This window comes from Primulina eburnea, chromosome 8, assembly GCF_022965805.1.
Source record: "Primulina eburnea isolate SZY01 chromosome 8, ASM2296580v1, whole genome shotgun sequence".
In the NCBI taxonomy this organism is placed as follows: Eukaryota; Viridiplantae; Streptophyta; class Magnoliopsida; order Lamiales; family Gesneriaceae; genus Primulina; species Primulina eburnea.
This window is the reverse complement of record NC_133108.1, coordinates 42,350,467-42,623,092: the sequence shown is the minus strand read 5'-3', so window position 1 is coordinate 42,623,092 and position 272,626 is coordinate 42,350,467. Positions and strand designations below refer to the sequence as shown.

The window sequence follows — 272,626 nt, the reverse complement described above, 5'->3', positions numbered from 1 at the left end:
GACAATTTTTGGTATACGACAGAATTTCGTGTCGTCTTCCGGATGAATTTTTTTCTCCGAAAATATCGAATGTGCGTTACGATTCGTATAGCGGTATGATTTTCCATCCGATATTCGTACTATACGTAGTAGTTGTACGGATACGTACCGCTACCCCTATATGATACTTGATACTTTCAACATATACACTTATGTTCCAAAATTATAGGTTCTACTATATTTATAATTATGACTTATTAATCGGATATTAAAATTTGTATTTATTCTATATATCAATGATTGTTTTTGTTTTTCGTCTTACATATGACATAAATAATATACTAAATTAAAATTTATTAATACTTAAAAAACTCAAATTTATTCCACGTTTCAACTATTTGTTATTAGTTGGACTAAAAAAATAACATGATACGTAGTGTCGGTGAGCTCAAACTAAGTTTTCTGATATGAGGACTAAATTATAACTTATATTTGATGTCACAGATTGAATCTCAAGACCCCCTTAAAAGAATATATATTAACCAGATAGTACAACTCATTTTCGATAAACTGGTGTAGAGAAGGCATCACAAAATAACTGTCTATCACTATTTTATAGAAGATTTTTTCGAGAACATCTTAATTCAAAACGAAAAATACTTATAAACCACTCATGCAGAGACGGATCTACGCTAGGGCTATACTGGGCTGTAGCCCAGCCCATTTTTTTTATTTAGCGACGGTTTAGCGACGGTTTTTGATAACCGTCGCTACTTTTGCGACGGTTTTAGTAAACCTGTCGCCGATGTGGATCGGCGACAGTTTTATCAAAACCCGTCGCAATTATTAGCGACGGTTATTGCTAAAACCGTCGCTACATTATTAAAAAATAAAAAAAGGTGGATCGGCGGTTTTAATTAGCGACGGTTTATTCAATAGAACATCATTACCACTTTGATGTTTATAATGCAGCAATAGATTTCATTTTGATGTAGTTAAATACTCGGTTCAATGAGTCATTGGTGAAACTTCTTTCTCTTAGTATAGCTTTAGATCCTAAAAATTCATTTGACTCATTTAACAGTGATGATATTTGCAAGCTTGCGAAGAAGTTTTATCCTGGAGATTTCACAGATCAAGAAATTGTTGTTTTGAAGTATGAATTGATACATTTATAAACTCGATGTGATGCAGAATTTAAAGGTTTCTACACTTGTTGAGTTGTGTCAGCAATTGACCGAGAGTGGACGGTCAAGTGTTTATGTTATGTTGACTAGATTGATTCATCTTGTTTTGACATTATCTGTGTCTACTGCCACTATTGAACGGGCTTTTTCAGCAATGAAGCATGTGAAGACGGCACTTCGCAATAAAATAGAGGATGACTTTCTTGCCGATTGTTTGACACTCTATATTGAACGAGATTTAGCTAAACATATTGATGTAAATTCTATTATTGATGAATTTTATGTTTTAAAATCCCGTAAGGCACAACTTCGTTGAACGATATAATGTACTTTTTTTTTAATAATATATAACTTATCATATTGAGTTCAAGCCCACCCCAACTCTTATTCCTGGATCCGTCCCTGCACTCATGTTTTCTTCGAATTTAGATGTTCACACAAATTTTTATATAAAAAAGCATTTATATCAAGTTTCGATAAAAAGGTGCATGGATTATTTAGGGGTGATTTGGGGATGGTTTATTTCTCTTTATTACATAATTCTATGTTACGAAACGTTTACCCAATATAATTAAAGTATATCAATATTTCCAAAACTCTACAGAGGGGAACCTGGTCCCACAAAATGTGTTGGGATTATTAATTACATTCTGTTTACTAGCTTTTTCAAGTTTTTTTTGTCCATTTAAATTAATCTATTTTTATAATTGTTAGAAAGTCATGTGGAAATACATGCATACGATGCTGATATCAGTCTTCTAAAAAAATAAATCTCTTGTTAGACGGTCTCACGAATCTTTATCTGTGAGACGAATCAACCATACCGATATTCACAATAAAAAATAATACTTTTAGCTAAAAGTAATATTTTTTCATAGATTATCCAAATAAGATATCTGTCTCACAAAATACGACTCGTGAGATGTCTGACACAAATTTTTGACCTTCTTAAAATTAACACTAATGTTGGAAAGAGGTCAAAACAAAATAAATATTCATCCACAATAATAGAGTGTGAACGATTTTCTTGCCAGTATTAAGACACAAGGGATTACTATAATCATAAATGTGAGAAGAAATTTCGGATCATTTTGTTTCAACGCTTGAAAATATTATCTGAAATTCGGACAGTCAATTCTTTCTTGTTTTAATCAGAAATTAATTAAACCCCATTATTATTAATTATTAGCATCTTCCAATTTTTTTTATAGTTGACCTCTTTCAATTTTTCAAAAAGAAATATAATTAAATATTAATAAAATCTAACTAATTTATGCGATATTAACTAATGGGAGCTCCACAGTGTACATGAACTACATTACTCTGGCCTCAATCTACTGGAAAATAACAATAATGCCACTAGGCCCCCACTATTTACGGGAAGTGTATGTATGCCTTTAATTAAATATTTTTTTTTTTTAATCTCCATTTTTCCTTTAGCGGGCGGAGCAGTGCACGAGTCTCTTAAAAGCCTGTAATTTCCCATGTGATGTCATGGCGAATTTATATAAAAAAAAATTCGGATGTGACCATTCTTAGGGAGGAATCTTATATATCTAAATTGTATTTAAATACTATCTTAATTCTATTATTATTAAATGATTTTCAATATCGCAAAAAAGAAAGATGGAGATCATAAATATTTTCGAGCCGAAGAGGAAAATTATTATATTTATGTCTTAAACTCAAGAACTCGTTTTAAATTTGAGATTTTCATCTGATAAGTTATAAGATAACGACATATAACAATGGTTGATAACAAGTGGTAACCATTGTTTGATTTTTACATGGCCAACGACCAAGTAACAAAATGATTTTTCCAATTTTTCCAATAGAGAGCTAGAGAAAGATGATAGCCAAATTGCTAAAATCTGAAATATGAAAACAAGTACAGTTTCCTTTTAACATCGTGTGTGTAAAACAACAAGAAACTAGTAAACCGAATCGATATTTGTAAATAGTACAGTTTCTTTGAAACATATTTGTCACATCCAGTATGTGCTTCGAAGATGAAGACAGACGGCTGTTTCCCATGATATATCGGGCAAATCTGTAATGACCTAGCACAAATCACTATAATGGCGAACTGAGGCAGTATGTGAACTTTATCAGCAATTTGCATAGAATGACAAGAGAAGCAATGAATGAAAATGGAAGAGAGGGATTAGTTGATTTTCTGTTTATTAGGACAACCTCTATTATATATGCACCTGCTATCCATACGGATAACCATGGGTTGAGGTAACGAAAGGTCAAGAGTTGGGCAGCCAAAGCACTAAAGGTCGGAAAACTTAAACACCAACAGTCAGGTGAAAGGTCTCATCCAAAAGGATCCACACCCATCTTGAGTGAATTTTCAAAAAATAAAATAGCAAAAGACCAGTGAAACTTGGTGGACAGTCTTAACCTTAATCAGTTCGAAATTTGACGTACCCAGATTGCGTTCGTACACTTGCATTCAAGTCAAGTCTTCTCTGATACCAAATCAGACCATGCGCAGGCGCGCACGAGGAAGAGCTTCTTGACCAATTAGTATTACACTTTCATATATAAGTGTGACTCAATACAAGCTTACCCATGCCAACTTCATTTTCCTATATGGTACAAAATCACATCCACTTATCCAATTTCATTCACTCAAAATAGAAAGCTCATTAACACACAACCCAATAAATACAATCCAATAAATACATGATATATATTATCCAAAAAACAAGGAAGCTGAAGTTAGAAATCGAGCTTAGGAGTCTTCTGTTGTTTAATTGTTCTCATAGTGATTAAAACAACTTAAGCTTGCATTTTGGATTGATAAATTTCAAATACACATATTTCAAATGCATTCAGATATATTTTTGTTGTTTAGAGAAGTAATACCATAAACTTTTCAAATATTCCATTACATATTATTTATATAGTATTTTTAAGATGAATTTCAAAATCACCTAATAACGATGTCATTTGATAAGTAAGATACAAATTTAAGATTCGATGTAGTGTTTTATTGTTGACAATAAACTATAATCAAAATCCATGGATTTCAAATTCATCATTCCCAAATGAAATCTTATCGTTCTCTCGAAATGTTATAGAACTTAAAAATTAGCAATTATTTTGTTTATTTTTATATATAATATCTCAGTCTACATAACTTTTGAGGAAAATATCACCATGTTTAATATAATCCTTTAATCGAATCAATCTGCTCACTTCTTCCCAGTTAATTCTTAATTTTTATTTGTTGTAATAGATTCCACTAAAGCTATGAAATCGTCTTTATTGTTTTCCCTGAAATGATAATTGCCTCCGCTCAAGTATTCCAGTCAGTTAGTGTTAGTTGTAAGTTGAATAAGTAAGAAATTTAACTAATTTTGAGAAAAAATCCAATTAAACCCCATTGCAGATCCAATGTTTTTCTTAAAACAAACTGAAATACCAACACTGCAGGAAACCGCAAATCGTCATGTACGTTCACCTGATATATAAAACATACATAAAAATGATAATCTAATCTAGCAATTAACTAATTACCATATCTCGTAATTACTTAATTATATGTATGTATGATCTCTACTGTATATATCTCTTCGATTTATATCTGACACACACACACACACCTGAAACGTCACACTCAATGGACTCCATGTCGAAAATAATGCAATGGCAGTGCATACAGTGAGACTTTATTAAAGTCACAATGTCCACAGAAACTTACTGATTAAAGGAAAAATAGAGAAAGATCGTTGTTAGAAAAAAGCACTAAAGATACATTGCAAAGCAATGGAGTTACGTTCAGTGGTTGGAAAGGGAGAGATGCATGATAGATACACACACACACACATATATTTATATATATATACACAGACATAACTGAATCTGACTGAGCCAGTCAAAAAGACACAAATAAATTTCAAACAGGAGATATGTAAAAGACCCTCGAGATTCTAGCTGGTCAGAAAGATAAAGACTAGTTATCTTTCTTTCACCAATTCACTGTTGTGAAATTAACACAACACACACACAAAATACATACAATATATATATATATATATATTGTATATATATATATATATATATATATATATATATATATATATATATATATATATATATATATATATATATATATATTGATGGGGGGTTTTGGGTGTCTGTGTTTTATGTGCTTTAATCGAACCATGTCTGTTGGGGGTTGTAGGGTTTCCATGTTTCTTGACTGATGTACTAATATATATCCCCCGCTTTTATCGTATCCTAATCCTGTTATCTGTCTTTATGGTGGCATTTGAGATCAATCCAGTGGTTGGATATCATGATTCATTTTATGTTATAGTACAAATGATATATATATTTTTGCTTCTATCATTTAGGTAGATATGTATAATTATTTCAGCACATGTATATTCAATGTACAATATAATAATAACAATATCTCATATAAATTTACATAGATCCTATATAATTTTTATATCGGTTAATTTGTGTAAGGATTATGTTTAATATGTGTATATCAGATATCAATGCTGTATCATATAGTCATATGTCGTAACACATAGTGACAAAAGGTTGCAGAATAATAAAATACATAAATAAATAACTTAAATAAAAATAACTCAAACATAATTATGCACTAGTGTAAATATTTACGCGATGTCTCATGACAAAATAATCACTAGAATAACAAACTGAGTTTGCAAAACTAATAATAGTTATTCTATGAAAAACTATCTTCCCTGACAAGTTAAGGAATCAAACTGCATTCTAAAAAAAACAATTAGGATAATTAAAAAAATGTAAAAACTATGTGACAAAAAATGGAGTAACAAAACGAAATTTTCAATCAACACTTTCACAAGTGTTGTTTTCAGATGTCTCCAACAACCATAACAACATAGATATAAATAACCATATTCTTCAAACGTCGGCGATGTACGACTTAATTTTATCTCTGTAAATATTTCTCTCTCTCTACTCTTGTACACAACATATGATCCTTATATTTATAGACATGATTCTTACTAGAATTTTAGAAAGAAAAAACTCTTAATAAAATATTTAACAAAATCTTATTAATAAAGAAATATAATTTAAAAAGTAACTATATTTCAGAACCCAATAATTATTTTCCCTTTCGATAACATATAACAAGATGAATTCCCACAAGCACAGCCCGATTCTGTGTAACTTTGGACCTCAGTGGTCGTTGAAGAAGGATTTTCATTTATCGAGCTTGAGTCGAGTTTTGGTATGTTTCTGTTTCGCATAGGATAGTAGTTAGTACTTATGTAGCGCTTGTTCTATATACTGGAAGCTTGACCCATCACCCATGGCATGCAGCAGTGGTGTACCTGCCTGTCATGATTAGCAGCTTCTACGGCCACCACCGGACTGCTTAGCTTTGTAAGCTTATGAAGGTGGGAACAATTGTAAAAATTGGGATTTCACGTGCACAAATTTGAAGAGAGAGCTCCACATGATCAAATCTATTCAAAACGGTAATGAAGCAAACTAAGGGAGCAAAATGGGATGATGCTTAAAAGTATAAGGTCTAAGGGGTAATCTCTACTTAAACATGTTCTCAATGATTCAAAATGTTAAAAACATATCACCTGAATTACGTTGACGTTACATTATACATGTTCGAAGTTCAACATATCGAGGAAAAAGACTAAAAATGCGAAAACGATAAGTATTGTATTAAGATATGTTTTAAACTTATAATTCGAGGACCAAAATCCAATTTAGGACGAGAATTCCTATTTTTCACAACAAAGATATATCCCTGAAATGTATAGCCATAGCCTTATTAGATTAAGTTCCAATTTCTGATGTTATGCATGACCAAAAATCAGATTTTTCATGTGCATGTAAATAGATCGATAACTAGTCGAAGGAAGTTATTGCCTTTTAAAATAGAACTATTCGTCTATTGTATGCAAATAACATTCTCCACAATAATACAAGTTAGAATATTTTACTGAAATATTATTATTTTTATTTGAATGATATGACTTCTCCTAATTGCTCCACATTAGATCTCTCTGTATTCTAGTGGCATAAACGGATCGGGTGGGCCATAATCCATGCCAATTTTGCCTTTCTAATTCCCCAATTTAGTGTATTTTGTTTTTTTTTTAATTTTAAATAACTATTTATTTAAGAAAATAACCTCAATCAAATGTTGACCTAGGTTATTTTGCAAATTTTCTCAATTTTTTTTGGGGATCATGTTAGATCAATAAAAAAAGCTCGGTCTTGAGCCAATGATCAATTCACCTAGTGGTAAGAGTGAGATCCCGAGATCCATGAGGTATTAGATTTAAATCTTATTTGTGAGACGGATCTCTTATTTGAGTCACCCATGAAAAATATTACTTTTTATGCTAAGAGTATTACTTTTTATTATGAATATGGGTAGGGTTGATCCGTCTCACAGATTATGATCCGTGAGACAGTCTCACATGAGATTCACTATATATATATATATATATATATATATATATATATATATATATATATATATATATATATATACATGCATCGTCCTATTAAAAGTTGATTCACGTCGGGATGGATCGGAATCAACTTGATAGTTTTTACATTTATATTGCATTGTTTTTTAAATGTAAAATGAAGTAAAATAATATAAAAAAATATGATAAGAACTATATGAAATATTTACGAATACATCGTCTTACAAATTTATCAAAAAATTTAGGGAAAACATTTTGCACCCGGTATAACTAGGTTTCATCGGTCTAGATTTCACTGATTTAGTACAAATTTTAGGGTTTCCGATGCTATTCGATAAACTTACTAATAAAATGAAAGGAAGAAAAAAAAACATGGTGGTTCAACTTCTTTTCCATTTCCCTTTCATTCTATTGGATATATAGACGCCACAAAAATGTCTTGTTCAAATGAAGTTTAGTGGTCTGCTGTCACAAACAATGGGCCGACATGTCGAGAAGTGGGCCTTTTACTTTTAAATGATGTCTACCTCTGATAGAAGGCAATTGAGTTGGCCTGTCAATTTATTGGGCTGAAAAATAATTTATTGCTTGTGGGCCTCCCACTTTGAATGACAAATTTGATAATATGAGTCAAGTCCTTGTCCCATGCTTAGTCCTCATTCTAACAAAGCATGTTTCCTTGTCAAGATCATAATCATGAATCCCCTTTTGTCTTTGGATTATTGGGAGTTTAATAGATTAATAATATGGAAACCAGTAACAAGAATTGACATGTTTGTTTAGTAAATCATTAAGGCCATCTCTAACCCATAAATTTATTTTGATGCAGTTTCTGCACCAAAATAGTGCAATTTATGCATCAAATATAACATTTATCTCCAACTCATTTACTTCAAATCTTACACTAAAAAATATTCCTAGAATATTCTTTTTGTTTACTATTTATTTATAAATTTAACCATATAATTATAATGTTAATATTAGTATTATAATTATAATTTTATTTTTATTAATAGTTAAGTTTATTATTTGATTCATATATATATTAACTCTAATATTTATAATACGAATTAATACAAATGCTTCATTTTTAGGTTTTTATTCGCATTGTTATCTTTGTAATTTTCAATTATGTATTATCTTCGAATTTGTATTCCAATTATGTATTATCTTTGTATTTGTATTTCAATTGGGTATTGTAATTTTAATTTCAAAATTTTGTTGTTGTTTTTCTGATATTTTATTAATTATATATTTACGAGAGTTAAAAATGTCAAAAATAAAATAGAAAACTAGAAATATTTTTATAATCAACAATTATATTTTTAAATCAAATTAGTTTTTAAATATTAATAATTAACATAAATAAATATTTAAAAAATCAACAATTATATTTTTTAAATTTTTTAGGATTAATATTAAAATAAATATTATACTATTATTTTATAATATTTACAATTTTTAATACAAATAGTTATAATATATACATATTAAAAATAAAAATAACCCCTACGCCAAATTGGCCCCTGCGCCAAACAAATTTGGCGCAGGAGAGGGGCATTGGAGCATTGAAAGCTGCGCCAAAATGGCGCAGCGTTGGAGTTGCTCTTAAGGCGTGATTGGTATAAATGAATGAAATAAGATATAAATGAACTAATTTTGAAATGAAATGTAGATGGAAATAGAATGATTATTATGTTCCTTTTCAATGATTGGTACCAAAATGAACGAAATGGAATTATTTTTAATAATGAAATATTTTTAATTAAAATTTCAAATAATAGTTTGCTAAAAAAATATGAGTGGGTCTCACGTGAGACCGTCTCACGGATCTTAATATGTGAGACGAGTCAACCCTACCCATATTCATAATAAAAAGTAATACTCTTAGCATAAAAAATAATATTTTTTCATGGATAACCAAAATAAGAGATCCGTCTCACGAATACGACCTGTGAAACCGTCTCACACAAGTTTTTGCCAAAAATATTGTTGTTATTATCATTGTTAAAATAATAATTAAAAAATAATGATTGATGCTCATTATTTAAATTAATGTTATCACATAACTGTATTATTATGTGATAAGGAAAGGAAAGGAAAGGAAAGGAAGAGTTTCGAGACCTGTCGGCCCAACACGAGACACTATGTTTGAAATATAATAAGATTGATAATTTAAATCTTGGCAACTGTTAACATAATGGTACCAATTCAATTTGACTAAAAAAATGTGAATTGTTAACAAATTGGGAATTTCAAACAAAATATAAATAATATGATAGGGTTTTCTTTTTTCCATTAAATTTTCTAAGACCACATTTGTGATGTCCATGAGCAGACAACCACGCTAACGATCAAGTGATATTCGGCACGAACCAGCCATCGCCTAAAAGACTAGTCTATCACATTCACCCGAAGACCGACCCAATTGTTTGATTTCCTTTTATAATAGAGATATCGACCCACGTCAAATCGAAAGATATTTTTAGGGTTACGCGTGAACGTCGATAATAATAAAAAGAAAAAGAAAGAATACTCCCGAGCCGCGAGATTTTGTGAAATAACATGATGCATAATCTATGTATAAAATGAGGTTGTAAGTTGTAACAATGTAATTGTACTGAGCTTTCAAACCCGGTGGGCGGGGCCAAAAGGGTTCGTAGAGTACTTGTTCGATCTTAGGTTTTTATATTTTTGTAAATTATATGTATAAAATATATCTCTCCACCAATAGATTAATCGTCGAGCTTTAATCACGCTCACTTTACCAAGACTTCTGTCCCCGTCACTGCCCTAAACTAAGTCCCTGTACATACACGTATATACATATATATATATATATATGGATCGGAAGAAGAATTCAAATACTTTGATAAACAATATGAAGTTCATTTTTGCTAATCGGCTGACTTTGAATACCTTGCGGCGTGTGTTGGTGATCATCAACAACTTCAGTTATCTCATCGCCATGAACATCATTGGGAGGAACGGTGGGGACATGTCTGTGGGATGACCCCTCATCGAGTGAAACCGTCTCTCCGTGGCCATGCACGGTCGGTTCCGGTGAGTGTGGTTCTTTTTTCCTCTTGTGCTTTACATCTTCATGCCATTGCTTGATTTTGTGTATAGTGTGTTCTTCCAGTATTGCACTCTTGAATTGAGACCCCATCTGTTTATATGAGGATAACATACATAATTTTTTTAAGAGATATATCAAGAATCGCTAAACCTCTGGAAGGAAACAAGAATGAAGATTTTGTGAATTAGAACCTGAGTGACGAGGGCGTAAAGGGGTAGAGTTATGTAGCTGCAAAGGATTTGAACCATTATCCTGCATGAAATATATAAACCCTAAACTTAGTTCATCTTCCTTAATTTTTTGATAATTCATATTTACATAAAAAATGACACTTTGTAAAACTGAATATGTTTAATTAATAATCTTATCCAAAACTTACGCCAACACCACCCTGATAACGATCACTTCTACATTCTCATGGTAGCAAGATTTGATCCCAAACTGCCACTGCATGTAAACATCAAAACGTCATAATTAAAGAGATCTCAAATGCCATTTCCGTTCTACTAATGTATCGTCTCGCAGAGGCGAAACCAGCTATGCGAATCGAAAATTTATGGGTATTAGATCATGTTTTTTGTGAGTATATAATGTGTAAGTATAATAAAATATATAGGAAATGGCATTTCAACGAAGTACATACGACACCGGACATGTTAGTACATTATTAAACCAAGTTATTCCATCGAGACCAAAATTTAACTGATTTGAGGAACAAAATTCTATCTAGACTAACTCATAAGATTTTGGAGATTTCCTATTACAGAAATAGATTAATAAATAAATCGAACGCATATTAGAAACAGTCAGTTGTATGTTAGAGAAAGCACGTACCGTAACCCATATGAAGAACGAAAACTCGAACGCATTCTGTAAAAAATAAAAAATAAAAAATCCACCAATCGAAAATCAGTTATTTGAAATTTTGTGTTAAATTTTATCAGATCTTCGTCAAGTAATATATATATATATATATATATATATATATATATATATATATATATATATATATATATATATATATATTACCATAAATAGGATGAAATGAAGCAGAGTTAAGACAAGCTGCGGGCGATTGAACCAGAAGAGATTGTTGTTGGGTTGCACCAATGGAGACCCTTTGATCACTCTGTTTTGATTTGTCAGTTGCATTGCCATTCTTGCCACTATCACTTCCAGTTTAGTTCCAATTACTAGAACTATCTGGAAAAATAAATAAATAATGTTCCATATTAGTAGATTTTTGTCAGAACATGTACACTTTTCTAAAATGGGAAAAATATATTATAAAAAAAAAAGCCGTCTTATATATATAAGTTAGAACAAAAATTTGGTGTTTAATTTGTTTTGGCACATTTAATCCGATTTTCATTAAGAGTGTGGATATGTTTCAGACACAGCTACAATTTCTGACATACTAAATATGCAAATGAAAAGGAACAAAATGTAATTAGGTCAAACTGTACTACTTACGATCAGAGGGAGAAATGAGACCCACAGATAGGCATTCCAACCTGTCAGAAGATAACTATTAACAAAAATAGCACAGAGAAACTAATTTGATAAAGTAATTAAATAAGAAAAATTTAATCGGAGGTTTGCATAAATCATACCATGGACATCAACGAGCAAGAAGATAACGACTACGAACCACATGACGGGGCTGTACAATTAGTTCACAACCGATGGAATCGTTATAACCACCCATGAAGAAAATGAAAACGATTACACGACGTGACGAACCGCGTCGTGCATGCACATATAAATTAATTAGTTTCTATATGTGCAATATACAAAAATATTATCTGATTTGTCCAGCAGGATATACCTAATGCCAACGACAGCTTTGAAATCGTCTTCCAAAGATCTTTGTATGTACTTCTGGAAATTAAATGAATTATTTGTAGATAAATGAGCCTACAAACAAAAACACAAATAAATCCCTTCTTTCTGAATAAGTTCGAGATTAATAAATTTCTATTTAAAGAATTATGATCATACGTACTAACCGAAATAAATCCATGACGCAGAGTTAAGTAGTCGATTTTCGCCACGGAACGAAAGAATTGCCGAAGAAAACATTTCTGCACCAAATTAATCCAAGTAGTTTTATTTTATTTTTTAATTTCTGGATACTTATTATTGCATTATGTAAGGTCATGTATCGATCGAAATAACTCTAGAATTAAGTCATTTTGAAACTATCCCCGTAGCAGATCGATTCGATTACTTATTGTCAACATTAAAAGATAAAATAAATACATTTATTACATAATAATAAGTATAAAAAAAATGTTAAACTTACAATCCACAATAGAGCAGAATTTGATCCATAAGAGGTCACATGTCGTCGCCCAAATGTTGTTTGTCTTGCGTATCTGAATCTTTCAGGATCTATACGTATACATACATACATACATACATATATGTCATTTTCAATTTCAATCCAGAAATTTCGTAATATTTTTGGAAAAGACTTTTATCAAAATATATTTCTTATACTATAAAAAAACATGTGTTTTGTCAAAATATAAAACTGTTTTTTTTAAAATAAAATAAAATTACAAATAATTAAGCCTAATACAGTGAGGTAAGTACCGTTGGCTGCCATGTATTCTACGGTTTGGGTTTCTTTCTCCCAGGCTTTCCATCGCTTCATCTGTGAATGGAGTAACATGAAACTTGAAAGAATCATCCCATAAAATCAATATACAATACAATATATAATATCAGTGCTACACCAATATAAATTGGATTATTTGTTGACTATTTCAAACCATTGGAACAGTGACATCAATTGGTCAGCCATCAAATGTGACAGCGACAGTGACATATTTTTCAGATTTCAATTTTATAAAATAATTTGATACTTTTAAAAAATTCAAACGTAGCTATCCCACTTACGAAATTTTTTTATATTTAACTTTTATAAATTCATGGTTTTGAATGCTTATTATTTATTTACATGAGATTTTTTTTCGTTTTTAGATTTATACAGAAGATATTGATGCAATTTTCATAATTTTACGACTAGTCAACAAAAACTCTGAAATATATACATATAGTTTTTTTTTTAAAGGAGTTTAATATATAATATAATATAAAATAATACCTTGGCCCTTCCCAGTGCCATTGTGGTTATGCTGTAGACTATCTGCATCGCAGCTATGACGAAGATGAAAATATTCAACTGATTAATTCCCCCTTCTGATATCAGTGCAGTCATTCCCTGTCAATTGATGTATCATATTTATTCATTTTTATTTTGTCGCGTATTCAACAAATATATCATTTTCAATTGAATAATAATACAATATTGCTTTTATAAATCACATAAGATTTGAAATATTGTATGTATTTTTGCAATTTGAATCTTATGTCGTCGAATTTTTATTAAATCCGTTGTCTTTAATATTTTTTGAAAATTATGATATTTTTTTACATGTGACGATAACATGGTGCAGACGTAAATCTTAAAAAAAATACCTATATTCATCAAATACCATCTATATGAAATAAAAAAAAATGTTTTCCGCCTTCAAAGTGGGCATAATTTCCGCCATCAAAGTGGGCGTAATAATTTCCTGTCACTTTATCGAAATTACGAACAAACCCTCGTTCACCCCTGTTTTACAGTTTTAGGCACACATATATTTTATATTTGTAACATTTTTCTATAATTAAAGGAAAGTTAAAAAAAAAAAAGAAATTGTAATTACTGCAGGTGAAATGCGTGTAATAATTATTACCTGGGAGCTACAATGATCTAGAGAATTGTAAGAATTCTCCTCCTTCAATCCTCTTGCGTCACGAAACGTGAATCTGTCCCCGTATGTTTCTGGTCTTGCATCACGGTTATTATTCAGTGTTGCCCAAAAATGCTCGAGACTTTTAGTGGTTTTGGTCCCGGAGCGTCTCCGGCATGGCAGCATGAAATCTGCTTCCTTGTTGGATATGCAAATCTTTGAAATAAATCTCTGAGTCACTGTTAGTAGCAGTGACATGAATCCCAAAAGCATCAAAACTACACAAAACCCAGAAAAAAATGAAGTCAGTCAAACAATAATTGCGCAAAAGTAAAGCAAGAGATTTGGAACAAAATGATGGGATTTTGAATGTCTTGAACCTGATTTCAGCTTCTCTGTTGCTTCATACAGGGAAGCCTTCTTGTGTTTCTTCAGCCACTGTATAAACAAAATCACGAGTTAAAATTTCCAATTTAAGAAAATGAGCGTTTGTTTTCGAGGATTGGTGATGGATTTGACTTTTGAGTGCTTACATGGCTCGCAAGATGGATCAAGTATTCGACACATAATCCGAGGAAGATGAACACAAAGCAGACAGTGGCAAGAGCCCAGCTGGGGGTTTCTTCCAGTGAGCGGTTGATGCCGATGCCGCCGCCTTCTTCTCCCCCCGCCATGATCAACTGAATGTTCTTTCTCCGGCGGGTGAGGTCACAGTATCATGGAGGGAAAGATGAATAAATTTACTGAAATTAAGTTGGGAAGAATACGAGGAAAGATTCAACTCATGTCTTGTTCATCAGTCCACATGGATGGGAGAAAATGCAATTGTTGAATACTAACAAGTCTCAAATATGTTGGTTGCTCTAGTGACGGTCGTATCCACACTTTGACTGGGTTAATTTTCTTTTTAATATTATATATAAAAAATAGTTTTTAATAAAAACAACTTTTAATTTAATTTACTTACACTAGAGTAAATATTATTTAAACTCCAGTATTCGTTGTATTTCTCTTATCTTTGCATTTTACAAAATATGATGTTCATATTCCAAACTAAGCATATTATGATAGAAACTTATTCAATTCGGGTACATATATACCCAAACTATTGAAATTAGCATATGTTTTAATTTTTTTAATAAAATTTATGTTAAAAATTAAATCAAAGATATTTCAATTTATATCATATTGATTTATATATGTTGTTAACTTGTTGGTATTAACCCTACTTCAAAATCGAATATGTGATATTAATCACATGACAATTCATAAGATCAAACATTTGTTGTTTAATGAAAAACTATAGTTTGTGATGAATATGCGACTCAGATCTTTGAAACTGTACATCAACCCAAATATCAATATTTGATTGCACACTCAACTAAGATAATTATTGCAATTCTCAGTATAAAAGTATTGAGTAAATGTGTTATGATACATATATTATTTAAGTTTTTTTCGAAAGCAAATTTCCCTCCAAATCTAAGTTTAATCTTTGTACTTTCAACAAAAATCAAGAGACCTAATAAGATCACCGAGGATTTTAATTCAGATTAAAAATTCTAAAAATAAAGAGGATAACAAAACAGAAAATTGTCAAGATCATCATTGATATTTGAAGTTCAACAAAGATATTTTCAGCATTAACACAGCTAAGATGGCGAAACACAATTAGCTATGGAATTTCAGTAGAAATTAATACTGAATAATAAAACTGTTTAGATGATAATTTTTTTTAACCAAAGTTAAGTATTTTGGCTAAAAGTAAAAGAGAGCAGATGAGAGATCAAATTAGCAAAGAAAACATTTTTCTGGCTACGTACGGACTTTATACAATTTCTTCAGACAACTAAATCTTAAAATATCTTAAAAAGTGAGGGGGAAAATACAATTTAATTATTATTTTAAGAATAGATATTAGAGAACGTATCTTATCAATATTATGATTCTAGCAAGTGTGTGTGTGTGTGTGTTTTTTTTTTTTTAAATATGATTCTAGTGATTAACACACATCTTCTTTTATAGCAATCGAAAATTTTAAAACTAAAAAGTTGGAGATTGATTTTTTGTATTATATAGATTTCAATTTTTTTTTTCACAAAATAGATTTCAATCATAGTGAAGTATATCATTAATATTTTTTTGTAGCTTAAAGAACATTTATCGTCATAATAATAACGTTCGTAATAATTATTAATTAATTGTAAAGAATGTTGTTGTTTAAGGTATTTTTTTTAGAAAGCTTGTTTTTAGGGTCATAAAAAATGCACAATTGGAGCGGGATTAAAATTTAATATTTTTTTTGTGAAGATTAAACTCACCATCATTATTTTTCGATGTGCAAATTACGAGGCTAATGTGATATCCTGCAAGTCACGTCAGCCAAATAAATTATATTGGAAAAAAAGATGTGCAATTACAAGCTCATCCGAAAAATATTGACAAGGAAAATCAAAATTAGGGATGCCAATTGGTTGAGACTAAACCTAATCCCGTCTTAAACCGGTTTCATCAGGCTATCGAGTCTACAAGCGGGTCCCAAGTTTGATCAAACCCGCTCGGACCCGAACCTAGATTGGACCCATCGAGTTCACGGGGCGAAGTGGTCTAAAGGAAGGCGGCGTGGATCCTTGTTTGTCCAAACTTGCTCCAACTTAAATCCGTTGTCATCCCTAATCAAAATCCTAATTATCGGTCACTTGATTTAAATTTAATATTACTTTAAAGCGTGAGTTATATATAAAGTGTGATTCTAGTGATTGACACGTGATTTTTTTTTTTTAAAAAAAAATCACGTCGAAGACTAATCTTGTGTATTTAATGAATATAAATTAAAGTTACTATCATTAATAATAATTTTAGCTTAAGTAACACTCCTTCTCATAATTATAATAGAAATTAATTATTCTAGCCCACTTCAAATGACTACTTTTAAAAATAGTCTTATTTTTTAAATATTTCACATTATAGCCTTATATAATTCAATAATCCTAAAATTCCATTTTTATTACAATTTTCATTTATTTCAATTCACTATTAAAATAGTTAAATAATTTAAATTATGAAAAAAAAAACCTGTACTACATTACTTAATTATGTTAACGATATTTTATTAAAATTATAATTTTTTACATGAATTAATGTATAATTATTTATTAACTATAATCGTTTTGGATTCGAAAAATGGTATTTAAGGTTTTAAAAGTAGCTTTAATTGCAATCTTAAGTCAATTAATATTGGTGGAGGAAAATGATTGATTAACATTTGAAGGAATGAATTAATGCGTAGTTAATAATAGTGGATATTTTTGTACAAATGATGTATAAGTTCATCAATCTAGGGGATCGGACCTAGAAGCGAGACCAACGTTTAAGGAAACTTTGAAAGATATATACAAGAAAAATAATATATAGATTTTATTTATTTGTGAAAGTTCAGTAAATTTTAATTAACGATCATTTTGATTGAATTCTATGGTTTTAATGAACTTATTTGATGAATTGGATATTAATTTTGAAAGACGACATTGGTCGTGTTTGATACTCTAGTTTTCTTTTCTTTTTTTTTTAAGGAACAAATTGAGCAAACTAAATTTTGGATAATTTTTTGGGTTGTTTGGTGTGGTTCTTTTGTTTGATAGATATTTTCTACTCATCGTCTTGTAAATTTCAACTGACTAATTTTTTTTTTTTTTTTTATGATTACCTAAAAGGGATATATTTATTGGGGGGGAAAAAAAGAGAAACTAGAATTTTGGTCTTACATGTTTGTTTGTTTGTTTGTTTTTTTTTTTTTTTTTGCGATTGGGCTATTTATGTTATTTAATCTAATTTCAGTTTTAATAGTGCATCTTTTAATTTTTTGGGAATTTGTTCTTTTTTATGGGAGTGTAAGGACTAAAATGTAAAAATAGCAAAGATAACAGGTAAAAAATTTGACAAATAGATGATCAAAATCACAAAGAGACAAATATACATAACTAAAATAACAGTTTTCCCAAATAAAAAATTGTAATTTTGGTACATATGCTTCTCTATGCGATGTGATCATTTAAATAGATAAATTTTAAGTTTATTCCATTATATATATTCTATTTTATTCATTTGTTTGATACTTTCGGTCATTTTTCTATTGGAGTGTTAGCACGAAAAAAATTAGAAACACGAAATTGTAAAAAAATTGAAAATACAGTACTTAGATCCAATTTTGATGATATAAAAACCAAAATCATAAAGCCTTAAATATAGAAGACAAGTCTTGAAGAAAAAAAAAATTGTACTAATTTTCTGAACTCTATGTATTTTTTCAGCGAGGAAAAACGGCACTTGTGTCTGTTGTATCCACGGAGGTGTATGGACACGCAATTAGTTTCACAAATTTCGGATATTATATATATATATATGGACACACACCATAGGCGATATTTCAGTGTTAAATTCAGTATACAATATAATTGTCAATATTTGAAAATACATCAATCTTTCTGGTTTTCCCTTTTTAAAGTGATCACATATAGTTCAAAGTCAAATGTCACATTTTTTTGAAGTCAAATCTAGCCAAAAGAGGGGGGAAGCAGTGGCGTAGCCAAATATTTTTTCAAGTGGGCAGAATATTTTTTAAAAAATTAATTTACTTCGTATAATAGAAATAAAAAAGAAGTTAAGCTTACATATTGTAGTTTTTTATCATAAAAGTTTAAATGTTAAATTTTCAGCATAATCAACTTAAATTATGTGGATTTTTTAATATAAAGATAAAAACTTCACAAATGTTTTCTTCTTTAACAAATAAAAAAAGGATACTAATTTCACTATTTATAACATTTTCATCCTAAATATTACAAATCTTAAATCCCCTCAATGTGTACTTTCAACCTAGAAAAGTAAACTCCTCAATGGACTTTAAAATTCAATGCATTTTTTTAAGTTATTTTATGAAGTGGGCTTTAAACATGTACACCTAGACTTAAAATATAAAAAAATCTGCTAGGGGGAAAGGCAAGAATTGTGCAGTTCAAGAGTGGGGGACAAAACAAGTTTTGATATACATAAAATGAAGTCAGATGTGATAGCAGTGTTTGGTGTCATGTCAAAAATTATTAACTTCATATCAACAATATCTGGTGTCATATCAATATACTACAAGGTTAAATGTGAAATAAGACAAACTCACTCGACTACGAACAAATTTTGATGATTTACAAGTTACTTGAGCAAAAACAAAAATAGCCAACATGTATCTAGCTTGTTATTTTTTCTATTTTAAAATGTAAGTTTTTTTCTAAAATTTTAAGTTTTAATGTATTAGATATATTTATCAGGGTTATTTTAATCTTGTAATAATTTTTTTTAATTATTCTTCTCACCAGAAACATTTGAATTTTGCTCATTCACTGAATCAAGAATCCTGATTAATTATGTCACACTTGTTGAATAACAATGGAGTTCTTTTGTATATTTGAAACATCAGCGTGTCAATTCTTCCCCAAGCAATCAAGCATGGACAAGGACTAATAAATTAGGATGTTCCCGGCAAAGCTTTTTGAACAAAAAAATTAGAGATGCAAAAAGATAGTAGTATTTGGGGTAGGCTAATATGTTGTCTGACGCCGTTAGCATATAGAGTTGAAACGTTTCATATATTGCCTTTGTAACACGATGAGCTTTCCGTCACGAATATTGATTTTAAGTACTGCATCCCTCTTGATTCCCCCTATCAGTTTGATATACAAAAATTTGTGGTGATTAATCGTCGCGCGCGCGGTTGGTACTTGGTAGCATCGATGCTTTTCATAATTTCATTCGTAGGGATCTTGTTTTCTGATTTTACCTACACCAGATATATAACTGTATTTCCCCATGAATTTTAGATTGATCGCCCAAATTCTGCATGATATTGCATTTCACAGCACAACCATAACCCCACATTATTTGATCTTTATTGTAATTAGTTTCTTTCATACAATGCAAGTTAGAATGGAAGTGATGACATGCAGATCCCAAGGTGCAGGGTAAAATTGCATTACACACACCACACACACACACACAGAGATGTTACAGTCCTATGTAGGGAAAATCTCTTTGCACCTGGAAACTAATTGCTTTGATTAATGCTATAAATTTCACGTTGTTATTTGATGGCCCAGATATCGATGTATGTATCCATACATCTGTAATATAAATCATGTTAGTGATGGAGATATTTGGAGACCAACCTGGAATTATTTATTAACCCAAATATATTAAGAACACACACTTTTCTTGATAAATTTCATCAGCAATGCCTTCTGGAACTGTAAAACCAAGAATCAGTCAAATAAAATTAAATATTCTTTTTTTGAGAGCATACATACATATATATATATATATATATATATATATATATATATATATATATATATATATATATATATATATATATATATATATATATATATCAACTAATAGTGTGACATTCTCCATCTTATAAGTTAATTTGTTTATACCATATGGAATTTAATATCTTAATAAAACCAACAAAAAAGGACAAACTTTTTATTATTTTCCAAATTTTCTTTAGATATAAAGGGATTCATATAGGTACAAAATAGAACATTTAAAAGGAATTTTGATATAAAGTAATTCTTATAGGTTTAAAGTGGAACATTTCAAAGGAATAGTAGTCAGGATTATTTGTCACCAGATACGTTGTCTTATAAGTTGAACGACCCTTATATGAATAACTATATATATAAGTATAAAGAGCAAGAAAATGACTTTAATTTTAAAAAATTAAAGCTAATAGAATAAACATCGAGAAGAATGATTTGTGGAATCCCAATCCATTTAAAAAAATCTTCCAGTGTGTCATTTTTCTATGATTGACACATGATTTATTTGGCTGTGCTTTTCATGATATCTCATTCACAAGACATCTCTTTCGAAAGGTCAAAAGTGTCCATGAAAATAAAATTATTTCGTATGTGATACTCACTGAAAATTTAGGGTCTGATTTCAGTCTGAAATCACGAAGAAGACCATTAGAAGGGGGTCGAGAGGGTGTTCCTGCGTAGCTCTTCCGAATCTCAAGTCAGAGACTGAAGATATAAAAGAGGGAGCAGCTAAAGATGCTGCTGAAAAACAATATAATGAACGTTGAATTAGACACTTGAACCTGATATTTATATAAAAATACATGAGCCTATCATAAGCCTCCACCTGGGCTAAGGATGGATCAGGGGATTTGGACATGATCTTGATGGGCATATTCATAAGGTATCAGTATGGTTAAGAGTAAGACTGATCAGGTGAAGTTTAATTAATCTCTAATTTTCGAAGCATTTGGGGTCTTAAAAAAGCTTGTAGCATACCTTTGAATTTCCCCAGCTATCAAGTGAAATGAGAGATAAGCGGCCAAGCCCCATGAATTAATATCTTGTTTTGCACAAAACAAAGCATCCAATTAAGTGACATCCCTGAGTCATGCCAAAATCCTAGTCAAACAGTCCTCCATTCTGACGAGCTCTACATTGTTGATAGATGTAATAATTGTTCATGTAAATTAGTGTAATCAAAATGTGATGGTTGAGTTGTTGCACAATTTAAAATATTCGAGTTGCCCCGTTACTACATCTATAATTTTTGCTAAAAAGACATGAATACAACGCTACTTAGATATATGGGCTCATGCATATCGTCTATAACTTTTGGTTAGACGGCGCCACGTGTGCAATTTTATATTCTCAATGAGTGTGAAATATTTATGACTCCACATCACAAACATTTTCCCGAGACCATGATCTCGAGTTCTTCAACCTAGTGATCAGCTAACCTTCTGGGGTGAGATTGCTCACTGCATATCACGTAACTACAAAACGAAGACACGGGAAAACATTTTGAAATTAAAGTTGTCTGCAGCTCAATCGGATAATTCATTATACGTTGAATTTATTTTAATATTACAGAAAAATTAAATCCAATTTGTAGTCAGAGTCATGTAGATTTTGACCTCAAACTTCGTTTCATCCGAACAATTGACACTGAAATTTCATGCGTATATTTTTGAATAATCGAAAAAGTCCAAGAAAATTCCCCACTTGTTTTCACGCGTCTAGAAAGTCAAAGTTCTTACTCGAATTCCCATTATACCCTTCTCTCCTTTTCCTTCTGAAGCTCCTCTCTTTATATATATGACATACAATCAATCATCCGTAGGCATACTATTTATATCCGTCTTCTTTGAGTCGCTTAAAAAGTTAAAAGAGACGTTAATTTATTCTTTTAACTTTGAAGATTTTAATTTTTAATTCGCCGGAGCTTCAAATTCTTTTGAGTTACTTTGTGGCGGTGGATCACACCGAATGGCGGGCGGCGGCGGTGGAAGGACGCTGGAGGAAACACCGACGTGGGCAGTGGCGGTTGTGTGTTTTGTTCTACTGGCGATCTCTATTGTCATCGAGCATATCATCCATTTAATAGGAAAGGTGAGAATTCTTGATTTTTGTTTTCTGATTAAACTCTACGTTTCCAAATTATATTCCTTATTTTATGAAATATATATTCAATACTTGCAGTGGTTGAAGTCGAAAAATAAAAAGGCTCTGTATGAATCCGTTGAAAAAATTAAATCAGGTAAAACGACGAAGATAATCAAATTATTTCATATAATTTCTTTGTAATAAGTGACAGATTTATTAATTTATTCAATATTTTTTGTATTATTGCAGAGTTGATGCTGCTGGGATTTATATCCCTGCTTTTGACGGTAGGACAAAGTCTAATTTCTGGTATATGTATATCCAAAGAAATGGGAGCCACGTGGCACCCATGCAACAAAAATCAAGAGAGAGCGAAGTACCCGTCCGAAGTCATCGAGACGGAAGATCGCCGGCGGAAGCTTCTCGTGGCCACCGGCTTCCGACGGATCTTGGCCGCCGGCGGAACTGATAAATGCGCAGCCAAGGTATTATTGTTATCTAATTTTTTCATTTTATGCACATATATTTTTTTTTTATCAAGATTAATACGACCCACCATTGTTGCATGATTATGATTTTACTATATATATAAACATAAATAAAATGATTTTGTATATTTAAATTTTTGAAATTTTGTGTTGTAATTTTTGAATTCAGTACTATTCATGCATTTGGTATTTTTTTTTACCCCTAAGTTTTTGGTTAAAATTTTATATCCTAAGTCACACGATACAATTAGTGAAGTATTAATAGTTTTAATAAATATGCCCCGGATATTATTTAAATATTAGCTTAATTTGTGAATAATTAATTACTATTTTTGCAGGGGAAAGTCCCATTTGTGTCATCGGACGGCATTCATCAGCTACATATTTTCATATTTGTATTAGCCGTATTTCATGTGCTTTATTGTATTCTCACATTGGCTTTGGGAAGAGCTAAGGTACGTATTTATCATAAATATATATGCTCATTAAAATGCATATTTATATATAATAAAATTACAATTAAAATTAAACTTCAAGTTTACTAAATTTCATTTGAATAATAGGTTTTTTTATATAATATTTCTTAAAATCACAAAATATTTTTTAAAGACAAGAATTTTTCCCAAATTATTTTTTTGTTGGTTTTAGATGAGGAGTTGGAAAGCATGGGAAAAAGAAACTAGAACGGCGGAGTATCAATTTTCACACGGTAAGGAGACAAAATCTTTTAGGATGTGTTTAATTTTATGGAAATAATTTAAATCCTTCGTATTAATTACCTCGATGAGTTTGATATATCTAGATTGATTTCATATTCTATTTGAAATTCATTTCTCGAATACTTTGTCAAATCTAAATAACTCATCGAAAACCGACATTACTTAAATTTTCTATTTTTATTACATGGAAGATCCGGAAAGATTCAGGTTCGCAAGAGAAACATCGTTCGGAAGGAGGCATTTGAACTTTTGGAGCAAAACTCCATTCCTACTTTGGATTGTAAGTAATTCCGAACTCCGAAATTCCTTTGATCAATTTATATATAAATGAGATATATATATATATATATATATATATATATATATATATATAACATTGCATATAATTTACCTTAAAAACAACACATATCACATATGTATGTCTTATGTACTATTTACCAAGTTTTGGTCGTAATTTAATTTGATCATGTCAAGTACATTATTAGTACCAGCTCATGCAAAGTAGATACGGTATGTCGACTTTTTTAGGGTCAAATTTTTCTCTAAATTTATCAGTTCGCGAGTCGGGTTCGCGTGTTGGCTCATGAGCTCGATTAGGCTCACGAGTTTTGGATGTTAGATCATGTTGCCAAGCTTTGGCTCATAAAAGTTACTATGATAAGCTATTTGGACCACCCATGATTGTGTGTTAGTCTATACATATATATATATATATATATATATATATATATATATATATATATATATATATATATATATATATATATATATATATATATATATATATATATTTATTTATATTTATATTGTTATCTTTATGTTGAGTAATTTACAGTATTAAATTAGGAATTATTTACCTTATGTACGTGTAGGAGTTAATGGAGAAAAAATGTCAAGTGTAAGTGTGTTGACAAATTTCGAATTTTTTTTGGTGATTTTTATTTTTATTTTTTCAAAATTATTACAGCACTAATTGCCACGGATATTTAAAAAATATAGGTTGTGTCACGTAAGCCTAAAATTGTTTTGTTTTGTTTTTTTGCGTAAATTAGAAGAACTCTGCAAGTCAATAGTTAGTTAAATATATTATTGAATTTTGCATTGATTAATTAATATCTTGAAAAAAATTAGAAAAAAAGGATGACGATGATGAAAGGGGAATTAATTAAATTATAAGGTGGCGGTCATTTTTTTCTCAAATTGATGACTTTTTCTTATGTTAATTAATTTTTGTGATCAAAAGACAACGTATTTATATTCGCATGCAAATGTTATATATGAATCAAATTTTATAATTATACAATATATATATATATATGTTATTTAATTATTAATAATATGGCACCTATATACAATATATATATATATATATATATATATATATATATATACATATATATATATATATATATTGTATATAGGTGCCATATTATTAATAATTAAATAACCGTTGTTAAAACTTTTGTTATCTTATTCATTTATTATTATTTCTATCATTTTTCATGTACTCGACTTGCAAGAAATTGTTCTTTTTTTATTTTAATTGTTTAATTTTATTTCGTTTTGCAGGTTTGCTTCTTTAGGCAATTTGTAAGATCTGTTCCTAAGGTTGATTATCTGACTCTAAGGCATGGATTTATCATGGTAAATATTATTACTATTACATCAAAACTATTACTCCTAAATTTTAATATATTTATTTTATTCACTCTTGAAAATAAAAATTCTTTCATTCTAAAAAATTAAAATAAATAATTGTGTGTAATTTGATTTCAGGCACATCTTGCTCCACAAAGCCAGAACAACTTTAATTTCCAGAAATACATTAATAGATCACTCGAAGAAGACTTCAAAGTGGTGGTCGGAATAAGGTTAGTACATTATGTTTAAAGTGAAGTTATGATATTTATGGTTTTTCAACAAGAATTAGTACTGTAGTTAGTAAAAGCACATGACACATGATCTTGACTCGACAGTCTCGACCCGTTGTAGACATGGTCTCTATGCTAGAACCATGTCGAGGCTCGGCCCTATGACCAAGCATGGCGTCGTCTTCATAATGCTAGAGACATGCCGAGGCCGTGCGACCCTTTCTAGAATGCAACTTGCCTTAAAAGGCAAGTTGCATTTTATACACACCTCAAACAAAAGAAAATTATATATATATATATATATATATATATATATATATATATATATATATATATATATATATATATATATATATATATATATATATTCAAAATTTTGAAACGATTAAATATGTAAATGAAATAAATTATATCCTCTTAATTATATAATTGGCAACTGATCTTAGGCTTGATTTGATTATTATTTCAGCCCACCAATCTGGGGCTTCGCTGTGTTGTTCCTTCTCTTCAATACTCATGGTGAGTACTAGATTTTACGCATTTGTATATACATCCATCATTTTTCCCGAATTAATTTAATTCAGGACGGGATCGAGTTGAATAAGAGCACTTCTAAACTAAAAGATATCACAAATTATTAATTTGTCATTCTATTATTTTAAATGACAAACTAGCAAATTAATTCGTTCCGTGAGTCGTCAATGTTTGCTTTCAGTGCCGTAAGTTGGTAGTTGTTTTTTGTTTTCGGTTGGTGTTTGATATGAAATCAAATATTATTGACGTGACATCGATATGACGTCCAAAATTACATTAGAAGTACTCTGACGTAAAAAAAGTTTAAAGTATTGTAAAAGACCAACTTGATCGATACAGAATCAGAAAACAATAGAAGGCTAAATTAAAGGACTTCTTATACCATTTATTCTTGTTTTAAATACGACAATGCCAATTAATTTAGAAAATTGGTGTACTTTTCGAGACATTATCTCTGACTAACACTTTAGTATATACGTATTAATTTATTCAATGTGTGGACAGGCTGGTATTCGTATCTTTGGCTACCGTTCATCCCATTGATTGTAAGTATTCAATTGTCTACGTACGCATCAATTAAAGTTGACTTTTTCCATAATTAGTTTCAATGAAGAATTTAATATTTTACATAAAAATCTTCGACTTTTTCAACGTAACAGATAATATTGCTTGTCGGGACCAAATTACATGTTATAATTACGAAAATGGGTCTGAGGATTCAAGAGAGGGGAGAGGTGGTCAAGGGTGTGCCAGTGGTACAACCGGGAGATCACCTTTTCTGGTTCAATCGTCCACGACTTATTCTTTTCCTTATTAATTTTGTGCTTTTCCAGGTAATCAATTTAATGTTTTCCATTTAAAATATAAATATAATATTAATTTAATTTTATTTTTATGGTAAAAATTCGAAAAATAATAGTAATGAATATCTGCTTTGGCCTTTGCAGAATGCATTTCAATTGGCCTTCTTTGTCTGGAGTTGGGTAAGTTTTCTTTATTAAATTAATTTTCTCAGCAAAAAATAAAAATAAAAATCGATCATCATAAATAAGTTTACATAAATAATTTTTATAAGTTTTTTTATAAGTAGCAATAGTATCATATATTAATAATTCTATGCACACGTTGCACGTCTATACAGTAGTTTATTTATGTACAATATATTATAGTGTTAAGTAATTTTGTTTTAAGAAAATTCATGGATTATTACATTGTAATTGGGATCAATTTTGGAAAATGTAAAAACTTGTGTGAGACGGTCTCACGGGTATTTTGTGAGACAGATATCTTATTTGGGTCAACCATGAAAAAATATTACTTTTTATGTTAAAGAGTATTAGTTTTTATTGTGAATACCGGTAGGGTTGACCCGTTTCACAGATAAAGAATTGTGCGACCGTCTCACAAAAGACTTATTCTTTTGAAAATTGCTACTCAGTATTTTTTGTAATTAATTAATTTTTTTTTTGTTGCTTTTTAAAAATTAGGGTAATTTACATTATGTTTTTTTTTTCAAAATTTTCTTTCCCTTGTATTTGACAGTATGAATTCGGAATAAGATCCTGTTTCCATGAACACGTGGAGGATATAGTGATCAGAATAGCAATGGGGTGAGCATAATTTAAACTAAATTTATTATTTATTATCTATCTTTGACTTGATTTAATTACTGTTTTAAAATATAAAAATGTAATTAACCATGATTAATTGATATTTAAACAGGGTTCTCATTCAGATCTTATGCAGCTATGTCACTCTACCACTGTATGCCCTGGTGACTCAGGTATATATCTAAATATTATTATTTTCTTATTTATCATCAATTTTTAAATAAATATAGACATATATATTCATGAATATTTTTCACATATATTAACATAATACATGCTTGAATTGGACAGATGGGATCGACAATGAAACCTACTATATTCAACGAACGAGTGGCCACGGCCCTAAAAAATTGGCACCATACGGCCAAGAAACACATCAAAGAAAACAAGCATTCGACTTCGGTCACACCGATGTCGAGCCGACCCGCTACGCCGTCACGCAGCATGTCACCCATCCATTTACTACGAAATTATCAGAGCGAGATGGAAAATAGTCCCTGGATATCTCCAAGAAAGTCGAAATACAATGCGGACTATTGGGACATTGATCAGGGGTCGGCTTCGGCCGCGACCATTCATCTACACGATGGGTCATCGTCTGCTCTTCACCAGAACGTCGAGTTGGGCCGTACGGAACAAGAGATGGAAAACAGCCAACGCGAGGCGAGCTCGTCGCAAGTTGTGCCTCTACCAAGTGAACAACATGTGATCAATGTTAGAGGGCCAAGGGAATTCTCATTTGACAAGAGAGGTAGCATATAATTAAATGTTGAAGCCGTGGAGTGAGGTGAATATGTAATTTAATTGTTTATGTGTAGGGGTGAAGGGGTGTCAATAGCAATTTCATTCTCACAAAGGGAAGTTGTATGGTAGGGAAAGGTTTCTATCAGAAAATTGAAATATAGGGAATTTTTTTTTTTATATTTGTTTTTGTAATATGGAATATATTAGCATTCATAAAATTTTATAGATATAGATAATCTTTTGGTTTATTTTGACAAAGAAGCTAATTAATAAGTTTTGTGGATATTCAAGATTTTCATTGGCATAGTAATTTAACTAACCTTCATATTTTCCAATATCAACCACTTACTTGCTGATCTGGATCCTCTATTGTGTTGAAAATACAACACTTGACGATGCGCATTTTTTACACGAGATAATCCTATGATCATCACACCATATGATATAAATTTAAAAAGTTGTCAGAATAAATACCGAGTGTTGTGTTTTCAACACAGTAAATGATTTAAATCACTTACATGAACGTCCAAAATATTTCCATCTTGGCTTAGTGCCGTTAAAGATGCCGGTCCGGCCACTTCAGACTCCCAAACATTGGATAATATGATGGGAGCCTCGACCCCAAGGATCATCTACCTTGCAGAAGACACAACTCTTTTACATAGATACTTGGATGTGGCCAAGTGTACTAACCTTCCTTACCACTCAAGTCAAGTTGGTTTAGCATTGCTTAAAATTTCTGTTGCAAGCTCTTCATGGACCACAGGATGCTTCGCCGTCGCAACTAATGCCAGAACCACGCATAAACAGAACACTGCATAACACTGTCTGCTGAACTTCCCCAGTACCCCTCTAAGTTTCCCCTTCCATTATATATATATAACTCCGATATGTTCCTCTTGTGAGAGCCAACATATATTTCGTACAGTGGAGATTATTGCATGTGAATCATGAGAGCCAACGTATATTTCATACAGTGGAGATTATATATATATGTATATATAATCTAATAATATATATACTATTTTATGAAGCCTCGTTTCCTTTGTAAACTGGTTCTGATATGACTTGAAACACCAAAAACACCGATTACTTCCCAAGTGACTGGACAAAAAGGTAAACTAGAAACTCCACTCCGTCACTTCTCAACCGTACATCAGACACTGTAGCAGTTTTCTCCTTACTTCCACTGCTTCTTAACCGTCATCAGAAACCGTTTGTGAAAATGTCAGTTTCACTTTTTTTTTTTAACGGGAACCCCCAGTAGTTATTCGCAGGTATGCACTAGATAAATTTTCGAGCTCAACGTGGTAGTTTGTAAATTACGTTAACTAGATAAATGATATTCTGCAAATCTGGTGTGACAAGCTTATTCGAGGAAGTGTTGGTAGAGAATAGATCAATTAGTCACAAGTATACATACTTCACCAACTTGGACATTCTCATGAGTCGATACTCATTTTTTTTTTCTAGTTTAAACATTGTGATACTTTGCAAAAAAATTCATTCATTATTAACTTTTGTGCCTAATGATTGTTGGATTTGGTTCATTTTTAACCATCGTACTAATACTGTCAATGACTCAGTAAGTCTTCACTTATTGAAAATATTTTTGATAGGATACTATTCAAGTTTGAGCCATAAATTTGAGTCTTAATCCATATTGAAAATTATTAAATTTTAGTCACTCTTAGAATTTTCCTCTTTATTATTGGTGGTTTGTACAATAAATTTTAGTATGTGACTCGTAATCCCAACTGAGAAGAAATACATTTGATCAGTTCTTTGTTTTTTCTATTATCATAAATTACATGCTTTATAAGTTGAAAAAAGTATTTTTCAAGTATGTTCATTATTCCTTTTAATCTTACTGCAATTTTGATAGTGTTTCTTTCGTTCATGCAAATTTTCAATCTTGTGTTTACCCTGATATATACTCAAAAACGAAAGCCATACATATTTAATTTTCCACTCAATACATGTATTTATACTAGCCAATAACAAGTCTTACTTAGCATAATATTTATATAATAATTATATATATAAATATTATGCTAAGTAAGACTTGTTAGTGGCCAGTATTTATAATAATTAGTTTACTATAATCTACAGTATATGTAATATAATATGATGCGTAAGGCCTTACATTAAATAACTTTGATCTCGATTTTATAACATATCTTATTTATTTTCAAAAAAAATTAAAATTATAAATGTGTTTATTTATCTACTCACTGGGGTTTTAAAACCCATTAATCTTGAGGAGACATGTGCTAACATGTCACATATCGATTGGATAAAATTCTTGGGATTACATATATATATTGGAATTTCATATATGAACTTAGATAATCCTCACTTGAGTTAGATTTTGAAGTTGAGTTATGTTCAAGTTAATTTCAATATTAATATGACATCAAAATAACCTGTGTTTGAGTTTTATTATTCGTATTTTAATTCTTTCCCGCGTTGCTGGATCTCTCTCGCCTGTCCATACGTTACATGACCGCCATTAACGGGCCACCCCTAGAGAAAGAATGAACAGATCAAACAAACTTTCTTCTTTCAATTCTCCTCTAACAATTTCAATCCGATTCCTTTCCAGAAGAAGGAAGCATGAGTGTGATCGACATTTTGTTCAGGGTCGACTCCATCTGCAAGAAATACGACAAATATGACGTCGACAAGATGCGATCCTCCAATTCCTCTGCCGGCGACGCTTTCGCCCGCCTCTACGCCTCTTTCGAATCCCAGATCGAGGCCGCTATCCATGTCTGCGATATTTTTCATAACATTTTGTTTTCTTTTCGCTTGGAATTTTTTATTCCGTCTTTTTTCTTGAACAAAAAAATATGGATATGTGCAGAAATCGGAGGTGGCTTCAATGGAGACGAACAGAGCGGTGGTGGTCGCGAAGAATGCGGAGGTGCGGCGGTTGAAGGTTAGGCTTCTGGAGGAGGTGCCTAAATTGCAGAAACTTGCTCAGAAAAAGGTCTCTTCCTTCCTCTTCATTTTCTTAAAAGCCTTCTTGTTTATGTTGGCATTTTTTTGTTGGATTCTATTTATGAAAAATTTCTATAAATACGAATGGTAATTGAACTGGTTTCTAAAATCAGTCTGCTTCAGGAATCATCCTAAGGGACAAAATGGCATGATAATTTGATAGAATATGCAAGCAATTTAGAGTTACACTTGCTGATTGTTTGCACGAATGGCGCGGATTGAAGCTATCTCATGGCCTTGAACTAACAACTACTTAACTAGAATCACAAGATTGATGCTTTAGGTGAGCATTATCACACCAGAATTTAAATTTCGACGATGGTTGGTTGCTTTTTCAACAGGTTAAAGGGTTATCTAGAGAAGAACTCGATGCTCGTAGCGACCTGGTTCTTGCTCTGCCGGAGAGGATTCAAGCAATACCGGATGGAGCAACAAATGCGGGTACTAAAAGTGGAGGCTGGGGAGCTTCATCATCCCATAAAGCCATAAAGTTCGAATCCGGTGATCATCTTTGAATAACTTTTTCTTTCATTAGTATATGTCAGTATGTTGCTTACTCGCTTACACAGCCTTCTCACAAACTTTATGAATATGTGTTCACCAGAGGGGCACTTCGAAGATGATTTCTTCCAACACAGCGAAGAAACAAGCCAATTTAGGCAAGAATACGAGATGCGGAAATTGAAGCAGGCTTGTAGCTCATAAAAAGTTCTTTTTCATCAGCACAAGATTATTTCATCCATTGCAGTATCCAATCTTCCCATGTAATAAACTTTCATATAATGCAGGATCAAGGATTGGATTTTATATCAGAAGGTCTAGATACATTAAAGAATTTGGCACTCGATATGAATGAGGTTCGTCTATGGCATACTGTTTGTTCCTCATTTAATCCCTGTTATAGAGAATGCTGACTAATTTATTACACTTGCTTCTACTCCTTGGTATAGGAATTGGACAGGCAGGTCCCTTTGATTGATGAAATCGACACCAAGGTTCGAATGGCTCTCGTTTTCTATCCAAAAACCGTGCTCTTACAACTTAACTAGCAAAAGCAGAGAATTTCCTTGATAACACTTCTTGATTTCTTGCAGGTGGACAAGGCAACATCTGACATAAGAAACACTAACGTTAGACTGAAGGATACTCTCCTCAAGGTGAAATCATCTATTATGGTTCCTTAAAACGAATGCTTTTTTTGTTATCATTACACATAATTATATGTCTATGTTGGAAAAAATTGATGCAGGTGAGATCCACCAAAAACTTCTGCATTGATATAATTCTTTTGTGTGTTATTCTGGGAATTGCTGCCTATCTATACAAGTCAGTCATCCATCTCTTTACTCGATGTCCTAACATGTACGCACTCATTTTTGTATACTAACTGAATGTCACTTCACTCTATGCAGTATACTGCGCTGAATACTCCGGAAGATTCGGGCACAACCACATCGCCATGCCTTGGCCTCCTACCTTGGCATCGAGTTTGTTATGTCGCATGTATGTTTGGTGTGTCAATCCTTCGATCTGTGCTAAAATAATGAACAATATAACAGAAAACTCTCTCATTTGAACTTCGTTATTAGATGATTCTTGAGGTTGAAAAGTGTTGTGGAAAGTCAATACATTCATCTCCTTTTGTCCATATACAATCAAATCACCCATCCCCATATTCTTTTTTTCTGCGGATATAGTTTTTGGCTCCCATTTGTCGAATCGCTATAGAAATTGTTTATCCTCTGTTCATATATACTTTTTATATAGGCAATAATAATAATATTATCGTATAATATAGACAATTATAGAGAATATAATAAACTCGTATTAATTATTGAGTAAGTCTCATGTGAGACCGTCTCACGGATCTTAATCCGTGAGACGGGTCAACCTTACCCATATTCACAATAAAAAGTAATACTTTTAGCATAAAAAGTAATACTTTTTCATGGATGACCCAAATAAGAGACCCGTCTCACAAATATGACCCGTGAGACCGTCTCACACAAGTCTTTGCCTTAATTATTTATTAATATTCACACACACAAATCTTGCAAAATATAATTACTTTTTCTTCTAAAAACCCAATTTATAAGATTTTAGGACAATTGTTCCAAATTGACACCGATTAAACTGATTTTACGAACAAAAATCAATATTAATAATAATAATAATAATAATAATAATAATAATAATAATAATAATAATAAAGTGGTTGTTTTTTAGTTTAAATTACTAATCACATCAAACCATAAATTTTTGTATAAAAAAATTAGTTTTTGTATAAAATAAGATGTTTCTTATATTTATAAAATATAAATTCATTTGAATCTAAAAACATATCTTTATTAAAGTTTAAATAAATTAAAAATTATATGCAAAAAACAATCAATTGTCATAGAATTTAATTTTCTTAATTTTCTTATTTTAAAAAATATAATTTCAAAAATTATTTTGCTGATTGTGTTTTGCAAGATTACTGCAAAATGCCATGCACTGACAAAAGTAGACGTTGCAAACTTATTTTGCTTCGTCTACTTAGTCTGCCACTGATTAAATTGTATCAATTAAATTATATATTAAACTAAAATTTATATTATAATTTGTATTATTAGACTAATTAAATTATATAATCCACTAAAACTTCATGCTTAAGATTTATATATCTTAGAATTATATAAAATATTAGTTTTATTTTTAAAAAGTAAATGTAATATTTTGCATAAAAATTGGTAGTTTTTTAATTTATTGATTTGCAAACAATTTTACAGAAAATCAAGTTTGTCACACATTTCCAGATTAAAAGTTTCTACTGATTTTCTCTAGATTTTACCCGAAGCTCAAATGATTTTATTAATTTATAATGAATTTAATGACTGCTTCATTTTTTTGTAGACGAGCCGGGGATGAGTTCTGATCAGATTTAAAACAAAAAAAAAAATTGAAATTTTATGTACATTTTCCTAAAATTAGAAGTTGTTGTAACCAAAATTCTTTACGATATTGCAACAACCTAATCCGGTCTCCTCCCTCCCTTTCCTAGATTTGTCTCTGATTGATCAGCCCTCTCTTTATATTGTCTTGAATGACTGCAGATCAACACTTGCAACGGGTTTTATTGCGATCAATTCACTCCGAATCTGAATAAAAAGCCACACAAAGACCTGGAGTGGATGGTGGGTCGTTTCATTTCCTTTTCATGGTTGTTAGTGCCTATCATTTCTTAGCTCAAACAGCCTGTGATTTACCTAAACAACCTGGGTTTTCTTCGTTTGACGGTTTCTTGTAACGTCGCTAAAGTCATCGTGCCATACAGACCGGCAGAAGACCTTGCATTCGCCGTAGCACGTTTTTACCAGCTCGGTGGAACAATATTCCAAAACTATTACATGGTGCTTACGTCTATCATTTCCAATTTTTAGTGTTCGTGTTTAGAATCCAATATTTAAGACTACAAAGCTAGTTTGGGAAATGAATAGACGTGAATTTCCAATCTTCTATTATTTGACATTAATGGAAGTATCCTCTTTATTAGGATTTTATCCGTTTTATAACAAAATTTACGTAAAAAACAAACACATTCTCAAATTTTTAATACTTCTTTATATATATATATATATATATATATATATATATATATATATATATATATATATATATATATATATTGCTCGAAACGGTGCTGTATAATTTTATTATTTAAAGTTAGAGGACATTATTACATATGAGAAATTAGAAAATTTAGTTGGAGAAGGTACTGATTTCAATTGCCAGTAAATTTTTGTTATTATTGGTAGCATAATCATTTAATTGGAAATCTAAATATATATATAAAAATATAAATTAGGGAAAGTCGTCGTGACATGGTGGTTATATATGAAATATAAATTTACTAAAATATGTTTTCTTTAATATTTTTAAATTTCATAAAAATTAAATATATCTGCAATGGGAGAACATGAGTATTATCGATTTGTAAAAAAAATACATTTTAATGGTAGATATCTTATGAGACGGTCTAACGAATTTTTATCGGTGAGACGTGTTAATCCTACTGATATTCACAATAAAAAGTAATAATATTAACATAAAAAGTAAGAGTATGTCTTTTGTAAGACGATCTCATAAATATTTATCTGTGAGATGGATTAACCCTACTGATATTCACAATAAAAAATAATACTTTTAACATAAAAAGAATATTTTTTCATGATTATTTAAATAAGATATTTATATCACAAAATACCAACTACATTTTTGTCGAAAAATAATATTTTTTTTATAAACCATCCATTTCAGTTTAATTTTTGTCGTCTCTCCCAAATGAACTTGATAGCTCAGCCTCAGTGGATTCTGCGCACGAAAAAGAAAAAGAAAATATCATTGCATATCATTGCATACCTCGACGAAATACAGACAAAAATATGCCCCATTGCGGTAATTCAATGCCGTCACGAATGTGGCACCCCTCGCGTTCGTTAGCATATAGCACCGCATGTTGTGTTCGGCTTGAGCTGCAGAGAACAGCACCTCTGAAGAAGATTATTGTTGTTTAAGGGAAAAAAATAAGCATTTGCTGAACAGTTGTTTGATTTTTTTAATTCAATACGAAATTGTACTGGGAAAACAATATTGTGAGTGGATCCATAAAGCACGATGCCGTAAAAATCTCTGTTTGTTGCTAAATTGGAAGCAAACCGTACTGAGAAGATAGGAATATGGGAAGTACCGGTGCTGGAATGTCTGCGGTGGAGGTGGGGTTGCTTCTGCTTTTTGCATTAACGGCGGGGTGCTGCTTTGGAGCCAACGTGACGTACGATCATCGAGCGCTCGTGATCGACGGCCGGAGGAGGGTCTTGATCTCCGGTTCCATTCATTACGCGCGCAGCACTCCTGATGTTCGTATATACGTATACAATATGTTAACTTTTTCACACGCACAGTTACACGCGGGGAATCCCAATAAATTTACATAATTCGTTTTACATGTATGTAGATGTGGCCGGATTTGATTCAAAAATCGAAGGATGGAGGATTGGATGTCATTGAAACTTACATTTTCTGGAATTTGCATGAAGCAGTTCGCGGGCAGGTGATTCCCTGATTATTAAATTTTGTTGCTTAATATAATAAAAATGATGCGAAAAGGGTGTAAAGTGGAGAAAAAGCACGCTGACTTGTGGAGGAAATTTGGTAGTATAATTTTGAAGGAAGAAAGGATGTGGTGAAATTTGTGAAATTGGTTGCGGAGGCTGGATTGTTTGTTCACCTTCGTATTGGACCTTATGCTTGCGCTGAGTGGAACTACGGGTAAGAATTTATTTTTTCTACTTGTATACTGACTTGGACTATATACTTGTTCTTTATGGTTTTATTTATTGGGTTTTCTGAAAATTGCTGAAATGAGAAATGATTGAGAATTTTATGGCTAATTTCAGTGGATTTCCTCTTTGGTTGCATTTCATACCTGGGATCGAGTTTCGAACTGATAATGAACCCTTCAAGGTCATCTTGCTAATTCTTGAACTTTTTCCTTTATTGTTGAAACTTGTGTAATTCAATTATTTACATGAGGAATGAATTTTCTTATTAGGCTGAGATGAAGCGGTTTACAGCCAAGATTGTGGACTTGATGAAGGGAAAAAATCTTTATGCATCCCAAGGAGGGCCTATAATTCTATCTCAGGTGTACTTTGCATAAAACAGGAAGTTTTTAATTAGCTTATTGAAGAACAATTGTAATGAAAATTTTGATTCTTACTCGCAGATTGAAAATGAGTATGGAAATGTCCAGTCTGGTTATGGTAGTGGTGCTGAGCCTTACGTCAAATGGGCTGCAGCGATGGCTGTGTCGTTGGATACAGGGGTGCCCTGGGTTATGTGCCAGCAGGATGATGCTCCTGATCCTATTGTGAGTTCTCTTCTGACTTTCTTTAGTTTTTACCCAAGCTCAATTGATTTTATCAATTTAAAATGGATAGAGTGACTGCTCGATTTCTTGTAGACTTGTTTAGCAATGAGTTTTCAGATCAGAGAAAAAAAGAAATTTTATGTGTAATTTTTCTAGGCCATAAAACTCGCCTCTAAAATCTTTTCACTCTGGCCACCTCGACCACCTGGTCCTGTCCACCACTCCACCCCCTCACCCCTGTTCATGACTTCCTTGATTGGTCTCTGAATGAACCTTCTAATTATCGTCTTGAATGACTGCAGATTAACACTTGCAACGGGTTTTACTGCGACCAGTTCACTCCAAATTCGAATAAAAAGCCAAAAATGTGGACAGAGAACTGGAGTGGATCGTAAGGCGTTTGTTTCATTTTCGTGGTCATTAATACCAAGAATTCTTGTCTCAAAAAGCTTGCGATTGTCAAAAAACCTAGGTTCTCTTCTTTTGGCAATGCTGAATGCTGTTCCATACAGACCAGTGGAAGATCTTGCTCTTGCAAGTGGCTCGTTTTTACCAGCTTGGCGGAACCTTTCAGAATTATTACATGGTACTTACATTGATCTATTCCAATATTTGATATTAACCAAGTACAAATTTCCAAGGTTAACTTTTTTTTAATGTTTTTTTACAGTATCATGGTGGGACGAACTTTGGCCGAAGTGCTGGCGGACCTTTCATTACAACAAGCTATGATTATGATGCGCCGATTGATGAATATGGTATGGGTTTTGCACATGTCTCCCTCTTATGCTCCCAGTGTTACTGCAACCAAGAAAATCATACTAGTTCGCTTCCAAGATTTAAGACTAGATATTACTGAGTTCGGAAATTTTTTAAACCTGAATTACCCAACCCATGCCAGAAAACACTTATATCTTCAAATGATCGTTCTTGATATAGATACTTTGAGTTTGGATTTTATTGTGTTCTAGGCCTTTTAAGGCAGCCAAAATGGGGTCACTTGAAAGATTTGCACGAGGTTATAAAGCTCTGTGAAGAGGCAATGGTGGCAACTGATCCCCAAACTACTTCTCTTGGTTCAAATTTGGAGGTCTAACAGCTTTCCACTTTTTCTTTCTTTTTGTGACGTGACATTCCTAGGATTGGCTTTTCTTCAAAGAACAAAAACACCTGATATTTTCAAAATCTATTTGAATCCTTAGCCTGAAGTTCAAAGAGAAGTTTGGAGAATTTAAACTTCTGTTGTCTTTTGTCACCTCTTTAATTTATATTTTATCTATACCAGGCCACTGTTTATAAAACTGAATCAGGGCTATGTGCTGCTTTTCTTGTAAATTTGGACATGCAATCTGATGCGACTGTTAAATTCAATGGCAATTCCTTCAACTTGCCTGCTTGGTCTGTCAGCATCTTACCAAACTGCAAGAATGTGGCCCTCAATACCGCGACAGTATGCCTCGTAAACCCTGCATTTTATATTTTTCCATATCCAAAATAAATCAAATTCCCAATTCTTGTAGTCTCAAGCATTTGTATCGTCCAAAAACATTGAAAGCGGTGATATAATCATCAATAAACCTATAATACGAGTATTTTTTTGTCCCATTGATAGATCAACTCTGTGGTCACTATCTCAAAATTTGTTCGGCAACCCTCACAAGAAGGTACTATAGCTTCTGATGCATTTATATCAGGTTGGAGTTGGATTAATGAACCAGTGGGTATATCTAGTGATAATGCGTTCACAAAACTTGGGTTACTGGAACAAATAAATACTACTGCTGATAGAAGTGATTATCTATGGTATTCTGTAAGGTACAAAATCATTCAAAAACACTATTCTTTTGCCACATACATCGGGTTTTGACGTTTCTTGATTGTTGCAGTGTTGAAATAAATGGAAATGAGTCAAAGACTGTTCTTCACATTGATTCTCTTGGCCACATGCTCCATGTATTTATCAATGGAGAACTTGCAGGTAAATTTGGAATAAGTGCTGCTAACTGAGCCTTTATGTGGATATTTTTGTCTGGTTTTTAACTTTGCCTTTAAATTAAAAACTGAGTTATCACGTGATGTTTTATAAACTTAGTTCTGTTAACATGTGCTTTTCACCGGCACATTAAAAAATATTGCGTGTAACAAGAAAAAAAGGCATCCACGTTAAGGCAGTCAAATATTAAAAAAATGAACTTTTAGCACTTGAAGATGCGGGATTTACCACTTGTTGAACAGGGCGCGGAATAAGAAGCAATAGTGGCCATGAAGTTTCAAGAGATGTTCCTATCAGCCTTATACCAGGGGAAAATAAGATTGATCTGTTGAGTTTGACCAGTGGGGTTACAGGTGCTTGTTTTCGGGGATAAATTCTTATTGTAATCCTAACTATTATCATTCTCTTAACATATATTTATGTCGATTTAGAATTATGGAGCATACTTCGATACTGTGGGAGCCGGTGTTACTGGTCCTGTGCAGTTAAAAGGTTTACAAAATGGGTCCACGTTTGATCTATCATCTCAGCAGTGGACATACCAGGTACTAAAGAAAAAAAAAATTTACTAGGCATACCAGCATTAAATCTTTTATATAGTAGATCCGGTTATACGTATATACAGACATGATCTTTTATGATTATGAGTGACTTAATGTGTGGTTTAATCTGCTCTTGTTTTATTTTGGAATCCGTGGGACAGATTGGTTTGAAAGGAGAAGAATTAGGCCTATCTAGTGGAAGTTCCTCTCTTTGGGTATCACAGTCTGATCTGCCTAAGAATCAACCGTTGATATGGTACAAGGTAAAATTTTGCAGCAAATTATGCGTTCGCATAATTATCACATTCCATAATTAACCCATTAAATTATCATGCACTTGTACGTCTAATTGTTAATTGCAGATCCCTACAATTTTTAACATATTTTTTTCTCTATGCCTGCATGCCGCTTACTCATAAAAATATTTGTATCCTATCCCTTTTTCATTGAATCCCATATCATGTTGTACCGGTATTCGTCCATATAGCCATAAAATGTTGAAGCTGATGTGTTAAATTATGACAGCAAAACTCCAAACCTATTTTTCTATGTTCTTTGTGTTCATAGACGGCCTTTGATGCCCCAACTGGAAGCAATCCAGTTGCACTGAACTTCACAGGACTGGGGAAGGGTGAGGCATGGATAAATGGACAAAGCATAGGGCGTTATTGGCCGACTATTATGGCTCCAACTAGCGGTTGCAGTGATTCTTGCAACTATAGACGTATTTATCAACCAAGTAATTGTGTGAAAAATTGTGGAGCACCCACTCAACAGCTGTATGTTTTCTGAGTTAAACTTTTGTTCTTAAATTGTTCTAATTCTTGTCTTGAGATGGTGGAAAATCATACAGCTATCATGTTCCCCGTGGTTGGCTGCAGCAAAGTGGAAATGTCATCGTACTATTCGAGGAAGTAGGAGGCGATCCAACACAGTTATTTTTTGTTACAAAAGAGGCGCAAAGTATGTGCTCGAGCATTTCGGAAACTCACCCAATCCCGGTGAGTATGTGGAATTCTGACGAAGAAACAAAGAAGAAGGCCGGACCAACTTTGTCACTCCATTGCCCTTTCCCGAATCAGATCATATCTGAAATAAAATTTGCCAGCTTCGGAACTCCTCGTGGGAAATGTGGGAGTTTTAGCCATGGTCCATGCAGCAGCAGAAGGGCCCTCTCCATCGTTCGAAAGGTTCAGATTCTGCTGATTCATTCTATAAAATTTTATGTAGGTTGCAAGATGTGGCCTTTGAACTTGCAATTCACACTGTCTGCAGGCTTGCATAGGATTAAGAAACTGCAGCATTGGAGTCTCGGTGAATACATTCGGTGATCCCTGCTCGGGAATAGCCAAAAGTTTAGCCGTCGAGGCTTCCTGTAAATGAATAATCATTAAATAACACCATAAATTAATAAAATTTGATTAAAGGTATTTCTTTTTGTGCATATTTTCTTGAACTAGAAAAATGAACGTGCGTTACACGTAAAAAACTAAACTACCGAAAATATATGTACTAAATTTTAATAATATTTAAATGAATTAAAACATAGTTAATAACATTTATCAACTGAAACAAACTAAGTCATAAAAAATAAAAAATCATGACCATAGACGGTATATAAATCAGAGTAAGTATCTTATCCACTTGACAAACTTTCTAATATGCTTCTTGGTTGATTTTGACAACTCAACAGCTCTTTGTCGTAGTTTGTTATAATATACATATAACTATTTTGATATGCTCAACAAGTATCTGATCGTCTTTAACATCTATTATGTTATTTACAATCTTTATCCGGGATCTGACATGCTCGTATTTTGCTTCTTTATCACGACATTTTTTCGATTTTCTATATTGTTTTTATTTGATAATCTTATTTTTCCGACTATTTTTTTGTTGTTAAATGATTTTTCAGCTTTTGACAATCATCAACTATAACTCCTAAGAAAAAATGCTTTTGCTCGTGATAAATTTTCAATTGTGACTAAAAGTATCTATAACCTATATATTCTTCAACAACATAACCAATGAATGGTGTTGCACCTTCTTCAAATATTGTGATATTTGTGATATCATTTTTATATATTTAGTATCAATATTATCAACATATAGCTGTAAGGTTAATAAATTTTTAACAACTATTTCTCAATCAGTGTAAGAAAAATACTTGAAATATCTTCAAATGGCTATATCTTAGAATTGTGTCCTCATTTAATTTGACACAATTCAAGAAAGTCATCTTGATCGTCATTTTTTGGAAGCTTTGAAATAATGATTGCGAGCATCATGTCATGAGGATGATATAGTTTCAATCTCATTTGTTGCGTTTAGAACATAATATTATATTATTCATTGAAACAAAATAAATTTTCTTCTATCGAGTTTATATTTTGTTTTATAATATTTTATATCTTGTGGAACGACATACAAAATTAATTATTGTATTTTAAAAAGCTTGAGAAGAGGTACGAATAATGTAATTAAGATATGCATATGAGATATCATTCAAATATATGTCAAAGTATTTGTCTTATTCAATATCTCATCTAATAATATAACCATTTAGATTTGATAAGCATTTTATGATAGTCAAAATTAATTTGATGAAATATTGTAGAATTTTATTTGAATTTCAATATTTTGCTAAGTGAATTTATATGACGAGGAGTTTTCTATGCTACCATCATATATGTTATGAATTAGCTAGTTAGACACTTTGACTAAAAAAAGAGACAAAAACAATCTCGTATCACCTCGAAATATATCGAGATAATATTGGAGAAAATAAAGTGAAACTGACTCAATGTCTCAATAAAATGCACAGAATTGATCTGTTATATTGTGTCAACAAAGTTTTAGAATTGTTCTCATACCATTATAAATAGAATGAGAAGTATGCACAATTTGTTTTTCATGTATTTCTTTTTCTAAATGAAGAATTTTTTCTTTTTGAAAAAACTATTTTATTGAGAAATATTGACATTTTATATGACATTCATATGTCGCACAACCATGAAGTAGCAACATAATCATTATATAACACTTAACGTACACATACAATTCTTCAATTCCTTCTTCATTATGTTTCGTTGAAATTTAAATCTGAATCATTCTTGATCTTAACATTTTGCTTTAAATATGATTTAATATATATGTATATGTTTCATGTTACTTAATTATACCTAATTTCAAATATCTATAAAAAATGTGCTTGAATTATATCATACAGAAATTAGGACATAGTATGTAGGACCGAACACTTGCCGCTTTACCAAAAGCTATAGCTAGTAGTAATGGTGCAACTCAAATCTTTTAAATCGCGCAGCAGCTCAAGCACTACAGTTTGGCCGCTCAAGCAAGCAGGGACAATTATTGCATCCAACAATCTTCCTCCCAATAATTGCACTCCTTGCAATCAATGGGAATCGAACCCGTGACCTTGGCTCTGATACCAATTGTAAGACCGAGAGCTTGCCGTTTTACCAAAAGCTATAGCTAGTAGTAATTGTGCAACTCAAATCTTTTAAACCGCGTAGCAGCTCAAGCACCACGGTTCGACCGCTCTACCAAACAGGGACAATTATCGCACCCAACATAGTAATACACAACATTATTTTTTTTATTTAACATGTATTTTTTTTCATCAACTATGTTTGTCAAAACTTTTTTGTTCAAAATTTGACGCATTTCGTAGACTATATGTATGAAAAACCAAGAAATTATATAATTCACAGAAACCATTTACTATTCTCTTCGAAGAACAGAAGACACAAAATACGTGGCTTTGATTGATGTACTCTCATACTTATTTTTATATAAACAACAAGACACGTCATATAATATCAGAAAAATCAATTATCGCCAACAATACTAACCAAAACGAATAAAAAATCATAACACAAACAACCTCGATAAGAAAAAAATGATAACTCAAAGTTTAAAAATAATTTATTTAGTACAATAACAAAAAAATTGAAGTATATACGAGCAATAAAAAGCATAAATCACTCTCAAATTAAATATTAACTCATATTATTCACAATCTGTAGAAATTTTCCAATTTTTTTTTCAAATAAAGAGAAGAAGCCTTATTAATGTCATCGTTTTATAGATATTCATTCTACTTCTTTAAAAAACACATGAAAAATGGTGCCTTGAAATCATAATAAAACTATTTAGAAAAGCAGCCGTAAAAATATAATACAAAGTCACACAATTTTTCTTAAACCATAGAAAAATATTAGACTATTGACTAACTATATCTAGCAACAACAAAGCATGCGTTAACTTGTGATATAATTAAAATTTAGAATCATGCATAATCATTGAATTAGAGCAAAATCGCATGCCAAAAATCTACTGGATATTATATATTTTAATAAATCGTTCACCAGAGGACTCTTAGACCTATCAAATTTTGTAGTTCACCTATTATTTTCATGATAATATTACAAATAATATAAGCAAGAACATAAAAACTCAAATTAAAATGTCTTCTATCAATTTAAGTAAAAAAAATCGATTAGAGAATATAATAATGTCGTAAAAAATTTAAATATTGATTTATAGACAGAAGTTTGAAAATACATTTGCCCCAATAAATAAATAATGTTATCTCTTGATATTCTGAGACATAAGGTAAAAACGAAGAAATATTTCAATCTTTTTAATATTTTCTAAGTCACTTCAAACTAAGTAATCTAAGCAAACAGAAAACATGCATTATGTGTTTAAAAATTAACAAAATATCTCAACAATAAAAAATTGAAAAATAACCGTTTTTGTTGGATATTTGATTTTGTTTTCTCTTTTCTTTGTGCAAACAAACAAATCATTTAAACAATGCAAACACAATTACATGATCAATACAAAAGACATATAACAATCAAACATGTTAACGCTAGGGTAAAAAAAAAACTCCTCTCATTGCAAGAACACAAAATGATCAAATGGAGCATATTATTTAGTAATATTTATTTAGAAGCATTTATAAAAAAAATTGACTAAATAACTTAAAAACAGTGTTTGAAATCACTTAAAGACAAATATTTCTCTCAATCACATATCTCTATTGACACTTAAAAGTCTGAAAATATTTTTATTCTAAATGGTAGAAAGAAATTTTGTATGACATTAATATTTATAAATAATTTATTTTTATTCAATCCGACTCATTTCCCTTTGTCTTCCTGTTATTATTTGACGACAATGTATAAATTTAAGTAACTAAAATTAAATTTAAAGTAAATTAAAATAATAATTAGTTTGATTGAGTTAAATACATTATTAATGATCTTATTAAACTAAGATAAAAAAATGAATTAAATAACACCATTAACATGACAAATTGTAAAACAAAAAATAATATAATAGTAAGCTCACAAATGAAAGTCATATACTTAATAGATTAATAATAGATAATATATTATTTAGTAATATGTATTTAGCATCATATATTGAAAATTGATTAAAAAAATATGTATTAATGATTATTATTAAATGAAGGTAAGGATATTTATGTAAATTCACAATTCACATTCATATATTTATATTAGTAGTATTAGTATAGATAGATATAGATAGATATAGATTATTTGTAAGGTTTTTTCACAAAACAACTTTTAATCTCGGCTATTGAATTTAAAAGTTTAGTAATTAGTAAATAAATAATAAGGATAAGATTAAAAGTTTAGTAATTAGTAAATAAATAATAAGGATAAGGACAAAAGAGTAAATGCATAATTGTAATTAATAATTAATAATAAGGATTGAATTTAAAAGTTTAGTAATTAGTAAATAAATAATAAGGATAAGAACAAAAGAGCAAATGCATAATTGTAATTAATAGATAATAATAAGGATAAGGACAATGTGGTAAATTCACAATTCAATCTGTATAAGTAAATAAATAATAAGGATAAGGACAAAAGAGTAAATGCATAATTGTAATTAATAATTAATAATAAGGATTGAATTTAAAAGTTTAGTAATTAGTAAATAAATAATAAGGATAAGGACAAAAGAGTAAATGTATAATTGTAATTAATAGATAATAATAAGGATAAGGACAATGTGGTAAATTCACAATTCAATCTGTATAAGTAAATAAATAATAAGGATAAGGACAAAAGAGTAAATGCATAATTGTAATTAATAATTAATAATAAGGATTGAATTTAAAAGTTTAGTAATTAGTAATTAGTAATTATTAAATAAATAATAAGGATAAGGACAAAAAAGTAAATGCATAATTGTAATTAATAGATAATAATAAGGATAAGGACAATGTGATAAATTCACAATTCAATCTGTATATTTATATAGATATAGATGAATAGTTTGTGTGGATGGATAACATATCGATAGTTGCCGGATAAAAAAAAAAAAAAAAAATTAAATTCCACTACGTTTTGGTTCTTATCTATTGAGGAACCTCAACCGTCTGTGCATGTAAAAAATATTAATCTCTATTTTAAAAACAAAACAGAAAAATATATTATAATAAAATATATATATCATATACACCTCTAATCTAATTTTTTTTAAAAAAAAAATTACATACTATGAAAAATATCTTTCAACCTTAATCTCCAAATTATTTACAAAAAAGTACTTATCATAAAAAAAAAATATCATATACACACCACACCAAAAAACACTATTTTATCCCATCGGATTACTAACATATATGATATACTAGTACAACGACGCACGCGTTGCGTGCTTGTACGATATGTTTTTATAATTTATTTGATTTATATTTAAATGAGGATCAAAATATATTTATAAGAAATAATTAGTGGCTACATTATAATTTTGATATATGAACTAAAAAATAAATTAAAAAAGAATAAAAAAGACCCAAACAAAAATTGAACCTACAACCTCATGATTAATAAACATAGGCTTTATCCACTAAACTACATGTGACTTGCTTTTATTTTTTAACACTTTATTAATATATATAATTAGTAATGTAGAGAGTGGGGGTGAAGAATATTTTAGATATTTTAAAAAACAGACCAAGGAAGTTACTCTAACCTACTCAGCCTTAATAAATAGTAAGAGATTAGTCAAGATTTTACATTAGAGTGAGTCTCATGTGAGACCGTCTCACGGATTATAATATGTGAGACGGGTCAACCCTACCCATATTCACAATAAAAAGTAATACTCTTTGCATAAAAAGTGATACATTTTCATGGGTGACCCAAATAAGAGATCCGTCTCACAAATAATACCCGTGAGACCGTCTCACACAAGTTTTTGCCTTTACATTATACAGACTCCTAAGATTGAGACGCGGCAAATGAACGAAGTAAACCACAAATATAGATTAATTTTTGGATGAACATAAAATAAATAAATATATGTATATCACCGAGAACCGATCATCAGACGTGAGTTGGATAAAATAAAGAGGTGCAAGAAAAAATACAGACCAAAGATTGAGAGAAATTCACTCCCGAAATTCCTATATAAAAACCAAAGCTTCCCTCTCGTCTGATCACAAACAAGTAAGCCGTTTTGTCGGCCTGTTGAGTTTTGTATATATCTCAAGAGGCATATAAGTACAAAACGACTTTATATCTCTTTTTCTTGTAATTATTTTGTGAATAAAATCATAAATTGTAATATATAATCTCGTATTCGAAATGGGAAGCAATAATGTATCGCGGGGGCTGATCATCGCGTCTCTTGTTCTGGCCGCGACGGTATCACTTTGTATAGCCGTGGACGTGACATACGACCGGCGGGGGCTGGTGATTGATGGCAAGCGTCGGGTGTTGGTTTCTGGTTCCATTCATTATCCACGCAGTACCCCAGAGGTAAGAATTGTATATATAGATAATAGATTGAACTGCATGCGGAATGAATATCATAAAATACATACGAAAAAATATTAAGTTTAAGCTTCTTTATTGTTAAAAAATTCTTAAATATATATATATATATATATATATATATATATATATATATATATATATATATATACGTGTGTAATTAAGTTGCATGCATGAATTGTAGATGTGGCCAGATTTGATCCAGAAATCAAAGGAGGGTGGTTTGGACATTATCGAGACATACGTCTTCTGGGACATGCACGAACCTGCGCGAGGCCAAGTGAGATGATCAATTCTCAAATATTATTTTCATATATATATATATATACACACATATGAACTATAGTCTTTACGAAACTTTTGCAGTATGATTTTACTGGGAGGAAAGATTTGGTGAAGTTCCTAAAATTAGTAGGTGAAGCTGGTTTGTATGTTCATCTCCGAATCGGACCTTACGTTTGCGCTGAATGGAATTATGGGTGAGCACTTCAATCTTTGTTCTTCGTTTATGATTCTGTCGATCGATTTCGGTTGGGAGATCGTTTGCTTATTATATTATGGTTTAATTCGCAGAGGGTTCCCTCTTTGGTTGCATTTTATCCCTGGGATTCAGCTTCGAACGGACAACGAGCCGTACAAGGTTTCTTTTTTCTTACCAGCCTTTTTTTTTCGACGTTGTTGTTTATAAATGTTCGTTGCATGAATATTTTGTTGTTTTAGGTGGAAATGAAGCGATTCGTAACCAAGATTGTGGATTTGATGAAGCAAGAAAATCTGTATGCATCCCAAGGAGGGCCCATTATTTTGTCTCAGGTATTGTTGAGAGAAGTTGATGCGAAAGAAAAATTTTGTTATTGAAAGGAATGGTGTTGTTTGCTCTCTGATTATGGTTTTGTTCTGAGGAATTTAATGAATCTCTCATAATAGATTGAAAACGAATATGGCAACATTGATTGGGAGTATGGTCCAAAAGCCAAAACTTACATTGAATGGGCAGCAGAATTGGCTACATCCATGAACGCTGGGGTTCCATGGGTGATGTGTCAGCAAAATAATGCCCCTCAATCTATGGTAAGTTCTTGAGATCTTGGTCTTTCGCTTTTCATGCAATCTTGGTTATATTCACTCTATGCCTCTGCCTCTCCTTCCATGCGCGATGTTGTCCTAAGTTTCTGCATAATAGATGGATCTTGTGCAAGCCGATAAATACTTGACAACTCAGTATAGCCGCCTTTAGCAGACTTGCTGAAGAAATGTTTGAGAACCGAGATGAAAGATTGTTTATAAGAATCTTCTTTGACATTTTTAAAAATATTTCCTGTTTTGGCTTAAGAATATATTATTTCAACTCCTTGAAAATTATGAAGAAAATTGATTAAATATTTTAAGAGGTTGTTAATCAAATTGATACTTATTCTTGTCATTTCTTTCGTGCAGATAAACACTTGCAATGGCTTTTATTGTGACCAGTTTTCTCCAAATTCTAATGAGAAACCAAAATTTTGGACAGAGCTCTGGAGTGGATGGTAACTTGTCAATCCCTTGAGATGAATATTCTATTTTAATTTCCCCGTACATTTTCCCCCAGATTTTGATATTGGATTGCTGATGATTATTCATTGGTCTGCTTTCTCAATATATTAGGTTCACTTCATGGGGTGATCCTGTTCCATACAGACCTGCGGAAGATGTTGCTTTTGCCTCTGCACGTTTTTATCAGCTCAATGGAACCTTAGTCAATTATTACATGGTACTTCTGATTTTCATTGTTGTTCAGTTGTGATCATGAGAACTTTCTCACCAATTTCAGTTCCATTTCTGCAGTACCATGGTGGAACTAACTTTGGCCGGACTTCTGGTGGACCATTCATCAGTACAACGTACGATTATGATGCTCCTATTGATGAGTATGGTATGACTCGCACACTAATTACTATTTGATACATTACAAATTTCAAATGTAGCTTGTTTTGAACAAAGCAGCATAAAACTATTTAAATTTTCAAACAAAAGCTTCATATTCTCCTTGCTGAACTATCAAATTTTATAACCTTTTAAACTCTTTATTGTTGGACAAGAGTTTCATGGCTTAATGTCAAATCAAACTTTGATCCTAATCTCCTTAAATTCCTCTTAGTTTAAATGCTGAGAGATTTGAAAATTTCTCCATGTCTATCTCAGGACTACTGAGGCAGCCTAAGTGGGGTCACTTGAGAGATCTACACAAGGCCATTAAACTTTGTGAAAATGCAATGGTGGAGGCTGACGGAAACACTACTTCTCTGGGATCAAATTCGGAGGTAGAACTTCCACCTTTATAGTCTATTGATTTTGTGGCATGAAGTTATGCCCTGTCAATCTTCATAATCCAGCTCAAGGGAGTTCCATGTTCTAAACATTATCTTGGGCTCTAATTCTATAGATCTTTACTTGAACTATTTATTGCACAATTAGGTTTCTCCAACTGATGTAGTTTAAATTTTTGGTTCAAATTTGCACTTTGATTTAATGTCTTCTATTGCACAGGAATTTTCTTAACTTAGAGCAAAGTATAAATTTGAATAAAAAATAAATTCTATGGGTCTTGATAAGATCTGCTTTTCAACTTTAAATCTTAAAATTGATGCACGTGGAATAATGGTGGTAGATTATTTTCTTGGCTGTGTAATTCAATCTCCTGTGTATTAACTTATTGTTTTAAATGACTCTAATGTTGTTTTCAACCTGGACTTTGTATTGTTTCAGGCCACTGTCTATAAAACTGAATCAGGGGAATGTGCTGCTTTTCTAGCCAATATGGACAACCAGAAAGATCAAACCGTGTATTTCAACGGCAATTACTATGACTTGCCTGCTTGGTCTGTTAGCATCTTACCAGACTGCAAGAATGTAGTATATAATACCGCAAAGGTTCGCCTCATAAACCTTTATGTTGTGTCTCTCATTGTGAAACTGTGGATCCTACTGGTTACGCATGGATTTCATATTCTTTAATGCTCACAGTTTTTCAGGTTTTATGGTAACATCTTGAACAATGTCTTACTTAAATCAGTGGGTGATTTAACATGTTCATATCGTCAGTCAAGATGAACCGGTTTAAAACATATAGATGTAAATAATGAAGGCTTTGGAATTAAATGCAAAAATTCAAAGTTCTGGTGGATGGGAACAACACTAAGTTGAGCGGGGAATAACTGTACCTAATCCAACACATTCTGTGTGATTATGATCATTTTTCTGATCTTTTGAATTTGTCGAGGCATCTTTGAAATATAGTCGCTCACTGCAAGATTACCTGGCATATCATATATGTCAACACAAATTACTTCACTGATTTTATTTTTAAAAATTACAGATTAATTCTGTAACAGCAACAACAAAGTTTGTTCGCCAACTACCACAAAATGGTACCACGTCCGGTGCATCCCTCTCAGGTTGGAGTTGGTTCCGGGAACCTGTTGGCATTTCAAGTAACAACGCATTTGAGTTACTTGGGTTGATGGAGCAGATTAATACCACTGCTGATAAAAGTGACTACCTGTGGTATTCTTTAAGGTATAAAGATTGATCACAAACACTTGTATTTTTTCACCCTTGTTGCTTTTTTGACGTTCACTGTTGTGTTTTCCAGCACCCAAACAAATCCGAATGACCCCTTGCTTCGAGATGGCTCTCAGATTCTATTACATATTGATACACTTGGTCATGTATTTCATGCCTTTGTCAATGGAAGGCGCGTAGGTATGGGAAAACAATTCCTACCAACAGAATTTGTCTTAGATCCTCTTGTTTTTCATTTAAGTTTCATTCTATGTACCTAGCTTGCTTCTGGATTGGGTGTTTGCAGGTAGTGGAAACAGTCACATCAATAAGGCTTCCATAGAGGTTCCTGTGACCCTGGAACCTGGAACTAACAGGATTGACCTCTTGAGTGTGACCGTGGGATTAAAGGTTTTAAACACGAATATTTTCTTTTTCAAGTCAAGTTTCAGATCGATATGACACCTCCAATTTATCGTTTTCGGATGACTGTCGTCGAGAATTATGTTTTTATATGATTCCCTTCCTGATTCAGAACTATGGAGCTTTCTTTGATTTAGCGGGAGCAGGAATTACCGGTCCAGTTCAGTTGAAAGGTTTAAGCAACGGTTCAACCATCGACCTCTCCTCAGAACATTGGAAGTACCAGGTTATTGGTCTTAGCTTTGTAACCCACCATATAACTGTGATGAAAGTTGTTCCGACTGGAGATTAACATTGAACTGTTTAAGTACTGAGAAAAATCTTGTAGAGCATTTAAAAGATTTATAGCTTTTCACCATTATAAACATTCTCACCATGAAATATCCTCACCAGATTGGTTTGAAAGGGGAAGAATCTGGCCTATCTACAGGAAGTTCCCCACTTTGGTTGTCGAAGCCTGTTTTGTCTAAATATACTCCTCTGACTTGGTACAAGGTAATAGCACGCATTTTCACTAGTTGGTGTTCAACTTTTTCAAGTTAAGAGATTGAAAATCTCCTTGTGGTCTCTTACCAAACTATTTTTATCACTTTTGTAGATTTTGGTACAAGTTAGTTATTTCAGTTTCTTCAAGAGTAAACATTTGGGAAAAGATTTGCCTGTGCTAGTGACTAGTGAAAAACTGAGCTTATAGAAGCAGCATCGATAGAAACATAAGCAGAAGCCTACTCCTTTTTCACAAGTCAAATAGTAATTCAAATGCTTTAGGGTCATGGCTGCCACAGTATGTTTAGTACTCCCTCACAATCACCAAGCCAAATGCATCCAATCTGGCATGAGGGTCAAAGAAAAATTAGGAAAGTGATGAGAAATATTGATCTTTTTCATTTTCATTCAGGTCATGCTTTTCTGTGTTGCATGGCTCTGAATGTTGAATAGCGACGTGCAATAACTCCTAGAAATCGTACTCAATAGGGCTTCACACGAGTAACTGGTTCTAATACAACACTAAACGATATGCTTTAATTACCTCACGTGAAGGAAACAAATCACAAAACTGGAAATCTCTCTTTCTCTGGTGTGTGACTGTGTGTTCGCTCAGTTTTACAGCTTCTGGTTCAAATTGTTGCACCAGCCATTTTATGCAAGACAATATGTTCTGATATCTTCTGCTTTTTTATCTAGACGACTTTTCTGCTCCCCCTGGAAATAGTCCTGTTGCGATGGAGTTCACGGGAATGCAAAAGGGTCAGGCCTGGATAAATGGACAGAGCATTGGACGTTACTGGCCAGCCAGCATTGCTAATGTAGACGCCAAGTGTACAAGCACTTGCAACTATAGAGGAAGTTACGACCAAAACAAATGCCTGGCAGGTTGTGGAAAACCAACTCAGCAGTAGTGAGTATATCAAGTTTCTGCCCTACTACTAAGTTCTTTCGCATGCTACATACATTCATATCGCCTGAGTATAATCTTGCAGTTATCATGTCCCTCGCTCATGGCTTAAACCAAGTGGAAATGTCTTGGTGATTGATGGAAGAAATTGGCGGTGATCCAACACGTGTAACTTTGGCTACAAGAGAGATAGGACCTATATGTGCACGAGTTTCCGAAAGTTTTCCGGCCCCCATTGATTCATGGAGCTCTAACCATTTGCAATCCAATAACAGTGTGCCAACACTATCTCTAGAGTGCCCCTCACCTAACCAAGTCATATCAGAACTCCAATTCGTGGGCTTTGGAAATCCTCATGGAACCTGTGGAAGCTTTACCCAAGGTCGTTGCAGGAGCAAACGAGCTAGGCGTGTTGTCCATAAGGTTTTTTTCCCCTGAAGTTTGAGTGTTAGGAATAATATTTTTTCAAAATTAAGATGTTATTACTCACTCGTCGTGGCAAATGAATACAGGCTTGCGCTGGAAAAACAAGATGCAGCATTGAAGTCTCTCTGGAGAATCTTGGTGACCCTTGTCCAAATGTTACAAAGAGTTTGGCTGTACAAGCTACCTGTGCTTGAGAACCGGAATCATTGCATCGGCTATTCTGATACAATTAGATCACATAACTTACATCTGTTATGATTCAAGAAATTTTCATTTTCTCAAGTCTGTTACATCTGTACATAATTTGTCCAACCCTTGACCCTCCATCTTGTACATATCATGATATTTTTTCATAATAATATGTAGTTTTATATAATTGAAATGTTCGTATTTTTGTCTGTATTCGTTTCAAAAATGTTATTTTGTGATCTGGTTGAGTTGATCAGGGAGCAATCCTTCCTATATTTTTGGAAGAAATTCAAATAATATTTTCAAAGAGGCCAAATAATGACATATTTCAGCAGCAACATTCGAGGGCGCGCCTTTGGAAACCAGCAAACCTTGCAAGCTGATGAAAGCAAGGATGGTGTTTGATACTTATCTTCCCTTCCGATCATAGGCATGTGGATCCCTCTTTTAACTGGACTAACACACCCTGGCCTATAAGTCTTGCCAAGAACCACCAAAGTTGCGAAATTCGGAAAAACTAGAACTACCCAAACGAGCAAATGCATATCATCAGAAGATAACTGATGGTTATGAACTCTGTTTTCTTCTTTACCAATGGGTGTCAACTCTTATATCCAATTCAAATAGGCAAGACACCGTCACTCTTATCGTATTAAAATTATCTGTTCTTTCTACCTCCACTTCCCTTTCGCCATATATGATTCTCCATCCGGCCTCCTCTCCAATTTATGACAAGGGCGTCTATATCATTGTTCCAATGCGATATTAATTGGATTCTAGGAGTACGTGAATCTCTTACCCAAACAAATAAATTGATAAACAGAATATTGGTTTTTCTATTTATTAGTGCCAGAAACTGATCTTATTTCAACTATTCATGTGTTCCTTGCTTATTCTTCATCTTCTACTTTTAGTCATCCGGGTTGTATTTTGATGGAGAATTATGACTTAAATAATGGAATCAAAATAAAACTCCTGAATCTTGAGTTTATTTGGATGGAGAAAATTTGTTTGAGAATTGATTTTAATTTTGTGATAGGACTTGAATATGGTGTAAAGACTTCATATACACACCGAAATATTATTGAAAACTAATATTATTAAAAAATTACTGAATTAAATCTGATTTTCCCTTTTGAGTTTCCATTCAAATCTTCTTCTAATATAATGACAATTAAAATGGATAGCTTAAACATAAAGTGAAATGACACTCATACCGCTGATGATAATAGTTTTATACAAGAGATCAAATATTTAGATTAATTCTTTGACAAACTTCAAATACGGAATACCACATAACAAACAATTTCTTAAGTATGTACACGAAGACTCAAGAAGAAAATATAGGCTGCAAACCACTTTTTAAAGCATTGAATCTCTGCTTAAGAATAAATAATGTAATAAAAAATCAGAAGCTCGTACAAGACAGAATGCAATAAAAGTTTCATCCACCTTCTAAAAATCCATTTCCACGCTTGAAATGTCATTTTCTTCGTCACTGTTGATATACTGGAAGATCATATTTTGGAGGCTCCAGGATTTCGGTGGACAAAGCAATACTACTTGAAGCATCATTGCTGGTTTCTTTCACCATCTTCAAAAAATAACTATGCCTGCACCAGAGGAAGGTCCTTAGAAATTAATTAGAGTATTTTTGGTTGTATATGCTCAATATGCATACCATCGAGTGTCAGCAGTCAATTCCGGGTGAAAAGCGGTGGCTAGCAAGTTTCCCTGTTTTACAGCAACAATCACCCTCTTTTCAGATCCAGAATTTTCCTGATGGACGAAATCGTAATGGATATCACAAATCAAATACATCATTTGTTATGATATATTATAATACGAATACTAGTATCTTGTAAGTTAAGACTTAAACAAGGGATACAATCATATATTTTCGGCATACAAATCCATAGATTATAAACGTCCTTCATCAAAACATTATCATGCCACAAGAAATCGGCAAGAAGAAGAAACCTAATTTACCTTTAATCTTTGCTAAGATTGCTTGAGGGTGGCAGTACTATCTTTACCCTTTGTCATAAAATTCTCATAAACATCATTAGCCCCCCATATCCATGCAAAGTGTTGTGTCGATTTTAATTATCAAAAACAGTCAATGCCCTAAATTTAAGCAATCAAGGACTGTTTGTTTATAAAAGACAAAAGAAACTATTAAAGTGAACGCAGAAATCCATATGAATTCAACAATCTCTAGAAACAAACAGTGACATATGATGAATTTGTCTGATCAGATTGAGGGGAGGTTTGCCAGGGAAAAATAAGTCCGAAGGGTTAAAGCGTGAAAAGGTCCATAACAATATGGGATGAGCAATTGACAATGATGGCCTTCCCTCTGGTTTATTTAAGACTGGCTAGCATTGGAGGCCTTATTCTTTTCGATGGGGAAAACCAACCTTTATCCAGATTTGATCACAGTATGACTTAGATTTTACATGTAAATCAGAACAACCAAAGTTTTAAACATCTTCAAATTATTTCTTCAAAAGTACTGGCTCAATTAGTGGGAGTAGCGTCACTAGATTGAAGTACTTTTGGAAAGATACTCGTCTTTTAAGGAGTAGAGCATGGTGAGTGGAAATAATAAAAAGGAATAAAAACATTAGCAGAAAGTGAGTGTGAAGAAGTGAAGGCGAAAAAATGAAAATGATTAAATTTGACCTCCGAACTTTCAACAACTGAATCAAAATCAGCAGTTCCGTCAGATTGAACTGTAACATCAGCCAACACTTGTACTTCTGGGCCTACTTCAAGAATTCCAGGGGCACGAATAAAGACACCGCGGAAGCTCGGTGGGCCTCCTTCTGTGGCTGCAATCTCAGGAACTAAAACGTCCGACTCAAAGCTTTGCAGCTGAAAAAGTGACATTGATTGGAAAACAGATATCTTGATTTTCTTAAGAAATTGAGAGGGAAAGAGGAAACAAATTTTGAAATCAGCCAAAAAACTCATTTTGGGGGGAAAAACCCATCCCTCTACATCATATCTATGTACTTATATCATTCCCTACTGTTCACATAAAATGTCCTGCTTTACAGTGTTAATCCATTCTCTTAAAAGTAGCATGCACTCAAGCCATTCAACTGGTCTCAGTTAATCATAAGATCAATAGATGACTGGGAACTGCTCTTAGAATTCACATTCTTGAAACATAGGAATTTTATATCCTGCATTGATAAAATGAGAAGCTATACCGAGAATCACGGTCAAAATGAACAAAAAAAACTAAATCATTAAACAACCAAGTCCATGTCTTAGGTCCTATACGAATTTTTAAGGAAAAAACCACAAAGAGAGAGGATAAACATCAATTTATGAGAACCTTACAGTTAACCGACACCAATGATGATATCAGCGTGAAGTGGAGAACTGCAAAAATGTATATGTGCATGCAGTAGACAGCTAATATCTTTTGTTTTTCCTTTCGATGTTTAAGAAATGTAGTAAATTTGAGGGAAAAAATTGCTATGACACCTGACTGCCAAAGAAGTTTCTATGCACAGTACAATTAAGGCCACCGATCAATTCCTGCCCTCCGCTTTTCTGCCCTGAAGGAAAGACATATAACAGAAATCTCAAAACTGAAATTTAAACTCTAAAATATCTCATTTCCTGCTTTAGTGATAAGAATGTTGTGTATGGTAATACATAAGCAAAAGAAGAACATGTATTGAGGTTCACAAAAGTGTGAAATTTCAAGCCAGTGTCATGGTAACGGTAAAATAAATATACTTACCAATTGCTTTGTCAGCCAGGAAAATAAGACCTGCACAAGTTCCCCAAACCGGTTTCCCAATTTTAACGAACTCTCTCAAAGCAGGGAACTGCAGTCGAAAAAATGTTTATAATGTTATCATTCTTATAAACACATTGTTGACAAATAGACACAGATAGACTGCCACCATAGTTACTACAACTAACTTTTATTCCAAGAAAAAATAGTTGAAATTAGCGCAAGGAATTAAGAGTATCAGGCTTTAGTAAGGACTAAGGATACTGTTGAGTTCATTACGGTTGAAAAAACATGATAGATGAAAATTAGAATACGACCATGTACAGCAAGTTTTAAGGAGTGGGAGTCTGAAAACATAAATTTTATCCTAAAAGCAACATTCTGAATTTCTATCATTTTCAATTTTTTCACCACCAAGTGGTGGACAGAATAACTACCATGAATTTTAAATGTCCTATAGAATTTAAAATAATAGAGATGATGATTACAATAGATACAGCAAGCTAATCCCTTTTCCTCACATTATTGATCATGTTCCACCATCTCTATAAAAATAAAATGACATTATTTATACAGACAAATATGTAGATTGGTGATATACATCATCCTATACCTACTCCTTATCCTGAATATATACCAATTGCAATGGCCTAGGAAGTGTAAGCCGTTGCCTACTTCCCACGAACCAGAAACCAAAGCTAGAGTTTGAACCAGTAAGCTTTCTTTCACGAGCAGCTTGGGCACAATTGCAACCCAAGAATCGTTATGCAAATGATATACCAATAACCACATTGTAAATTTTTAATCACACTGTCAAATAAAAAAGCGATAAGGTTCTGCACTTAGTGACACCAAACAATTCAGCAAACCAACATTATCCTCAGTTCAGCAAAAGAATAGCAGTATCGTCATGGTAATTAAGACAGAGCATGCACAGCTGGAGTTTCTCAAATTATTGGGAACAGAATTCACGTGTATATATTAAGTTCTACAGTTTTTTCGTAGTAAACGGCTGAAAACACAAACAAATATTACAGCATTTCCACCATAAAGCTCATTCGAACGAATCCCTCAAAGGCAACACCTTTCTTTTCCTCCTTCTGATTAATTGACAGCAAGGGATATTAAAAGGAAACACCTTTCTTCCACACACCTACTGTGGAACACTTTCTTTTCATCCATTGGTATGTTTTGAATATCCAAAGAAGTTTTATAGAACTTTCATTAAACCTCAGCCCATAAATTCTTCCTTTTAACAATATTGAATATTCATTGAGCCAACAAATCTTCTGGCACTAATTTTTTTTTTTTTTTTGCCTATTGAATGGCCTTCACACCACGCAAGCAAAAGCATGACATAAAACAGAATAATATAGGTCATCAATAGGAAATCCACTAGCACCGTTGCAGATTAATATGGACAACAACATGCGAGCAGAAATTAGTTTTTTGACATCATTTGACTGCGAATTCTAGTTTAACCACCTCGAAACATATAATCCCACCAACCAAATTCCTAATAATTGTCATGCAAGTCCCAGCGATTTACTTTGCTAACTCTGCTTCTCCCCCTTTTTGCAAAAGCAAAAAAAAAAAATATCATTAAGAAACCTATTTTCAGGAACCATAGAAGTTTAAAAGAACTGAATTCCCAACCTTCAAGTATCTTGTGCATCATTAAACAAACAAAAAAAGGGACCTACGAGGTTGTGATACCCGGCAAGCTTAGCCATGGTGGTGCTCTCTCCGCCTGGAATAATAAGCGCGCTCACATTTTGCAGCTGCTCCGCCTTCCTTACCTCCACTCCAATCACACCCAACCTTTTCAAAGCTGCATCATCGAATCCACGCGAAACAATCACCGCTCCATATGCAGGGATATGCATGGTGAATATTGTGCATACCCTCAAAATTATCCAAAAGCATACAAATACAATATCCTAGAGCAAAAATAAAGAGGACCCGAGTAAGAAAACATGCCTGCGATATGTTCGTTGAAAGATCCCTGTAGAGCAAGCACGCCAACTGTCATGGCGGCAACCACACAAGGCGCTTGTTCAGTGAAAGAGTTCGAGATTACTGCAATGAATCCTGTCTGGCTTTGCTTCACCGAAATTAGTTATAAACTTAACCTTGTTTTTTGCTTTACAAATTTTAGATTTAGGATAGGAAATTGGACGTTGGGTTGGGCTGTTCTTTGCTCTTGGGCCTCCAATAAACAGGCCCAAGTAATTTGACTTGACTGTCGTCTATTAAGATTTTGAAATACACGAACGTAGTCCCATCCTGATTAATATTTATTATGACGTAATTATATTCATAATATTTTTTACATATGTTTTTAACTAATATATTTATAAAATATAAATATAAAAAAAAAATCAAATGAACATTTTTCTTAACCAAACCAACACATAAATCCTCAACATTTAAATAATTGCCTAGAAAATATAGATTGTCATAAAAATATAAATATAAATTAAATATTGAGTCCGAAAACGTTATACATCTCCATTATGGAATCTTATTTGTACTTAAATATTAATTTTTTGTTATAATATAATTAAATAATATAAATGTAAATTGTGTTCGAGACTTTGAAAAAGGTTATTAATTATACATTTATAAATAAATTATAACTTTTTAATTAGATGTAATATATTTTTTATGAGATCTATTGAAATGTATTTGCAAATTCAAAATATAATTGAATAAATAATTAGAAAATATTGGGTGATGAATTTAAGAAAGCAATTTGTCTGGTTTAAATATATTTGGGGTTAACGGAATCTTGATCAGAAGGACCATTGTTTGACAAAATGAGGAAAGAGACAGTGGCTGTCGGAATATGACACCACGTTTGCCCATTTTGCTTTCCCTCTTAATCCTTTTCAATCTCATGCATTAAAAGTCATTTATGGGTTTCTTTATTTCTGTAGCGGAGATTCTGTTGAAGATTGATTGATTGATTACAATGTGATAAAGCTGAGGGAGGGCTTTGGAATTTGAATCAGAATTGGGATTGGGATTCGAATTTTCGGCTCTTCTTCCTTGTTCTGATTTTTTTTCGCGTACCAGTTCGCTTTTTTTGTGGGACGTTGAAAATCAGATCTTCTGTGGATATCTGAGCTGGGTTTTTCTGTTCTTGTTGTTGAGCACCATCACAAGACAGGTAATGTATGCAATTTTTTTAAAAAAGTTCAGCTGTTTTGTTGATGGGCTCTTTGTATCTATTTGTCATTTATATTTTGTCATTCTATTAATTTTATATTATAATTTCGTGGTGTGATCTTATTTTGAATCCGATTCTTTTGACCTTTTCTTGAATTAGCCCACAATTCAAACGTATCTGCTTGTGTATATTATAATCATGTTTCGTTTGTTGAACATTAAGACCGCCGTCTTGAATAAAAAAAATTACTCATAATATTGTTGGTTTTTGGTGTTATCTTACTCGTCGGGCGAGAAGGTTAAGGCATTTCGGAGATGTCAGCTCCGCATAGTTATGGTATCGAGTTGATTAATTGTTTCTTTCGCTTTGCTGAATGGCATCCTCTGGAATATTATAGCTGATCAGTCTGCTAAATCCCGCTTCAAGTATTGACGGTCGTCATTAACTTTATTTATCAATAGAAATGTGTACTTAATAGCTTCCGATGTCTACTGGCATGGTGTTAGTCTTTTATTGGTTTTTGAGGGAACATGCTGGTTTTAATTTGATTTGCTGTTTTCTTTGTTCAGGACTATGGGTAGTTTGTTAGCGTGTTGTGTATTGAAATGATTGGTTAGAACTTTAGTCTTGTGATGTTTGTTAAGAGGGATACGATGGAGAAAATGACAGCGGTGGGTTGCTGTGGCTGGTTTGGTTTTAGCTTTGCAAAAAAATCCAATAAAGTTAGGGGATTAGGTGATAGCACATCACACGAGTTCTTATTGGATGAAGAGACGGAAAATGAGGATGATAGCTTTTCTAACAGAGATGTGCCTGATAATGAGAATGGGGAAGAGTGTGATTTCAAAAGCCCTACCAAACGAGCGGAGGAAAATCTCAGGTATCGGATGCAGCATGGATTCATTTGCAGGGAGTTCCCTGTTAAGGAAACCCACAGTCTCCTTCGCTCAGAGGTAAGCTGTGTGACAGATGTTTTTTATTTTTAATTTATCGTAAGCAGTGGCAAAATAAGATTCTAGAATTTTCCAGCACTCTAAATTACCGTTGAAGGCTGGGATATGGATGAGTTTTGTTGCACATGACACCTGTCCCAGAACTCAGAAAAGCAAAAATTCTTTCATGATTTCAGATGTTTGTTGGAACTTGGAAATGAGAAAGTTGGTGTCCCCTTCAATATTTGGATTTACTTAATGTGCTTCTTGGGAAGTGTACCTTGTTTTGGTATTTATATAAATATAAGAAGTTATATAATGAAATCTAGATTTTTTTTACTGAATCTCTCCTCCATCCATGAATTTTACTTGGCACCTTTTTATTTTCTTGAGGAATCGTGAAGTTGTTCCTCCAAAACAAACATCGAAATCAGTCCCTAACTTCTTTAAATATTAAATTCACTTTGTGTGGATATGTTACTTTGCTTAATTGTTCAATACATGTGATTGTTACTCGAAGACAAGCAAATGAACGTGGTTACCTGAATATTTAAAGATTTATGATTTTATGTACCTGTGTGTGTTACATTGTAGCATTCAAAGTTTGTACTGGGAACTTTTTCATCGAAATATGTAAACTTTAACCCAATTACTGATCGATGTTCCAGTTTACCAAACTAGATGGTTTTGTCCCATTAAGTTGATTTGAGCCAATATACATCCACCCTGCTCAGCAAGGAAAAGAAACTTTAAAAAGTCTATTATCAATATTAAGAAATAATAAAGCTCTAAAACTTTCTGCCAGTTAATAATCGATCTTTGAAGCTTGGTAGATTGAATTTTCTATGTTTATATAAATGTGTTTTGTGTTACTAAAATTATGGTGATCATGGTTATTTCAACTCAATTTTTCTGTTTTGAATATCGTGAAAATTTACCTTGTCACTACATTAGAGCGTGTTAATGTAAATTTTCAATTTTCCAATGTAGACCTAAAGTAGTAGCTCAAGCTTTATGCTCAGAAGAATGAGATTGGCCGTAACCGAAATTGATTATTATTTCTTTTTTTCATCCTCAAATGAAAGTTGCTTAAATCAGATAAAATAGATATCATGATGAGAGTAGTAATTGATCCATTGTTACTTATCATTATTCTGCTCGTCTAAATTCAGGATGAAAATGGAATCAAGACTGTTAATGAGTATGTCTATGAACGCAAGATTGGTGGTGGCAGCTACGGAAAAGTGGTGAGCTTAATGGTATAAGCATCTCACTTTCTAGTTTTCTGTATTGAGTATTACATGTAATCTTTTGCCCTGTATTGTATAATATGCAGGTTCTCTACCGAAGTTATATAGATGGTAAAAATTATGCTATAAAGGTGATGTCTTGTTTCATGTTTGCTTAATCATTTAGATATTTACACATGCATTTTCTAAATTCTCATTCACTCTTTTCAAACTCTTTTAGGTTAATTTTTTATTAATCTTTTTCCTGCTGGGATCTGCTTTACATCCTATACACACCCAAAAAAATAATAGAGACAGCCTTTTCATGTGGATATCACACTCTACTTTGTTGAGCAGCTGACAGTTTCAGTTGCACATCTAATATTATAATCTCTAAATAACTCAATAACAGAAAGCTAGATTATTCTCTGTTTTTAAAATGTTTATTGGTTCTCCAGAATATATTAACAAGAACCCAAATGAGAATGAAGTGATTAGAAATTATAGCTTTACATGATATCAGCTGTTCTCTTCTTTTTTGGCAGTCCTTTCATAAGTCTTATCTGCTGAAGATACGAGTCACACCTTCAGAAACTGCCATGTCTGATGTTCTTCGTGAGGTAATGGTAATCTCTTCTTATATGTCATCTTTTCAGGTGGTAGATAGCATGTTGCTTCATTTGTACTGTGGTTATTTCCAAATTCCAATATACCTTTAATCTAGAGTTTTTTGGCTTTCTAGCCTGTCATGTAGTGTGCCATGACCATTGGCTTGCAGAATATCCTCCCGCCATGCCTATGTAAAATTTTCTCTTAAAACTAATTGCGAGTGGCCTGCATTACTTGATAATCTTCACTTTATGTTTTTTTTCTCTTAAATTCAGACGTCGTGTACATCCATCTTTTCTAGCATTCTTTATCAATTGCATTGATTGTTGGGTATATATGACCATTCTTATAAGCGGTCCTTTGACAACCTTAGATGTTCTCTTCTGTTTAAACCTATATCAGTTCTCCTTTCATATATCAGTTTTACAAAATGGATGAATGATATGCTTGCAGGTTTTAATAATGAAGGGATTGAGCCATCCCAATATCGTCAATCTAATTGAAGTTATAGATGACCCTACAACTGATCACTTCTTTATGGGTATTTTATAATGTCCCTCATTTTGTTTCTGCCCCAGCCAATGGTGGCTTTCTTTATGTGACTTCAAGGCTGCTTTTGTTCAGTTCTTGAATATGTGGAAGGCAAATGGGTCTTTGATGGTACCGGTCCTGCATGTTGCCTGGAAGAAAATACTGCACGGAAGTACTTATGTGGTGTAGTTTCTGGTTTGATGTATCTTCATGCTCATGTATGATGTTTAGACTTCTGTTTTTATTCTGTTAATTGAATAAAGCTTTAGTCTATTTTGATCTTACACGATGATGTATGATGCTTGAGAATGTACAGGAGTATATTGCTCCATTTTCCCAGATTTTACTATCACCTTAAGAAGACTTCAAACTTCTAAAATGTCAATTTGTAAATATCCTCATGTTAAATGTTTCACAGTCTCTAGTGCTTAAACTCTTCATGTGCTTTTTTACTTCGTCTGTATTATAATATGTAACCTAATATTGCAATTTTAGAACTCTACATTGGTCTACAGCCTATGGGGGACTTCTGACATATTTTAGTATCTTTTTAGTCATCTAAAAAGACCGAGTTCAGGCCGATGGCTTATAGCCATATGGAACCAAGGTCCCGAGTTTGGGAAGATGTTTCAAGTTCGAGATCCAATTTTAACAAACCTTGACCCTAACTCAAAAAAAAGACCAAATTCAGTGTTTTACTTTTTGTTTTAATAAAGTGGCCAAGTTTTATGCTGTAGCTGTGGTAATAAGTAGTAATATGCACCAATTTTATGTTATGCTTCACTTTTTAGGCAGAAAAAGGGCTTCCCAATTCTGCTTCTTTGGTTGGTACTTTGGTTTCGTATGGACCTCATTCTTGATATTTTTGTTCGAATATTTATCTTATATTGAAAGATTGAAATGTGCTGCAGGCTCATGAATTGTTTAAAATCGAAATGCATTTATGATTCTGTGATAGAGCATCTTGGCATAATTTCCCATAAAAGACAATTTCATAATCCCGAGTTTGTCATGCTTGGTCTTTCAGTTGTAGAGAACTAAACTTAGTATTTATTTGCTGCAATTAACAGAATATAGTGCATGGGGATATCAAACCTGATAATTTATTAATTACTGGTTCTGGTTCCATCAAGATCGGTGATTTTAGCGTCAGTCAGGTTTTTGAGGTAAGTAATTCTATTTATTTGATCATGTGAAAGGGAGGGCTTGATATTAATTCCCAGACGTCTGCTATCTAGTACTGAAATGTGGACCTCTCAATCGTAAATCACTTACGGGAATAACAATCTGAAAAATGCATGGACATATATACATTCAGTCTATATTGTTTCAGAGAGCAATTTTTTACCACTCCACTCTTTTGGATTATTGGGTATGGAAAATTTTAACTTGACAATACATTAGGGAATTTCATATTTCGTTATTTGTTTTTACTTGGATATCACCTTTATTTGTCAAGTGTTGTATCATTTGTTGAGACTCGAGCATCCTGCCTGTGCACTTAATGATCTGATCAAATTCTAGATTTCCTGCGAAGAATATGTCCATGTTCGAAAATTATGGTATTCTAGAGGATGTATTTTGCTTTATAAAGAACTTGAGTGGAATAACCATATAAAGTGTTTTATGCAAAATAAATTTTCTATTTATTAGATTTTTCCTTTTTCATAGTCCGGCATTTCACTTTCAGTGTCATGAACTCAATTCACAACAATTTTATGTGTAGGATGATAATGATGAGCTTCGTCGTTCTCCTGGAACTCCTGTATTTACAGCTCCCGAGTGCTGTATAGGTGAAACTTATCATGGAAAAGCTGCCGATACATGGGCAGTTGGAGTTACTTTATACTGTATGGTTCTCGGGAAATATCCATTTCTTGGAGAGACCCTGCAAGATACATATGACAAGGTGTGTATAGTCGACTCTTGCTGTGTCCTGTTTAAATTTCTTCACATGCATTATCTGTACAAGTATATTGCCCCGTTTCCCCGTTCTACCTTATTTCGGCAAAATATTGTTCTCTAGTAATAGATATTGATGTTGATACCCGCAGATAGTGAACGACCCATTGTTGCTTCCTGATGAAATGAACCCTCTGTTGAAGAGTCTGCTCGAGGGCCTTCTGTGCAAAGGTCAGTCTTCGATGCTGTTGCATTATTTGTCATTATTTTCTGAAGAATTTCAAATGTTCATCAGCTCGACTTTTGCATCACTGATAAGTGAATCTGTTGTGCAGATCCTGTGCAAAGAATGACTCTAGAGGATGTTGCGCAGAACGCATGGGTTGTAGGAGAAAACGGGCCAATTCGGCCATACTTGTGCTGGTGCAAGCGTCATGATCTCCAGAAAAAAATTGCCTGAACGTAGTGAAACAGATGCTCTCATTTGACAGCAGTTGGGTCATACAGTTATTGTCGCCCGGATAACCGAGAAGACAAAGTGTAATGCTGAACAGAAACGGGCATACAACGTGAAGGTTCGACTACGAGTTTCGGGGTTTTGCTGGACTGGGGAGAGTTTTTACTGGGTAGAAACTAGAAATTGTGGATGATGGCTTTAGTTTCCAGCTTTCGGCTGCAAATATGGGAAGGTTTCTCCTTGACTTCTGGAGTTAATAGAGTAAGTACGGTGAGAGATGTTTTAGTTAAAGCCTTTTCTAAAAGACAATGTGAAATTTTAGAGATTTGTGTTTTAATTTTCTTGTTAAATTTAAATATACTTCATTTTAAAGCCTCGGGAATATGAACTAATATCTTATGAGAAAAGTCAAAAAGCTGAAGTCGCCCTCATTTTTTGGGAAAAAAAATATATAAAGAAAAGTTTGTTTTTATTTTGTGTGTGTGTTCATAATAATAAATTAATTAGCACTAAATCAGAATACTAAGAGTAGATATTATCATTTTTAATTTAATTAAAAAAAACCTTTTGTTTCTTCATTAAACATGTGCCACCAAAAACCTTTGGGAACAAATAGCTATAAATTACAAACATAATATATAATATGATTTTAGCTCGTTATTATTATTATTTTATAGAAATTAAAGAATCTACTACAAAAAAAAATAAAAATTGCAATAAACATTTACCCGAGAAATAATTGACATCTCCCCTTCATAGTATGAAGCCGTACCAGTCCCCACGATTTGTGTAAAGTATATACAACAGACAAATTTTAATGCATGTAGAAAGTACGTACGTACATTATGATAATATCACTTTCATCAAAACTTTCGTAAAACACCAATTGTAAATATCCAAAATGCATGTGCGACGATAATCTAATGATAATTCACAAAATAATTATGCACTAAATCCTAACCATAATATCAAAATTTTAAAACACGAAATACAACAATTATTCTACGGCGTTTAAAGATCTAATTAATTTGTGATGCCGGGTTGGAATCCGAATCGATTGATCTTGTATATATAAAGGTTGGTTGGATGATACAGATTGAATGCTTTTTTAAAATAAACGGAAAAGGATTTCACAAGTTTATGGTCGTTGGGTTGGATTGACGGATTGCGTATACTGTTGCTAGAGATGGGATATTTGTATTTGATATTGGCAAAATGATTGGGAAAACCGGAGCTTAATTTCATGAGTTGTTGGTTTTCGGACGTGAGCTGTTCGAGTTCGCCATTTGGAAGTATAGCCTGACTCGCCGTGATTGGGCCAAGTGTGAAGAAATGAATCGCCCTCGTTGTCTTTTTGCATCAGGTAGTCTTGGGTCAAGAGCCATCATAGCTGGAGGAAGCGACAAGGATGGAAACGTGTTGAAATCTGCCGAGCTTTACAATTCTTTAACTGGTAAATGGGAAATGTTACCGAGCATGCACTCTCTCTATATAGGATACAAAAATATTGCACCAAATAATTACATTTATAACAATAAATGAGAATAGAACATGTATACAAGTCGTAGGATGTAATGCTTGTGACCAAAATCTAATTAAAAAAATCTATTATATGAGCATATGCGCAATAAAGAAAAGCATTTAAAGAAAAAATGTTGATTTTCAGACGACCATGCTTTTTTAACTCCCTTGTAAACATCAAATTACTTAATTGACCTCATTTTTAATTAAAACTCATTTTTACCCTTATTTATTTTGTTGAATTCATCTGTATTTGGGGTTTTAATACTGTTACCCCAATCTCCCCCATCGGCTTCGCCAGAAGAAATCCCATAGTGGGTCTGTATGAAACCTCATTTACTTGAAGCTCAAAATCTTGAAGACGTCATGCAGAAAAAACTCAGCGAAGGGGAAATAAAGTGAAGGTGAGTTTCTTTCCTCAAATTTTCTCATTTTTTTCGTGAAATTCCAGCTTTTAGGGAGTTCGTGAAATTCCAGCTTTTAGTGAGTTTTTGTTTATTTGTTTCAATTTAATGATTCTCTTATATTTTTTTTATTGTTATTGTGTGCTTTTTATTGTTTTTAATTCATTATTTATTTGAATTCCACCGATTGAATTTCAAAATTTAGGGTTTTGTATTATAATTGGTTTTTAGAATAACATAAAAGCAATACAAGTAGCTTGTGGCCTTAATCAAACGGCTGTCTTATTTTAATACAAAACAGTGTAAAGATAAATACATAAATTATTTTTAGATTTCTCGATTAATGTAATTTTATCCTCAATTTTTATGTTTTAGTTCTTGAATGATAAAGTTGTTAATTTTGTTTAAAAATTTTCTGAAAATTCTTTAAAATCTTGAAATGTGATATCAATTACTTTTGTATGTTTTTTGTATTAGGTGCAAAATGGAATATGAAAGTGAGTCTTGCAACCTGCCGTTTTTGGGTAGCTGTAAATACAAGAAACAGTTGTTTGTGATTTCAACTTTCAGCGGTTGTAGTTTACTAGACATTTTTTAGAGGCTTGGAAAAAAATGTGATGAGATTACTCCTGAAGCTATGATTTTGCAATACGTAGCCCCCCAACACAGGATGCATGTGACTTTGAACGACGACGATGATGTACTAAATATGATTCATCTTCATATGTGTATGAAGCTCAACATGATTGTATTGAGGGCAGAGAGTAAAAACGAACATTTCTTATTCACCACTAATTAACATTTAAGCAATATTTCTACCATGTTTATCTAGCAATATTTCATATCCATTTATCTTAGAAAAATCGGCCACATTGGAAGATTTGTTATGGAATTTACAACTCACTATTATTTGAATACTTTCTTTATCTCTTTCATTGTAAATAATCCCTTCAACTTTAAATCTTCGATAATTAATAATTAAGCAATATTCCACCCCATTTTTAATAGTGAAATTTCGACCCCCTCTTTTTCTAGATTCAAAATATTTGACAACACATTCCTTGATTCTTTTCCATAATCTTTCTTAGTAGATAATTTCCCCACTTTTAAATCACCAACAAATAATTAATTAAGCAATTTTATCCCTTGTTCTAGACAAAAAATCGACTAACTGCATTCCTAATTATCCCTCAAATTTTTTGATATCAAATCATTCCTATTATAGTCTCAACTCTAGGATATAAAAGATTTTATCTTACCTTTCTAATCGTCCATCTATTAGTAAACTTTCAATTCATAACCTAACCAATTTCCCTCCCCATAATCTCGAAAACTTCAGAACAATATTCAACAAAAAGTCGAGAGGAAGCAAGGTAAAACAAGAGAGAAAGTGAGTAAAGAAAGAACTCCGTCTTCTCCTCAAATATAGCGACGGTCTTATTTCATAATATAGCGACGGGGTTTTATTAGAACCGTCGTCAATAATAGCGACGGTCTTACTTCATAAACCAAACCGCCGCAGATCAAGATTGGCGACGGTTTTGCGCAAACCGTCGCCGATTGTAATCGTCGACGGTTTAAGGTACAACCGTCGCTATTTTAGCGACGGTTTTACCTTAACCGTCGCGAATAGCGGCGGTTTTAAAATACCGTCGCTATTTGTTTATATATACCAAGGTTCACAAACATATTCTTAAATGATTTGTCACCCATATCTGGTAGTAGCGAAACTCTATCAATTTTTTCGAAGTTTCGATTTTTTATTTTGTAATAACATTTTTTCGTTTTCATTTCGTAGATTTCCTCGTCCGTGCGATCTCCTGTTACGTGAAACTCTTAAGCGGCGGTTTTATTAATATAGCGACGGATTTTATAAAACCCTAAACCTCGACCCTCCCTCTCTTGCAATACCCTTCCATTTGTAAGTAACATTAATTATTTCAAAGAAATTGTATGAAAAAATTCAGAATATTCTCTTCAAATGTTGAAAATTTGTGTCCTTCGTTTTCGATATGCATTACAGGTTGCAGAGCAATGGCGGAGTTTTACTTTGACGAGATAATCAAGGTCCATAAAGTGGATAATCAAGTTGTATATGACAAGGGTAGTGAAAACTTTGCTTTCTCTCTCACTCTCTACTTTCACTTTTGATTGTTGTATTTTATTTCAGTTAATGAGACTTTTATATATTGCTGCAGTTGCTAGGATAAAAAGCAGAACATAAAGTTGTCAAAAATTGTGTTGGAACAAGAAAATCTTTGGGTTTTAGCTAATGGGTTTGAATGATTTTTCAGTTTCGCGTATCATCGCAAGAAGTGAAGTTGAGGAGTTTTATCTGGAGTTAGATGTGAACAAAGAAATATATCCTATGCTCCCGGGTGAGAAATACCGAATGGTGATAACTAACACTCTGTTGATGGATGGTTCGGCTGTTACAGGCTACTTTCCTGAGGTACTCTTGTTTGATTCTCACTCTGTCTCGATTGGAAAAGTTGAGGAAATTCTATATATTTATCATATTAGTTCTGCGAAGATAATGTATCTGACAGATTTCTTGATTCGTGGACTTCTTTTATATTTCGTCATCTGCTGGATGAATGCTGCATTTCTTGTTCGTGATGGTAAATGTGGTTGGTTTGTAGAACTGTATTCCCGAATTTTCGAGTTGGGACATATACATCAATAGACGGTTCTTCAGAATTATCAATTTTGTGTGTTCGAACATCTGGGCAGAAGAGTTTGTTACAAGGCTTGTGATTATTTGGTGATCCTTTGTTTGTTTTATTTTTCTGTAAATTTAAGGAGTTGCGATCTGGAGTGGTTCTTGTTACATTATTCTTGGACTTTGTTTGGATTCATTCTGAAAGTAACAATTTGTCAACATCGTCAAGGGCATTGTTATTGGTCAAGCCTCTTGCTTTCATTTATGGTCATATCGCCCATTTGCAGGGCAAACAAAAATCACTTGCAGACAAATTTGAGTATGTGATGCATGGCCTTCCGTATAAAATGTCAGAAGTTCAAGTAAAGACTGATGATGGAAACAGTGATGCTAAAGTGTATGTTGTAGCTCCTCTTTGTTGAAAATAAGTTATTGTGTTGCTAGAAAATTTTGATTTGCCATATTATTCAATCAGCTGTTTAAGTGAGAGGTTGGAAGTCAGAGTCCAAATTGCTTCATTTTTTTATTGAGTTGTCTTTGAATCGAAGGATCTTGACGTGTATTTCGTATCTTTCATTTTTTTTCTGATATTAAAAAAATTTCAAGTGCTTTTTATTTAACAGGAGTCATGAATTTCATATTCTTATTTTAAATAGGCAATTTATAATTATGTTTTTCTGAGGATACTTTCTGTTAGCTTAAAAATTGAGTATTTCTAATGAAAATAACCTAATCCTTCAACCCCAGCATTACATGAAACAAATTATACATTAACACCCAGCTGCTTTGCTTTTTCATCGGAATTATGATTTGTTCAGCTCTTGTTCATTGAGCAATCAATCTGATCTTTAATTTGTGACAGGGCTGTCTATGTTTCATTTGGAGGCCTTCAATTGCTGCTGAGAGGCGATCCCCTGAAGGTGCACAAGTTTAAAGTCGACCAGAAGTTGTTTCTTCTGTTGCGAAAGATATGAAACATAACATAAGGTCTTGATTTCGGGTCTATGTTGTTTGCATTAATTCTAGTCTTGCTGTTTGGTTAAACACAAGAAAATGTTGGAAAAATGTATAACGTGCCATTTAACTTAGTTTTTATGCTTGTTTGGGCGAAAATGAGGTTCTTTGAGCTGAGCTGGATAGCGTCAGCCGATGTATGTTTTATTCTTGTCAGAACTGGATCAGTTGCTATGGAAAATCAAGATCCTTTGAACACTCTCTGTAACAGTGTCCATCTTCATGAATCCTTGAGAAGATGGCAACTCCTCATTTTTGCACTCACCATTTGCCATAGTTAGGGTGTTAAGAGTCTTCGTTAGCTTGTCGAGTTGGCTTGATCTAGCTTAAATCAAGCTCGAACTTAATCGACCACAAGCTTACGCTCGGATGTAGGCTTTCAAAATCTTGTGCGATATCTAGCCATCTTTTATTGTTTAAAATATTATTATCTGTTTTGTCTTTTTTATAATTTAAAAACTACTATATATATATATATATATATATATATATATATAAACACAAGCTTGTGTGCGGTTAGTCTGCTAACCAAGCTTCCGATCTTGGTTTTTTAAATTGTTCATGAGTGGGCTTGAATTCTTGAAATTTCGTGAATTCTTTAGGTTAAATCCCACAAGAAAAATGTAGAAATGGATTTGATTAATTGGAATGAGTTCAAATGACAATTTATAATATGATTTTAATAAAAATGTCTTACAATATGTAGTTCACATATTCCTTTGTATCTTCTGACGTCACATTTGACATAGTAAATGGTCATACATTATGATGATTTTTACGGAGCTGAATTTCGAATCTTACTTTATGCTATATAATTAATGATAGAAAAAAAATTTAATTATAGCAAATCGATGGTTGCTTCATTATAATAATCTGAATAAAATATGGTATTTTAAAATGACAATAAACAATAATATATTAAAGGATCTCCCAAAAGGATAAACTAAAATGAAACAGCAGTTCATATGTTTGAGCATAGAAGAATCTGAAATGTAATTAAATCTTTTAAAGTAAACTTGTCATATCCCAACCTTTTATCATGTTATTGTCAATGATGTATTCTTTGGTTTGATGTTTTGGAGATATGGTTATTGGATATTCATGATTTATTATTGTATGATATGGGAATGATTATTGTTTATGGTTATGTTCATTGGAATGGAAAAAGTATGGTTATTGTAAGGTCCAAAATTAAGACGACGTAATCCAACGGCATGCAAATCTAGGAATTCTGAAAAATGGTTAATTAAACTATTTTAATTGCTTAATTGATTATGTGATATGCATGATTATATGTTAAATAGGATTTTTATTGTCATTATGCATAAAAATTTTATTCATCACTAATTAACATTTAAGCAATATTTCTATCATGTTTATCTAGCAATATTTCATCCCCATTTATCTTAGAAAAATCAGCCACCTTGGAAGATTTGTTATGGAATTTACAACTCACCATTATTTGATTCCTTTCCTTATCTCTTTCATTGTAAATAATCCCTTCAACTTTAAACCTTCAATAATTAATAATTAAGCAATATTTCACCCCATTTTTAAGAGTTCACTACAAACCGTCGCTATTATAGCGACTGTGTTTCATAAACCGTCGTTATAATTGTATTTCACGAACATATTCTTAAATCATTTGTCACCCATATCTGGTAGTAGCGAATGTCTTGAATACCTGGCACCCAAAGTCGGAATCAAGAATGACACTTTGAATTGGAAAATTATTGGACTGAAGGAGCATTCAGGTGTCTTTGTCTATAATTGTGCTATCATGGGTTGCTGAGCCATGATTCTGCATTTAGGTCTCTCTCTCTTCTTTTCCAGCATTTGTTATTGTTTGGATCATAATTTTTCAATTGTTTGACGTGATAGTCGACTTTTATGTCTGGAGTCTGTTTGGGATCAGAATTAACTGCGTGACATGAAGATATATCAAGTGATATATGCATCTCTTTTTCATTCTAGTGTTCATTTTTTTGTTGGTAAGTGTGGTGGTTCGCGTTAGTAGCCATTCCAAACCAAATGGCAGTCACAGTTATGTCTCACGTGATATCTAAGTTTGTCATCCTGAACATTTGCTGAAACTTGTGGGATTTCTATACGGAAAATATTATGCATGCTAATGTGCTATGTATGCAATTCAATTATGCTTGTTTATTGTTGGTATCGACCGACTGAAAGTTACTTGTTAAGCCAAAAAAGTAATGGATGTTACCACCCTCAACTCCTTGTCGGCAATCAAGTGCGGGAAAATCTGGTTTACCTGCAATGGTACTATGTACTGTTAGTATTTCATGTTCAGTTTTCAATGCCAACTGTCATAAAATCACATCATAACAGTTAACATACTGGATGTTTTCATCAGCTTTGATTTATGACAAAGACAGTCATTGTTCTTCTTGGGTTGGTTTATCCTACATCTGGAAGAACACTCCTCGTGTAACATACATGTATCAGAACGTGCGAGTCCTACACATTATTTTATATGAGATATGCTCAATTTTGTATGGATTAAACCGTTCTTTACTACTTGCTGAGTTGCTGTTACACATGTTGGACTTCAGCTGGGTGAAGTTAGAATTTTGAATTTGTGGTGCTTTAAGGTAGGAGGAGAAGCTTGTATATTTATAATTTTTTGTAACATCAATATTTTTTATGAGCAATTGCCCCTTCGTATCTTGCTGGTTCCACCCCTGAGCCTGAGAATGCAATGCTTATTAATTCGATTGTGTTGAAGCAAATCTTGCTACAACTTGTGTCGCTGCATCTCGCCAAGATGGATTGGCCGAAAGTTCAGATAAATCATGTGGAGCTTGGATCGACTTCCTAAGGTTTAACAAGGTAGCGTCTATATAAGAACCAAAGACGATGGAATGCAAAATATTGGATCAAATCCATAGAAGAATTGTGGTTATAGAATGTGAATGAATGTGATGTTCAGAACATTATTTTGTGATTGGAAGTTCTGTCGTTTGCAGGACTGGAGCTGAAAAATTTGCCAGATCTTCATGTTTGAGTCGAGGAACGCCTTGGTCGACTCCCTGGTACCTTTTACTTCCCGTCGTTTAAATAATCTTATTTGTGGTCACTGATTAAAGTAGCTTTGTGCCGCTAAAATTTGTCAGACTCGGTTGATATGTTGAGATGGTGCAGGAATTGTGTAAGATTATGCGGTTCAAGGCAATCTCCTGAGGCCATCTTACAAGGGGTCAGTGAGTGGCTATGAGACGTGCAAATTGAGTCTGACTTGCGAACTTTTGTAGCGCAAATGATGAACATTCAATATGTATTAGAAATAATCCAATGCAAACCAAGTTCACATATTCGAATACATTTTAAAGCTCAACCTAAGCCTATTTTATTTTGTTCAATAGCTCATGTACTTTAAGTTCATCATGGTTATAATTTTTCGTGTCAGTATATTTATTTTCTAATATTCAACTAACTTGGGGAATAATTTGAGTCTTAATAGAATTTGATAATTAAGTCTGAACTGAATTAATATAAGTAGGTAGAATTCAAATTCTACATTTAGCCAAAATGAAGCCCAAAATCATTCACCTCTTGAGATTCCAGACAAGTTTCGAGCCAACTTACCAAATAACAGTTTGAGTTCAAATATAAAATATAATACCACTCGGTGGCGATTTGATTTATTTCCTAGTCCAGCAACTAAATGTGCCCGGCATGAAACAAGTTGCAGCTGATCTAAAAGAGCTAAGGATACCCATGCTCCTGGCAGGAACCACGTCCAAGTGCAGCAGCCTATTAACTTGTCATCCTATTTCGGCCAGCTACCAATTTGTTATGCAAATCGAACTCGACAAACAATACTAAAAGCTATTGCTGCTTAAATCTTAGGCAAACAACAAATCCAACAATCCCTTCCAAAAGATTGGTAACTAAGAATCAGACACCTAAAGTTTGACTGAAGGATCAAGCACTTAATAGTAACCAGATCCATACATACAACACTAGATACATCGTACTCTTAATTGATCTTATGCAGACGAACAAGAACCCTGGGCAATATTCAGTAGTTGTCAAATGTAAGTAACATGCCAATGAGTAAACCAATGAGCAACAATCTTTAAAATAAAGCATAGTAAACATAGGAGAAACCTTCCTCCGCAACCCAGCGAAGTAAATTACAGGCATCAATTCGACACGGAATACAGATTCAAATACAATACACGAAAGAAATGTGGATTATGTCCTCAATCCGCCACTTCAATTTATTCTTAACAGAAACAAAACACACATAAACGCAAGTCCACAAGACATACAGAGCTCAGTCTCCCAACCAATCATGGGCATATACGCCACTCTTCCTCAGACTCTTCAAAAGGTTCTTGCAGTCTCCGCACATGGCTGTTTTGCAGTCTGCAGGATCTGCACAGTGGAGGAAGAGTTCATCAATACGGCATATTGCTCCAGTTTTGAATAGTTCGACAAGAATGTTCAACTCCATAAACTTCGTGTTCATCATAAGGACCACGAAATCTCCATCTGATACTGTTTCATTGAACCAGAGAATAAAGTCAAACCCTTTTTCATCAATCGGAGCACTCAAATATTCATCAGGGGTGATTTCTGGTGCAATTGAATCTCCGTCTAGGGCCGGATGATAGATAAAGTTGATGCCAGGATCTGTAACAAAAGACGAGAGAACAGACATTTTGTGATCAATGACAAACACGTCAAAAGCAGTGTGGTGGTTAGAGCAATACGGCTTCGACATTTTGGCAATGCTTGACTTAGCAAATTCTCCCGCACCGACATTAATATAAACCAGTTTGTTTCTAGAGGAGATATTCATGAAGTTGGGGAGATAAGATTGCTCCAGGTTGAACTGCCTTGAGTTTTTATGGGCAAGAGGCTCCATATACTTCATAAAGGGCTTGTTTTTTGCAACGGAAGGACAAAAAGCTGGAAGTTGAAAATGCTCAAAGGAAGCAAAGTTTCCAAATTTCTTCTTAAATATCACAAGTGTGAAGGGTCCGACACCACAAACATGAACAACATCAGAGCTCTTCAAGAATGACGCAACAGTGGTGGCAGACCTTACTAAGCCACCTGAATAGAACTTACGAGCTCCAACGAGCATCGCACCAACTCCTCCAGGACGCAATACACGCTCAATCTCCAGCACAAGGAGAGCAGGAACTGAGACCCTATCGAGATCTCCTGAGTACACAAAGTCGAAATTATCATCCTCAAAATCGAGCTCATACACAAATCTCCTCTTGAAAAGGGAGAAAAATGGGTGCTTGTCAACACCAGAAGCATCAGAATATCCCAGCTCGTGCAACGCCGATACAGAGGATGCGGATCCCTCTCCAACACACAATGATCTAGCATTTGATTGCAACAAGTTCTTCTGCATTAACTCTTTAAACACGATTTTAGTCAAGTTTTTACTCTCTTTGCACATTGTGGCATGACTCAATGGAGGAAATGAGAAATTCGAGGAATCTCCAGCATTAAAAAATGGGCTCGAGTGCAAATTCAAAGGGCATTCATCAACATCTGAAACCATTGGCTCGATTACCCGAATCTCACGGGACATTTGCATCAAAGAGAGAATAATCACAGCCAGTACAAGCATAAAGGCCCTTAACACCAGAAGCCTCACCACTGAACCCCGAAGTAAATGGCATTTCAAGAACTTGAAGTCCATTTCTAGCAAACTTAAATAAGTCCGGTTGAACCCAACTCACAGATCTTTCAAGTAATTCAAAGTATCAGATCTATAACAGCGTAGGGATTAACTCAACTTAAAAGCTAAAGATCGGATATTAGTAAAATGTTCAAGAGAAATCCAACAGATAAACAGAACAAACAAATTAGCGAGTGCAAAACCTGGACGAGGTGTGATTTCCACCCACCATTAATCCCATTGACATTTGGAACCCTAACCAGACCCTTCTCGGAACCCTTCTCGCCATTGGTTCAAACCACTCACGCATCTTAATTCAACTCATCAGTAGCTCAAGTTTAGTTGAAATTACATGATTAAATCATTAAAGACAGCTACAATAGGTTAAAATTCGTGTTGGGTTTCAGAGATTGTACTATCTAGAGTTTGGGAACGGAGCAGATGAAGTGATTATTGGTGTGGCTGTGAAGAAGACAAGAGCGAGGAGAGCAGTATAATTATTGATTTATTCGTGAAACCGATTGAATTGAAATCTTGACTTATTATTAAATAAATATATATATTAATAAATTAATAAAAATAAAAATTAAACAATAAATTCTCCAATTAGTATTTTTACACAAATAAATTTCCTCTTACAGAAAATTCTAAAAAATAATGAGTGATACAGTATATCCGAACTGTTTTATTATTAAAAAAATTTGAATTGAAATAATATATCATTTTTTATACTTGATTTTTTACCATACAATTAGCCATATTTTTTAGAAACCGTGCTTTAAAAATTGATAAAGACTAGTTTTCTCATGGAGTGATGTGATACGTAAATACAAATTTACATTTTTTTAATATTTTTTCCTGAAAAATTTTGTAAAAATTGAAATCTTTAAAATGATAAAAAAAAATTATATATTATGAGCAGTATAATCATTTATAAAAGGTATTTTTTATAAACACCTTTTATAAAAAAAAACATATCATGATATAACGCTAGTTTATTCTAAACCAATCATTTGTCATAAATTAAATATTTTATAATTTAAAATATAAATACTTTTTATAAAAAAAAAAACATATCATGATATAACGCTAGTTTATTCTAAACCAATCATCTGTAATAATATGATAATAATAATAATAATAATAATAGAAGGAAAGAATCGATATTTCTCGAGATGGGAAAGGATTTAATGCTGTCGGCTAACAGACACGTTTAACATTGTCATTGGACGGCAATGGGAAACTTGGGTGTCAAATGAGTCCATATAAAGCTAGTTATTCTAAGCCAATCATATTAAAATATCTGCAGTTATGATATATTGTACATGAATAATATACATTTATATGAATATCGATACAACGGTATTCAAATATTGAATATAATAAAAAAAGATGAGTGAGTCTCATGTGAGACCGTCTCACGAAATACAATAAAAAAAAGATGAGTGAGTCTCATGTGAGACCGTCTCACGAATTATGATTCGTGATACGGGTCAACCCTACTCATATTCACAATAAAAAGTAATACTCATAGCATAAAAAGTAATATTTTTTCATGGATGACCCAAATAAAAGATCCGTCTCACAAATAGAGCTCGTGAGACCGTCTAACACAAGTTTTTGCCAAAAAAGATTATACATTGAATAGATGAATATCATCTTATCAATGTCTATTGTTCACATAAATATAAAAGATAAGTTTGCAACATATCAAATATATATATATATACACATATAAATGTTCCTAATAATGAGTGGCTGCGAGTCGCTGATAACTTTTAGGTCAGCGTTCGCGCGATGGAGTTTTCATCGGCCGATGGAATTCCTCACCCTCTGCGAGAATATGACTGAAGAGTACATCATGTAAAAATAGAGCAGGATTTCTAGTCATACTCTGTTGTCACGTGAGTTTTGGTCGTTTCTTTATTGAAAGTGAGACCGCAATATATTTTAAAGCTGCGTATTGTTCTGCTAGCAGTTCCCTTAGCTGAGCCAATGAGATCTCAAATTGCTCAATGATACTCTCCACCAACTTCTTGCTTCAACTTGGCAAGTTGTGTCTAGAAATTCGCTGCCTTCAAAATACTCTCTGAATCAGTTCTTTACAAGCCTCTGCCTCCTATATTACTTCTCTTAATACACCGAAACCAATGAGCTGTCTACCCTGTGTTAATATATAATCCAATTGTACCAAACTGTGAGGAGGTATGTGATTGATCTCAAAATATTGTTTGGCCTTGGAGACCCATCCAACTGGACAAGAGCTCGCTTGCTTAGGCTTCTTCACCCTCGGATAGTACCCAAATTAAAGCTCAGTCTCATACCACTGGATTAATTGAAGCCTTTTTCCTGGTAAACATGAACTTTCTATTCAAACGTGTCACTCGTTCGGTGCTGATTGCTTTTGATCCAACATAGTGTTAATTGTCCTACATCGGTTGGATAAATAACTTTTGAGTGATATATATGGGATTGGACAATCCTCACCTCTAGAGCTAGCTTTTGGGGTTGAGTTAGGTCCAAGTTTCAATCTTAACATGATATCAGAGCCCGGGTTCCATCGTTATGTGTTGGACTGCCTATAATTAGGCCACCCGTTCTGCCCATAATTGGGTCATTTGTAAACTCCACGCTCCAGATGTGCATTCATGGACGTGAGAGGGGTGTGTTAATTGTCCCACATCGGTTGGATAAATAACCTTTGAGTGGTATATAGGATTTGACAATCCTCCCTCCTAGAGCTAGCTTTTGGGGTTGAGTAAGGTCCAAGTTCCAATCTTAACACATAGTTGTCATCAGTATGTTCTGACGGTTTAACTTCACCCTGTTCTCCTTTTTCAGCTACATTTCTTGTAATCCTGAGAGTCTTGTGGCAAATGCTATCGAGCTTTGCGCACCATCTGGAGACAAAACCGAGAAAGCCAATAACCAGAAGAACTGGCAATGGAGACATACGAGTGCAGCTGGTCTGGCTCGGCACAGATCCAAGTCTATATACCCTATTCTGAGCCTTTTAAGCCTATCAAAGCCATGGGAGTCGATCTTTTCCCTCATCCACCACACTGTGAGCTAGTGATACACCTGGAGAGGTAACCTATCCCGATGCATCAAGAAACCATCCTTTCAAACGAAAATGTCCGTGGTGTTGAGTAGGGTGGCCATGTATGTTTTCGGCAGTTTGAATATCCTTTGTAGCAAATTTATCCTTTGCAATTATTTCAGTTAACCCTGTGAGGAATCCTGTTTTTGGAGCTCTAAATTACTGATTTTTCATTTGGTCATTTTCTATCAATAAAAATGCTTTCAAGTCTCCTGTGAAGGTCGATAGCACTTGGTTATTAAAATGCAGTCAAGAAGAAAATGGCCATGAATTTAAACCTTGCGAGTTGCTACAAAGATGGAGAAATCGTATATAAATTAGTTGATTAGGAATTGGTGTGTGTATTGCTAATTAAATTCATTAGATATTAATGTATTCACTAAAACATCATAAAATTTGTTGGGATATACGGTGACTCTCAAGATATGGGCTGCAACAATGTGTCAAGTGGTTGTGGGCTTGGGCCATAAGCAATCTGTTGGACAACTGGCAGTGCCGTGAAGGCTGGAAACTGAAGAACAAACTATATATAGTTGAACTCCAGGTTTTGAGAGGCATCGGATGAAACACGCTTGGTATAAGAGATACACAAAGAGAGGACACTGCACACACAAAGAGGTAGAGGGATTGAGGGAATAATCTCAATTGTAATTCATCTTTAACTCTTGGTTATGCACTTGTAAAACTCTCTGTTATATCAATACAAGAAAGCTGCTCCGTTCTTCCGTGGACGTAGGCTATTCAAAGCCGAACCACGTAACTTGATCGCATATTTTCTCGTTGTGTTTTCATAGCCTTGTTTCGTTGTACGTGCATGTACGTGAACTTGAGTTCTTGATCAATTATTTCTAACAAAATTAATATTATATTATTAAGTTTAAAACAATAGAGTTTTTATTCTATAAGCATTAAGTTGCAGATCGATTCTATTTCTACTTGAGCTTTTTTTTTCTTTCTTTATTCTATTTTTTTCGTTAGTTTTTATAATTATATTTTGTTACTCATTTAAATTTAAAAAAAATGAATTATAAAAAATATTGTACAAATACGTAAAAACGTAATGCATGCCTCAGTTCATTAATATAACCATTAAATTTTATGTGATGATGTCACACGTTATTCTAATTTATTTCAATTATTTAACTCGAGCTTTATAAATATTTGCAATCTGGAAATAAGAATTGCTTGTAATTTCTGTATATTATATAAAGGAGTAGGTCTCTTGTGAGACAGTCTCATAAATATTTATCTATGAGATGAGTCAAATCTACCGATATTCACAATAAAAAATAATAGTCTTACCACAAAAGGTAATATTTTTTCATGAATAACCCAAGTAAAAGATCTGTCTCACCAAAATATGATATGTGAAATCGTATTAACGAAGTATTTTTGTAGAATAAATAAAATATATATTGGAAAATTTTTTATACTTTTTATTTGCCGCTATTTGTAAAGGTGATCGTGTTTCTTGTGTTGCACACGATCCAAAACACATGAGTTCTGGCAAGCTGAGGCGTAACTTAACGGAATATTCTAACCGCCGAAAATAAAACTGACAATATATTTGCTGTTTAGTCCTTGGATGTCCTACTAAATTCAACACATTTAATAACCAAAATAATATTTATTAAGCTTATGAATGTTAAGTGCTCAAATAAAGTCGTCCGTATTTTTGTTTAAAAATTATATTCATATCTAAATACACTTATATGGAATCACATTTAAATAATTGTGTTTAATAAATATTTTTATGTAAAAAATTAAGCCAAATGAAAATAAAGTGGATCAAAATTGAATTTACAAAAATTCAGGGGGTGAAAATGTGAACTAACGAAGCTTCTCCGTGTCACCCGATTGTTGGTTAATAATAGTCACGGCATGTTTTCCTCAAAAAAAAAAAAAATACTCACGGCATGTACAATGTATTTTGTATGGCTGTGGATATTGAAGAACGAAGATGCTGGTGAAGTAAAACTTGTCCGTTTACCAATTAGACTAGCTTTCAGCCAACCTATAATCCTCGGAAGTATAAAAATTTCCCACCAACCTCTTGTCTTTTCAATCCGAAATGTCTTTTTCCTCCGCCTCTCGAAAAATTGAGCTCAAAGTTTAGTCCATTCAGTTGGGTTGTTTCTTCATTCGTTTTTTTTTTCTTCTAGGTGAGTCGCTTTTTTGCTTGATTCTGATTGCAGTTGAATTTTTGTTTTGGGTTCTCTCGGGACTCGGATTGTGATTTTTGGATGAGTTTCGGTGAGAAGATTTCGAACTTTTATTTGATTTTTTGGTTATTTTACCGTGTGAGATATCGGATTATGCGTTTCTTGTTTTTCATTTTTCTCCACTTACTTGGGTGGAATTGTCTGGACTATAAAATTTAGTTGGACTATTTGGGCACTGGGCAACTCGCTTGTTGGGTTCACCCTGGAATTTTGTGAAGTTGAGGGGAACCCGGTTGATATAAAGTGGATGAGTTTCGTGGTGGCATCAAAGTTTTTCTTTTTTAAGCTTATTTTGCTGTTCATCTCAGTTGCTTGCGACCAAACAGCGCTCAATGTGTTTTTGGAACTCTTTTGTGCCTGTTCTTTATCCATGAACAAGATTTGATTGCAGTGTTAGTGACTTAATTGTTGTTTTCATGTTTTAGGAGTGTGTAGTCCTAATATTCGGTGGCCTAGAGAATGGCAGCAGGAACTGTTCCGGCTTCATTTACAGGCCTAAAAAGCAGGGATCACCATGGCTTGGGCTTTGGAAAAATTTCGGATTTTATCAGGGTCTCTGATTTGCAAAGGATAAAATTTCGCCAGACCAAGGTTGCAGTGATTAAAAATTCTACCAGTCCGGCTTCAGAAACCATTGAACTCGAGCCGGCATCAGCAGGAAGCCCACTCTTAGGTACCTTTACACCACATAGCATGCTTTGCATTTTCTGCTTTTTTGGCAGAACTGGAAAAGACCCATTATTTTGCAAAATCTATTAGTCCATATTATGAGCATGCTGTGGTTAGATTTGTTTTCATCACAAAAGTTTCTAATGCATTTCTGTGTGTCATATCTGATTCATCGATTATTTAAATTTAGTTCCTAGACAGAAATACTGTGATTCTATACATAAAACTGTGAGGAGAAAAACCCGAACAGTGATGGTCGGAAATGTTGCTCTTGGTAGTGAGCATCCCATCAAAATTCAAACAATGACCACAACAGATACGAAGGATGTTGCTGCAACTGTTGAACAGGTTCTACTACTTAAGCTTTTTGTATTTAAATGGAGCACCTGAAAAATTTTCCTCTCTCTTTTCAGCATTATAATTTGATGAAATGAAAGAGGGAAGCATATGCTTTACTTGCTAGTTATTGATTACTTTGTTATGGCAAGAGATAATTTCTTGTGGCCGTGTTTTATCATACTCATGTTTAACTATACATTATCCTGTGCTCATATCTAATCAGTAGGCTGACAATCGTATTCACTGAAGTGTAGTTGGTCTTGGTTTCTGAAATGCAGGCTTAGTCAATTGATTTGTAAGGGTCTTACTAGAAAAATAATTGAATGGATCTAATCTTGGAATATTGTCGGACATGTCATATAATTCGCGTTTCATAATCATCGTCTTTTGCACTCCAAAAAACTTGTTGAAAGTTTGCACACAATTTGTTATTTTAAATACAACGAGTATCCAAATCATTGCCTAAACATCATCGAGAAGTTAAGAAGCATCATTTAAGCCTTAAATATATCTGAAGGAATATAATGTTGTGGAATAAAATTGTCAGCGTTATGCTTATCTGTTTAAAGCCTCTATTTCAAATAGTATTTAGAACTTATATACTTGCAGGTAATGAGAATAGCAGACCAGGGAGCAGATATTGTTCGAATAACAGTGCAAGGAAAGAAAGAAGCAGATTCCTGCTTTGAAATTAAAAATTCCCTTGTCCAGAAAAAGTTGGTGTTCCATGATTTCATTTAATAGTTTATATATATATGTATATATGTATGTATACACACACTCAATAATTCTTTATTATGCAGCTATAACATCCCTCTAGTGGCAGACATTCATTTCGCACCACCCGTGGCAATGCGAGTTGCTGAATGCTTTGACAAAATTCGTGTCAACCCGGGAAATTTTGGTACTTAATTCTCCTATTCTCCTCTCTTTTTTTCCTTCATACCATCATAAACTGGTAAATGTAACATGTTAGCACTTTTCAGCCGACCGGAGAGCACAGTTTGAGCAGCTGGAGTACTCAGAAGATGACTATCAGAAAGAGCTTGAGCATATTGAGAAGTTCAGAGCCAGGAATTAGTTGTTTTGCAGAATAGACTATATTAATAATTAGATTAATGACATGATAATTAATATCTTATCGATGAGTTGACTTTCCTGTTTTATTTATTTGTTCGTTGAATTGTTTCTCTCTACTGGTATAGCATTTATAGTCGTTGTATTGTTTCTCTCTACTAGTATAGCATCAATAGTTTTCCCTGGAATAAATAGAAAATCAGAAAAAAACACATTTGTATCTTTCTTCTTGACAACATGGATGTGGCACAATGCTGTGGTTTCATCCTCTCAGATTGAATCTTTATGACGTATATTATGTTTATATTTATTTGTAATTTAGGTCTTCTCTCCTTTGGTTGAAAAATGTAAAAAGTATGGGCGAGCAATGCGCATTGGAACAAACCATGGAAGCCTTTCAGATCGCATAATGAGCTACTATGGTGACTCGCCCAGGGGAATGGTGAGTTTTAATTCCAACACATTGAAGCAGTGCTCCATCCCTTTCTATGTAATTGTGTCTTCGTTTAACTGCTTTCAGTAACACCATTTGATCCTGCAACAGGTTGAATCTGCATTTGAGTATATTAGGATTTGTTATCTAATTGTGGCTTTGTTTAACTGCTTCCAGTAACACCGTTTGATCCTGCAACAGGTTGAATCTGCATTTGAGTATGCTAGGATTTGTCGGAAACTGGACTTTCATAATTTTGTATTTTCAATGAAAGCAAGCAATCCCGTTATTATGGTCCAGGCATATCGCCTTCTCGTAGCTGAAATGAATGTTCTGGGATGGGATTATCCATTGCACCTGGGGGTAACTGAAGCTGGAGAGGGTGAAGATGGGCGAATGAAGTCTGCCATTGGTATTGGGACACTACTAATGGTATGTGTTTTCTTTATGGTCATTTAGTTTCTACATTATCTTAAGAAAGATTGATCTTTTAGGGAAACGGTAGTGAAGGTCTGATACTGCTTAATAGTTAAATATATCGTAGAATCGAGGTCTTACCATTGTACCGAAAGTTATAAGTGATTGTAATGATTCAATTCAAATTGTTTGAACCATGTAACAACACGTATACAAGGTTTTTATTGCTATTCTTTATAGGTAGCCACCCGGTATCATAGAGGCAGCCGTTGCTCTTGACAATTTTTATGTTTCAATTGCATGCAATATTTACTATTGCTTGTTCCATTCATCATTTAAACTGCAGTCAAGTTGTCGTGGCTTTCAAGGTCTCTGTTGATTATGCAGGATGGTCTCGGCGATACCATCAGAGTTTCCCTAACTGAACCTCCAGAGGAAGAGATTGATCCCTGTAGAAGATTAGCTAACCTTGGTATGGAAGCAGCTAAGCTTCAGAAAGGAGTGGTACAGATGCTACATAACGTAGCTATTATTTTGAACAATAATTTTCACAATTGATCAAGAAAACATAAAGTGTTTCTTGTCCTTGATATAACCAGGCACCTTTTGAAGAAAAACATCGACGCTATTTTGATTTCCAGCGTAGAAGTGGCCAATTGCCCGTGCAAAGGGAGGTCAGATTTTGAAATTTCAACTTGCTAATTTGATTGGTCTGAAGGATTTTTCTGGACCTTGGAACTGATAGTAGTCATTTCTTTTTTATAAAGGGCGAAGAAGTTGATTACAGAGGTGTTCTTCACCATGATGGCTCGGTTCTAATGTCTGTGACTCTGGATCAGTTGAAGGTATCTGCTATGGTCTCTTGCTACTATCATATTTTCAGTTAGAACCATTTTGTTTAATATTTCATTTCCCTTACTTTCTTCTCTCGTGGTTGTGCCTTTCTGATTTTTGTTTTCTCCCTTGCCCTGAAGGCTCCTGAAGTCCTATATAAAGATCTAGCAGCAAAACTTATTGTTGGGATGCCATATAAGGTACACTCGAAAGTCCTTATTGCATGATTAATAAACTGTGACTTTCTTTATGGGTGACTTTTCAAAAAAACTAAATAACTGTTGCAGGATTTGGCAACCGTAGACTCGATCTTGCTGAGAGAGCTTCCACCACTAGATGATAAAGATGCTGTTAGTCTCTTTTTATTTACCTAACGCTTTCAGTAACGGCATCCACCATCACACTTATTTTATGTGCGGAAACGTGAACTTTATTACCTTAAGAAAGGGAAAAATCTCAAAGTTTAGCTGCATATTTTATTGGGTGTTTCCCAACCCGTGAGAATAACTAGATATGGTACCCATATTATAAACAGCGACTGGCACTCAAACGATTGGTTGATGTAAGTGTGGGAGTTATAACTCCTTTGTCAGAGCAACTGTCGAAGCCATTTCCCAACGCCTTAGTCCTGATAACTCTCAAGGAATTATCAAGTGGTGCTCAAAAGCTACTCCAAGAAGGTGTGCCGCTAGTTGATAATACTCTAAGCATTCTGTATTGCGATGTTTTTGATCGTGCTAACATAGTTACATTATTTCAGGAACACGATTGGTTGTCTCTGTGCGCGGTGATGAAACCCAAGGAGAGCTAGAAATTCTTAAGAGCATTGACACTACAATGGTTCTTCACAATCTACCATATGCAGAAGAGAAAACTAGCAGGGTTCATGCTGCAAGGAGGTATGTGGTAGGACCAAGTGCTTGCTATTGTACAAAAAACTCTTTGATCATCGTGCAACATGTTTATATAGTCACTCAGGACAATATAAGCAATTATCAACACGTCATACCACGCAAACCACATGGACCACAATTTTAGGCATTAAAACTACGGATTTTTTCAGGGTTATCTTAAGTTGAGGATATTTTGCAGGCTCTTTGAGTATCTTTCAGAGAACTCCTTGAACTTTCCTGTAATTCATCATATACAATTCCCTGAAAAAGTTCACAGGTACCCAAACACGACGGCTCTTCGCTTAGACAAATTTCGGAAACCTGAAACTAACATCTTTTCTGCTTACTGATAGGGATGATTTAGTTATCTGTGCTGGGGCAAATGCAGGAGCCCTTCTAGTAGATGGACTAGGAGATGGTATCCTACTGGAAGCTCCAGATCAAGACTTTGAATTCCTCAGAAATACATCATTTAATTTGTTACAAGGTTGCAGAATGAGAAATACAAAGACGGTTAGTATGACACCATCAGAAGATTTAATGAACATGGATATAATTGTAGATTTCTCATGTGATTTGACCTTTGTTCAAAATTCCTGTATCAGGAATACGTGTCATGCCCGTCTTGTGGAAGAACTTTATTTGACCTTCAAGAGATTAGTGCAGATATAAGAGAAAAGACATCCCATTTACCTGGTGTTTCAGTAATTACTAATATCCATATATATCTCTCTTGTCGGTCAAAGCACATTGCTCCTACAGGAAACCAATCATATCGAATATTTCAAATGTTTTTTCGCTTGCAGATTGCAATCATGGGCTGTATAGTGAATGGCCCGGGAGAAATGGCTGATGCAGATTTTGGATATGTTGGTGGCGCTCCTGGAAAAATCGACCTCTACGTTGGAAAGGTAACCACTTTCACATTTTCATCAAATGAAATGCAGTGTGCTTTTAATGATCTTTTTTCTTAACACGATATCAAAAAACATATGTCATTTTTCAGACTGTGGTTAAACGAGGCATTGCTATGGAACACGCAACAGATGCTTTGATCCAGTTGATCAAAGACAATGGCCGTTGGGTGGAGCCACCTACAGAAGAGTAGAGAGGAATTTTTTCCAGAACAAATAAGCTACCAAAATGTATTACTGCCGTTGTATAATGTAACAAAATTTCCAATTATCTGAAGTTCAAAGCAAATGCAATCATAGTGATAACATCCAGTTGCTGCATGCGAAATTTGGAGTGTTTATTTATTTTCTGATTGATGTCATTTATTATATAGCATTGTAGTTATTGAATCCACGGGATTATTTTCGTGTATCGACAGTGTACAATGCCTATATCGTGTTTCAAGTGGGACGCGGTCTTGTTTCGATGGAATAGTTGGTATCTGATGATAGATCACAAGTTCGAATACATAGAACGTGCAGGGTTGTATTTGCATCAACTCAAACTCAAAGTGAGACACTACTCAAGGTTGATTTCAAGTGAGCTCGAGTGGAGTTTAGAACGGCTCGACCATGTGGTTTGTACAAAAGGGCTATACAAAGTAACCATCTGATTTAGTTCTACTTCCAATTACCTTTGCATTGTGCATGCACCCAATGTCGGGGTTTGTATTCTACGGATGGAGTTCACATGCCAAAATATTTTTTTACTCAATTGTTACATACATTTCATTTGTATTTTTTTGTACTACAAATAAAGTTACCCTTGATCGGGATAGCCTTGGGTCGTTACAATAAAAGGCGCCTTTTATTGTAACGACCCATTACAGGCCCAGTGGACCGCCTATACGGCCCACTGCCCCAATCAACCCAAGGCTATCCCGATCTTGTGACTTGGCCCGTAGGCCCAGTGGGCTTGCCCATCCTGTGGTGTCACTCACGGGCTTTCCATAGGCGTCGTATGGGTTACTCATAGAACTCTTAAGCCATGAACTTAAGTTTGTGCCTCCCCAGGATCGAACCCAAGATCACATGGATATATAGATACTTGGCACAATCCTGGTACCAATTGAGCTACTCAATTGGTACCAGGATTGTGCTAAGTACCTATATATCCATGTGGTCTTAGGTTCGATCCTGGGAAGGCACAGACTCCAGTTCATGGGCTGGAGGAGTTCTATGAGTAACCCGTACGACGCCTATGGAAAGCCCGTGAGGGAAAAGACCCCATAGAGAGAGCCCAAGATCGGGATAGCCTTGGGTCGATCGGGGCAGTGGGCCGTATGGGCGGTCCACTGGGCCTGTAATGGGTCGTTACAATAACCCAATAGTATATATCACAATACTTATTATCATTTAATCTTGTAAGTTATACTTTCACAATTGGGAAAAGAATTTTTTTTAGAAAGTGGAATATTGATGAGAATTCTCAGCATAAAATTTATATTCATTTCAAAAATAAAATAAACTTTTTGCCTCTACATTTTCGGTTTTTTTTTTTTATGTTACTAAATTAACGAACACCTACCTATATACAACTAAAAAAATTATATAAAAAGATTGCTAATTTATTGGAAAGTGTTAAAAAGATAAAATTTACGATAAAAAGTAAAAATCTCAAACTCAAAAAATATATTAAACTACACTCTTTTATAAAATTTTCTTCACTCAATTGTATTTTTCTTCACAAATTGATATATCTATTTAAAGATTTTCCTTAGAAATAATCTAAAAATAAATACATCACTACATACATTATTACATACTAATTTTCAATATTTACCACTCTTATTTTTAATCCAACAAAATAGTTTTCCACCTTAACAAAGACGCGTGTTCCTGTCGGAATAAGGGAATAGTCGCAAGGGCGACTAATAGCTACCAGAAAAGCACGTCATCGAGTCATCAAAATCCAAATCCAAATCCAAAAAAAAAAAAAAAAAATCAAAATCAGTTTCTAAATAATTTTCAATCGAAATCGCCATGATCAGTGTTCTTGCACAGGTCTGTCTCATTCATTCAAGCTTGTCTCATTGATTTTGAAGATTGGTGGTTTCTAGAAAATCTAATCCCATGGGTGTAATTGTGTATATTCTAATCGTGTATTTTTGCAGGAGCGCTTGTTAGGCGCGGCGCTAGGGAGCTTATTAACGGGAGTGGTGGTCTTCGAGCAGCGTAAAAGCATTTATGAAACAATTTCCAAGACTCAACCTGAGGTGATCTTTTTCTATTCTTGTTTATTGCTTTTGGGGTGGATGCATTTTTCATGTCAGTGTCGATGTTAGTTTATCAAACCCTAGTGGGGATTGTAAGTAAATCCTTTTCTATTGGTTGATTAGATTACTAATTCTTTGGATGATTCGTCTTTCAGCTGTTGGGGGACATTCTGAGTAGCTTCACAGCGTTTTCGAATGTTAATTGTAACGGCTGTTCGGAGTTTCTTCATCTTGAACAATTTTATTCTTTTTTATATTTCTTCATCTTAAATTTATTTTTGGATTGCACCTATCTCTCTTCACTTAACATTCGACTCAAAGAATCGTTAGAACTATTTGGAACAGCCTGCATTTTTATTTCATTGGCAGGATCTGATTAATGAAGTGACTAAGCTTGTAGTTGTTCAATTACGTAAAGAATCTCATTCATTCCATCTCTTGGGGCCTATTTTAGCTTGCCGTCGTGCTCAATTCCTGGCCTTGGGTGATGCATTTCCATAAATTGAAAGAAAAATATCTTGGCTATCCATGTATGCACTGGTAAACGGAATTCCTATTCAAGAACGGTAAATCATCATAATATAAAATTTAAGCCATTTATTCCACGAATAAAATTTACAAAAAGAAAAACTCTCCTATGTTAGTGTAACATGTATAGCTCGTTTATCTGCTGCATTGTCGAAGCCTCTCTGTATAAACTATTTAAATCGTCATGAAACCATCAATAAAGGAGTTGGCTCTGACAAAATATTCCAGATGGGATGGCGACAGAGATATTCGAAAGCTTCTACGAATTGATTAAAATAAGAGCAAAATTATAATCTTAATATTTTCTGGTTTGGTATGAAAAGTCTTGTGTTTTATAGCACCATTCTACGTTCCAAGGTAACTTTTGTGAGAAACTAAGTCATCAAGCAAACACTGAAATTTCAAGCACCATTTGAGCATTGTCTTATACTTTAATTTCTTTTTTGATGCATATATCTTATCCCAAGCGCTGTTTTTCTTCAATGACGTGTCGGAGGCATTCGTGCAGTAGTACCATGAGTCTAGGGAACGACTTGGCACTGACGGGTGAATTCATTGAAATTGCTTTATTATCAGGACTAGTAAAAATATTATTGCCGAAAGCAATTGTTTTGTTACATTTCAGTGGCAACTTGAACATGTAACGTTACACATATGTTGTATGGATATTTTAGATAGTATTCCATCCTTTGCAAATCTTGGAAAATGATAGCAGTGATTGTAATGCTTGGGAATGAGCATTTTTATGTTTTGAATCTAAAGATATCGCCTGCGGATAATAATTAAGAGCAGCATGCTTTATTACCTTCTTTCATATATCTCAGAACCATTTCGGCCTACAGTAGTCTTTGAGTTTGATATATGCAGTCATCATCACTTCAAATTGTGCATAGATGATATCTTTCCATTACTTAGCTCCTGTCATATTTGTGTTAACTACGGTCTCTATATTGTGTCTGTATAACTGTTTGAACGTTTTCAGCCAAGAGAGCCTATTTTCGGAAGGAAATCCCGGCTCCAGTTTGCACACATGTGGAACACATCTGTTGATAAGACTTTGGGACCTATCATTGAGTCTTTGAGCACACGAGGATGGTAGGGCGTACTCTCGATATTTTGCCATCAATGAAGATAATCTTTGTCCAATAAGCTCATACTTGTTTTGGGTTTCCATTTTTTTTTTTTTTTTGGTTCACTTGAGAAAAACACCATATCTATCTTGCTTGGTGATTGGCACCGCCTCCCATTTCTTGTTTCGAGAGGGGGGAGGAGAGAGCCAAGATAAGGCTCCACAATTGGATTGTAATCTCTGTTGTATTATTTACTTCAGCATGATGAGAAAGTGGTGTAGAGAGTTGAAATTTTTTTAGTCTCTCCCATATTTTCTCAAGCAATATCTTACATTAACTATTGTCATGGAAGTTCCGGCAATCACGTCAAATTTTGCAAGGTGGCAGCTCGTTGGGATTGAAGTAACTTTGTTGAAGATACACAACCTACATTCAGCATTGTTTCATGCCTTGATCATTCAATTATTTTAAAAACTGGCATTTTCTGTGAACTTTTTTGGCAAGTGTGGAAATTTTGTGTAAGATATAAACTTTGACTAACGAGCTCGTATTCACCGTCGGATATCCAATAGTAAAAACACCGGACAGTAGAAAAGAAGTGATTGTTCTAGTCTGTTGAGTATAGGAATTGCATGAAACATAGCTTTGACTAACAATTTTATTTGCACCGTTGGATAATCAATCACTTTCAATATTTATTCAACTATAGTTGAATGAAAGTCGTTTTCTACATAAACCGTCTGGTTTCTGAAGCTACAATTGCTCAAACTAATCCAGAGTCGAGTCGATGTGAACTCATTATGGTGAATCTAACTCAACACTTCTCTCATTAACAAGTTTCGAATTCAAAACTTTGTTTAAATGGAGTTGAAAAGTAAAAATAAATAAATAATCTATGTTATGTACGTATATTACACGGTTCTTCGTGAAGTCCAATGTATATATTTCAGTGTAAATTCTTTAATTCAAGTAGTGACTACCACTTGCTTCATTTTTCCTGACGATTTACATTTCTTTATTATTAATTAATTGGCCAATCTACCCGTGAATGAGTTGCCGTTTGTTTGCTGTTCCTTTTCTATATTTATCAATAAGAACACCGGCCAGGACATTCTCATCTTAAGTATATAATCTAGTCAAAACATGAAGCTGACATTATCATCATCTTAAATTCTTCATTTTCTTGTCTGGAATATTAACCTAATACGGTGACTCAAATAGTGAATTGCATGCAAAAGCCCATACGAAGAGGGAGATGAAAATTACTAATACGGGGATTCATATGCGAATCTCTTTATCCCATTAAGCCTCTACTTCCCTCTCGGGATTAGCTCTTCTCATGTTGGCCCGTCGCCTGATCACCACGTAGTAAGCACCCATAACTGTGATGCCCACAAACAAGAAACCTACAAGGATCGCCACTATACTGCCAGCACCCAGCCCTCGCCCCCTCGTGGACGTGCTCTCACGTGCCGGAGTAGACCACGCTGTGGCTGCTGCCGCTATTGGCAACGTTGAACACTCTGATGAAGAGCATGGTGTGTTGGCACTTGGACGTAGGGTGGTGGGGTGGAAAAACGCGTACGCTTCTGGTGAGAACGCGATCGGACTTTCGTTATCGAGCCCATGGGACCGGTCTTCGGCATTGGTGATGGCGAGGTAGGAAAGAACAGCAAAGATTAGCAAGGAAGCCATTGTTGGCCTGTCGGGGTAACTAGTTTTTTCGATGCTCGGTGCCTTTATAGGGTGAAATGGATTGGTGGTGTTGCTTGTAGTCGAATTTAAGTCCTCAAAGTGAATGGAGTTGATGATGGTCACACTTTCTCTGTGCCTTTTTCTTGATTTTAATGCCATTTCTCTCGTATGGCCGGCCAGCCTTCCTTGTAAATTAATGCGAGTCCCTCATTATTCCCATAATTATGCTCTGTAACTTCAAGAACTTTTGAATAAACTAGTGCCGGAGTACTAAAAATACAATTTCTTGCATCCTATTTACATAATTGACATTTCTTTTCCAATGCATGCGCGAGTAATATTGTAAGAATGGTAGGAATTCACTAGCTATATTTTCAGGATTCTCTTAATATACCATAAATAATTAACTGAGCCAGAACTGGTCAGCGTACACATATGGTATACAGCTCGATATTTTAAATATCATCGTTACACATATGGAAGGGCACGGAAAATCATGTGCCTCCACTTGCGTGCCTTGGAAAACATGTATCCTATTATCTATATTTTATTATTTATCAATCAAAATGTGAAATATATTGGTTGATTTTAGATATACACAAAGAAAAAACAAATATATGATGATACTCTATGGATGAGCCCATTACCCCTGGCTCATCTCTAGTTCAAAGGGGAAGACAGGCCCACCAAGGGCCCAGGTATTCTCCTATAAATAACAGGTTTGAGTGTTCAGTTGGGGGGATTCATTATATTGTTTTCAGCAACACCCTTAGCTGCTCCCCCCATATATCCTCAGTCACTGACTTGAGCGTCGGAGGGGCTACGCCAGGACACCCTCCTGGCCCCCTCTTAACGGTCTTTTTCTTGATTTCAGGCTCAGGGTCATCTTAAAGCCCACGTCTGAACTAGTGATGCTCGTTGGGATCGGACCCTAGATTTCCCGTGAGTATCACTTGGCGCCGTCTGTGGGAAATTTGAGTTGAGACGTAGATATGGTAGGTAAGAGAGGGAGTGGAAGAGCTACCTCAGCATCATCACGTCCGAGGAGGGGACCTGAACCATCTCGTGCTGAGACAATACAGGAACAACCGCATCTTGAGACGAGACAGGAGCAACCTCGTCAAGAGACAAGAACCGAGCAGCCCCTTCACGAGACAAGGGTCGAGCAACCCCGTCCCAATGAGAATGTGGGGAACTTGACCCTGGAGCAGTTGGGCCACTTTATCACTCGGACAGTGGATGAGGCCATGAAAAGGAATCAGGAGTCTATGTTTGCAGAAGATCAGACCGCTCGCCAGGAGCGAGAGGAGAATGTGGAGGAAAGTCAGAGTAGGGTGGAGGAGACGCGACCCCGCCCAAGTGAGGAGAATCCGGAGATGGAAGAGATGTGGAGGGAGATACGGACGCTGAGGCAGCAATTGGGAAACAGGGCTGCAGCCCCCAAGAAGGGAAGTCCTTTTTCCCTCGCCATTTTGGAAGAGGGGCTTCCTCCAAATTTCCGACAGTCAAACGTTGAAGAATATGATGGACATACGGACCCCGAAGAACACTTGGGGAGGTTTGAGAACACAGCTCTGTTGCATCAGTATTCAGATGGAGTCAAGTGCAGGGTGTTTCTGGGCACTTTGGTGAGGTCAGCCCAGCAATGGTTTAATTCCTTGCCGCCCAACTCCATACGCTCTTTCGAGGATTTATCAGCTGCCTTCTTGCACCGATTTGCTAGCAGCAAGAGATACCAGAAAAATTATTTGAGCCTGTTCGTGATGAAACGGCAAGAGAATGAGACTTTGCGAGAATTTGTCCAGCTTTTCAATAGTGCAGCGTTGGAAATACCAGCGGCTACCCCTGACATCATGATAAGTGCCTTCACACAAGGACTGAGGGGAGGGGAGTTTTTCAAGTCGCTGGTCCAGAAGCCTCCGTCGAGCTATGATGATCTGTTGGCTCGAGCTGAGAAATATATAAATCTTGAAGATGCCCAGCGACATAAGAGAATGGAGCAGCGACCTGGGAGGAGTGGAGTGGAGGGAGCGGAGAGAGGAGGAAGGAAGAGGGGCGCAGGGAAAAGAGAGGAGATTAAAGCTAGGGACAGAAGACAATTCTCATCACATGTTCCTCTGGATAGGAGTCGTGACGAGGTGACGGAGGTGAGGGAGCCCGAGGAGAGGTGGGAGAAGTCGCGAAGGGCTAAGAGCAGTGCTAGATTGCCTTCGCGGGATAGACGAGAAGGATCCCCATCCAGGAGTCGACAGAGGTCTCTCTCGTCCCCTAGACATGGTCAAGGCCCTCCATGGATAAATCAGAGGGTCGGGGAGCAGAGAGGGGAAGGTCGAGGTCAAGATGTTCCTCAGGGACCCGTCGAACCGAGGAGGGGAATGGATGAGGATAACCACCCTACGAGAGGAATGATTAATATGATCTCGGGGGGTGCTACTGATGGAAACTCTGGGTAAAGCTCTAAAAGAAGCCTGAGAATGCTTACCACCGTAGAGAATATTAATCTTGACTTTATTTTTGATGTATTTCGTTCTTGAATTTGTCTTACATTATCAGTTGATATTTAATAAAGCCAAGTTCTTATATTAAGTTCATGGACGTTGTTGTATTGTGATGATGAGAGAAGTTTTATTTTCCTACTAAGGCATCGCCTAGTAGAGGAGCAGCGTGTAGAAGAAAAATTTAATTTTCCTACTTAGGTTGTGCTTAGTAGAAGAGCAAAGTTGGTGCTGGGAGAAATTTTATTTTCCTACTAAGGCATCGCCTAGTAGAGGAGCAGCGTGTAGAAGAAAAATTTTATTTTCCTGCTAAGGCATCGCCTAGCAGAGGAGCAGAGTATTTTCCTGCTAAGGCCCGGCTTAGTAGAGGAGTTAGAGGGTGGAGGTGTTGAATTCCTATTTTCCTGCTAAGTCCCGGCTTAGCAGAGGAGTTAGAGGGTGGATGTGTTGAATTCCTATTTTCCTGCTATGGCGTCACCTAGCAGAGGAGTTAGAGGGTGGAGATGTTGAATTTTTATTTTCCTGCTAAGGCCCGGCTTAGCAGAGGAGTTAGAGGGTGGATGTGTTGAATTCCTATTTTCCTGCTATGGCGTCACCTAGCAGAGGCGTTAGAGGGTGGAGATGTTGAATTTTTATTTTCCTGCTAAGGCCCGGCTTAGCAGAAGAGTTAGATGGTGGAGGTGTTGAATTCCTATTTTCCTGCTATGGCGTCACCTAGCAGAGGAGTTAGAGGGTGGAGATGTTGAATTTTTATTTTCCTGCTAAGGCCCGGCTTAGCAGAGGAGTTAGAGGATGGAGGTGTTGATTTTATCTTCCTACTAAGGCATCGCCTAGCAGAGGAGTTAGAGGGTGGGCGCGTTGAATTTTATTTTCCTGCTAAGGCATCGCTTAGCAGAGGAGTTAGAAGGTGGGCGCGTTGAATTTTATTTTCCTGCTAAGGCCCGGCTTGGCAGAGGAGTTAGAGGGTGGGCGCGTTGAATTTTATCTTCCTGCTATGGCATCACCTAGCAGAGAGGTGTTAGAGGGTGGAGATGTTGAGTTCTTATTTTCCTACTAAGGCCTGGCTTAGCAGAGGAGTTAGAGGGTTGAGGTGGTGAATTGTTATTTTCCTGCTATGGTGTCGCCTAGCAGAGGAGCAGAGTGGAGGAGGAGAATTAAATTTTCCTGCTAAGGCATCGCCTAGCAGAGGAGCAGAGTTTGGGAGGAAAAATATTTTTTTTGGTTAGTCGATAACGAAAGTTGTTGGGGGAGCAGAGTTTAGATCCCGGTCAGGTCGCGGGGATCGACCTGCCCGGTCAGGTCGTGGGGGTGTGGGGGCAACGCCCCCATAATTTTTTTTCAGAAATCACACAACCTTTCGTAAGGGAGTATATCAAAATTCTCAACGTACTGGACGAGGATGGGCGATGCGAGGGATCGGGCGAGCTCGCGCTCGGGCGAGCAGCGGATGAGCGAGCACTGGAGTGGGCGAGACTGCTAGGGGCTCAGCCGAGAAAAATAAAGGAGATGGGCCTTGGTTGAGAGGCGAAGGGGTTAGTGTCGGCAGGGGCGGGCGAGAGCTGTGTTCGGCGAGAAGGGTGAGAGGCGAGTGCTCGGGCGAAGGGGCGAGACGGCTGGGCATGGGCGAGAGCAGGAGGGGCGAGGCTGCTGTGGGCGGGCGAAGGGTGCGAGGCGAGGAGAAGGCAGGGGCGGGCGAGAGCTGTGCTCGGCGAGAAGGGTGAGAGGCGAAAGGGGCGAGGGTGATGCTAGTGCTCGGGCGAAGGGGCGAGACGGCTGGGCATGGGTGAGAGCAGGAGGGGCGAGGCTGCTGTGGGCGGGCGAAGGGGGCGAGGCGAGGAGAAGGGAGGGGCGGGCGAGAGCTGTGCTCGGCGAGAAGGGTGAGAGGCGAAAGGGGCGAGGGTGATGCTAGTGCTCGGGCGAAGGGGCGAGACGGCTGGGCATGGGCGAGAGCAGGACAGTCGAGGCGTGCGAGAGGCGAGACGAAGCTACTGCGGGCGACCGGGAGGTAGGCGAGCGTGAGGAGGGGCGATGGCAGTGCGTTGGGTGTGCGTGCCTAGGCGCGGGGAGGTGGCGACGCTGGGCGATGACGCGCGCGGGCGAGGGCTCGCACTCGCGCAGGGAGATGGTGAAGCTAGACGGTGTCTGGCGTGGCGAGACAGGCGCACTGCTAGGCAAGGCGGCAGATAGGCGAGATGGAGTGAGATGGTGGCGCGAGTGATGGCGAAGTGCTGAGTAAAAGGTGTATATAATATTATGTTGGAGGGATGTGAATAAAGTAGAGAATAAATGACTATTGACAGAGGAGCCCAACACAGACTTAGCCCTTCAAAACGAGAAAGTGACTCGATTTGTTTCCAAATTTTTGGGGACTGACGAACGGCTAGAAAAACATGCACAACTCGCACCCGGTAACTCGGGGACAGCACAACTAATCGAACTTCGAACCTGCGATTCAGTTCGACTCGGGAGGGGGAGACTGGTGATACCCCATGGATGAGCCCACTACCCCTGGCTCATCTCTAGTCCAAAGGGGAAGACAGGCCCACCAAGGGCCCTAGCCCAAATGGAAGACAGGCCCACCAAGGGCCCAGGTATTCTCCTATAAATAACAGGTTTGAGTGTTCAGTTGGGGGGATTCATTATATTGTTTTCAGCAGCACCCTTAGCTGCTCCCCCCATATATCCTCAGTCACTGACTTGAGCGTCGGAGGGGCTACGCCAGGACACCCTCCTGGCCCCCTCTTAACGGTCTTTTTCTTGATTTCAGGCTCAGGGTCATCTTAAAGCCCACGTCTGAACTAGCGATGCTCGTTGGGATCGGACCCTAGATTTCCCGTGAGTATCATATGAATTTGTAAGGTTTCTATATTTTCATACTACTACTCTTTTCCAATTACGATTAGTTTGATCACAATCTTTCCCAATTCCTTCTCAACCACATCTGTTTACTTTCTAATACAATTAGAGACATCGAAAATCAGCATCTCCTTTCTCCATCGAGAAATTTTTTAGTTTTTATATGTAAAGTTGCTGAAAATTTATTTTTCGAACTTTCCCGACGTCCAAATCCGGGATCCGTCGAGTTAAAAAGGAATTGTTATGCTTGGTTGGCTTAGAGGAGCAGCAAAGGGTCATAAGTAGATGAATTGGAATAATAAGGTGTAATGACCAAAGCTGTGAGCTGTCCTCACAATTATTGACAGTGTCGCAAGCGCATGCCAAAGCTGAAATCACTCAGTACATATATTTGCCAACCCCACCTTTTTGAGCATATGTATTCATGCAGCAACTCCAGTCTCCAGTACATTAAACAAATTTGCAAAGGGCTTATTGTTTATTATATTCACAAGCTCCATAAAATGCACCTCCGGAAGTCGCGAAATTATTAAATAAGGCCATCTTATTTCACATGAATACAAGATCTAAATAATTGAAAAAGGTCCCGTGTGATTTAATGTTCATAAATTTTGATTAATTAAATACTACCCAATGAGATGTTATCATGAATTAATTAATCTAATATAACATTCAATTCTCATCATTATTTGAGGTCCTTGAGTTTTGCTTCCTTCCGACTTCCATCACATATAATATTTAAGTTTATGTTTAAAAAATAAAAGGTTTATGTATGTTTTCACTTGTATTAAAAAAAATATTAGATAAATAAATTTTACAAATAAATTCCTCGTTTTACCCTTATTTAATGAATTTTTTAACATGGTACCAAAATGTTGAAATTAATTAATGTATTTAATTTTAATATCAGATTGTTGAAAGAATAATTTAGAAATTTGATTATATATTTTAGACATTAAAATGAAAATATAACATTCATGGATAAAAAAATTTTATGAGCTTTGGGTTTTAATTTTATTGGATCCACAATTGCATATATTCTAGGAATATACTCTAAAATAATTAAAGTGGTTTTAAGTAAGAATTTTTTCTAAATAAAAAACTCTTGATTTTTTTAATAAAGTGCTTAAAAAGGCGAAGGCCGCTATTTGTATTTAGCTAGCTTTCCTCGATCCAATATCCAAACGCAATGTGACTCGCCCTTTGCCAACAATGTTTTTAACTGCCCCTAAAATACACTAGCAAGATCTAAGAGATAATGTTGCCATTTTAATGGAGTAGCTTGCTCGAATAAAACACTGAAATTAGAACACAACCTTTAAAAAAATTTCACTACAAATTATTAGGGTGACAGCTTGAAACAGGTCTAGAAATAATCAACTTAAATAGGAAGTTTTCACACACTGATCCGACAAAGACCAAATGATTCTAGTAGGACTCAATCAAGTCCATATGATGTGTGCCGTGCGTGTGTGTGCGTGTGTAACAACCTATTTCAAGATGCAAAATGAATAAATTTCACAGACTACATTAAACAGAGACCATTATCCCCAAATGAGAATCTCTAGTCTCAATATCATTCAAGTAAGCTCCAATACTTTATGTAATCTCCAGAAGTTTATTAAGATATTCTAATTGATATTTGAATTAAACAGGAACAACAGAATCAATTCATAGCTTGAAATTCACATAATTACTCCACCAACTGCAAGCATAAATAAAGATAAAAAAATAATTTGCATCAAAGCTCGACATTCCTCCTTCAGAAGTTGCATCAATTGATAATAAACAATACATAAATGCGCATTAACACCTACTCTTATACAAAGACCATTGGACTGAGGTTTATAAAAGTGAAAACATGCATGAGACCTTTGCTCATGCCAAGCAATATAACATACGCACAAAACAACCACATAAATTACAGATAAAGAGCAAAGAATCTTTTGGAAAAAAAATATTTCACTTTAACAATTCATTTATAAATCAATAGTACAGCAGGAAATATACCCACACATGCGTAGCATCAGCTCCCATATTCACAAGGCAGGGGGGATGGGCCGTTCAAAGACAAGGCACATTGAAGGGAGAAAGTGATATATTCTTCAAACAATTTTGGGTAAAATTGAACATATGGCAGCTACAAACAAGAAACTAATATTTAGTCGCACATTCTGAGTTAATAAATTAAAAATTAAGTATTTACGTCATCAATGCTCCCGGGGCCGCCTGCTAAGCCTCGCGCACCCACGACACATTAACACAAAAACCACTTTTCCCCAAAGACAGATAGATTCCCATATGATTAAGATGGTTATAGGTAGTGCTAGTACTTTTCTGCCTTATTGGTCTTTTACTGCGACTTTCTCTATCGGCATGAAAGCTAACGTTCTGCTGCCTCAAATAGTAATCATAGATCAATAGTGAAATAATAAACTCTTAAACCCTAAACCTTGTCATATTATTCCGTATTTTTCACAAAAATTAGCTCAATTTGTTAACTCTCAAGTCTCACCATCCAAAGCACAGCCAATCTAACTTAAAGAGAGTATTCAAACTAGAAGAACAAGCGATAAAAATAACAAGGATGTACACAGAAACACATCCCCAAGCAACAACCAATTCCATGAAAGAAATCCAGGAACAATATCAGTCGTGCATCAATGGGAAAAAAGAAAATGATATAGACTGGAAGCATGCGACCACAGAAGTTGCCAATCCGCATATAAAAATGTTTCCAGAAAATTTCTTCCTCGACAAAACGCATAAATAAAACATAATGATAGCCAAGAGTACATAAAATTGGAAATAAAACCTCACACTAAACCTTTAGCTCAGTCTAGTGGAATTTCCACGTCGCCATCGGTAATCTCCTGCTGCAAATCCTTTGGATCCTTCCCATCGACAGTACATCCAACGGAAACGCAGGTACCGAGAATCTCCTTCACGGTGCCGGACAAATCCTTGGCCATAGAACGAGATTTCATCACCTTGGCGATCTCGATCACGTCGTCAAGTGAAATATTCCCATTGTGCTTAATGTTTTTGGTCTTCTTCCGGTCACGCTCAGGCTCCTTGAGAGCCTTGATGACCAAGGCAGCTGCAGAGGGGACAACCGTGACTTTAGCCTGGCGATTTTGTACGGTGAGCTTGACGGTGACGCGGAGGCCCTTCCAATCCTTGGCGGTTTCCTTAGCGATGTCTTCACCGATTTTTTTGGGGGATAGACCGAGGGGCCCGATCTTAGGGGCGAGGGAACTGGCGGCGCCAACTACTCCGCCGGTGACGCGGACGAAGACGTCGACTACTTGCGAGGGATCGAACTTTGGCGGCATCGTCGGCGGGTGTGCTAGGGTTTAGGGAGAACACACAAAGATGTTGAAGCAAAACGAGGGATATAGGTTAGGGATTTGGGCCCATTTTGAGCTTTGGGCTTGGCATGGACCGAGATCGAGTGACTTGAATGGGCCTGGGAAAAAGTATTAAATTAGGGTCCATTTGAGCAACTTAGGTCCCGTACTTTTCTTAGTTAATAATTCAATTTGCAGTTTGATGACTTGAAATTTGGAAAAGGCCATTAAAATTTTTTGTGAATCAAAGTTTTTAGTGAAGTTTTCCTAAAGAGAGGAGAAGAGAAAATGAGTTGTGGCCCAATAAGAAAGTAAATATAATGAATTTCTCAACAATTCGATAAGGCGAACATATATATCTTTGATCAGACATTTATAACCCGCGCAAGTAAACAAACTAATAGACCGAAAATGTATCACATGGGTGTCAAACTGACTATACATAAATTCAAGTAGAGACATAGCTTCCTTTGTTTTCAAAGAAATAAAACAAGTTAGATATGGAAGATAAAAAATAGCAAAAAAGGCCATGGGTTAAAAAATGATAAAGCCAGAGAAGTAGCTAGCTTTCTCAAAGTTGTAACTTGTAAATCACGACTATAGCTGCTTTGAAGTTGGCGAACCTAAAATCGTCGCATACTTTAAGTCGTTTTCCATGTATCATTTCGAGCAGTAGCACCATTGTCATTATTTAATAGTTGGTCCCTATTCCAAATTCTTTATTGACATTTTTTAAGTCATTTTGTAAATTCCATGACACCCTGTTCTTCCAAAGGAAAAATAGATAAATTACCTTATTTATCAAGAAATTCTTAATACATTATCCAATTTCTAGTTCGGATTCTACAATAGTCCAAGTTAAATATAATTGTGTGATCACCATCGAAAAAAAATATTTACATTTATTATGTTAGGTCTCTTAAGAGACGGTCTCACGAATCTTTATCTGTTAGACGAGTCAACCCTACTGATATTCACAATGAAAAGTAATATTCTTAGCATAAAAAATAATATTTTTTCATTGATGACCCAGATAAGATATATGTCTCACAAAATACGACTCGCGAGACTGTCTCACACAAGTTTTTGTCATTTATTATTCTCATATCATAAGTTTATTATATCATCTCACGAGTCAAATATAAGACCGAAATAATAGCTCTTTATTATAAAGTACAATAAGACAAACATTTTAGGTAAAAACTTGTGCGAAACAGTCTAACGTGTCGTATTTTGTGAGACGGATTTCTTATTAGGATCGTCAATGAAAAAAAGATTACTTTTTATGCTAAGAGTATTATTTTTTATTGTGAATATCGGTAAGATTGACCCGTCTCACAGCTAAAGATTCGTGAGACCGTCTCACAAGAAACTTTGCTTAACATTTTATTAAAATATAAAAATAACGACAAAAACTTAAACATAATCGACAAGTTCCTTTCATCCAAAATATTTAAAATATATGTCTTAACAACAATACTGATCTTAAACAAATTTTCTAGTCATTCTGTCTATCCGGAAATCTCCCGTCTCTGATTTTGCATTTTGGCAACTTATTTAGAGATTTAATAGGAGGAAAGACAATCCAAAAATAAAATTAAAAAAATATTTGATAGAACATTCATATTATCCGATGATTACTGATTTCGTTATTTCTCATATATTATTATTTTGAAAATAAAAAAAACATATGCATTGGAAGTTAGCCAAATTCATCATCATTGACAACTGAATCACTTAATATTCGTAACTGTACCATAATTCAGCAGAAAACGACGCAATGGGAAGTGATAACCTGACACCCCTCCCCACCAGACTAACCATCACAGTAACCCAGCTGGCACAAGCAGGGCTCTGCCCCCACACTTGTGGGTCCAACATTGCAAATACAATCATTTGTTTGTCGAAAATATATTATTTAACTTAAAAAAATTGAGAAACGAGAATAAAAAAAATATTTAATAACACATTACTAAATCACGTAATTCATTTGTCAAAAAAATAATAATCGCTATGCATTTTAATTTTAAAATATTATAATGAATGTGTTTTTTTAAATAAAAAGTAATCACTCAAATCCGAATCCTAAGTAAACAGAAAAATTTAAATTAAAACGAAAATTAAACTTAGTTTATAATTAAAAAAAAGTGAAAATGTAAATATATAAAAATCATTGTAAAAAAATTATGTCCACATAAATGTAGCGCATAATAGTATATTACTTTTTTCTCTCAATGTCGCGACAAAATTCGAGGTATCCCGCAAAGAGACAAGTTTGATGTTTACCATAATAACCCTGGTCTTCTGCCTGCTTCACACGTGGATGCGGTGAAATTTTTGATAAGCCGCAGTTTATGTTTGTTTGTTGGATTTTTTTAAAAAACAATACAAGATAAGGTATCGGTTGATATCTTGATACTACCTAAATTAATATTATAATTCATGTTTCAAAATATATTTTTTTACGAATTTAATAGTTTTTAATAAATTAGTTTATAATTACAAGGATAAATTGTGAGAAATGCGTAAAAAGATTGTGCAGGATAGTAGAGATCGAGATAAGGTAAATCAAAATTATGTAGCCTTTTAATTTTTACTTGATAATGATACTAATTAATTCTAGGCAAAATTTGTGTGAGACGGTCTAACATATTGTATTTGTGAGACGGATCTCTTATTTGGGTTATCCATGAAAAATATTACTTTTTATGTTAAGAATATTATTTTTATTGAAATATGAGTGAAGTTGACCCGTCTCATAGATTATGATCCGCAAATAATTTAATTAATTCTAGTGTTCAAAAGAAATCTTATATGATAAAATATAATCATTTTTGAAATTGTGTACGAGTAATTTAATTAAATAATTAATGTTATTACAATTTGGATAAAAAGAAAATGAGGTTCCGGTGTTTATTTTCTTTGGGAGAAATATGTAATTTTATCAATCACAGTTGCGACAGAAGAGAGGGCAGTTGAAAAGTGGAGAGAGAAAAAGATTAGATCTTATCCATTTTCTTTATAAAAAAGATTTCAAAATCCTCTCTTTTCAACAGAAACCAAAAGCTTCTCCATTAAATGGCGACATCGAAAACCTACTTCTCCCGGCCGAATTATAAATTTCTTCCGACGGATCAGTTGCTTGCTGATGACAACTCCACGAACTTCGAGCTAGAAGAGTCCGATGTATGGAGCTCGTTGGCAGACCGATCCTCTTCTCCAGAGATAGGGAAGAAGAGTTCCAGAGTTTACAGGAAGCATGCCGTCTCGATGCAAGCTGCCGCGGCTTCTTCTCTGCCGGTGAACGTGCCGGATTGGTCGAAGATACTGAAGGAAGAGTACAGGGAGAATCTGCTGAGGGACAGCGACGATGATTACGAGGAGGGGGATCGGATTCCGCCGCACGAGTTCTTGGCACAGAAAATGGCGAGGACTGGGATCGCCTCGTCGGTGCACGAAGGAGTTGGGAGGACTCTGAAGGGAAGAGATCTCAGCAGGGTTAGAAATGCAATTCTGCAGAAAACTGGGTACCAGGATTGACGTATTTATTTATATAAATAATGTTTATTTTCATTTTAAAAAAAAGTTGGTAGAAGCCTAGTTTTTAGTATGGCTTGTTGAGATGGGAGGCTGATTTTCTTTTACCGGAAAATGTTGTTTTCCTAACCTATCGAAGAAGTAACGAAATATTAAATTTAATCATTTTTATTGACTTTTATTCTTGTAGTTATTATTTTTATATGGGTTTTTTTTATATCTGCATATATAATTTATGATAGTCAAGATATCAAATAATAAAAGAGTATTTCATTAATTCATTAAAAATGTAAAAAAAATAAAAAAATATTACAAGTTTTTATTGCTATTTTTATTGAACAAAAATATGAAAATGTATTTTTCCTTGTGAGCTTGAAATGATCAAAATTAGCTAATCAACTGACATTTATTCATAAGCAAAAAATGTTGCCTCTCCTCTTCTGATTTTAGCAATAGTTCAATAAAATTTGATAATTAATCTTAAACATGATAAATGGAAGTATTGTTGGAGCCGAATTCAAAATCAGTAGTTCATTGTTCGATCTGATGGTCAACTTGGATTTTGAATTTAACTTGAAAGGTTATAAAGTAAATTAAAGATTTAACTTTATAATTTATTTACACATGTAGTCCATAAAAAATAGAAGAAATTATTTTTTTTTATTTTGATTTTAAAATGGAGACATATTTTTTGACATTGATATTGTAGGAGTTCTGATTTAAAAAATATATATAAATGACTAGTAATATGGATAATAATTTGAAGATAATATAATAATATATTAAAATAAATTTTAACAATAAAAAAAAAAGCATGGGATAAATAACGAATATCGAATGAACCAAATAAGATGACAAATTAAATGCATGAAAATGGCAGCCCCTTGTAACCTTCTTTTGTCGTTTACAACCTCAGACGATCGCGGGTTTCTACAAATTTACAACAATTTTTTATTCAATAATTAATTTTTATAATAGATATAATTTCTTGACAATTATAACCAATATATATATATATATAATTATGTAAAATAAATTGAATTAATTTGTCGCTATCATTTAAAATAATTGACTGATGGACAACTGTATTGTGACACTCCTTTATTTTTATATCCAATAATAAATTTATAATTTAATTATCATTATCAAGATCGGTCCTACAATTATTTAAATACAATCCATTTAGTCTTTCTGCACAACTTGCAATAAAGAGAAGAGTGAATTTCATGTGAGATCGTTTCACGGGTCATAATTCGTGAGACGGGTCAACAATACTCATATTCACAATAAAAAATAGTACTCTTAGCATAAAAAGTAATACTCTTTTATGAGTGACCCAAATAAAAGATATGTTTCACAAATAATACCCGTGAGACTGTCTCACATAAGTTTTTGCTTAAAGAGAAAACAAAAGTTCTTTAATTTTAACGATATTTAGAATTTTTTATTAACTTGTTTGTATTTTTATGTCCATAATAATAATAATAATATTATATTATTATTATTATAAATCACCCAAACAAAATAAGTTACATTATTATTTGTTTTTTGAATGCCGATATTACTTGAAACCAACTTGTGAAATTTGCCTTTTGTTGAACACATCAATATAACGAGTAGGTCTCTCGTGTGACGGTCTCACGAATCTTTATCTGTGAAATGGGTCGATCCTACCGATAAATTCACAATAAGAAAAATATTCTTAGCATAAAAAGTAATATTTTTCACGGATAACCCGAATAAGAGATCTGTTTGACAAAATACGACTCGTGGGATCATCGCACACAAGTTTTTGCCCAGTATAATTGTAGCAAAAACTTATTTTAATTTTTACATACTTGCCGGAATTTTTTGACAATGTGAATTTATGATAACATTATTGTAGTTCATGTTATGAAAAGAAACTTTAGTTGTATTGCTCTTGCAATTTAAAATTATTACATTGCCTTAGTAAATTGTAGACATTTAATGAATTCTTTTTTTATTATTATTACAAAGGGATGTGAATTTTCTACTGTAGAAGTGGGATTAATACGTAAGCACTCTAATAATCAAACTATATAAAAGAACTTATTGTGATTTAAAATGTCGTAATGATTTATAAATTTTTCCTTTATTTTATTATGAGCATGTGGATAAAATCTTTCGTGCATCTTGTTAGTAAAAATATTGTGAAAATATATATATGTTATTTTCGTATAAGAGATTATATTATGTTTTTAATAGTTACAACTATCTTGAAGTTTATTTCCGATATATATTAACTAATGAAATTCAATAATATTTTTTCTATTATAAGCAAGTTTTGTGATTGATATTTTAATATCTATCTATCAATCCTATTAAAATTGACCACCATTTTCTAACTAATTTGCAATCAATTTAATAAATCTTTATTTAATTTTATAGAAATACTCTTAAATCCATATTTTATTTTAAACTCCCCAAAACTTCTCTCCAATATAATATAGATCACCATATTTCTAATCAACATCATTTGATTTATTACATTTTCAAATATTTTATTTTGATCCAAATTCTTGTAATTATTAATATTTCAACTGAAAATGTATGCAATAAATTACACTTATAATATATATATATATATATATATATATATATATATATATATATATATATATATATATATATATATATATGTGTGTGTTTTTATGATATATGTGATGGGTACTTAGTTATAATTTATATGGTGGTTAAGAAACTTTTGAACCTCAATGTTACCTTTTAGACCCATGGAAGCATTGTCATTCTCTCTTATGTGACTAATTACATATATACAAATTATATCATTTGTCACATGCTTAATTCTTCGAACTCGAGCCACATGCGAAACTTAGATTTTTTTTTCTCTCGAAAGGAGCTAAGTAAACCTAGATAATGAGGAAAAAAATAAGAGAATTAATAACGTACAAAACTTTTGTGAATTGTTCTACGAGTCAATTTTGTGAGACAAGTTTCTTATTTTAGTTACTCATAAAAATTGTTACTTTTATTGTCAAAATTATTATTTTTTATTGTGACTGTTAAACTGTCTCACAAAAGACCTACTAGAGTACATACTAGATTTCTGTCCAAACCAGTATCGTTACAATTGAAGTGAGGATCATTATTTATAATATTCAACATACAAATGAACGGCTAAAACCGATGTAATCCTACGGTGGAAATTAATCATCTACCACTATCCATGAGATATATTATATATATATATATATATATATATATATATATATATATATATATATATATATATAATTACAAAAGTTAATTCTAGATGTAACTCATGTATTTCATTCTGTGATATTTATAAATAACATACAAATGGTTTCTAGATATTTCCACTGAGTTCAAGTGTTCTCTAAAATCCTTGGAAACCTCTGTAAATTGTTGGTCATTTATTGTATGTTTTACCTGTAGCTTGTTTTCAGATTAGTATATTTCTTAAATTATATATATTAATAACATCCAACATATAACACTTTTTCAGATTATATATTTCTTAAATTACATATTAATAAACATCTCACATTCTTGAAACTGATGAAATTGTCAAACCAATTTCTTTTTTTCCCGATACATTTGGTCACTCCTTAGCCATTCCAAGGGTCCACCTAGTGATGGAACCAATTATTTTGAATTATCGAAGAAGGCGAAGATGGGGATGCATATCAATATCCCAGCTCTTAGCCATCCCAAAGGACGTTTTAGAGATTAATATCCCATGGGTCTTAATCTATCATTACCTTGCTTACATTCTTGAAAATGAGTCGAGTTGACGTCTTTCTTTATTCGAGCTCGAACTTTATATATATATATATATATATATACACAAGTGATCATATATCTTATCAGCCTTTGGAAAAGATATAGAGGTCCCATTGTGTGTGTTCTTTTAATGGCTGGATCTACGTTTGTTCCTTTTGGATATATGTTGTGATGGTGATCACAAACAAGTTGAGGAAAAGAAAATAAAAATTTGTCAAGATATGCTTTGAATTATGTTAATGATTGCATAATTAGTGAGTGAGTATTCACGTTGCATGCATTATAAATATCTACGAAAAATGAGATCATATTTCTTTAATATCAAAATATAGTTGTACTCTTTTGAGAATGAGTTCAGCTAAGGTAAGTGGACCTAATCCATTTCATTAATTTTGATTTACGATTAAGGAGGTGAGGCTCGAACACAAGCGAATGTCCACAAACGACAACCATGGTCTGTTAGATTATAAACTTAAAGAGATATATATCGTCTTAAAAACTAATTATCTTTTGGGTAGTGTATTTTCTTGAATTTATAAGTAACACTCTTTATTAGTTTAATATAAAGATATTTATAACTTTGTCCACCCCTCGAGAGATCAAAGTCCAGTGACAGCTCATTCTTGACCGCTGCTTTCACTTAACTTTTCAGTATTCAATACATGCATCATACTGCATACACTTTAATCAACCTATAATTGACACTGATCCAATGATGGCTATTACCTAGATCGCCTCTTTTACAACTCAGACTTTTAACGAGAATATCAACATTATATTATAAACCCAAGAGACATATCATTCCAAAAAACTCTCGTATTAAGTTGTGTAATCTTTTTGAGTTTATAAACCATTTTTTATTAATTTAATAATGTGATACATTGTAAGATTTTCCACTCGGGTTAATGTGGTTTGTTTCACCCTACCCGTGCAGGCAGTGTCTGAACGGACAATGAACGGCCCGGATCACTCTACATGAGTGATCCGGGTCCACCTCCATGTAAAAAAAAAAAATTGACTCGAAAAAATCTGAGCCGTTGGATCGACCCCTGTGGGCAGTGCCCGCAGGGATAGGGTCGACCGAACCGGTTAATGCCCACTTGCACCAATTTAATTAATTTGAAGTCATTGACGTGTAGTACTCATTGATCAATGTGGATTAATGCAAATGATCAATTTTTAGCTTTGCTTTCCTGATAATATATTTTATATTAACAACTTTTACATAAATTATTATTTATGTAGTTAGAGTAGTAGTTTAAGCGTGAACGATTTCCAGACTTTCCAAGCTACATTTAATGAGGATGAAATAAATATCTCTACAAGATAATGATTACTGGATAATTAATCATAAAAACATTAATTAATTTCAATTGGTTTATTTGATATTTATTATAAATATAACTTAGTTTTTAAATACCAACAATACCCCTTTAAAAGTATAAAAATATTCTATTTCGATTTCATAGAAAATTATAAACATCTATTTTAATAATTTATATATCCACTCATCACCATCATATCCACTTCCCAAAAAATTTAAAAACACTAAAATATTTTTTTAATCTTTATCCAAACTTTTATTATTTAAAATAATTATATCATTCTTAATATAAAGAATATTATAAAAAAAACATTAACTAAAAGTAAAAATGGTTGTTAACTATCACAATATTTCATGTGCGTTACTCACAGTAATATCTCGTTCTTAACAATACTTTCTTTCATCTTTCTCAACACTCGAACTCGGTATATCCCAACACATTAAAACCTATAAATGGATTTTAAATATATAGTTAGAAAAATAATTCAAATTTGTGGAAGCCCAATGACAAGGGAAGAAAATCATATCCAACACACCGAGACCAAGCCCGCCACCTACTCTATTCTCAACATCCGAGAAAAGTACCAAGTATAACTTTTTATTTAAAAAAACGAAGAGAAAAACCAAACAGCAATATTGGGAGAAAAAATTAATTGAACTCAATCGATTCCAATTTTCTTGTACACACTTGTATTTGCACGATGATCGTGATATGATCTGGGAGATCGTTGTGTTCACATTTTAGGATATTGTAATCAATTTTTTTTCAATAGTGTTACGATATCTAATAATGAACCTCATTGAACATTCTCCGGGTCGAATGCTATAAAAAATAATATAATACTTCAATCATATATATATATATATATATATATATATATATATATATATATATATATATATATATATATATATATATATATTATGATCAGAAGATTGAATTTGATTTTATTATTATAACAAAAGTTGAATTTCACATGTTGAGAAATATTAGTAAAAGAGAAGCCTAGCTCTGGCATTGGTCAGGTCAGTCTTCAAATAAATGGGCTGAAAATTAATGGTGGGCCTCTTCAAAACAGAGCAATACTTGAAAGCAAAAGCAATAGTAATTACATGTCGCTATTTCATTAATCTATTTGCGTGAAAAAAAAAAAAAGTATTTTGTGGGGTGCCCACTTGAGATTAAGGGAAGAGGTAATCCTTCGAATTGGTATGTTTGTTCCCCACAAACAAATTTGTTAAAACAAATTTAAAAGCATTAATTAATTTTATATATAATGGATAATAAAAATTTAATAATTAGTAGAAGATATCAAATTTTTAGTTTTTAAAATCTTTACTGTTGAGTTATTATCAATAAACTTTAAGGCTGATTTTTAAAAGAAACCAATGATATGTAAATTTAATCTTCTCCATATTTATATCTTGATCTCTATATATTCTAAATTTTCTAATGATACTAGATAAAAAATTTGATAATTTAAAATACCCAAAGAAAAAATATCCACATAAAACAAAGCCACATCCCTTGTGTGATTGATACGGGAGCCAGAAAATAAAATTTGTAGATGAAAAATATATTATAAATTTAAAAAAAGAGGAAAATAAAGTAAAAAAATTACAAATAACAAAGTACTCAACTACTCCATAAAATAAAAAATAAAATAAAAAAAGAAGAAAAGAAAAGATTAAGTGTGAAGACAGAAGAAGAGGCATGGGTACCACGCCAACAAAAAGTAAAGGAAACAAAAGAGTAAAACAAGTGACAGACGACACGTATCGGGCAGGCAGACAAAGTGGAGGAATGTCAATTATACATCATATATGTTAGCAACTTTACACACGCGACGGTGCGTATGTATAAATTTTTTTTATAATTATCGAAAAATTACATTGAAATTTGATTAATTAGTAAGGAATTAGAGTGTTATTTGAATTGATGTAATTAAAAATAAATAAAAACAAATGTAATATTAGTATAACATGAGGAAAACATTAGAAGAACAAAAAACAGACCAAAACACAATTGGTAATTATCTAAATATTAAACTTAATATTATAAAAATTAGAGCTTTGAATAATTATTTAATTTATATATAGAAAATACTTCGTCATCCAATCATTTGAACTAAACTAGAAAAGCTACGTTTAGTAAAGCACCGGGACGGTAACTCATAGCTTAGTAACAACTTTAGCTTATCTAATTCTGCATAGATTTTATTTGTGTTATTAATACTTGAGAAATTTGATGAGGTACTATTCTCTTGTATGATTTTATTATCTATATAATAAATGGTAGTTAATAATAGTATTTTTATTAAAAAAATAATAATTTTTAGAATTAATTATGGGTTAGTTGGTGTTGAATATAATATATTAATTCTTATAATTATTTTAAAATTTCAAAACTTTTAAAAGTTGAAAATGGAATTGAAATATTATTTATTTAAGTCTCAATTTTGCTCATGATTTTACCACGACAGGTACATTTTCTGTAGCATGGCAGGCTCGTGGTTGTACGAAAGTCAAAATAAATTTTACTTGTCACTGTTCTAATATAAATAAATTATTCCAACTTGGAAAAAAAAAATGAAATATTTGACATTTGAGTTGGCATCCAGATTTGAGTACACCAAATCTTGAACAGTGGAACGGACAGTATCTATCAATGTAGCACGCTGCTTTTCCATTGTTAAAAAGATATGGGGTCACGAGTTGTAAAAGGGAAAACTCCCTAAATTTCTCACATTTTGTTATATTATAATTAAATTCCAAAAAAATATTTTTTCCAAATTATTTTCATCATCATGTGAAATTTGGAACTAAAACAAAGAGAATGACACTTTTTTTTGTTCAAATATATATATATGTATATGTGTGTGTGTGTGTGTGTGTGTCATCCTAGGGAAACATAAGCAAAAAAAATTCTAACAGATTAGGGGAAAAAAACAGTGATAAATGTAAATTAAAACAAGTGAAATTCTAAGGTACAAAATTAACGAATTACTCAACTAACCATTCGATTAATTTAAGGTCCTACAATCACGCGCAATTTGGATGTTATTAATTATCATTTGATTCAAGATTAGTTGTCAGCCACCATACACTTGCATTTTCTAGTTTCGAAATCCATTTTCTAGTTTTAAAACTTGATTAAAAAAACTCGTTTAAGCTACGTGTTTATCAGGATTAAGATTAAGTGTGAAATAGAGAATTTACGGAAAAAATTAATACAATGGGATTGATTTTTGTATTTGATATCATTTTTAAAAACTATAAACATTAATAAGAACTTATAAATGTACACATTTAGTATTAGACAAAAACTTGTGTGAGACGATCTCACGGGTCGTACGGTCTCACGGGTCGTATCTGTGAGACGAATCTCTTATTTGGGTCACCCATGCAAAAATATTACTTTTAAAAGTATTACTTTTTATTGTGAATATGGGTAGGGTTGACTCGTCTCACAGATTATTATCCGTGAGACGGTCTCACATGAGACCCTACTCTTAGTATTAAGTTTATTATATTTATCTCATCTGTTATTTTAAAGATATGGGATTTATATTCTCAGAACTAATTTTTAAATTTTTAATTGAGAATGAGCAAAATCAGTCGAGTGGAGGGAGGAGCGAGGACTCCTTTTCATATCGCTCGCCCTTCCTTTCTTTATCGTCTATTTCTTATTTATTGGTCTTAGGTGTCCTTTCCACTAATTAGAGCATTTGAGTGGAAATGGGATACTTATAATATACACAATAATTTTAGAGCTAGGTGTTAATTTTCTTTCTTCCAAATTTGGATCCAATATATTGTTTATACTTCAAATTAATGGTGCTATTTTTTTTATTTATTTTTATATACATCATATCAAAACAATCCTCGAGCTATATAAATAAATATAATTTTTAAATTGTCTACAAAATAACAATAAAAAATTAACTGAAAAGTGAAAACCATTCAAATTATATCATGTGCAACCGTTTCACAAATATATATATATATATATATATATATATATATATATATATAATGTGTTAATCTGGTTCATACATGCAATTAAAAAGTATACTTTTGATTTAAAATAATATTCACTTAAATTAACGTATATTACACAGTATTTTATTCTTAACGTAACTAATAAAACAATTACACTTTTGCAATGCAAAAGAAATACTATAACATAAAAATTAATATTTTTTGTAGATCGAGTCAGATTAAATATGAATATCACAAAGTTGACTTATGAATTATCGTGATACGGTCTCACGTAAGTTTTACACAAAAAAAAAAAAAAAACATGTCTAGTTATGTTTCATGGGTTTTTTGCATTTAAGTCCTCGATACTTTATGTGTTTGACACTTACTTCTATCATTAAGTGAAATTATAAACATATCAAGAGCGTGTAAGTGCCTACCTAATACATGAAGTCTAGAGGAGTTGAACGCAAGTTACACGTTTTTTTAATATATTGATGATAGTAATAATAATAATTATTATTTTAAAGTTATTAAATAATTATTTAATTCATTATATTATTATTAAACTAACGAGAACTTTGATCACGAAAATCATTTACGAGTGTCCGTTTTGCTTTGAGAAAGGGGTTCTTGCATATCTTTACTAGTTTTCAAAATTAATCCTGCGGATAACAATATAGTTTATAATGCTACATGAGCGATTATAGTAAGTAAAATCTGCTCAATTCCTAAACGATGATTCAGGTTTAATTTATGCAATTCAATGTTTACATCATAACCTACTGGTTTTCAAAATTAATCTTGCGGATAACAATACAGTTTATAATGCTACAGGAGCGGTTATAATAAGTCAAATCTGCTCGATTCCTTCACGATGAACCAGGTTTTATGCAATTCAATGTTTACATCTAATGTTATGTACTCGAATCACTCGAATGCTATGTCCACAGTAGTTGTATTTAATTTATTCGATCTATAGAGTTTATTTATTTATCGATAAGAAAAATATTTGCTTCAAATTATGGAACTTAATTTCCAACAAAAAAAATTATAATTCAAATCTATTTTTTTTTTTCGACGTTGAAAAGGGCTCACACGGCTTTCAACTTCATGTCGCACGCAGTAAATGAGTTTTTAACATAAAAAGAAGCACGTACGAAGTTTGAATACAGCAAATTAGTTAACAGAAGAGCAAACAATTTGAATGAAAAAAATTCAAACACAATCATGGTACGTACTCGGATTTAATCGATGCAAGCTCAAGGACAGCATTTTTGAGCTTCAAACGAAAAGGGTTTTAAAATTAAGACAATTCTTGTGTAAAAGGAAGACTAATCATGGCTCAAAAGCAGATATTCTTAAATTGATATAGACTTAACAACGATGAAAAAAACTAATAATAATGATAATAAGGTACATATAACATAAAATCAAGCCAACTTTTTTTAAAAAACCATTTCTGCATAATTCTCTGAACTCAGGATATCATGCAGAGGACCGGTATAAGAGCCTATCCTTGGATATGGGTCACAAAGCCTAATCATAGATTTTTAAAAGGACAGTTTTTTAAAAAAAATGCAATTTTTTTAATGAAATTATAGATTTAATAAGCTTTGATTAACTATCATGAACAATTCGTTTTCTTATTTCGAAAAATTGATTAACTGTATTAGTTAAACATGTATATGCGAGATTAATATTGAGTCAATAGATATCTTGTAAGTTAAGTTGCTGACGTTGCATCACTTGATCTGATTGATTAGAAAGGTCCTAAAAAAAGTGATGTCGATCTTAACATATAATATGTCATATGTTGGGACAGAACCGTTAGTGCCAAAATATTTAGATAGAAATTAAGAGATATGTAACTACACCAACAAATAGGCATATACATCTATGGAGTTATGGGTCTAGCAGCCTGATTCATTAACATTCAAGTAGGTGCAGTATGCGCTGTTACAAATATAAAGAAATAAAATTACACTCCGACTAACAGTTATAGATATCGAGTAATAAAGGCTTGATCATAACAAGCTCTGGAAAATAATTATTTTAAGTGATGTAAATTTAATTCTCTTTGTGTGATTGTGGCGATAGTTTCTTTATTGTATTCGTTACTTTTTTTTTTATTCCTATGCTTAATTGGTAAGTAGGACAAACAATAGATTCTCGTTTGCAATTCTGGTTTTGGAGTCCGAAATAATTTTTGGGAGATGATTTTGATTCCAATTGATGATTTAAAGAAAGCAGTTAAATGGATTTATTAGCTGGTATTACAAGTTTGTTATGATACTACACGTTCAATCAAATTTCCAATAGTATAAAGCTTTTTTTCAACGCTCCATTCTCAAGTGTTTATTTTCATATAATATGGTCAAACACCAGCATTTGAATTCTAGACAAATGGTGTGAATCTCTATGGAAATATCAAATATGGGGATCCAAATCGCGAAATGGTGCTGATTTAAATATATCATTGAAAAGTTACAGTAACAACTTCAGTTTATACTATGCTTAGTTCTTAATCTTAAATTATTTATACAGATCCTTACTTTCTCTATGCAAAACAAAACGACGTTGTTATCTAGATTTGTCAATCAACAAAATATGAAATACGGCTGAGAAATGAAGAGGTAGAAACAATTATATCCTGGAAAAAGATAAGGAGTAGTAAGTTTTATGACATGACCAAATCGTTGTGGGTCTGAATGGGTCATTTCATTTTCATGTTCACAAACATTCCATACTCCACCTCCTCAATGCACCCAATAATCGATTTTTTATAACTTTTTTCCTTGAAATTTTGTTTTTATGGGGTATCATTATGACAACAATTAATTAAATATTTAATATATAAGGCTAAAGAATTGCAGAGGTGCAGGCAGCAGCTTGTGTACAGTTGCAGAAGCAAACAGCGGCATAAATTTAAAGCCCGTCTGCCATTTTCGATTTCCGAGCACACCACGCAACACCTTCTCCTCCTTTTCCTTTTTAACCACCAACTTTCTTTTGCCCCAGTAGGCCTTCACTCCACTCTTGAAAAACCATTATTATTTCCTTGTCAAGTTGAATGTCATATTTTGACATGTTTACTGTTACCTTCGATCTTTTTCTTTATCTTTCTTGCAGATCTTCGAAGACCCTCCTCTTACCTTCAAAGCCGCTGCCTTTCTTTTCTTTTGCATAGGGCTTAATAGAGGAAGTAGAGCACAGTTTTGATTTTTTCTGGCTGTTCTGGAGACCCTTTTCTTGTTTCAGGCGTTTTCCTTCTTCCACGAGCAGAAAGTCCCAAAATTTAGCCCCTTATCCGGGGCTTAGGAAAAATCTCAGAAATTCGGAAAGAATCAGCAGTTCATAAATTTTGTTCCATTGTGAGGAATCCCGGGTTTTGAGTTGCTAAAGCATGTGATTTCACCTTCCATCGGGTGGATGTTTGGAGCTTTTAGTGTGAACTATATTGATTAATAATTTAAAGACGTACTGCTCGTCTTCCAAACTGTTTTAAAAGGGTGTCTTCTTGTGTGGTGTGAGAAAAAAAGAAGAAAGCATTGTTTTGTATTTATGCGTATTTCATATAATGTACGCATTCAGAGGTAACAAAGCTACTTAGCTTTGGTTGAACTATTTTTGGCTGTTACCTTTGCTTTCTGAGTTTGGTGGTGGGAACTGTGTTTATTTCAATCTTTCGCCTCATTCAAGATCGTCCATTTCATCCTTCTGAGATCACAAGAAGTATTATCAACCATATACAAAAACCAAGCAAATCAACTTCTGTTACGGAATCCCGAGAATCTGAACTCGTGAAACTACATAAAGCTGCTCAGTGTATTTAGGATTTTCTTTACTGTCGTGGGTCTGTTCGATTTTGCTTGAGAGTTAAGAAGTTCAAGATTTTGTGGGTTTTAAGGAAATGGCTATGGTGGCGCAACAACATAGCAGCAGCAGCATAAATAAGAATCTTGATTCAGGGAAGTATGCGCGGTACACGGCGGAGCAAGTGGAAGCCTTGGAGAGACTATATTTGGAGTGCCCCAAACCCAGCTCTCTACGCAGGCAGCAGCTGATTCGAGAATGCCCCATTCTTTCAAATATCGAGCCTAAGCAGATTAAAGTGTGGTTCCAAAACCGCAGGTAAATGATGCAATTTGTGGTCTCGCAAGTGTTTTTGTGCCATTTTTGTTAGGTAGCTGTTCTTCGATTGCTTATTTAATGAACCATTTTTTTTAGCAAACATTTTTATGTTTAATAGTCCTAGGAATCGAACAATTTACTGCAAATGTTCAGATCTTGATTTTGATTTTAATATGGTTCTCGAGAATCTTAACCCAAAATTAAGGTCTATATTTTGGTCATTTGTGGATTCCTACGTGCATGTTGAGGGTGCTTGGACATTTGTAAATGAATGTAGGTGCCGAGAAAAACAGAGAAAAGAATCCACTGGACTTCAGAGTGTGAACAGAAAATTGAGTGCTATGAACAAGCTTTTGATGGAGGAAAATGATCGCCTCCAGAAGCAGGTGTCGCAGTTAGTATCCGAGAATGGGCATATGCGACATCAATTGCAAAGTGTATGAAAATTTTTCCTAGCAGCGGATTTTTGATTTTCTATCTGCGAAATAGCTTGTTTTATTAGATGTAGCTTTTCTTTCTTTATTTGTTTTTTTGCTCGTGCTTGCTTCAAAAACATTGAACTTGTGTTATAGAATAATGAGAAATAGATATGTTGTTAATATCAGTTGAATTAACAAGCTCATTCGACATTTCTTCGCAACCTATGGTTTTAGGCATAAATCAAATTTATTTTATTCCTGAACTCAAATGATGTATTATCATGTATCACTGCCTGATACCCTCCTTATGTGGAGTTGAAAGTAGTGCATGTACCTGAACAAAAATGTACTTTGTCCCAAATATGACAGAGTAAGTCTTCAGATTCAGTCAGTTACATGGTGTTCAAATTTTTGTGTTCGATGAATCCCTTTGTTGTAGTTCTCAACATGTTCACATCATCTTCAGTTTGCTGTATGTGATTCTTTTACTTACGCGATGCAGTCATCCATGGTGACCACAGATGCAAGTTCTGAGTCCGCTGGTGATAAACCCCAGCATCCTCTCAAAGATGCTAATAACCCTGCTGGGTACCTAATTTTATTCTTTGTGCTTTTTATTATATCCATGTATGTTTGGATGTGTAGAGGGACATATTTGCAATTCTTGTGTGTTGTGTTTCTTAAGCATTTGTGTGTGCTTTTTGGCAGACTCCTTTCTATTGCGGAAGACACCTTGGCAGAGTTCCTTTCAAAGGCTACTGGAACTGCTGTCGATTGGGTTCAGATGCCTGGGATGAAGGTCTGATCCTATCTAAGTTGAAATAATTCAGCTACAATTCATTGAATTGTGTGTTCCACAATCCATATGGTAGTTTTTAGGTGCAAGTTAAAAGCTTCATTTGCAACTATATATCTTTTTGTCAGCCTGGTCCGGATTCAGTTGGGATCTTTGCCATTTCACGTAATTGTAGTGGAGTGGCTGCTCGAGCCTGTGGTCTTGTCAATTTAGAACCTATAAAGGTTAGTAGACAAGATAGCTTTAGTCGTATTTTCTATTAGACTTTTTAGTGCGTGTTTTTATTTTATCGGAGAACTTCAGTTCTCTTCTTGACCTTCGAAGCTTACAGATTATGGAGATCCTTAAAGATCGTCCATCTTGGTTACGAGATTGTCGAGGGCTTGAGGTTTTTACGGTGTTTCCTGCAGGAAATGGAGGAACCATTGAGCTCTTGTATACACAGGTGAATAGTGTGATTTTGTCATTCTTATATGTTCATTGGTCAGGTTTGTGTCGGATAACTAAATGATCTACATTACTTTCAGACCTATTCTCTGACTACTCTAGCTCCGGCTCGTGATTTTTGGACTCTTAGATACACAACCACATTGGAAAATGGCAGTCTTGTGGTATGCGTTTCTTTGAATAATATTCTTTTCATTACATTACTTTCAGACATATTCGCCTACTAACACGACATGACTTTGAATGAGTAATTCAGTCTTTGACATGTTTTTTTTTGCTGTGGACCTTGTTGAAATTATTCCTATGAGTTTGTACATAATTATGACTTTTATCTGGAATATGGGACCGTAGTGCTTGGAATTACTCCAAAATTTAGAATTAAATCTTTTATTGGCCTGAATACCAGTCATTAAGGGCACGTGAGCTATAGCTAGCTGTAATATTGAGTATAAATATAAATAATTTACATTGTGTAGTAGTCCTTGTTACGCGATACAACTAATGTCTAGGTCCAGTAACAATTAACACCCCAACATGTTGCTTCTACTGAAAAACAAACTTGTGATTTTGCGACCTTCTCTTGATACAAACTGGAGGACTGAGCAACAGTGTGTACGAACTCTTTTGAATTGTATGATGGCTTAAAGATTATCTTTGACTAGGTCCCCCATTTATGCTTGAGTTTTAGGCACAAGGGCGTGCGATGTTGTACCCAGGAAAGCATCACTGTTACCTTCCCTCCCCCCCCCTGAAATTGGTTATTTACTTTATATATTTACGTTCGATTTCCATGAAAATGTAGTTTTCTCATACAAAATTTCTTGAAGTTCGATGTAGCCCGAAGCTGTGCCGATTTAGTGATACGGGCTTGTGGTTTTAAGATTTCTTCAATTTTCATCCTTGAAGGTATGTGAGAGGTCACTTTCTGGAACTGGGGCTTCTCCTAACGCATCTGTTGCATCACAGTTTGTAAGAGCTGAAATGCTTCCATCTGGATATTTGATCCGGCCATGTGAAGGTGGAGGATCGATCATTCACATTGTAGATCACCTTGATCTAAAGGTTATATCCTTGCTTAATGAGGTACACTTATCTATTTATTAACCTAAACTTGGTTGGCATTTCACACCATTTTCCAGGCATGGAGTGTGCCTGAGGTGCTCCGACCTCTTTATGAATCATCTAAAGTTCTAGCTCAGAAAATGACAATTGCGGTGAGTACAGTATGAATGAATTTATTCGAATATTCTTTTGGTTCAGAAATATGGTTTTGTGCCAACATTCTTGTAGTGTATTGGCTTAAACCTCTCCCTATGGAGTAGGGGAGAGACACAGGTTTGAATCCACCTAAAGCATTTACTCCCACCCCCATTGCACTTAAAAAAAAAAATCTGGTTTGATGGAGGACTCGCCATTAAGTTTTTTGTTTAACTATTAATTTGTCAGGCATTGAAGTATATTCGGCAGATAGCCCAGGAGACAAGTGGTGGTGAGGCTATGGTTAGTCTTGGGAGGCAACCAGCTGTTCTCCGCACTTTCAGCCAGAGGTTAAGCAGGTACTTCCTTTATATTTCTTATTTACTGCCCTGGTTTTAGCATTTTGGCGCCGAATTGTTTCCATTCCATTCCTGGAAGCTGCTGTTCATAATAAAATAGAGAAACAGAAGAAATTATCATTTCATTAAATACTTTTCCTCCAAAGTTCCAAACCATATTTTGTTGCACTACCAAATTTCGCAACACTTTTCATTACTTTTAGAAATCCTTGATCATTAAAATTATTTTATATTATGTTGTAAAACCACTATGTGGACAATTTCTTACATGATTAGATATCTCCTCATACATCTTTCGTACAGCATTTTTTATTTCTTTCTATACTAACTTTTTATTTTAAAAATCGAGCTTTCATTAGAAGGCAAAATGTTAATAGTTTTATGTTTAACATGCCTCCGCACATGTAAGTCGGGGATTAGGGGATCATAAGCTCGGTTGTGTATGAATGCAAATTTGTTGAGCACGAGGCAACAAGGGCTACTTAACATTAACTTAATGGAACATGTGGGTTCTGTGCTCATAGGATCTTGATCCTGCGACCTAGTTATGATATCATTTTGAAACTGCTTGTCCTATAGGATCAAACTTTGTATTTAACAATTTTGGCAAAACTCTTTCACGAAAACATTCCAACTGGATCCAAACAATTGGTGCCGCTCAGTTTTATGCATGTGATACTGTAATAAGAATATGGGGTTGTCTATAATTGTGTGTTCTACTACGCAGAGGCTTTAATGATGCGATTAATATGTTCAATGAAGATGGTTGGTCGTTTTTAAACGGTGACGGTGCTGAAGATGTAGTGGTTGCAATATGTCAGTCCAAAAATCTGAACAGCGATTCGAATACTCTTTCTTTTACCGGAGGCGTTCTTTGTGTAAAAGCATCTATGCTACTTCAGGTTGTATTTTTATGCTACTAAAGGAGTGGCAATTCTGACTTTTTTACTCTTGTTTGTATATCTTACTTTTTTTATAATGTGATTTATATGTTTAACTAATTTTTGCCCTTTATCTTGTTAGAATGTCCCACCTGCAGTTCTGGTTCGGTTTTTGAGGGAGCACCGGTCAGAATGGGCAGACTTTAACATGGACGCCTATACTGCTGCCTCTTTGAAAGCAAGCACATACGCATATCCAGGAATGAGGCCTACACGATTCAATGGAAGCCAAATAATCATGCCACTTGGTCACACAATTGAACAGGAAGAGGCGAGTGCTTTTCAACCTTTATTCATGATTAACTCCATTTCAGTGTTAGTTTTAATTATAAAGTATCATGTAATTTTCAGAGCTCCAGTTTTATGTTGGATTTCAATGAACATCACAGCCATTTTTTTTCTAACCTGCATGTGTTTGCCTTTTGTGTTCAAGATGCTTGAAGTTGTTCGATTGGAAGGACACTCCTTTACCCATGAAGATGCATTTTTGTCCAGGGATATTCATCTTCTTCAGGTAATTGCTGCCTTTTTCTTCTGATCCGAAGATATTTCCAAACTTTTTGGATGATCAAAACAGAAAATAACATCCTTTGCAAATTGATCCTTATCCACAGATATGCAGTGGAGTTGATGAGAATGCAGTGGGAGCCTGCTCTGAGCTCGTTTTTGCTCTGATTGATGAGATGTTTCCGGATGATGCATCATTGTTGCCTTCTGGTTTTCGCATAATTCCACTCGATCCAAAACCAGTTGAGTTAAAACGTCTTCCATCTATTTATTTATGTTCAGATGCAATTATAACCCTTGATAAACGGGTAAAGATTAATATGCCAATAATCATCGTTGATAAGTAGGTACGTGTGTGTGACATCCTGGTAATGTTTGTTTTCATTTTCAGCTTTCAGATGTGCATTTTATGTAAGGTGTATTTTAAGATTGAATGGGAGAATGAAATCCATCATGATTTGGTTTTCGAAAACATATATTTTCATTGATAGGTGGTCAAGTCATGTAAGATGTGTTAGTCTAGCAATTTCAAATCGTACATATTTTAGTGTATGTTTATATGTGGGGTATTCAAAATTTGAAGTTTAATATGAGTTGGGTAAATTATGATAATATATAATTTTTGGGAAATGATGAAAAATTGAAATATGAGTAATAATCATGTTGGGATATATGAGAATATATTTCATAAGATTTTATCGGACGCTGTGATGTGTACTTATATTTGTTGATCAAACACTGATGTATATTTGGTAGTATTTTCGGTGATGGAAAAAGTTTTCGAGGAACTAATCCCTACAATTTGTAGCTAACATCCGTTGACAATTCACAGCATTTCCTTTATGCTAGCTTGTTAATTGTTATTTCGATCCTGTGATTATAGGATGCATCGACTTCTCACAAAACTCTCAATTTGACTTCTAATCTCGGTGTTGGACCTGCTACAAGCCGTGTTGCCGAAAATGCTGCATCATCGTACAATGCACGGTCAGTGTTGACCATTGCTTTCCAATTCCCATTCGAGAGCAATTTGCAGGTCAATGTTGCAAATATGGCACGCCAATACCTTCGCAGCGTGATTTCGTCTGTGCAGAGGGTTGCCATGGCCATATCTCCATCAGGATTGAGTCCTACAGTCAGGCCAAAGCTATCTTCTAGCTCTCCTGAAGCTCTAGCACTTGCCTGTTGGATCTGCCAGAGCTATAGGTACCAATATGTGCATTCAGACAAAAAAATAAATAAAAGAATCTCTTTTTTCTGTAGGTAATAAATTTCTTGGTATTTTTCATCTTTTTAGGTACTATGTAGGGGCCGATTTGTTGAAAGAGGACTCCATTAATCGTGAATCAGTACTAAAGACACTTTGGCTTCACCAAGATGCCATTTTATGTTGCTCATTGAAGGTAGTCATGACTCTGAACCTTTTTGTCTCTGTGGTCGTTGAACATGCAATGAAAGCCAATTGTCTCTTTCAATGCTTTACACTGCCTACTCGCTTATCGTCCCATTTTGTACCGGTCTTTAAACAGATCATTCAAATATTTTTATTAACTATCATCTCCTTTTCTGCATTAGCAGGCTCTTCCAGTGTTTATATTTGCTAACCAGGCAGGACTAGACATGCTGGAGACCACTCTGGTTGCTTTGCAAGATGTCACACTGGACAAGATCTTCAATGACTCTGGTCGCCAGGCATTGTTTTCCGAATTTTCTAAGATTACGCAACAGGTATTTTGATTGTGCTGTACTCACCTTCATATTTATCATTGTATATGAAAATGGTTTGAAAATTGCTTGTCAGATCATACTCAGAAGCCTCACATCAAGTTTCTTGCGATTTTTTGCCTCAATATCTGTATAATCTGCAGGGATACGCATACTTGCCTGCTGGTATCTGCATGTCGACTATGGGACGTCATGCATCGTTTGATCAAGCAATCATATGGAAAGTTGTCGAGGAAGAAGAAAACAATGTTCACTGCCTAGCTCTCTCTTTCGTGAATTGGTCCTTCATGTGATCGATGATTCAGTCGCTTCCTGTCAGTGGTGGCCGAATACGTACTTCGGATGAAATATTCCGATTTCGGGAGGACAAGATATGGAATGTGTGGAAGATCAAGTTTTTTAATGTGTGGAAACTAATGGGGGCTGGTTTGCATTTTTTGTGACAACGAATTTCTAATGTTTCGAATGCTTTGGAAATTTTTGTTCCAGTGTAAATTCCAGTGGTCCGATCTCTAGAGCTATCGATGAAATTTCGCGCCTTAGAATTTACCTGTTTTTTAATTATGCCTGCGTTAATTTTTTTGGGACATCGTTTCGAAGTTTTTATTAAATCCATAATTTATGTTTAATTAAGGAGATTATGTTTTATCAGTTTAATACTATTATAAGATATTAAAGTAGTAATTATTATAAACTTGTGTCAAGTCAATGAGCAAGTTTGAATCTCTTTATTCGAACTACTACTCATCCAAATTTGTGGCACCGTGCATATTGAAATATTCATACACGATTTGACAAGAAATAACTACAAAGCATCTCGTGGTTGCAAGAATGTTTAATAAAAAAGCTCCCAAATAACAACCCGGCGCACGTAATCTGCAACTGGCATTATATGTATTTACACCTGTCCGCCCCAATTTCTGAGTTATGTAATAAATCAACGAGCACAAAAGGATTACAGGAAACCATAAAAACTCAAAATAATACGAGTCATTTTGATGCTAACGACCAGAAATTTAACAAAAAAGACGGTAATGCACCAAACCAGCTAAGGAATGCCATAGCTGTAGCAGTTTCAAATTCTGCACAATGATTCTTACGACAGGCCCCAAGGTCGTTGCTGATTAGAACAGTGACTCCAGCAGATGCACAGGCTGAAGCAAATGTGACGGACGAAGTTATCTGCAGGAGCCAACAGAAATAATCCGATTAAACGAACTAGTTTGTAGGTCTCTCATTAATCCATAAAGCGTCATACTTGTACCTAAATCTGAGCGACTAATACAAAAGCAGTGAGAACCAAGGTGAAGAAAGTCATTGCATAAAACCAACACATCACAGAAAAAATAAGCTATACATAATTATCAGAATAGAGAGAATGTTATAGGTATGTCAACATAACCAATCAAGATCATGCCATCACTTTCGAATGCACATAATCACTTATTTGCCATGAAATTTTCGCTCAAACATGCAGTCCAAAGAATGAAATCACCATGATAATTTTCTTCACTTCATCTAATTTTCCCCAACTTAATCCCATAGTGCCATATAGATAATCCTTTACAACAGTTTGTTAATTTCTTCTCCGACATGTTTCCGAGGTTTCGAAAAGCTATTTATAAATTATTACAATATTTCTGATCTCTATTTTTGTGAACCATGATAATGGGCGTCCTGTGTCAATACTTAAACCAACAAAAAGTTCTCTTGAACTGAATTGAGGTTAAATGGACACTCTTTTTCCATTCTCATTAATCACAGGGATGCTCAGAAGTTATAACTAAAATAACTTATCCTGATCAATAACCCCCATTCCATTCTGTTCGATGTCTAGGTTCACAATTACTGCTAGATCGGCAAATTTCTAATCATGCACATCCAACAACTATGATGGAATATGCCTAAATCATCTAGAATATTCTACATTTTTCATAAATTGCACATTAACTACTCATTTCCGAAGATGTTATCTTTAACAGCTATGTTTTTTATGGGTGGTTATTTCAAACAGCTACATGTGGGAGACATCAACAGTTTTACAGAATGGAAACCGATGACCCATTATGTACTTTACTTCAGAACAAAAAAATGCATATGCTAATTCAATTTTTCCAACTTTTCGACCACTTAGGTTGATTTTGTGCGTGTAGAAGTAAATTGAATGTGAATGCCAATTACACACACAAGAAAAATGGTGCAAAGTTATTCTAATTCTTCTGGAATCATCTGTCCATCTCTAGTCAAATGTAATTTACTCATCATAAGAATCACTCAGATGTTTCATATACCTACAGATGTGACACCAATATCTTTATTCAAAATCCTAGCATGTCTATGCTAGAATCAACAAGTCTTTTGGAAGGGCCAACTAAATAAATTTGTTATCGAAGTTAATTAGCGGAGAAACTAATCGTCACAAAGCTTGACCAATCAAATCACCACGCCCTCATACTCATAATGACATATTTTGAAAATTTAAGGTGGGGCAGTGTCACCTGACATCTCAGCTATAAATCTATCCTGAATGCAACTCCCCTAGCACGAAACAAACCAACATAAATTATTAGCTCCACATTTCCATCTCAATAAAACTACAAAAAATCATAAGAAATGATTAGTTTTGTTCCCGGTGTTTTCAGAGGTTTTATTTTAAGAAATATACAATATTATATTGTAATATAATATAACAATATCGGTTTATTACGGGGAGTTTAAATTAAAAGTAACGATCATGTTGGAATATGTGAAAATGAGGTTTCAGAAGAGGAAACGAAGACTGACCTCAAAAAAAGAAGAGGAAACGAAGATGAAAAAGTCGTGTCATTTTTATTTTTAGATGTTAATGTTTTTTAGAAAACAAAACTAGACATTGCCCAAGTTTTTACCTAGATTTTAAGAAATATAATACAACCAGGCATCCCCAATAAAACATTAAAGTTTGATCTATAAAGATTCATGAGTGCCAGTATTTAAATGTGCTTTAGAAGAAGACTCCAACAAGTGCATATGGTCAGAACTCTACTAATAAATGAGAATTAAACAAGTAACAAGTCTGCCACCACTACCATAAGAATGCTGCATTAACATTTGATTTCAGAAATGCTTGCCGACTACTTACACCATCTCCAACTGCAAATAAACTCAAAATTCGGGAATTCTGTAATCGGCGTCCAGCAAGAAGTGCATAGGCATCAACAATTGCTAATACAAAGATCCACGTGCTCTGCAAACCAACAGCAGCAACGAGGTAGCTGCAAAATAGTAAAACCAAGGCAGAAGGGAAGTGGATTCAGTATCAAAACCAACATACTTTATTTGATCAATGAGGTAAAGGAAGATTTTCTTGGGAGTGTATGACTGTTGCTTACTTCTTTCTGATTGTATCTACAATATTTTGCTGAAAAGCTCACATCACATAGATTCAATATCCAACATCCAACAAGTTTACACCTTTCCAATCATATTTTGCAAAAACAATAACAGCATGACGTCCTTTAGAAGCACCATCCAAGCAACAAGTACAGCTAATGGCCACGAATTTCATAACGCAGAGATCCATTGAATTTTTCCTTTTTACAAACCAATAAGCAACATTTCAAAGAATGGCAGTCTAGCGAATTCAGCTACATTTTCTGGAACTCACATTTACTATCCGTTGCAGATACAGATACTATAACCACCAACATGGCAACATCCATATTGATTTCTAACAATGCATCTCAATTACAATTTACATGCGCACAATACCAACAAAAGCATCAAACCCGAATTTCCAAAGATTGAACTTTAGGAAGAAACAACTAAAGTAAACAAGATGGGGACGAATTACCAGAACGCCGAGGCAGAAGAGAAGTCACTCGTAGTGGCCATGACCGAAAGTGCTACAACTGCAGACAAAAGCTGAGAAACACGCAAAACAAGGCCCCCCACTGTCCCCGGCATGCCTTGGAGATCCTTCATCCTCGCACGGTGATGAGGCACGTTAGCTGCACCCTCCGTCTGCGGCTGCGGCGCCTCCACAGGGTGCACCGCCCCCTGGCTGAGATTCATCTCTCTATGTATTCAACTCAATCAAATCTCCCGAGTAAACAAACGATCAGCGGATTCACCAACTTCAGCTAACACATACACTTGCTAGTGTACACAGATACATATCTGCAGATGATGATTTGAGAATTCGGGCGATCCGTAGAGACGTCGCCGCCAGAAATTGCACGAAAAGTTGGAATTCAACAATTTTCGAGTACAGTGATCCCACTGTAAGTGAGTGGGGTTGGGTCAACCTCAAGAGTCGAGAGCGATTTCTCTGGTGTTTAGGCCCAAAACACTGAGGAATTGGGCTTTTTATGTTACGAAATATTTAAAAATTAAACTGGTACAACTTATATAATAATTATTAAATTTGGAAACATATAATAATATAAAAATAAAAATTCTATTAAAAAAATATTTGAAAACCCTATGTAAGAAACTATAAAGCATTCACTGAAATATCTTTTTTTCGAGTTTTCTTTATAGCATATGAGTACTTATGGAGCTCACTCTCTTTATTCTGAAATATTTTTTTTCAAGTTTTCTCTATAGCATTTGAGTACTTATATAGCTCACTCTCTTCGTTCTGAAATATTTTTTTCTCGAGTTTTCTCAATAGCATTTGAGTACTTATTTTTATAATATTTGTGAGATGTTTTGTTTTCATGTATTAAAAGAGTGTGTTCTTTTTGAAATATAGTAAGTGAAGTTGTACACCATAAAATATTATAGTGGAAATCTTTTCGTTTTGCCCGTGGTCTTTTACCTTAATAATTTTTAGGGGTTGTTCAACGTAAATCTCGATGTCCATTTTATTCTTTATTTTCATATTTATTATCTCAAATAACTGCACGTGAGACCAACATGTCGGAGTTGGATTGCTTAGATGGATCAAATGGTTGATATTCCGGGATCTTTCCGGTCCTGTAAAGAATTCCACATGCATTGCAGTGCGTATTTTTCCCACGAGGTCCCGATCTCCATTTTGGTGTAGATCTCCATTTTGATGTAGATGTTCTTTCCTTCAATTTGGTCTATTTTCGGGCAAAAGAATATCTCAAGTTCATTGATTCAAACATAACACTTTTACTTTCCGAACCTGCCGTAGCTCTTTTTGATAGTCTACAAATCATATTGACAAGATAAACTTTGTAAACCCACATATATCCATTTGAGTAGGTCTCCTGTGAAACGGGTCAACCCTACCGATATTCACAATAAAAAATAATACTCTTAGCAAAAAATAATATTTTTCATTAATGACCCAAATAAAAGATATGTCTCATAAAATACGACCCGTGAGACCGTTTCACACAAATTTTTGTCTACATTTTTGCACATAGATAAAAGTAGATGGCTAATTACGTAAAAAAGAAATGGTCGTTCGATGTTTGATAATGTCTCATGAAATATGTATGTTGATTATAATTCTAAATATTATATACATGTTCTTAACTGATGAGCCGTTTAATAAAAGATGATATTCACATATTTGCCAGAAATCAATAATATTTATGTTGTGCTGAAGTTTTATTTCATCAGTAAAAATATGGACATACTCGAATACTTGTGCTAAAGGCATATTAATTCAATATATTACATTTCACTTCATATATATGATCAGCCTGCGCCCAAAGAAGCTTTGGATTTGAAAGGAGCACTAAAGACCTCGTGCATAGTGATTAATTAATTGACTAAGAACCCTCTTCGGTTTATTTTATCATACCTATGTGAGCATTGCCCCCATGATAAGATGGATGACCAAGATTTGCATATGCATATATATGACCCACTTTTTTTTTTGAAATTGTATGTGTGACAAGACCTTACCCGTTGAAATGAAATGAGGGTAGTGCCCACATAGGTAAGATCTCATCTACCCCTTCTTCCAACTTTTAATCCATAATTAATGATAATAATAATACTAATAATGATTGTTGAAATTTGGCAAATAAACCTTCTTCCAACTTTTATTCCATAGTTAATAATGATTATTGAAATTTGGCAAAGAATATTGAAATTTTAAGTCTACCATGTTCTCACCATATAGCTAAAAAGAAATACATTAAATAATTATCAAGACGGTTCTTACGCTATATTAGTTTACTTATTTGAGAAGCTAGGCACACTCTCTCATCTATTAAGATTGGATCAAGATCATTCTAACCATTTTTTGATGTTTCGATTGGATTGATAAATTTCAAATATCTTGTTTCGCTTAGATTGACAGGTTTCGAGTGGATTTCAAATCAATTTCATATCAAGTTATGAAATTTAAATTGTAAAATTTCAAGTGGATTTTAAATCAATTTCATATCAAATTAGGAAATTTAAATAGTATTTCAAACACACATTTGAAGCGTTCTTAGAGGACTTATGTAGAGGCGGCACACAAAACATTCCTAAAAGCTAAAATGATGACTATATAAACCTTTTAGGTTGCATTTGGGAAGAATTAGAAAAACATGGATTTCAATTATAGTTTTATTATTAAAAATGAAACAATAAATGAAAATTTAAATTGATACGTGACTTAATTTACAGATTATAATGAATTTAAATTTTTTTCATTTTTGAGTAAACTTAAAATGCATCCTAATTAACATGAAAAAATATATAAAATGCAAAAGATAGATTTGAAGTTTATGGTTTTGTTTTTTTTAAACTAAAAAAAATACATTTTAAGATATTTGAAACTCGTGGATTTAAATTTCATTAATTCGAGTTAGTTTTTTAATTCCTTTGGAAAGGTTTACAAATTTTGATAGGTCTGTCTTAGGGCTACAAAGAAGTCAAGCTACCGAGCTCGTAATCGAATTGAGCTCGAATAGTTAGCTGATTGAGTAGTTCGCGACTCGATATGTTATCGAGTCAAGCTAGGACTGGAAAATTAACATTTGAATCGCTCAATAGAGTTCAAGTATTTCAAATTTTTTCGGACCGAACTGGAACAATATAATATTCGAGCTCGACTTGATTGCATGGTTACTCTGCCCTATTTGGATCGGAGTCACAACTGTGATGCAACCTCATTAATCTTGACAAGATTTTGCAAACATCAGCTAGATTCGAATCATCATTAACGTGTACAAATCAGAGACAGAAAGTGCAAAATTCAAGCCAATCACAAACACCATATTATTTCTATAACAAAACTAACATCACATCAATGAAGCAGGAGATCCAGCCAAAAAACCAATGTCCCGTAACTAACACAAACTCCCCTTCCGAGTTCCGACTCCAACATCTCCACTTCAAAACCAATGGAATCAATGGAAGAAGAGGCCCAAACAAACATATATCGGGGAATAGATAAACTTCACACAAGACAAAAGATTGATCTTCCAGGGACAAAAGTAAAAGAAAAGCTCTGAATTCTGATCATCGTCCGTGACTTTCAAGTTTCAAATAAAGAGCTTAGCCTTCTCTTTATTTAGCGACTAATATTTTACAACACAATGAAAAGGCGATAAAAACAGGCCAGGGTTCACTGTTTGATGTGGATCCAACGAAGTCTTTCAGGCGTGATCAGGGTCACCATCTGAAGCGTATGCACTCGGCGGCGGACTTGTGGAGGTGGAGGTGGTGGCGCCGTCTCCGCGGCGTTTGAGTCCGGTGAATACTTTCCCAGTCCTTGAAGCAAGAGAGGACATTTCTGCGATGAGGCTCTCAAAAATTTGAGCTTTGACGCGGCCCCGTCTTGGAGGGAAGTTGGTGGTGCGTTTTCTTGGAGGGTTTGGAGGAGCGGTTGCCATGGATTGATCAGCAGGGATCTTTCAGATATGGAAATCGGAGAAAGTAAATGGAGAAAACATAAGAGGATGGAGAATTTGAAGAAAAAAGTGGACGAGGAGAAAGGAGTTGAGAAATATTGGAAGAGGCGGCGGCGACGCTGAGAGGAGAGAGCCCCCTCGGGCTGAGGATCTGGTTGCCTGCAGTTTAGAAATGAAGGAAGATGAATTGGCGGTGGAGGGGCGAGTTTATATATATTGGCAATGAAAAATATTTTTTTGTTTATTTACATTTCATCACATTTTTAATCTATTATCAGTTATTTTTTGCCTACGACATTTTGGTTTTTGTAAAATTTTATACATTATATTGAATTAAGTACTTTAAAATTATATTTTACGAGTTAAAAATTTTAAATTATTTATGAAATTATATAATTAAAATAATTATCTAAACATGATTTTTGTTGTTTTAAAATTGATAATTCCTTCATATTTTTAGGAGTGATATAATAATCTAAATTTTTTAAAATATAAATAAAGATAAATTGTATTAAAAAAAGATCATTTTATGAAAATAAAAAAAAATTCTCGGATAGAGTTACATCACTGATATAATTATAATTTTAAATTAAGTTTCACCAAATTAGTTAGGGCATCTGCATCCGTTCTCATTAATCCATGTTAATAACTCTCCATCTCCTAAAAAATTATGGGGTCAACGAGCCACATATTGATTACATTAACACTTTCCCATTATTAACACACACCCACATTCATTTAATATCAACTTTCATTATTTATGGGTCCCACTATCCACTTACTCATTTTTTTATTTTTAATTATTTCAATATCTTTCTAATATTCTTAAAATTTTACAACAAATATTTCAATATCCGTTCGGGAGATTTTCTTCAGAACATGCCTTAATTAGCGATGGTTTTTGAAAAACCGTCGCAAATAGCGAGGGTTGTTAAAAACCCGTCGCAAGTAGCGACTTTCATTAGAAAAAAGTCGCAAGTAACGACGCTTTTCAAGTTGCGACGGTTTAAGAAAAACCGTCGTTATTTGCGAAATAATACAAAATTAATAACTTCTACACCCACATTGGTATATGAACATTAATGGGTGTTAATAATCACCCATTAATGCACCAATGTGGGTGTCCTTATAAGTCAGTTAGTGTAGGAATCTCATCTTTAGTAATATTTGTCTCGCATAATTTATTTATTTTTTGATATTTTAGATTTTTACTTGTCTTGTTATTTTGTGAAAAAATACTATTATTTTGTTGAAAATCAATACACCGTAAAAAAGATAGAAAGTTATATTTAAAATTATGCAAAAATTTGTATGAGACGGTATCATATGTCGTATTTTGTGAGACGAATATCTTATTTAAGTCATGTATGAAAAATTATTACTTTTTTTATGTTAAGAGTTTTACTTTTTATTATGAATATCGGTAAGGTTGATCCGTTTCACAAATAAAGATTCGTGAGACCGTATCACAAGAGACCTACTCGGTAATTTCATTATTGTTTTGGGATTAGGTTATCATGCCATTATTTTCAATTGATTTATTTTCACTTCATACAATAATTATTCAACCAAGGCAATATATATCAAAATTTTTAGATCACTCACACAATATTTTTCAAATTGAACAAGCAATTCTTGCATGATATAATGCTGTCTGCAAAAGTTCCATCTGAAAGCAAATCAAAGTAAATAATTGTGTTCCCTAAAAAACATTTTTAGAAGTAAATTATTTTCCTACAAAAAAAAAAACATTTTTCCTTCGTCAGAGATATATGCATCTACAATATATTGGTAAAAACTTCAAGTTTTATAAATAGAAATTGGAATAAATTAAAGCATAATAACTTATCGATCTAATAGTCTATTGTATGTGAGCTATAAATTTATCGAAATAATTTCTATTGTAATTTTTAGTAGAGTGGATTTCATATGAGACCGTCTCACTGATCATAATCTGTAAGACTGGTCAACCCTACTCATATTCAAAATTAAAAGTAATACTCTTAGCATAAAAAGTAATACTTTTTTCTGAGTGACCCAAATTAGAGATCCGTCTCACAAATACGACTCATGAGACCGTCTCACACAAATTTTTGTCTTTTCGTAAGCGAAGAAAATGGTATTTTCGTCATTTTATTTAGAATGACAAAAAAGTTGTTACTGTGAAAGTTTATTAGAAATAATAATATCATACATATATATCATATAAGTAGGTGTCGGGTTTGGTTGTGTTAATTGTTATTCATATTTTTGTCGAATATCTTCTGAAAACGTTCCCTTTTTCCCATTGATTGGTCAATATTACTTTCAATATATTCTCTAACTGAATTATTATTTTTAAATTTGGAAATATTCAAAAAGCCTGAAGAATCTATCTTAAATTCTTTACCATTATTAGGATAAGTAATATTTTTTTATAGATGATCCAAATAAGAGATCTGTCTCAGAAAATATGACTAGTGAGATCGTCCTACACAATTTTTTGACAACAAACTATACATATTTTCACTGTAGATTCTATCAAATGGTTTTTCATGTTGTCTTTTGGAAGATTCCAGGTCTCGTTGTATACGATTTGTATCATACTCGATTATTTATCTTAATTTTCCAAACAAATTAAATCCAATGGTTCGAGATATATATTTAAAATCAAATAACCATATAATGAATTAATTGCGTAACCAAGGTCCCATTGTGATGCAACCTGGTGATGCCATAAAATCAAGGTGAATTTTTGAATCATGACGGTGACGTCAGTTAGATTCATTAGAAGCTGGTTGTATCAAACACACCATTTATATCAAAATATATAATATTAGCATCACATCAATCATATCACGCAGGAGCCAATAAACCGAAGTAGCGTAACCAATACAAACTCCTCTCCCGGTGTCCATCGTTCTCCACTTAAAAACCCTTGGAGAAACGATGTAGGAAGAGGTCCAGAACATCGGGGAATAGCAGAAACATATGTTACAAACCTTGAAACCTACAGACTTCACACAAGACAAAGTACAAGACTGATCCAAAAGTAAAAGAAAAGCTCTGAGCGTCGTCCCTAACTGTTGACTAAAGAGTAAAGAGCTTAGCCTTCTCTTATTTAGTTATTACTATTTTACAATACAATGAAAAGGCAATAAAAACAGGCCAGGTTTCACTGTTTGAGGTGGATGCTACGGCTTTCATGCGTTATCAGGGTCACCATCTGAAACGTATGCGCTCGGCGGCGGAGTGGTGGCGGCGGAAGCGGAGACGGAGGAGGAAGCGGTGGTGGAGGTGGCGCCGTCTCCACCGCGCTTGAGTCTGGAGAAGACCTTTCCAGTTCTTGAAGCAAGGGAGGACATTTCTGCGGCGAGGCTCCCAAAAATTTGAGCCTTGACGCGGCCCCGTCTTGGAGAGAAGGCGGGGGTGATTTTCCTTGGAGGTTTTGGAGGATCGGTTGCCATGGATTGAGCGGGAAAACTTTCAGAGATGGAAAACGGAGAAATTCAATGGAGGAAAACAGAAGATGAAGAAGAACTTGAAGCAGAAGTTGAAGACAGTGGAGAAGCTAGTAAAAGGCTAGAGAAATATTGGAAGAGGCGGCGGCCCTAGAGGAGATAGCCCCCTCAGGGGCTCAAGATGTGAGAGAAAGGAAAGAAAATGAATCTGAGGCGGAAGGCGTGATGTAGGTATATATACCGGCAACGGAGGCTAGTTTTGGTGTACAGGGACGACTGAAGAAAGCTACGTTTGTGAAAATATGATATTTCCAGGAAATTGGCAGAACAAAAATTACAGGGGAAGTTATTTAAAAATCCCCAATCATAATATTTCTTTGCATTCACTCCCTACCCACAAAATTGTGGTACTATTTCATACAAAATGTGATACACTTCATATGGAAATGTGGTACACTTCATGTGGAAATGTGGTACTAAAAAAGTACCTAGGGACTGAAAACAAAGAAAAAAGGCGGCTGGGGACTGAAGCCAAATTTCCCGTCGGTTGATTTCTTGTTTTTTCCAAAGCTACATTTCGCAAAGTACTTTATTTTTTGCATGTTAATTATATGTGTAAATTAATTGTTTGTATATAACATAAAGTAACCTTTTTTAACCATTTAGAGGTTAAACAATAAATTTCCATTTAATTTTGAGTGGGTCTCATGTGAGACCGTCTCACGGATCTTAATCTGTGAGACGGGTCAACCCTACCCATATTCACAACAAAAAGTAATATTCTTGGCATAAAAAGTAATACTTTTTCATGGATGACCCAAATAAGAGATCCGTCTCACACATACGACCCGTGAGACCGTCTCATATAAGTTTTTGCCTTTAATTTTTTATGTAATTTTTAAATCACTAACACAATAATTTTTTTATTTTACAAATAATTCTTGAACGATAGATACAATGCATGTATACAAAAGATTGCATCTGAAAGCAAATCAAAGTATAATTGTTTCATTCAATATTAGAAAAGAAAAACAAAACATTTGTAGAAACTATTAGAATTAAAACATTAGGAAATTATTTTCCTCAAAAAAGAAAAAAATAAAACAAATTTTAATATAAAGATAAAATCGAGCCAAACACCAAGTCCAATCTTTTTCCTTTTGAAAGTTTTGGATCAGAAAAAGATTCCGAAAAGCGCGTTTAGAACGAGTCCCGTTGTCGTGTTGGCATTTATTTCTGCTTATCATATTTATATTTAGAGTGAGTCTCATGTGACTGTGAGACGGGTTAATTCTATTTATATTTATAATAAAAAATAATACTCTTAACATAAAAAGTGATACTTTTTTATGGGTAACTCAAATAAAAGATCCGTCTCATAAATAAGACACGTGAAATCGTCTCACACAAATTTTTGACTTATATTTATCTACAGTGGCATTATCTTTCCGTATTCCACAGTCGGACTATATATCTGACTAAATCTGGTAGAATTTAACTTTGTCGGTCTCGAATTTGGATAGACTTTAATATGCATTCATTAAAAAAAAATATATGTATCATATCTTGGAAAAGAACATTCAAGATTAAGAAATATAAATTGGAAGAAATAGATTAATTAATAAAGTCACAGTATTTATTAATCATGTCATATTCTGTTAATTAATCAAAAAAATTCAAATGTATTTTTGAATTGTTTGGAAGTGTGGATTTTCCATTCATCCTCAACTGATCTTAATTATAATATGACAAAAACTTGTGTGAGACAGTCTCACGGATCGTATTTGTGAGACAGATCTTTTATTTGGGTTATTTATGAAAAAAAAATTATTTTTTATGCTAAAAGTATTATTTTTTAGAGTGGATCTCATGAGAGACCATATCACGGATCTTAATCTGTGAGACGGGATATTCACAATAAAAAGTAATACTCTTAGCATAAAAAGTAATAATTTTTCATGGATGACCCAAATAAGATATTCGTCTCAAAACTACGATCCGTGAGACCATCTCACACAAGCATTTGCCTACTTTTTATTGTGAATATGTATATGGTTGACCCGTCTCACAGATTAAGATCCGTGATACGGTCTCACATGAGACTCACTCTTATAATTTAAACCAAATTTCACTTAAATAATGGATGGCGAAAACTATATCGTTATAAGTAATTATGTGCGACATATTTCTTTTAAACATCGAATGGTCAAAATTTTCAATATATTCTCTAACTAAATTCTTCTTTTGCTCATAAAAATATTTCAAAAATAAATAAATAAATAAATAACGTGAAGAATTTGTCTTAAATTCGAAACTATTATGAGACACACACACAGTACACACGAAGTCATTGGGGAGTTAGAAATTTGCAGCAATTTCGTACCAAGTTGAACATATGAGTCAGATTGATATGTTTGCATAGATTAATTTTGGGAAGTTAATATTTTATTCACATAACCAAACTACAAGTAATAAGGAAACGGTAATAGATAATTTATTTTAAGAATAAACAAAATAAAATTGAAGTGAGGGTTAGAGGTCGTTATTTGATTTGCGGTCCTTTTTCAAAGTGTAGTGCTAAGCAAAAAATAAATTAATAAAGAAGAAGAATATAGTTATAGTATTTGATCAAAATTGTCACATTGGTATAAAAATATATTTTTTTGATAGGGAATTATCAAAAGTGACCAACCCATTTGACAAGGGAAGTTAAAATAAACAAAGGGAAGGTTGAAGGTATATGTGATATTATTTCTAGAGTAGGTCTCTTGTTAAACGGTTTCACGAATCTTTATCTGTGAGACGGTCAACCCTATCGATATTCACAATAAAAAGTAATACTCTTATCATATAAAATAATAATTTTTCATGGATGACCCAAATAAGTGATCCGTCTAACAAAATACGACCCGTGAAACCGTCTCACACAAGTTTTGCTTCATTTTTATATACAAAGCCAAATCTGAATTTTTCTTTTAAAAAACACCAGTTATTTCGATTACTGACCGAACGATCGATTTTAATATCGGTTTATTTGGTTTCTACAAATAATCGGTCGGTTTGGGTTTTCAAAAACAAAACTGGTTAAACCGGTTTAGTGCTATTTGAATTTTGATTCATATGGTAACCACATAAAACGATTGCAAACCCCTAAATGTAACTTTAGCATCATGCTTTCTTACCACTTGCAAGAAAGACAACTAGCAGTAGCAGACCCGTGTATTTAAGCTTTTGCAAAAGCCCAGCCCATTTAGAATGTAACAACAATTGGAAAGTAGATGGGCCCAAACAGAAGGGAGCAAGCGTGCCTTTAAATACAACTAGGGCTTCAAAAGCCTCTCTTGTCTTGCAGTCGCGGCTGCTCCTCGTCTTCCCTCATATTTCAGCCTTGCAGGAGGCGCATAATTTCTTGGTATTTCAATAAATTTGCTAAAGTGTTGAATCTTGAAATCCCACCCTTCCCTTTTGTTTTTTGAATCAGAATTTACCTTTTAAATGGTATCGATCGATGTTTGAGTGTGGAAGGATTTGCAGTCGTCCATCTTGGCAAAGCAGACGAGTTCTTGATAAAGGAGCAATGAGCTGTTTTGAATGCTAATGGACGGAAATGAACTCTCATCTCCTGTCAGTTTGGATACCTCTCCTCTCCATGGGGTTTCAAATTGGTGGAGATGAAACATACACCTGTGCGTGTGTCTATATATATGTATGTATATATTTCTTTTAAAAAATTTAAGAGAGATATATTTTTATGATTATTAAGGAATAAGATAAGCATGTTTTTTCGCTGGTCGGGTTATCAAATATTAGAGCATCTATTAATAAACTACGAAAGATCAAAGAATCCTCCAATCCGCGGAAATTCACCAGTAGGATTGCCGGAATGCCATACATCTGTTACATGTTGAAAACCGAGGAGATAAATTTTGATGAATTTTTTCATACTCTGAATTAAAGGGTCCTACGATCGAGTTGGTATTAAAAACATAAACTAATCATAGTATTGTATGAATTTAAGGAAAATGACAAATTTTCAGTTGAAGGTGTGAAGGAATCTTTTTGAGCTGAATATTAAGAAAATGGATAAAATCTTTTATTCAAACAAAATGAAAATTTTGCTTGAAAATAAATTACTATCGAGAACACGATCTTACGAATTTTTATACTCTATCGATATTCACGATAAAAATAAGAGTGAGTCTCATATGAGATCGTCTCGCGGATAGACAGATCAACCCTATCCATATTCACAATAAAAAGTAATATTTTTTAATAGTGACCCAAATAAGATATTTGTCTTACAAATACGACTGAGACTGTCTCACACAAGTTTTTACCTAAAAGTAATATTTTTTCACGGATGACTCAAATAAGAGACCCGTCTCACAAAATACGACTCATGTAACCGTCTCACAAAAATTTTTGTAATTTTCAAACTAGTTTATTTAATATGTACAATAATATTACATTAAAGTTCACAAATTATCAAATAAAATTATTATTCGGCTTAAATTTAGTTCAAGATTAGTTGGAATATACTGTTAATTTGAAGTATGATTAAAGATTTTTCCAATATTTTAATCAAAGCACTTCTGAACTTTGAGTACAAAGGTGCTTTTAAATCTTCTCTCTCGTATTACTCGAGAAAGGTAGAAAAAAGGAACCAACTTTAAGAAAATATATTCCAATCAAAAATTTATATGAACACATTTCGCTAAAATTTTAATATTTGACTGAGTTATCACTTGCAAAAATTCAGACAACCAAATATAAAAGAAAGATCTTAAATTGATCGAAATGGGTTTCAAACAAATTAGCAGAAGTTATTTGAAAATTGCCGCAAAACGAAATTTCGCCCCATGCCCATGTGACAAATTGCAAGATTCTTGCAGGGAGTGGGGTCTCTCTCTCGGAACCATGAATCAAAATTTCAAAATCTTAAGTAAATATAATCCTACATTAAGCTCCATTATCATCTCTGCAGGCTCATGTGAAACGCCAAGTCTCTATTATTCCCATAATTATTTGTCTCCACTTATCCCCACACTAATTGAAAAACCGGATGCTGCGCAAATACCTCGAAAAGGGAGCTCTTTTTTATCAACAATGGCTGCTCCATATTGAAATCTTGTAGTGGTATGCTGTGAGACAGCAAGGCCTGTCTGTTCTCTTTTCAAGATTTTCTGGGTAAGAAAAATGGCAGCCATATGTGCAGATTGTTCTGTTTGCTTTGCTTCTTGCTTTACTCCTCAATGTGTTGAAAATGGCAAAATGTACGAGGAAAGAGTGTGCTATTTCTCTGTGGTTTTTCATTGTCTCGGGTTCTAGGAAATTGTTTCGCCAGTGACTGTGTTAAAACTCTTCACTGAAAAGAAAGAGGCAGATTTGGAGACCCATTTTGTGGTTTTGTTTATTTTTTTCATTTTTTGTTGGGTCACTGCGTGGCACTGCTTGCTGTTTCAATTCTCCGAAATTCTGATGGCACCCTATCCCCAAAGATTCATCCTTATTTCACCCTTTTTATGTTCTTGCCTGTTTTCCTTGTGTTCTGCGGACGAAGATGCTTTTCTTTTCCCTTTAACCTGTCGTGTGAGGTCAACTGTATGAAAAGAACATTCAAAAACTACATCTTTATGGGCCATTTCTAGTAACTTTGCAATGTTTATTTGTTGGTTTCATTTCATTTACTACTAATCTTCCCATTTCTGTCTATTCGCTTCAGATGCTCAACCTTCTGCAAATAAATTTTGTTTTTTCAAAAAAATTACGCTTTTTTTTCTCAGCAGTAGCACCATTTATCCCTTGTAGGATGTTCTTAAGTTGCGTAAAGTGCGCTTGGATTGTAACTAGAAACACTTTCCCATCACGGGGCTAGAATGGTCCATGGACCATGCTCGTGACTACAATAATTACTACATATCAAGCACTCCAAGAATTCTTGAAGTTGCATTGGTCGAGAAAAAAATTTCTATATAGCGTCTGTCTGATTAGACACTAAAAGGTTGCAGTATACTAAAATCATAATGTTTATTTATTTATATGTTATATTCGAAATTTCAGTTTGGTGGGCAATTAATTTTGATGAAAATGTAGGTCATAAATGATCCATCGGATGCTCCTTGTGCATTAAATTTCATTGGATTCCCCACATCTGTCTCTCAGCTTGTGATATTTTCTGCAATTTGCAGGTCTTGTGGGGCAGGAAGCATTCAAGAAGATATTATTTTACAATTCCATTTCACATTTTGGTCTGAGAGTAATAAAGATAAGATATGCAGACTCCTAAAGCAAGGTAACTTTCTGGTGTAGCTTTTCTGAGAATGTTCATTTTCATCAGTTAATTTTTTAAGCCAAGTCTTTTGATGGGACTTACTTGATTAAAGATTCCCACTTTTATTTCTTGATGATTTGGCCTAGTTACTCACTAATACGGATGATGAGTGAGCTGCATAATGCATGCTTTTTAGGACAATGTGGGACTGGATGCTTCGTCCTATGATAATCCTTGTTCTGCAGTTGCTGTTTTAGTTTCTCTTTACCTGTTTCTCTTTTCCAAGATTGTGTGGTGAATTACTTAGTCATTTTCAACATGCTATATTACGCATAGTGATAGTTTTTTTGAATATTTTTGTTTTATATCTTGCACTAGCTGGGATTATTGTCTCCATTTCAATATACCGAAATTTCATCCATCCATTCACTTCCACCATACAACATATATGTTTTCATCGTTGCTTTTTGTCGTCATGACTGAACAAACAAGCAGATGATTTGATACATGTAAGCAAAAACATGGAAGAGATTTATGGGGAATTTCCTCTTTCAATTGTTAACTTGTGATGACATAAGAACGTTTTGCATTCCAAATGTGTCATAATATTGTTTGAATTATTATTATCATTGAACGCAGAACCAATTCTTCTGGAGGGCCTCTAAGGTCTTCTCCCCGCTCTTCTTTAACCGAGGTGCCTCAGAAAAACTCGAGCCCTCAAGCTGAATTATCTCAAAAAACTTCGCCTCGAGTCGTTCGTCAGCTCAAGTCAACTCCACGATATTCAGACCACACTGCATTGTCTTCCAACTTAGGTAGTAGAGCACCTAAGGAGGGAAGTCCTAAAGATTTGTGTGGCAAGTCACTTACAAGCCCGATATCTGAAGTAAGCAAAATGTTCTTTTGCTTGTCCTCTATTTTTTTAAGTTTTAGGTCTGTGAACTAAGTATTGTATTTTGGTTGCTTAAAATACGTTGTAGTATTTACAGAATTTCTTAGTTCACTTACGTTACAAACAAATTGAATTGACTAGTGACTTCTATGAATTCCACTCTTCGCGGAGCTTTTTGAATCCGGGTTGTCAACTTCGGACCAAATGAATCAAGCTCAAAATGTTTACAAAATTTATCTAGTGAAATTTCTTCCTTCAATCTCCAGATTAAGCACCGCCCTGGTAAAGTTTTCGATCTAGAGACTCAGATTTCTAAGCTGGAGAATGATCTGAAAACTGTTAAGGATCAATTATGCTCTACAGAAGCATTAAAGAAACAAGCCCGGAAAGACGCGGAGGAATCAAACCAAAAGCTCTTGGAGCTGTCTTCAAAGCTTGAAGAATCTCAGAAGCAACTTCTGGAGGAGTCAGCTTCCGAGGAAGTTCAGAAATTAGTGCTCCAGGAGTTGTTGGAAGGGCGTGATGAAGAATTTCAATCTCAACTCAAGGCTATCCAGGAACAGCACTCCCGTGATTTATCCTTGTTAGCTTTGGCCTTGAATGAGATCGAAAAACTCAAGGTCGAGCTCGAAAATTTGACTGTCTCTGAAGCTACACTGATCAAGAATTCAGAATCAGCACAAAGTGATCTCTGCGTGGTGAAAGAAAACTTGGCAGAAACTCTCTTACTCATGGAAGACATGAAGAACCAGTTAAGAGAAAGCAAAGAATCTGAGGCTCAGGCGCAAGAACTCGTTGGAGGAACTCTGACACAACTTGAAACAGCCAAAAAGATGGTGGAGGCACTTAGGTCGGATGGATTGAAAAATATGGAAGCATATGATGCTATAGCTTCTGAGCTGGAGGAATCAAGGGCTCGTGTTAAATATTTGGAAGAGCTTGTAAGCAAACTTAAGGATGATATTAGCAGCGAAGGCTCTCACGAGTCCACTGAAACAGAGCTTATATCAATGAAAGTCGAAGTGGAACAATTAAAATCGGCTTTAGAAGCATCTGAGACTAGATACAGTGATGAACAAGTTCGAAGCACGGAACAGATGAGAAAGACTTTTGAACTGGTGGAGCTGATAAAATCGACATCTTTTCAGAGAGAAGCCGAGCTCGAGATGGAGCTGAGGAAATCTACATACGAAATTGAAGAGTTGAAAGCCAACCTGATGGATAAAGAGACTGAATTGCAAGGTATCTGTGAGGAGAACGAGGGACTGACGATAAAACTTAAAAATACAGTGTCGGGCCAGAGGGAACTTGAATTGGAACAAGAACTCAACAAATCGAAGGCAGACATAGAAAGTTTGAAGTCCCTTTTGATGAATGAAGAGATGGAGTGGAAAAAATTATCAGAAGAGAACGAAAAGTTGAAACTTGAAATCAAGAAAACTGGCAACGGTAAAGTTAGTGACGAAATTGTTTCAGATCTAGATGCTGCAGGGATGTCAGAAAGGGAAGCTCTAACGAAAATTGGGTGCATGAGTGAAGAAATTGATAAGAGTAACAGAAAGGCAGCGCGAGTGGCTGAGCAGCTGGAAGCTGCACAAGCAGCGAATGCAGAAATGGAAACCGAGTTACGAAGGCTAAAAGTGCAGTCAGATCAATGGCGGAAGGCTGCAGAGGCTGCGGCGGCAATGCTTTCAACTGGAAATAATGGCCAAATCAAGCAGAGAACTGGATCAATGGACAGCCACTTCAGCCCTCGAACTGGGAAAGTTAGGTTCACCTTACGAAGATGATCTCGATGAAGAGTTACTTAAGAAGAAAAACGCAAACATGATAACGAGGTTGTGGAAGAAGCAGCAGAAATAAGATCTGTTTACTAATATATGTGCACTTTCTTATCAACTAGGTTCTTAATCAAGATCAATAGACTACGGTTTCATCTTCAGTTGTCCCATTCTCTCACAAGTTATCTACACTTTGTAAGTGGTATTGGCTGAAGAATCTTGGTTCCCATACGATGAAACATAATATTATCAGTACTGTTTCTGACAAAAGATCATTTCTTCTATAAACTGATTTTACTATCTCTTGCTTGGTGAGAAAAAACAATATGTAAGTGCAGCTTTATCATATAATTAACGAGAAGGAAAATTTAAATATTGTTAATTGATTATTGTTAGAGAGCAAACAAACATAATTGCCTTTTTATCATAGCCCACGCAACTCATCTAATATTAATTGACTGTGAAGAAGAAGAAGAAGAGGTCATTGCTGTTTGATTAGTTTCAATAATTTTAAAAACAAAATGCTTTTAAATAAAGTAAAGTCAGAGTTTTACAATATGAAATTGAATATCAACTCCAAATTTAGTTTGCATGGTGTTCATTTTGACTTCTACCTTTTCTCATGACCGGCAAATTTGTAACAAAACTATTAAATATTTCATCCCATAATTGAAGGTGTAAATGCAAACCAACTTCTTGCTTCATGTTGGTCAAGAGGAATGAATTGGGAAAGGCTGAAATATTGAATAATGATCGATCTTATGCTCTGTCGAGTGATATTCATTCAATGTCATTGATACTTTTGGATCATTTTAAATGCCCTATAGTTTTGGGGTAACTGATTCTACACGGTATATCATTTCATGTCTAAAATAATTTGATATTCATGGGATTTAACCAGTTCAATTTCAAGAATTGGGTTAAAAAATCTGGTTAAAATAGAAAAAAAACTCATATCTCAATAATTTTGATAGCTAATATCAATCCGTTGCGTGTGGATTTCTGTATGCAGATTGAGTTGGTTTATGTATGCATTTTTCGTACTGTCTCGATGCGATTAGAGCAGTTAATAATCCTAGTGTCGAGCTGGACCAGTCGACACATTGACATTGAAAATTCGATCAATGTTAAGTTGCGACATAACAAGTCTATTAATCGTGTGAAGGTCGACCAACGATGTGGCGCACACACCTTTAGCACGAAAAGCTTTATCTCTTTCTTCATCTTTCGAATGAATCGATGACGATATCTTATCGTAGCTAGCGAAAATAATCAATTAATTACATTAAAGTATTAAAAATATTTTAAGAAATAAAAAGATTATAAATTTGTTTGAACTGGTTGCCCATTTGAACACTGAATTTTTGGACAATGATGAAATTGTACAAATTGACTTTTTATATTCATTATTTTGGTGGACTTTGTCTAACATTTGGCGTGCCTCACAGGCAAGACTCGACGATAAAATATATAATAAATTGATTAAAAAAGATCGGGTTTTTAAAAATATTGTCAGACTCATTATTAGTAAAATGTATGCATTTAAATAAATGTGACCAATCATGTAGCCACTAAATTATTTTAACTATAAATAACAAGATAAGCTTAACTTGGTTGTTATGATTATATTCCAACATTTTATATGGTTCGAAGAAGTTCGCATATTTATATCTATAATATTATTATATGTAAAGCTTCGTGAAGATCTTATGATTTCTCTTGACGTGGAATTTTTAATTATCAGATTTAGAATAATGAGTGAGTCTCATGTTAGACCGTCTCACGGATCATAATCTGTGAGACGAGTCAACCCTACACATATTCACAATAAAAAGTAATACTCTTAGCATAAAAAGTAATATTTTTTCATGGATGACCCAAATAAGATATCCGTCTCACAAATACGACCCGTGAGACCGTCTCACACAAGTTTTTGTCTAGAATAATTATGCTTTTAAATCTTAATTCCTTTGGGCAAAGCAATGATGAAATATAATAAATTATATTATTTAAAATCATTGATATTAATTGAATCCGTGTATGACTGAGCACTTGCTGTTTTACTCAAAATTTTAGTTAGTGACAACAATACAACTCAAATATTTAAATTGTACAACGACTCAAACACCACGTTTTGATTGCCCTATCTAACCTGAACAATTATTATACTTAACAATTTTCCTCTTAAAAATTATACTTTTTACAATAATTGGAAATTGAATATATGAGATTAACTATGATACCAATTGTAAGATTGAACAATTGTCATTTTACCAAAAGCTATTATAGTTGATGGTAAATGTGAATTCAAATCTTTTAAACCATACATCACTCAAACACAACGTTTCAATTACTCTACTTAGCAGGGACAATTATTGTACCAACAATTAGTATCACTTTTTTTTTTGTTCTACGAGATGAGGACACCAGTTATATATAACTATTTCTAAGCACTCTCATGTGTCTACTTATTCCTAGCTTGTCTTCATCGATAATCTTCTTCAGCCTTGGCAAAGGGTCCTTGACACTCCTCCAACTTCTGTCGTAATCCAGTGATGTCGATGCCAATAAGTCAGCCGCTCTGTTTTGTTTTATATTTATTGATGCACCCGAACTTTTCATTCCTTCGAGAGTAACTTTTGACAACTATAGACCAAATTGAACGATGGCGAGCAAGGGGTCACTTCACCATTGAGCCACTTCACAATTAGCATCACTTTTAACATATAGAAAAGACCAAATTTAAAATCATTGTTGCATGAATGTATTAACAATATAATACTTTTTTACCAGTTTCCGTTTCTATAACATGGTCAAGGTACCCTAAGATTATTATGTCATTTATATACACTGGCATGATACACGTACGTTACACGTAATATCAATTATATTGTAAAATTTTAAAAAATATGATATTCTAAAAACAATTTGAATTATTTTGTTATTTATCTGTGCTTAATTTTTTTATCATATTAGATGATTTATAAGAACTTACATAACTTACTTTCAAAATTGTTTCTCAAATTAAAATTCAACATGTTTTACGCATCGTGTGCGTGCGTGTGTGTGTGTGTGTTTATATATATATATATATATATATATATATATATATATATAAAAGAGTTATAGAAGATGTAAATGAAATATGTTAGGTATTCATGCCTAACTTCTACTTTGATGGTGTGAATATTTTCCATCTTAGCTTTTAGTGTGAAAAAGACGTGAATTTTCCAGAAATCTCGTGAAAGTTGATAAGAAAAATATGGCTCTTTTACAATTCCGTGTCACTAGAATCTAGTCGTATATCAAAAAAATAAACACGCATTTATAAAATATATAGTCTAAAAAAAATATTTAAAACAAAATTTCAACTACCTTAATATAAACTCGTGCAATTACTTGTCTTCCCTCGTTTCTATGGGTAACAAAATTGACAACTTTCTAGTACGATACAATCCACTTTTGACTTTATAAATATAAAGTTGCAATAATAATTATAATAAACTAAAACATATGTAAAAAGATAAATTAATCAACCTAGCAAAACAATAACCATCATTGTAATTATAATTTATTAATTTTTAAGCGAAGAAACTTTGGTAATTAAATTTTTTCTGCTATTTCTAGAATAACTATTACTATTTTTGATTCTTTTTGTTACTTTAAGAAATAAATTATTAATGATTATTTTTTAATTATGTATGACAATTAATTATTTTTAGTTTCTTTCCTTTTATACAATACACGTTACGTTTACTATTGAAGTGCTAGTTTATTTTAAAATAAAAAGTATGTCTCTTGTGAGACGGTCTCACGAATCTTTATCTGTGAGACGGATCAACCTAGTGATATTCACAATAAAAAGTAATAATCTTAGTCTAAAAGGTAATATTTTTTCATGGATAACCCAAATAAAAGATCCGTATATCAAAATACGACGCGTGAGACCGTCTCACACAATTTTTTTCCTAAAATAAATGTCCTTTAATAGATAGGTTAAATTGTGAATAAAAAGTACCCCATCACTTTTTAACAAATTCCTTAAATATATATATATATATATATATATATATATATATATATTTATTATTTCTTGCATAAATTATTCGATATTATTATATATTATATTATATCTCATCTGTACTTTTTATTTTCATTTAATTAATTATTTAGTAGACTAAAATCGTTGACAAAACATAACACTTGCATTAATGACAACCTTCGGATCGACAAAAGGATCAAACTGAGCCGTCGGATCAACGGCGGCTGTAATAATACATCCAACGAGTCTTCTTCTCTCCTTCCTCACTGCTGCCATGCACCTCCCTATCGAGAAAATTGAATCCTTCTACATATATAAATACGCCTATTTATACAAACATTCAGAGGTAAGAATCTTCGAGCTCTTCCATCGACTTCCAAAAAAGGGCTAATATACATATATAGAAGCAGTAGTTCTTGGAAAAAATGGCTGATTTAGGAGCTGCCGGCGGACAGTACCCAGATTTCCCGGCGGTGGCTACGCACGGAGGGAAATATATACAGTATGATATATTTGGCAATAAGTTTGAGATCACCAATAAGTATCGCCCTCCCATTATGCCCATTGGTCGCGGCGCGTACGGGATAGTTTGGTAAGCGAATTTTCTTTATTTTTTTGGGTGGTATGGAACCAAGAATTTTTTTTTTCAAGAAATTGTTTTTTTTAAAGAATTTCATGCTTAATACTGGGCGAAAATCGATGAAATGAAGAGGGCAAAAGTTAGATTTTGTTGTTGTTTATGATTATTATTGCTGTTGTGTTTCTATGGATAGATTAGATGGAGCAACGAAATCTTCTTCTCCACTTTACGAAAATAACATTTACTTGTGTTTCTGGATTTAATTGATGGTTTTGAGTCTGTGTTGATTGATTGTTGTCTTCTTTTCTTTATTGAAGCTCGGTTAGGAACATAGAGACTAATGAGATGGTGGCAATCAAGAAGATTGCAAATGCTTTCGATAATTATATGGATGCAAAGAGGACTCTGCGTGAGATTAAGCTTCTACGACACTTGGACCATGAAAATGTTAGTATTCTGTTTTTGGTTTTGACGTGTAAATTGAGTTTGAACTCTGGCTGTATACGTTGGACTAACATGTAGTATATACCTTTAATATCGAATTCAAGTATATGTTATAAAAACTTACTCTGTACCAGCAGAGATTCAGTTATCTCAGGACACTAAAGAAATTTTATCACAGGTCATGGCTATTAGAGATGTAGTTCCACCTCCATCAAGAAGAGAATTTTCCGATGTATACATTGCCTCCGAGCTAATGGACACCGATCTTCACCAAATAATTCGGTCGAACCAGAGCTTATCAGAGGAACACAGCCAGGTAACAATTGATACATTCAAATTTTCTTTGTTGAACATTTAAATATCAAGAATACGAACTAATTCTAAACATAAACGTTACATTTTGGCCTATTTTCAGTACTTCATGTATCAGATCCTCCGAGGATTAAAGTACATACATTCGGCTAACGTGATCCATCGGGACTTGAAACCGAGCAACCTGCTTCTGAATGCTAATTGTGATCTAAAGATATGCGATTTCGGCCTTGCACGGCTTAACATTGAAAATGAGTTCATGACTGAATATGTGGTGACTAGATGGTACAGGGCACCAGAACTGTTGTTGAATTCTTCTGAATATACCGCTGCAATAGACGTGTGGTCTGTTGGCTGCATTTTCATGGAAATGATGAATCGAAAGCCTTTGTTTGCTGGGAATGATCATGTGCATCAACTGAAGTTATTGACAGAGGTATGATGTGAAGCTAGAAGTAAAGAATTTAAACTATGGATTGCGCTCTAAATACTTATTCATTTGCTGCCTGTTGCTTTGGTGATTAATTTTTATTTTGGTCTTGCCCTGTGCAACCTATTAGATATCATTAGTTTCTCCTGCAATGGTTTATGTGACAGTGATCGAAATATGACATTTGAATTGTTTCAAAGTTTAGAAAATTTCAGTTTATGTCGTAACTATCTGCCTGACGGCCAGCGCTGTTCCATACTACTAAATCTAAGTCTACGTGACACAGTGGTCTAATCAGTTTCGAGTCACACTGTTTATTTGCATAAATAAATTTAGAAAAGGGACTTTAAAAAAAAAGTACTTGGTCTTTTACCTTAGCTAGTGGGACAATTAATGATATTCAAATCTGTTACAGCTTCTTGGTACGCCCACCGACTCCGATCTGGATTTCAACAGAAATGAGGACGTGAGGAGATACATACGGCAACTTCCACAACATCCTCGTCAGAATCTTGCAAAAGTTTTTCCACATGTAAATCCCCTGGCCATTGATCTAGTTGATAAAATGTTGACAATCAACCCAACTAAGAGAATTACAGGTAATTTTCTCCATATTTATTCTGCATGTTTGATTAGTAAGTTTCCAGTATATCTGTTAATTCAGTTATACTACATGTACTCATGGCATTAACTTGTTTAGCAAAAGGAAATGATCGTTTTTTTTATGATATTTCTGCGCAGTTGAAGAAGCTTTGGAACATCCTTACTTTGCAAGATTACACGATATATCAGACGAACCAGTATGCCCTGAGTCATTCTGTTTCGATTTCGAGCAGCAACCCTTGACAGAAGAGCAGATCAAAGAGTTGATCTATCAAGAAGCTTTGGAGCTAAATCGACCATACGCCTAAAACAAATGTTTCCTAAACTGCTATACTGTATGCTACTACGATGATGAAAAATAATAATATTTCGACGGGTTACTAATTACATGATAGCTATCATATCTTCAAGAATTTCTGGAGACTGAAGCTATGAAATCAAGTGCTTGGTTTCTTGGACAAATGGTGTGATTCGAACCCGCCTATGATTTTTTTTTTTGCTTGGACTAGGTTTGGTACCTGTGCAAGTTTTCTCAAGGGTTTTTGGTGTTTGATAGGAGATTATATATATTACTATTCTTTTTAATCTTTAAGGGATTGTGATTTTTTTATTACTATTGTTTTATTTTTATCGGCTTGTTAAACTTATCTTATGTACAGAGTGCATGTAAGTTCAAACATGTGATTACTAAAATAATGCTTTTGGATACCCAGTTTTCATATTTTTACTGCATAATTTTCCTCTATCCTCATCCTTTTTTGACTAATATTCATGCTTGGTTTGTCGATGTTAACTTTAAAGGATGCTCAACTTCAAATAATAAAATATTTAAACAATTTTAGTATTCCAAAAGGGTTAATTAACTCCTTGGTGTTGGACCGTCGTCAAACGTTGAAATGTCAAAACATTCGATTCGGGCAGAACTTTGATGGCATCTCACCCAAAATTGACTGTAGAACCACAATTGTTGAATCCGAATCCAAGTTTGACTTCAACAAAAAGTTCGAAATTTCGGTGTACATAAAATAAAAACCAATAACTAATTCCTAATAATGGACCCACTTGGTCAATTGGCATCACCTTTCTCAAACTTTGGTAGAAATCATGGGCCACCCCCTTAAGTAAATAAATAAATAATACATAAACGATATAAACAAATATTATTTATTAATATTCTTTATAATTTATATGTTTTAGTTTGTTTTTGTTTTTGTAACAGAGGACTCGAAGATGTTGTTCGTAGGTGTACATCATATAAATATTTGAGCTGAGCGTAATAGTATGTAAATCATGTCAATCAGATAAATTACACTAGACAAACTTTATGTAACATGACTGACTCAAGAAAGTGTTTGTGAAGAATATAATTTAACGACCAATTGATAAAAAATTCAGCTACTCCACTAACTTGAACACATGTTATTTTTATATCTATGAAAAGTGGAAATAGTATTTTTTTAAACATAAATCTTCACCGGCATGCTAGTGAACGCCAAGCGTGGACCGGTGTTATTTAGGACGGGTTTGAATACGTTAAATACATATCAAGTTTTAAATGGATATCAAGTGGTAATGAGAATACATTTTATACCCAAAAGTGGTTTTAATTGGGTAACAAAACTATACTGATGTACTCTATATTTATGCAAACTATATTATTTTAATTTTTTATGTAATTATTTTGCTTATTTGTTGGTAATTATTCAAACGTTGTCAATTTATCAACTTCCGTAATATTTTATAGAGGGAATTTATTTTTTATATGCTGAGATAAGAGTTATTAGCTACTTAATTTAAGTAGATTGGTTTTGTTGAGAGAAATTTATATAGAAATTTTTGAATCTAATTTTTGTCATGAATATACTAGTTTAAATAAAACATATAAAAAATATAATAAAATAAATGTTTGAGAGGTCTGATGGATCTAACTGGTTGAATTCGTTAAAATTGGGTTCTAAACCACCCATTGCCATATCAAGGGGATAACAAAATAAGACATGTAGGGAAGGTTGATTTTTAATCCAGATCCAGTTATCATAATTCTCGAAAGATACCGGAACAGATTCCTCATCGGCTAATTCGAAATAAGACCCATTATTACGAAAGAATTATGTCAATCGAGCCTACAATTATCTGAAGATTAACGGATTCGAGTGCGAAGATTGTAAAAATGTGGCTCCCAGACGGAAAAGATGAAGATTCTGTGTATATAAAAGGGGTCATTTACAACAACCCAGTCCTTATCCATCTTGGTAAGGAACGAGAAAAGGAAAATTCAAAACTATGCCCTGTAGCCACCGAAAAACTCTTTTTCCTTTCTATTTCCTCAAAATCTGTTAAAAACCCAAGAACGCCAATGTACTAATCATCATCATCACCTAATGCAGCAAAAGAAAAGGGCCTAAATTTGTAGCCATCACCACTGTAGAACTTGTTTTGAAATTCCACCCAGTGTAGACGCAAAGCATGGAGGAAAGCACTAAGAGTCTCCATCATGAGTAGTATAAAAGCGGTCGCGAATGCAAAAACTGCTAGGCCCACCATACGAATGAGAATATTCTCGTACCTGCATACAGCTTTATATCAGATCAAGATTGCAACCTCTTGTACGCTAAGAAAATAGTTTTTGGTACGAGGGTTCCACCATACTTTACATCTGTATCAACAGAAAGTAAAAAACCACACCGTATATACAACATCTGACTAGAAATTGGTATATTAGTTGCATCTCAAAGCAGTGCCCGTGATAAAAACAACTGTCCTCTACATCACACCACATTTTGCTTACTCGAAATATCTTTTTATTGACAGGTGCAGCCATATGCAGAGCAAAGATCAAGAGGATGTTTTAGTATACAAGATAAAAAATCTGTGAGCCCCAGGCCATATTAAAAGAAAAAAGGGAGGGGAAAAAAGAAATAAGTTGATGCATTTCATTTGAATTTTCAAATTCCTCTTGTTGCACAATGTCAAGTATATGCAATCAGACAGCGATAATGTTCTTTATTTTTTCTTTCAATATTCTTCCGCCATAAGCTTGTAACAGTAGGATGCAATTGATTAAGGGAAAGATTAACATTTTCATTCGAGTAATAATAAAATTGCTAATCTGCATTGGAAGAAAAGGAAAAAGAAAGTTACTAATTGAAATCGTAACAAGCTAATCGACTGAAGAAACATGAAATCTATCTGCATAGAAATGTGTATGAGCAAATCATAAACACTGAAATTGATGGACTCCAACAAAACACTATAGGATTAAAACTTTAGCAACTCGGTCTACGGTTATACACCACATTTGCATTATAACATAACTTGAAATTGGCTGTATCAGTACCGATTGACAAAACTTGAAAACAGCTGGAGTTGGAAAAAAATGCTGAGAGGGTTCATTCAGTGAGTATGAGTTAGCAGGACATTCTAACTAACTCAAGTTAAATTCAAACCGAGACAGATAACATGAGGTGTGGTGTAAGTAGCAGAAACTTACCCCCAAGCAAGAAGCAAAACCTTCTCGTAGAAAACAGTTGACAATTCTGAATGGGCCAAACTGCAATAACGAAGACAAAATTAACAAGATGAACTAAGCCATGAAAAAAAATGTCCGGAGCTGCATGTTGAGAAGTTCTCTAACCTCAGTGCCCATAGCCGGAGATATGACGCGGTATTAGAAACCGCACCAAGCACAAACTCAATAGCATGTATCATTTGGTGCACAAAGACCTCACTAAAGTTGAACTCCTCATGGAGTGGTTGCCTTGCAGACTCAGGTTCTTCATCAGTATGCATGTCAGAGGTTCCAAGAATACCATATGTCCGACCTTGAAACCTCTTAGATATTCACATGAAAATGGCCTAGTTAATCAACGGTTCTGATGTTCCAAGATTACAAGTAATTATTTTGCTTCCTGCTACTGTTGTTACATCTTGACTCGTAACAAATCAGACAAACTATTACCTGATTTTAAGGTCAGTTTTAATATTGGATATTTGACTTGATTTCTACTTATCTATAAGAAGAGATACATCCTTGTTGGGAACTTCTTGAAATTTATTTTCCAGATTTGATGAAAAGTAACAGTGATCTAAAAACATGCAATTCTAATTTATTGACATACAGTAACATGTGACAGCCACATAACTGTGTGAGTAGGACAAAAATCTTATGACAACAGAAGTTTTTAATACCAAAAAAGGGTGTGTGTTTAGGAATGGTAGAAAGGCAACAGAAATGTGACAGCTTCCACGATGGTTAACATGAGGAATGAAAAACAACAGCCTTGGAAACAGATGGTACCTCAGTATGAAGCCTCCTTAAAATAAAAGGTTTGGGAAAGAGCATCCATGGCACAGCAATAAGGGCTAAAAGCAGCAATATGACCTGAAAAGTTTATGCAAGTGTTTTACATATTCGAGCATGCAAGCATAACCACCACAAAAATGAAAAAAAGATCAAAACCTGAAGTACCCCCTGACCCCAGAATAGCTGATTTTCTCCCAAATCTTCAAAAGGACTTAAGAACATATATATCATTACGTGGTAAAGGTCCGCTTGAGAACCAGTACACCATTTGATTATGATGAGAAGAGAAAGATAGCCAAAAAGGCTGTTAAGGAAGATCACTTGTGGTACAAACTGATACCTGAAAAGAAAGCAATAAATAAGTCCCAAAAAGGAATGCTAAATTAATTAAAGTACAAAGAACAGAAAGACAACACACTTAATATCGAGGGAGCTGGAAAAGTAGCGCGCATTGAAATAACTTAGAATAATTCCAAGATTCATCTGTGCCACACCAAACAAAATCGACATTTTCATCTTGAGAGAATTCAAGAAAGGCAGCTCAGAACGACTTCCACGCCAACTTGGATCCACACCAAATGGATATGTACCTCGATATTTTACTAAACCAACTGAAGAAGCATCGCTGTAGGTTGAGTAACAGAACAACAGTGTTAGAGCCATGATTAACAAAAGTAAAGAGAAGACAAATATTTTTTCTGCAAATTCAAGCTTTTTGACTACGAAGATTATAAACACTAATGTAAAACACACATGCATTGCGTGTGTTCTAAACAATTAACACTAAACTGAGTTGAATTAGAAGAATTGTGTTCAGTTTAGACGCAAAGTTTTCTTTATGAAGTTTTTTTCATGTAAAATGTGGAGTTACTTGAGGAGGAGGTTTTTAGTTGGAGTAGTGGATAGGAAAGATAATTATGGAATATAATATTTTGGTGTCTTCCGAGATAGTTTTTATGATGGTCTAATATTTTATATAATAGAATAGATATTGCATCAATAGCATCCCCATTCGTGATCCCAAAGCCTTAGAAACAAGAACTGAAGCATAATGATATCACCCAACTACGATAAATGCAGAACAAAACATAGACAACAATGAAATTAAAAGGTGAGAATCCAAATGAGAAAGTATAAACATATCAGAGGGTATGGACGAATCTCACAAAATAACATAATCAATTAAGATATGATCATAACCTGCTTTAACTAGCTCAATCTAACCATGTCTTCAGAGGTGAAAAAATGCCCAAGCATCTTTAGATAAAGAATTTAATTCCTACAGATCATACTCACTTCTTGGCTACATCCTGATTAGCTGAATCGATTTCGTGAAGACAAACAATAAAACCTTCATATTCATGCAAAATTTCCAACATAGCAAAAAAACTGACATGTTAATGACAACGTAGCACCATAAATTTTTTTGAAGTAATTAACAAGGGAAGTACTTGATACCTTAGAGACTTAGTATGATGTACACATATCTTTTAAACCATGTTAAAAATGATGGGAATGGATTGAAAATAATGAACGCATAAAAATATGATGGGGCTTTTTCGTCGCATATTCAATGATCACACCAATAATAATTTACATTACCTGCAAGTAGTATCTCGGCATCCATATGCAGAGTGGCCAAATATGTGAAATGGAACGGAAAAGAATTCATTGTATATCACACCACAGTAAATTGAAAAGAGAGACATCAAAAGAAGAACATATCGGCCACCAAAGAGCATCTCCATGAAGCTGCCAAGTTTCTGAAGGAACAAGCCAGTTTAATTACGCAGCAGATTTGAAGAAGAAGAAGAATAATGAAATAATATAAGCATTGAGCAGATAGAATAACAAGTTTGTAAGCTTTTCTTTTTTCAATAAAAATAAACAGTATTGACAATGAAAAGTGAAAAGTGGAATAACAGCTATCTTCACGATAAAAAAATTTACATTTATAAAAACACAGAAATATAAAAATTGCATAATGTAAAGATTTCTTGAGCAGAAGACAGAAAATACCCTAGAAAATAATATTTACGGTCGAATTACCTGAGAACTAAGCTTCTTCTCACGAGCTTTGAGGAACAATGCTCCAAAAAGTAAACAAATACCATGACCCCAATCTCCAAACATGACAGCAAAAAGAAATGGAAATGTAATAATGGTATAAACTGCAGGGTTTGCCTCCTGATATTTAGCAATCCTGCAAACCAAAAATTTATCAGTGTCTGATTCAACTATGCAGCTAAGCCCTCGGAAAAGTCACAGATAAGTATCCAAAATGAACATTCTTTCTAGCAAAAAAAATTTCTAGGTTTGTCCATGACACAACGCCCAGCGGTCTAACATTCATACTAATGTCTCTAAGTTTAGATTAGAAACATCACACATATATATAGGTGAAATTTGTTGGGATGCATATATGGTATGAAATCTTTCCCAACAATCAAATCATGTCAAACATACATTATAATCTTAATAAAATCAGCGTACGTCGAAAATGTTGATAAATGAAAGACCGTCGAGGGCAATACTGAATTTGTGTGAATATCAGACCAGCCACCTTTGTCATATATACCATACATCACAGTTGATGCTAAATACTTTTACTGTATCGCTTACGTTGTATAGGAATTCTTGAGCCCAAAGTTAAAAATAACAAGTTTTTCATTACCTAAAATAGAATAACCACTTTAACCCTTCAAACTTTCTCAAATATTCCGCTAATATCCCGAGCCTCACTTGCAAGAAAATTAATATGGCTCGTAGTAGAGCAAGTTAGAGACTCATCAAGTGTCAGAAATTGAGAACACCTCCAAATCATGCAAGCGAAAGTATTCTTTCAATATTAGAAAATAATTATTGACCAAATGGATTCCAACATTAATATTTTCTTTCCAAATTAAAAGGGTTTTGCAGGTTAGTTATTTTGCCCGCTAAACTGTTGACTAGGGAGCCGGAGCACTATTCATTTAGACAAGTACTTAGATCCATACATTCAACATGGAAGTTAATAATTCAGGGAGAAGATTTTCTAACATCATGTTTTATGACAACCCGGATAATTATGGGTAAAACCTTATGTTTCCCCAGGACTCGGACAAAGCTCACATCATTTTCCGCTACTTTCTATTAACTAAAGTCCCAGCAATCATGAGCAATAAAATGTTGAAGAGCACCTAAACAAATGACACAATTCATCGAGAGATTTCTCATAAATTAATACATTTTACTACTTGTTACGAAGAAAAAAAGTACTGCCTTACCCATACGCATCAACAATTTCTTGGTATGCATTTGTGAATTGATTGGTCCTAAAGTATGTCGGAGGCAACTCAACGGAATCCATTACATGAAATATTATACCAACTTGGGAATTACTGTCAAATGTTGCACGTTGCAGAGCTTCCTGAACCTGCAATGCCATAGATTTAACACTTTCAATTTATATTACATATTAAATAGTAGTCACTCCGGCTATATATCCTTTCAGACACAACTAAAACAGTAGCACAGGTACCTTTGGTTTTGCAAATATTGGACACCAACCCTCCCCAACCAGACACTTCTTCGTGACATCAAAATTCAGCATATTTAATGTGTCATACACAGACTTTTCCCGTCTAACCTAGAAAGAGGAGTTAAGGATAAGGACTTAGTTTCCAAAATTGGATGCCAACGATTAAGTTTGAAATACTAAAAAAAGTCAAAAGCTACAATTACCAAGTTTAACCACTTTGTAATGTGAAACCCAACAGAAGTAAGGGCCTTATGCTGGTGACGCAGACTGGCCTCCAAAGTTGTTTCCAACTCAGATAGGCGTGATAAAACCTGGAAAGGAGAAACTAATGCATGTCACTCAAATTTCAAGAGTCACTGAAGCTTTGTAAATTGCAGTTGAGCAGCAAAAGCAATGCCATATGCTCATGTCAATTTGAGATAATGAATGAGCAGTATGACGAGGACATAAGATTTTAAAAATCGAAGGGAACATGGCTTAATAAAAACATAATTTCTAGAAAATTGGATTGAGAACTGTTTACTTATCGGCCCCGAATTTTGTGGCCCTTAAGCGTCCACTAATTGAGCCATTGTTATACAACTATGAGTCATTCCAAATTTTTATTATTGACAATAACATGGTAACACATATACATGGGCATTGGATGAAATCAAATTTCTTATTGTGATTGCATTGTAATGCAGAGCAAAAATAGTTCTCATATCCCAATGACAAAGAAGACCAACGTGACCTATTCAACAACATACTTCTCGCGTTATTTGTCTCCGTTTGGTGGTGTCTTCTGGAACTGGGAAGCAATTTGCACCAAATGCTTCACAAATTTTCAGGATTTTTGTTCTGGCTTGCTCGCCTGAGAAGAATACAACAAAGATTGTTTTCTCAACCTGCAGATGAAACAACACAATTTTTCAGAATATATTTTGAACCTACAAGATTGATTATTAAAGATAATCCAAAATTTAAACATAAATTTTATATTAATTGTAAAATATCACTATATGGCAGTTGCTTGAAAGAAACATGTTTGATGTTGAAAAACCATCTTTTTATTCGTTTTGAGAGAGAAAGTATCTACTTCCTCTGAATGTATTGCTACCACACAAGAAAAAGTAAAAGCAATATTTTCCAGGAACAGATCAAAGAATAACAACCGTCTCATTTGACGAAGGATCAACAATTTGGTCATCAGCTGGTGCCTGATTGAAAAGCATATTGCCCCTTGTTGTGCGAAATATCATCCTCTCAAATCTCATAACTTTAGATTTAGAGATAATGCCACTTATAAATCTGACACCAGATTGATTTGATGGTCCTGGTCGTGAATCCTGAATATTAGAAAAACAATATGAATATAGCATCTGAAATGATGTAATAAGCAAAAATGTTTAGTGACAAAAAACAATATTTCACATTACCTGCTCAAGCAGTGATTCTGTATCTGCATAACTAGTTTTTCTATGGACATTTTCATCTAACTCTGTGTCTTGGGCATCAACCTGATTTCCACTTGAGATAAGGAAGTCTCCAGACTGGAATTATCATGACAACATACAAATGAGACGATTGGATGACACAGTAGGTACAAAATGAAGATTGCACATTTTCACTTCCAAATACAGTTCAGGATGTGGTAAAGGAACAGGACAACATCTAGGAGAACATTTATGGAAAATTCTAATGCACCCTATATTCTTGAGTGTGTCCCCATTCACTGTTCTGGAAAAGCATCTTATGCACATACTATGATTATATTATTCTTCATATGAAAAAGAGGAAAGCATATATATATTCACCTCCAGAGATACCCAAAATGCATTTATAGAATATGCAATGTAACACAGTCCAAAGGCTGAAAAAAAGGGAAAAAAAAACCCTTTTCTATCAAACAAAAAAGGGATAACAAGGAATGCTCAAATAACTAATTTTAAAGAACTGCTAAATGATTATGGGGCCTTTAACTTTGCCTTGAAGAACAATACATTTTCGGGAAAAAAAACCTAAAACACAACACCCAGGATCATATGCCTTCTTCAGCTCATGTTCTATGTCCATGTTTCTATAAACTCTTTCCTCACTTACTCATCAAACTTAATTTTTCTTCCATAACGACAGATTATTCAAATAAACCTGGAGGTAGATCATACCCAAAATGCACGCGTTAATATGCTATGCATTTCTCAAATAACCCAAAGAGTGTTAGAAAATGAAAACTTTTCAGCAGAAATAAAAATAACAGCCGATAACAAGGATTGAGTCAATAGACATATCTAATTATCTGGGATCAGTGCAAGAATAGAAGCAAGTATGCTAGAATAGATCTAGGGGTTTATGTGTAATCAGTTGATACATGCCAACTATATTATCCTAAAAAAAATATTTGTCTTCTTAACTTTCTTCATTATTCTTGTGAGAACTGTGGATTGACAATTTTTAAGGTAAAACATGGGATTGTCTGGTTTCACTTCCGCTTTCTTTGAAGATATGTTCTCTACAAATGTATAGATTGTATTGTAGAATGTGATACATGTTTGGTTTAGTATTCTTAAGGAGACATTCATTTTACAACAAAAGCCAAATCATTTCATGTGATAATGTGATTAATTATGGTCTTGTTTTAGGAAAGCATTTCTTTACCGTGGATATGATGCCATTCACATGAAAAAATTACTTGGGATACGCTTACATCATGTACATTTAAATTTTTAAGCAGTGTGCGAGGAATGTAAAAAATTTAAAAATATAAGAAATAGGTTATAATATAGGAAAATAGTTATATATATATATATATATATATATATATATATATATATATATATATATAAAATAGTTTTTTTAGAGTCATGAAGAGTTAAATTAGATTATGCACTTTGATTATGAGGTGGAAATGAGGTTTTAGGAAAGAAAACGAAAATCAGATAGAAATAATTTGGTTTTATTTTCGAAGAAGGGGAATGTTTCTAGAAACTTGAAAATGGAAACAAAGCCTCAAGTTTGGAAAACTCCATCATGTTGGATGAGTGGGCTGGGTGTACCAACATGATGGGTGGGCTGGGTGTACCAACACTAGCTTGGGCCGGCAAAGACAAGACCAGCGGCGTAAGTGAGCTGATGAATAACTTAAGTCTGTACACTGAACTCTCGATTCTATTAAGTTACTAGTCCAACTAAATGAGCATATTATAACAAAAGATACAGTCTCACTAGCCTCGATTAAAAAAAAATTGGTCTCTTCTCTGCCGAAATACACAAATTAAAATGGTTAATTTAAATGCTGTCAACAAAATAAAAACCAAATATGTTGTCATATATGTTACTAAATTGATATTTACAATGAATACTAACCTATAGATCACTAGAAAATAAAAAATCAATAGTTTTTCCATGTACCTTCTGCAATACCATCCTGAACTCAAGCAGCTCATTGTATGTCTGCTGAAGTTTCTCTGTATTTGAATTCATCTCAATTAACTCATGCTCATGCTCTGCAAGTTGAATCTAAAATAAAAGGAGAGACAAGACAGTTCAAAATAAACTCAAATTAAAGGAAGCAATGATAATTCCAGAATTGAAATATTATTGGACAAACATGAAACTCAAACAAAAGGATTAAGACCTCTAGTTCTTCTAACTCAATATCAGGTTGGGAAGCTGGATGAGGAGATGGCAACAAACCAGCTTTATGAATCTGATCTTTGAAAAAACGCAACTTACGGGACATCTCAGCGCATCTTTTAACCTGTGAACAAAATAACAAAAATAGAATCTATATAGTCAAAAATGACTGTAAAAGAAGATAATCACTTCTGCATGTGAACTTAAGAAAATCGCTGGCACAAAACTCATGAAGTAGGGATTCTCTCATACAACAGAGTAGGTAAGTCCATTTTCAATCAGACATTGAGTCACCAGGAGTAAGAACTTGACTCATCAACTCTCAAACACATCCTTAAAACATGTCATAAGACTCTGCCAGACTCAAATGAAAGTAAGTGAATAATTTTCAGGACTTTGTGCTGCTTCTCTAACTAAACAAATGTAGAATCAGCAATTTCAAAACACAATCTCCGGAAATTCTATTATCTTACTGAAAACAATTAGTTTCAGAAAGATCACAACTGAAAGTCCGAAACATGACGAAAAGTAGCATTAAGCCGTATATTTGAGCACGTGGATCAATAAACTAATAGACCCAACGTGCAGAAGATCATACACTAGTTTCTATAATCATAATTGTTGTAGGTGTTAAATAGCATCTGTTGACCGTATCCAGATGCAACCCAGTGTCCAAACAAGTAAATAGTAAACAGAACTAGAAATATTGCTTAGAAAGAATTTTATAGCATCGACTGCCCCACAGCTGTCCTTCAGGACTCATAACAGATGTAGACTGGGATATAAATGATAAGGTAGTTGGAAAAAAAACCAAATTAAAAGTCAGCATCTCAGAAATATTGGTAATTTTTTATTTATACATGAATTTTTAAATTAACCGCTCTGACATCTCAAGCAAATTTACAAAAGTTTAGACCAATAAAAAGTTAAGATGCCCACATAAACCAAACTATCTGAATTGCATTTTGAGGTGGTGTGTAATTAAGGAACATAAAGATACAATTAAGAGGTTTTTGTTTTATCCAGAAACAAAACCATCAAAATTTTGGAATAGTGAAAAATATACTTGATCTTTATATAATCGGCACTCTGTAGCAGTTAAAGAAAAATTACCTGATTCACGAATGTTCTCTGGAAGGGGCTTTTATCATCATTTAACTGCCAGTCAGATTAACACTATTGAGTCCATTGGATAAGTATAGTCAAACATAAAAGCCAATAAAATATGTCACATGGGTAGATGATATATCTATCAAATGATTAAAAGTTATCAAATTTATCGGAATGTCCACAAAATGGCACCAAAAACATTCTTACGTCTGTACACCATAAAGATCTTGCTGTAAATAAATCAAATAGCATTCAATGCTTCTTACCTACAAGTCCAATAAAATGCTACTAGTCACTAAACTGTCTATTAAAAGTCTGAACAGGCAGTAAAACATAATACCAACAGCCATATGCATATCGATAACAGAAGAAATTTTTCAGAACGAACAAACTAAATAACAAGACCAAGGCATGTATTTGAGTCCTAAAATTAGAGCAACTGCTTGGCCACAACAATTTTTATTTGCATTATCCTAACACATAAAATACTTAATAAGAAAAATGTCAACAGCATAAGGCATTTAATCAAAAGATTTAGATTATACTGGAGCCAATCCTGGTCGATAGCGATTTTTTCGTCCTTTTTATGGCAGTTCATACATCGCATGAGGTCGTGTTACTCCTGTTGTAGCAGCAACCATCAGATCCTCTCGGCCCCATTAACTCACGTGGGCCCTCCGCTTGTCTGGCGGAACCGATGGTGTTTGTTCGACAGGAGTATCACTCGCAGCGGAGAAGAGTAAAGCCCCTTTCTATCCATTATTTCTGTGTCAAACACAAACACCGTTCCTATTCTTCACGTGGTATATCATTGAGGCCTCATCACTGACATACACGTGCTTCTTTTTGTTTCAGGTAGCTAGTTTAGAGAAAATTATAAATATTATTATTTCCATATATCGCATTCTAGCACAAAAATCCTCAAAGATAGAAATAGTGTAATTTTTCCTTTTCTTGGTACTCTAATTTAATGTCAAGGATAAGCACTAACATTTGAACAAGGCAAGTTCGTAAAACTGCCTTATAGATTTTAGGACCTCGATAACGGTTCCTAAGTTGAAATCAACTGGGGTGACATTAGATACAAAATTGGATCAACATAGTAAACTTTGCTTAAATCAAGCAAAGATGTTTAAATTGAAGATAATATTCAAATGTGCTTAACATTAACTGAAAATAGCATTTTAAATTAAATCAAACTTAAATATAAAAACAGAAGGTTCCAATGAATAGTTTGATTTTCTTTCACCAAAATATCTTTTGACAAAACCTTTGTTTTGATCATTCCTGAAATTGAAAGATACACTAAATCATCGATTGAGAGTTTAATGTTGTAGATTGCGGCAAGAAGATAAAAATGAGAGACCAACATCAATAAGCAACATGCCAATTTGATCAACCAACAAAGCAACACCACTTCCATGGCGATAAGATCAATAATAACGATAGTATGACAACTGCCACTGATCTTCGGAATGAAGCATAAAAATCAACAGTTTCCCCAGTCATATTGACAATTACCCAGAAAATATGAAATTCTTTTAGACCTTAACTTGAGCCCGCCAAAGAATTGGATCGGAACACAAAATCATAAGAACATGAATAGTTTGTGGCAATCATTCAATCAAAGCTACGTAAATATTCTCACGCATGAATTGAAACAAAGAGATCTCTAAACGTACATCTCGGAATTGGAGGAGACCGAGTTGGCCGAGATAAGAGACAGCCCGATGCGCCGACTCAACGGGAATAATGAGTTGCACGTACGTCATTTTCTCCGACCGCATCAGATCCATGGTTGACAAATTGTCTATGTACTCCATTTTCCATCAACCGCCAAGACACACCCTTTCGATATTATTCGGATCACAATCACACACTTTCCCCAACTCTACAGATCTGAATTCGATAAAATTAATGAGACTACGCGGCCGGGTTCGTTAAAGAGAGAAGCTCTTCTGCATGTTTAACGGCTTCGGTTGTGTGTATAAGGGCATATATGTTCGCAGCAGCTATGCGGCGGCAACTGCCTCGGAGGAATCTAGAGTCGTTTTACTGAGCTTTTCGCTGAAACGAGAGAAACGGAAGCCGAACTGGAAATCACGATTGACATTCTTCAGGTTTTTTTCACTTGGCATATACGCAATTAGCTGGATTAAGTAACCCATAGATCTAATTATAACGAGTTGAAATTGCTTTTTTTTTTTCCAAAATAAATTGATAATAAAAAAATAAAATTTAGTTTATATGTAAACTTCGTATATCTATAAGAAATATATCACTAACAAAATTAAATTTCTAATAATTAAAACTTACGACGATTAACAATATTTTACCTTGCAAATATAATACACGAAAAACAATAAAGTTTAAGTGAAATAAAGTAACAAATTTGATTTATCCATATTTCTTTTTTATATATTTTTGTATGTGTTTGTTTAAAAATTGAGAATACTTTTAATATTGTTGGTCGTGCTGTTGTAATTTTTTGAATCATCAACATATAGTATCAATTAAATGACGCTTATGATATTTTACATGGCAAAAATTCGTGTGAGACAGTTTCACGGGTCGTATTTGTGAGACGGATCTCTTATTTGGGTCACCCATGAAAAAGTATTATTTTTTATACTAAGAGTATTACTTTTTATTCTGAATATGGGTAGGATTGACCCGTCTCACAAACTATGATCCGTAAGACGGTCTCACATGAGACTCACTCATTTTACATTATTACTTTATGTTGTGCGAGTTTATATAATAAAATTGACGGGTTAGAAACAATATCAATTTATTGCCAAATAATTGAAACAATACAAAAATTTGTGTGAGACGGTCTCACATGTCATATTTTGTGAGATAGATTTCTTATTTGAGTCATCTATAAAAAAAATATTATTTTTTATGTTAAGAGTATTTTTTTATTGTAAATATCAGTAGGGTTGACCCGTCTCACAAATAAAAATTCTTGAAATTATCTCACAAGAGACGTAACCTTGAAACGAAAACAACACTCTCTCTGTTTAACGGTACTTTTTTCGACATCATTATTCTCTATATTAGTGTATAGAATATGGCATCAAACCTTTAAGGCCAAAAGACTCAAAAAGCTTTGTGGCGAACGAGGATCCTGTGATATCAAGAACAGGTAGTGATATCTTTTGTCGAGCATCGATAAATCCTTTGTGTTTTTATTGCCTCGTTTTACTTCTATCTGTCTTTCTTCATCCGGGCAAACTCGAAAATCTGTAAAATCATTTTGAAAATAACAGAAGAACCTATATAACGAACTCAATTGACACCATGTTAGATTCTCAAGCATCTCTACGGTACCTAGATTCAGTGGCAATGTGTAATATCAAATCTTTAAAAATGAGAGCTAAAATTCAAGTGACAGTTTACGTGGAGATCCAGATAAGAAGCATTGCCCTCGTGACAAAAGAACCACAAAAAAATATTGGCATTTGTTTTTATAATCGTTGGCTCCACTTCAACAAGAAAATCTTTCTGGCATCTAATATTGAATCGGGGAAAAAATGGTACATTAGCAGAAGCACCATTAACCAAAGCGAATGCAAATGAATGTGCCTCACTAGATTACAATTCTACCATTTTGTGGTAAGGATAAACTTCGAGCGTTTGACTCTGAGTTATAAAATAATTTGAAATAAAATAGTTGTGTTATGCACATCCATCAATGTATCAGCGTTATATTATAAATCTTTATCATCTCATCCCACAATCCAAATGGTGCCAATAAAATGAATGAAACAAGACACTATCCAAATGGTGCAAAGAAAATGAACGAAACGAGACACTATGTGGCTCACAAACACCTTTAAGAAGAATGAATAAGCTCTTCGAATATACCCACAGAACAAATGCTTTACACAGAGAAGAATCTATAATATTAACATTTGAATTGAGCATCTTGACTACAGTTTTACACCAATGTACCAGAGCAAAAAACTAGGTAAACATCCCATTAAAAAGGAATAAATAACTAAGCTTGTGTTCAGATGGAGGGATTTGATTTTGCAAAAGGTTTTACTGATTTCAAATTATACCGAAAATGAAGAGTTTGAATGGCTTGCTATCATTGCAAAATAGGCTAAAATGCTAACTTGAGGATTTCAAAGTCAATAAACTTTAACTAGACAAACAAGTAGAGTGGATGTATAGCTTCAAACCCTCCCATCCAAATACAGCCTACAAGAATTCCATATACAGATGTAACTTGAGGCATTTTAATACATCTGTATTCAAGCATTCACCTCAATTTGCCTCACTCTTTGTTCTGGGATCAATGAACCAATGCCATCTTTCTCATTGGGAGGCAGAGAAGCTCCATACCCTTTCAGATACAAAGGATTGGAAGTCAAAATGCGAACCTCCGAGTTTTCAATTATCTCCAAAACCTCTGGTAATCCATTCCCACACCCCCACGACATTCCTACATCTATCCTTATTGCTCGGTTACCACAAATTGCATTAATACCACCACTTTGAATCGTATGTCCCATAATCATTCTCTTCGCTCCAGGAATTGTCTCGAGTACATGCTCAAGCATTGAACAATCACAATCTTTCGCCAATTCGTTCGAAAAATTCCTTAACCAAACAATAGAATTCCTCCCCCTCACTAATTGATTTGCCACCTTCTCCTTCGTCCCCCGAATCCAATCCCTTACGTCTTTGTTCACACGCTCTAATCCGTATGATACATGTTTCTGCAACAACCCTCCATGAGCAAAAACTGAGTCCCCAACTACAACAACTGTCTGGTTCTTGGACAAGAATCTATTTGCTATCAACCCATTTGGCCTCATAGCAGCAACTCGGGCTCTAACACCGGTCAGCAACTCGGGCTTAATGTTTCGGAATTCACAAGGAATCCCATCAAACAAATCCTTAATCACAAAATTTTCATCCACCCCACTACACATTTTCTTCATAACATTCCCTACACATTGCCACATTGCCCAATTCTTAAACTCCTCGAGCCCCTCACGAGTCACATAGCGAAAGTCCCCATCAACATTCATAATCTCATGATTCCCATTCATAGTAATAACAAGACCACCTGTTTTCGCAGCCTCTCTCTTCAATTTCTCAAAGAAATACAACAACTTAATCTCATCCCCCCCGCGATCAAAAATATCACCCACCTGTACCACAGTAGCCGACCCGCCAGACCAACGATCACCTGGGTCGATCAAACCCGCGAGCCTTAAGGCCTGCTTGGACTTGATAAGGTCTCCGTGGAGATCCCCGATTGCAATGAGGCGGCTAGGCTGAGGAAATACAGTTTGCAGGGGGTTACCGGTGTTGTTCAATGGGTCTGGAGGCAAGAAAAGGCCGCCGCTGACGGAGAAATCGATGAAAGTGTCGACGAAGGAGGAGAGGAGGGAAGGTATAAGGCCGCAGTCGATGGCGGAGGCGCCGTTTGGAGGGTCCGTAGTTTTCATTTTTCCTCGGCCTTCATTCAACGCAGTGCCGGGCAGGGGCTTGTTGCGTGAGGTTTTGTTAGCTGCTTCGCCGAATGGGGGAAGAGTACGACCAAGATGGATCTATTTACGGTGTGTTTGGCAACTCACATTTGACAGTATTTCATGGGATTTGGATTTCAAAATCCTATTTTTATTCTTTGACAAAATATTAATAAAAAAGGATTTGGATTTGCTTAGAATTTCATGAGATTTCAACAAGTATATCCAAATCCCATCAAATTTGATAAGATTTGGTGGGATTTGGATTTTAAAAACATAAAATTATTTTTTTATCAATCACATCATTCTCCACCAAAAGTTTATAAGGGTAGTTTAGTAAAATTTTAAAATTCTAAATTCGAATATTTTTTTCTCCAAACAAGAAATGGATTTTTAAATATTTGAATTTCCAAATCCAATTCCAAATCCAATTCCAAATCTCACAAAATCTTCTCAAATTCTGGTTGTCAAACATACTGTTATTATACATTTATACATATAATAATAACTTCAAATATGAACAATCTAAATATTAAACTTTATGTTTCAAAAAAAAAATTATTAAACTTTAAAAAACTAAAGGACCACTTAAAGTAAAAAGATCAAAAAGCAAAATATCAAACGTAATACGGCAACAGCGGCGTCGGTGACTGTGGCGTGACAGCTGTGGTGAAGATGGAAGCCGTGAATTGAACGGTTGGAAACGATGATTTTCAGGTTTATATATGTTCTTAACAATAAGAGGGAAATTTACGGAAAATTAAAATAAATAAATTCTTTTACACGTGTCACTGGGTTGTAGGTTGGAATTCGGAAGAAGTTGTATGGATACCAGAAATTTATCCATAAAACATAATGTAAAAGAGGACTCATTCACTTTAAAAAAACAAAACAAAAGTTTAATATTCTGAATTTAGAATTAAGTTTGCAACAAAACGGAGTTGTGTTGTTATTGAGACCTAAACATGACAACTACCTCGTATTGAATGTACATCACTTCTTCTGATCATACTTGATGACATCTTCTCTCATCAATTCTATCGAGACATTGTACAATTTAATGACTTTGTTCATCATTTTGGTATATAATCAATTCTGAAATTGAGAATCATTCCTAGCTTCTTCCAAGGCAAATCATACGACTAAATATACGAGGAAAGGATAGTCGGCTGCCACAGATCACATATTCCAAATAGTTTTTCAATCTTATTATTTATACATTATAATATATTAAATTATTGGAGAACACATATATTTAATGAAAAGACATAAAATATACCTAAATATATGAAACGGACTGAAACATCGTTTCGATATACAAGATATATAGCGTTTGTGCGAATATAGGTGTTCGTCCTAACGTTCATCATCACGGCTTATATCCCACATCAGTCGTTGCAAGAACCCAGTATGAATTGGTCATTGATTCCATCTGAAAAGGAAAGACATGAAAATAGTGACCAATATATCTACAACAATCAAAATAGTTAGTACTTGAAAATCCTAGATAATTCGAAGTTATCGAGAATCAAGCATCCAATCAGCCAAAATAATATATTTTAGCAGTGGGAATTATTGCTCCTTGTCCCTCTCTCCTCACTAAACTTACCAGTAGTAGTCAGAATCCGACTCGTCGTACTCTTCATCATCGTCGTCGTCGTCGTCCTCATCATCTTCTTCCTCCTCTTCGTCGCTAAAGTCTTCATCTAAAATGTTTTCTTCAACCCAAAGTGGACAGTGACAAGTTGCTTCCTTGTTTCTCCACTCCGCTCCACAAGTATAGCAAAATTCATAGCCACATCTGAAAGAATTGGGTTCGAACCAATACCAAAGTACGGGAAACCAAGAAACTTACATGTATCCAAAGAAGTTTAATGAAACTTAATTTAAGTAGGTATAAAAGATCATCCATTGAATAGTCAAAAAAAGCAAACGAGGAATAAGAATTGAAGACTGAAGGTGTAAAAGTATAGTGTGCAAATAAGCCTCTGGTTTAACGAAGGCTAGAACTGGAGCTTATAAATTATAATCGACGGAGCTTGACACCAGCTAGGACATGAATTAATGATACCCATATTTTCTATGAGAAGATGCAATAGGTTCTCTCATGTTCCAAATGGTAAGACAGGCAATTCTCATAGATTAAAAGATGATCTACTTCTAATTTGGAATGCATCGCCTTATTCATTTCATAATCCTTTTCACAGAAAATCTCAGTTTAATGGGAAAAAACATAGCTACATCTTGGGAGGCCATACCATTCCATCTAAAGAAATTCCACTAAATTTGGAAAGTTAAATCAACCATTGTTCATTATAATTCTAGATATTTATGTGAAACATTGAGATAGCTGATATTTAGTTGGTACCTGCAAGTCATGTGGTAGCACCCAGCAGCAAGTTCAATCATATGGTTGCACTTGACACACTGACGCCACATATTTGTTGCGGCCAAATTCTTCAACTTCACTTCTTCTGGCTGGGGATAAGGATTTCTCTTCTTGTATTCCAAACAACCCATGTTATCGTGCCATGGCACCTTGCAATTGATGCAAAAGTTACTGTTGCATTTTATGCACTTCCGGTTTCCAGATTTTTCTGCTCCCACTAAGGCATTCTTGGAATATTCTAAAACCTCCGTTTTAGACATTAAAGCCGAACATTTTGGGTAAGGGCAATAGATTTTCTCTGTGATGGGAATTGAAGCCTCCATTATGCGATGATACATAATTTCCGTCAGCCTCTGTGTCAAGAATTTGCTACAACTGCCGATTTTCAGTTCAGTCCCGCAGCCCTCATGCGGACATTTAGGTAACATCCCATGTAGTAACTTCACTTCCACATGCTGTTTCATGCAAGAAAAGCAATATCGGTGCAAGCAGTCATCGACGGTGAAGATCTGGTTAATATTTGCATCTTCGAAACAAATTACACATGTCTCATACAAGTTACTAGAACTACTCAATTCTGCACGTTTCGTCAACTGAGTAACTATAGCTTCTCTTGCAAGTTTAAATGCAAACTTGATATCATTTCGAGTCACAATAGCTGGCCTGCAGTAAGAAAATTTTTCTTGAAGTTCGAAGACTTGATTGACTAATGCCGAAACTTTTCTCTGTTTCGCTGCCCACCGGCGTGTGATCTAGTTTCAATGACAATTTGAACTAAATAAGTTAGCTTTGAGGAATAAGGATCATCAACAGTTCAAATTACTTCCATCATGATCAATTAAAAGCAAGGCAGCTATTCTTAGTGCAACATTAGTTGCTTCAATTTCAAGTTAGATGTTTCAGTCTTTAGATTTTGGGACAAGGATACACAAATCCAAGCTGTCTTGGAACTGTAATTCTTTTTTTGTTATGTTACTGGGGAGGTGTTCTCATGCATCAATAATGTGAAGACCCGGTCAACAATCAACCCACCGTCTTCTCCCAACAGTTACAAAGAATTATCACTGCTATCATCATGAGCAACAATGAGGAAAATCATGGCCGAAAGTGGGCTGTTAATGGCAAATTATGGGGCCATAACTGCTCCATTTCCACCCCTATAAACATCAGTAGGGAGAATAATCACACAAGCCATATGTAGAATCGCTGCAGAAATTATAAATAGGTCAAGGCAATTCCAGAACAGAAAAAGGCAATTTTTTTTGGAGCTTTCTTGCATCCAAATTCAATTCAAGCACTTGTAAGACATATGTGTTAAATCGATCCAATGCGTTAAATATTTTGAAACTCCGCATTTCTGAAACTCCAGAGTACAAAGTTATTACTTGTGTCCCAAATATATAAGTTAGTTTTTTCACATTGATTAAGTATGTCAAAAGAATTTTTACAATCAAATTTATTATTTTATCCTTATTTATATCATTCAAAATATGGTTGCACTTCTTTCCAAAATTTAGTTAAAAGGCATATAGGTAAAAAAAATAAGAAATGCTAATAAATGTAGAAACTGGAGTGCATATTTGGGATAACTGAAAAAAATATATAATCCATATATTTGGGACGGGGATAGTATATTTTTGGCACTATATATTTCCAAATCCAAATGGTAGGAATACAGAACTTTGTTTCTAAACATAGTTCGGTGGGTAGATAACCAAAACTCTTGTAGGAAACCGTTGTTTTGATATTTCATGTCCTTGTGGGTAAACTGATGTTTTGACATTACCTATAAGAGGGTTAATTCTAAAGGACTGGTACGTATCTGAGTTTATTTTGTTCTGATTCAATCTACAAAAAATCAGTTTTGTTATATTCATATCTACTTATGTTAAATTTCAGTTTCAGTTTCGCTTTCAGTTTTGAGGGTATTTCAAATGCTACGTCGAATTTACTTTTCTGTAAGTTATATATATTTATATATATGTTATATTATATCATGTTCGATCGACTAAATGTTTTCCGAGACACTCACCCCTTACCTCCCTTTCCCTAATAAGACCCAATTTTGAGTTTGTAATGGAGATGTTTTTAAAGCTGTTGATGCTGTTCATAAATTTTTTGTTACTGTTACTTAAAATTTTTAAGGTTTCGCTGATGTATTTTGTCCAAAACAGAGTTGCTACAATTATGTTTTAGTTCCTGATTGTAAAAACATATTTCGTTTTTCATTTTTATGAGACAATAGACTGGTTTAGTTCATATATATACCACGAGACTTGTTGTTTTCGGATTCTGATTCGGAAGCAATGCGGGTATCAATGGATCCTAGCGTGACATGTGAAACCTTAAAATCATTCGACAAGAAATAGATCATCTCTTTGAAAACTAAACACCAAAACAGCAAAAGAAATATGTTTATATACTTTTCGTCATAAAATGCTATTCCACTTTTTCAAAAAATCACTTCAGCGAAATAATTAAAAAAACTACTTCCCACCTCAAAATGAAGAAACTAAAGAAAGATAAAAACATATGATGATGCACCAAATTCACAAATAAGTTTGCTGACATGAACATAACTGAAATATTAATTCTGTAGAAAATGATTAATTACCTGAACTTCTGTTCATTTATATGAAAAAGTGCTTTTTGCAACTTTTGCAAAATAACACACAAACGCAAATGCATATCCATTCAATTCAATTGTTCAGTTCAAATAGCCTCCACCAATTATTTCTTGATGTTTTTCGCGCCTCAACTTTTAATCATTTTTTTCATATTAGTTAGGATTTAGGAAGTTAATAAAAGACCATTTAATTACATCCTTTTACAAAAGAAACATAGTTTCCCAGCTTATTCTGTGTAAAAGAAAATAAAATATGTCAACTAAAGCTTACATACCTAAATCATCATCATCGCACTTTCCTGCTAGTTGCGGGATCGAAATTCACTCCAGACAAAATTTCATCTTTTTCCATTAGTTTTAATATCAAAACAATACTCACTGTCCAAAATCACTTTCATACTCAATGCAATAACTAGGTAGAGTCAAGAGTGCCATATTCACCTGGCTCAACCGTTAATTAAAAGTACACACCTGGGACGCCAAGGCCCCGAGTGCAGTGTTTCCAAAAGGCGTGCATGGTCATGTGCCTTTCTAGAAGCGCAGTTTGTGCCTAAAGCGCAATGGGAAACACTTCAGGCTTTACATGTTAAAAAAAAAGAGGAGAAAAAAAACAACTTGGTGGCATGGTTTTGTTTATTATAAAACCCCAAGATGAAGCCCCATCATCGCTTCTTTCTATGTTAAAAATTTTAAGGCCCAGCACAAAATCACCCTAAACCATTAAAATTCCCATCTTTCTCTACCGAGTCCACCCAAGCAGCACTATTTTGTTTTTTTTCTCTTTTTCGGTTACAAAAGTTCTTCGGAAACAAGATTCTAACTTCTTTCCAGAACAATCAGACCTCCTTCTTCAGCAATTCAAGTCCCTAAAGCTCTAAAACCACTATCCCAAGATAACTCAAAACTCTCCAGTCTCCACTACTACAGTACCTTGCCGCTAAAAATGTCAATCCTGAATTATCAATACTTCGAAAGGATCCAACGTGGGACGATGGGTCCCTAATAGACTCTAAAAATTTCAACGCCATAAAATGCTGTATATGTGGTAAAATAACAAGTGGAGGGATTCATAGACACAAGTATCCTCACAAAAAGACGAAGTATGTTTACAGAATCTATGATGGACTATTCTCACACGTGAGAAAAAGTTTGAGCCAGCTTTCATGTTTAAGACAAATGAAGGCATCCAGGGGCTAGCAGGATAATAACCAGAGTAACTCCGAAGCTAATGATACTTTTACAATGAAAATATATACATTCATAAGCATGAAAAATGGCATTTCAATGAGATCTCATGCACTAGCATTCACGGCCCAAAATCATATGAGATAGGAGTGGTTTACCAAGGATTGACGAGTGCACAAATTGGACTACTTTTCCCTAAAACTCACAAACAAGGAGCAATAGAGTCAAATTTCCAAAACCTACAGCATGCGAAGCTAACTCAAGCCAATGTTGATGGAAACATTTTGTGAATGTTATTAACAGTGATAATTTGATTGAGCTATTAGACGGTTGGATTTTGTTCATCAAACAAACTCTCCTTTTGAGTGAAAGAACTTTTTTACATCTAATACTTATTTTTATTATCCATGGCCTTTATTTTGTTCTTTTCTCTTTTGCCTTCGCGCGTCAAGGCGTCAAATATTTCGTTTTGCATTTAATGAAGAACACAATTCTTAATACAACATCAAATTCATATTATCAAGATAAATTAAGGGATATTGGCTCACGTTAATTATTTTGTTCTTTTGGTGTGATTATTGTTTTTTTTTTCAATATTAAAAACTAAACCTATGTGGTTATCAACTTATCATTGCAATTCTAACACATCCAAAACAAAAACTTTGGATCAAGATAACTTTCTCGTCATTATTTAGAGGTATCTTTGTTATGTTCTCTAAATACCCTCCCTATGATAATTACATGAAACATAATCTTATCACATGCTTTAGACGTTTCCTATTCAGGATTTGAAACTCACCAATTTGTAAGTCAGAGATAAAGGGAAATGAACGAATTCAAAGGGATTGAAACTTACAAACTTGTATATCGGATAGTAATCACAGAAAAAGACGACCCTATGGAGTTCCAATTCTATCGCAGCATTCAGACCCTCGATTAGTGCCCTAAGTTCGGCAAACTGCCGGCTCATCACATTGCCCACTAAGGGTTTTCGCAGCTCAAACAGCAGTTCATCCTTTGAATCACATATTGCAACGCCAATCCCTCCAAGAACATTCCCCTTCGGAAGTTGCCTCTCCGCCAAACCCTTCGTGTAAATCCTAAAAATCTCGGCATTGGCTCCCTTGGAGCTGCCTTCTCCGAAAGGAACTTCGAAATCATCGCCCCAGTCCTCCCACTCGTCATCGGACATTTTCGAGATTTGAAGTGCCATTTTGTGATCGTGCATCCGACGGTGGAGATCAGTCTTCAGTCTAGAAAACTCTGTTTCCGAGATAGCAAAGTCCTTTAATTCCTGATCGAGTTTGAGGAGTTCCTCGGACTGGAGGTCAGTGAAGTTCGTAAAGTCGTCTCTCGACTTCGGAGGATTCAATTGGTCAGGGGGTCCGGCAGTGGTGGAGGTGGATGGTTGGTTTTGCAGGGAAAGAGAGGCGGAGATGGCCTCCTGAAGTTGGAGGTTGAAGGCAAAATCCAGGTCGGAATCCAGGGCTTTGGCCTCCATCAGTTCAATGCGCTGGGCAGCGGCGATGGATCGAAAGTTAGGGTCCGCCTCAAAGTCCGCCGACTCCATTCTTCGGAATGTGAGGTTTCGAACGTGGAAGACTCTTGCTTGCTGGGGTTTTATACGAGATTGCCCATGACAACCCGTAGGGGTGGGCATAAAACCCGAAAAACCGAAAAAACCGATCGAACCGAATAATTCGGTTTAAATGGTTCGGTTTTATCGGTTTTTCGGTCGGTTATGGTTTTAAAATATATAAAGTTCGGTTTTTCGGTTCGGTTTTCGGTTTTAAGCCCCAAAAAAACCGAAAAATCGAACCGGCCATATTTTTGTTAAATACAAGGTTTTTATGTATAATGGGTCATATTATTGTTAAATATAAGCCTTTTATATATAATGGGCCTATTAAGATTTAGGAACTTAGTATCATTAACCCTCAATTTTTCAATTCGATCGTTTTCTCTTATTTCTCACCACTCATTAGTCGACGTTCTCTTTTTTTCTGTATATATTTCTTTAATATTTCGTAAGATTATTTGTGTTCCATTCGAACTGGTTGACACCTTGTTATCATTCTTATTACTGAATATTCCATTGGATTCATGCATTTTCCGTGTTTACATGGTTAATCAAGTCTCACAAATTAAATATTTGAAAAATACTATGATTTAGATTTTAAAGACATAAAATGACATATAATTTTATCTCTCAACAAATTTTAGCCAACCGTATATAACCGGCCGTAAAAACCGAACCGTATTACAAAAAAACCGAACCGAACCGTAATAAAATGGTTTGGTTTTGGACTAGAGATATTCAAAACCGAAAACCGAAAAACCGAACCGTTGTAGACTAAAACCGAACCAAACCGACCGTTGCCCACCCCTAACAACCCGGGTGGAATAACCCGGATGCTGGTAAAGCCTTGCTCCTCGTTTGGCTTGGCTCACAGTACGAGAATAATTAAAGGATATTTTTTTCCCAGAATTATATGGTGACAAAAAGTTGATGAAAATATATGATTTACAAATTTTAGGATGTGTGAAAATGTTCGCTCATAAAATCTGACATTTAATGCAAAAATACCGCAATGTCGCACACTTGTAAATATAGGTAATTAATTAATAGTTAAAATAAGTTAGTAATTTTTACTTAGGGTTAATGGTTTAAAAACAATTTTAAGGTTGCATGCTATTGCACGGCGAAAGAGCACTTTTCCTTGAAAGGCATCGAAATTGTTTCGGATGAATCGATGAATGGTTCGGGCTCTCGGTGGAAATGATGCGCCAAAGCGACTCTTCCTTAAACAAGGTAGAGTTGGACTTATATCGTGTTGTGTTGATGATATTATTTTCGGACTAATGTTGGGTCTGTGAACTTTGTTTGTTGAGCAGAAACTTGGCCGACCTTGTTTTATGGAAGATGAAGAAGATTTGGACGATATGTGAATCATTCCCTGTTCATAAGTTCAAATTTTATAGTGATTTCTTTATTCAGTTAATGATATTTATATTTTAGCAATGACACTCTTCTCCTCCTTTCTCATAAATGAATATCTTGAGATGAATTTGTTTTCTGGTGGCTCCAGTTTGTTCCTGGTCAATATTGTACTTTCAAAAGTTGGTTAAATATTTTCGAAAGCATTATGGATACCGGGTTAGCATTTGCGATGTATTTGTATGAGACGATGGATCCTAAGTTTTTTGTTTTCAAATGAGATGAGCACAAAAATCGAGAGATCTATTTCCATAGTAACATAAACTCACCCATCGATACCATATATAATAAGAATCTGGGTGAGTGCAAAAAACTTAAAGCAAGGTCATAAACAATAAAATATACAGGCAAAGATATTGATTCAAACGCAAGCAGTGATTCAGAGTTTACTCCTTAAAAGTGTATTCTGCTAGGCCTTTCCTTCTCCATTCGAGTCTCGCCATACGGTTCATCATTGTCCATTTGTTTGTTGTGCCTAAAGGCTGCACAGGCAACCACACAAACGATAGCTAGGATGATTAACACGACGATGTTGATAACGGAGACCTTTCGCCAGCTCTTCTTAAGGCTGGCCAGCACGCCAGCTTTACACGAGTCGCAGTCATAACAAAGTTGCGACTGGTCGTTGCTCCATCGCTGGCAGTCTAGGTCGTTTCCTGTTAGCCCTCCGTCTGTCCAGAATGTCTCATTGTTGTACGCAAATCCGCATGATGTAGGAGGTTTGCAACATCCGGACTGCATATGAAAGCCAACGAGAAGCATTAGCTCGAACACATATACTACACAAAAATTACTTTATTAATTTCTAAAAACAATCAGCGAAAGCAAATTTATATTAGAATATCATTGTCAAAAAAATTGGTTTTCAATTTTGCACAGAAACCTCCCAGATGTCCTAGAGTCAAATTGTTTGAATTTTATATTTTGTTTAAATGAGCCCTTCCAAATTTTAAAAATAACCAACTAAAAACACAATCTTTTCTGACGAAGTTTATCCATCCAAATACAGTCCGAGAGCACGTCGCAGCGACGATTTTGTTCAACACGTGGAACAAAGGTGGAGATATCTCTCACGCAACCACAAATTTGCAAAAGAACCAAGCAACGACATCATCAAGGGAATCATGAAATAAGCAAGAATTTATATGATAAATTAATCAAAACAATGCATATAAAATAATAAGGAATGCAACTTTTTGACCTGTTCATCGATTTACCAAATCATTCGAAAATCAAGAAATCCCATATGATGGCATAATCAAAATTTCTCTTACAAGGACCACAAATTCTCAACTTCATCAAAAAAGTAATCAGTATCATCCTAGCAAGTATGAGGTATGATAAGTTTACTCATATCATAAAGATATTATGTGATCTGGTAATGCAATAATCGATTGCATCAGCTTATTTGGTATAACTAATCCAACAGATTTTTTAATTCGATATACCAGTCTTTTTAAATCAGACTAATCAATTAAGCTTAAGTCCTAACAACGATGCTCTCGTTAATAAACAAAGCAAGGACAACCAAGAAAAGTCTATCAGTGTCGATAATATTGATAAAGCTCATATTTAAACAAGGCTAAAGTCCAGTACATCATGGAGTTAATGCAAGTGCATGTAACAAATACTGCATATATAGTCAATCGATAGTCGCCTAGGTTACCTATTGCAGATGTCAGATTCTCAAGGGAAGGGCTGGCGTTGGACTTAACTTTCAATCATGTAACATTCAATTATCTTTACAACAACCATTAGTCTGGGTACCGATAATTTAGACCAGCTTTCAAGAATAACAGTAGTTAAAAGATTCGCATAAATTAAGGTAAGATCATTGTACAGTACAACCCATGATCCCTACCATATGCATAAGTTGATCATTATTCTATTTAATAATTCTACCACACTAGCTCATCGAATAATTGTGATGTTAGGGTACAGCCTAGCTTTCAAACTTAGAAAATAAGGCAACAAGATATAACAAAAGGACCCATTTATTGGTCAAACCATTTCAGGAAAGTATGGAGCAAGTTATCGTAAATTCATTCATCTGCGCTTGCTAATTTTTAAGAAAATCCCCGACCAAGAAAATCTATGCTATATTATAATCGATGATAGTTGTAGAATAATCACTTTGATGCCATCATGTGGTCAAAAAATTACTGTATCACCCGAAATCTAAAAAACTAAAAAAATTCATAAATTTTAAAAATGACATAATTAACGAACTTAAACAATTATGTTAGTTAATCATCAAGAAATCTTATTAAAATTATGTTTAATGTTCCTAATTTAATTCAATATCTAAACTTTTTCTGCAAAAATCACTTACCACTAAAAGCTTTTGCAAACAGAAAAATAATTTATAAGCAGACAACTCGTTGTTTACGACTTTTCAGTACCAAAGTAAAGAAAGTTCATACGCCCACATGTTTTCAAATTAAAGATGAAACATAAGTGCCCATAGAGGAAGCCAAATTCTTTTGAGTTGTCATTATTTTTGTAGAAAAGTCTCTACTTTATTGTAACAAGAAAAAGATATCGTCTAAAACTTAATGAATTGCTATAAAATAATTCAATTAAACGACACGAAAAAAAGTAAAAAGTCGACATCATCGGATAAGGACCATAGTTTTTGAATCTCAGCCACTCTGTTTCAATGAAGAAACAATTTCATATGTCGACAAAGTTCAAGATCATGAAGTTCCCGTGATTAGAAAACTCCAAGAATTTTTTTGCCCTGAACTAAATAAAGCTATCACAACATTTGTTCTTGAATTTCTTGAATCCCAACTCAAAATCGTCACTTTCAACTAGAAATTTGGAACTTTTCCGAGCTGATGACCAAATCCCAGAAAAATTATCTCGCTTTTCGAACAAATTTGTAAAAAGAAACAGTAAAGATATTGAGATTTCTCTTGTTTTCGTTACCTCAATAGGGTTGAGTTTTCTTAGATAGAACATTTCTGGAGTCTCCGGGAAACCCCCAACATTCCTCCGGATCTTTCTGCAGGCATGCGAATCCCTAATGCAAGAGCTAATCTTACCCCAGTAGCTCTCACTCGCCACGCGATCCTTCAACCAGCCCGAATAATCCCCCAAGTAGTACTCCAAATAGACCCGGTTCATGACCGGTTGACCCGATCCTTTGTCCGTGACAGCATACGCGAAGATGATGAATCCAACAAGAGCGGCGATAATGAAGAACATGGCCCACAAGTAGAGGAACATGAGGAAGGTGTTGCGGTAGCACGCGCCGGCGAAGCCCGCGAGTGAGACCACCATGATGGATACGCCTATGACGATGAGTGGCCACTGCAGGAACTTGAGGCAGTCGGTATTGTTGGCTCGGCTGCTCAGCCATATCCCGCCGCCGAGGATGGGGATTGAAAGCAAGAAAGTGAGGAAGTTGAGGAGGCCTATCAGGTGGTTGCTGGCTCTCATTTTCGCTTGATATATTACTCGTAGATTACATGAGATTTTTTAAGGGAAGTGTGCGTGTGTGTGTGTGTGTTCTTGGGAGTGAAACTGTGAGCTCGGCGGATTGGAAAATGGTGGACCGGAAGAGAAGAAACATGCACGCACTCCTGTCCTAGATAATCGACAAGTGTGCAGACCAAACACAAAATGAAACCTATAGATTTATCTAATTAGCCTCGACAATTTTGATATCTTATACGGTTTTTCCACAATTTGGTTGGTATTTCTAAAAAAATATTATTATTTAGTAATTGTCTAAAAAATTAGTTTTTCCTATTTTCGAATTTATTATTTTGTATTAATTTCTATTAATATAATCAAAATGATATATCGATTTTGATATTTTAAAAGTAATTATATCATTTTGATAAATAAATTTAAATATATTTGGATACTCTTGTCCCAATAATTATTATTACAAGATGGAGAATTATGTTATCCAATTAAAGATATTTTTTATATAGTTTGTTCGTTGTTTAAATTGATTTTGCAGTAGAGAATATTAGTATTTTTTTAATAATTATTATTTTAATAAATTTAATGTTATGAAGAAAATTTTAAATATATATGACAAAAAGGATAACTAGATTAGTTGTTTTTGTATGGGATATCTTAAATAATTGAAAAAAGCATATACACAGGACAAGCTTATCATTTTCATTTAAATTAATAATTTAATCAAGACCAAAAAATGTTGTGCATGTTTATCCAAAATTTAATGCAAAGGCATAAAATTTCCATCTAATAAAAAATAATTTATATTTACATTTAATAAAATTTATAATTATATTTGAGACCGTACCTGATTTTTAATGAAGGCATTAAATGAAATGAATTAAAGTCTTTCATGTTTGGTTAAATATCTTGGTTGTTTCCTTGACTAATTCCTTATGATTGATTGGGTTCAAATAAATTAAATTAAATTAAATTAATTCTCTTGGAGTGTGACAGAAGCTAAAAAATTGAATTAAAGAGTATATTCGAAATATAAAATAATAATCAGAGAAGTAAGGAATCTAGCTGGAATGGAGCTCAATCGAGAATATTTGTACAATAATATTTAAATTTTTGGGTAAATAAATTTTATAAATTGTAATGCTAGAGGCTAACCCAACATGTTACGTCTGCCTCACAGAATGTTGGATGGATAACCAACAAATGCCCTTGTAAAAATCTCCTAAGCAAAATATCACTAACATTCAATGGGTGGGTGACACATCATCGGTGCTCATATAAGTGTGCACGGTAGATGTGCAGCATATCAAAACTGTATATACTACTCACTAACAATATATATTGCTCACTAACAATATTCATCAATGATGTAACACTCAGCCATTACATATGAAGAAATATATCAAACTTACATATTCATTATGTGAGTATTATCTCATTGGAAGACCACTATATTTTTATCTTCATATATCATAAGATAAGACGGGAATCATGATTGGTGAACAACATAACAAAATTATATTTATATATATTTGGGTCATATCACATAAAATATTTGGTTATACGTATGAGAATTATATACGCAAAAATTGTGAAGTCGTCGGTAGATGGATAAGTGGTCCATTTATATTTATATATATAAATTATTTGGCCTTATAGTATAAACCAAAAATGAATGGAATGAAGAAGAATGATTGTACGTGTAGGAGCAAGATATTAAATTCGGCAAGAACGTAACCAAGGGAATATAAAAAGAAATCCACAGAGATCAAAGGCGGTGGAAAACGATGACGGAGGAGAGGATAATATTGGTTAAAACAAAATAATCGATTAATTTGGAATATCACAGTTTTCTATTTTTTTAAAAAAAAATTGGTTAGATTGGTTTAGGTTAAATTGAATATATATATTTTTAAATAAAAAAAATCAATTATATCAATATTTTAATATATAAAATTTGTTTTGATTAGATTTTTTAATAAACTTGGTTAGTTCGGCCACTGCTAATTTTAATAATATTCGATTTTTTCGGTTTTTATTAAAATTTTGGTTAGTTCGATTAGGTTGAAAAAATTAGGATTATTAGGTTTTGAACAATTTGTTTAGTGTAGCCCTAAATTGAACAAGGAAATTCCTTACCTTGTTTTTGGATAGACCATATGGATTTGGTAAAATATTTGATCGATATGTTCAAGAGCAATAATATTTTTATTATGAGAACAATTGAAGTTTTACATTTTAAACTATTGTAAGATTTAAAAGATTTAATTCGTATGTTTGATAGAACACTGAACCCTGCTGAATTAATTTCAAACGACTTAATTTGGTGAGAAGTTAAAATCAATTAACGTGATATAATTTAAATTTAATGGAATTTAAAGGTATCCAAATAAAGTATAAGGCTAAAATTCATAGTTTGCAACATGTCAAGAGAGAAATGGCAACCACACTTCATTTTACTGGTCAAAAATTATATTTCTCTTTAATCACTTTTCCGAGTGAGCTTATCACATATGATTTACTTGAATAATGTGTATGGATCCGATTTGCTCTTATTTTGCCTAGTTTTCATAGTTAACTCAATTGATAAGTAAAAAAACCGAAAGCAAAATAAAAGACACAATCAATTTTAATGTGATTCGGTACAACCAACCTATATTCACGGGACTATGCCCGTATATCAAGCAAATCAATTAAATCTCATATGTTACACTCATATAAGGACTTATTCAAATAAAAGATTTTATCTTTTTAACTTATGTCTATATGACGAACATATTTAATAGACTTCATCTGATGAGATAACTCGTCTTCAATATCCACAAACTCGTACTCTTTTCGATAATACGAGGAATGTTATCTTTCGAGAACGTCACTTTAGTCTCACAAGGAATGAATCATCAATCAGTAAACATTTGTGTACCATCGACCATAGAAAAGCTCTCGAAACAAAATGATAAAATGACGATGTTCGAATCTTGTCGCTCACAACAACTCACACTCTCTCATAATAATATAACTCTTTTATATTGAAGACCTCATCATCTCTACAATAGAAATTATTTTTTTCAAATCTTGCATCATATCTTTTCAAGATAATGTTATCAAATATATTTATCATATCTTTAAAACATATTCAAACAAATATTTTCTTCATTATCTTTCTATATTCAAAAATCTTCAAATCAATAATTTTAATTTTCTTGAAAAATAATATTAAAAAATAAGGCAACCAAAAATAACATATAACATGTTTTGCTGGATTTTTCGTTAGTCTAGAGTTTACTCAGTGCACACCGAAGAGTAGCACCCGTGAGTTCCCAAGAAAAAAAAGGACAAAAAAATCATAATTTTTACAACATGTTAGATGTTTCACATAAACTAGATTAAGTTATTAGGAGTTGTAAATATAGAGTTGGACAATCCCCCTCGAACTAGTTTATAAGGTGAAGTTATATTCATTCACAATCTTAACATAGTGTCAGAGCTGATATTCACTTTTATGTGTTCGACTATCTTATAAGCCACTCTCTAATGTTTTGTAAATTTACGCTCCTCTATTCCTATGTCATAGATGTGTTAGATGTAAGGATGGCAATGGGCCGGGGCGGGGGCGGGTTTGCCATTCCCATCCCCATCCCCGAATGCCATCCCCACCCCCATCCCCGCCCCCATCCCCGTTTTTTCGGGTTCGGGGAATCCCCAAACCCGAAACTTCGGGGATCAACTTACCATCCCCGTCCCCATCCCCATTTCAAAAATATTAATATGGCAAGACGATGACGGATTCGGATATTTTCTCAAACCAAAACTTATTATTATATATTATTATTAGATATAATTTTAATATTAATATTATTATCAATATCAACAATAATAATATTATTAATATTTTAAAAATTATATTATTAATACTAATAATACTATTATTTTATTATTGATAATATATTTTCGGGGCGGGTTCGGGGATTTCGGGGATGGGGATAGTAATCTCATACCCGCCCCGAACTACATCGGGGATTTAAAAAAATCCCCGAACCCGAACCCAAACCCGAAAAAATCGGGGATCCCCATCCCCGTTTCGGGTTTTCCCCGCGGGGCCCCAAACCCGCGGGGGAAATTGCCATCCCTAGTTAGATGTGTCAAATTGATTGAATTAAGTTCTTAAAAATTGTATATATACACTCGAACGGTTCTTTCCAACTATGAGTTGCACAAGTCACAATCTTTAACACGATGATAACGCAACCTATTGGCAAAAGGGTCATGCCTGAACACCCCGAATCATCGCCTCGCAACTAGCTAGGGTACTCAGTCTCATTGTCTGAGCTTCCTACCTATGTAAGGGGGAGATGATTGTATTTTGAATTAACTAATTAGATTAAAATGGAGTTTTATCCCTCTAGCCATTGTGTCATAGAAATTGGTATTAATGATCGAGCAATGTAAATCCTGTATCTATTGAGTGTGAACAGAGAGGGAAAAATTTAACTTCTATTTCTCACACTTGAATGTTGAATCAGAGTTTTGTACATATATATACATCCGCTATTGTACCAGTTAACCAACTAACTAACAGAAACAAAAAATCGTGAACTGATATGCCAACTAATAATTAACTGTCTAAGTAGTGAAAGCTAATAGTATCAGATACACGGGTTCCAATAAATAACCATGGATTCTTTTTCATTGCTGGCTTCATAAAATTCAGAAAACACACTAGTTTTCTTTAAAATTCTTTGTTCATATCTTTCATAAAAGGTGCTATCCAATAATGCCCGTCGAGCCAACCCTTGGCTTACGAGAGGTCGATTTCATGATGCGCTGCGCTCTCACCAGTAAACAACTTAAAAGATGTTGGCAGCGAGCTAGTGACGTTGAGGGGTCGAAGCAATATCAAAATTTTTTGGATAAGTAGATCAGGCCAGGATCAATCATGATTGGCTTTGCTCTCTGGTTCAGGAAACAATAGGTAACATTGTCGACGATCTTATGAAATCTAAGCGTCGAATCGAAACCATTTGATATAGAGTTTAACCTACGTACAGTTTCCACCCATAATTCTCTGTGCGCTAAATAAAATTGAGATTTTGAGACAGATTCGAGAATACAAAGAGCAGCTCTGCGCAGGAAAACACAAGCTTATTCTATCGTGCAATAATTGTTAAAACTTCTTAAAACCATACAAATCCAACTTGCAAAGGGAACTATATTCAGAATCAGCGCCATCAATTGCAACAAAATATTATAGGGGTGTCAAAATACGACACGATCCATCAATCCGACACAATCCAATACGAAAAAAATCAGGTTCGGATTGGGGTTTTTCGGGTTCGGGTTGGGTTCGGGTTGGTGTCATGTTAGGCGGGTTTCGGGTTGGGTCGGGTTGGGTCGCGGGTTGACCCACGAACTTTTTTTTTGAAAATATTACCTATATTTTTATATATTGTATGTTTGAACAAAATTTATTGTATATTTATGTGCTAAATTTTCATCATTTGATATTTATTTTGCATATTTTTATTTTTTTAACAATTTTTTATTTGATTTAGTAAATATACTTTTAATTTTCTACGATTAAACTTTCAAATTTAAATCGAAAATTGTAGTGACCCGTTCCAGAATCACCTACTAATCAAGAACTAAGCATGCAACTAACTTAATTAACAATAATCAGAGATAACAGCGGAAAAGTCAACAACAATACCGATTATACAACCCAATCGAAGTCTAGAATAACTCAAAATAAAATACCCAATACAACCATATCGAATCAAAACAATACCGATAACTAAACCAACCAGCTACTCAACGTCCTCCTCCTGCTCCTCCTGAGCTGTCCAACCTGAGGCCTGCCCCGTGGGAATGGGGTGTCCAAGAATAAACAAAACCGAGGACGTGAGCGATAAGAACGCCCAGTACAAAAGTATGAGTATACAAACCTATATGAAATGCACATGCTATGATATGATACCAGGGTAGTCAAGAAACAGGAATCACAAAAGGATCTCAACAATGCTCAGTCTAGAGGCGCCAAGTGGATAGTGCCGCGCGGTACACCTCTGGGTCACTGCATCCACTACAAGACAGACGTGGACCTAAAATGTCCCGGACCACCGAAGCCCTCCCGACCCGTCGGCCACTGTGTACTCTCGGTGTCCATGCGTCCACAAAACAGGGCTGAGCGGCCCCAAGATATAGCTTATCTCGAAAGAGATACAGCTCAACAGTAAAGGCTATCTCGAAGGAGGTACGTCTCAACATGAAATGCAACGTGCAGTAATAAACGTGACATAATAGCATGCATCATATGACATATATCAATGCACCACATAATCATGCAACACATATAAGAATGTATACTCAACCAGGATATCTCGGATAGTACTTTCGTACCTCTATCACAGCAAGCCTAGCCTTACGCAACACCGCTAATCAGGTCTAGCACAAGCCTACGCATCAAAAGCACCCAATGAACAATACTACCATGCTAGACTAGCAAAACCAGCACTCCCTAGTACTACCAAAGGTTTAGGGTTTACCTTCGTCCGTCGACAGCCCTTTGATGTCGATTGCCTCGTAACTCAAACGCCGCTACGCTACTACTCCTGGCAGCTCTTGGCTATCGCTCGACCAACAACTTAACCCTGGATTCAAGAAATGGCAATACCAAAATGAGGAATTCGAGCACTATTTATAGGCCATGTTCGGATCCTCCGAACAACACTTCGGAACGTCCGAACGCTACGTGTCCATTGGCTCTTGACAGCTCATGATCGGATCCTCCGATTATACACTTCGGACCGTCCGAACATGCACGTGTCCAGCTGCTCTTGACACCTCATGATCGGATCCACCGAACTCACTTCGGACCTTCCGAACTCTTCGGTGCTTCCGAACCATCTTCGGTCCGTCCGATCATGACTCGGTCAAAATTACACATTAAACCTTCTTAATCACCATTAATCCGTTAATTATCCAATTTGGAATTCGGGCTACTACAAAAATTTTGTTATTATGTGTTTAAATTAAAATATTATTATTATTTTTTTTTTGAATTTTTTTCATTAATTTTTTTAAAAAATTTAAAAAAAATTAATAAAATTCGGGTTAGGCGGGTTAGACGGGTTGAATTGGGTTATACGGGTTCGTGTTCGGATTAGGGGTTTTCGGGTTGCTTCGGATTTGTAGTGACCCGTTCCAGAATCACCTACTAATGAAGAACTAAGCATGCAATTAACTTAATTAATAACAATCAGAGATAATAGCGGAAAAGGTCAACAAATGATAGTTATACAACCCCATCGAAAAATCCATAACAACTCAGAATGAAAAGAAAGTATACGGTACAACCATATCGAATCAAAGAGTACTGAAACCTAAACCAACCAGCTACTCACTGTCCTCCTCCTGCTCTTCCTGAGCCATCCAACCTGAGGCCTGCCCCGTGGGAATGGGGTGTCCAAGATAAACAAAACCGAGGACGTGAGCGATAAGAACGCCCAGTACAAAAGCATGAGTATACAAGCCTATATGAAATGCACATGCTATGATATGATACCAGGGTAGTCAAGAAACAGGAGTAACAAAGGATCTCAAAATGCTCAGTCTAGAGGCGCCAAGTGGATAGTGCCGCGCGGTACTCCTCTGGGTCACTGCATCCACTACAAGAACAGACGTGGACCTAAAATGTCCCGGATCACCGAAGCCCTCCCGACCCGTCGGCCACTGTGTACTCTCGGTGTCCATGCGTCCACAAGACAAGATAGGGCTGAGCGGCCCCACAAGATATAGCTTATCTCGAAAGAGATACAGCTCAACAGTAAAGGCTATCTCGAAAGAGATACGGCTCAACATGAAATGCAACATGCAACATAAAACGTGACATAATAGCATGCATCATATGACATATATCAATGCACCACATAATCATGCAACACATATAAGGATGTATACTCGCCCAGGATATCTCGGATAGTACTTTCGTACCTCTATCACAGCAAGCCTAGCCTTACGCAACACCGCTAATCAGGTCTAGAACAAGCCTACGCATCAAAAGCATACCCAATGAACAATACTACCATGCTCAACTAGCAAAACCAGTACTACCAAAGGTTTAGGGTTTACCTTCGTCCGTCGACAGCCCTTTGATGTCGATTGCCTCGTAACTCAGGCGTCGGTACACTACCAATCCTGGCAGCTCTTGGCTATCGCTCGACCGACAACTAACCCTAGAAACCTTCCAAACCTCTCAAATATGAGACACAACTCAAGAATTTGTAATGCAAAATGAGGAAATCCGAGCACTATTTATAGGCTATGTTCGGATCCACCGAACCCACTTCGGAACGTCCGAACTCCTACGTGTCCATCAGCTCTTGACACCTCATGATCGGATCCACCGAACCTACACTTCGGATCATCCGAACTTGCATGTAAACTGACGTGTCGATCAACTCTTGACACCTCATGATCGGATCCACCGAACCTACACTTCGGATCATCCGAACTCTTCGGAGCTACCGAACCATCTTCGGTCCGTCCGATCATGACCACGGTCAAAATTACACATTAAACCTTCTTAATCACCATTAATCCGTTAATTACCCAATTTGAAATTCGGGCTACTACATTCTCCCCCCCTTAAAAGATTTCGTCCTCGAAATCAGGCTTAGAGAATGAACAAAACGAAATAACAACATCGTTATTACATCTCAATTGTTGTTGAACACAACTGATCTAGAAAATCCCGAAAGACTCGATTCATCAGATCCATGAACACTGCTGGCGCATTCGTCAATCCAAATGGCATAACTAGAAACTCGTAATGCCCATATCGAGTACGAAATGCAGTCTTGGAAATATCATCATCCCTAACTCTCATCTGATGATAACCCGATCGCAAGTCAATCTTGGAGTAAACAGAGGTACCCTGAAGCTGATCGAACGAATCATCGATACGAGGTAATGGATACTTGTTTTTGATCGTCACACGATTCAGCTGGCGATAATCAATACACAATCGCATCGATCCATCCTTTTTCTTCTTGACAAACAAGACTGGAGCTCCCCAAGGTGAAACACTCGGGCGAATATAACCTTTATCAAGAAGGTCCTGCAATTGCTGCTTCAATTCTCTCATCTCTGACGGAGCAAGACGATAGGGGGCACGAGAAATCAGTGCAGTCCCTGGCATTAACTCAATGCCAAATTCCACCTCTCTAACCGGAGGAAAACCAGGAATCTCATCTGGGAAAACATCAGGAACTTCACAAACCACTGGAATATCATCTATACCAACACTACCTGTGGAAGAATCAATCGCATAGATGAGGTAGCCTTCCCCGCCCGCCTCTAAAGCACGACAGGCTTTCAGAGCAGATACCACTGGCATCGGAGGTCGCGCTCCCTCACCATAGAAAAACCAACTAGAGCTCTCAGTCGTACGAAACTGAACAAGCTTCTGGTAACAATCCACGGTAGCTCGGTAGGTAGTCAATAGGTCTATACCTAGAATACAATCAAAATCTTCCATCTCCAAGATCATAAGATTCGCAATCAATTCGTTACCCTCAAAATCTAAGGGACAACCCATCACTAGACGCTTTGCTAACACCGAATGACCCATCGGGGTAGAAACGGAAAGAATGACGTCTAGAGAAACATACGGTAACTTATGACGCTTAACAAATCGTGCAGAAATGAATGTGATGCTCCGCTATCAATAAGAACAAAAGCAGGAATACCGCATAAACGAAAAGTACCTGCTATGACTCTCTCTGTCTCATCTGCAGCCTGATCCTGGTTCAGCGCAAAAACCTGACCTTGGGCACGAGGTCGAAGATTTGAACTACCCACTGCCTGACCCTGCCTCCTCTGCTCAAGTCGTCTGAGATCCGGAACCAGATCCTGCTCCACCTCGCAACTGAGGGCAATTCTTCTTGAGATGACCCATCTCTCCGCACTGAAAACAAGCTCCCGCGGCAGATCGGCATTGCTCCGATGGATGGTTCTTCCCACAATGCACACAAGAAACCTTCTTCTTACCAAAGCGGAAAACACCGCTAGACCGTGATCCAGATCCAGAAGAAGAAGAACCAGATTTCTTGAACGACTGAGATCGAGGGCTCAAAGTACTCGGAGGTCTAGAAGAAAGAATAGCCCTACCACGCTGGAGACTGATCTCTGCCTGGCGACACCGGTTCACTAATCCATCATACGAAGTAGGATTATCACAGACAGTGACTCGATCAAAAATCTCCTGGTTAAGACCCTGGAGGAAATGGTCATACTTGGCCTCAGAACTGCCACTGATATGAGGGGCAAAGGGTAACAACTCGAAGAACTTCTGCTGATATTCATCAACAGACATACTCCCCTGCTTAAGATTCAGGAGCTCAATCGTCTTTGCCTGGCGAAGGGCTGGAGGAAAATACATGTAGTGACCCGTTCCAGAATCACCTACTAATCAAAAACTAAGCATGCAATTAACCTAATTAACAATAATCAGAGATAACAGCGGAAAAAGTCAACAAAAATACCGATTAACTAAACCAACCAGCTACTCAACGTCCTCCTCCTGCTCCTCCTGAGCTGTCCAACCTGAGGCCTGCCCCGTGGGAATGGGGTGTCCAAGAATAAACAAAACCGAGGACGTGAGCGATAAGAACGCCCAGTACAAAAGTATGAGTATACAGACCTATATGAAATGCACATGCTATGATCATGATACCGGGGTAGTCAAGAAACAGGAGTCACAAAAGGATCTCAACAATGCTCAGTCTAGAGGCGCCAAGTGGATAGTGCCGCGCGGTCCAACCTCTGGGTCACTGCATCCACTACAAGACAGACGTGGACCTAAAATGTCCCGGACCACCGAAGCCCTCCCGACCCGTCGGCCACTGTGTACTCTCGGTGTCCATGCGTCCACAAGACAGGGCTGAGCGGCCCCAAGATATAGCTTATCTCGAAAGAGATACAGCTCAACAGTAAAGGCTATCTCGAAGAAGATACGGCTCAACATGAAATGCAACGTGCAGTAATAACCGTGACATAATAGCATGCGTCATATGACATATAACAATGCAGCAAATACTCATGCAACACATATATGAATGTATACTCAACCAGGATATCTCGGATAGTACTTTCGTACCTCTATCACAGCAAGCCTAGCCTTACGCAACACCGCTAATCAGGTCTAGCACAAGCCTACGCATCAAAAAAACATACTCAATCAATACTACCATGCTCGACTAGCAAAACCAGTACTCCCTAGTACTACCAAAGGTTTAGGGTTTACCTTCGTCCGTCGACAGCCCTTTGATGTCGATTGCCTTGAAACTCAGGCGCCGCTACGCTACCACTCCTGGCAGCTCCTGGCTATCGCTCGACCAACAACTTAACCCTAGAACCTTCCAAATCTCTCACTAAAGACTCAATCTCAAGAAATGGCAATACCAAAATGAGGAATTCGAGCACTATTTATAGGCCATGTTCGGATCCTCCGAACAACACTTCGGAACGTCCGAACGCTACGTGTCCATTGGCTCTTGACAGCTCATGATCGGATCCTCCGATCATACACTTCGGACCGTCCGAACATGCACGTGTCCAGCTGCTCTTGACACCTCATGATCGGATCCACCGAACCTACACTTCGGAACGTCCGAACTCCCACGTGTCGATCAACTCTTGACACCTAATGATCGGATCCACCGAACTCACTTCGGACCTTCCGAACCCTTCGGTGCTTCCGAACCATCTTCGGTCCGTCCGATCATGACTCGGTCAAAATTACACCTTAAACCTTCTTAATCACCATTACTCCGTTAATTACCCAATTTGGAATTCGGGCTACTACATTCTCCCCCCCTTAAAACGATTTCGTGCTCGAAATCTAGGCAAGAGAATAAAACACCATTGTAATACACTGCAAATATTCTTCATTACAACTGTATAACAATTACATCCCAGGCTGATCCTGGTTCAGCGCAAAAACCTGACCTTGGGCACGAGGTCGAAGATTCGAACTACCCACTGCCTGACCCTGTCTCCTCTGCTGAACAGTCGTCTGGGATCCAGAACCAGATCCTGCTCCACCTCGCAGCTGAGGACAATTCTTCTTGAGATGACCCATCTCTCCGCACTGAAAACAAGCTCCTGCTGCTAATCGGCATTGCTCCGATGGATGGTTCTTCCCACAATGCGCACAAGAATCCTTCTTCTCACCAAAGCGAACAACACCGCTAGACCTTGATCCAGATCCAGAAGAAGAAGAACCAGATTTCTTGAAAGACTGAGGTCGAGGGCTCAAAACACTCGGAGGTCTAGAAGAAAGAATAGCCCTACCACGCTGGAGACTGATCTCTGCTTGACGACACCGGTTCACCAACCCATCGTACGAAGTAGGATTATCACAGACAGTGACTCGATCAAAGATCTCCTGGTTAAGGCCCTGAAGGAAATGATCGTACTTGGCTTCAGAACTGCCACTGATATGAGGCGCAAAGGGTAACAACTCGAAGAATTTCTGCTGATACTCATCAACAGACATACTCCCCTGTTTAAGGTTCAGGAGCTCAATCGTCTTGGCCTGGCGAAGGGCTGGAGGAAAGTACAGCTGCATGAACGCTGCACGGAAATCGACCCAAGTCGCTCTACCCTGCGACTGAACTATCGGCGCAGAAGTTGATCGCCACCACCTGCGAGCACGGCCCTCGAGAAGAAAACTAAGGGTCTCCATCTTCTGCTCATCGGTGCACTGGAATGCGCGGAAACAACTCTCCATGCGCTCTAACCAATCCTCCGCATCATCGGGAGTCTCACCGCCAACTAAAGGCTTAGGCCCCATCTGCATGAAACGATGCATATCGAAACGCCTAGGACCATCCCGACGATGACGATGCTCACGATGACGTCTATGATCGTCCTGGTCACCCCATCGACCTACACTCCCCTGACTACTCCCGTCACCAAAGTGGTCAGCCATCGCTACAACATAGAATGGGGAAACTAGTAAATTGGTCAACGGAAATCCCAAAACAGAAATCTATATCCCAAAATCGTATGCATGCTCTGATACCATAAATGTAGTGACCCGTTCCAGAATCACCTACTAATCAAAAACTAAGCATGCAATTAACCTAATTAACAATAATCAGAGATAACAGCGGAAAAAGTCAACAAAAATACCGATTAACTAAACCAACCAGCTACTCAACGTCCTCCTCCTGCTCCTCCTGAGCTGTCCAACCTGAGGCCTGCCCCGTGGGAATGGGGTGTCCAAGAATAAACAAAACCGAGGACGTGAGCGATAAGAACGCCCAGTACAAAAGTATGAGTATACAGACCTATATGAAATGCACATGCTATGATCATGATACCGGGGTAGTCAAGAAACAGGAGTCACAAAAGGATCTCAACAATGCTCAGTCTAGAGGTGCCAAGTGGATAGTGCCGCGCGGTCCAACCTCTGGGTCACTGCATCCACTACAAGACAGACGTGGACCTAAAATGTCCCGGACCACCGAAGCCCTCCCGACCCGTCGGCCACTGTGTACTCTCGGTGTCCATGCGTCCACAAGACAGGGCTGAGCGGCCCCAAGATATAGCTTATCTCGAAAGAGATACAGCTCAACAGTAAAGGCTATCTCGAAGAAGATACGGCTCAACATGAAATGCAACGTGCAGTAATAACCGTGACATAATAGCATGCGTCATATGACATATAACAATGCAGCAAATACTCATGCAACACATATATGAATGTATACTCAACCAGGATATCTCGGATAGTACTTTCGTACCTCTATCACAGCAAGCCTAGCCTTACGCAACACCGCTAATCAGGTCTAGCACAAGCCTACGCATCAAAAAAACATACTCAATCAATACTACCATGCTCGACTAGCAAAACCAGTACTCCCTAGTACTACCAAAGGTTTAGGGTTTACCTTCGTCCGTCGACAGCCCTTTGATGTCGATTGCCTTGAAACTCAGGCGCCGCTACGCTACCACTCCTGGCAGCTCTTGGCTATCGCTCGACCAACAACTTAACCCTAGAACCTTCCAAATCTCTCACTAAAGACTCAATCTCAAGAAATGGCAATACCAAAATGAGGAATTCGAGCACTATTTATAGGCCATGTTCGGATCCTCCGAACAACACTTCGGAACGTCCGAACGCTACGTGTCCATTGGCTCTTGACAGCTCATGATCGGATCCTCCGATCATACACTTCGGACCGTCCGAACATGCACGTGTCCAGCTGCTCTTGACACCTCATGATCGGATCCACCGAACCTACACTTCGGAACGTCCGAACTCCCACGTGTCGATCAACTCTTGACACCTAATGATCGGATCCACCGAACTCACTTCGGACCTTCCGAACCCTTCGGTGCTTCCGAACCATCTTCGGTCCGTCCGATCATGACTCGGTCAAAATTACACCTTAAACCTTCTTAATCACCATTACTCCGTTAATTACCCAATTTGGAATTCGGGCTACTACAATACAGCTGCATGAAAGCTGCACGGAAATCGGCCCAAGACACCCTACCCTGGGACTGGACTATCGGCGCAGAAGTCGATCGCCACCACTTGCGCGCACGGCCCTCGAGAAGAAAACTAAGGGTCTCCATCCTCTGCTCCTCGGTGCACTGGAATGCACGGAAACAACTCTCTATGCGCTCTAACCAATCCTCAGCATCATCGGGAGTCTCACCGCCGACTAAAGGCTTAGGCCCCATCTGAATGAAACGGTGCAAATCAAAACGCCTAGGACCATCCCGACGATGACGATGTTCACGATGACGCCTACGATCGTCCTGGTCACCCCAACGACCTACACTTCCCTGACTACTCTCATCACCAAAGTGGTCAGCCATCGCTACAAGATAGAATAGGGAAAATGGTAAAATGGTCCACGAAAATCCCAAAACAGAATCTATATCCCAAAATCGTAAGCATGCTCTGATACCATAAATGTAGTGACCCGTTCCAGAATCACCTACTAATGAAGAACTAAGCATGCAATTAACTTAATTAATAACAATCAGAGATAATAGCGGAAAAGGTCAACAAATGATAGTTATACAACCCCATCGAAAAATCCATAACAACTCAGAATGAAAAGAAAGTATACGGTACAACCATATCGAATCAAAGAGTACTGAAACCTAAACCAACCAGCTACTCACTGTCCTCCTCCTGCTCTTCCTGAGCCATCCAACCTGAGGCCTGCCCCGTGGGAATGGGGTGTCCAAGATAAACAAAACCGAGGACGTGAGCGATAAGAACGCCCAGTACAAAAGCATGAGTATACAAGCCTATATGAAATGCACATGCTATGATATGATACCAGGGTAGTCAAGAAACAGGAGTAACAAAGGATCTCAAAATGCTCAGTCTAGAGGCGCCAAGTGGATAGTGCCGCGCGGTACTCCTCTGGGTCACTGCATCCACTACAAGAACAGACGTGGACCTAAAATGTCCCGGATCACCGAAGCCCTCCCGACCCGTCGGCCACTGTGTACTCTCGGTGTCCATGCGTCCACAAGACAAGATAGGGCTGAGCGGCCCCACAAGATATAGCTTATCTCGAAAGAGATACAGCTCAACAGTAAAGGCTATCTCGAAGGAGATACGGCTCAACATGAAATGCAACATGCAACATAAAACGTGACATAATAGCATGCATCATATGACATATATCAATGCACCACATAATCATGCAACACATATAAGGATGTATACTCGCCCAAGATATCTCGGATAGTACTTTCGTACCTCTATCACAGCAAGCCTAGCCTTACGCAACACCGCTAATCAGGTCTAGAACAAGCCTACGCATCAAAAGCATACCCAATGAACAATACTACCATGCTCAACTAGCAAAACCAGTACTACCAAAGGTTTAGGGTTTACCTTCGTCCGTCGACAGCCCTTTGATGTCGATTGCCTCGTAACTCAGGCGTCGCTACACTACCAATCCTGGCAGCTCTTGGCTATCGCTCGACCGACAACTAACCCTAGAAACCTTCCAAACCTCTCAAATATGAGACACAACTCAAGAATTTGTAATGCAAAATGAGGAAATCCGAGCACTATTTATAGGCTATGTTCGGATCCACCGAACCCACTTCGGAACGTCCGAACTCCTACGTGTCCATCAGCTCTTGACACCTCATGATCGGATCCACCGAACCTACACTTCGGATCATCCGAACTTGCATGTAAACTGACGTGTCGATCAACTCTTGACACCTCATGATCGGATCCACCGAACCTACACTTCGGATCATCCGAACTCTTCGGAGCTACCGAACCATCTTCGGTCCGTCCGATCATGACCACGGTCAAAATTACACATTAAACCTTCTTAATCACCATTAATCCGTTAATTACCCAATTTGAAATTCGGGCTACTACAGGATTCGAGTTGGGTTCGGGTTGAAAAAAAAGTAAAAAAAAATTCACGGGTTGACCCGAAACCCGACCCAACCCACCCGATTGACACCCCTGCCAAAAAAGTCATCATCGTAACCATTTAGAAAATCCTACTATAGATTCTACATACATCTGAAAAACATCTGTTCATTTTTTCAGCATGCTTATATGAGAACTTGTTGTACCGGAAACCGAACAAAATTTTACCAAATATTACTATAATAAACTTCATTCCAAACGCATTCACGTTACAATTGATGACATTCCACTGAAAAAACCCACACATGAAGGTAAGATGCCTGATGCGGTTCAAGATGTCTCTTTTGGCATGTTGGAATCACTCAAAACCAAACCGGAAAAGTGAAATTAGCGGATTTTGGTGTTGAATTTGGACAAAAAAAAAGGCTACTTTGACACTAAACAAGCCAACGAACAAGACTCATACCTATGCCATGAGCTCGACGAGATTTTGGGCAAAATTTATAAATATATTTATATTTAACATACCATGTGAATTTATTAATATATGTTATAAAATATTACTAATAAATCCAAAAAAAATTATATAAAAATCAAGGAAATCTATATTAATATTTTGAAATGCGGAAAAACAAGCTTTGAGAAAAATTAATCGTTAAAACTTTACATTTTAAGATTTAACATAACAAATTTCCGAAATAGCAATAGGATTTGATATTAAAAAAATACACAATCCACTTTGTTATATATATATATATATATATATGATATAAATATATACATATTATATATTTTTAATATTTTTTTAATGATGTTTTATTCAATTAATATGCTGAGTTGTAAAATAAAAATATATAAAGTTCATCGGTTTATTTTAAAACACACCGTAGTACGCTTTCGTGTGACATAGAATCTTCCAACATCTGAGCCTGAACGCACATGCACGTAAAATTAAAGAGAGAGCAGATAATGAGTTAACTAAATCTACTGTAAAGCGAAAGTATTTTAGTATAGCATGCAACGAGAATAAAGATTGTGCATTGTTCGTATGTCAAAAAGCCCCTTTAAATAAACATTTTCTTGTACGTACAATCTAACCGTATTTGCATTCATTACTTCAACATAAAGCTTGCTTTGCTTTTTCTTGGAAATATAACATCGAGCAGAACTTGTATATTTTTAAGATAGATTTGACCGTATTTTTCAGAATTCAAAAAAAATGCATACAGAATTCTGAAGTGCAAAACCGATTTAAAACTTTGACATGGTAGCACAAGTAACTTTCTATATAAAAGGATTGATGAAATCTGATAATCTTTTTTCATAATGAGCAGTTATTACCCATCGCGTTGAATTACAAGTGGCAATTAGTGGTGGCCATCTCCCTCAAACGTAACTTCTTAAGGATATTGTATGTATTTTATAATGCGAATTGAGTATATATATATATATAGTTAAGGATGCTTTCGATATATGGATTAATTTGATTTAAACAAGAAGTTCAAACCTGTATTTTTAATGTACCTATTTTAGATGTATATTTTGAAATATATCGTAAACATAGATGAAAATGCTCAAGCTAGTCGATCGGGAGTTAATTCAAATTTGTTTGAACTAAATTTATCCAAACAACACACTCAAAGTACTGATGAAACAAAAATAAGATTTTAAATTTTTTTCCCATTCATTCCACAATTGGTCTTGTCCCCTACATTGTCATTTGGATACATGTGTGGCATTGAGTAAGCAATCTAATGACAAAAAGCACACTCACTTACTTTAATGCATAAAACGACGGTTACAAATATCTACCAACAAGATAGTCTTACCAGAGAGAAAAATAAGCACCCTAATTTGGTCTTTCTATCCATTATTTATACCCATTTTCTCATTTGAATCATCGCAAGAATCTTGTCTTCAAATTAGGGTTTTTAAGTACTAAGTCTAATATTCTCAATGGATTTGTTCAATGCAAACATGGTGATTGAGGTTCACGTGTTGTTGGTTGGGAATGATGTGGTTAGCCTTCTTGAGACTAGTAAATTGCTAGAGTTCAACTCATACAAAGGTAATTAATAATTAGAAATTCATGGCTTATTACATGGTTCTGGATTTTGATTTTCCATCATATGTTTAGTTGTTCGAATCTCTTTTGATATGTTAAGTCATTGGAACAAAAATGGGAAAATTTGAGATCTCCATGTCTCAAATCTAGCTATATTAGGTTTGAATGGTTAAATTTGATTCTTCAATTCCTAGCTTATTTGAATCTTTTTAATTGAAGAACACGTGGAGATTAATTCACTTTAAACACGTCGAAAAGTTTGTAATATATACATATATAGAGTGGTTTGGAATCAGACATCACGATGGTAACTTAAATATGAGCTTCCCGCGCTTTTTGTTGTCTTAAATTTTCATCATTTGATCTATTCTTTATTGCTTGATCGAATATTTCGACAAGCACAAGATAAATTTTGAATCGAAAAAATTGTTTTGATTATAAATTGGATAGCATGCTCTTATATTCCCGAGCATCAAGATGGTAAATTAAATCTCTATTTTCCGCGCTTTTTATTTACTTTAAACGGAATTTCAAATTAAAACACGTCAGAAATTTTGAGATCGAAAAACCTTTTGAAAACAAAAAAAGTTTTTGTTAAAGTATTGTCTTCTCTTAACCCAATACATACGTATACATGTATGTTACACACCAAAATGTTTTTATAATCATTACTTTTAATAAAGGTTCATCGGATGGGCGGACCAAAAGATGGGAGATAAAGAAAAAATATAAGAAGGATAAGGATTTTAAAGTAAAAAGAAGAATGGAGAAAAGAATAAAAAAAGAGGATGACCAAAAAAAAAAAGCTAAACAACAACAGTACAAATAGCAAAATCAAAATAGAGAGAAGAGATAGAGATAAAGATATATAATATATATATATATATAACAAAATTGTACAAATATAAAATAAGCTTTAATACTATTAAAATATTATTTTAACAAAGTTCACATACATATTAAAACGTTTTGACGTTTTATAAGTGAAAAATTAAAGTAATGTGTTTGAACAAAAAAATTGTAACAAGTTTGTGAAATTATTTGAAAAAATGTTCTTTCCAAGTCTAATTTTTTTAAAATAATTGATAAATATGTTTTGATGTAAAGGATCAAACTGATATTTGAAGCATGTCAAAGAATCCCAACATACAAAAACATAATTTCCCCTAATATTCTTACCAATCAAATATATATATATATATATATATATATATATATATATCTTAGATAATATAATATTAATTACTTCTTAATTTTTTTGTAAAAAGGTATATAAGATGACAGCTAATATCAAGTCACGGTCTCCTTTTCTTATTTCATGAATATTTAAGTTAATTGAATTTTGAAGAATTGATCTGAAATTTTCAATGTACATAAACGAATACAGTCACGGCAGTTAGTATGGCAGCCATTGCTTCGTCAATGTTGGCCAAAGAAAAGGTGAAGTACGACGTTGTGATGGTCGATGTTAGCCCATCCGATGTACAAGGATTTCAGCTTGCCCACGACGCAATCGAAATGGGTTACACTGTCATTCGTAAGTGTTAATATATTTATGTGTGTGTGTGTGTATGGGAGCATTGTGATCATATTGTGCACATAATGTGCACGTTTAAATAAATGTGTTTGTGATACTATTTTGCACGTGCTAAATAATTTTTGTTTAATCACGTTTTTTTTTATTTGTGATCAAATGTAGTGATGTCCGAAAACCCAAATATGGCGTTGATGAAGTGCTCCATAGAAGATGGAGCTTTCATGTTCATCCAAAAGCCAGCCACCATGGAAGTGCTGAAGTATCTTTGGCAACACGTGCTCCGGGAAAATGCCCGAAAAACCAAAGAAATTGCCAGATTCAGAGAAACGATAAGCACCACCCAGAGTTCAAACTTCATCTCGAACGGTGGAGGGAACATGATCCATCCCAATCGCATTGAAGCCAACATCAACGTGCAAGGACTCGGATCAAGAAACATGGTGTATCGAAATGGTTGGTTGGAGGACGGCACCGGTGGTGATAGGAGCAAGAAGCCGAAGAGTTGCACGGGATGGAATCAAGAACTTCACGAGAAGTTCGTCAAGGCGGTCGAGGAGCTCGGGGAAGGAAGTATGTTTTCTCATTTTATTGCACGACATTGGCACATGCACGCACGTTGTTTTTTTAATTTATCGTTCATCTCCATATACTAACATGCAATTCGAGAGAGATGGGTATTAGTGGGCGATTTCAGAGATTTTTTGATAAAATTTATGATGTCAGAAAATTAAGTATAGAGTTTTGATTTTGTTTATTTTAATGAGTACATGCTCATGCGCTGAGGGAAAATACCCGAAAAACCAACGAAAATGCTAAATTTAGCAACAGTTTTAGTAAAAACAGTTGTGCAAAATCAAATCTTTGCCACGGTTTTTTAGTAAACAGTTGTGCAAATTTTGCGACAGATTTTTTTAGCAACGGTCTTAAAAAACCGTCACTATCCTTTAGTTTCTCCTAGCAGCTTGTAGTGTGCCATCTCCACTGATTGCCCCGGGAACAATGGATCTGGCGGTCGAGATTATAGGATGCATCTTATCACGAACCGTTTTCTTCGGTTTAACTTTAATAGGCTAACATGGATTTGAACATGTATTTGATGTTTGAGTAGGATGTTTTCCCAGAGACATTCTTGAGCTAATGAATGTGCCAGGTTTGAAGAGAATGCAAGTTGCCAGCCATCTTCAGGTTTGGTTGCTTTCTAATTACTCCCATGCTTAAAGTATATTCAGTTTGTTTATTATTATAGTTTTTTAAAATATATATTTTCTTAAATAAATTATTAAGTTGAATGATTATTCGTTTTTATATTTCAATATTAATCATTAAGTTAATTACTTGTAAGACACACACATATTTGCTTAAACTTTGCTTCTCCTCCATTTAATTTGATGCAGAAGTGTCGTCGAGGTTGGAAACCTAACCATGAACGCAAACAAGATGGTTCAGTATCTTCGAAGAGCAACGATTCGAATGGCCGTTCGAGGCCGAAAAGATATGGATCATACCCTCGTATTCCCAAGGGTATGCAACCAAAATTCCTCGTCAGAACCATGGAAAGAGATGAGCAAGCTCCTCCCACAAAAGCCGTGGAAGATTCCATCGGTTCGCTTGAACCAGAAAACACGAGACAGAATATTGAAATATCTGATAATATTTCAAACCACATTGACAACATGAAATCACAGGACATTGAAAGATCTGATCATAATGTTTCGAACAACATAGTCAACGTGAATGAAATTTCCAGCAACAACATGATTGATGGAGAAATGGTGGTCGAGGCGAACCATGAGAGATGGACGACTCCCTTAGATGATTCCTTAGATTTCGGCTCCCTTGATAATTTTGATGGAGTACTGAATCAGATGGATGATAACTTTGAAGGGCTTGGTCTTGATCAGATTTTCTCCCAGGTTGGTATCAATTTCTACCTAGTCTATTAATTGTTGAATTAATATTAGAATTTAGTTCTAGAATATATATCTATAAATTTTTTTCTTACCCAAGTTTTTTTTGAGGTTTTCTTATAAGAAAGTGTCAGCTTTCTAGAATATTCCAACTAGAAATTATAAAGTAGGATAATATAAGAAGGGAACTGTAATAAACCCGTTTTTAGTTAAATCTAACCTATTAAATTTTAGCTTAGCTCCGACGTTTTGGCTAAAATATATTCTGCTGACAGACTTCTGCTGTGCCCGATGAAGATCCTGGAAGCTTTTGGCGTTCATTCCTTTCAAACTTCGAAAGTGACTAAAGATAAGAACAAGACTGTGACCATTGGACATGGAGAAATATTATATATATATACACACACACACACATATAGATGTGATGCAATAACAAGACATTTGGTTACATATAGAACAAAAGAGGAAGGAAGACCGAAGAGGGCAACACAAGCATCATCAACAACTCAGAATACAAAAACTTTTGCAAGTTTATTTCTAGCTTGTCAATTTCATTGTTTAAATTCCATATGTTTTTAGTTTTTTAATTAGTTCAAGTTTCAGTTTTCATTTTCTCTGTAAAATATGTTTAATCTACTGTAAAATATGTTTAATCTAGTTCATAATAGCAAAATTAGTTCTTTCCAAAATAATATATGTTTCGCACGCCCACATTTATTATTTTTCTGTCCAAACAATAATATATATACTGATATATACACACACAATTTCATCTTAGATACTGAAACACACGACTTCACTCTTTCTTAACAGAAATCTGTTCGACACATTCTATGTTTTGGAAGGATCTTAATTAAATGACTTCATGGGCTTCAAGGACGTTAACATCATGGATTGTTCTAAAAATAATCCACATAACAAAACCAGAAATTTTAAAATAATTCATGACATCCACAATCAAAAGCTTATAATCGACCTAATCATAATGTCATGCATCTATTCTTTTATGTTCGTTTTTCGTACACACGAGTTGAATAAATGATCCCGAAGATTCATGGAGGGCAAGGCCATCCTGAAATTTGAAGACGTGAAGATTCACGGAGGGTACGTAAGGCCATCCTCGAAATTTGAAGACGTGATTTAGAATCATGAAACATTTAAAAATGAAATTTGATTTTCCTCCACTGTTAGAGCTATCCCTTCGATGGTACGCCGACCTTAGTTAGCATAAAAAAGCTATGTATCACATGCGATTTTACGTAAATAAGCTATTTTCAAATAATTTGCCAAACAATTTTGAAGAGCATCAAATAGCCAAAACAAACATTCAATATTGGCAGCTCATTCAACAGAGCTTGTAATGTAGTAAAACACCATATATATGCTACTTGGCCATCTCATAACCAAAGAAAAAGTCTTGTGCAAACAAATTATCAAAATCAAAGCCCTGCTAACAAATCCTCAGTAACCACCCTTGAGATCATTCACCACATCATATGGGATAGGAGTGACTGTTTCGAGTGTAGCCCCTTCTACCATAAAACCAGGTTTTGGCCCTTCTGGCTGCCTTTTGGTGCTGATAATCTTACCTTGTGCTTTTGCCTCAGCCTTCAGTTGATCATTCTTCCTGATCCTCTGAAGGATTTCCTCATGGCACCGTGATGGCTGGACGTGTTCTACACGGACGTGAATTCTCTTCTTTATGATTCTGTTGCCAACCTTGATACAATAAAGATCACATTATGTATCAATTCAACCGCCGTTCAAAGGTTAAATGAATGAGTCAGAACACACAAATGAGCAAGTAGAAACATAAAAATAAACATCAACTAGGAAATTTCAATTTCAGTATCAGTAAAACTGACCCCCAAATAAATAAGCCCGTCTTAACTAATGTTTCTTTTGGCCCGAGTCGCAGATGCTTCTGAGAGGTTCACAACTGTCAAACCTCTACAAGAAGCATATTCCACACACCAAAACCGCACTAGAACACAGTTTACTTCAAATTTGATTCAAAACGCAAAATATGCACATTGATTAAATAAAGCAAAATCAAATAATCCAATTTAAAACGTAATTCAACTTACAAAAATTTAACTTTAAGCTTCCTCTTACCCTCCATTAAGGTACTGGATGGAACCTGCAGATAAATAAAGGTAAAACCCTACAGAAACTGTTGGCACCTGTTTGTTGACTTCGACTCCAATGGCGCGCTTGGTGACGTTCCAGACGCGACCAGTCCGTCCGTGGTAGAATTTGTGCGGCATGCCTTTGTGTATCGATCCATTAACCTTGACATCAACGTAATCCCCAGTTTTGTAGATCCGAAGATATGTTGACAGATGGGTCGGACCCTTCTTCCTGAACGGCCTCGCAAATAGATCCCGAGTGCGCGCCCTAAGACCGTGACCCGCGGGCATCTTTAGCTTTCGATGCTCTCTGGGTGAACAAAGCTAAAGCCAAGGTTAGGGTTCTGTGGAGGAAATAAAGCTGATGAAATACGATGGCAATTTGGGGGAATAGGGTTTCCGATGAAAATGGGCCTAACTTTTATGGGCCGATTACTCTTTTTTTTGGATTAAAAAAATTCGTGTGTTCGTATGTATTTACGGATATGGACAGATTTTAAAAAAATAGACAACTCATTTTAATGGCGATGAACACGGTGATAGAAATATCTACACATTATATAAAAGTTGGGGTGGGTATCATGTGAGACCGTCTCACGACTCTTAATATGTGAGACCGTCTCACGAATCTTAATATGTGAGACGGGTCGATTCTATCGATATTAACAATAAAAAATTATACTCTTAGCATAAAAAGTAATATTTTTTCATGGATGACCCAAATAAAGATCCGTCTCACAAAATACGACCCGTGAGACCGTCTCACATAAGTTTTTGCCTACAAGTTGACGTGTACTTGAGATTAAAAGTATGTCTCTTGTGAGATGGTCGTACGAATCTGTATCTGTGAGACGGATCAACCCTACCGATATTCACAATAAAAAGTAATACTATTAGCATAAAAAGTAATACTTTCTCATGGATAACCCAAATAAAAGATCTGTCTCACAAAATACGATCGGTGAGATCGTCTCACACAATTTTTTGTCTGAGAACTAATTATTTTTTATAAAAATAAATAATTCATTTAATTAAGTAATATTTTTCATATAATTTACTTTAAAATACAAAAATACACATATTATTTCTACAAATCACATATTTAATATAAATGCATTATATTTATTCAAATAATAATTAAAAACTATACTAAAATTTTTATGAATCAACTTGATCTATTAATGAATCATAATCATGATTCATTTACGTAATAGTTACTATTTTAACTTATTCATCATTCGCTAGTATATATACAAAGTAGGTGTATCCACTACGGCACATCAGATGTAGAGAAACATAGATATATAAAATGGAACCCCCGTTTCGGATTAGAATACCATTAGTTCCTAACTCCCAAAAATAAAAATGAGCACGGGAACCATAATCAAAACAGTAAATTAATCCTAAGTCTTAAGGTCTTGGGATATACATTAATACATACACGATTTAATTTATAAAATAACAAACTTAATTTTTCCAAATAAAATTTGACAATAATTTTATTTTTACAATAAAAAAATAAATATTCATATATTTTGAAATGCTTTTAATCTTCTCGATTTACTGTTGTTCTGAATTTCTCTCGTTGAAATAATGCATTATAAAACTTTCATAACATTTTTTGGTGCCTCATTTGTCCAATATTATCTCTAGATACAAGCAGCTATTGGTTCTTATTATTAGTCCCCAACTTAGACGAGTAGGTCTCTTGTGACACGGTCTCACGAATCTTAATCTGTTAGAAAAGTTAACCCTACCGATATTCACCATAAAAAGTAACACTCTTACCATAAAAAGTAATATTTTTTTCATGGATTATCCAAATAAGCTATATGTCTCATAAAATACGACTCGTGAGATCGTCTCACACAAGTTTTTGTCAATTTAGACATTGTAATGCCCACAATTCGGACATCATTGGATTTGGACTGCGCTAGCATAATCCTGATTAGTTCCATCAGTAGTTGCATAAAATATTACATGCATGCTGCCTGCTGGTAAAAATGAATGCACGTCCCTTGATTTTCTTTACAGTTTGGTGGATAAATTGTAACAAATTGATCTATTGTTACTATAAGATGAAAAATGCACTTTCCCACCAACATTTTAATTGTAGTTTTGTTTCACAGAAATATACGTGAGACTGCGCGTATATTCTGCACACGTGTTTTGAGTAAAAAAAATGGTTCTGGAAAACGGGAAGAAGTTAGGAGGAACAAGACTAAAAGTTTCGATTAAATTAGTAAATCTGAATCAGAGCAGCTAATAAGACCAGCAAACGTTGATACTAACAATATTAATCCTATTATTTACTCATACACAGATTGCATGATTTAACTTTTTCTTAAACACTGCATGCCAAAACTTATTATATATATGTGGGAAAATCCAAAACAGAAGAATAAATAAATAAACATTAATAAGCTAATATTATTATTATATATTATTTTATAACATACTATGATATATTTTAGTATTTTAAAATTTAAAACTCCCATATAATATATAAAAATAATTAGCAGATGGACCATAATCTGTACAATTTTACTGATAGCAGTAACATTTTTTTCCCTTAAAGATGAAGCAAAGAAATCAAATTAATCTTAAATTGATCAAAACATATATGGTTAAACCTTTGCATGTTCTTGAAAAAAGTTCTGCAAGCTTCGATTATGAACTTTAATAATTTGAATTTATTTTTCACTATTTCTTGACGAGTGAGTCTCATGTGAGACCGTCTTACGGATCATAATCTATGAAACAGGTCAACTCTACCCATATTCACAATAAAAAGTAATACTTTTTCATGGGTGATCCAAATAAGAGATCCGTCTCACAAATACGATCCGTGAGACCGTCTCACACAAATTTTTGCCACATATGTATTCAATCGACTTTTACAGAAGTCTTCGTACAAATTAAATATCAAGTATAATGCGTGTATTTAATAACGTACGTTGACAGTGGCACATAATTAAAAAGCTTTGTATTCATTAATTAGAGCATCACAAAAACCAGAAGTCTTGCCTTGGTGATGTGTGATGTTCCTTTTGCATGTCATCTTGAACTTGTAAACACTTTAATGTAAAAGATATATCATATTAATTATTTCATTATACATATTAATTCAATGTTTGACTCAATTCTACAACTTGGGTTGTACATCTCATTATTTTTTATATCTTTCAATTTATTATCTTTGAATAATACATCATTTTATTATCTTCTCGCACAAATCAAGCAGAATATCTAATGTTGTCAGAAGCACAACAAATTAATTATCACTTTTTCCCCCACAATCCATGGGTAAAAGTGCATGTCGATGGTTTCCGCATCTAAGGGAAGATGTTCTTAATGAAAAGCTTGACATGTGCTGAACCCAACCCTAAAATTAGGGTATGCTAATAAGGAATAATATAGATGATTTTCATGCAAATTAAGAGATATGTAATACACTCTCTTAAGTTTGACTACGCCCATAAGCACTGCGAAACCTAAGTTCAGTGCCTAATTTATTCCTGCAAATCTGATGTCCAGGCCGCCTCATATTGTGCCGGAATGGTATTTCCTACCGATCCATCTCATTCTTCGTAGTATACCTGACAAATCGGGAACCGAATGAGAAGCCTGAATGGAGGATATAATATGATAACATTTGAGAAACACCCTTAATCGATCAAGCCGAGGTCACCAATTCATCCCAATTAGATCAGGGAGAGTCGTTTGCATCATGGTCGTCGTAATACTCGGTACCGAAAACGAGATCATAATATAAGTGAACTCAAGATGGTCAAAAAATGTCACAGTTCTTGAAGAATATTGATAGTGTCACTAATTTAGTTACGTTTTTAGTATCATAACGTTACCGTTGGTGTTATAATCAAAGTTTTATTTTTTAATCCCATTAGTTATAGTTTTATATAATTATTAGGAAAGTAATAATGTAGTAGTGGAGTAGCAATTGTTACTGTTGTAGGAGCCATCGATACATAACGCTACATAGTTTAAAAGACAACTTTAGCATTACCAATATTTTCCTTTTTTATTCATGATTTTTAGATTCACAAATTCGAATATCCCACATGCAAAATATATAAAAAAAATCCAAAAGGATATTATTAACAAATTAATCGCACTTTATGTAGAAATAAATTCACCAACAAAAACAACAAATAGCCCAAAATAAAGTTACGACAATGTGGAAAGATGCGGCTGAGACGGCCAAATCATTCATGCCGGCAGTTAGCCATTTGCCAGCCCACATTATTTCACCTCATTTTTTTCCCTTTAAAAACCCTAACATTCGAAGACATATAGGCATATCAATCCTTCAACCATTCTCCTAATTAACCATTACATACATAAAACCTATGGGCAAGCTACCACAGAAGAACATTCTTGATAACCCTTCTTCGAAGAACACTAATGCTAACCACGCTACGAATCCCGGGATGAAGGCTAAACGGACTCGGAAAACGATCCCTAGAGACTCACCTCCTCAACGAAGCTCCGTTTATCGCGGGGTGACGAGGTTTTAAGATTTGATCGTTTATTTTTAGTCGAAAATCAATATTTCGATGGCCAGTGCATAAATGTGACGAATAACTAGTCATCAAAATTTGAAAGTATATACATTACTACAAATTTTCGGTTTATGTAAAATATTTAGGGCCTCGACTAACTTGAGAATATGTTTCGGTTTTACGTATGTCGTAGGCACCGATGGACGGGGAGATACGAAGCACATTTGTGGGATAAGAATTGCTGGAACGAGGCACAAAACAAGAAAGGCAGACAAGGTTAGTTTTTTTTTTCCTTGAAGAAAAATACATGAAATGCAACATTAATTTATTATTTAATTTTGGATTCTTTATTTAAATTTTTGGTTCATTTTTTTAGTACTGATCATGTCTTCTTGTTCTCTATGCATGGTGGTGGGTACTTTGGTCGGAATTTGACCGAAAATGCAGTCTATCTTGGTGAGTCTCGATCACACTTAGCCGTCGTCCCACAAATTAAAACGTGTTCAACGAATTAACGATGGAATCACATAATTTACATCCATTAAATATATCTTGTAAAATTCGACACGATGATTAAAATTACGCATTGTAGTAAGGACAGTATTCTTCGTTCTTTCGTGATTTACGAGATCGTAAATGATCGATTTGGTTGCATCTTTTGAATGTGTGAAGGTGCCTATGATGATGAAGACGCAGCAGCGCATGCTTATGACTTGGCTGCACTTAAGTATTGGGGCCAAGACACTATTCTCAATTTTCCGGTAATTGTCACACACACACACACACACACACACACACACACACACACATATATATATATATATAAACTTGTATTTTATGATTAGATTTGAATTAAGAATTGTAATTATATATAATGGGATGATTTTGAATTATAGTTGTCCACATATGAGAAAGAGCTGACAGAGATGGAGGTACAGTCCAGGGAAGAATATATTGGATCATTAAGGAGGCAAGTATTTTAATGAAAAATAATTCAACCTTATGTTTAATATTTATAAAATTTACATTTGTAATTTTAAGTTTTTATTTATTGACAAATTACAGGAAAAGCAGTGGTTTCTCAAGGGGAGTATCCAAGTATAGAGGAGTTGCAAGGTACAGAAAATATAAAATTATAATATTTCATTATCTTACAACTAAGGATAAAATCCATTTATTATGCCGAGATATGAGACAATATTGAGAGGTTAAATTAAATTAAAATAATTATTACATATTAATTTTACTGGTATTCTCAATATTTTAATATCAATTCGGGCATGTATGTCAAGAATATTAATAGTTCATGATATATTTTTATTTTCATTTTTGTGGCAATATTCTTCTTGCAGACATCACCACAATGGAAGATGGGAAGCCAGAATTGGAAGAGTTTTTGGCAATAAATATCTTTATCTCGGAACTTATGGTAAATCTTGAATTATGCAAACTTGTATTATATTTTATGCGCTATAAACTCGAACCATATGTCAATTTGTTAATTGTCCCCCATCGGTTGGATAAATAACCTTGGAGTTGTATATATGGGCTTTGAGAATCCTCCTCCTTGAGTTAGCTTTTGGGATTGAGTTAGGTCCAATTTTCAATCTTAGCACAATTTTCATATTTTTAATTTTCCGCTAAACTATTTATATGATATGATCATTAAAAAATCTTGCAGCTACACAAGAAGAAGCTGCCGTTGCATATGACATGGCAGCTATCGAATATCGTGGACTCAACGCTGTCACGAACTTCGATCTAAGTCGCTACATCAAATGGTTAAGACCCAACAACATCGACAATACGCTTCACGATAATATGGAACCAAACATGGTTCCATGTGACAACCACGACCTGGACATGGTGGTAGCCACCACCACCCTCCCACCCTTACAACAACCCTCCGACGACGTTTTTGATGCTGCCACATCCCAGCCACGACCCGCGAACACCACATCAGCATTAGGCCTTTTGCTACAATCTTCAAAGTTCAAGGAAATGATGGAAATGACCTTGACTGCTGAGTACTCTTCCACACCACAGGATCAGTTTGAATATCCACCACAAAGCTGCATTCCAGATGACATAAAAACTTGCTTCGAATCCAACGACTTCTGTTCGTACGACGGAGACGACGTCTTTGAGGATCTCAACTCGTTCATGCAGCCTATGGTTCATTTTGACTCGATTCTCAATGCCGAAGATTTGATCCTCTAATTAACTCTGATCGATCTTTAATTGATTTCATTGCTTTCTTTTCATTTGTTGACATGGAAACAAATTCCATTTCTGTTCTTTAACGTTCATTGTTTGTAGATACAAGTTGAATAAAATCATGAATATTTCATTGTAAGATAACATTTGTCAATTGTTCTAGCAATGGCCAATTAAGGAATAAATCTCTTTTAACTTTGATACCCAGGGATGAACCCATCAAGATCCGGCCCAGGAGCCCGTGGCCCATCCCAAGTCCAAATGGAAGACAGGCCCATTACGGGCTCAGGTATTCTCCTATGAATATCAGGTTTGAGCGTTCAGTTGATTATTCAATATATCGTTTTCAGCAGCACCTTTAGCTGCTCCCCCATATATCCTCAGTTTTCAGGCTCAGGGTAATTTCGGAACCTGTATCTGGATTAGTGACACTTGCTGGAATCGGATCCTAAATTTCACGTGAGTATCAAACTTTATTATGATATGATTTTTTTGCCTCAAATTATTTTCCATTCGTCGAATTTGAAAGCAGGATTTTTGGGCTGGCCCGCTGATCAATCGAGCCTCCTCGTTGGTCCAATATTCTACTTTTCTTCCTGCGGGAATTTTATTTTCTCAGTTTTTTCTCATGTGATTTTTTCTTCTCAACATTCACATTTTGATACATAACGTTTTATATCATACTTTAAATTTAAAATGTTCATCTTCATCAACTTAATGAATACTATACAGATAATTGAAAAAAATTGGCACAAAATGTTTTTCAATTTTAATCAATGTCATAAAAATGAGAAAATAGATTTTATGAAATCCAAAATTTCAAATTCATCGATTCAAAAATGGTTGAGTTCAACTTATTTTCAGGGTATTTTTCTTAATGTATATCTAACAATCCACATTTATTCTTACATGTGAGATTCATGATCTTTTCTATGGACCTTATACATATATGAAAAAGAATAAAGATTAAAGATCCTCGGATGCCACTTTAGGACAATACTTTAAGGTTCAACCTCAAGTTGCTTTTGTAGAGCAATTTAAAAGATTTGAAAACTTAAAGAGACATTTTTTAAAAAAATATATAAATAATTTAAAACGAAGTTCCATGTCCTCTAACAAATTAAAGTGTGCATGGGAAATTGGAAATCGAAATCTTTGTTGGGGTGCGTTTGATTCTTCCATTCCATGCGTGGGTGGGGAATTGATTCTTGCAAGTGCCCATCACAAAACAAAAGGCCATCCAATTAAGCTTAAAGTCGAGATGGCATTCCCAGCCAAACGCATGTAATTATTTATTTTTTTCATGATTCTTTTGACAAACTTTATAGTATAATGTTCAAATTATTAAAAAAAGTTTAGAAAAACTTACAGATTAATCACGCGAGTAATTCACCGCAAAAATATCATATATTCGATCTATTACATGCTACACGAACATATCCGGTATGATCGACCTAATTTTATTATTTGGTAAGTAAATTTTTATATATATATAATCGTATATATTTGTGTGGGTGATTTCAAAGTTCAAATCCAGTTAACCTACTTTGCTTGTATGTGTAAAAGGATATTTTGTGAGATAAAGCAAAAGCAAAAGGTGCATACTGCAATTTGCAACATTGCCTTTCCGCATTGGAAGCATACATTATAATTTATACACCTGACAGGGACCATATAATATAAAATATTTTAATTTGTTACGTAACTTTTTTTCTTTTTCCATATCAACAAATCCCCCCGAAGAGCTAAATCGGCCCACTCATCTAAAATCATCATGCATTTTCTCTCGATTCAAAATTATATTATAGTATTTAGATAAAGTTTTATTTTTTAATTATGGAAAACGTTTCTTGGATATCCTTTTCCCCGGCTTTATTTGGTACTAATAATAATTCTGATAAATTTGTAGTGTGTATAATTTAATAATTCTGTGCATATATATTTTGGTATTACTGAATTTGTGCGTAAAGAAATTAGAAATCTTATTAAACTTAAGAACTTTATAAATAATTTTTTATTAAGGGGGTGTATTCAACGTGGGAAATTTATTGACTTTTAATGACTTTTGTAGATTTTTAAAATCTAGAGGTATTCAATCAAGACTTTTGCATACTCTATAGAAGTCTTGTGGTATTCAAAATAGACTTTTATGGAGTTTTAAAAAGTCAAGTGATAGTCAACATTGACTTTTATAAACTCTATAAAAGTCTACAGGTATTCAAATTTTCCATGGACTTTTAATAACTCCATGGAATTCATTGACATACAAACATTAAAGCCTAAGGTACAACTACAAATTGTAAAAAATTGTATTTGGTTCACACCAAAGATTTGAATGGATTTTTAAAACTTCTAACTCTCTCTCTGTCGCTTCACATCACATATCTTCATATCTTCTCTCCTCTCATCTATTTATATTACTCTCTCAAATTTTCGAAGTGTATCTCTATATATATTTTCATCTTTCTTTTTCAAATTTTTCATTTTTTGGCTGATTGTTCATTTAATAATTTTTTATTTTAATAACACGAGGAAATTTTGAATTATAGAATTGATTTTGTGATTTTTAATTTATGATTTATACAAATTAATGTAATATTCAATAATAATAAAAGATGATCAAAAAAATGTTGTTTAATTCTTAATAATTGAATATTTTCGTAACAACATTGTTTTTTTAAATTCATTTTCGTATTTTTAATTAATATGTAAGCTATGATATTTTTATACAAAATTATATTCACACAATAATAAATAATATTATTTTTACATTTATATTATCAATTTAAAAATAAGATTACATGTTAATCAATTGATGTATTTTAAAAAATTTACAAACATGCATATAAACCCATCTTTCGAGAGTTATTTAGAATAATTCTTTTCAATCATGGAAAAAAAATCTGAGAGACTGTTTCACGGATCAAATTTGCACGTTTTATATATTGTTTTCTTTTTTAAAAGAAAAAAGAAAATAAAATTGGAGGTAATAATAGAGGAGATGTAAAAAAATGGAGCCATGGCATTGTGTAGTCTAATCTTTAGATAGAGCAGCAAGAGGAACAAAAAGAAACAGACTGATGCCTAAGAGAACAGAGTCCCGTTTCTCACATCAAATCCCAAAACCACAAATGCATCTGTTCACTTTTCTTGTAATGCCTATTATTCTCTGATGTTTTGGCTACAACAAGCAATGAATTGAATTATTATTATTATTATTATTATTATTATTATTATTATCGATGAGGTTTCTAAATAGAGAGGGTTTCGAAGATACTTTTTTAGATTTACTTGTAAAATAATATCTTCATATATTGTTTATTTAATGTGTGTGTGTGTATATATATATATATATATATATATTAGATATTTTTGAATTAAAAAAATCTTTTATTCAGTTATCCATGTTGGTTTTTTTTTTATGAGTAGAAACAAATGATTGAGATAGTTTATTTTATAAATATATTTTAATTATGCTTAATTGTTAAAAATTAAATTTTAAATCGTACAAAAACTAGTAAATAATTAATCAGTTGAGTTAGTAAAATAAAAATTTGTTTTATTTCTAAACAAAACAAAATTAAAATGCATAGAGAACTAGAGGACATACCATGTTTAAAAAATAAAGAAATTAAAGAAAAAAAAGGGCAGACCAGATGTGCGACTGATCAGATGTTAATCCACTTGTACTAGCTTAGGAAAAAAAATCAATCACAATAGTACTTAAAAATTAATTTATATTATAATTTAACATGTTATATTTCAAAACCAACATTTTAAAAAGATCCCACATATTATTAAAAAAATACTTCATCTGTCTCTGCTATATAATCCATTTTTGTTCATATAATAAGAATGTTGACAAAGCAAATTATACAAACAAATTTTTTAATTTTTTTTAAAAAATTAAAATTTGCATTCTAAAATAATTGCTATTTTTGACGTGAAAATAGACTTGGTCAAACTTTTTTTAAAAAAATAACTAGTGAACAAATATACTACTGGAGATTATTTTTTAAAAAAAAGTTTGACCAGAGTTATAAACAAAATAGCCGTGAGATATACAGGCACTCTCAAATTCTGAGCTTCTTCCCTCTCATTATTACTTTAACTTGTTCTACTTCATCCTTCCAGTCTTTGGCAATCTTCCGTACTCACAAATATTTGTTCATCCCAAGTATTCGTTGTTTAAAATCTTGAAGCACACTTATTCATTAGTTGAAAATTAAAAGTTAAAAAGATTCTGAGTATCTCATTCTTTTATTTCAAAAAAAATATGGATCTAGTTACTTTATTTTTTTTGTACGGGATAAACATTTGAAAATACAACGAAATAAGTGTTATGCAATCTCGAAAGAAAAATAAAGTGTTGTATATAAAAAGCCGAACAGAAACTAATGAACAATGTCGTGAGAAAATATAGTAGGTGAAACTGAAACAGTAAAGCAAACCGATACATGTATGAAGTACAATATCCTTAAAACAGATTCGTCTCATCCGATATGTGTTTCAAGGACCAAGTTAGATGATTTTTTCCCAGGATATAACGGGACAACCAACAATAATCTAGCACGAAGGAAATATGTCGACGAACTGAAGAAATACCTGAACTTTATCACAAGTCGAGCAGAGTTGCAGGACAACAGGTGGCAGTGAGAAGAAGAGAGTTGAAAGTAATATGTGAGTGTGAGATCTGATTGAAGGACTCGGGACTGTCTTTATACATAAACACTTAGGTTTCATATAGACAGTCATAAACCAGGCAAAGGTTGCTCAACTAGAGCACCAACAATAAGTCATATGAACACCAACAGTCAGCAGATGAAAAGTCACATTCAGAAATATATGGAGAAATTTTCTAAAATAAAATTCAGGAAAATAACAAAAGACCGGCGAATATTGGTGGACAATTTTTTTTTGATCGGTCCCACATTCGGCACACTCAAGTTGCATTTGTACACAAGTCGAGCACTTCCCAATGCAAATCGAGCAATTGATTTGTACTTGTGTAGGCACGCAAAATAGTCTTTTGACCAATTATTCTTAAACCTTCAGGAAACGAAACTCAATACAAACTCTCTCACTCATGCTCAGATATGTGAGACATCTTTCATTCCACATTTATCGCCCACTTAAAAAACCCATGAGATATCCAATTTTAATTGATAATGGAAAAACCTAATAAGCCAAAGTCCAATAAGCCAAAGTACCAAGTCCAGCAATAAGCTTAGCAAATCGGCGAAGAAAAAGGAGAAACAAAGCAGTGATGCACCAGACACACCTGCAGGGACCCTTAGCAGTACAGAATCGCCACACAACGCACCAACACACACAGTGTGTGAGAGAATAAACTTTTATCTCATCGCTTGTATTTTCCCCCGCATTCAAAAGATTAAAAAGAGTGTCTAAAAATACTCGAAAAAGAAGGGGTTCAATACAGTAAAAGATGGTTGCTTTGAATAAAGTTTTATTGGTGACAGTGAGAGAGAAAAAGGAAAGATATAAAGAAACATAAGTGATTAGCTAGTAGTGTTCTAACATAGTAAATAAATGGTTTTTTTTGTCAAGTGAAAATTTTTCTCAGCTCTCTGTGCTGTTTCTTGCTTCATGGTTTCTTGACATCATGTCTCATGTTACCAGCAAATGTCTCGTTTCTCTCTTTTTTCTTGCGTATTTCTTCATTACCGCACTTTCATTTCAAGCTCGGAATCCTGAAGGTATGTATGTAGACTCCAATACGGCAATGATATGAAGGGAATCTTCAAATGTAAAAAATCCTTTTTCAGCTTGTTGAAATCGATTCTTTTGGATATTGTTTTCTGGGTTTCAGTTGAAGCATTGATTGGTATAAGGGAAAGTTTGGATGATCCTCATGGAGTTCTGAGCAACTGGGATGAGGATTCTGTTGACCCTTGTAGCTGGTCTATGATCACTTGTAATTCTGATAATCTTGTCACTGCTTTGTGAGTATTCTTGATTTTCGCTTTCTAAATATTTTTGATTGAGTTGCATATATGTATTTGTATTTATGTGTGTGTGTGTGTGTGTATGTTTTGAATTGAATTCACTACTGTGTGAGGCAAAAAGAAACATTTGCCTGAAACTGTCTTCTTGCCTAGAATTGATAATGAATTTTGTACAGCGGAGCTCCTAGCCAAGGTTTATCAGGTTCTTTGTCAGGGAAGATAGCAAATCTCACAAACCTCAAACAAGTGTAAGCAAATTGTTGAAACTTTTCACATGTGGTAGTTCTTAGAGTGACTTGATTCTGAAATTTTTATATTTCTATCTGCAGACTGTTGCAAAATAACAATATTTCTGGGCATATTCCAGAAGAATTGGGCCATCTTTCCAGTCTTCAAACATTGGATCTTTCTAGTAATAAGTTTTCTGGTCATATTCCTGAGTGTGTGGGTTCCTTGAATCATCTCCAGTATCTGTGAGTGTATTCTTCCCCATTATTCTTGCTGGGACTTTCTATTTAGAGTCATATAGTAAACAATTTTTAGATCAATTCGATTGGGAGAATGGTGATATTTTGAGTTGAAGGCCATTCGCTGGGCCCCTGCCTTTATACTAACCCGGGTTCTTATTGTTAGGAAGAAGAGACAAAAATTGAAAGGAAAATAATAAAATACCACACTACAAATTTACTTGAAAAACTATTCCACGACTGCATACAGAAATTGATTCTTGTAAATTATACATGAAACTAAAAATATTTTTGAACAAATAGTTGATTGTCTCTACTCACCCTGGTAGTTCACCCTTGACTTACATCCCTTTCTAAAACTTTAGTTGTTGTGCCTTATGGTCCGTATTTTGTCTTGTAATGTATAGGAGGTTCAATAACAATTGCTTGAGTGGGGTTCTTCCTTTGGTTTTAGCCAGTCTGCCCCAGCTTACTTTCTTGTGAGTATGATCACTCTATCCTATTGAACTTCTACATTTTGTTTTTGTTGTTTATCATGTTGTCTTATAGGTAATAGAATTAAATTTAGTATTTGTTTCAACATGTGAATCATAGGAGGTTCTGAATTTGTTGAATTTTTGTACAGGGATTTGTCCTACAACAATCTCAGTGGACCAGTGCCCACTTTTCATACCAAAACATTTAAGTATGGATTCTCTGCACAATTCTGTACTATGGATAATATTGACTTTATTTTTTGTAATTCAATCATGGATGGAAAATAATTGTTTTTGTTTTGTCGTTTTTTTGTTGTAACGAATTTATGTTGCAGCATATTGGGTAACCCTTTAATCTGTGGGATTCACTCCAATGAAAAATGTTCTGGATCAATCTTGGCTAGCCCTCTTTCATTTACCATGGATCCATCTTCTGGTAAATTATCAATTCTCTATGCATTCATTTTTTCGTCCAAGAAACTTTTGTTTTCTTTTTAGCAACTGTAGCTTATTTCCCTTGCATAAATCCAGGCCGGTCGAGTTCCAGGAAACTATCAATTGCACTAGGAATGAGCCTTAGCTTTGTATTAATCTTAGTTGTTACATTAGGATTTCTTGTTTGGCAAAGAAACACGAAGAGAGCGCAATCCAATTTAAACTTTACAGGTAGTAGATTTCACCCCAAGTGTACTAATACGTTATATTTACTACTGTTTCTAATATCTCATCGATATTATATTCTATCATTAGACATTCAAGAAGAGGATCTTACGAGTCTTGGAAATCTTAGATGCTTCACATTTAAAGAACTCCAACACGCTACTGACTAATTACAGTTCGAAGAACATTCTTGGCACCGGAGGATTCGGAAACGTTTACAGGGGGAAGTTGGTTGATGGGACGTTGGTGGCGGTCAAGCGACTGAAAGATTTGACAGGAACCACTGGAGAATCACAGTTTAGGACCGAATTAGAGATGATCAGCCTAGCCGTTCACCGGAATTTGCTTCGCATTATGGGATACTGTGCCACACCAAATGAAAGGCTTCTTGTGTATCCTTACATGTGTAATGGCAGTGTGGCGGCAAGGCTTAGAGGTGGGAATCTTTCCTTCAGATTTTTTTAATTATATTTTATCTTTTGCTATGGGTTCTTCTAGCAATTTAGATTAATAATTTTGGAGACTAAGGATCGAAGCAGAGAAGTCACTAGAGGATCCTACCCTGCATTTCACTAGTGATTTAAAAGATATTATTGGTTTTGTCAAATTATAGACTATGTCGCTCCCCCTCGACTAACTCGTGATTAGGTGGAAACCAATGCACAAATCATGTCACGAATGAACTCGTGGTGGACCTCAGTATCAGTAGGGATTGAAGTCACTTCCAACTTTAGGCCATGTGAGTTAGGAACATGGCCCATTTCAACTGCATTCCGATATGTTTCAAGATAACAAAGAATCTTTCTTTTTGTGCTTTGCTACTCTATTGTAATGTCGACAGTTGCCTATTTTGACTATTTTCTATTACCAAGTTACCCAAAAATCAAGAATATACCTGATAATTTTCTTGACTGAGTAGGAGTTTGGTATTATTGGACAATTATGACATAATATGCCTAAAAATCCACGACACAGATTTTTATGGAAATTTGAGGGTAGCAAATCCTCGGATTTCTTTTGGTTCGAACGTACTTTTTGATCTATTCAAAATGTTCTTTATGATATCAAATCAAATCTGAGATTAGAAGAAGGGAATGACTTAGATTTTGGGTAACTAGCATGAATAAAATAAACGAACGGCTTAATTATCAAGCTATGGCGCAAGAAAACGCTTGTGTTTTATTTTACTATGAGTGTGAAAAAGTGGCTCCTTAATTGTACGAAATTTATTCAAATTTGTATTCAAGACCTTTTATATAATAATCGCAGGGAAGCCGGCTCTGGATTGGAACACCAGAAAGAGAATTGCGATTGGTGCTGCAAGAGGGCTTCTATATCTGCATGAGCAATGTGATCCAAAGATAATCCACTAGGGACGTTAAGGCTGCCAATGTGCTGTTAGACGACTTCTTGGAAGCTGTTGTTGGTGACTTTGGCCTTGCAAAACTACTTGATCATGCTGAATCTCATGTAACCACCGCTGTCCGTGGTACGGTCGGTCATATTGCACCGGAATACCTTTCAACTGGTCAGTCGTCCGAGAAAACTGATGTCTTTGGATTCGGAATTCTCCTGTTAGAACTTATTACCGGAATGAGAGCACTTGAGTTTGGAAAATCAGCGAACCAGAAAGGAGCTGTGCTCGAATGGGTATGCCTATCCTTAGCATTACATCTGCTAGTTATAGCATTGCACAAACACGATGAGCTGGACCACGGCAAAGAAAACATAATGAATATGTGTGGTTCATTTGCTGTGATGGCTTTGATAAACACCTATTTGCTTGTTCTCCAATTGTCTTTAACATGAAGTTTGAATGCAGGTAAAGCAAATACAGCGAGAAAAGAAAGTCGAGTTATTGGTGGACCGAGAATTGGGGATAAACTACGACAGGATTGAGGTAGGGGAGATGTTGCAAGTGGCTCTGCTTTGTACTCAAAACTTGCCTGCCCATCGTCCCAAAATGTCTGAGGTTGTCCGAATGCTCGAAGGTGATGGCCTTGCCGAAAAGTGGGCAGCCACGCATAATTATGTCAATACTGCGACAAATTTTTCGCGCGAGGATAGGAAGTCACGATCAATGTCTGCCCCGGGAAATGAGGACGCTGATCACGATCAGTCGAGCATGTTTGGTGTGACAATGACCATGGATGATGACTATGACGCTCATTGCATGGAGCTTTCAGGTCCAAGGTGACTGAGGAATGGGAAAGCTGAGAGAATAAGATGAAAGTAGGTAATAAGTAAATTCTTGTTTCATCCACTTCCAGGAAAGAATTAGTGTTGCTCTGGGAGATTTCTTATGCATTTTTATTTGGGGTTCTATTCGTGGAATGTATATATCTCTTTTGTGTGTTGGTATATATGTTCTTTAACCTCTACTTTTTTCCAATTCAGTTTGAATCTTTTACTTTTCTTGCTTACAAACTTGCAAGTTCTAAATTGTTGCATGGATTTGTTTATTACCGATCAAGGAAAACAAATTCTAAACCAAACATTTGTTGATTAATCAGACCGCAACAAGGACATCTGCATTCTTAAGAATATATGATCGTATTAACCTTATTTCAAGTCGTGTTTGCACCAACCTAGATTTGAGACATGATTTTAACTCTGTTAGAATCACTAAATTTAATTAAGATCCAAAGAACATTTAAAAATATTTGATATTTACAAAAAACTGATTTCCCTGAAAAAGGGAAACAAATATGCAATAAATATTAATTCACAATTATAATAATTGATTGATTTCATAAGAAAATAATTGGCGCCCAGGAGCCAACCCCGCCTTCCTCTTCGTTCATTCCTATAACAAACATTTTCTTCCCTTGTCTTTCCAAGATCCGGACATTTCTCCATCGAAGCACCCTTTCTCCTCTGCAACTTTCAAACTCTACGCTAATGGTGTAATCCATTCCATTAATCTTCAAAGTAAAATATTCGCCATCGCCAGCCCAATGAACCATTCCTCGCATCGCCTCCCGCACACTGGCTTCATCAGCCTTCGCACATCTATAACCTGGTTAGTCTTGGCCATGCTTCTAATTTATTCCATTTACTCCACAAAGCTCGTTTTGAATAAAGACGGAAGTCCCCCTTGTTCTTTATCATCTCCCGTTGTGTATGCTAAGGAAAGCCTGGAAAAGATTGTGGAAAATCACCCCCCACCTCCCGTAAATTGCTCTTCTAAAAAAGATTCAAGTGATGTTGTTTCGCCCCCGTCGTGTGAAAGAGATGAAATCCAGCTTAAAGATGTCGTTTTCTGCATTGCTGCTTCTGCGAATCTCTGGGAAAAGAGGAAAGAGTACATAAAGTTGTGGTGGAGGCCCGGGGAGACTAGAGGGGTCGTTTGGTTAGATGAGAAGGTGAGGATTAATCGAAAGGAAGGATTGCCAGATATTCGAATCTCGGGCGATACTTCAAAATATCAGTACACGAACAGACAGGGAAAGCGATCGGCCTTGAGGATCTCGAGGGTGGTTTCGGAGACTCTAAGGTTGGGGATGAAAGATGTGAAGTGGTTTGTCATGGGAGATGATGACACAGTTTTCATGGTAGAAAATGTATTAAGAGTGATTTCGAAATATGATCATAATCAGTATTACTATATTGGTAGTTCATCAGAAAGCCATATTCAAAATATATTTTTCTCATATGCTATGGCTTATGGTGGAGGGGGATTCGCCATTAGCTATCCTTTGGCTAAAGAGATCGAAAAAATGCAAGATCGGTGTATTCAACGGTACCCTGGGTTGTATGGGAGTGATGATAGGATTCAAGCTTGTATGGCAGAATTGGGGGTGCCTCTAACCAAAGAAGCTGGTTTTCATCAAGTAAGATCTCTGACTACTTTAATAAGCCCAAAGTTATCAATTTTTTCCTGTATAAATATTGAAAATTACCATACATATATGTTTTCTTGAAATGCAGTATGATGTGTATGGGAACCTATTAGGCCTTCTTGGAGCACACCCTGTAACTCCACTGGTATCACTTCACCATCTTGATGTGGTGGATCCTATATTCCCCGGTATGACTAGAGTTGAGGGCATTAAACGTCTGTTCGAATCGGTGAAGCAGGATTCGGCCAGCATAATCCAACAATCCATCTGTTATAACAAGAGAAGGAACTGGTCCATCTCTGTTTCATGGGGCTATGTGGTTCAAATCGTCAGGGGTGTCATCTCTCCTAGAGAGCTAGAAACGCCCACGAGGACGTTTCTGAACTGGTATAAACGAGCCGATTATACTGCATATGCATTCAACACTAGGCCTGTGGCTAGGCAGCCTTGCCAAAAGCCGTTCTTGTTCTACTTGAGCTCCGTTAAATATGACGAGAATAGGAAACAAATCATCGGGGTTTATTCCCGGTATAAAGAGTCGCAACCTTATTGCCGATGGAGACATGATTCGCCTGAAAAACTCGAGTCTGTAGTCATCTTGAAAAGGCCAGATAGCGGCAGATGGAAGAGGGTAAGCTTGAAATTTCTAATAAAGTCACATTTATAATGTTAACGTGAACTTATCATCGGATATGTCGATTTCTTATTAAATAAACCACGTTTTTTGCTGTGTTTCAGTCACCTAGGAGGGATTGTTGTAGAGTTTTACCTTCAAGAAAGAACTCGGTTTTGTACCTATGGGTGGATAACTGCAGACAAGGCGAGATTATCGAATTATAGTTCGGACGGTGAAGTTTGTCTCATAGAAAGAAAGAAAGAAGTTAACCGCAGAGACTATCAAGCTTCATTCTAAGATAAAATTAGGCCACAAATATACATCATTGGCTAGATTTCTAGCTTTACCTGTAAATGTAACACAGTGAAACATTTCAGTTGTATTTATTACATTCGACGTTACCTCAATCAAGGTTACATCAGAGGATTTTTCTGTGCTTGAGAAATGTTTTGAGTGTCCAAAATTAATCATTAGGAACTGAAATGGTAGGCGGGCCTTGCATGCACATTGCATCAAATAACTCGTGGCCAACTAAAAAGTGTAGTGATAGTGTACCGATCTCACAAAACATTGATCAATCTGCTTTAAAGTGTCTCCTGCATGCTAGAAATTGCACAGTATTTAGACAATGCTAATTGTTTCTATTTTTTTCCTCCTCTTTAATGATTTTATAATTTATTTATTATTTTAATTATGCTCATCATTTCATTAAAATATGTATTCTTGATAATCCAAGAGAACAAATCCAAATCCTCCGTATATTTCCAAAAAAAAAAAAAAGTTCTAGATTCTTATCAATTTTTCCTTAATTATGTAAAATAATATATTCAAGCAATTAACTAAATTAATAATTATTAAATTTATAAATAGATATTTAATGTAACATAATAATTACTGTAAATTAGATATAAAAACATTGTAAGAATATTGCATAAAGTTTGAACTATGTAGATTAAACATGAGTTTAATGCAGAAAAAATAGCGCAATTTCGTACAAAACTGGAGCCAAGAAAGAATAAGTAGCTACCCAATAAAATACGTGCAACCCTTTCTCCTCGCATTTAGCAATCGATCAAAACCTTACAAAACTCACATCCCATGCGAAACCAGATCCAAATCTCAAGCATTCTCCAGAAGCACTAAAACGTATCAAATGCTTAAATTTCTTCCACATCAAAAAGGCTTTATCTTTTGTTTTTATGTATCTCTTTCTTTTTACCTCAACTTTCATTTACATTTGAGGAACGAAAACCATTTAACTCAGTGAGCAGGGTGTCTGTGTTCCTCTTCTCTCTTGACTCTGCGCGAAGCAGGGCTCTTTCCGGGAGTTTGGATAGGATGGATGTTCGGATCGTATATCTGGGAAGCAAGGTAGTTCAATGCTATAACAATATCGGCGATGAGAGGACGCATGTTAGGCTGTTCTTGGACGCACATCGCGGCGATTGCAAGAGCCTGATATAAGCCTCTCACGGGATATCGACCTTCCAGTGCTGGATCAGCCATTTGATGGAATTTTTTGCGGTCCTTGAATAATGGTTTGGCCTGCAAAGGGACAAGAATGTAACCATAAAAGATATTTTCACTTCTACAGGAAGTAGTCCTTCGCATACTATCATGGGATCAAACTATTTAGACATCGCAGGACATGAAATGATTTCTAATTGAAGAAATGTTGCGCTTATGATAAAACTTCTCCTAGCTGATGTATGCCACCAATATGAATGGATTTCTGATACTATTTGTTATTAAGTCAAGAAATCAACACCTTGTTCTCAGAAAGTTGATTGGATTAACCTTATAATATTCTTTTAGGATCCATAAAGAGTGGCATAAACTCGAAAATGGGCAAATCATGTGTCATGAAACCATCTGATCTAATCGATTGAAAGAAGATTACTACAGAGAAATCAACAAGTGTTCTCCCTTTACTGTTGAACAACAAGAATTTGAGTACGTAGAAGTAGAAATCAAAGATAATACTCACCCATGAGATCAGATTTTGCTCTGAAGCGCATCTTCTGTTGTCAATGGCCCTTCTGCCCGTAATGATCTCTAGAAGACAAACACCAAAACTATAAATATCGGACTTGAATGTAAGTTGTCCGGTCATTGCATAATCAGGTGCACAGTATCCATACGTGCCCATCACTCTGGTCGAAACATGCGTCTGATCTCCAGAAGGGCCGACTTTTGCCAATCCAAAATCCGATAGTTTTGGATGATATCCATCCCCGAGCAAAATGTTGGAACACTTCAAATCACGATATATGATGGGCGGTTTCATCTTGTCGTGCAAATACTCTAAGCCTTTTGCCGCACCAGCTGCTATCTTCATTCTAGTGTTCCAATCTAGCCATTTTACATGAGGGCGAAGGTCTGCGAAAGTAAATATCACAAAGTGAAATACTGGTCACCAACTATGTAAGAAATTGAAACATAGCACTTGGCGAGACAAACCATGTAAATGGTCCTCCAAAGAACCATGTGACATGTACTCGTACACTAATAGCCTCTGATCTCCTTCAGCACAGTAACCAATTAACTTGACGAGATTTGGGTGGTCAGCTGTACCTAATGTTAGAACTTCTACCACAAATTCCCGAATCCCTTGGCATCCATTTCGATCAAGTTGCTTGATCGCTACAATCTGCATAATACCGCCAAATTATTTAACTCCGCAACTTGAAACTTATACTAAATCTTCTAACAAAAAAGAAGCCAATAACGAATATATCAACTATGTCATAAGAAAGCTGGATAAATGCATCATCAATACCACAACTGACCTCATCAGTGTCCTGCAAATGACCTTTATAAACTTTTCCGAATCCCCCCTCACCGAGGAAATATTCATCTTTGAAATTCTGAGTAGCAGCTACTAGATCAGAAAATGCAAATTTCCTTGCTTTGACGTCTTTCGTCTCTCCGTCACAAGAACTATTACTGGCATCAGGCACCTCCTTGACCGTGTGTTCTATGCCAGAATGATTTACATCCTTTGAATCCTCTTTCACAATTTTATCACGTGGACTCGTTTTGTGCGTATCTAAAGAACATAAACCAAAAGGAAAAAGAACAGTGTTAAAAGAATATGGACAATCATACAGAAAGAAAAGATACATAAAGAAAATAAAATGACAAATAAAGCTGAAGAATTAATTCCAACATTAAGTTGTAGTGGATAAACATAACCACTATGCTATTATATCATTATAATATAGAGGACAAAATTGTGGAAACAAACAAGAACAAATACTAAATCGATCTTTTCCAAAATATGCCTTATAGTATGACAAAAGCATCACCATTTGCTCTGTTCCAACACAAAGTCACACAACAAACAAAATGATTCATGACACTGATGATGCAATAAACACACAAACTCTTCAAAAGAATTTTATATCTTAAATAATCGACCAATGAATCTAAACACATCGGGAGGCTGCATTACTTGATCGCCCCTCAACCCGAAAAATAATTCGAGATTTTGAGAGAAAGTTTTTACTTGAGATGACTTTCACTCTCCTCCGAACAAAAGATTCAATTTTTACTTTTTTCCTGAGATTGTGTTGTATATATGGTTTAATCTCACAGATTGCGTATCCCATCAGCGATATTTCTGGTTTGGCCCAAAAATGCAACAAAATTCAACCTTTTCTAAAACCCTTCAACGATCAATCAACAAAAATTCATAACATCGAAATAAAGAAACAAGGAAATGTAGAAACCTTACCCACCAGCCAGAAAACTTTTAAGAATTCATAAAAACCATTAAAAAAAAAAACCTTCTTCCATACGCGTAAAATCATAAATTCATTCCAAAGGCAGATGAGGGATAGGCGCATGCAATTCAATAGCATTGAATGGCTGCCGTAGAATGACACAGGTAGACATGCAAATCAAGAAAAACTAAATTGCACTCCCCACGAATGACAATGGAACAAAGAAAACCCTTCACCGATCCCTAACCAAAAAGGGAATGAAACAAAGATTTCTCCGAAAATCCACGTAGAAAACTCCAGAAGCTCTCAAAGAAAAGTTAAAAAAAATAAAACTTGTCGAAATCCCACGATTGAAAAATATGATTAAAAAATCGATATCTCATTTCATATATTTATTTGATCACGTGTACCTTGAGGCTGCTGCGAATAATCAGCTTTTCTACGCCGATCATTCTTAATGTTATTCTTGTTCTTTCTCTCCATTTTCCGGTTCACCGATGATTCTCCAGAGCAAGGGAAACACCCCATGTCTTCCTCACCTTTCACCCACAAATATAAATGAACAGAAATTATTCAAAAAATATATGTGTTGTGTATATGTTTCTTGCTTTCTCAGCTATAGATGAAACAGAAGAGATTACAGAGAATGGGAAAAAAGAATTTGAAAAGGCAACAGGTTTTAGGTAGAGAAACAGAGAACGAGAAGTGATGGTTAATACAGCAATCAATACTAAATACTAAATATACTAAATAAATAAGCAATTCTTTTTCTTTTTCTTATTACACCTTTCAGTATTAATTTCTGATGCATCCGCTGGAGGGTGTCTCAAGTACACCGTCCACTCCAAAACTGCCACGTCATAATTTAGGAGATTTTGCCAGTATGTTCTTCATTGTTTCAATTTCAATTTTTTTTTTCATTTCTAAAAAAAAAATTAGTTTTATATTATAATCTATATTTTTATTATTATATTTTAAAAGACCTTTTGAAGCACTTGTGTGTATCTATATGTTATATCTAAGAAAGTTAGAGATGCCATAGTATTTTTTTTATGAACTTATAAAAATTTCATAAATCGATGAAATTTGTAATTCATTAGAATAATATTTATATAGGATAATTTTTTTTATTTTAAATTTATTATGGAAAATCAAATCTACCTCTTTTAACTATTGCATTATTCACATGTATAGCAAATATATTTACTAAATATATGTAAGATATATAGGAAATCATGGCAAATAGAATAAGAGATCAAAAGGATGTTTGTATTATTTAGAATGAAAATTTCTTGCTATCTTGTTATTTTCAAACACAGTACAAGGTCATCCGGTGTTTGTTATTGGGTAACAATATATAATTGTTAATCAATTCACATCTTTAATTTTTTTATACTTGTGACAGCACATAATGCACTTATTTGATGCTAATAGCTCGGTGTGCGTGTCTATATGTTGGTGTTGTCTCATATCCATTAGATATTAGCCTTACCATTTTTTCTTAACATATCAAATGACACAACATCAACAACTTACGCACGAAAACTTTCTAAAAGATCAATCAATTTCAGTATTACTCACACTTAAAAATGATTTTTTATAATTCATAAAAATAAGTATTATTCTGGGATAAATTTTATTGCTTATAATATATATGATGTTTATAAAAAAAAATTAAAATTTATTTGGAGAGGTTAAAAATATTTTTTGGTGGGAACAAAATTGTAAGTTGCTTTTTAAAAAAAGTTACGACGTTTGACGCAAATGGGGAAGATGAGCGACACGTTTACGTTGGAGAGTAAATTCTGATTAATTTCGTGGGGCCCACATAAAGCGTAGCCGAGAAATATATACGTTGACTTTTCAAACTAGCTTAAGTAAATCATCACACGCTTATAAATTATGGGTAATTACTGCGGAGTTAATTTTGGCCTCACATCGTTCCTTGCTTTGGACCAATAAATTTTGAGTAAAATTAATTTTTATACGTAAATTATTATTATAAATTGATATATATATTATTATAAATGACTTAACTGATTCATAAACTATTTATAAATCGAAAATTGATACATTATAAAGTTAAAAAAGTAAATTTTACTCTTAATCTAAATTAATTTTAAGTCTAATTATCATTAATAAATTCAATTAGTTATACATTTTTTTTTCAAGATTGTTTAATTCATTTTATTGATTAATTTTTTTTAAAAAATATTTATTTGAAAATTATATTTGATAAATAATTATCAATTCAAATATACAACTAATTTTTTTTATCATATTGATAAAAATATAATAAATAAATATATGTCGCGAGGTGTATTGTTTCCGGACAACTGAAGTAAATATAATCATTATTTTAGTTTTCAGAATTGATTTGTTGGAATTCAGGAAAGTGTTCAATATGAAATATATATAGATCATAAAAAGACAAATATTTTAAGAAAAAAACGGATGACGATCAAAGAATTAATATGACAACGCATTAGAAATCTCGCTCATTCTCGATTTTATGTAACTCCAAAGGCCGAAAATTTCTGAGCTCGACTTAGACATTTATGATAAGTTTCTTAATTTTCAACTTGTATTTTAAATTACATTTAAATTAAGTTTTGTGGCTCTTAGATGATGTGTCACGACCGAAACACTGATACGATAGTGTATCAAAATGTGTATTCATTCATGCTTTAAAAGTTTAAGTTTCAACATTTTTCCGAATTTCAACTTTGAAAACAATAATCTGAGCTTTGTTGACAACTATTTATTTATTATATTTTTATCAATATTATAAAAAAAATTAGTTGTATATTTGAGTTGAAAATTATTTATCAAAATATAATTTTTATATGAAGTATGGAGCAAAGGAACTCGTCTCAAGTATAAAAATCCACTAGACTTTCTTATAAATATTTTTTATCTGTAAGATCGTATCACAACATACTCACAATATTTGATGGCTTAAAAAAAAAAAAAAAAACTTAGGGGAAAGATGAAAATTTGGATGTGTATCATATATTAATATATTAAAATATAAAAGCTAAACATATTATATAATCATTAGTCACACAACTTTTTTAAGGAGCTAATATCATATAATTAATTATCTTCAAATATGAGCAGACAAAGAAAAGATGATTGCGAACTCAAATATATAATTATATTAAACTTTGGTTTTAATTAGTACGATTATGGATTAATCATCACCTACTAAGTTACGAATTAGTGGGCACGTCGGGCTATAGTATCCCAAAATCATAATCTAGTTTAGTCGTGAAGAATAATATAAAGACAATTTTGGATTATGTAAATTATAAAATATTGGAGGGTTATGATTATAAAATAGTAATTTCATTAAAGAAAGTTTGTAATATTACGAGAAAAGATGTGTGAAAATGATTTCAATTTCAACTACAAAAAAGTGTGGACACACGGCATATCTATATCCCAGCAAGGTGAATTTGAATCGTATCCATCTCCCATTTATTGGATACAAAACTATTTTTGGTTTTAATTTTAGAATCGAAGGCTCTTTTGGTTTGGTCATAAATTATAATCGGAATATCCATCTATTATTTATTTATTTATTTATGAAAGTAGTAATTTAATTAATAAAATAAATAATATTTTATAAATAAAGCCAGACCGGGCCAGTTTAGAACAAGTTATACTTGGTCTTAAAAGATATTTTATAAAGTATATATGTTTTTATTTATTTTAGAAAAGAACAAAACAATTTTATATTCGAACATGGTAATCAAACAAATCTTATGGCCGAGTATACGGAAATAAACACCACCCATTTGGATAAGGCACGATGCAAACTTGTTTATGCATGAAAGACTAACACGAACTAGATTTAGTCATGTTCTCAATTTAATGAACAACAAGAATTATCGTAACCTCTTATATTTAACTTTAAAATAAGCAATTTGTAATGACCCGTGAACAACATGATTTAGCAAAAAATAACACAAATAAGACCCATTGATCTCAATGGAACTTTCAAAGAAGCTGTCATTGACAATCCTCGTGAAGGGGAATCGACAAACGTCACAAAGTATAAAATTTTGATAAGTTTGATTTTAGAAACACACAAAGATGTAAACAAAGCTAAAATTTTTTGGAGAGGAAGAATATTCTCAAATATATGATAAAACTCATTTTTTTTCAAAATTCTTAATTCTAATATTTATACAACTTTGTTTATAAATAAAAAAGTTAACAAATTCATTAAAAATCGTAAGTTAGAGTTTCCATCTCGAAATCTGCATCGCAGCGCGCTGGGGCGTGGAGCACTAGGGCGCCTCTTTTTGACCGCTTGGGCGTGATGGGCAGTGGCGTAGCCAGGAATATTTTTTCCGGTGGGCGAAAAATTTTTAAATATTAATTTGAACTTCATATAATAAAAATAAAAAAGAAGTCAAAGGAACATACCAAATTCTTATTTAAGCCGAATTTTGCGATTTTTCAACACATCAAACTTGTTTATGATAAATTCTGTATCAATACCCAGAGCAATATCCCTCTCTATATAAACAACCATGGTATTGGCCAAAAGGTCATTTTCCATTTTATTACGAAGTGGCGTCTTAATGAGTTTCATCCCTGAAAAAGCTCGTTCTGTAGTTGCTGTTGAAACTGGAAGAGTCAAAACCAATCGAACCAACCTATCAATCAAAGGATAGATAACCGACTTCGTTGTTCTGGCCAATGTTTGGCACAAATGATGCAAAGAATCAAGATTCTGAAACTGCACATGACGCGGTACATCAAACTTATAATGATCTAATTCCCTCATCAAATCTTCTCTTTCCTCTTGACTGAAATCATGGTAGTAAAACTTATCAACAAGAGAACAAATGTCACATGGAGAAAATGATCTGAATCCATCAACGGGACTCAAAGCATTACTAAGAGTAAGAAGTTCCATTGTGCTCTCTGGAAATCTCTCGTTCAATTCCATCAGCTGAAAATCTATTACTGCGTTGAATATTTCAAAATGATTGTGATCATGGACTGTTATATTATTTTTCAGCTGACAAGAACGTTTTGTACCTCGTGTGTAGCCATCATCCAAGTCTGGTACTTCAATATCATTACTTTCACAAAACTTAATCACACTCCAAAGAAATTCTTCCCATCTACCATCTCGGATCTGCTGAAGATTTATTCTTGTCGTAGAAACCAAAGTCACAGCATTCAAAATATCTATGTCATTTTTCTGTAATGTCTGGCACAACTTTTCTGATATTCCCAAAACTTCATGCATCAAAAACAACACAAATACAAAGTCAAATGATTTTATATCCAAATACAAACCTTTAGCCTCTCCTCGAATGTTACTATTGAGACCTTTGTCAACAAGATCTTCAAGAAGTATACTCACTGAACCAAACAAACCAATGAATCTCCTAACAGAGTTGAAATGTGAACTCCAACGAGTAGCTCCAGCTCGTATCAAAGAACAATCTTGATTAGCTCCAGTACCAGTGTCAATTTCTCCCGATTCTATCAAATCATTAATTTCATCTTTTCGGATAGATTTCAATTGAAAATGACGTTTAGCAGATGAACCAACAAAATTAATAGCTGAAGTTAATGTTGAAAAGAAACGCCACACATCATGCACCTCTTTAGAAACTGCAACTAAAGCAAGTTGTAGTCTATGAGCAAAACAATGAATATAATAAGCATGTGAAGAATCTTTAAGAAATAATGCTTGGAGTCCATTCCATTCCCCACGCATGTTACTTGCGCCATCATAGCCTTGCCCCCTTAGATTTTCAATCAACAAATTGTACTGGTTGAATACATTGCAGATCTCTTTCTTCAAAGTTAATGCACTTGTATTTTCAACGTGGACAACTTCAAAAAATCGTTCTCTAATGAACCCATCCCGATCAACATATCTTAAAATGATAGCCATTTGTTCTTTATTTGACTCATCAATTGCTTCATCAACTAAGATACAAAATTTGGCTTCTCCAATTTCTTCACGAATTTTATCTCTCACAATACCAGCAATAATTTTCAAAATCTCTCTTTGAATTTCCGCTGATGTGTACTTTGCATTTTTAGCTGCTTTTTCTAGAATACTACCAATTTCTGGATTCATTCTTCCCAACAAATTGATCAATTCTATATAATTTCCACGATTTTTAGAGTCAACTGATTCATCATGACCCCTAAAAGCACAACCTTGCATTGCAAGAAACTTCACACTTTCTATGGACACCTTTAAGAGCAAACGATTTCGCTCAATTTGCTCAGAAGATTGTTTTTCTAATCTTCTATCAATATGTTGATCAAGATTTTTCAAGTCTCCCCATTTTCTCATAGCAAAGCTATGTCTTGAATTCCCATCTCCTTCGTGTCTCTTGAATGGACAATTTTTACAATTAACTCTTTTCCAATTTTTAAATCCCTTGACAGTGAATGTGTCAAATTGTGCTGAATTAGTGTCAAAAACATAACAAGGGAAACAAAATGCACTTTGCTTCGCAATAGAAAATTCAAGCCATGGATATTTCTGAAACCAAGAAGATTGGAATCTACGCTTTTGACCTTCACATTCAGCAAAAGGATAATCATATATAGGCTGAACCGGCCCTTTATCAATATATTCTCTTCTTACCTCATCTTGTAGTTCAATGGGATACTGCAATATTGGGATGCGAATTCCAGGATCAGAAACATATTGCAAAGTGATGTTCGGAAGTGGTTCATTAAGAGTCTCATTTTCAAGTCTTGGTTTTTTTGTTGATGCTGGTTCTGAAATAAAAGGAGATGCATTATTTGGCCCATTTAAATCACCTGTTGACGCTGATTCGTCATTTTTCTTTCTGAAGAAATCAAAGATTTTTTGATTCTTCATCGCAATATTCACCTGTAAATTGTAATCAAAATGAAATTTATAAGTTATAATTCGATTTAAATTGCAAATTCTATATTTTTTAATCATAAAAGTTTGATCTTAAAATTTCAGCATAATTCAAATATAAAAAACAACTTAAATCATGTAGAATTTTAATATAAAGAAAAAAAATTCACAAATTTTTCTTCTTTGAACAAATAAAAATAGATACTAATTTCAATGTTTACACATTTTCAACTAAAAAATAGATATTAATTTCAAGGTTTCATAATCTATAGCATTGATATAAATAAATTTGAAATACAAACATAGAAGAAATTTTGTTTCCTCAATTTCGTCTGAAGCTTTCTCTTGCCAAACTTGAACTGGGCAGCAACTAGCAAGAACAAAATCGAACCCTAATTTAGAAGCAGTAATGTAATTGTAGAATTACCAGCGAAGAGAAATTCAAGGAGCTCGAAGAAATCTGCATGAACAGTGAAAGAGTTTTGAAATCGCCATTTTCCCTGCCGACCCTGCGTTTTCTTCAATTGAATTTGAACGGCTGTTTTTTCCCCCAATATGATTTACAATACACCTAATGCTTTGAATTGGGCTTCATAAAATTCAATCCATTCTTTTTTGTTTTTTTGTATTGGGCTAAACATGTATACTAGGCCTAAAATTTAAAAAAATCTGCTGGGCTTAAGCCCAGCTTTGCCCACATTGTGCTCCGCCCCTGGTGATGGGGTGTGCAACTCTGCACACTGGGGAGTGACTGCGTTCGTGGTTGCACGCTCGGGCTGTTTTTTAAGGTCATTTCGAACTCATACTTGGTTACTCGACACGATTTCATGAAATTATTCTTTGAATCTCGTTAATCGCTTGAACACATTTGATTCATCACCTCCAAGCTTGTTCTACACTTTTTAAACTCTTTTCAAAAGTAAGCACTTAATGTCCGGTAAGATTCATATAATAATGAAACACCTTTCCCGATAGAAATAAGCAATATTAACATAAATAAAATTCTCCAACCATAAATACCATACAAACTATTCAGTTGTGAAGGGTCAAAATGAAATCCAAATGCTGATTCAATTTGGTAGACGACCGTCATTTCCCAGGAGGAAAATCATTTACGTATAAAAAAATATCATCCTAAGACATAGAAGCATACAATTTTAAGAATTAATTTGAAGAAATGGAGAACAAGAGGTCTACAAATTTCAATGCTGACAAGCAAACACAAACATGCATGCAAAGATGAGCATGAAGAAACAATAGAAGGAAAAAAAAAGAGTGAGTCTCATGTGAGACCGTCTCACGGATCATAATCTGTGAGACAGATCAACTGATCTACTCATATTCACAATAAAAAGTAATAATCATAGCATAAAAAATAATATTTTTTCATAGATAACTCAAATAAGATATTCGTCTCACAAATACGACTCGTGAGACCGTTTAACACAAGTTTTTTGCCAAAAAAAAAAAAGAAGGAAAACACACACACATTTGGGCTTATTTTGTGGAAGGAACAACTTGTGAATGAACAATCAATAGACACAGCCCAAAATGAGCCTTTTAAATATATAAAAATATATTTCATAATTTTTGTTTAATGATCTATATTCACAGCAATTCTTTCACACAATCAATGTCGAAGGCGATGCCGAACTATGCTCTAAAGAGAAAAACTTGATTTTGGAATCAATCAACAAAATAAGTTAAAATACATAGGAATCACGATAAATTCAGTACAATGGAGGAGGATTGGAGTGGATTTGGCGCCACGAAAGGGAGCGACCGGAAGATTTTGAACATGTTCTGTGTCGCGAAGTCGCCGCTTTACTCATGATTTGGCGAAATTTCTTCGGCTTCTTCCTTTTCTTTGATCGGAGAGTGTCACTCTAATTAAACTGCAAAAACTAAAATGCTTGTGATTTACATTTATTAAACGGCTGTATTATTGAAAACCTCAATATTGTATGTTGTTTATGTCTATTTTAATCAAATTTTTAAATACTTGATTTAGTTATAAATTTCTATATTTAGGAAATCGATTTGCTATCATTTTTTTTCCTAATGGTTAATTCAAGTTTTAAGTTATACAAGATATTAACATTATCATTCGTCGGGAGTGTCCAAAAGTCATAAATAAATAAATTAAAAATTTACTTACCATGTGTTGTGTATATGATTTTTTTTATGGGTATTTGGCAACTTGTACTCTCAAATACCACTACTTTGCAAACCAATAGGCTTGTAATAATCCGTATTTTTGTTATCATTTTTTCCAATTTTCGACATGCTTAATTAATATATTTTTATGTAATTTTATTGCAAGAAAAATTTTGATGCTCTTGAAATAAATTTTGGATAAAAATTTAATTTTATATAACAATCGAAGTTGTGTCAAAAATATTTTTTTTATGTAGATTTATGAGACTGTCTCACAAAAAACATATTTTATTATAAATTTATTTCCACAAATCCGCCACTTACTATAATTAGGTTTTAAAATATCTAAAATAAATTTATTTATCTGCAGTATAATAAATTTAATTTTGTCATTTTTTATATCAATTATATATTCTATCGTCATTTCGGGTTTTATACATACCGTTTTTATGTATAACAAAACAAATTAACCATAAGCACTAATCAAACTGATGCAAATTATATAAAAAATTTACCTATATATATTTTAACATGAATGATAATATCTGCTCTGACCCTTTATGATGAAGCCTTTCGTACGAAGGAAAATGGTGTTTTTAGGGTTTAATTTGTTTTAATAAGATGAGTATGTCTTTCATGAAACAGTTTCATATATATTTATTTACGAGACGAATCAATTTTGTCAATATTTACAATAAAAAATAATAATTTTGACATAAAAAATAATACTTCTCGAATAAAAATATTTTAAATTTTACATAAATTTGTTTCTAAATTGTAGATTAAACCTCCTAATTAAGTTCAAAATATATTACCACCTTCCTTGATTTTTTTTTCAGTATCCATTAATTTATTCTATCCTACATTCCTAGCTACCCCCACCTTTTCACCTTTTGTAAACATTGAATGTGTGCTATATGAATTGAATTTTACACTGTAGAAGTAAAAAATTGAGATTTTTTGCATGAACCATCCCATGTACTTCATATATGTTTGCCATTATCTTCGCTCCTAATTTATATTTTAATGCTTACACACCACCTTCTGTCAACTAAAACTTTAACTTTTTCATCTAAAAATATGAAAATAACTTCTCGATCTATTCATTAAAAATAAAATCTTTCACCCCTTTTTCTGTATGTACACTCATTTAAATCGTGTAAATTACAAAAAGTTTCATAAAATTGTTCATCAATAATAATTGTTACACAATATATATTCTAAACTTGTAATTTTTTTACACACGATGAACTCATAAAAAAATTATTGGAGCATATGTTTTAGAGTAGGTCTTTTGTAAGACGGTCTCACGAATCTTTATCTGTGAGACAGGTCAACCATACCGATATTCATAATAAAAAGTAATATTCTTAGCATAAAAGGTAATACTTGTTCATGGATGACCCAAATAAGATATTCGTCTCACAAAATACGATCCGTGAGACCATCTCACACAAATTTTTGTCTATATCTTATTGCATATCTGGAACCAAATCAACAATTTCCCATGAAAACATAAACAAAAAACGCAAAGAGAACTAGCTTATTGCGCTATGGCGAATTGAAATTTAAAAACCAGAAGACCAAAATAAAAAAATATGCAAATTTTCCTGGATGACATGTATGCATTAGTTTTTTTTTTGGTTGAATATTTTTACAAATATCAATCGAACAATGGTTATATAAATAAAGTAGCAAGTTGTATTTATTTATTTTCCTTAAAAATTAAAGGATACAATCTAAAATTTAGCTTCGTAGTCAAACAATATAGAGAGACCAGACGAACATATCTTAAACACAGATTTGAACTTATTAAAAAAAGAGACAAGGGACACGGTAGGCTTACCGAATAACTAGGTTCACACGAATTCACACCAAACCACCGTACACATTTTATGTATATTTTTTTGCTAGGAATATCTTTTTTCTCAGCTTTCTTGTAAGGACAACATGCTAACTCGACAGCTATTTTTTCCTCGGTATCAAAAAATTATATTTTGGCAAAATAATACACATAAAACATTTTAATCATAATTCTTTTGATTTGGATTTTTTTTTTCCACTTACGATCGACCTTTTAATATGCAACAAATAATATTGTCAAACATGTATAGGTGGATGCGTTAAAATTGAGTTAGTTTATTTTGTATCGAGTATAATTTTATTTTGTATTTCAACATCGTTAGATTATAATGTGAGTTCATTATATTTTAAATGAAGATGATATCATGTGTTGATAATCCAATGACTAAAATTTCATCTGATAATAAGGGAGAAAAACTTCGGATATAACATAAAAAATTCAAAGTTTTGTATTTTTAATTGAAAGATTAGAACGAAGAAAAAAAAAACTATTAATTTTTATCGGTATCATCGTCAATACAAAAATTTAAATATAGTGATTCTTTTATGTTTTATTGAGATTAAAGATTAGAATTGATGAAATAGGAAATTATTGAAAAGTAAACTTTTAAATGGCAGCTTCTTCAAGAAAGGCTCATTTAGTTTAGTGTTGAAGCTCTTAACACTAGGAGCGGAGAAAATTAGTTTATGTGGGAAGAAGAAGCCAATGGGAGACATGGGAATAGTGCCCACGTTCGCCTCACATCTTAATATATATTTTTTTTTTCCAAAAAAAAATAATAATCTCTCACTCCCTAAGAAAGAAATAACTTACCCTAACGACAAGATGACACAAAACATGGATTTGATGTCTCTAGCAATATTGTTGTCTTATATCTTACGTTATAAACACAGGGTTCTTCAAATTCTTGTTAACTTGCAAATTGATGATCATGGCTAATCAGCTCTTATTTCATAATCATACCTGTTATATTTTACCATACTTGCATATATTTTTAAGATAAAAAGAACATAACGAATACGCAAATACTGTCTATGTCGATGATATAATTTTCTAATTGCCAATAAAATCCTTTGTTTAGGGATCAAAATTTATCGCAATCAAGAATTGTCTTATCTGAGATGCTCATCACTTCCATTAATGCTAATATATATTGTTTTGCGTGGAATTTACTGAGCTGCCGACTAATCTATTTCTTACTTATAAGCTGAATGAATATCTAACTTTATTACACGGATCGGACAAAGTTTCACGATCTTTTCTCTAATCTCTGCTGGTTGGTTGCATTATATATGCCATTCACCGGCAAAGCATGCTTCAATTCTCTTCAGGTTGACTTAGTATGCCTCGGAAATTTTGAGTTCATATCATATATACTGTAAAGCCCGATAATGTAATAAGATATATCGATCCTAGATAGTACTATTTTCACAGGTTAAGTAAAAAGTTCACACATATGTAACAATTAAAACTATATATCTAGCTCGTATATTTGTCTATCCAATACATATATATATATATATATATATATATATATATATATATATATATATATATATGTGTGTGTGTGTGTGTGTGTGTGTTAGCAAAAAATGTCACTTATAATGAATTGTTACAATCTATTTATTGAAAACCCATATCATATTGAAAATCATGCCACTTAAACTCGATGCAGTATTATTAAATGGAAAAAAAAAACATTTAATATTAAATATTCTTGTATTGTACCGACTTAAAAATAATTTATTTCCTCCTCTCCTTTATAGTACTCCATAAATGGCATTGGCATCCACAGCCTAACCTTTTATTTCATTTCTCGAGTTACAAAACACCATTTTCTTGGGCTACCCAATCAAATCAAGAAAACTCCCCCCAAGAACATACATGATCATGGTAGGTTTTTCATCTTGTTCATGCACTTGTTTTTTTTTCTTTGAATTGATATTTTCTTCTGCTATGAACTAAATTGAACTTGTATGTGTTCGTTACAATTAGGAGCATCATGACAAACCTGCATGGTTGGAATCTCTCTACGCTCAGAAATTCTTCGCCTCTTGCCCGATTCACGACAGTTCGAAGAAAAACGAGAAGAATATTTGTTGTTTAGATTGTTGCAATAGTATTTGCCCCCACTGTGTCGCTTCTCATCGATCCCACAGGCTTCTTCAGATTCGTCGGTACGTGTATCATGAAGTTGTTAGGTTGGAAGATCTTGAGAAGCTAATGGACTGCTCAAACATTCAGGTTATATATAGATTTTGCAAAATTGTTTGAAAGCTTAACTCGAAATGAAATAAAAACAATCTTGGCATCGATTTTGTGTAATCTTTTCCCTGCAGGCGTATACGATTAATGCCGCGAAGGTGGTGTTTATCAAGAAAAGACCACAGAACAGGCAGTTCAAAGGGTCTGGAAACTACTGCACTTCTTGTGATAGGAGCCTCCAAGAACCCTTCATCCATTGCTCACTTGGTTGCAAGGTACTTAATGTAAATCTCAAAAATAAGATTCTTGTTTGAATTCATATAATTGATTATTCATTATCATACAATTTTTTATCCCAAATCAATAGAATCATGCTTATATATGTATACTTTGTTTGGATTAAATTTTCAGTCAACTAAGTTGAATGACTGGACAAAATAAAGATATTTTGTGGTGTTATTCAACTGAATTTAACTTCACAGATTCACATATTAGGAAAATAAGCAATCATTGACAAAGAACAAAGGATCAAGAAGTAGCCAACAAGCCCAATTTTCAAAATTGTATTTACCATGTTGGTTAAAATTGAGTTTAATGATATATATTCACTTCTTAATTATATGAATTTTGTTAAAAAAAATTTGTCAGGTTGATTATGTCCTTAAGCACTACAAGAATCTTTCTCCATTCCTGAAAGTATGCAAAACCCTACAACTTAGTCCAGATTTCTTCATTCCTCAAGACATGGGGGACGACGATACGATGTACACGACGTTGAGCTCGGATTCGGATTCCGATAACGTGAGCTTTTCTTGCACTGAGCTTGTGAGGAAAAAGAGAAGTGGACTATATGTTTGTGGAAGATTGTCTAATGAAGTAACAGACGAGGACATGGCCACAAGCATGAGTAGGAGGAAAGGCATTCCCCATAGGTCACCATTGTGTTAGAATAAAATATGATAAATATTAAATAATTTTTATATTATTTTTCTTAAAGAAAACTTGTTCAATTTCTTGAGACTCTTTAAGTTTATTATTAATCATATTGGTCGGGTGTTTTGTCTTAATGGCATCACGTGCTTCCCAGTTCCCAAGTTGAGGTGTGTACATTTTCTTGATTTTTTTTTTTCCAAAATATAATTTAAAATATATAGTACGGTTGAAAGAGGTGATTATTTCATAAATAATTTATGACTTTCAAATAATTTTGACCATATAGGGTTTCACCTCGTTACGTTTAGAGTGATTTTGAATTTTGATAAATGTCACAAAATTTTTTCTAAACGTCGTACGTGTATAAAGTTTTGGGATCAATTGTTTATAGAGTTAATTGCATTAACACCTCCTGTAAAAATATAATAAAAAAAAGCAAAAAATATTGTCTGTAAAATTAATAATATTATAGACATTGTGATTTTTAGAAAACCAGACATAAAATCCTCTACTAGAAGGGGTAAATGTGTTTGAATTTTTATAATATAGTGGTTGAATTTATTTGATTTTTTTAAAAATAAAGATATTTCATTTTTATTTTTTTTAGGAGATTTTATGTGTTTTAAAATTTTCACAAGGGGATTAATGCCATTAGCACATTGTTTATATGATATATATGCTCATTATTTATATATTGTACGTATAATGTATGGTACTATATGTTTTTGTACTTATGAACACAATTCTTTTAATTAGTAACATTAATATTACGATTGGTACAATACTAAGACATAGTTTGGTATATGGGATAAGAGATGATTGATAAATAATCCTCTTTATCTCATGTTTGGTACATTTTTAAGAAGCTCATGATAATATCATGGGCCCTTGATAAATAATTTTTTAGAAGGATAAAATACCCCTAATAGAAGGTGTGATAATTTTAATTTAATGATAAAATACACTACAAATGACTTAATTATCCTCAGTTTATAAATGATTTTTTTATAAATCTATGCTAGTAGGTAGAAATTAAAATCAAATAAATATTTTATTTATTTTTATATATTATATAATATGATAATTATATAAATGAATTCGAGATAATTATATAAATAATTTTTATAAATCTCGATAAAATTATTAGTATCACTCGATTAACCTTAAAAATTGATATTTGACTTAAATCAAAAAATCAAGAGCTCAATTATCATATTATATAATATATAAAATTAGGTAAAAATAAATAAATCATGCAAGTACTATCGGCACATGAACAAATAAAAAATATGAACTCAAGCAATAACTTTGAAATTATAAAATGTATTATGATAAGGTTAATTTTGTCATTACAATCTAATATATAAATTTAATCACTCTTATTAAAATCATACCAAACATTAAATATAATATCCTACATCTTATTTATCCTTAACTTATCCTTATATTATATATCACATGTTTATCCTATCATGTATATCAAACTATGCCTAAATGTATTTACAACAATATGCATGTGTATAGTCACTTTGAATATGAATCACCGAGCTATTACATTTAATTATTATTATTATTATAAAGAAAATTATAATTTTGATTATGTTTGTTTTTTTGCAACTTTAATTCTTGTGTACCACTCTTATAATTATGATGCATTACAAATTTATCAAAAATATGTTATAAGACCTAACGCTTGTCGCTTTACAAAAACTTATACATGGTAATAATGATACAACTAAAATATTTTAAACCGCACAATAGTCCAAGTGTCATGATTTGATTGCTCTACCCAGCAGAGACAATTATTGCACATCAAGAATATTCCTTTCAATAATTGCACTTCTTACAATTTATGATAATCGAACTCATGACATTGACTCTGATACAAATTGTAGGGCCGAGTACTCGTCGATTTACCAAAATTTATAGCTGGTGGTAATAATGCAACTTAAAATTTTAAATTCACATAGCAGCGCAAACATCATAGTTAGATCGGTCCACCCAACATAGACAATTATGGTACACCAATATATGTGCCGTTTGGAAATTATCATGAATAAAATTTGTCATTCTCTCAACTGCCTATACTTGTTACAAATTTGTTTATTTTTTTTCCTATTTCTGTCACGCATAAATATGGACTATTGTCTATGAGTCTAGCATTGTATTGAGTTGGCTTTCATTGTGGGCTTGTATTATGGACTTTGCACCTTCTTATCCCCGATATGAACATTTATTAGTACATTATTGCACCCCCACTACGAAGAATTTTCTACATTGGGTCCATAAAAATAGAACCACTTATAGCAAATATCTCGAAATATGTGAAGATTTAGCATTGTTAAAAAATAAATTAAGTTAGCATAATGAAAATTGCATATTTGTGTGTGTATATATATATTTTTTTATTTTGATTTCAGTATTAGTCTGTTATTTTTTTAAATAAAAATTTAGTTATTTTTCCGACATAAAAATGATGTGACTTATAAAAACAAATCAAATAGATATAAAAAAAATTTCATTTCACCGAAAATATTCCATTTAAAATTAATCATAAAAGAATTTCACTTAAATTGATCGATTCAAATACAACTTAAATAACATATCAAGCCCAAAAGATTCGAATAAAATTTACATGTGAAAAACTATGCAAAAGATATTACTACACAAGAATTAAGAATTAAATTTAAATTATCTTTAATTTTATCTTATGTTGGAGCGTTAGATACCGTATTTAAAAATTTAAATAAAAATAACATACTTCAACATCTTAATATTTATTACTAATCTCATGCCAAAATATACCGATAAGGAGAAAATTAAAATTTCGATCATGTTACTTGTAAATTTTTCATTTTTAATTCGGTCAAGTTCACTTTTAATCTTCTTTCACCGGAATGCCTACATAAAGTTAGACGTGTTAGCTTTTTTCGATGTTCCATCATTTTTCAATGTCACATCAACACTCAGTTAAAAACAACTAATTTTTTTTTAAAAAAAACGATATAACTTGCTGCAACAGAAATGCAATTTAAAAATTATTTTGGACCAAAAATGAAATAAAAATAGACAAATTGGAAGACCACCTCAAAATAATTAATAACAGTAATAAAAGAACATTCTTAAGATAGAGGGTTGCGTAATGAAGAAGCTTTATTAATACGAACGTACGCTGCGTCATATGCATGGCCCACGTTGTCGTATACAATCTTGGAAACCAAGTATACTCAACAAATGATCGATCCTCTATTTATTGAACTCCCTTCTACTCTTTCACTCACTCACAATTTCCTATTCTCAACTACCGAATCTTCTCAATTATCAGAATGTCCATGAATTTCAAGTCCCGGAATCAAAGACTTCCTCCAAGAAGAGGGCAGATCAAGATCAAGATTTTCAAGTCAATGATTCGATTCGGGTCGGCTTCGAATGAGTCAAAAGGGAGGAGGGAAGTGGCCTGGAGCTCAAATTCCACAACCCCGAATGGAACTCCGAGCGGGTACAATTCAGGAGATGATTCCTCACAAATCAGTGATGTTGTTGGGAGTCGAATTTAGGTTAATTCATTTGTGTAGTTTGCTTTGTGCAAGTGGGAACACGCACTTCCAGTTTAGTGTTTTTTGATTTGTTTTGTTTTTGTTTTTTTCTTCTGGAATAAAGCACTTCCTTTTGTTGAGTTGAATCCATATTTTTGTTTAGATTTGTGGTTCATTTTGTAGTTTTTATGGTGCAAGAATCAAGACAAGGATTTGGGCAAATTGTTCATAACCACCGTAACATTTATATATGGTCGAGTATAGCAATAATGTTGTGTTGATCTTGCAACGGTTGTTGATCTTAAACTTTTTTGTTATTTTTGTAAGTGAGAGCAGAGCTCTTTTTGGCTACGAAATAAAGCTTTTATGCTGGTAGGTATGGGTGATTCTTCCTCCCAAGCTAGCCTTATTTTTTCTCCAGATTGGTGATTTTAGAAACTCGATCGCATGCCATTCTCGACCAGAAAACTACGGTCGGGACTCGGGACTAAAATTACGATAATTACATCAGAAGAGAAGAGACGGGCATGCACAATAATCTCATCACAAATTGTTCTTTTCTATGCAAAGTATCAAGTATACATGCAGTGTGAGTCTTATTTTGCTCACCTTTGGAAGAGTAGTGGTTTAATTTGTGACCCATAGATCACCTCATACTGCAGTTTTGGTCAAAATACTTTACACAAAGCATTACCTCTGAGAACCATCAACAAACCACTTACTTTCACCATAACAGAACACGGCTCTCATTTTGTAGTAGCACTGAACTCTCCCAGTCAAAGAAATAAACAGAACACGGCTCTCTTTTTGTAGTAACAAGGCATGAAACACCCACTCTCCTTCAAGACAGGTAATACAACAACAACAACAACAACAACAAAAAAATGCTCACAATCAGTCCAGCATGCGCGCACTAGTAAAAGTCATTGTTGTTGGGATGACAAATTTTGTTATGTATCACTATCCCTGCGTATTCAGAGTGATGAAAAGATGATCAAATCAGTACACACAGAGACAATTGTTTTCCAGAATACAATATGAAATCGTCAAATCACCCTGAATTTGATACAACTAAGAAGATACAACATAAAACAAGAAGGGCCGGAAAGAAATTGGAGTTGGGCAATTAGTATGTTAGTTAGTGTAGCCACAATAGATGGAAGTAATTAAGAGGAAAGGTTTAGGCATTTTTGTAATGTGAACATCCTTCTAAAACCGAGTTTAATATGTCACCTACAGAACATTATGTATTTTGATTTATGTTTCTGTATTATTCTGCCTACGCTTTGTAATTAAAGATACTTTCGTGGGGGTTTTCAGTCGAAAGGGATATAGATGTGCAGTTGAATCGACAAGCATCAAGGCAACGTTTGGCCAAATTGAACTTAAAAGATTTTACGTTTTCTGTTTTTTTTTTCCTGCAAGTAAATCAAAAATATGAAACCGTAGGTATGTTTGGGCTAAAAATATGCAAATCTGGTCGATTTCAGAATTATATATGCTTTTATTTAATTACTAGAAAAATGCACGTGCGTTGCACGTAAAAACCTAAATTGCTGAAAATATATGTACGGAATTCTGATAATATTTAAATGAATTAAAACATGGCTAATAACATTTATCAACTGAAACAAATTAAACCATAAAAAATAAAAAAATTATAACCATAGACGGTATATGAATAAGAGAAATTATCTTATCCACTTAACACACTTTTCAATATACTTCTTGGTTGATTTTGAGAACTCAACAACTCTTTGTTGTAGTTATTATAATGAGTAGGTCTTATGTGAGACCGTCTCACGGATCTTAATCCGTGAGACGGGTCAACCCTACCCATATTCACAATAAAAAGTAGTACTCTTAGCATAAAAAGTAATACTTTTTCATGGATGACCCAAATAAAAGATCCGTCTCACAAATATGACCCGTGAGACCGTCTCACACAAGTTTTTGCCTATTATAATATACATATAACTATTTTGGTATGCTCAGCAAGTATCTGATCGTCTTTAACATATATTATGTTATTTACAATCCTTATCCGGGATCTGACATGCTCATAGTTTGCTTCTTTATCACGACATTTTTTCGATTTTCTACATTGTTTTTAATCTGATAATCTTATTTTTCCGACTATTTTTTTGTTGTGAAATTATTTTTTAGCTTTTGACAATCATCAACTATAACTCCTAAGAAAAAATGCTTTATTCGCGATAAGTTTTCACTGTGACTAAAAATATGTATAACTTATATATTCTTCAACAATATTACCAATGAATGATGTTGCACCTTCTTCAAATATTGTGATATTTGTGATATCATTTTTATATATTTAGTATCAATATTATAAACATATAGCTATAAGGTTAATAAACTTTTAACAACTATTTTTCAAACACTGTGAGAAAAATACTTGAAATCTCTTCAAATGGTTATATCTTAGAATTGTGTCCTCATTTAATTTGACGCAATTCAAGAAAGTCATATTGATCGTCATTTTTTGGAAGCTTTGAAATAATGATTGTGTGCATCATGTCATGAGGATGATATAATTTCAATCTCATTTGTTGCGTTTAGAACGTAATATTATATTATTCATTGAAACAAAACAAATTTTCTTCTATCGAGTTTATATTTTGTTTTATAATATTTTATATCTTGTGGAACGATATACAAAATTAATTATTGTATTTTAAAAATCTTGAGAAGAGATACGAATAATGTAATTAAGATATGCATATGAGATATCATTCAAATATATGTCAAAGTATTTGCTTATTCAATATCTCATCTAATAATATAATCATTTAGATTTCATGAGCATTTTATGATAGTCAAAATTAATTTGATGAAATATTGTAGAATTTTATTTGAATTTCTATAGGTGGCTAAGTGAATTTATTTGACGAGGAGTTTTCTATGCTACCATGAATATGTTATGAATTAGCTGGTTAGACACTTTGACAAAACAAAAACAAAAACAATCTCGTAGTCACATCGAAATATATCGAGATAATATTGGAGGAAATAAAGTGAAACTTGCTTAATGTCTCAATAAAATGCACATAATTGATCTATTATATTGTGTCAACAAAGTTTTAGAATTGTTCTCATATCATTATAAATAGAATGAGAATTATGCACAATTTGTTTTTTATGTATTTCTTTTTCTGAATGAAGAATTTTTTCTTTTTGAAAAACTATTTTATTGAGAAATATTGACATTTTATATTACATCCATATGTCGAACAACCATGAAGTAACAACATAATCATTATATAACACTTATGCTGCGTTTGGTTCGGGTGATTAGCCGGGATAGATTATTTTATCCCGGCTAATCACCTGTTTGGTTGGATTTTTATCAAATCAGAGGGCCCGTGATAATAGGAAGAAGCCCGCACTGTAGCTACAATTTGTTGGACAAATAATACTGATAATTTAGGTGTGATAACTTATCCCACTCTTAATACCTCCTATTTTTCCAATTTTACCCTTCTCCTAAATTCAAACTCACCACCACTTACCGCCACGACCGCCGCTGGCTGAACACCGGCAAACCGGTTAGCGACGGTTTGTAAAAAAGTCCGTCGCTAATAGCGACAGTTTTATCAAAAACCGCCGCTAATAGCGACGGTTTGCAAGAAACCGTCGCCGAACTAGATCGGCGACGGTTTCTCAAAAACCGTTGCTATAAAAATCCGTCGCAAATAACGACGGTTTGTACAAATCCATCGCTAATAGCGACAGTTTTTTCATAAACTGTCGCTGATAGCGACGGTTTAAAAGAAACTGTTGCTCAAAAAAAGGGGAAGGGCAAATTGGTCTTTTCATCAAAAAATTCAAAATTATCCTACACTTAAAAATCGTACCAAACATAATATTATTTTACACCATATATTACAATCCTATCACAATCATTTACGTACCAATCATTAGTTTACTCTATCCTCCAACCAAACGTAGCATTAACGTACACATACAATTCTTCAATTTCTTCTTCATTGTGCTTCATTTAAATTTAAATCTGAATCATTCTTGATCTTAATATTTTGCTTTAAATATGATTTAATATATATGTATATGTTTCATGTTACTTAGTTGAACCTAATTTCAAATATATCTATAAAAAAATGTGCTTGAATTATATCATACAGAAATTAGGACATAGTATGTAGGACCGAGCGCTTGCCACTTTACCAAAATCTATAGCTAGTAGTAATGGTGCAACTCAAATATTTTAAATTGCACAGTAGCTCAAACACCACGGTTCGGCCGATCTACCAAACAGGAACAATTATTGCACCCAACAATCTCTCTCCCAATAATTGCACTACTTGCAATCAATGGGAATCGAACCCGTAACCTTAGCTCTGATACCAATTGTAGGGCCGAGCGTTTGCCGCTTTACCAAAAGCTATAGCTAGTAGTAATGGTGCAACTCAAATATTTTAAACCGCACAGCAGCTCAAGCACCACGGTTCGACCGCTCTACCAAGCAGGGACAATTATTGCACCCAACATAGTAATACACAACATTATTTTTTTTATTTAACATGTCTCTTTTTTTTCATCCACTATGTTTGTCTAAACTTTTTTATTCAAAATTTGACTCATTTCGTAGAATATATGTATGAAAAGCAAAAAATTATATAATTCACAGAAACCATTTATTATTCTCTTCGTAGAACAGAAGACCCAAAATACGTGGTTTTGATTGGTATACTCTCATACTTATTTTTATATAAACAACAAGACACATCATATAATATCAGAAAAATCATTTACCGCCAATAATACTAACCAAAACGAATAAAAAAATCATAACACAAACAACCTCGATAAGAAAAAAATGATAAGTCAAAGTTTAAAAATAATTTATTTAGTACAATAACAAAGAAATTGAAGTATATACGAGCAATAAAAAGCATAAATCACTCTCAAATTAAATATTAACTCACATTATTCACAATTTGTATAAATTTTCCAATATTTTTTTCAAATAAAGAGAAGACGTCTTATGAATGTCATCGTTTTATAGATATTCATTCCACTTCTTTAAAAAAACACAAATGAAAAATGGTGCCTTGAAATCATAATAAAACCATTTAGAAAAGCAGACGTAAAAATATAATACAAAGTCACACAATTTTTCTTAAACCATAGAAAAATATTATACTATTGACAAAATATATCTAGTAACAACAAAGCATGCGTTAACTTGTGATATAATTAAAATTTAGAATCATGCATAATCATTGAATTAGAACAAAATCACATGCCAAAAATCTACTGGATATTATATATTTTAATAATTTATCCATATTTTTCGTTCATCAGAAGACTATTTTTGTAATATTATTTATTATGAAAATAATAGGTGAACTATAAAATTTGGTAGGTCTAATAATATAAGCAAGAACATAAAAACTCAAATTAAAATACCTTCTATCAATCTAAGTAAAAAAAATTGATTAGAGAATATAATAATGTCGTAAAAAAATTAAATATTGATTTATAGACATAAGTTTGGAAATACATTTGCCCCAATAAAAAAAAATATTATTTCTTGATATTCTGAGACATAAGGTAAAAACGAAGAAATATTTCAATTTTTTTAATATTTTCTAAGTCACTTCAAACTAAGTAATCTAAGCAAACAGAAAACATGCATTTTGTCTTTAAAAATTAGAAAAATATCTCAACAATAAAAAAGTGAAAAATAACCATTTTTGTTGGATATTTGATTTTGTTTCTCTTTTCTTTGTGCAAACAAACAAATCACATAAACAATCCAAACACAATTACATGATCAATACAAATGACATATAACAATCAAACATGTTAACGCTAGGGTAAAAAAAACTCCTCTCATTGCAAGAACACAAAATGATCAAATGGAGCATATTATTTAGTAATATTTATTTAGCAGCATTTATAAAAAAAATTGACTAAATAACTTAAAAACAGTGTTTGAAATCACTTACATACAAACATTTCTCTCAATCACATATCTCTATTGACACGTTTGAAAATATTTTTATTCTAAATGAGAGAAAGAAATTTTGTATGACATTAACATTTATTAATAATTTATTTTTATTCAGTCCGACTCATCTCTTTTTGTCTTCCTATTATTATTTGACGGCAATATATAAATTTAAGTAATTAAAATTAAATTTAAAATTAAATTAAAATAATAATTAGTTTGATTAAGTTAAATACACTATTAATGATCTTATTAAACTAAGATAAAAAAAAATGACTTAAATAACACCATTAACATGACAAATTGTAAAATAAAAAAATATTATAATAGTAAGATCACAAATGAAAGTCATATATTTAATAGATTAATTAATAGGTAATATATTATTTAGTAATATGTATTTAGTATCATATATTGAAAATTGATTAAATAACTTAAATATTTGAAATGAAATCACTTACATACAAATATTTTCTCTCAATCACGTATTTTTGTTGATACACAAGTAATCTATATATATCTATCTTCTAAATGGGAAAAAAATATTTTATATGACCTTAATATTTATTAATAATTTAATTTTATTCAATCACACACATCTCTATTCGTTTTTCCATTATTACCTTAATGTTCGTAATATTAGCAATATTTAAATTTATAACATTATAATAGTGATTTTCTGTGAATTTGATGTCAATGTAAATATTAAAGTAAATAATTAAATTTAAAAATAAAATATATTAATGATAATTATTAAATGAATAGATGAAAAAAAAACAAAAAAATAAATATGTATTTATGATAAAGATTTTATGTGAATTTGATGTCAATGTAAATATTAAAGTAATTAATTTTAAATTTAAAAATAAAAATATATTAATGATTATTATTAAAAGAATATATGGAAAAGAAAACATGTAGTAATTAATTTTAAATTTAAAAATAAAAATATATTAATAATTATTATTAAATTCATAGATGAAAAACAAACAAAAAATAAACATGTATTTATGATATTGATTTTCTGTGAATTTGATGTAAATGTAAATATTAAATTAATTAATTTTAAATTTTAAAATAAAAATGTATTAATGAAATGATTATTATTAAAAGAATATATGAAAAATAAAACATGTATTAATGATTATTATTAAATGAAAGTAAGTATATTTATGTAAATTCACAATTTATATTCATATATATAGATTAGTATATAGATATAGATATAGATATAGATATAGATTAAACCTCGATATATAAATTTATAATTTCTTATTTTCTGTTTTGTTAAATATAATTTTTTTTGTATTATTTGTAAAAAAACTAATATTATGAAAAATATAATAAATACATACATTGTAAAAATAAGTTCGAAACCTCTGTTAGCATAATTTTTTGTAAAAATAAGTTCTAAACCTCTGTTAGCATAATTTTTTGTATTATTTATTTTAATAAAAGAATGTATAACACTATTACTATAATTTGTAAGGTATTTTCACAAAACTAATTAATTTTAATAAAAGAATTACTATAATTTGTAGTCATGCCATGAAAGTGAGTGAAAGAGTAATAAATAATAATTAGTCAATGGATTAATAATAATAATAATAATTAACTAATTACATGAATTACTATAATTTGTAGTCATGCCATGAAAGTGAGTGAAAGAGTAATAAATAATAATTAGTCAATGGATTAATAATAATAATAATAATTAATTAATTACATAAAAGGATAATAGAGTAAATTCACAATTCAATTCGTATATTTATATAGATATAGATATAGATATAGATATAGAAGATATAGATATAGATTTATTAATTAATAGATGAAAAACATGGAAAACAACAAAAAATTTAAATATGGAGGGTGTAAATGAAGGTAAGGACATTTTTGTAAATTGACAATTCACATTCATATTTATTTTAATTTTTATTAATTAAAACAACAAAAAAATTAATATGGAAGGTGTAAATGAAGATAAGGACATTTATGTAAATTCATTTTATTTTAATTTATTTTAAATTTTATTAATTAATAGATGAAAAACATGGAAAACAACAAAAAAAATTAAATATGAAGTGTGTAAATGAATGTAAAGACATTTTTGAAAATTCACAATTCACGTTCATGTATAGATATAGATATTGATTATGAAAAATATGATGGAAAGTTGGTCAGTTTTTCCACCTTTTCTCCTAATTAATTTTAAAATAATTTATATTTTTAGTTAATTCATATAAAAAATGCGATCACATTTTAAAATAATTATTATTATAATAAACATGTCAATCATTACATGTATATATTTATTTTTTTTAATAATTTAAAATTAATTTTCGAATTACTGATTTTTGCGCTAACATAACTAAAAGTTTCATTGGTTGTTTCCCAAAGGGAAAAGTACGGGCTCCTTTAAGAAATTCAATGAGGGAGAAAATTTCCAGCCAAAAGAGGAACCGTTTTAAGGAAGGTTAGCCTTCTGCATGAAACATATCTGTGCATTTTTAATCGATACTAGCGTACATAAAGCATCCAAAAAAAACCTAAAGAAAAGCATCCAATCTATTCAAAATTCTTTTAAAAGAAGATACAAACTCTGGATTCATCCCACACACGATGCATCTTTCCTCCAGCTGCAGCTGCTCGTTATGCCTGGTGATAAAGTACGTTAGACAACAAAATCAATATTCAAACCAGATTGATAAAAAGAAGCAACTGGACCAAGAAAAACAACAGCTTGTTTGTATGGAAGTTATGGAGTTTATAACCAGTCTATACCTGAGAGACATTTTCAATTGTGTTCCAGATCTTCTTGGACGTTTTCCATCTATAGAAAATCGTAAAAACAATCTGGTCAAATTCACAATACAGACTACATGTATGTCTACTAGTCATAGGTTCGTCTCGTTAATCAGACTCACAAAGTTAATTTGTCAATAAGCTATTCATAATCCAAAAAGATAACATAAAGAATCTTGTTCTAATTCTGAAAAGGAAAGCATAATAAGAATTATTTCAAAATATGCATGTTTAATCATCAGATTATGCAGCAAAGAATAATAGAACATAATCCAAAAAGATAACATGCTGTGGGCAAATTATCAGGTTGAAATGAAGAATTTCAATGAAGCAGAAGATGCAGAGCAAAGAGATTTTGAGTCAAACCAAGTATTCAAATAAAAAGCATCGCAAACTACCAACAATCAAGACTCTTCAAACATATTAATAAATAGTGCGATGTATTTTCTCGTTCCCAGCTAAGAACAGAACATATGCATGATGATTTCCTCTATTATTCATATGAAATTGAAAGAAAGATGTAATTGGACCGCATAAACTTAAACGTACCAATGCAAGCGGTTTGGATTCCCAAAGCACTATCGGGGACGACGGTGATTTACCGAAACATTTTGGCGGAACAGCCACGATCTTCTCCAAGATCACTTTGTTTGCCTTGAACATCTCCACCAAATACCGCTCGTTCCTGCTATTTCTGTAATTTGTCAACTTAATTTCTTTAAGTCTTGGTATTTTGAGATCAATAAAATTGTTATCCATCTGTACCTACAATGTTAACCAGGCAAAAAAACAATGATTAATATCAGATAGACGACAATTAGTAGAACAAATGAAATCACTTACATCATTGTCATGAAAACCATCGTAATCAAACCAGCCGACTGTGAGGTCATAATCCATGATTATCATTTCAAGCATAGGTGATGCTTCAAGAAAGTCGAATATACCGAGTCGATCGTTCTCGGCAAATCCAGTAATCAGCTCCAATTTTTTGAGATAACTGAACGTAGGCAGCATTTTCGGCTGCCAATTACGAATTAGCATTTAGTATACATGAACAAAGGAGAATAGTTTGCCGATATCATATACATGCATCGATCCCTAACACAATCCAACACTAGAGTGAATACATGTTTACTTGAAGATCGATGGAAAGAGAATAGTTTACCGGAAAACGCCACATGTTATGAATGCGCAGCCGCTCCACACCCTGAAAGTAGATAAGGAAACTATGCCAAAGATCGAAATTACTGGAATACCTTCTGCTGAAAAAATCGAAATCAGCTTCAACCAATGATGGCACATTGAGGCGTATAGAGCTGAACCCAACACCGAAATCGACCACTGTCAATGAAAGAAGTTCTGGTGTGTCGATATCCATTAATAGTAGAGCACTATCATCAAAATCATCAAGCCTGAAATGGCCTTTCAGTGTTAATTTCTTAAGCCTTTTTAGGTGAATGCGAAATTCATCCACCCCTGTATTCTGTATCGACTCCAATTGCAATATTTCGAGATTGACGCATAATAACACCAAACATTCTATCTGGTGCTTGTGAGTCAACAGCACATCACGTAGCACCAATATCTTGAGGGATTCAAATCCCGCAGATACATTGGAAGGGAAACTAAAAGCACAATTATGGAGTTGAACTTCCGTGACTGAGCTGTTCATAATATTTAAGAACAAGAACTCAAATGTCTCGGACATGTTTTCGATATATCTCCAGTCTTCAAAATATGTCCTCCATGTCCGTGGTCTGACCTCCATCCAAGGTTGGCTGTAAAAACGGAGTTCTAGTTTTAAAACTCCACGTCTGAGTGCGCTGCGAATCCACGAGCGAATTTCCATTTCACGGTTTCCGAAATCCGCGTGGTGAAAAGCTAGTTGAAAATATTTGAGAGGCCTGTGGGGTGGTAGTAGAAAAAATGCTCGCCATACGCTGTCCGCGAATGAAGCTCGAGCGGGGGAATAGATTTGCGAAGATTTCTTGTAAAAAGGAAGAATATCAAAGCGAAGTCCAGGTACCTGGTGCCAAAGATTGCGCCATGACCGGGCCAGTATGCTGGTACAATTTGCGTCCAAAGTCGGCAAAAACGAGAGTATATGGACGAGTATATCTTCCGGTAAATCTTCGATTGTGGGCGGGAGTATACTGGTGTTAGCCTTCATTGTTTCAGGCGTGGAGTAACTAAAGAAAAATACTCACTAGAATATCGAGCTTTCAATCACCGATTCAAATATCATATACTGGACTCCGCCATTTCTTGGAATAATAAAGAAAAAGACTCGCCGGGAAATTTCACGGAGAGGATGAATATCGATCGGACATGCAGAGAAGAGGTAGGTATGACAGCTACAGTAGCGGTTTGTTTGGCCGTGCAGTGTAGAAAACTGAAAAAATAGCTGAGAAACTAATGGCAGTTTGAAAATGCTTTAATATTGCCAATTAATAAAAAAAATATTTAAAAAGAACGACTAGAAAAAATTCAAATAATCTGCCATCTTAAAAAGAGAAATAAACTAATTGAATAATTACAATTATTAAATAAAAATAACATTAATAATGTAGACGTCACAATTTATATTAAATTATTTAATTTGGAAATTAGGTTTTTGTATAACTATATGACGAATATCTTATTGGGGTCATCCATGAAGAAATATTATTTTTAATGTGAATATCGGTAGGATTGACATGTCTCATAGATAAAGATTCATGAGATCGTCTCACAAGAGACCTACTCATATTTATTTTAGTTTAGTTCCACATCATAATTATGGACTAACTCGATTATTATACATTATAATAATATAATATTAAATGGTGTATATTTTTTAGTATATATTATATAAAAAGGATATCTTTCTATTGTCAAACTGCCGAGAGTTTAAATATAATATTCTGAACAAGTACAAATCCCAATTAATATTAAATCAATCCCGAAATAATAAGATTATTCTTAAGCTATAATCACGTACATTAAATATCGACATTTACCAATAACAAAAATTCATTAGAAATCGTAATTAAGAATTTAGAACAATTAGTCTAAAATACCATGATATATTTGTTCTTTTGTTATCAGGAATATATTTGTTATTGACTTTTAAACTAATCCCAAATGCCATTGCCATTAAAGCTTTTAATTATCTGTACACTTATAGAAATGTGGATGATAAACAAAGTTTTTGTATTGTGATTTTATTATATTGTTAAAAAATTATATATTGTTTGTATCAATTGCACGAGAATTGATGAAAGAAGTATATAAAATTTAGGGTCCAATTTGAGATATTGAATTTGTAGAAATTAATGGATTGCTTATTCATTTAATTAGTGTATTTAATTTTTTGACCTCATTAAACATACGAGGATCATATTAGTGTTTTTAATTTTTTAATAGGAAATTGTTATATAAGAAACTTTAAAAATAATATTACGTAAAAATTGAATATATATTTGATAATAAAAATACATTTAAGAAATAACATTTTCTTGATACATAATTAAATGAAAAATATTAAAATAATATCTTTTTGAATAGAAAATATATTTTTCATTAAAAATATTAAAAGAAAAAAATTAAAAAAATATATATTATATACTATACTTATAAAAGTGCAAAAGAATGATAAAGTTTTTCTTTGTAAATTTTATATTATCCTTTTAAATTGTGCATTGTTAGAATAATTGATAAAAAGTTTCTACATAATTTTTGAGAAATCTAATAGCAAAAAGAGCGAGTCTCATGTGAGACCGTCTCACGGATCATAATATGTGAGACGGGTCAACCCTACCCATATTCACAATAAAAAGTAGAGTGGGTATCATGTGAGACCGTCTCACGGATATTAATCTGTGAGACGGGTCAACCCTATTCATATTCACAATAAAAAGTAATACTCTTAGCATAAAAAAAATTATATTTTTTCATGGATAACCCAAATAAGAGATTCGTCTCACAAATTCGACCCGTGAGACAGTCTCACACAAGTTTTTGACTAAAAAGTAATACTTTTAACATAAAAAATAATATTTTTTCATGAGTGACCCAAATAAGATATTAGTCTCACAAATACGACCCACGAGACCGTCTCATAGATTATGATCCGTGAGACTGTTTCACATAAGTTTTTGCCTAACAATGATACATTAAAATAAATATATGTTTGATAATAAAAATAAATTTTTTTTAATCTATATCTATATCTAAATAATGATACATTAAAATAAATATATGTTTGATAATAAAAATAAATTTTTTTTAATCTATATCTATATCTAAATAAAAGTGTGGATCATGAGTTATGCTTTCTAATTGTCACGAGATAAAAAGAACTTTCTTATCAATACAAATCAAAAAACTCAATAAATATATATATATATATATATATATATATATATATATATATATATATATATATATATATGTGTGTGTGTGTGTGTGTGTGTGTGTGTGTGTGATCCTAATTTTTGTAAGGGCAAAAATAAAATATCAAAATTTTATATTTATTTCACCTAATATATAAGTAACTATAGTCTAATTATTCCACCGGATATATAACTAATAGTCTAAAATGATAATGAATTAGTGCTACAATATAGATTGATTGTAGTAATTTATATCACTTAAAGGATAAAATATAACTCTTATATTAATTTTCTGAAATAATCCATCTTTTTTTTAGAAATAAACATTCATAACATCAAATCGATAAATCCTGAGTTACAATAGTAGAAAGCCAAGATGAAATATTTTGATCTTACTAAAGTAAATTAGAAGAGCTATTGAATGCTCTATATTTAAATGTTTTATTTTTTCTCTACGTGTAATTTTATGATTTTAATGCAATTTTGTAATTATAGTTGGACTATTTATAACATTGAGAATTAAAAATATATAAAATTCTAAAACCAGAAACAAATTGAAATTGCATAGGATGATATAAAATACGATCTTACCAAAAAAAAACTATTTACATCATATTTTAGCGTGCCAAAAGAAAACCCAACAAAAAATACAAAAAATAAACATAATCAAGGTTATATCTTAATACGACAGAAAATTCGTGAAACACTTCCAAGAAATGGGGAAGTGATTGGGGTGATTATGTTAGAAGGGGTTTTCAAAGAGAAACTTGAGCTTTCACTTTGATCACATTTGCTGGGGGAAGCCAGCACTCGACGACTAAGAAATAATTAAACCTATAACTTTTTTCTTAAGAAAGAAAGATTATATTCGCTAAATTACGTATAATTTACATTACAATTTTAACACTTTATTAATATATACAAATATTAGAACAAATAATGACATCAAAAGTTTTTCATTTTGAAAGTCTCAAACTTAATAAAATAGTATATAATAAAAATGCACCACAAGTGGAAGCATTTTTAGAAAAATACTTGGATACTGCATTTCCTCTCCCAGTAAAATTTATTTGCCAGGTAGCTTTAATAATTTTACTTTCATTTTCTTACTAGTACAAATGTGTTGGCTTTTAATGTAAAGTTTATATATTCTACAAAAAGAATATTTATGGAGTGGTCTAATTTTATTTGATTTAGGGATTAACACCTAATTCTCAAAATTATTTAGATATGTATAAAATATATTTTTCCATTGGAGATTAAAACTAGAAAAAAAGGGAAATTCGGCGTGGCGCAACTTAAATTAATTTCATATATGTTCAACAGCACTAAACATGAATAGTCTTTAGTTCTTCAATCGGAAACTCTCCAAATACTGAAGAAATGGAGAAGATACTGTAACATCGTGTCCCAGTTTGGTGGGGTAGCTGCTACTCGGTGGACAAGGAAGGCCTCCAGGCCGATGCAGTGAGCAAACACAGATCTTTCCAACCAAGCTTAAGGGAGCCCTTATCCTCCACCAGAGTGTAGCCATCAGAACTAGGGAACATTCCAAGCAAGAGAGTGGCTTGGGCAGCGGCATTGCCTGCCAACGATATACCTTTAAAGCCAGATTGCTGAAGCTTTTCTCTCCAATTTGTGAACTTGGCCTCCCCTCTTCTCGATGGACCCCCGACGCCCAACACGTTCTTTATCTCCCTGGACAACAGTTGCTGCTCCACTGCATGCCTTTCTTCGCTCTCTTCCCCGTAGCAAGCTCCAAGAGAGTCGAACAAGGCCGAGTAGTAATGAATCGCTTCGACGAATCTTCCCAGGAAAGAACCTGCATGGCTCAAGTCTTGCTCGACGACTGTGACCACTTTAGGGGATACTCTGCGTTAGGCTTCCGAGTATTAGAAACAGTAAAATATCAAATAGATTTCTACAATGTGGTAAAACTTAATGCATGGACCACAGAGAATCATCATCAACTGTGCCAAATCATTCACACCAGTCTGTAGTCTACGTGCATTACAAGGATAACAGGTCCCAATTATCTATTACAAAAACACTAAATAAACATGAGGTACTAATCCGTAACTTGCTCCTCTTCAAGTTCAATGCGAACATGCAAGCATAAGATAACTAGAATTATTGCTGGTGTTTCTTTCCTATAAATTTTCATAAGTTAATATTATCAAATCTTAGTTAGTTGAGGCGATAATCAGTAACTTATGACAAATACGTGGGAACAGATTAGGAAGTAATAAAAGAGGAGGTAATTGCAGATACCTTTGCAAGAACCATAACGTATTGGCGTCGGAGCCAGTGACATCGTATAGCGAATGCTGCAACCAGTGAACCGCAACAGCCTCCCTGCTGCTCACATTTAAATTCTCTGGGTTGAGGTTGCCAACTTTTTCGGTTATAGGCGAAAACTCGAATGGCAGCCCCAATTTATCCGCAAAATCTGACAAGCGCTTTCCTGTTGCTTCGAGAGCCTCGGCGGAGTTTCCTAATCCTGTTAGGCGAACAAAAGGAGGACCACCGGGCCGAGATGCCAATATGTGAAAGAGGCCTGGCCACTGTAGCCCTTGCATGATGTCGAGGTCTATTATGTGAACCCTATCTTCTCTCTCGAACGCTTCTTGAATGGCCTGGTTAGCAGTGAAGTGCGAAAACTTGACAAAAGGGCTGATCCCATTGAAGACTTGAAAAGCCGTCGCCATCTTCTGGCTGTGCGGCACAGTTGGCAACGCAGCATATATCCCTATGCACGAGCTGACTAGCCTGGCTGACATTGCCTCTGAGAAGTAAGCAGCAACTCGTTGGGCAGACGTGCCAAATGGTGTGGCGAGTTGGGAGATCTCCAAAAGCAGCTTGTTAGCTTCTTCCAATTTATCTACTGACACCGCCTCCGCACACTGAAGGAGTAAAGTCAAAAGTTGCAGGCCTTGTTCGTCTCTTTGCTGTTGTCTATATTCCTCTTTCTTTTCCTTCATTGTCTCGATAGCGGAGTTGATTGTTCTCGCTAGTTTCGTGGTGGAGTCTCCAGGCGGACTCTTCAGCTGCCGCTGCTGATGCGCTAAGTGTTGGTCCTGGGGTTGAGCTTGTTCAGGCATCTCATCAGAATTGGAAACAATGGTCACCGGCGAGGAAGCAAAAGAAAGAGCACTCGACGTCCTAGGAGTATTGCTTTGAATGTGGATCTGGGTGTTACAGGGAGGCCAGCTTATGCCATGATTGATCATAGGCTCAGCGTTAAGGCCATGTGAGAGCAAGAAACTATTGTTGTCGGCGTGCATATGCAATCTGAGCTCGGAAGGGCTTTCAAAATTGAGAGGCGGCAACATGTCCAACTTTCTACCACTCCTAACGTCATCACTGGGTGTAGTGAGTGAACGGAGCCTATACTCGAGTAGGGTGGCAAGATTAGGGTTGCAGGGATGAATAATCTCCCGGACGTTGAGAATGAGTTGGGGAATGCAGACGTTGGAGCTTTGGATGAGATCTTTTACGATTCCATCGATCCATGTTGCGGTCTCCTCCGTGACTAAACTAGAGCAGCTGGTGGAAGCAGAAGACAGCTGCAAGGTAGTTGCACCTCGGCTTCCATCTGGAGGAAACAACGGCAAGCCCGAGAAAACACATAGTGGAGGAGTACTAGAAGAGATTTGAGATGGTAAGCTAGAGGAGGCGGCAGAGGAGTCCGTGAAATTAGTCAAGGCGGTGGTGCTACTAGCTCCGGCGGCATAATAAACATTATTTTGAATAAAAGAAAATGAAGGGTCTGACCTGGCTGACGCCGCCCTCGTGTTCAAATTCGTGGCATTATTATAATTAGATTGCATCATCGTGGAGTAGCTGGGGGCTTGTATTGAATGTTGAGATGGTGGGTTAGGAAGAGGAAGACTAGTAACATCCCCGTAGTCACCCTGAGGTGTCGGCGGCGACGCAGTTCCAGCGGCCGACCGGCGGAGGAATCTGCCCCCGTTGACGGCTTGTTGGAGTTCCATCTCCGACGCAGCCCTCTTTCTGACCATTTTGCTGCAGCCCTGCAATGGAGCGGTGGAATAATTACTCAAATGATCGGCAGTGTCTCCCCCGCGAGCTGCACGTATGTTATCAGCCTCGATAGCCCCAAAAGCAAAAGCCTTCGCCGCCATATAAGCAAGGGCAAAAACAAGGTTACGGTTTTCTGATCATGTTCTTGTCTCATCATTGATTATATAGACAGAGGATAGGAAACTAATCTTTTCTCCATAGCTCATGAGAAGAGGATCCAAGGAGATAAGAGCCGCCAAGATTCAGACAGAAGCATTGGGATTCTGTGGAGTTCCTCGCCTCCCCCGCACATCAATTTCCTAGCTGTCGCTCTAGTGGTCGTACAATGGTGGTGGTGCAAGCTTCCACCTGAGTAGATAGATAATATTAAAACATCGACAGAGATTACGGATGCTTTAATGTATCTAATCTCGAGTATCAATCCTTTTTGTCCTCGTGCATTTGACTTTTGTCTTAGGAAATTTCACACTACGAGTGTAAAATATTTTCAATTCTTCAACTTTGTTACGTACGCTAAAGAAATTTTGAGTTACACTTTATTACAATTTTTTGGTAATTGTAAGAACTTGGAAAATTCAAAAGTTAACAAAAACGTATTATTTTATTTTAATTTTAAGTCAAGAGACCGAAACACAAGCCTCGTTAACTAATTGATTAACTTCCTCGTATATTATATTTAAATTAATTTTCAAAAAATGAATCATATTATTAATTTGCGTATGATGGATAATAAATGGTGGGCTTAGGAGCAGGTAGAGATAGGACGCAACATGGTGATCAGAAGTGTAGTAGGTAACACAATGAAGCAAACTCAGTTTCCTATAATGCAACGTAGCGTTTGACATTTTGCTTTCAACGGCATCATAGCGTGGCAGCCTTTTCCTCTTTGGCCCCTTTTCATTTGTTTCCTTGTTAGCTTTTGTCTCCGTTTGACTCCCATCCTCCTCCTTTTTGGTTGCGCTGATCTATGTGCATCACATGCAATCTCCAATGTCACAGTTTAATATATTTGTTTTTTTAATTCAGAATTAGATACAAAGAAAATATTACAGCCAGCCGATTCACTGATATCGCACAGTCTTCGAGGGAGGGGAGTGAATAAAAAAAATGGTGGGTAACAGTTTATTGCAAAAGATGGAAATCTTTAGCGTCTAGTTGCTGTCAGGTTCACGACGCTGCTGCGGACTTTTTCCCCACTTTCAGCTTCCATACAGAGGCACGTGGGCTGAGATTACACACATTGCTATTTATTTCAATTTTGAGGACCCCCGAGTAAATCAAATGGATGTGCACGGCACTCTATGCAAATTCAGTAACATCATCCTCGTTGCATCCGACTATTAGAAAAAACAACATTGCATCGAAAATACCAATGACATATTTAAACCATTTTGCATGAGATCTTCTCCAACCGGACGGTATTTCAAGGGACGGATGATTCCGACCGATGCTCTCCTTTTTGGTGTTGCACTCTTCTGCGTTAGCTAGGTTTGGATCTACGCTATTTCTGAAAAGCAACAATTTTTTTTTGTTTTAATAATTATTGTAATAGTTAATTTTGACATACTTTAAATTTGATGATGATTTCGATAATATCTTTAGATTGTTTTTGGAATTTTAATTTTGTTTTGTCAATAAATACTGAAATTAATTATTGTTTTATATTTAATTGAATCCAGTATACCATTTAAGCACATGCATATAGTTTATAAAATTATGAAAAATGGGTATTGGATTAAAAGTTTTTTTTTAATTACGCTAAATTACATATTAGAATTAACCGTTTAAGATAATTGAATTAATCGTTTGAATCAACTTAATTAGTTATTTAAATTAAGTAATAAAACTAGTTGGAGATGAGTTTTGTAATTAGTGCATAAATTGTAATATTTTGAAGTTAATAGGGCTGTAAAATAGATAAAATAGAGGAACGAGTTGGGGTTGACTTACGAATATGATGAGGAAATGTAGATGTGGGCGAATGGCTCGTTTTAAAAATCTCATTGATTTTAAAAGGATTTTTAGTAAATTTTTGGTAGAACTTCCTAACGTGCCCACCTGTATTTCAACTATTTAAATTAGAAGTGTGCACGAACAACTTATATTAGGAAGGTTTGTGATACTCTGGGAATGGTTCAGATCATTCTTATATTCCGGCGGAAAGAGAAAACTTAATTGAGCCAAATTCTAATTTGTTTGAAAGAGTAAAACATGGATAAAATTTATACAGGGTCCTCTAGTCTGATCAGAGTCCCCTCATCTGACCAATGTCCTCACTCCCGACTAGGGTTCGGGTCACTTAATCACCAGTATGGGTTACCATGCCTACTGACAAAAGACATGGCATGAACAGTCGTTAGAAGACATGACATGTGCATATGTGTAATCAGGAATAGCATACATGCACTATAATCGAGGTCATCTTCTCCCCTATAAATACACATGTTTGCTCATTTGAGAGACATGACAATCTACGTCATTCAATAAATTCTCTCTATACTTGGTGAATTTTATACTGACTTGAATGTCGGAGTGGCTACGTCGAAAATCTTTCCAGCGTCCCACTGACATTATCTTGTTGAGTGTGTGCAGATTGTCTGACTAGTGGTCATCCCACCAAGGCAGGCCAGAGCATCCGAGAAACCGGGTCAGATCAATCGGGAGACCATGCCAGATTGCCCTGGAAGCAGGGGCGGATCTAGGATGTGGACACTGGGGGGGCCACTTAATTTATTTTGCGACGGATTTTTCACAAAACCGTCGCTATATGGCGACGTTTTAAGAAACCGTCGCAAAATTTGCGACGATTTTAGTTACACCCGTCGCTAAAAAATTTTTTTAAAATTTTTTGGGGGGGCCGCTTAGTTTATGTTGCGACGGTTTTCTCAATAAGCGACGGTTTTTGAAACAACCGTCGCTAAAATTTTTTTTAAAAAATTTTTGGGGGGGCCGTGGCCCCCGTTCGCCCTACACTAAATCCGCCCCTGCCTGGAAGAACAAGACAAGCCATACCACCCGAGAGATCAGACCAGATCACCAGGGCAGACTAAGACAGACCACCCAAGGTCATCTAATCAAGGCAACCCATACAATGAAAGAATTAATGCGGTGGAGTTCATTATAATTCTACGTATAAATATGAAACACAATGAAGGAATTAATGGAAATTAAGGGAAACAAAGTTGTTTTATTTGTTACTTGCGAGTATTACTTTTTCATAAATAACATGCGCATCAATAAATAATTAACATATGATGTATCAGATTTGTCGTCTAAAAAACTGGATTATTCGACAATACATGACATACATACACAGTAATTTTAACTTGATATTCAGAGTTAAAGATCCATTGTTATGTGTTGTTGTTCATCCATGTCCGTGACGGGTGTGTTAATGTGTTTCATATTGATTGAATTATGTTTTGGTGTGTTAATGTGTTTCATATTGACTGAATTATGTTTTTGAGAGTTATATATATATATATATATATATATATATATATATATATATATATATATATATATATCTTAATAATTTTTTTATATAACTAGCTTTTGAGATGAGTTTAGACACAAGGTTCAATCTTAACAAGACATAATTCGATTTTTTATCTCTATTTTTTAATCGATGGAAAACAATTATATAAAATGACAATAGTAGAATGAAAATTATTCCCATATAATGTATACAGTGAATTTTGTGAAATTAAGTAATGAAATAAAATTTATAAATTGAATAAAATGCACAATTACAAATTTAATGCAATGCAAAGTTTAAAAGAAATACGCAACCAAGTGTGAGAACAGATAAAGAGTTGATTTTTTCTACAGGCGTACGTGATGAAATTTGTCGAGGAATTTCATTTTGATGGGTTGTTTATTTCGTATACGTGAATATTTTGTTAGATACGCCTGTACCAAATATCTATCAATAATTAGTTTAAATTAAACTAACTATTAAAGTACGTATGTGCCTTTTTCCCCTTTCATTTTCGATACATAACATACATATGTCATAAATATTTAATAACAATTTAAATTCAAATTAATATTTAAATTTGCAAAAAATAGTTAATTATTAAATGTATTGAAAATTCTGTAATAATTTTTTTTGATTACATTAAAACTCACCATCGTTACATTTTGAATTTATTCTGTGAATAAATTTTTGAACTAATATAATAACTCATAAATCATGTTAATCAATCTTATATTATCCATATTTGTCAGAATATAATTATGTTGAGAAAATAAGTATGTATTAATGAAGAGCAACATAAAAGGAGGATAGTTTGTTAAACGAGGTGGAGCACTCTCATTACATCCATTTCTCTTCCTTTCGAAGTTGCGTTTGTTGGCTAGCTCGTGATCGAGGAGTTGATGGTTGATCAGGATCCTAGGAGTCGCAAAATCGTTGAATTTTTGGTGGGATCGATGCTCATACCATTGCCATCTTAGAAAAAAGAAGAGAATACGTGGAATGATCGATGGCGTATAGAAGAAGACATGGTGTGGGAAGATCATCCACCTACGTGCTGCCGTCGGACGACAGAGATGAGGCGGCGTTGTACACAGCGTCGTCTTCGCTGGCGGCTCAGGCCTTAAAGGCATCCGCCGCGCATTCTGACTCCTCTCGTTTCAAGGACCACCCCAAGGTTCCCGCGGCCACCTATCTGATATATTCTCCTGCTATAATACATCTAAGAACAAATCCTGATATATACATGATTTTGAGTTGGTTTTTCTCATCTTCTCAAACACGAACGCATGCACACACAGATATATATATATACACGGAGTTCTGGTACTCCCTTTATATGTCTTTGATCGATTTCGTTTATATAAACAGGGAGCAGGTCCTGCATATGATTACACGTCAATGGGGAGTTCGAGCGAAGACGGGAGCCTTTGGGGTGTTCTAGCTAGGAAAGCTAAGTCAATTCTTGAGGATGAAAATGTCCATCATTCCAAATATCATGGTGATAGCGTAACATGGCCAGAAATGTTGAATTCCTCAAGGATTGGGCAGGTGAATAATGACATCTAGCTCTTCTGAGTTGAGGTGGAGTGTTGCCAGTGTGCACTTACGGAATCAATTTATCTTCACCTGTCTTTGAAGCCACATCAGTTTATATGTATCAATCCGCGGTAACTGCTTTGCTTATAAGCTTTAAAATCATTCTTGTCATGTCTTTTGGTTCCTTTTTTCTGTAATAATTGTAGGCTGAAATGTCTACAAGGCTGGACAATCCTACTCTGCGTAAGAGACTGGATGCACTTGCATCTTCGATGAACCGCATTGGTGACTCCATTGGGAATGCTTTGGAGGTCAGATTAGACCAGTTGTTCTTTGTCTTGTGTGATCCTTACAGATATCAGAATCCAACGTCAGAAGTTTTTATCTGGTTTTATTAGAAATAGAGATGAATATTTTACCCCTTAAATGACCATCTTGTTTTCTATTTGACATTCTTTGGTGGCAATCTTAGTACAAAAATGCCACAGCAAAATAGATGCCCTTAAAGGCCCCTAAGAGTCGATTTATATGTCAACATCTATTTCTCATGGTTTTCAGGAAGGGCGAACAATTGTTGAAAACAAGACAGCAGATTTAATCCAAGAAACTCGCAAACTACAGCTAAGAAAAAAAGGAATGAACTTGGAGGAACTCAGCTTTGAATCAGGTGCACCTGTTTCATGGAAGCAACTAACGGAATCGCCAAATCAAACCAGCCAGGAAGATCAGCTCAAGGCATCTCGCGACGTAAGGTTGCCATATCTTGGTTTAATGTATTATGTTTCTGTTTAAGAGCAGCAATTGTGAGCCATGAAGTAACAGTTTCATTACCTCAAAGTGACAAATACAAGTTGCATATATGCATATATACCACCTGTTTCATACAACAGAAGAGGCATCTTTAATAAACAATTACAATGGATTAAAGTATCATAATCCAAGAACTGCTATATCTTGGCTCTTCTTCGTTAGATTTGACCTGAATATTAACTTCAACATCAAAAATCAAAATGTAAATCCAATATTAGTTTAAACCTTATTTTAACTTGGGTTTTGGAGACTCATTTGAAACAGAGTTAAACAAGATCTCTTGCTTCAATCTGCCGTGTTTTTCTCGCTTTTTCAGTGTTGAAATGAATTGTACACTACTATTTGGCAACGCAGGTGGCAATGGCAACAGCTGCCAAAGCAAAACTACTTTTGCGAGAGCTGAAAACTGTCAAAGCAGACCTGGCTTTCTCAAAGGAGCGGTGCTCTCAGCTAGAAGAAGAGAATAAAATCCTTAGAGAGGCTCGTGAGAAAGGAGTTAATCCTGCCGATGATGATATGGTATCTCCCTTTATTCCCTTCTAGTCCGGATTGAACTTAATTCAGTTGATCTACACGTAACTTGAAATTCACTACTTTATATTTGCTGTCCAGATACGCCTTCAGCTGGAGACATTATTGGCAGAGAAGGCCCGACTGGCTCGAGAAAACTCCGTGTACGCTCGCGAGAACCGCTTCTTGAGGGAGATTGTGGAGTACCACCAACTCACAATGCAGGACGTTTTGTACCTGGATGAGGGAAATGAAGAACTTACAGAGGTGATTTCTCCCATTCCTATGGTGTATAGGACAACACTCTCTATATCTCCACCATCGCCAATGTCTCCACCCTCGCCTTCCGAGATTTCCAGTCAGAAAGGAAGCTATGCAAGCTCCCCCACCTCATAGAGAAACAATAGATATCCCCAAGAACCCAAACTCTGCCAACTACAAACATAAAAATTGATTAGTTTTCTTTGATTATAGCTATGCAAGCTAGAATTAATATCACATGAATTTAGTACTAGCAAGGGTAAAAAATTATTTTAGTAAATTTTATCTATAAATAATATGTCTTACCCACATATTTTATTTATTTTTATTTACATATTTAAATTTTTAGATAACTATATTATTTTTATAAAAAATATTAATTTAAACACAGCAATAATTATTATGGTTAGATGATTATTTCAAAGAAAGTCACGGGTGCAAAGAGGTTCAATTTCTTAGAATAACTGCTCTAGTCAATTAAAATGTGAGAATAAATTACCCTTCTCTAATAATTAAATTGCTATGGTCCTTAACAAGCAAAACTTAAAATAATTTACTAAATTTGGAAGTTCACAAACCCAAAATCCAACTAACCCGCTTCTTAATCTACAACTCACTTCAAATTTGCAAACTACTTCTCAACTTATTTTCTGTTTTTTTCCCAACTATCTCGATTCTGGATAGGTTTCTTGTGAGATGATCTCATGAATCTTTATCTGTGAGATGAATCAACCCTACCGATATTCACAATAAAAAAAATAATATTCTCATCATAAAAAATAATATTTTTTCATGAATAATCTAAATAAGATATATGTCTCACAAAATACGACTCGTGATACCGTCTCACACAAGTTTTTGCCTCGATTTCATTTTCATTTAAATTAACTTATCTATCAATTGATCTGACTATCTACATCAGTTACAAAAAAAATTCTCTTTCAAAATAAATTCTCCTAATAAATTACAACTCGAACAAAACCCTTAAAAGATCAAATTAAATGAGATAAATTATAATCGAATTATATTTTAAATATATCAATGCCGTTTTATTTCATGGACACGAAAAAATACGATAGAAAAACGACACATC

At 34.1% G+C, this 272,626-nt stretch overlaps 30 protein-coding genes, 1 long non-coding RNA gene and 3 pseudogenes across 39 annotated transcripts; 19 read left to right on the top strand and 15 right to left on the bottom strand.

The window, feature by feature from the left end:
• Positions 1–10,277: 10,277 nt before the first annotated feature.
• Positions 10,278–15,312, bottom strand: LOC140838036 (MLO-like protein 3). The gene is made up of 15 exons (XM_073204121.1): positions 14,995–15,312; positions 14,842–14,899; positions 14,465–14,739; positions 13,828–13,944; positions 13,314–13,374; positions 13,021–13,109; positions 12,725–12,799; positions 12,544–12,632; positions 12,329–12,378; positions 12,189–12,229; positions 11,745–11,918; positions 11,550–11,585; positions 11,095–11,162; positions 10,907–10,967; positions 10,278–10,805 (listed from the first exon to the last, which is right to left on the bottom strand). The coding sequence occupies exons 1-15, from the start codon at positions 15,133–15,135 to the stop codon at positions 10,497–10,499; spliced, it is 1,644 nt and encodes a 547-aa protein (XP_073060222.1). The 5' UTR covers positions 15,136–15,312; the 3' UTR covers positions 10,278–10,496.
• A 7,359-nt stretch (positions 15,313–22,671) lies between these two features.
• LOC140839970 (MLO-like protein 6) lies at positions 22,672–29,033 on the top strand. The gene is made up of 15 exons (XM_073206999.1): positions 22,672–22,923; positions 23,014–23,071; positions 23,167–23,402; positions 23,744–23,860; positions 24,054–24,114; positions 24,316–24,404; positions 25,694–25,768; positions 25,901–25,995; positions 26,465–26,514; positions 27,034–27,074; positions 27,189–27,362; positions 27,477–27,512; positions 28,072–28,139; positions 28,252–28,312; positions 28,431–29,033. Exons 1-15 carry the CDS (start codon positions 22,801–22,803, stop codon positions 28,899–28,901), a joined length of 1,755 nt encoding a protein of 584 aa, XP_073063100.1. The 5' UTR covers positions 22,672–22,800; the 3' UTR covers positions 28,902–29,033.
• Positions 29,034–31,396: 2,363 nt separating this feature from the next.
• On the top strand, positions 31,397–33,527 carry LOC140838035 (syntaxin-71-like). The gene is made up of 9 exons (XM_073204120.1): positions 31,397–31,655; positions 31,750–31,875; positions 32,228–32,387; positions 32,491–32,576; positions 32,675–32,743; positions 32,837–32,881; positions 32,981–33,043; positions 33,136–33,212; positions 33,299–33,527. Exons 1-9 carry the CDS (start codon positions 31,500–31,502, stop codon positions 33,309–33,311), a joined length of 795 nt encoding a protein of 264 aa, XP_073060221.1. The 5' UTR covers positions 31,397–31,499; the 3' UTR covers positions 33,312–33,527.
• A 2,694-nt stretch (positions 33,528–36,221) lies between these two features.
• LOC140839969 (beta-galactosidase 8-like) lies at positions 36,222–41,762 on the top strand (annotated as a pseudogene).
• Positions 41,763–47,848: 6,086 nt separating this feature from the next.
• LOC140839968 (beta-galactosidase 8-like) lies at positions 47,849–54,352 on the top strand (annotated as a pseudogene).
• Positions 54,353–55,338: 986 nt separating this feature from the next.
• On the bottom strand, positions 55,339–60,045 carry LOC140839967 (probable pyridoxal 5'-phosphate synthase subunit PDX2). Its single transcript, XM_073206997.1, has 7 exons — positions 59,888–60,045; positions 59,611–59,738; positions 57,911–57,998; positions 57,649–57,722; positions 56,836–57,027; positions 55,832–55,929; positions 55,339–55,763 (listed from the first exon to the last, which is right to left on the bottom strand). The coding sequence occupies exons 1-7, from the start codon at positions 59,937–59,939 to the stop codon at positions 55,646–55,648; spliced, it is 750 nt and encodes a 249-aa protein (XP_073063098.1). The 5' UTR covers positions 59,940–60,045; the 3' UTR covers positions 55,339–55,645.
• A 645-nt stretch (positions 60,046–60,690) lies between these two features.
• Positions 60,691–66,778, top strand: LOC140839966 (serine/threonine-protein kinase GRIK2-like). 4 transcript variants are annotated; one of them, XM_073206994.1, is made up of 12 exons: positions 60,691–61,079; positions 61,377–61,513; positions 61,649–62,032; positions 63,184–63,258; positions 63,348–63,392; positions 63,786–63,860; positions 64,303–64,390; positions 64,474–64,598; positions 65,451–65,546; positions 66,107–66,289; positions 66,435–66,513; positions 66,618–66,778. In XM_073206994.1, exons 3-12 carry the CDS (start codon positions 61,712–61,714, stop codon positions 66,740–66,742), a joined length of 1,212 nt encoding a protein of 403 aa, XP_073063095.1. In that variant the 5' UTR covers positions 60,691–61,079; positions 61,377–61,513; positions 61,649–61,711; the 3' UTR covers positions 66,743–66,778. The 4 variants fall into 4 exon arrangements, with proteins under 4 accessions (XP_073063095.1, XP_073063096.1, XP_073063097.1 ...); XM_073206995.1 differs by having other exon boundaries at positions 61,377–61,516; XM_073206996.1 differs by lacking the exon at positions 61,377–61,513.
• A 3,680-nt stretch (positions 66,779–70,458) lies between these two features.
• Positions 70,459–72,538, top strand: LOC140839964 (DNA-directed RNA polymerases II, IV and V subunit 8B-like). Its single transcript, XM_073206992.1, has 5 exons — positions 70,459–70,585; positions 70,688–70,768; positions 70,959–71,116; positions 71,614–71,723; positions 72,189–72,538. Exons 2-5 carry the CDS (start codon positions 70,699–70,701, stop codon positions 72,298–72,300), a joined length of 450 nt encoding a protein of 149 aa, XP_073063093.1. The 5' UTR covers positions 70,459–70,585; positions 70,688–70,698; the 3' UTR covers positions 72,301–72,538.
• A 1,701-nt stretch (positions 72,539–74,239) lies between these two features.
• LOC140839965 (uncharacterized) lies at positions 74,240–75,682 on the top strand. The gene is made up of 2 exons (XR_012119815.1): positions 74,240–75,190; positions 75,328–75,682. It is a non-coding gene; the product is annotated as an uncharacterized lncRNA (long non-coding RNA).
• A 958-nt stretch (positions 75,683–76,640) lies between these two features.
• Positions 76,641–78,029, bottom strand: LOC140839300 (uncharacterized). The gene has a single exon (XM_073205937.1). It carries the CDS (start codon positions 78,027–78,029, stop codon positions 76,641–76,643), a length of 1,389 nt encoding a protein of 462 aa, XP_073062038.1.
• A 5,003-nt stretch (positions 78,030–83,032) lies between these two features.
• LOC140839963 (4-hydroxy-3-methylbut-2-en-1-yl diphosphate synthase (ferredoxin), chloroplastic-like) lies at positions 83,033–89,232 on the top strand. 2 transcript variants are annotated; one of them, XM_073206990.1, is made up of 20 exons: positions 83,033–83,270; positions 83,759–84,003; positions 84,190–84,347; positions 84,948–85,054; positions 85,142–85,242; positions 85,325–85,401; positions 85,738–85,857; positions 86,050–86,280; positions 86,653–86,769; positions 86,865–86,939; positions 87,033–87,110; positions 87,240–87,299; positions 87,387–87,449; positions 87,635–87,779; positions 87,860–87,998; positions 88,192–88,269; positions 88,346–88,505; positions 88,598–88,696; positions 88,799–88,903; positions 88,999–89,232. In XM_073206990.1, exons 2-20 carry the CDS (start codon positions 83,790–83,792, stop codon positions 89,098–89,100), a joined length of 2,229 nt encoding a protein of 742 aa, XP_073063091.1. In that variant the 5' UTR covers positions 83,033–83,270; positions 83,759–83,789; the 3' UTR covers positions 89,101–89,232. The 2 variants fall into 2 exon arrangements, with proteins under 2 accessions (XP_073063091.1, XP_073063090.1); XM_073206989.1 differs by having other exon boundaries at positions 83,756–84,003.
• Positions 89,233–102,378: 13,146 nt separating this feature from the next.
• LOC140839962 (large ribosomal subunit protein uL11-like) lies at positions 102,379–103,183 on the bottom strand. Its single transcript, XM_073206988.1, has one exon. It carries the CDS (start codon positions 103,138–103,140, stop codon positions 102,640–102,642), a length of 501 nt encoding a protein of 166 aa, XP_073063089.1. The 5' UTR covers positions 103,141–103,183; the 3' UTR covers positions 102,379–102,639.
• A 2,955-nt stretch (positions 103,184–106,138) lies between these two features.
• On the top strand, positions 106,139–106,873 carry LOC140838034 (protein S40-4-like). The gene has a single exon (XM_073204119.1). The coding sequence runs from the start codon at positions 106,234–106,236 to the stop codon at positions 106,693–106,695; it is 462 nt and encodes a 153-aa protein (XP_073060220.1). The 5' UTR covers positions 106,139–106,233; the 3' UTR covers positions 106,696–106,873.
• An 11,673-nt stretch (positions 106,874–118,546) lies between these two features.
• On the top strand, positions 118,547–126,857 carry LOC140839960 (homeobox-leucine zipper protein REVOLUTA-like). 3 transcript variants are annotated; one of them, XM_073206984.1, is made up of 19 exons: positions 118,547–118,803; positions 118,916–119,917; positions 120,195–120,354; positions 120,839–120,924; positions 121,045–121,135; positions 121,261–121,356; positions 121,464–121,577; positions 121,660–121,743; positions 122,486–122,641; positions 122,719–122,793; positions 123,026–123,135; positions 123,863–124,037; positions 124,159–124,347; positions 124,510–124,590; positions 124,691–124,825; positions 125,467–125,789; positions 125,881–125,986; positions 126,159–126,311; positions 126,452–126,857. In XM_073206984.1, exons 2-19 carry the CDS (start codon positions 119,697–119,699, stop codon positions 126,599–126,601), a joined length of 2,505 nt encoding a protein of 834 aa, XP_073063085.1. In that variant the 5' UTR covers positions 118,547–118,803; positions 118,916–119,696; the 3' UTR covers positions 126,602–126,857. The 3 variants fall into 3 exon arrangements, with proteins under 3 accessions (XP_073063085.1, XP_073063082.1, XP_073063086.1); XM_073206981.1 differs by having other exon boundaries at positions 118,547–119,917; XM_073206985.1 differs by having other exon boundaries at positions 118,549–119,917; positions 126,162–126,311.
• Positions 126,858–127,175: 318 nt separating this feature from the next.
• LOC140839961 (CASP-like protein 5A2) lies at positions 127,176–130,609 on the bottom strand. 2 transcript variants are annotated; one of them, XM_073206987.1, is made up of 4 exons: positions 130,141–130,609; positions 129,430–129,562; positions 128,807–128,846; positions 127,353–127,490 (listed from the first exon to the last, which is right to left on the bottom strand). In XM_073206987.1, exons 1-4 carry the CDS (start codon positions 130,359–130,361, stop codon positions 127,405–127,407), a joined length of 480 nt encoding a protein of 159 aa, XP_073063088.1. In that variant the 5' UTR covers positions 130,362–130,609; the 3' UTR covers positions 127,353–127,404. The 2 variants fall into 2 exon arrangements, with proteins under 2 accessions (XP_073063087.1, XP_073063088.1); XM_073206986.1 differs by lacking the exon at positions 128,807–128,846 and having other exon boundaries at positions 127,176–127,490; positions 130,141–130,603.
• A 6,269-nt stretch (positions 130,610–136,878) lies between these two features.
• LOC140838033 (uncharacterized) lies at positions 136,879–137,836 on the bottom strand. Its single transcript, XM_073204118.1, has one exon. It carries the CDS (start codon positions 137,560–137,562, stop codon positions 137,299–137,301), a length of 264 nt encoding a protein of 87 aa, XP_073060219.1. The 5' UTR covers positions 137,563–137,836; the 3' UTR covers positions 136,879–137,298.
• Positions 137,837–142,528: 4,692 nt separating this feature from the next.
• Positions 142,529–146,832, top strand: LOC140839958 (interactor of constitutive active ROPs 3-like; annotated as a pseudogene).
• Positions 146,833–150,839: 4,007 nt separating this feature from the next.
• LOC140839959 (mitogen-activated protein kinase 3-like) lies at positions 150,840–153,619 on the top strand. The gene is made up of 6 exons (XM_073206980.1): positions 150,840–151,134; positions 151,440–151,569; positions 151,745–151,882; positions 151,982–152,314; positions 152,724–152,907; positions 153,050–153,619. Exons 1-6 carry the CDS (start codon positions 150,968–150,970, stop codon positions 153,217–153,219), a joined length of 1,122 nt encoding a protein of 373 aa, XP_073063081.1. The 5' UTR covers positions 150,840–150,967; the 3' UTR covers positions 153,220–153,619.
• Positions 153,620–154,986: 1,367 nt separating this feature from the next.
• LOC140839957 (V-type proton ATPase subunit a1) lies at positions 154,987–167,608 on the bottom strand. The gene is made up of 18 exons (XM_073206979.1): positions 167,142–167,608; positions 165,463–165,507; positions 164,351–164,473; positions 164,125–164,232; positions 162,153–162,266; positions 161,889–162,062; positions 161,484–161,621; positions 160,938–161,045; positions 160,735–160,842; positions 160,481–160,629; positions 159,264–159,417; positions 158,817–158,977; positions 157,633–157,839; positions 157,371–157,554; positions 157,209–157,292; positions 156,546–156,742; positions 156,402–156,461; positions 154,987–155,477 (listed from the first exon to the last, which is right to left on the bottom strand). Exons 1-18 carry the CDS (start codon positions 167,280–167,282, stop codon positions 155,273–155,275), a joined length of 2,460 nt encoding a protein of 819 aa, XP_073063080.1. The 5' UTR covers positions 167,283–167,608; the 3' UTR covers positions 154,987–155,272.
• A 1,688-nt stretch (positions 167,609–169,296) lies between these two features.
• On the bottom strand, positions 169,297–171,030 carry LOC140839956 (shewanella-like protein phosphatase 2). The gene has a single exon (XM_073206978.1). It carries the CDS (start codon positions 170,925–170,927, stop codon positions 169,722–169,724), a length of 1,206 nt encoding a protein of 401 aa, XP_073063079.1. The 5' UTR covers positions 170,928–171,030; the 3' UTR covers positions 169,297–169,721.
• Positions 171,031–172,132: 1,102 nt separating this feature from the next.
• On the bottom strand, positions 172,133–178,789 carry LOC140839954 (E3 ubiquitin-protein ligase RSL1). 2 transcript variants are annotated; one of them, XM_073206976.1, is made up of 4 exons: positions 178,005–178,789; positions 173,317–174,089; positions 172,558–172,749; positions 172,133–172,380 (listed from the first exon to the last, which is right to left on the bottom strand). In XM_073206976.1, coding segments are annotated over exons 1-4 (1,680 nt in total). In that variant the 5' UTR covers positions 178,719–178,789; the 3' UTR covers positions 172,133–172,379. The 2 variants fall into 2 exon arrangements, with proteins under 2 accessions (XP_073063077.1, XP_073063075.1); XM_073206974.1 differs by lacking the exon at positions 172,133–172,380 and having other exon boundaries at positions 172,554–172,749.
• A 1,579-nt stretch (positions 178,790–180,368) lies between these two features.
• LOC140839955 (tetraspanin-3-like) lies at positions 180,369–183,776 on the bottom strand. Its single transcript, XM_073206977.1, has 2 exons — positions 183,078–183,776; positions 180,369–180,881 (listed from the first exon to the last, which is right to left on the bottom strand). The coding sequence occupies exons 1-2, from the start codon at positions 183,588–183,590 to the stop codon at positions 180,540–180,542; spliced, it is 855 nt and encodes a 284-aa protein (XP_073063078.1). The 5' UTR covers positions 183,591–183,776; the 3' UTR covers positions 180,369–180,539.
• Positions 183,777–201,990: 18,214 nt separating this feature from the next.
• On the top strand, positions 201,991–204,689 carry LOC140839298 (two-component response regulator ARR11-like). Its single transcript, XM_073205936.1, has 4 exons — positions 201,991–202,081; positions 203,466–203,615; positions 203,778–204,185; positions 204,685–204,689. Exons 1-4 carry the CDS (start codon positions 201,991–201,993, stop codon positions 204,687–204,689), a joined length of 654 nt encoding a protein of 217 aa, XP_073062037.1.
• Position 204,690: 1 nt separating this feature from the next.
• LOC140838119 (uncharacterized) lies at positions 204,691–206,019 on the top strand. Its single transcript, XM_073204200.1, has 3 exons — positions 204,691–204,800; positions 205,010–205,528; positions 205,798–206,019. The coding sequence occupies exons 1-3, from the start codon at positions 204,753–204,755 to the stop codon at positions 205,867–205,869; spliced, it is 639 nt and encodes a 212-aa protein (XP_073060301.1). The 5' UTR covers positions 204,691–204,752; the 3' UTR covers positions 205,870–206,019.
• Positions 206,020–206,833: 814 nt separating this feature from the next.
• LOC140839953 (large ribosomal subunit protein eL21z/eL21y-like) lies at positions 206,834–208,021 on the bottom strand. The gene is made up of 2 exons (XM_073206973.1): positions 207,706–208,021; positions 206,834–207,241 (listed from the first exon to the last, which is right to left on the bottom strand). Exons 1-2 carry the CDS (start codon positions 207,940–207,942, stop codon positions 206,984–206,986), a joined length of 495 nt encoding a protein of 164 aa, XP_073063074.1. The 5' UTR covers positions 207,943–208,021; the 3' UTR covers positions 206,834–206,983.
• A 4,000-nt stretch (positions 208,022–212,021) lies between these two features.
• On the top strand, positions 212,022–214,394 carry LOC140839297 (AP2-like ethylene-responsive transcription factor At1g16060). The gene is made up of 8 exons (XM_073205935.1): positions 212,022–212,182; positions 212,368–212,450; positions 212,622–212,630; positions 212,847–212,935; positions 213,071–213,144; positions 213,240–213,290; positions 213,527–213,603; positions 213,856–214,394. Exons 1-8 carry the CDS (start codon positions 212,022–212,024, stop codon positions 214,392–214,394), a joined length of 1,083 nt encoding a protein of 360 aa, XP_073062036.1.
• A 5,235-nt stretch (positions 214,395–219,629) lies between these two features.
• On the top strand, positions 219,630–224,356 carry LOC140839950 (probable LRR receptor-like serine/threonine-protein kinase At2g23950). The gene is given in 13 exon segments (XM_073206971.1): positions 219,630–220,108; positions 220,222–220,354; positions 220,534–220,605; positions 220,687–220,830; positions 221,232–221,303; positions 221,450–221,509; positions 221,636–221,736; positions 221,832–221,966; positions 222,051–222,127; positions 222,129–222,396; positions 223,230–223,330; positions 223,332–223,610; positions 223,783–224,356. Coding segments are annotated over 13 exon segments (1,911 nt in total). The 5' UTR covers positions 219,630–220,014; the 3' UTR covers positions 224,158–224,356.
• A 444-nt stretch (positions 224,357–224,800) lies between these two features.
• On the top strand, positions 224,801–226,645 carry LOC140838030 (uncharacterized). Its single transcript, XM_073204115.1, has 3 exons — positions 224,801–225,793; positions 225,891–226,433; positions 226,541–226,645. The coding sequence occupies exons 1-3, from the start codon at positions 224,918–224,920 to the stop codon at positions 226,640–226,642; spliced, it is 1,521 nt and encodes a 506-aa protein (XP_073060216.1). The 5' UTR covers positions 224,801–224,917; the 3' UTR covers positions 226,643–226,645.
• An 809-nt stretch (positions 226,646–227,454) lies between these two features.
• Positions 227,455–230,848, bottom strand: LOC140839952 (probable serine/threonine-protein kinase PBL7). The gene is made up of 5 exons (XM_073206972.1): positions 230,554–230,848; positions 229,208–229,467; positions 228,879–229,068; positions 228,406–228,797; positions 227,455–227,963 (listed from the first exon to the last, which is right to left on the bottom strand). Exons 1-5 carry the CDS (start codon positions 230,669–230,671, stop codon positions 227,679–227,681), a joined length of 1,245 nt encoding a protein of 414 aa, XP_073063073.1. The 5' UTR covers positions 230,672–230,848; the 3' UTR covers positions 227,455–227,678.
• A 3,637-nt stretch (positions 230,849–234,485) lies between these two features.
• Positions 234,486–237,546, bottom strand: LOC140839296 (uncharacterized). Its single transcript, XM_073205934.1, has 2 exons — positions 237,451–237,546; positions 234,486–237,029 (listed from the first exon to the last, which is right to left on the bottom strand). Exons 1-2 carry the CDS (start codon positions 237,487–237,489, stop codon positions 234,585–234,587), a joined length of 2,484 nt encoding a protein of 827 aa, XP_073062035.1. The 5' UTR covers positions 237,490–237,546; the 3' UTR covers positions 234,486–234,584.
• A 5,306-nt stretch (positions 237,547–242,852) lies between these two features.
• On the top strand, positions 242,853–244,316 carry LOC140838029 (protein RGF1 INDUCIBLE TRANSCRIPTION FACTOR 1-like). The gene is made up of 4 exons (XM_073204114.1): positions 242,853–242,937; positions 243,040–243,288; positions 243,384–243,524; positions 243,898–244,316. The coding sequence occupies exons 1-4, from the start codon at positions 242,929–242,931 to the stop codon at positions 244,195–244,197; spliced, it is 699 nt and encodes a 232-aa protein (XP_073060215.1). The 5' UTR covers positions 242,853–242,928; the 3' UTR covers positions 244,198–244,316.
• A 12,622-nt stretch (positions 244,317–256,938) lies between these two features.
• Positions 256,939–258,688, bottom strand: LOC140839295 (FBD-associated F-box protein At1g66310-like). The gene is made up of 3 exons (XM_073205933.1): positions 257,654–258,688; positions 257,359–257,538; positions 256,939–257,280 (listed from the first exon to the last, which is right to left on the bottom strand). Exons 1-3 carry the CDS (start codon positions 258,686–258,688, stop codon positions 256,939–256,941), a joined length of 1,557 nt encoding a protein of 518 aa, XP_073062034.1.
• Positions 258,689–262,163: 3,475 nt separating this feature from the next.
• LOC140839949 (protein SCARECROW-like) lies at positions 262,164–265,377 on the bottom strand. Its single transcript, XM_073206970.1, has 2 exons — positions 263,163–265,377; positions 262,164–262,763 (listed from the first exon to the last, which is right to left on the bottom strand). Exons 1-2 carry the CDS (start codon positions 265,034–265,036, stop codon positions 262,322–262,324), a joined length of 2,316 nt encoding a protein of 771 aa, XP_073063071.1. The 5' UTR covers positions 265,037–265,377; the 3' UTR covers positions 262,164–262,321.
• Positions 265,378–269,210: 3,833 nt separating this feature from the next.
• On the top strand, positions 269,211–271,733 carry LOC140838028 (uncharacterized). Its single transcript, XM_073204113.1, has 6 exons — positions 269,211–269,590; positions 269,785–269,964; positions 270,159–270,263; positions 270,511–270,699; positions 271,117–271,281; positions 271,375–271,733. The coding sequence occupies exons 1-6, from the start codon at positions 269,423–269,425 to the stop codon at positions 271,666–271,668; spliced, it is 1,101 nt and encodes a 366-aa protein (XP_073060214.1). The 5' UTR covers positions 269,211–269,422; the 3' UTR covers positions 271,669–271,733.
• Positions 271,734–272,626: the final 893 nt, after the last annotated feature.

Coding starts and splice junctions, on each gene's coding strand:
- LOC140838036 (XM_073204121.1), bottom strand. CDS start 15,135: ATGGCGGGGGGAGAAGAAGGCGGCGGCATCGGCATCAACCGCTCACTG. Junction 12,800..13,020: donor ATTCTGCTCTATTGTGGATT/GTAAGTTTAACA, acceptor AATTTGGTGCAG/AAATGTTTTCTTCGGCAATT. Junction 12,230..12,328: donor CTTGCTCGTTGATGTCCATG/GTATGATTTATG, acceptor ATCTTCTGACAG/GTTGGAATGCCTATCTGTGG.
- LOC140839970 (XM_073206999.1), top strand. CDS start 22,801: ATGGCGGGCGGCGGCGGTGGAAGGACGCTGGAGGAAACACCGACGTGG. Junction 27,363..27,476: donor TTAATTTTGTGCTTTTCCAG/GTAATCAATTTA, acceptor TGGCCTTTGCAG/AATGCATTTCAATTGGCCTT. Junction 28,140..28,251: donor GTGATCAGAATAGCAATGGG/GTGAGCATAATT, acceptor ATATTTAAACAG/GGTTCTCATTCAGATCTTAT.
- LOC140838035 (XM_073204120.1), top strand. CDS start 31,500: ATGAGTGTGATCGACATTTTGTTCAGGGTCGACTCCATCTGCAAGAAA. Junction 32,388..32,490: donor AGCCATAAAGTTCGAATCCG/GTGATCATCTTT, acceptor TGTGTTCACCAG/AGGGGCACTTCGAAGATGAT. Junction 33,044..33,135: donor TGAAGGATACTCTCCTCAAG/GTGAAATCATCT, acceptor AAATTGATGCAG/GTGAGATCCACCAAAAACTT.
- LOC140839967 (XM_073206997.1), bottom strand. CDS start 59,939: ATGACAGTTGGCGTGCTTGCTCTACAGGGATCTTTCAACGAACATATC. Junction 57,723..57,910: donor CCTGGCTGACAAAGCAATTG/GTAAGTATATTT, acceptor TCTTTCCTTCAG/GGCAGAAAAGCGGAGGGCAG. Junction 55,764..55,831: donor TTGACTGCTGACACTCGATG/GTATGCATATTG, acceptor CCTCTGGTGCAG/GCATAGTTATTTTTTGAAGA.
- LOC140839966 (XM_073206996.1), top strand. CDS start 61,712: ATGTTTGTTAAGAGGGATACGATGGAGAAAATGACAGCGGTGGGTTGC. Junction 64,599..65,450: donor TGATGTATCTTCATGCTCAT/GTATGATGTTTA, acceptor TGCAATTAACAG/AATATAGTGCATGGGGATAT. Junction 66,514..66,617: donor CGAGGGCCTTCTGTGCAAAG/GTCAGTCTTCGA, acceptor TCTGTTGTGCAG/ATCCTGTGCAAAGAATGACT.
- LOC140839964 (XM_073206992.1), top strand. CDS start 70,699: ATGGCGGAGTTTTACTTTGACGAGATAATCAAGGTCCATAAAGTGGAT. Junction 71,117..71,613: donor TTACAGGCTACTTTCCTGAG/GTACTCTTGTTT, acceptor GCCCATTTGCAG/GGCAAACAAAAATCACTTGC. Junction 71,724..72,188: donor GGAAACAGTGATGCTAAAGT/GTATGTTGTAGC, acceptor AATTTGTGACAG/GGCTGTCTATGTTTCATTTG.
- LOC140839300 (XM_073205937.1), bottom strand. CDS start 78,029: ATGGACTTCAAGTTCTTGAAATGCCATTTACTTCGGGGTTCAGTGGTG.
- LOC140839963 (XM_073206990.1), top strand. CDS start 83,790: ATGGCAGCAGGAACTGTTCCGGCTTCATTTACAGGCCTAAAAAGCAGG. Junction 85,055..85,141: donor AATTCCCTTGTCCAGAAAAA/GTTGGTGTTCCA, acceptor TTTATTATGCAG/CTATAACATCCCTCTAGTGG. Junction 87,780..87,859: donor TCAAAAGCTACTCCAAGAAG/GTGTGCCGCTAG, acceptor ACATTATTTCAG/GAACACGATTGGTTGTCTCT.
- LOC140839962 (XM_073206988.1), bottom strand. CDS start 103,140: ATGCCGCCAAAGTTCGATCCCTCGCAAGTAGTCGACGTCTTCGTCCGC.
- LOC140838034 (XM_073204119.1), top strand. CDS start 106,234: ATGGCGACATCGAAAACCTACTTCTCCCGGCCGAATTATAAATTTCTT.
- LOC140839960 (XM_073206984.1), top strand. CDS start 119,697: ATGGCTATGGTGGCGCAACAACATAGCAGCAGCAGCATAAATAAGAAT. Junction 120,925..121,044: donor GATGCTAATAACCCTGCTGG/GTACCTAATTTT, acceptor GCTTTTTGGCAG/ACTCCTTTCTATTGCGGAAG. Junction 123,136..123,862: donor TTCAGCCAGAGGTTAAGCAG/GTACTTCCTTTA, acceptor TCTACTACGCAG/AGGCTTTAATGATGCGATTA.
- LOC140839961 (XM_073206986.1), bottom strand. CDS start 130,361: ATGAATCTCAGCCAGGGGGCGGTGCACCCTGTGGAGGCGCCGCAGCCG. Junction 129,563..130,140: donor TCTTCTGCCTCGGCGTTCTG/GTAATTCGTCCC, acceptor ACTATTTTGCAG/CTACCTCGTTGCTGCTGTTG. Junction 127,491..129,429: donor TATTTGCAGTTGGAGATGGT/GTAAGTAGTCGG, acceptor TGGCTCCTGCAG/ATAACTTCGTCCGTCACATT.
- LOC140838033 (XM_073204118.1), bottom strand. CDS start 137,562: ATGGCAACCGATCCTCCAAAACCTCCAAGGAAAATCACCCCCGCCTTC.
- LOC140839959 (XM_073206980.1), top strand. CDS start 150,968: ATGGCTGATTTAGGAGCTGCCGGCGGACAGTACCCAGATTTCCCGGCG. Junction 151,570..151,744: donor GACACTTGGACCATGAAAAT/GTTAGTATTCTG, acceptor ATTTTATCACAG/GTCATGGCTATTAGAGATGT. Junction 151,883..151,981: donor TATCAGAGGAACACAGCCAG/GTAACAATTGAT, acceptor GCCTATTTTCAG/TACTTCATGTATCAGATCCT.
- LOC140839957 (XM_073206979.1), bottom strand. CDS start 167,282: ATGGAGTACATAGACAATTTGTCAACCATGGATCTGATGCGGTCGGAG. Junction 162,267..164,124: donor TCAGGATGGTATTGCAGAAG/GTACATGGAAAA, acceptor TGATAATTCCAG/TCTGGAGACTTCCTTATCTC. Junction 161,622..161,888: donor ATCCTTCGTCAAATGAGACG/GTTGTTATTCTT, acceptor TTTCATCTGCAG/GTTGAGAAAACAATCTTTGT.
- LOC140839956 (XM_073206978.1), bottom strand. CDS start 170,927: ATGAAAACTACGGACCCTCCAAACGGCGCCTCCGCCATCGACTGCGGC.
- LOC140839954 (XM_073206974.1), bottom strand. CDS start 178,718: ATGGAGTCGGCGGACTTTGAGGCGGACCCTAACTTTCGATCCATCGCC. Junction 174,090..178,004: donor ACTATCCGATATACAAGTTT/GTAAGTTTCAAT, acceptor CATTGAAACTAG/ATCACACGCCGGTGGGCAGC. Junction 172,750..173,316: donor TGCTACCACATGACTTGCAG/GTACCAACTAAA, acceptor CAATTCTTTCAG/ATGTGGCTATGAATTTTGCT.
- LOC140839955 (XM_073206977.1), bottom strand. CDS start 183,590: ATGAGAGCCAGCAACCACCTGATAGGCCTCCTCAACTTCCTCACTTTC. Junction 180,882..183,077: donor GAAAACTCAACCCTATTGAG/GTAACGAAAACA, acceptor TTTCATATGCAG/TCCGGATGTTGCAAACCTCC.
- LOC140839298 (XM_073205936.1), top strand. CDS start 201,991: ATGGTGATTGAGGTTCACGTGTTGTTGGTTGGGAATGATGTGGTTAGC. Junction 202,082..203,465: donor AGAGTTCAACTCATACAAAG/GTAATTAATAAT, acceptor AAACGAATACAG/TCACGGCAGTTAGTATGGCA. Junction 203,616..203,777: donor AATGGGTTACACTGTCATTC/GTAAGTGTTAAT, acceptor GATCAAATGTAG/TGATGTCCGAAAACCCAAAT.
- LOC140838119 (XM_073204200.1), top strand. CDS start 204,753: ATGAATGTGCCAGGTTTGAAGAGAATGCAAGTTGCCAGCCATCTTCAG. Junction 204,801..205,009: donor AAGTTGCCAGCCATCTTCAG/GTTTGGTTGCTT, acceptor AATTTGATGCAG/AAGTGTCGTCGAGGTTGGAA. Junction 205,529..205,797: donor TTGATCAGATTTTCTCCCAG/GTTGGTATCAAT, acceptor TTCTGCTGACAG/ACTTCTGCTGTGCCCGATGA.
- LOC140839953 (XM_073206973.1), bottom strand. CDS start 207,942: ATGCCCGCGGGTCACGGTCTTAGGGCGCGCACTCGGGATCTATTTGCG. Junction 207,242..207,705: donor GAGTCGAAGTCAACAAACAG/GTGCCAACAGTT, acceptor TATTGTATCAAG/GTTGGCAACAGAATCATAAA.
- LOC140839297 (XM_073205935.1), top strand. CDS start 212,022: ATGGGCAAGCTACCACAGAAGAACATTCTTGATAACCCTTCTTCGAAG. Junction 212,183..212,367: donor GTTTATCGCGGGGTGACGAG/GTTTTAAGATTT, acceptor CGTATGTCGTAG/GCACCGATGGACGGGGAGAT. Junction 213,604..213,855: donor TCTTTATCTCGGAACTTATG/GTAAATCTTGAA, acceptor AAAATCTTGCAG/CTACACAAGAAGAAGCTGCC.
- LOC140838030 (XM_073204115.1), top strand. CDS start 224,918: ATGAACCATTCCTCGCATCGCCTCCCGCACACTGGCTTCATCAGCCTT. Junction 225,794..225,890: donor AAGAAGCTGGTTTTCATCAA/GTAAGATCTCTG, acceptor CTTGAAATGCAG/TATGATGTGTATGGGAACCT. Junction 226,434..226,540: donor ATAGCGGCAGATGGAAGAGG/GTAAGCTTGAAA, acceptor GCTGTGTTTCAG/TCACCTAGGAGGGATTGTTG.
- LOC140839952 (XM_073206972.1), bottom strand. CDS start 230,671: ATGGGGTGTTTCCCTTGCTCTGGAGAATCATCGGTGAACCGGAAAATG. Junction 229,468..230,553: donor TTATTCGCAGCAGCCTCAAG/GTACACGTGATC, acceptor TATGTTCTTTAG/ATACGCACAAAACGAGTCCA. Junction 227,964..228,405: donor AGCAAAATCTGATCTCATGG/GTGAGTATTATC, acceptor GTCCCTTTGCAG/GCCAAACCATTATTCAAGGA.
- LOC140839296 (XM_073205934.1), bottom strand. CDS start 237,489: ATGCAGATTTCTTCGAGCTCCTTGAATTTCTCTTCGCTG. Junction 237,030..237,450: donor CCTTGAATTTCTCTTCGCTG/GTAATTCTACAA, acceptor TACAATTTACAG/GTGAATATTGCGATGAAGAA.
- LOC140838029 (XM_073204114.1), top strand. Junction 243,289..243,383: donor TGGACTGCTCAAACATTCAG/GTTATATATAGA, acceptor TTTTCCCTGCAG/GCGTATACGATTAATGCCGC. Junction 243,525..243,897: donor ATTGCTCACTTGGTTGCAAG/GTACTTAATGTA, acceptor AAAATTTGTCAG/GTTGATTATGTCCTTAAGCA.
- LOC140839295 (XM_073205933.1), bottom strand. CDS start 258,688: ATGAAGGCTAACACCAGTATACTCCCGCCCACAATCGAAGATTTACCG. Junction 257,539..257,653: donor CTCTTTCCATCGATCTTCAA/GTAAACATGTAT, acceptor CGTAATTGGCAG/CCGAAAATGCTGCCTACGTT. Junction 257,281..257,358: donor ATGGTTTTCATGACAATGAT/GTAAGTGATTTC, acceptor TTAACATTGTAG/GTACAGATGGATAACAATTT.
- LOC140839949 (XM_073206970.1), bottom strand. CDS start 265,036: ATGGCGGCGAAGGCTTTTGCTTTTGGGGCTATCGAGGCTGATAACATA. Junction 262,764..263,162: donor ACGTTATGGTTCTTGCAAAG/GTATCTGCAATT, acceptor AGCCTAACGCAG/AGTATCCCCTAAAGTGGTCA.
- LOC140838028 (XM_073204113.1), top strand. CDS start 269,423: ATGGCGTATAGAAGAAGACATGGTGTGGGAAGATCATCCACCTACGTG. Junction 270,264..270,510: donor CCATTGGGAATGCTTTGGAG/GTCAGATTAGAC, acceptor CATGGTTTTCAG/GAAGGGCGAACAATTGTTGA. Junction 271,282..271,374: donor ATCCTGCCGATGATGATATG/GTATCTCCCTTT, acceptor TTTGCTGTCCAG/ATACGCCTTCAGCTGGAGAC.